The following is a 288,358-nucleotide window of genomic DNA, read 5'->3' on the forward strand; positions in this document are numbered from 1 at the left end:
TCCAACTAAAACATCCACTTTTCTTTACGTAATACACGAATATGTAATAAAAATGGGGGTTGCTCTTTTAAAAAAAAAAAGCGCAGTTGATATCCGTTTGACCTATGGCAGCGCCATCTAGCGGACCAACTATAGCGCCATCTGGTTTCCCCCTTCTCGCTGGACGATTTTCGTTCTTTGTAGTTTTTTCGTTTGATGCCTTATTTCGTGAGATATTTGGGCCGGCCACTATCAATGGACCACCCTGTATAAGACAAGTGTGTCGCGCAGTTGTTAGATCGGTTACTGCTGCTACAATGGCAGGTTGTCAGGATTTAGTGATTTTGGACGTGGTGTTATAGTCGGCGCCCGAGCACTGGGACGCAGCATCTCCAAGGCAGTGCTACGATCATTTCACTATTTTACCGTATCAGGAATCCGATAAAGCATCAGATTACCGACAGCGCTGAGGCCGGAAAAGATCCTGCAAGAACGGGACCGACGACGACTGAAGATAATCGTACAACTTGACAGAAGTACAATCCTTCCGCAAATTGCTGCAGACTTCAATGCTGGGTCATCAACAAGTGTCAGCGTGCGAACCATTCAACGAAACACCATCGATACGGGCTTTCGGAGCCGAAGGCCGACTCGCATACTCTTGATGACTGCACGACACAAAGCTTTATGCCTTGCGTGGGCCCGTCAGCACCGACATTCGACTCTTGATGACTGGAAACACGTTACCTGATTGGACGAGTCTTGTTTCAAATTGTATCGATCGGATGGACGTGTACGGGTATGGAGACAACCTCCCCATAGATCCAGTCAGCAGGGGACACTTCAAGCTGGTTAAGGCTCTGTAATAGCGTGGGGCGTGTGCAGTTGGACTGAAATGTGCCCCCTGATACCTCTGGATACGACCTTGACACGTGACATGTGCGGAAGCATCCTGTCTGATCAGCTGCATCCACTCATGTCCATTTTGCATTCCGAAGGATTTGGGCAGTTTCAGCAGGGCAATGTGAAACCATACACGTCCAGAATTGCTACAGATTGACTCCAGGAATACCTTTCCGCTGGCCACGAGATTCCGCACACAGGAACATTACTGAGCATATCTAGGATGCCTTGCAACGTGCTGTTGAGAAGAGATCTCCCCACCCCTTATACTCTTACGGATGTATGGACAGCCCTTCGGGATTCATGGTTTCAATTCACTCCAGCACTACTTCAGACATTATTCGAGTCCATGCCATGTTGCGTTGCGGCACTTCTGCGTGCTTGCTGGGGTCCTACACGATATTGCGCAGTCGTACTAGTTTCTCTGCCTCTTCAGTGTAGAAGTCTTTTTAATCCGAGGGATGGATTTTACTCACCAGTACCAACAGGGTAGCAAAAACAGTGATAAGAAAAATAAACCTGTCTCTGGAATGATGATAAACACGACATTTAACTATTAAACATGAGAAGATACCGTCACTGCATCAGGAAAGGGTACACACAATCAGAATTTTAAATTAAAAGACTACATTCTATAAAGGCACATTACTTAAGACAATGAAGGAACTTTACAGGAAGTGCAACACAAACAGCTGATGGAAATCATCACACACACACACACACACACACACACACACACACACACACACACAGAGAGAGAGAGAGAGAGAGAGAGAGAGAGAGAGAAATTCAAATTAGGCGCGAAATTCTCTCGGGAACACACGAACGCCGGCGGGGTTAGCAAATCAACAACATAGTGCTCACCGCGTTTTGCGAAGTGAAAAGGCGTTTATAAAAACGAAGTTACACAAAGTACATTAATATGTGTGTGCAGTGCCCCCAGAAGGCAAAAGAAGAAGGCTCAGTCACAACAAAACGTAGTAATAACAATTATATACGCAAAACATTTTGTCATACCAAAATCATGTTTTCTTTTTTTTTAAACCAAGTGGTGTGTTAACACGCCGATGAAATTCACATTTACATCGTTTGGTTTGCAGATGAGAAGTGCAGGACACAATACAGATAATCCTGCAAAACCATATAATTTAAAATCACTATAAGAAGGAAAACGAACAAAAACTTCCTTTAGACTTCACTATGTTAGATCAGTTACAACTTAAAATATGTTCAATTTTTACAGTTTTTAATCAACAAAACACGCTGATGATCACACAGAGGTGCCGAAAAATGTTTGGGTAGCAAGAAAAAACAGTGTTTTTGAATAAAAGGAGGAACCTGTATTCAATAATCTGACTCCAAACACGAAAAGAAGGACAAGAGTTGCAGATCCAAAAGATGAACAGAATCAGAGAGCCTATACCAGCAGAGAGTAATCAGTCTCATCGTGGCAGCCATGTATTTTTTCCGGACTGCGTACGGGCTGTACTCAAAGTGAAATGCAGTCGTCCACCGACGCAGATATGACAAGTGACACCAAAGCGTCAATTATAGATTTCTATATGGTTTGCATAATTTCGTTGGAGACAAAATGTTTGCTGATGCTTTCCCATGACGTTAGGTGCCTTTGAAGACTGGTTATGCCCTTGACAGGCAGCAGGGCGTAGGCACTTTGCAGCGTTCATAGACATTGTGTGCTGCCTATCACCCAGTCATCTGCTCCGCATGAAATGCAATTTGAAGTTCCAGATACGTTTCCAAAATACCTGCCTTCGCTTAGAGACACTCACTCTTATAAATTTCTCCTTGAAAATCATTCTATCAATTTAGTGGGGTTGGTAGTATGGTGTACACCTGGTTAGTAGGCCGTGCTAGCTCGTTGAAGTCCCATCGTCTCAGGACGACAGAAAACTATATGACGTCTAGAACTGCTGAGAAGCGTAAGCGATAATTTTGTCTGTAACAAAAACTCTCCCCCATGACGTGATCAGTCGCCTCTAGAAGCTTGTCACAAACACGTGTGTATGTAGGCATTCTGGGCAAAATGAAGCTTTTACTCTACAGCATGGTGAGCGCTATTTCGAAAATTCTTTGCAGAATACAACTCTGTACCAGACGGGGCTCGAACTCAGAACTTAACTCTTTACAGACAAGTGGTGTAGCAACTACGCTATCGAGGCATGACTAGCGACTTGTCCTCTCAATACCTCGTCAACACCTCTCTTCTGTTTTCCAAACTCCACAAAAGTTCTCAATAACTTCCTGACCTAGCACTCCTGGCAGCAAGGCTGTAGAGAAAGTACGGCTAAGCCATAATCCAGGAAGTATCGCTACAGTAGGCACTCTGCTAAAAGGATTAATTCTTGGAACAATCCTATAGGTTGTAGCTATTTCTCGCAATATCGTTTCTTGAAAGCGTGAAGTAAGTAAGGGAATCAGCAGTCGCGAACGGCGTGACACAAGATTGTATCACATCCTCCATGTTATTCAACCTGTACATTCAGCAAATGGGAACGAAACCAAAGAAAAATTTGGAGAAAGAATCAAAGTTCAGGGGGAAGAAATAAGAAAGTTTGAGGTTTGTTGATGACGCTGCAATTCTGTCAGAGATATAAAACACAGACTGCATCTGTGAAAAAGACGATTTTGGTAACATCTAATGTTAATTGAAGTATCAGAAAGCGTTTTTAGGAGGTATTTATCTACAGTGTAGCCTTGCACGAAAGTGAAAGGTTTACGATAAGCAGTTCAGGGAACAAGAGAATACAAGCTGAAGATTAGATGAAGAGATAAAGTCTAATGAGGTGGTGACGAATCGAACTGGTAATGAAAGTAAGATATGAAACAAGCTGACTTAAAGAAGGTATCGGTTGATTGATAGAACACATCCTGAGTTACCGAAATATTGTCGGTTTAGTAATGGAGGCTTTTCATGAAAACTCTAGTGGAATACTGTAAGAAGGTTCAAATGCATTTAGTTGACAGTAGTTAAGCGTGGATGCAGGGGCGTGCCGATAAGAGAGTAACGTGGAGACTGGATCAAAAAAGTCTTCAGAATGAAGCCCACAACATCAAAGACAGCATGATTTCTTGGAGGAGCGCTACTGTTCCAATGTATTCAGGGGAAATTCTGTGAACAGTCCCTGCTGCATGCAGGATATGAGAAGAAAATCTGACAGCAGAATGCAGCAAAGGAATCTAATTATAAATGAGTGAAATGAAATGATCTAACTAGAAATGAAATGATTTGAATGTTGTTGTTATGTAGTTGGTGTCATCCGATGGAAATCTTTGAGCTCTCCATGGTGGTCTGTCTTCTCCAAGTTTTTTCGTATGTATGTAACTATTGCACCAGACACACATGTATACCTACATATTGTACGCTAGTCTTGGCTTTTCTCAACATTTTTACCTCCTCCCCCCCCCCCCCCGGCCAAAACAAATACTTCCGTTACAAAATTAGCTATTCCTTGAAGCCACATGAAGTCTGATATGAATCTGTCCCTGAATGAAGTTGTGCCATGGGGCTCTCTTCTCCATATTCAAATCAGATCTGGTCATTTACAACTTTATCTACCTATGTAGGTTCGAGCATTCATCTGTAGCACCACATTTCTGAAGCTTCTATTTTCTTCCTATCTGTACTTTTATGGTCCAAGTTTCGCTTCGGTATATGGCTACATGTCATAAAAACACCCTCAAAAAGATTTCCATCGCTAAAAATTATAACAAATATTAACAAATATTAACAAATTTCGTCTTTTAGAAAAGCTTTTCTTTATGTTGACGTTCTGTATTTTATAGGCTCTCTAATTTGGACACAGCCGTTATTTTACCGCCAAGATAGAAAAACTGGTCTGCCTGATTTAGTGTCTCATTTTACTTTTTTTCAACACACACACACACACACACACACACACACATTATATATATAACCAACGCATGAGCAAACTTGCCTGAAGCAACAAGTGTCTTTACGTCTCTAGCGTACGCTGTTGCACCTGAATGACGATCTTGCGCACGGCAAAGACTTGTGTATAAAATTTTGTACATGACCTGTCATTCAGGTAAAAGCTAGTTCACTTTTTGTCCTCTGTCTGCTTTAATCATGTTTTTGATTGACAACACTCTTGTCAGTGCCAGTTTTAATAGCAATGGTGACTGTTCTGATTGCCGTTGACCGAGAGAAAATTAGAATGTCAATCAGTTTGACGACGACATTATTGACTCTAGAGAATGTGAACCGCTTTCACATATATCGTTTGCGAACACAAAAAGCAAGCAAGTGAAGAAACTTTAAAAAGTGCGTGTTAATTCCACGGTGGTGTAAATTCTCTCTCTCTCTCTCTCTCTCTCTCTCTCTCTCTCTCTCTCTCTCTCTGTGTGTGTGTGTGTGTGTGTGCGTGTGTGTGTGTGTGTGTGTGTGTGTGTGTGTGTGTGTGTGTGTGTGTGTGCCATCCCCTCTCTCTCTCCCTCCCACTCACTCACTCTAATCTCAACACTCCTGTGTTATTCAAAGACCCTCTAAAAGGAAGATATAAGATGAACAGCAACCAAAAGAAAACAAGGGTAATGGACTGTAGTGCAATCAAATCAGATGATGCTGCGGGAATTAGATTAGGAAATAAGACACTTAATGAGTAGATGAGTTTTGGTATTTGGGCAGCAGAATAACTGATGATGGCCGAAGCAAGGACGGATGTAAAATGCAGACTGGAAATGGCCATGAAAGCGATTCCGAAGAAGAGTCGCTCATTATCATCGAATATACATACAAGTGTCAGGAAGACTTTTCTGAAAGTATTCTTATGGTGTGTAGCCAGGTATGGAATTGAAACATGGACGGTAAATAGTTTAGATAAGAAGAGAATAGAAGCTTTTGAAACGTGGTGCTTCAGAAGAATACTGAAGATAAAATGGTTCAAATGGCTCTGAACACAATGGGACTTGACTTCTAAGGTCATCAGTCCCCTAGAACTTACAACTACTTAAACCTAACTAACCTAAGGACATCACACATATCCACGCCCGTGGCAGGATTCGATCGTAGCGGTCGCGCGGTTCCAGGCTGCAGCGCCTAGAACCGCTCGGCCACCACTGGCCGGCGAAGATTAGATGGGTAGATCACATAACTAATAAAGAGGTGCTGAACGGAACTGGGGAAAAAAAAAGAAATATGTGGTAGAGGGAGACTAAGAGATGAATGCAATAAGCAGAATCAGAAGGATGTAGGTTGCAGCAGTTATTTGGAGCTGAAGAGTTGTGCATAGGGTAGAGTAGCATGCAGAGATGCATCAAACCAGTCTTCGGACTGAAGACCACAACAATGTAATTCAAAGAAGTGTTCTCATTTTCATAACACACAAGAAGAGAGTCTGTAATTTTTTTAAGTCGGAATACTGAACCCCACTGCGTTTCTCTCGTGTGAAAATTAAAATGTGTTTCTTTCAATGGTTTATTAGTTTTTATTCGTTGTCCTTACAAATGTTTCCACAGATCTTCATCGTCCTACGATCACCCATTTGTCAAGGAGACCTTTTGAAGTGGCGAAAGTTTGTGACCACCTGTACAGCACTTACAGGTGTAGAGTGAGAAATACTTACAAACACTTTATAAAACACAACCTCTAGTGTAAAGAGAACAGAAAACTGTAGAAAATGGCGAGAACTGCTTATGACGGCGTCTAGTGCGCATTCCATCATATCACTAGATTGAAGTACCGACCAAACGTCATGTGTTCCTAGGTGCAATATCCTCTAGCTACAACATTTTTCCGTACTTATGAATAACACTGTATATTTGCTCAAAGACTGAGAAAACGATGAGGAGTACTTGTACCAGTTGTGACATATGATCATTTCAAAAAATGGCTCTGAGCACTATGGTACTTAACATCTGAGGTCATCAGTCCCCTAGAACTTAGAACTACTTAAACATAACTAACCTAAGGACATCACACACATCCATGCCCGAGGCAGGATTCGAACCTGCGACCGTAGCAGTCCCGCGGCTCCGGACTGAAGCGCCTAGAACCGCACGGCCACCGCCGGCCAGCTATGATCATTTCAATCGCTAATGATGCAGGACTAATAGTGCCCCACAGTTGTGCTACATACCGCGCAGTGTTCACTCCGCAGTATCTTGAGGAGGATTTACGCTGTTGTAGAACTAGATATCCTGTTTCACCAAATTGACGGTTTTGGAAACCGTACCACGCTAGGACCGACATTAATCAAGTGAAAAAGTAGTAATCGTCGGTCTGCAGGCAATGCGTCACGTTCGCAGAAGCGGAGTGCGTTAAGACCGAGGCAGTACAGTCGCCTGTATTAACAATCGCCGGTTAGCTAGCGCGCTCGTAACTGCGGCCCCAAACGCCCGTTAGGCCAACAGATAAGGCCATTTCGGCGACAGTAAGGCCACGAGTTATGGTCCGGTATCTGTTAGCCGTGACGTGCTATCTGCTCAGCCTGATACACTGCCACGACACCACGGGCTGCAGCGCTCTCTGACCCCTCTCACCTGTGCCACGTGCTGACGGTAACCATTCGATTTCTTATCTGCTCCACCTCTTGTGTTACTTACCAAGTCCGTTTGGAATAATGTGGACAGGTAAAAGGTGAAAGGGTACAGTACCGCCCGAGATTGAAAATAGGTACAACATTCTTCGTTATTCTTGTCAGAACAACATTGTAATAGTAACTCAATTTCACTTAATACACCGAAGCCGGATACCAGTGTAGGAAAGAATGACAATTTACTTATTTAATTGATCACATGTGCACTCCCACAAAATAAATCCCTACATCCAATTTGGTGAGATCTGCGAAATGAATGAATATATGGTCGTCTGCTAACCACACATAGTGAATGTGCAATATTTGATCGTCTTTGAGACGGTCCTTTGGTCACCTTTGGTGGAACCAAAGAGATGAAATTTACCTGAGCTTTGAGCGCCTGAATACGGTGACCAATACGGTAGCAAGGTGCTCCCCCACCTTGATGGAGGTGCAAGCTGACCTGACGAACGGCCATGTTTCAGCAGTCTGCCGCTGGATCTTGTGTTGATAAGACCTGTCTTAGGTGTGCTCCGTAAAGACAAAAGAGTGGAGAGAAGGTATGCATGTGGAATACTTAAGAGTATGAAACTTCCTGGCAGATCAAAACTGTGTGCCCGAACGAGATTCGAACTCGGGTCGGGACCTTTGCCTTTCGCGGGCAAGTGCTCTCTACCACTTGCCCGCGAAAGGCAAAGGTCCCGAGTTCGAGTCTCGGTCGGGCACACAGTTTTAATCTGCCAGGAAGTTTCATATCAGCGCACACTCCGCTGCAGAGTGAGAATCTCATTCTGGATACTTAAGAGTAGTTTAGAATAATAATTTCTCTATTTCAGGAAGTTTTGTGGGGAGAGTTAAATGTCAGGCAGGTAATATTAAGGGGATCGTAGTAATCTTCGGAAGTGACCAACGGTCACAATGAAACCACGTGTAACAATAAGTTGAAATACTTCCGAGTGCTAAAGTTAAGCTGAATTACTGGCGTGTGTACTATAAGTTGGAAATATTACTGCGTGAGTCTCAATCTGTGTATGAGACAAAGGATAAAGAGAAGTACTCGTCAATGGTATCAGTTGAGGACTCGTGTATGTGAAGAATATGTTCTTAATATTACTTTGCGTATTATGTTTCTGTGTGACGTTTGATTCAAACTGCAATACTCTGAGAGTGGAGCAAGGTGAGTCAGCCGTCTATCCAGCAACGCCACTTGTCTTGCATCGCACAGGAAGACGTGAATATATCCTCCAGAGTTCATAGTAGGAAAGAAAAGTTACGAAGTTGGGCAGTGTCGTGTGAAACAGGGATGAATACTAATTGAAGTGGGAAAGCTGAAAGTGATGTGATTATAACGTTGTGACTATTCCTTGTGTTGTATTCCATGTTGCCAGTGTGGTGTATTTCATGTAATTTAAGTATGTGTGGTTTCCATGGGAGAGTAGCAAGATAGGTTCAGAGGCAGTGGGTTATGCATGTTCCTTTTTGTACCGCTCGGTCTGGAGGAAGTTTTCGTGATGATGGGTGTGAGAGTCGAAGTGTGAGATATAGTAAAAGATCCACCATCCTATCCAGAAAGTGCACTGCAGTGTTAGATAATTACGAGACCATAAGATCGAGAAGCACCAATGTAAAGCCACGCCCACTGGGCTGAGTTTCTCATGTGTAATTGTTGTAGAAAATGTAATGGTGTGTTTAGGTAATAGAATTTATCGGAATAAAAAAAGATAGTGAAAAGAAAAAGATTGGTGGCCTTGTTCTTCGAATAGTGTGTAGTAATGAAATCCAGAATTTATAATGTGTGCGCCATTCATATTCAGTGCGATGGCCACGTGTTGATCAAAGCCGTTGGATAAGAAAGAAAATGTGGTATTGCCAGTGCGTAGTGAACAATCAGAGTTGTGTAAATTGCTAATAGTCAGAAGTGCGTTATCAGTTTCTGTTGCATAATATTCAAACATGAGAATAATTTCTAGCTTAATTGTGAGTACTAGAGCTCATAATCATTGATGATTTGCGATAAATAAGAATAAATCCACTCGCTTGGCAGACCACTCATCTTGCAGACCTGACTGCTTGATGCCACATCAATGCATGTGGGTGCCTCTCAAAGGTACACTGGAAAAAACGATATTCCGTTTGTAGAGACGGTGATTCACTTATTATAAGATATTATTATTTTATTTTTGACACATCCACTTTCTTCTGACACATTGATAATCGGTTTCGGCCTGCAATGGTCATCTTCAGATGCTATGGGCGGCATTTGAACAAGAGTTAATGTGTTATCTTGCAGCAAGCGCATTTTCTGACTCAACGGAAGTGACGAGCCTCTAAACTCTTACATGACTGAGCGAACAATATATACATCCTCTCGAGCGCTAGTCGCACGGGGGCCAATGGGAACATGCATGGCCTTAAGAATGGCCCTCCTGAACCCACGGATTCAATATTCATTCACGTGCCAGCCGTGGGATTGCGACCAACGTAAATGTAAACTTCGTCCACAGGTCATGGTGGGGTCATTGGTACCAGCCGACCGCCGTATCATCCTCTGCCGTAGGCGTCACAGGTTTCGGTACGAAGGGTTAAGAGGTCAGCACACTGTAATAGTCACTACTCGGTCGAGTAGCTTCTCAAATGTCATCGCGAGGATGGGTTCACCCTGTTCCTGTCATCCCTACAAGGAAAAACCGCTAGCAATACCGAGAGTCGAACTCAGGTCTTCCGCATAATAGTCAGCTGCGCTGATCACTCAGCTACGGAGGACCTGGACCAACGCCAGCAGCAGCATTATTGAACGATAAACTCCATTGGTGATGATTCCACCGCTACCAAATTTCGACAAATGCTTGTAGAGGTTTTTCATCGTTACAGCAGACGTAACAGATCTCAGAAAACTATCGACATACAAATGCGATTTGTAAATACGAAGACCGCTGCGTAATCCTTTTTATATATGGGTTGTAGATGGTGTTTTTCTACCGGCTAGGTGCGGTAAGGCTGAAGTGGTGAGCATTTGCATGCAGAGCACTTCTTGTCAGGCCACGCGGGATTAGCCGAGTGGTCTAAGCGCTGCAGTCATGGACTGCGCGGCTGACCCCGGCGGAGGTTCGAGTCCTTCCTCGGGCATGGGTGTGTGTGTTCCCGTCAGATCACCCACGTTAAGTGCTGTTGGGCTTGGCTAGCACTTTGATGGGTGACCATTCGGGTCTGCCGAGCGCTGTTGGTAAGCAGGTTGCTCTCAGCTCTAGTGAGGTCAGTTGAGGAGATACTTGACTGAGAAGTAGCGGTTCCAGTCATGAAAACTGACAACGCCAGGGAGAGCGGTGTGCTCACCACATTCACCTCCATTTCCGCATACAGCGTCTCCTATCGTTGAGGATGACACGGCTATCGGTCGGTACCACTGGGCCTTCCGACTCCTCTTCGGACGGGGGTAGAGGGGGGGGGGGGCAAGAGAGAGACGGAGCACACTGCAGATATAAGGCTAGTTTTCACAGAGACACTAAGTTGCGAATCTCGTTGCTTGAAACCACCATTGCGAAACTGGTTTCGTAAGTATTGGTCTACACGACCACATCAGCTTACACTGCTGTTTCTGCATTTTCTGAGTACCAGAACACCACTATTGCCTCTGAAATAAAAGTTGTTGCAGTTACATTGCTGAAATCTGTACAAAATAAACAGAACAAATGTGTCTGACTACGTGACTCGATAAAGAGATTTCTCAGTAAAGAAATTTTGATAGATTAATACACCAGACCAAATCACTCATCTTAACGGATTTGAAGACGCTATAATGAAACAGCACACCCAGTAATGTGGGAAGCATAAATGGCGGTGACCACTTAGCGTGGCTATTTTAAATTATTTTTGCGAGTGGCAATTGTCATTCCTTGTCCTTTTAGCATCAAAATTCATAATTTCCAAATTTGTTATACATGTTTGTGATGCCACCTGTTTGGGGAAGTTTCTTATTTGCGATTACCTGACAAAAAGCGTTCCGCTTTCCACATATTAATTTTTCCGTGTTCGCCGTTAACTCCACATTGAATCCTTTGGGTGGCTTCCTAATTTGCGCATCTACCTTTACAGTGAAGTCAGTACTCTTCAGGGGGGCTTCATATTGTCCCAAGAATAACAGAAGTTTCCCATTTCAGAAGGAGAACATCAGTTGAAGTACTGCGTTGCACTTTGTTGTCGTAATGAGTATCATTAACATCCCACAGGCGCCTAAGTATAGCGTAACAGTCTAAAAACCAAACATTCTCTGTTCTTCAGTCCAAGTCGCATTCATTGGTATACTAGTTAACTAAAAACATGTGTCGTGACAGTTGGAATGTCCTGAAATAGAACAGTTTTGCCAGTGACTTTCGCCACTGCTGACCGCACATGAGCAGTGGCTAGTAGTACAGTTGTGAAACTTAAGTTACGCTCTGTGGAGTTGCCAAGTCAGCTACACTTTAGAAACAAAAATACGTGCGGCGAAATTACGAGTAACACCGAGTCCAGCCAACACACTTGAGAACCCTTTCACTTTCTTTCCCCTTCACATCCCCGACACTCTCTGGTGTTTCACTTGTCGCCGACGGTGTAAACACGTAGCAGATTCGTGCCTCTTCCTCTGAGTTCCACATACCGCTACAAAGGAAGCCCCCGTCGTCGTGGAAACAGCGAACGGACGCAACAGGCTTTGTCGCCGGCGTGCAAGAAGCCAGCCTGAGCCCGGAAGATAAATGTGGACCGCGGGCGGCGCAGTCGGAAAATAAGAGGCCCGAGACGAGAGGTGAGCTGGTGGGGTGATAGGCGAATGGCGACGGGCGAGGGGGGGGGGGGGGGGGGGGGACAGCCAGTGGCCCCGCGACAAAGAACTGCAATAAAGCAGGCTCGGCGCAGGCGCACGAGACCTCTCCCGTCTGACCCGGCCGTCGCTTTCCGTGCTTGCGGCCCAGACGTGCCGACTGGCATCTGTATTTACAGCACAAATGTCTAAAATTTTTCAGATTTTTATTTTCAGTATATACAGGGTGATTTTTTCCACCGTATGCGAACTCTAGAGACTGATCGGTGAGAGGACACGAAACAAAAAGAGTCCAGTGAACTTCGTCCGGAAATGTATGTTTCCTATACTAGAGACTATTTATTCATACATACACTCCTGGAAATGGAAAAAAGAACACATTGACACCGGTGTGTCAGACCCACCATACTTGCTCCGGACACTGCGAGAGGGCTGTACAAGCAATGATCACACGCACGGCACAGCGGACACACCAGGAACCGTGGTGTTGGCCGTCGAATGGCGCTAGCTGCGCAGCATTTGTGCACCGCCGCCGTCAGTGTCAGCCAGTTTGCCGTGGCATACGGAGCTCCATCGCAGTCTTTAACACTGGTAGCATGCCGCGACAGAGTGGACGTGAACCGTATGTGCAGTTGACGGACTTTGAGCGAGGGCATATAGTGGGCATGCGGGAGGCCGGGTGGACGCACCGCCGAATTGCTCAACACGTGGGGCGTGAGGTCTCCACAGTACATCGATGTTGTCGCCAGTGGTCGGCGGAAGGTGCACGTGCCCGTCGACCTGGGACCGGACCGCAGCGACGCACGAATGCACGCCAAGACCGTAGGATCCTACGCAGTGCCGTAGGGGACCGCACCGCCACTTCCCAGCAAATTAGGGACACTGTTGCTCCTGGGGTATCGGCGAGGACCATTCGCAACCGTCTCCATGAAGCTGGGCTACGGTCCCGCACACCGTTAGGCCGTCTTCCGCTCACGCCCCAACATCGTGCAGCCCGCCTCCAGTGGTGTCGCGACAGGCGTGAATGGAGGGACGAATGGAGACGTGTCGTCTTCAGCGATGAGAGTCGCTTCTGCCTTGGTGCCAGTGATGGTCGTATGCGTGTTTGGCGCCGTGCAGGTGAGCGCCGCAATCAGGACTGCATACGACCGAGGCACACAGGGCCAACACCCGGCATCATGGTGTGGGGAGCGATCTCCTACACTGGCCGTACACCACTGGTGATCGTCGAGGGGACACTGAATAGTGCACGGTACATCCAAACCGTCATCGAACCCATCGTTCTACCATTCCTAGACCGGCAAGGGAACTTGCTGTTCCAACAGGACAATGCACGTCCGCATGTATCCCGTGCCACCCAACGTGCTCTACAAGGTGTAAGTCAACTACCCTGGCCAGCAAGATCTCCGAATCTGTCCCCCATTGAGCATGTTTGGGACTGGATGAAGCGTCGTCTCACGCGGTCTGCACGTCCAGCACGAACGCTGGTCCAACTGAGGCGCCAGGTGGAAATGGCATGGCAAGCCGTTCCACAGGACTACATCCAGCACCTCTACGATCGTCTCCATGGGAGCATAGCAGCCTGCATTGCTGCGAAAGGTGGATATACACTGTACTAGTGCCGACATTGTGCATGCTTTGTTGCCTGTGTCTATGTGCCTGTGGTTCTGTCAGTGTGATCATGTGATGTATCTGACCCCAGGAATGTGTCAATAAAGTTTCCCCTTCCTGGGACAATGAATTCACGGTGTTCTTATTTCAATTTCCAGGAGTGTACTTCGTTATAGAGACTGCAGTTTAATACGTGCTGTACCATGTAGCCACAGCTACAGTACGTATGGTTTCGTCCTAGACCGTAGTACTGTCCCTCATACGTCATACCCTAGCGCACTCTCCTCGCATAGTCATTGGTAATGTTGTATCCGATTCACTTCTCTTGCCTTGTGGTGAATTTGTACAGCGTTGTACACTATGGTTCCGTATTCGAGTCGAGGGCTTGCCGACATGATGTTTACTTGCGGAGAGGCAAATGGCAACTGGCGGAGGGTAGGAAGGTTGAATCAGAAGACATATTGAAACGTCCCCTTACAAAAATTTATTAATTACTGTGCTGATAAACCTCTTACATTATTTGATTTTCAAACAGCTGAGCAGAACTGAAAGTACTCAGGCATTTCGCTCTTTACTTATTATGATCAACACTAAACTGAAACACAATATTTTTAGCGCAACGCAGTCTGACTTTCAATAATCCCTACAAAAGAATGACCCTGACTAACAATAACCTATACCTTTCATGAATCACTTGCCTCACAAAAATCTTCGTTACTCAAACTACTGCAATACAGCGAGCGCCGCTACTGCCAGTTAAATAAAAGATTCAAACTACTGAAGGCACTAACTACTGATAGGCATAGTTAGCAAATGAAAGATTTTGATAGAGGCCAAACAATGTATTTACCTTAATAGTGTTCAAAAGTCATAATATATATAGCAGTTCATGACATCCAGTCTTACAAATTTACTATCTCTGATGGACACACGTCCAGATCATCCGCTCTCAAAACTCCGCCATCTCTCTCCCCACATCCACCACTGCTGGCGGCTCACCTCCAACTGCGCAACGCTACGCGCTGTTCACATCCAACTGCCCAACACTACAATAGCAAATATTCCAACAATGCAAACCAGCTACCGACTGCACACAGCACAGTCAGTGATTTTCATACAGAGCGCTACGTGGCGTTACCAACATAAAAACATAAAGAGCCTACTTACAATATCCCTGCCGTCAACAACCAAGACATTCATTGTTTCGCCGTTTGTCTGAGACAGGGTCGTTTCAGGAACCAGGAAATCATGAAGGACGTACCCGAAATGTTCGGACACCAGACTTGATGGAAGATGTGATTAGGAATGGGGAAGGCGACCGCCGTGTCAGTAGCAGGCAATTGGTTGGCCCTCCAGTACAGGGTAATCTAGACGACCACGCGGAACATTCTCCATGACAATTTTTACTACCCTTATTACTTACAGCGTGTGCAGGACTAACTAGCGAGAGACTTTCCACATCGGGAGCAGTTTTATCACTGGTTTCTTCGCCAGGTAACCACGAATCCAGGATTTGCGTCATCCAACCTATTCACAGATGAGGCGACCTTTACGCAGAGTGGTATCTTCAACGTTCGTAACAGTGATCTGTGGGACAGTATGCAGAACCCCACGTGTGGGCCGGGATAATTGGTGACTTTATTTTGGGACCAGTTTCACTTCCACGTCGCCTAACAGAGCGGAACTACCGACTCTTCTTGCTGGTGACTCTGCCTCCCCTGCTGGAAGAAGTGCCACTGATGATTCGAAGGGGAATGTGACTGGTACATGACGGTGCTCCAGTCCACTTCGCCGTTAACGTCCAGACGCATCTCAATTGTGTTTTCAAGTGGCTCTGAGCACTATGGGACTTAACTGCTGTGGTCATCAGTCCCCTAGAACTTAGAACTACTTGAACCTAACGAACCCAAGGACATCACACACATCCATGCCCGAGGCAGGTTTCGAACCTGCGACCGTAGCAGTCGCGCGGTTCCAGACTGTAGCGCCTAGAACCGTTTGGCCACACTGGTCGGCTAATTGTGTTTTCCCTGGTCGATGGATCGGACGATGGGGTCCAGTTGCATGGCATGCTCGTTCACCGGATCTCAACCTATGTGATTTCTGGTTATGGGGCCATCTCAGAAGTATCGTGTATGCAGAGAACATTCCAGATGTGAACACATAGGTGCAGCGTATTCATACTGCCTTTGACACTGTTCGGATGCAGCCTGGCCCATGCGAACATGAGAGGCAGAACATGCTACAGTGCGTATACGCATGCGTTGAGGCACATGAAAGCCATTTTCAACACATACTGTAACTGTGGCTGCACGGTACAGCGCATGTTAGACCGCAGTCTCCGTAACAATGTATGATTGAATACATGGTCTCTAGCATGGAAACGATACATGTCCGGACGTAAGTTCATTGGACCTTTTTTGTTCCGTATCCTCTCATCGATCAATCCCTAGAGTTTGTACACGGGGTAAAAAATTACCCTGTAGACTTCAGACACGCACACGGAGAGGCCTCAGCTATCATTTCGTCCAGCCATTACAAAGCAAGGGCACCGATCATTCACCTGATAGGAAATCGGGAAAGGGGAGGAGGGGCGGAATCTACGAATCCAGTGACGGCAATAATGGGTCGATTACGTTCATGTTATATGAAAACTTAAATGCAAATTTTCCTTATAAAATAAATTTTGCTTCGAATTATGGACCCACTGAATTGTTACTGAGGTATAGGACCATCAGATGCTGTGGTCAGAACAATTTTGATAAACGCCAAGCATTTTATTACTTGAGACGTTCAAAAATGGTTGGAACAAAAATTTTTTTCAGTTCACAGGAGCCATTTACTTAACAAATGAATACAGATTATATTGCAGATATTCCACACCAATGTCTACCCATTTTTGGCATCTTTCTGGCAGCTTCCATGTTTGCTTAGGAAACGGTTCTTTCGGGGTACCGGGCGCCATTAGTTGACAACTGCATGAAATTTGTCGTTGGTGGTGAACTTCTTACACCTCATGAACTCTGTCACTGCGTCGAACAGGGAGTAGTCTCCAGGAGCCAGGCCATCGAATGTGGAGGATGCGGCAGCACAGTAGACCCTAATTCACTCACGGTAGGAATGGTCTGGTAACTGGAATGTGGCCGAGCGTTGTCGTGTTGGAGCAGAACGCCACAGCCCTATTTTCCGTGGCGGTGTTTCTGAATGCGTCGGTGCAGTGAACTTGCAGTATAGATCACAGTCAAAAGTCGTGCTGGGAGAGAGCTAATCCACCAGAGGTATCTCTTCCTGATTCCAAAGCACAGTTGCGATTTGTTTTTGCACGAATAGTCGCGGCCTTGACTTCCTGACACGAGAGCTTCCACTATGCTTCCACTCCATAGACTCGAGCTTTTTCTGGAGTCTCGTGGAAATACAACGTCTCGTTGACGGCGACCAGACCCTCAAATAAATCTATTGGATCCGCACAGCAGTCGTGGACCAACTGCTGGCATACCTCCGCATGCTTCTGTTTCAGCGCAGAGGTCAGGCAATCGAGCACCCATTGTGCACACGTGTTCTTCATCTTCAAATCCACATGGAGGGTGGTGTGGAGTGTTCCCCGTGATAGATCCGTTGTCTTTCTCTAGTTCATCAAACGTGATTCGCCTGGGGCTGATTTTCAAGTCACTGAGACATTGTCTGGTTTTCGTGTAGTTACTGGACGCCCATTGCTTTTGCATTTTCCAACACAGTCCATGCCATCTTTGAGCTATGGTGCTGTTTCCTTACAAATGGCTACTAACCTCTTGTGGATGTCTGAATCACTCCTTCCCTCCAGAGGAACCACACTATCCACCGGTGCCCATGCTAGTCTGCTTCAATATCTTCTTATTGATGACCACCAGAGTTCTCGCAAGCCACAAGAAGTGCCTCTGCAATTAACCACACTATCTAGTGGCGCTAGACAGTACTAGACTATCTTCACGCATACATCGACACAAATCTCGAGCTGCTGCTATGCAGGAGTTGTAGGAGTGGCAAGCAATAGTGAAAGAACTAAATAAAAAAAAGTTCGAAAATGTTGTAGACTATCTATGCAAAATGAATCATTTAGTTCAAAGTGGCTTCGTGAACGCGCTATCTTGGAGGAAAACATTTTATCTCATTGTGTTTCGTATAACAACAACACTGTATTTGATATCCCGAATTAATAACAGTTACGAACAATCATTCATTTAAAATTAAACCAACCATTATACCTCGATCCTCTCATAAGTCAGTTAACAACATAACGTTGATTGTACACTAATATAGTGAACTCGTTTGTTCCGAGTGTAAAATGGCATCAGAGACAAAGTTGGTTGTACTGTCCTTGGACAGTGTGTTAAATGCATCGTGTAGGATGGATAAACTGCTGAAAAACGATTTTGTTGAAGCATTTCCTGTCAGGCGATCAAAACTGACGGACAGGGAGTGCTAGTACCACGATGTATGCAGGCGAGGCCGGCCGGAGGGGCCGAGCGGTTCTAGGCGCTAGTCTGGAGCCGCGCGACCGCTACGGTTGCAGGTTCGAATCCTGTCTCGGGCATGGATGTGTGTGATGTCCTTACGTTAGTTAAGTTTAAGTAGTTCTAAGTTCTAGGGGACTGATGACCTCAGATGTTAAGTCCCATAGTGCTCAGAGCCATTGCAGGCGAATTTCTTGGAAGTCTGGAAGGTAGGAGAAGAGCTACTGGAGGAAATGAAGGTACGAGGGCACGTAGTGAGTCGTACTTGGGTAGCTCAGTCGGTAGAGCACTTGACCGCGAAGGACACAGGTCACTGGTTCGAGTCCTACTCCGACACATTTTTAATCTGCCATGAAGTTTAAATCCGGCGCACATTCCTCTGCAGAGTGAAAATTCATGCTGTATTGGGAAGCATTCCAGGGTGCTCAGCCATAGGGGGGGTCAATGACGCGAATCACTGGCTGCGAAATGTCAATAACGCTGGTTTTGGTGTGATTTCTGGTAACGAAACTGTCGCTGTTTCTTCTTCTGCAGACAATGACAATAGCGATTATGGGTTAGTAGACAAACTAGGAACTCAGTCTCAAGACAACATGGTGCATATAGTCAGTGACAGAAAGACGCCTTTACAGGCAAAAAGGAAGCAAAAAGCCGGCCGGTGTGGCCGTGCGGTTAAAGGCGCTTCAGTCTGGAACCGCGTGACCGCTACGGTCGCAGGTTCGAATACTGCCTCGGGCGTGGATGTGTGTGTTGTCCTTAGGTTAGTTAGGTTTAATTAGTTCTAAGTTCTAGGCGACTGATGACCTCAGCAGTTGAGTCGCATAGTGCTCAGAGCCATTTTTAGGAAGCAAAAAAAGAAACAAGATGCAGCTAGAATCGCATCGACGACTGGCTGCACACTGCTTGTCTAACGTGCACGCAATTTTGTCCGCAGCGGTTTATTCACCGAAGGCTGGTCGTGCGACAAAGTACTGGCCGGACGAGCAGTTGCAACAGCCGGCTGAGTTTACGTTGCACAGTCGTCTTCCATGTAAAGTTGGCCGCATTCGGCTAGCCGCCTGTGGCCACGCTGGTACGTCACCGCAATAAAGGCCTGGCCAGACAGAATGCGGCCTGGCCGTCCGGCCTGTGGCCTTGAACCGCAGCCGGCAGGCCGCACTGTTGAATCGCTCGTTACTGTATGGCGGCGGTCACACAGAGTGCGGCTCTGACGCACCGGCAGCCGGCCTGCCGCACCGGCCGCCGCCGGGTTGTCTCAGATTACAGATTCGCCGCAAGCCGGAGCGGCTGCTTGCCTCTGTTGGCGCACTCAACTGCTCTGCTGTCACACTAGAAGCAGCGGCTTGAGGCGGTTTTTGTCTTGCAGCTCTTGGTGCATGCACACAGAAAGACTTGTAGAGGAGATGAGAGAATACAACTTTTTGTATGATACACGCGATCCTGATATGCAGGTAGAATACATTTGTCCTCGATATACTCTTGATAGAAAGCTGAATGGTGTTGTCGCTGTGACGTCCATAACTTCCAATATCAACTACTGTAAACTCGGTAGTATTGATCAACGACTGCCAGGAGAACTAGCGAAAAGAACTGTTGTAACAGAACTGGGAGCCACTATCCTTCGGGCATTTTAAACTGATAGCCTTTCTGTCTATGATTACAAGGCAGTTCGGAAACCTCCAGTTCTATAAATCCTTCTTCAGGTTTCTTCCACATCTCTGTTGTAGTAGTAAGATACTTGGACTGTAGAACAGTCCATATTGCCTGGCACACTTGTTTCACAATATCTGAGACTGTTGAACGTCCCAACGGAAAAGAAAAAGCTATGGTCTGGTGACTGTCGCCTGTAGTCAAGTATCTGGAAAAGATTAAAATCAATGCCGATAGAACGAATAGATAAGTTAACGACCAAATATACGTTTGTTTAAATTCAATGACAATGTTATGAATACAATGACGTGAAACAATCTATTAAGTAGAAAGTTATCTCTAGCAGGACACACGGATGCTAGATGTTACTATCGTTTGCTGTATTCGTAAACACTGCAGATAAATTTATCATTCCACTCGTAACTACGTTATGGGATAGCACTTTCTTCCGCCATACCTTTCATATGATACAGCAAAACTAAAATGGAATAAATTATACGACTTCTGTTTGAAGCACAAAGAGGCCACAAATGGTAAAACTTACCTCAAACAAATGGCTAGTCTGTGCTTTGTATCAATCGGCTTTCTCCAGTTCGTTGTGCATTTCTCGGTGCTACCTTTTTATCAGGCGATGCAGTTCCTTGAAACATTCTCAAAAATGTTCAAATGTGTGTGAAATTTTATGGGACTTAACTGCTAAGGTCATCAGTGCCTAAGCTTACACACTACTTAAACTAAATTATCCTAAGGACAAACACACTCACCCATGCCAGTGGGAGGACTCGAACCTCCACCGGGACCAGCCGCACAGTCCATGACTTCAGAGCCTTAGACCGGAAACATTCTCGTGACATACGAAAATATTTGAAGAACCTATCTTCGTCAGACTCTAGATGGTATTCTCGTAAGCTTTCTCTCTTGCTATTAATGTCGTGCACCCAACATCTCCTCTTCTTGGTGCTATTTCGTATCGGTTGTGCGAGCTACTCATTTCTGTACTTTAAGCTTAATAATGGGGTTCGGCCCTTTCCACAGTGTAGCAACTGACGCATCAAGAGTCCCTGCGGCCGGCCGGCCGTTGGCTGTGTGGCGTCCCTGGCCGCTGACTGGCCCGGCCTGCCGCTGCGCCGTCCGTCGCAGCGGCAGGCCGGATTCTGTCTGGCCAGGCCTTAAGATGCTCCTTCCCGCAGGGACTTCCCATAAATTTCTTTCCTATGGCTGTTGTGAAACACCGGCATCATGCGAAATCAGAAGCCCTTAGGCCAGCCTATCCGGTGACAGCGTCAATCTACTTAACAACGATTAGGTGAAAACCAGCTCGTATTAAACCAGGCAAGACTGAAGCTTTTTTCCCCCAGATGCCAGAAACAGATCCTGATGCACACAATAGCCACACGACAGACACAAACGTGAAGCTTGCGCCCAATTTAGTCCCTAATTCTAGCTCTACAGTGAGATGACAAGAGTCATGTGTTAGCGATATGTACACAGACAGATGGTTGTAGTACCGTGTACGCAAAGTATAAAAGGGCAGTGCACTGACGGAGTTGTCATTTGTACTCAGGTCATTGATATGAAAAATTTCCCGACGTGATTATGGCCGCACGACAGATGTTAACAGACTGTGAACGCGGAATGGTTGTTTGAGGTAGACGCAAGGGGCATTCCATTTCGGAAATCGTTTGCGAGTTCAGTATTCCGAGATACACGACGTCAAGAGTGTGCCGAGAATACCAAAATTTCAGGCATTACCTGTCACCACGGTCAACGCAGTGGCCGGCGGCCTTCACTTAACGACCGAGATCGGCGTTTGCGTAGAGTTGTCGATGCTAACAGACAAGCAACACTGCGTGAAATAACCGCAGAAACCAATGTGGGACGTTAGGATTGTGCGGCGATTTTTGACATTAAAGGGCTGTGGCAGCAACCTACCGACGAGACTACCCTTGCTAACAACAGCACGACATCACGTGCAGCGCCTTTCCTGGGTTCGTGACCATATCGGTTGGACGCTAGACGACTTGAAAACTGTGGCCTGGTCAGATGAGTTCCGATTTCTATTGGTAAGAGTGATGGTAGGGTTTGAGTGTGGCGCAGATCCCACGACGCCATGGGTCCAAGTTGTCAACAAGGCACTATACAAACTGGTGGTGACTTCATGATGGTGAGGGCTGTGTTGCCATGGGCAGGAATGCTCCACCTGAACAGATCGTTGACTTTCAATGGCTATATTCGACTACTACGAGACAATTTTCAGCCATTATGAACTTCATATTCCCAAACAAGGGTGCAATTTTTGTGGGTAACAATGCGCAACGTCACTGGGCCACAACTGTTCGTGATTGGTTTGAAGAATATTCTGAACAATTCCAGCAAATGATTTGGTCACCCAGGTCGCCCGACATGAATCCCATCAAACATGTGTGGGACAAAATCGAGAGTTCGGTTTTTACACAAAATCCTGTACCAGCAGCACTTCCACAATTATGGACGGCTATAGACACAGCATGGTTCAGTATTTCTGAAGGGGACTTCCAACGACTTGTTGAGTCCTCGCAACGTCCGAGTTGCTGCACTACGTCAGGCAAAAGAAGGTACAACACGATGTTATGAGGTATCCCATTATTTTTGTCACCTGGGTCTATGGTTGGCTGTGCTGAGGTATACTAACCAAACAGCAGTGAGCAGGTATTCGCAGACAGTCAGCGTGTACTGCTTGTGGAACGGCAGCGGTCTGCGTCAGCAAAGCTGGACGCAGCAGACGTCTTCCACGGACAGCAGCACCCCGAGACCCTAAACAGCTTACCGTCCACCTCCCTGCATTATTCAGACGCCAGGTTGTGTGAGTCGGGCCGGGTAAAGAGCTCAGGCACGCCGGGGATAGCTTCCTCTCCCTCTTTTCAAACCCCTTCCCCTTTCTTCCTCTGCGCCCTCTGAGAGCGCCGTCCTGACCGGCGGATTGTCCGACTGTATAAACAACCAATCATGGAGAAGGGGGATCGATGGCCGGCGGGCGAGTGCCGCAGAGCGTCCCTGCGGGCCAGCTGCCGTCCCCCAGGTGACGTCACGGTATTCAGGCCGCGTTGGGCAAACACTGGTGTGACGCTTCTCCCGTCTCTTCTGTCGCTGCCAGAGTGCCTTCCGCTCGCCGAGATAGTCCTCGCCCAGCCGCTCACGCGTGCACGTATAGAAACCACCAGCAGCAGGTGACAATGATAAAATACAGACGGAAACTGAAAATGTAACATTATGAAGCACCATTCTGATATACACTGAAGATCCAAAAAAAAAAAAAAAACTGAAGCAGCTGCCTAATATCGTGTAGGGCCCCCGAGAGCACACAGAAATGCCGAAACACGACTCGACTGATGTCTGAAGTACTGCTGGAGGGAACTGACACCAAGAATCCTGCAAGGCTGTCCATAAATCCGTAAGAGTACGAGGGAATGGATATGTCTTCTGAACAGCACGTTGCAAGGCAACCCGGACATGCACAAAAATTTTCATGTCTGGGGAGTTTGGTGCCCAGCGGAAATCTTTAAACTCAGAAGAGTTTGCTGGAGTCCCATTGCAACAATGCTGGACGAGTGGAGTGTCGCATTGCCCTGTAGGAATTGCCCAAGTCCGTCGGAATGCACAATGGACATGAATCGATGCAGGTGGTAAGACGGGATGCTTACGTACGTGCCACCTGTCAGAGTCGTATATCGACGTATCAGGGGTCCCATGTCTCTCCAACTGCACACGCCCCACACTATTCCATAGCCTCCACCAGTTGAACAGTCCCCTCCTGACATGCAGGATCCATGGATTCAAGAGATCGTCTCCACACCCGTACACGTCCATCCGCTCGATACAGTTAGAAACGAGACACGTCTGACCAGGCAAAATGTGACCAGTCACCAACAGTATGTCGGTGTTGATGGGCCCAGGCGAGGCGCAAAGCTTCGTGTCGTGCAACCATCAAGGATATACGAGTCCATTTCGATGATTTTTCGTTGAATGGTTCGCATGTTGACACTTGTTGATGAGCCAGCACTGAAATCTCCAGCAATTTGGGGACGGGTTGCACTTCTGTCACATTGAACGAGTCTCTTCAGTCGTCGTTGGTTCAGTTCTCGCAGGATGTTGTTTTACCGTATTCCTGATATTCACGGTACACTCGTTAAATGTTCGTACGGGAAAGTTCCCACTTCGTCGCTGCCTCGGGGAAACTGTGTCCCATCGCTAGTGTGTCGACTATAACAGCACGTTCAAACTAACTCACATCTTGATAACCTGGCACTGTAGCAGCAATAACTCATGTAAAAACTGCGTCAGACACTTGTCTGATATAGGCGTTGCCGACCGTAGCTCTATATTCTGCCTCTTTACATATATCTATATTTGAATACTCATGCCTATACCAGTGTCTCTGGCGCTTGAGTGTATATCAACCTTTGTGGAGATATTCATTACGTTAAGGAGGCAAATGAACAGGCCTTACAGTTATAAAATAAAGGAACTATACTCTATATGTTCTACAGTATTAATTTATTTTACTAACCAGTTTACGGCAAAAAGGGCCATCATCAGACTTAAGTGACTATCGCCGTCAAAAAAGGTACAATATTCGCGAACAACAATGAAAAAGATGTTACACATCAAGATTGAGTTACGAACAAAGAGTAAATGTTGTCTTTGACAGTAAAAAAGCAATGCAATAGGAATGTTGGAGTCATACAGTAAATAAATGTAGAGGGCACAAATCAGAGAAAAGTTAGCACTAAACTCGAAAATAAAATGCTCATCTAGCAATTTGCTACCGCCAAAGACCTTCCAATTCATATAGTCTTAAACGCCCCTCCTCCAGACCAACTGATACCACGCACTCTACTGTGACGTAATGGAAGTAAAAACAAGAAGTTTGACATTAAAAATGAGTGGTGGAAGAGATGGAATTTTGCAAAAATAAATCGTCAGGGTATAAAAGAGCCATATGCCTGCCTACCAGGACCGAACAGGAGAAGACACAGCCGGCCGGTGTGGCCGTGCGGTTCTAGGCGCTTCAGTCTGGAACCGCGTGACCGCTAAGGTCGCAGGTTCGAATCCTGCCTCGGGCATGGATGTGTGTGATGTCCTTAGGTTAGTTAGGTTTAAGGAGTTCTAAGTTCTAGGGGACTGATGACCACTGATGTTAAGTCCCATAGTGCTCAGAGCCATTTGAGAAGACACAGTTACGCCAGGTGGTTCCCAGTGATGCACATGTGGGGATTCCGAAACTCTCCAGCCTGCGACTGTGGAGCCTAAGAGCAAACAGTTCAGCATATCGTCAGAGACTGCCATCACAGAAAGTACCAAACACGTTTCAGTGGTGTTATTAATGCTACTCCCTCTGTCAACTGGCCAAAAAAAAAAAATGGTTCAAATGGCTCTGAGCACTATGCGACTTAACTGCTGAGGCCATCAGTCGCCTAGAACTTAGAACGACTTAAACATAACTAACCTAAGGACATCACACACATCCATGCCCAAAGCAGGATTCGAACCTGCGACCGTAGCGGTCACGCGGTTCCAGACTGAAGCGCCTAGAACCGCACGGCCACACCGGCCGGCAAACTGGCCTCATTCACTGGATATTGAACTCTGAGTAAATGTATCTGTTTTAGCTGTGGTACTAAGTTATAGTTTAGATGTTCTTGTCTCAGTACAACTGAATTATCAATTTTCAGAATTTAAACATATTAGCACTGTACCTAAAGCCATAAATTATAACTGCGAACTACACGTATATTTTAATGTTTGCTGTTGTTGCCATATGACAAATAAATTGACTAATTAAATTAACAAAGCCAACAAAATACAGTTACTGTGTGACAAGAGTACTGAGAGATAACTTGAAATGATATTACGTATGGAAGATGATATAGAAACAGGATGGGTGATTGAATTAACTATAGTACAGAATGGGACAACATATGGAATAAAAAGACAATCAGAAGAAAATTAAAAAAATACATGAAAAATGGAGGAATAGAATGCAACAGTAGCGTAGGAAGCACTGGAAAACTGTGAGGACTGAGTAAAGTTTAGAAGTGGGGGAAAATTCATTTGTGTTTCGTCATTTAATATTAAATGAGGACTGTGTGGCAGATGTCTATTCATTGCCAAGGCTTCCAACATAAATTTTTTGGCTTGTTGCAATGAATTCCACGTGAGCACACAACAGCTAGAACAGTAGACTTGGATTCCGAACATCTGTGTACACTGAACTCTAGCACGTCAGCAGTTCCGTCCTTATCAAATTCACCTACACCAAAAATTGCATGACAATGATTTCCACAATAGTGTATAATTCTGTCAGTGAGTACAGCAGCAAAATCTTTATCAAGAAGAAGTTCTTCTTCGGTGTTTACAAAAGACAGGTAAATACAAAAAACGGGCATTACTGGTACAGCGCAAAACCACAATGCCTTAGACAGGTGGAACGAAAGCGTCTATGGAGAACTGACGTCTTGCGTCTACTGCTTGGTACTAAATTGTTGATGGTTACCAAGTTCGAAATGATTCTCCTTACTTCTGGGAGAGGACGACGGACAATTGTGCCACATATGGTTCAAGAAGACATTGTTGCCACGGTTAAGAATGTTAGACGTAATGTGAAATCTTAAAACAGTGTACGTGCTGCCACAACAGCTAAACATTCCATGGCCCACCGTTCGGAAAGTGCTGCGAACAATTGTGAAATGGTATTTTTATATCCTTCACATGAAATTTCCCGTGTGACACAGACATTCGTGTAGACTTTCATCTTACGTTACTCGCAAGGGCTGAAGTTGACGACATGTGTCCTTGGAATATTTTGTGGAGTGATGAAAAACATTGAAGCGCATTACAGTCTCACCGGGGCAGTGAATACTACCAGTTGTCGCATTTGAGGATCGTCAACGCCAACAGAAGTTCATGAAGTTCGCTTGCGTACGGGGCCAACGAGACATAGGGCTACCAACGAACTTGTGACGTCACACTAGTCGGCTTGTCCGCTACACTTGGTGAACATTCGGCTCCATGTAGAACCTACGGGAAATAAATATTTAATAGAAAAGATAACCATTAAAGGCTTTAATGTTGTCATGTGCTATCAAGAACTTGCATGTATTTAAACACCCAGTCAAGAATTACTAAATTCTTCCGAAATAGTTACTCCCTCCTGGCGGTAGAAAGCTGCCGGAACTCGACCTATAGTGTCACGTGCTGTGGCGTACGCGCGATGGCCTGTCTTCCTCATGGGCCTCGGCTTACGTAGTGAACAAGTCAATGTGTGGTGGGGCTTCACGGCACATTCCTAACTGGTTCATTTTTCTTCGAGGAACTCGCATTCCAAGAACTAAGGAGATGCAGCGTAAGCGGCACACATTTCTATGATCTGCTTCGTCAGGTGTGATCTCTCCTCTACGGGAGAGAAGTGCTTTGAACTCAACTGTTTTGATGCATAACGGATCACCACCTCACGTTGGTAGTAAGGTCGCTCGGCTACCCTTTATGCATTTGAAGAAACCCGAATCACTGGCCGATCGTTCCAAACAGAGTAACCACCAAGATCAAAAGATTTTACCTCTCTCACGCAGAAATTAAAATGTGTACCAAAAAATGGCTCTGAGCACTATGGGACTCAACTGCTGGGGTCATTAGTCCCCTAGAACTTAGAACTAGTCAAACCTAACTAACCTAAGGACATCACAAACATCCATGCCCGAGGCAGGATTCGAACCTGCGACCGTAGCGGTCTCGCGGTTCCAGACTGCAGCGCCTTTAACCGCACGGCCACTTCGGCCGGCAAAATGTGTACCTTTCAATATTTTATTTGTTACTAGCTGGCAAACACGACACTGCCCAGGTATTCATTTTGCCAGTTTTCTATTTGTTTTCGTGAAATACTGTTGAAATTATGAAACAGTCATACAAAGAAATACGCATAATGTACAAATGTATAAGTACAGCAGCTTCGCGTGTCTACAGTGCGATTTTGGAAACGTCTCTATGGCAACGCCTCTTCATAGCACAATAGATGGTTAATGTTTTCGCATAAAGCTGTTTCTGCTTCGCAGCTCTAAGCTACCAAAAGCAGTGACAGGTGTCAGAGATTTCCTTAGTTGATCCGACTGTAGGGATGTGTTAGTACTAAAGAATAAATTTATTAAGACTTTATGGACCGTGCGGCTTTTTATCAAGCATCTCAGTATTTATGACGTCATATCTCTTGAACTGAGTGTCGTGCAATGACGTGTTTGTGTGGGTACAAAAATGGTGCAAATGGCTCTGAGCACTATGGGACTTAACATCTTAGGTCATCAGTCCCCTAGAACTTAGAACTACTTAAACCTAACTAACCTAAGGACATCACACAACACCCAGCCATCACGAGGCAGAGAAAATCCCTGACCCCGCCGGGAATCGAACCCGGGAACCCGGGCGTGTGTGGGTACATTCAGCGGCGTATGTGGATACTGTCTGCGAAATAAGTTGCGAATGGAGTTAGTAGCAAAGGAGTAACAAGTTTAAATGTCATGCACAATACGGCAGTTTTTCACGCATCTCAACATTTATGACGTCATATCTTGTGAACTGTGTATTGTACCATGATTAAATTTTTAGGTGCATTTAGCGGCGTAAGTGGACAGTGTCTGCAAAATTTAATGCGAATAGAATTAGTAGGATAGAAGTAATAAATTTAAATGTCATGGATGCTGCGGCACTTTTCAAGATCTCCTTGTTTATAACGTCATATCTCCTGAACTATTTTAGGTAGGTGATTCTTACCCCGACAGCGAGTGTTGCCTGACAGTAAGCAATAAGCGTACCTGCTTTGCTTGAAATCAGTCCAGTGGTTTAAGAGGAGATGTGGAACATACACGCACACGCGCAAGTTCACACATACAATTTTATACACTATGTGATCAAAAGTCTCCGGACACCCCAAAAACTTACGTTTTTCAAATTAGGTGCATTGTGCTGCCACCTACTGCCAGGTATTCCGTATCAGCGACCACGGTAGCCATTAGACATCGTGAGAGAGCACTACGGGGAACTCCTCGGAACTAACGGACTTCCAATGTGATCTGGTGATTGGGCGTCACACGTCTGTAAGGGAGATTTACACTCTCCTAAATGTCCCGAGGTCCACTCTTCCCCATGTGACAGTGAAGTGGAGACGTGAAGGGACACGTACACCACAAAAGCGTACTGGCAGACCTCGTCTGTTGACAAACAGAGACCATCGACAGTTGAAGCGGTCGTAATGTGTAATAGGCAGATATCTATCCACACAATCACAACGGAATTCCAAACTGCATCAGGATCCCCTGCAAGTACTATAACAGTTAGGCGCGAGGTGAGAAAACTAAGATTTCATGGTCGAGCGTCTGCTCATAAGCCACACATCACGCTGGTAAAGGCCAAAGGACGCCTCGTTTCGTGTAAGGAGCGTAAGCATTGGGCGACTGAACAGTGGAAAAACGTTGTGTGGAGTGACGAATCACGGTACACAATATTGCGAACCGATAGCAGGGTGTTAGTATGGCGAATGCCCGATGAACGTCATTTAACAGCGTGTGTAGTGCCAAAAGTAAAATTCGGAAGCGGCGGTGTTATGGTGTGGTCCTGTTTTTCATGGAGGAGGCTTGCACCCTTGTTGTTTTGCGTGGCACTATCACAGAACAGGTCTACATTGATGTTTCAAGCACCTTCTTGCACCCTACTGTTGAATAGCAATTCGGGGATGGCGATTGCATCTTCCAACACCATCGAGCACCTGTTCATAATGCACGGCCTGTGGCGGAGTGGTTGCACGACAATAACATCCCCCTAATGGACTGTCCTACACAGAGTTCTGACCTGAATGCTGAAGAACACCTTTGGGATGTTCTGGAACGCAAACTTCGTGTCAGGCCTCACAGACCGACATCGATACTTCTCCTCAGTGGAGCAATCCGTGAAGAATGGGCTGCCTTTCCCCAAGAAACCTTCCAGCAGCTGATTCAACCTAATCCTGCGAGAGTGGCAGCCGTTATCAAGGCTAAGGATGGGCGAACACCATATTGAATTCCAGCATTAACGATGGAGGGGGCCATGTACTTGTAAGACATTTTCAGCCAGGTGTCCGGATACTTTTGATCTCAAAGTGTGCGTAGGGATTTCTCTTCCGCATGTCCTCTGAAGTATTTCAAACAAGTTACGTTGTTTTTTATGCGGCTTCTCTCAAGTAGCGAAAGTTCAATTAGAGCCACTCCGCATTTCTCGCCGTTTGGCAAAAATGTGTGCAACTTGCCAATCCACGCATATAACGCACTGCAGCGTCGTTTATTCACCGGAGCAGAAATGTGCGAGCTCCCGCGGGACAGCGTAACCGTACGTGTGACATCATAACGCGCCGGCGCTGCCTCCCTCGGGCAGAGCGTGCGCTGTCGGCAGGCCGAGATAACAGGGGGCTGTGGGGATTAGCGGGCCACCAGCCGTGGTGCTGTGGTGCTGCGGTGCTGGCGGTGGTGTGGTCTGGTGGTGGCGGCGGCGGGGAGGCGGTGCTACATAATGCATACGCGCCGCAGGGCTGCCGCAGCACGGGTTCTACGCCGGCGCCTGTCTCCCCTATGTGTCTAATATCTACCTATACGCAAACGACGCAGTTCAAACAGCATTCGCTCTGGCGTTACTTCAGAAAAATACCACCTCCGCGACACCTTAGTTCATGTTGCTAAACGGCTAAAAAATATAGTCACGCAGTCCGTGTTGTAGGTTGCCTCTCTACCAGCATCCAGGAGCACCAAAACTTCATTTTCAGTATTTCATATACCCACTAACCGAATTCAAAAATTTAAAAAGTTGTCGTTACCTACTCATTAAGAGGTAGTATCTTACTTTAAAGGATTAACGCAAAAAGTCAATTATTAACGACAGAAACCGCGTATGTGTCATCAGGCAGATTGAATCACAGCGCGCACGGAATATAGGCCTATTGAAGCAGTATTTGAACGCTACTGGCCATTAAAATTGCTACACCACGAAGGTGACGTGCTACAGACGCCAACTTTTAACCGACAGGAAGCAGATGCTGTGATATGCAAATGATTATCTTTTCAGAGCAATCACACAAGATTGGCGCTGGTGGCGACGCCTACGACGTGCTTACATGAGGAAAGTTTCCAACCGATTTCTCATACACAAAGAGCAGTTGACCGGCGTTGCCTGGTGAAACGTTGTTGTGATGCCTCGTTTAAGGAGCAGAAATGCGTACCATCACGTTTCCGACTTTGATAAAGGTCGGATTGTAGCCTATCGCGATTGCAGTTTATCGTATCGCGACATTGCTGCTCGCGTTGGTGGAGATCCAATGAGTGTTAGCAGAATATGGAATCGGTGGGTCCAGGATGGTAATACGGAACGGCCTCGTATCATTAGCAGTCCACATGACAGGAATCTTATCCACATAGCTGTAAGAGAATGTACAGCCACGTCTAGATCCCTGAGTAAACAGATGGGGACGTTTGCAAGACAACAACCATCTGCACGAACATTTCGACGACGTTTGCAGCAGCATGGACTATCAGCTCGGAGACCATGGCTGCGGTTACCTTTGACGCTGAATCACAGACAGGAGCGCCTGCGATGGTGTACTCAACGACGAACCTGGGTGCACGAATGGCGCCGGCCGGTGTGGCCGTGCGGTTCTAGGGGCTTCAGTCTGGAACCGCGTGACCGCTACGGTAGCAGGTTCGAATCCTGCCTCGGGCAAGGATGTGTGTGATGCCCTTACGTTAGTTAGGTTTAAGTAGTTCTAAGTTCTAGGGGACTGATGACCTTAGAAGTTAAGTCCCATAGTGCTCAGACAAAAAAAAAAAAAAAAAAAAAAAAAAAAAAAATAAGTAAAATAAATTAAAATAATCAGTTCACGTACTTTTTTCTCTCTATCTCCTTTCTATTTGACTGTATCGTATAATAACTTCAGCGTCAGACATGATCTTTCTAACTTGTTACTGCTTTGCTACTAACACTATTCACAAATGTTGCAGAGAATATCCACATAAGGCACTTAATGTACCTACATGATTATGTCAGTGTATGTCATTAGCACTCAAGAGCGTGGAAAACTAGCATTTCTTAAAAGGGACTTCAAATTACCTGAACTATATTGATACAGTGTTTGAGAATGAGACCATTAGTGATTTATAACAATGGATCTGAGCACTATGGGACTTAACTTCTGAGGTCATCAGTTCCCTAGAACTTAGAACTGCTTAAACCTAACCAACATAAGGACATCACACACATCCAAGCCCGAGGCAGGATTAGAACCTGCGACCGTAGCGGTCGCGCCGTCCGCTCGACCACACAGGCCGGCAGTGATTTATGAAAACATAATTTCGATTACAATAAAATGAATACCCCTAGCTGCATACAGTCGTTGATGTAAGTCAACGGGGACAGTTGAAAATGTGTGCCCCGACCGGGACTCGAACCCGGGATCTCCTGTTTACAGGCCAGAAGCTCTATCCATCTGAGCCACTGAGGACACAGAACATAGTATGACTGCATGGACTTACCCCTGGCACGCCTCCCGTGAGTCCCACATTCTTAACTTGTTATCCCGCAGTATATTCATAGTGCCCCTATTCATTACTCGCGGCTTATTGACGATTCCCCTAAGAGTTCGTGCACTGTTTGTGCATCATCACAGAAGAAGATGGTCAAATGGCTGGTGAGCCTTAACTATATATAAATACAAAGATAGTATCTGTTCTTTCGGACCGCATCGTCTGCGCTGAGTCTGAGGTTAGTTCATTAACGTACGAATAAAAAGAAATGGCCAACCACGCTTTCCTGGGGCACACCTGCAGTTACATGTACATCTGTCGATGATTATCCATCCAAGATGCATGTTTCATCCTTCCTACCAAGGAAATTTCAAACCAGTCACAAATTCCGCTCAATAAATCATACGGTCGAACTTTCGATAATACTGAGAAAATTTTCGGAATTCATGAGATACTACATCTTCTTGAGCGCCTTGATCCATGGCTTTCACGATGCCACGAGAAAAAAAGCGTAAGTTAGGTTGCTTTTCTATTCTGTTACACTTCTTGTTACTGCAAGTCTTCGAAAGTAATAAAAAAGTTGACATAATATTGTTTTCATTCGATAATTTCATATGGAATTGTATTCTGGAGTAACTGACGTGTAAGCAGAAACGTCTTAATTGCACAAAAGCGTGCAATTAGAATAGTTTTTGTTGCTCACCTCTACCATCTAGTCGACAACTGCTTAAAGAGTTAGGGAATTTTAATACTACACTACAGTACGTACTGTCTCTCATGATCTCATGAAATTTATTGGTAATACCTCATTAAAATGCAAGTGGAATAAGGACATGCATGATTACAACTCTAGAAGGGGAAAATGATCTTCAGTACTTTGCATTAAATTTGAGTAGTTCAGAAAGGTGTCTTATATTACTGCGAACTTACTCTATGATTATTTATCCAATGATATTAAAGGCTTGGCAGATAGCAAAGCTAAATATTTGAGCAGGTTGAACAAATTCCTTGTGCATAAGGCTTCCCATTGCACAAAGTAACTATTATTTCGAAACTTGTAAGTTATTTAATACAGAACTATTACGTATGCATCGGTGTTAGTAAATTAAAGTTTTCTGTTAAGTGAATTCACATGTAACGTCTAACAGATAGCCTTTTATATTTCGGTGGACTCTTTTTCTACCCTACGCTAGCCCGTCATTCCATTCTCGTCGAAGGAGGCATTAGAGAACATTATGGCAGTGCATGCGTGGAGAGCGTAAGCAGCTGAACAGTCTGTTTTTTTTTCAGAATAAGATGAGCTTCTTAGTAGTGAGCCGGCCGGTGTGGCCGAGCGGTTCTAGGCGCTTCAATCTGGAACCGCGCTACCGCTACAGACGCAGGTTCGAATCCTGCCTCGGGCATGGATGTGTGTGATGTCCTTAGGTTAGTTAGGTTTAAGTAGTTCTAAGTTCTAGGGGACTGATGACCTCAGAAGTCAAGTCCCATAGTGCTCGGAGCCATTTGAACCATTTTTTCTTAGTAGTCTGAAGGCGCAAAATGAAAGTTTGTGTGGTCAACTTTTAGGAAATCTGTAAAGGGCAAACTTAAAAATACCTCTGTTATTATTTTCAGATGTTGTTCCTCAGTTGCTATGTCAAAGACGTTCATCACGTAGATGGAAACATATGTTATACGTATTTTGAAAGTCTAAGTTTATTTAGACAAGAAGTATTAATAATAACGCTTTCAGCCAAAAGTGTTTCATGTTTTATTGACTCACATGATAAAATTCAATTATTGCAGATTGAAAAATGGCTGGAGTACAGAGAGTGCTGCTTTAATACTTGAGTTGGTTACAAAATGTTGGAATTATTGTTATATCTTGCCTTGGATCAAAATAGATGTTTTTATTGAAGTAAAAAGTTTATCCTAAATGAGTGCTATTGTCATAACTAGGAGGTTATTGTGAACAACTGCTTTTATCTCAAAAAGGACTTACCATCATGCAAAAGAAATCTTTTAGCCATCACGGAAGTGGAACAATGCGATCGTGATTTAGAAAAAAGATTTTCAGAAGTGACAGTACCCAGTTGAGACTAGTGGCACGTATGGGTAGCATAAATGTCATGTCGATGTCTATGTTTTGTTTGCAGATGAAGTATTTGTCCTTTTAATACTAACGTTTGTGTAAGATTTTATACTCAAATTCGTTCATGAAAAAATAATTTCCTTATTTCGTCTTGAACTCAAAGTAATCCCTTCCCTGTGGAAGAAAAATTTAAAAATACATGAGCAACCAATGCCCTCCGGTAGCGAAGATAGCGATACATTTTTATAGCCTTAGCTACAGACATCGTTAAATAGTATTCAGTTGAAAGGAACACCTCAACACTGACAGGAGATATATGATATCTCCTGACAAAATAAGTATAACCCAAAAATTTTGTTATGTTACACGACACTGAAGATGCCTACTATGAATAATTGGAACATATTTGGTTAAAAAGAAAGAAACATTCAACGTAGCTTAAGCAATATTTTGCAGTTGTGGACGTGACTGAATTCGGTTCTAAAGAAGTATGAATAATAATCCTTCAGCCATAATTTTTGGTGCGTTTTTTAATCACATACTGTAGGTATCGAGATAATTACCCATGCCAGTAACATCGGAACATCTCCAGTTATTGCAGCCAACTCGTGTAAATAGCAAATGTTCCAAAAATGACAAACCGATTCGTTTTTTATTGTCATAGAACTCAAGCGTTATCAAGAGCGACACACAAGAAACGAATATTTGTGCAAAGTTAAGTCTATGGTTCTGTATCAGCTCAAACCGAAAATTGTGCTTTGTATGACGACCAGTAAAAGAAAAACTGCATCTTCACAGCACGATATGATGAACGAAGAGTTCGACCTAGAGCCAAGGAACTTGCCGACGCATTCGCCTCACACATTTCGTTCTTCAAATTAAAAAAAAAGCTCATACTCCATGCAATAGTGTTAAAGACAGGAAAAATTAAGTTCTACATGCTGAACTACCAAGACAGAGTGCGTTGTAAAGAACTAAGTGAAGCTGCGGGAATCTGAGTGGCGGGTTCAGGCTCCAAATGCTTAGAAGAAAGGACACGCATTGAAGGAAGCAGATGGTAAACTGAAATTTTCATCACAGTCACTGAGACTGGAGTACCCTATTCGCCGGCGGCTCTGGTATTCGGCGCGAGCGGCAAGTGTTTTGGGGGATGGCCGTCCGCCCACGCACTCGCAGCACACTGTGCGTGTCGTAAAGTCCGGCTGCCGAGTGCCGGCGACGGCAGCGCCTCTGGCAGCCGTAAACAAAACGGCTGTTGGCGCCAGCGACACTTCCCCGGGGATCCACCGCCTTCAGGGACAGAGAGGATGATGGACCCTCCAGGGAGCTCTCAAACCGGCCTCTCTTAGCAGCACCAATGCTCATTCCTGGTATCTGTGTCCACCTCGAGGTAGTAACACACAGCCACCCTTTAATATTTCACATCAAGGAGCAAGGAGGAGCCATGCGATGGACCGCAAGCAACAGGGGTACTAAGAGCGGGGTAAAGCAATGACGTAGTGGAATATGAGCACAACTGGCGGGAGATTAGTTCAGTCTGCGGCGAGGTCTTTAGAGGCGGAACAGAAGGTCGCTTTAAGGAAGGGTGGGAATGGAAACAGGCTACCCCCACTCAAAGGAATCGTTGCGACTTCGCCTTGAGAGTAGTGAGGGCGGGAAAAGTTTTTTTTTTATGTTTTTGGTTTTTTTGACTTGTAATTTACTTACTAAAACCATGTATAAATCACTCAAAGTCACAAGGGAAGTTTTTTTTAAATTATCGTCTTCATCTACACTACTGGCCATTAAAATTGTTACACCAAGAAGAAATCAGATGACAAACGGGTATTCATTGGAAGAATATATTATACTAGAACTGACATGTGATTACATTTTCACGCAATTTGGGTGCATAGATCCTGAGAAATCAGTACCCAGAACAACCGCCACTGGCCGTAATAGCGGCCTTGATACGCCTGGGCATTGAGTCAAACAGAGCTTGTATGGCGTGTACAGGTACAGCTGCCCATGCAGCTTCAACACGATGCCACAGTTCATCAAGATTAGTGACTGGCGTATTGTGACGAGCCAGTTGCTTGGCCACCATTGACCTCACGTTTTCAATTGGTGAGAGATCTGGAGAATGTGCTGGCCAGGGCAGCAGTCGAACATTTTCTGTATCCAGAAAAGCCCGTACAGGACCTGCAACATGCGGTTATGCATCATGCTGCTGAAATGTAGGGTTTCGCAGGGATCGAATGAAGGGTAGAGCCACGGGTCGTAACCTGTCTGAAATGTAACGTCCACTGTTCAAAGTACCGCCAATGGGAACAAGAGGTGACCGAAACGTGTAACCAATGGCACCGCATACCATCACGCAGGGTGATACGCCAGTATGGCGATGACGAATACACGCTTCCAATGTGCGTTCACCGCGATGTCGCCAAACACGGTTGCGACCATCATGATGCTGTAAACAGAACCTGGATTCATCCGAAAAAATGATGTTTCGCCATTCGTGCACCCAGTTTCGTGGTTGAGTACTCCATCGCAGGCGCTCCTGTCTGTGATGCAGTGTCAAGGGTAACCGCAGCCATGGTCTCCGAGCTGACACTCCATGCTGCTGCAAACGTCGTCGCACTGTTCGTGCAGATGGTGGTTGTCTTACAAACGTCCCCATCTGTTGACTCAGGGATCGAGACGTGGCTGCACGATCCGTTACAGCCATGCGAATAAGATGCCTGTCATCTTGACTGCTAGTGATACGAGGCCGTTGGGATCCAGCACGGCGTACCGTATTAGCCTCCTGAACCCACCGATTCCATATTCTGCTAACACTCATTGGATCTCGACCAACTCTAGCAGCAATGTCGCGATACGATTAACCGTAATCGCGATAGGCTACAATCCGACCTTTATCAAAGTCGGAAACGTGATGGTACTCATTTCTCCTCCTTACACGAGGCATCACAACAACGTTTCACCAGGCAACGCCGGTCAACTGCTATATGTTTATGAGAAATCGGTTGGAAACTTTCCTCATGTCAGCACGTTGTAGGTGTCGTCACCGGCGGCAACCTTGTGTGAATGTTCTGAAAAGCTAATCATTTGCATATGACATCTTCTTCCTGTCGGTGCATTTTTAATACTTAATATTTTCGTTTTTTAACTCTCCACCTATGATTTTTAATTTAAAATGGGAAAGAGCCCCAAATTTTGCTTGTATTTCTCATATATCTTTTTTTTTTCGCTTGTCTGAAGAGCGGAAAACTGTACCGCTGTCAGCCCACTCTCGCCCATATGGGGGGGGGGGGGGGGGGGGGGCGAGGGGGGTTGAATAACTAAAGAAAAAAAATACATCGAGAATATATGCATTTTTACCGCTACTCCTATGTTTGTGAATACTTTGACATGATCGACCCGAATAATACACTCCTGGAAATGGAAAAAAGAACACATTGACACCGGTGTGTCAGACCCACCATACTTGCTCCGGACACTGCGAGAGGGCTGTACAAGCAATGATCACACGCACGGCACAGCGGACACACCAGGAACCGCGGTGTTGGCCGTCGAATGGCGCTAGCTGCGCAGCATTTGTGCACCGCCGCCGTCAGTGTCAGCCAGTTTGCCGTGGCATACGGAGCTCCATCGCAGTCTTTAACACTGGTAGCATGCCGCGACAGCGTGGACGTCAACCGTATGTGCAGTTGACGGACTTTGAACGAGGGCGTATAGTGGGCATGCGGGAGGCCGGGTGGACGTACCGCCGAATTGCTCAACACGTCGGGCGTGAGGTCTCCACAGTACATCGATGTTGTCGCCAGTGGCCGGCGGAAGGTGCACGTGCCCGTCGACCTGGGACCGGACCGCAGCGACGCACGGATGCACGCCAAGACCGTAGGATCCTACGCAGTGCCGTAGGGGACCGCACCGCCACTTCCCAGCAAATTAGGGACACTGTTGCTCCTGAGGTATCGGCGAGGACCATTCGCAACCGTCTCCATGAAGCTGGGCTACGGTCCCGCACACCGTTAGGCCGTCTTCCGCTCACGCCCCAACATCGTGCAGCCCGCCTCCAGTGGTGTCGCGACAGGAGTGAATGGAGGGACGAATGGAGACGTGTCGTCTTCAGCGATGAGAGTCGCTTCTGCCTTGGTGCCAATGATGGTCGTATGCGTGTTTGGCGCCGTGCAGGTGAGCGCCACAATCAGGACTGCATACGACCGAGGCACACAGGGCCAACACCCGGCATCATGGTGTGGGGAGCGATCTCCTACACTGGCCGTACACCACTGGTGATCGTCGAGGGGACACTGAATAGTGCACGGTACATCCAAACCGTCATCGAACCCATCGTTCTACCATTCCTAGACCGGCAAGTGAACTTGCTGTTCCAACAGGACATTGCACGTCCGCATGTATCCCGTGCCACCCAACGTGCTCTAGAAGGTGTAAGTCAACTACCCTGGCCAGCAAGATCTCCGGATCTGTCCCCCATTGAGCATGTTTGGGACTGGATGAAGCGTCGTCTCACGCGGTCTGCACGTCCAGCACGAACGCTGGTCGAACTGAGGCGCCAGGTGGAAATGGCACGGCAAGCCGTTCCACAGGACTACATCCAGCATCTCTACGATCGCCTCCATGGGAGAATAGCAGCCTGCATTGCTGCGAAAGGTGGATATACACTGTACTAGTGCCGACATTGTGCATGCTCTGTTGCCTGTGTCTATGTGCCTGTGGTTCTGTCAGTGTGATCATGTGATGTATCTGACCCCAGGAATGTGTCAATAAAGTTTCCCCTTGGTGGGACAATAAATTCACGGTGTTCTTATTTCAATTTCCAGGAGTGTAGATTGCGTGTTGTTACGCTCGACTCATTTTGCAGTTCTGAAATCACTCCATAATCACAAAACTTTTGACCAACCCTGCAAGTAGGATATAACCGATGCCCTGTTTGCATTTCGTTTAATATGCGTAGACGCTACTTCGAGCGACTCGTAGAGCGGCATTATTTTTGTGACCGAATATTATGCAATGATGTTTGGCTCCCGGAGATGCGCTGTCGGCGCAGTGAGTAGTTTATCGATCTCAGGCGGAGATATACAGAGGTGTACTACCGCAAGGGGCAACGGAAGGTATACGACTATTCTCCCCTTGCTTGTTTCCGGGAAGGAAAGTAGACGAGAGGTCCGTGCCCCAGTGTCGGCGCGGGTCACGCCACAGCCTGGGGGCAGGCGGCTGCAACAGCACGCCGCCTCTGGTAATCAGCCGTGGGCGTGTATTTGCGCTCGAGATCAAAGGATTAAGATAATTAGGCCGCCGGCGACGCGTTGGGGAAACAATCAAGCACCGGCACTGCGATGCAACGTCGCGGTCAGCATGTGCGCGCACAGAAACACCCATGCAAGGAAAGAGGAAGAGAGAAGAGAGGGAGGGGGATACGGGAGGGAGAAGAGAGAGAGAGAGAGAGAGAGAGAGAGAGAGAGAGAGAGAGAGAGAGAGTAGGAGGGTCATAAATAGAGGAGAGTAGGAGGGATAGAAAGAGAGGATGGAGAGGGATGAGGGAGTAGAGAGAGAGAGAGAGAGAGAGAGAGAGAGAGAGAGAGAGAGAGAGAGAGAAAAGAGAAAGTATAGGAGGGACAGAAAGAGAAGAGAGAGAGAGAATAGAGAGCCGGCCGTTGTGGCCGAGTGGATCTAGGGGCTTCAGTCTGGAACCGCGCGACCGCTACGGTCGCAGGTTCGACTCCTGCCTCGGGCATGGATGTGTGTGATGTCCTTAGGTTGGTTAGGTTTAAGTAGTTCTAAGTTCTAGGGGACTGATGACCATAGATGTTAAGTCCCATAGTGCTCAGAGCCAATTGAACCATTTTGTCTACTGATGGACTTTCGGCCTGAACGGCAACCTTTCAGTTATGTAAAACATTTTTTAATGACGAAAGTAGAGTTTGTGGCATCGGCGATTCAAAAGCAGACTTAAGTCCCAGAAAACTGAAAATGTAACCTGCAGTTTGTGTGTTTTCTTCAGTTTATTACCATATCACTTTGAGCGCAACATTCGCTCTGTACTCCAGTTTTATACCAAGGGACTTGGGCTACTTACTTACTGTTGCCTACTAAAGCCATAAGCGGTTACTGATGTCCCTTAAACTATTCATAAATGGCGCAAGCCCATGTTGCCAGAAGTTAATTTTAGATTAGACTTGACCATGGCCTTCAAGAGTATCAATTCAAACTACAAATCACCGTACAGTAACACTATTCTTTGCACTACAGATTTCAGAGGGTTTACGTCCATCAGCAGATGCATATACGAAAATTAGCTGGTCTGCCCATCATCAGAATGTGATGTTAGCACGCCTTCAGGCAAGACGCTATATATATTCCTGAATCTATGTTCGTTTACGCAGGAAATAGCAAGCCTTTCTCATTCATATGCTGCCTTGTGATTACAAGCCAGTGCACTGAATCGGCACCTGCGTTCCTGGATCTGCTATGATATTCGTATTCGTATTATAAAATAATAATCATTCAATGCAGTCTTACTTCCGGTTTTCTTTAGTGTTCATCTTTGAGGTTGGTTTGCAGCAGTACGCCATTCCACTCTTCTGTCTGCCTTCGTCTTCATTTCCGCGTAAGTATCACACAATATATCATTCATAACCTGCTTTATCATTCGGAAGGACGACGGTTCAAATTCGCGTCCAGGCTTTCAGAGTTAGGTTTTCCATGATTTCCCTAAATATCTCCAGGCAAATGCCAGGATGGTTTCTTTGAAATGGGCACGGCTGATTTCATTCCCCATACTCCCCTAATCCGAACTTGCTGTACGCCTGTAAAGACCTTGTTGTCGACAGGACATAAAACACTAATCTTTTCCCCCTCATAATCCGCTGTAAGTATGACATCGTCCCCGGCGATTCCTTTCCTCAGTAGCTCATTCTGTTATTGTTCCGATGTGGTTATTCTGTTTTAAAATGTGCCCTCCGAAATTGTTTCTTCTTGTTTGGATGTTCATCCAAAGAAATCTGGTTTCCTGTTTTCTCGTCAGCACCTCTTCATTGGTATCTCACTCTATCCAGTAGATCTCCAACATTCTTAAGTAGCATCATATCTTCAAGCTTCTCGTCGCATTCTCTCTTGTTTTACTTTTGTATCAGTTTCTCAACTGTTGGCCACGTGGTTTGAGGCGTCATCATGTCACGCACTGCGCAACCCCTACCGCCGGAGGTTCGAGTCCTCCCTCGGGTGTGTGTGTTATTCTTAGCATCAGTTAGTTTAAGTAGTGTGTAAGTCTAGGGGCCGATGGCCTAAGCAGTTTGGTCCCTTAGGAATTCGTACACTTTTGAACATTTCGCAACTGTATAGCGCCGGACTCCAAATACTTTCATGACCAGTTTCCGTATTTTCAGACTGATTTTCTTGCTGGTCAGTATATTCTTTCTCAAATTAAAAATGCAGCTTAGGTCTGCTGCGTTCAGCTCAAAATTTATTTCCGCCTTCTCTATCCTTATGATCCTGCATCTCAGGTAAGTAAATTTCTCTATCACTTTTAACTCCTCTGTTACAATTCTCATTCTTAGATGTTCATATTATTCTTCAGTACTCCCCATCATCGTTTTAGTTATTTGTTTATTCTCATACAAAACCGTTTGTATTGTACTGAGAACCTTCTCTAGGGCTTCTGTCGTCTCTGTGACCACAGTAATATGATTTGCATATTGCAGCGTGACTGTCTTCTCTCCGTTAATGTTGTGTACGCACCTCAATTGTTTCAGGAAGTTGGTCTACGTGTTTCTGAATATTAACTTTGAATATAAGAGGGGAGAGAGAACTCATCCTTCTCTAGTCCCGTTTATAATTTTTGCTTATTGTTGCTTATGAAAATTCGTTCTTGTAGAAGCCGCGTGTAACCCGCATATTTTTTGATTTTGGACCTGCCTTTTTCAGCACTTGGAGAATCTCTTGCCGCATACATACATATTATAAAGTTAATGTGTGTATGTGTGTATTTTCCACGTCTGCTATAACCCTATAGACCGATTTCAACCAAACTAGGTACGTGTATCCCTCACTGACAGGCAACAATAACTGTGGAGGTAAGAACTACCTACCTATCACAGTTCAGGAGATGTACTGGCATAAACAATGAGATATGTGATAAAATGCCTGATATGCATGGAATTTTAATACATTTATTCTTTACTAAGACACACGTGCGAGTTAGTCAGCTTAAGAAAATCCCCGTCACCTGTCAGCGCTTGTGACAGCTTTCAACTGCGAAGAGCTAACGGCTGCACGCAAAAACATCCACTATGGAGCTATGAAACGGCATTGCCACATAGACGTCTACAAAATCGAGTTACAGTCACGCGAAACTGATGAAGCCAGTGCACAGAAACTTTACTACGAAACCTCGACCCACCAAAACTATGCAATGGCAGAAGGCTGAACGATAGGTACATGTAGGGTAAAGTACTTGAGGCCATTATCTTAACAGGAGAAAGATATTAAGTACATCCCAAAGATATCTCTTGCTCCGACAGATCGCCCATCTCACTTAAAGAGAATGCAGTTTCCAGTGAGATTTCCATTTTCCATTACAATTCACAACACCTTTCAGTTAAAGAGACTGCTGTTTTAGTTGGGATTGTCATTTGCCATTACAATTAACAGCCCCTTTCCATTAAAGAGACTGCAATTTAAAGTGGGACTTCCATTTGCCATTAAAATAACAATTCCTTTCAGTTAAAGAGAAAGGTAACGACCTTGCCGCAACGGTTACACCGGTTCCCGTGAGATCACCGAAGTTAAGCGCTGTCTGGCGTGGTCGGCACTTGGATGGGTGCCCATCCAGGACGCCATGCGGTGTTGCCCTTTTTCGTGGTGCACTGAGCCTCGTGATGCCAATTGAGGAGGTACTCGACCGAATAGTAGTGGCTTCGGTCAAGAATACCAACATAACTACCGGGAGAGCAGTGTGCTGACCCCACGCCCCTCCTATCCACATCCTCTACTGAGGATGACACGGCGGTCGGATGGTCCCGGTAGGCCACTCGTGGCCTGAAGACGGAGTGCTTTTTTCAGTTAAAGAGACTGCAGTTTCAAGTGGGATTTTCATTTCAGATGACAATCAACAAGTCACACGGGCAGTCTATGAAATACTGCACAGTGGATTTGACATCTCCATGGTTTTTTCATGGACAGCTTTATGTCGATTGCTCAAGGTTGGGCTCACCTCAGAAATAATTCATCGTAGTTTCTGAACACTTAACTCTAAGTATTGTTTACCATAAATTTCTTAGGTAAATAAACATTACAGAGAATTTGTATTTTGCATACTACAGGGTGTTTCAAAAATGACCGGCAATAAAAACTAAACGAGCAGCGATAGAAATACACCGTTTGTTGCAATATGCTTGGGACAGCAGTACATTTTCAGGCAGACAAACTTTCGAAATTACAGTAGTTACAATTTTCAACAACAGATGGCGCTGCGGTCTGGGAAACTCTATAGTACGATATTTTCCACATATCCACCATGCGTAGCAATAATATGGCGTAGTCTCTGAATGAAATTACCCGAAACCTTTGACAACGTGTCTGGCGGAATGGCTTCACATGCAAATGAGATGTACTGCTTCAGCTGTTCAATTGTTTCTGGATTCTGGCGGTACACCTCGTCTTTCAAGTGTCCCCACAGAAAGAAGTCACAGGGGTTCATGTCTGGCAAATAGGGAGGCCAATCCACGCCGCCTCCTGTATGTTTCGGATAGCCCAAAGCAATCACACGATCATCGAAATATTCATTCAGGAAATTAAAGACGTCGGCCGTGCGATGTAGCCGGGCACCATCTTGCATAAACTACGAGGTGTTCGCAGTGTCGTCTAAGGCAGTTTGTACCGCCACAAATTCACGAAGAATGTCCAGATAGCGTGATGCAGTAATCGTTTCGGATCTGAAAAATGGGCCAATGATTCCTTTGGAAGAAATGGCGGCCCAGACCAATACTTTTTGAGGATGCAGGGACGATGGGACTGCAACATGGGGCTTTTCGGTTCCCCATATGCGCCAGTTCTGTTTATTGATGAAACCGTCCAGGTAAAAATAAGCTTCGTCAGTAAACCAAATGCTGCCCACATGCATATTGCCGTCATCAATCCTGTGCACTATATCGTTAGCGAATGTCTCTCGTGCAGCAATGGTAGCGGCGTTGAGGGGTTGCCGCGTTTGAATTTTGTATGGATAGAGGTGTAAACTCTGGCGCATGAGACGATACGTGGACGTTGGCGGCATTTGGACCACAGCTGCAACACGGCGAACGGAAACCCGAGGCCGCTGTTGGATCACCTGCTGCACTAGCTGCGCGTTGCCCTCTGTGGTTGCCGTACGCAGTCGCCCTACCTTTCCAGCACGTTCATCCGTCACGTTCCCAGTACGTTGAAATTTTTCAAACAGATCCTTTATTGTATCGCTTTTCGGTCCTTTGGTTACATTAAACCTCCGTTGAAAACTTCGTCTTGTTGCAACAACACTGTGTTCTAGGCGGTGGAATTCCAACACCAGAAAAATCCTCTGTTCTAAGGAATAAACCATGTTGTCTACAGCACACTTGCACGTTGTGAACAGCACACGCTTACAGCAGAAAGACGACGTACAGAATGGCGCACCCACAGACTGCGTTGTCTTCTGTATCTTTCACATCACTTGCAGCGCCATCTGTACTGTAATTTCGAAAGTTTGTCCGCCCGAAAATGTACTGTTGTCCCAAGCATATTGCAACAAACGGTGTATTTCTATCGCTGCTCGTTTAGTTTTTATTGCCGTTTCAAATGTACCGGTCATTTTTGAAACACCCTGTATATTCCGTTATTTGCCCACTGCACCTACACACTGAGGTGACAAAAGTCATGGAACACCTCTGAATATCGTGTCGCTCATCCCCCTGCCCGGCGTTGTGTATCAACTAGACATGGCATGGACTCAAAAAGTTGTTGGAAGTTCCCTGCAGAAATACTGAGCCATACTCTCTCTGTAGTTGTTCATAATCAAGAAAGTGTCGCCAGTGCAGGATTGTGTGCACCAAGTGATCTCACGATGATGGCCCGTAAGTGTTCGATCGGATTCATATCAAGTGATCTCAGTGGTCAGATCATTCGTCCGAATTGTCCAGAATGTTATTCAAACCAATCGCGAACAAGTGTCGCCCGGAGAAACGGCGCATTGTCATCCGTAAAAATGCCATCATTGTTCGGTCTCCGAGCAGCCGCGCATAACTGTTTCCGGTCACTGGTCAGCTGTGGCAGACGGTCCAGTCCATTCCATTACACAGCCCACACAATAATAGAGCTACCACCAGCTTGCACCCCACGCCCGGGTTCCCGGGTTCGATTCCCGGCGGGGTCAGGGATTTTCTCTGCCTCGTGATGGCTGGGTGTTGTGTGATGTCCTTAGGTTAGTTAGGTTTAAGTAGTTCTAAGTTCTAGGGGACTGATGACCATAGATGTTAAGTTCCATAGTGCTCAGAGACTTTTGAACCATTTTTGAACCAGCTTGCACAGTGTCATGTTGACAGCTCGGGTCCACGGTTTCGTGGGGTTTTGCGCCACACTCTAAGCCTATCATCAGCTCTTACCATCTGAAAGCGGGGTCGTCTGACCAGTCAACGTTTCTTCTGTTGTCTAGGACCCAACCGATGTGGTCACGAGGCCATGAGAGGCGCTGCAGACGATGTCGTGCTGTTAGCAAAGGCACTTTCGCCCAACATCTGCTGCAATAGCCCATTAACCACGTATTTCGCTGCAGTGTTCTTAACGGATACGTTGGTCGTCATTTGCGCAGTTATTTCACGCAGTGTTGCTTGTCTCTTAGCACTGACAACGGAAACGGCGCTGCTCGCAGTCGTTAAGCGAAGGCCACAGGCCACTGCGTTGCCCGTGGTAAGAATTAATGCCTGAAATTTGGTATTCTCAGCACACTCTTGACATTGTGGATCTCGAAATACTGAATTCCGATATGGAATGTCCAATGCGTTAAGCTACTACAATTCCCCGTTCTAACTCCGTTACTTACCGTCGTGCGGCCTCAGCCACGTAAGTTCAAATGGTTCTGAGCACTATGGGACTTAACATCTGAGGTCATCAGTCCCCTAGACTTAGAACTACTTAGACCTAACTAACCTAAGGACATCACACACATCCATGCCCGAGGCAGGATTCGAACCTGCGACCGTAGCAGTCGCGCGGTTCCGGACTGAAGCGCCTAGAACCGCTCGGCCACCGTGGCCGGCAGCCACGTAGGAAACCTTTTCACATGAACCACTTGAGTAAAAATGACAGCTTCGCAAATGCACTGCCCTTTTCTACCTCATGTACGCAATACTACCGGCATATGTAAATCTGCATATCGCTGGCCCTTGGCATTGGTCACCTCACTGAATATTAATAGCTCAAGGGTGTGCTCACCATAGAATTTGTTCATCGTAGTTCCGGGACGTGTGACTAGAAATTTTGTTTATCATCACGTTCTGAATTAAATAAACATTACAGATAATTTGTGTTTTGAATACTGTGTTTCTTAATTTGGGCATGGTACTTACATACTGCGTGATCAAAAACTCACCATAAATTTAAAAAATGTATAAATCACGGAATAATGTAGATAGATAGGTACAAATTGACACACATGCTTGGAAGAACATGGGGTTTAATTAGAACCAAAAAAATAGCAAATTTCACACAATGTCCGACAGATGGCGCTTCATCTGATCACAATAGCAGTAATTAGCATAACAAAGTAAGACAAAGCAAAGATGATGTTCTTTACAGGAAATGCTCAATATGTCCCGCACCATTCCTCAACAATAGCTGTAGTCAAGGAATAACGTTGTGAACAGCACTGTAAAGCATGTCCGGAGTTATGGTGAGGCATTGGCGTCGGATGTTGTCTTTCAGCATCCCTAGAGATTGAAAGTGTTGTTGCTATAACTTCTATATTTAAACTAGACTGAACTACATGTGACTGCTCTAGTCTTTAATAAAACTTGCATCTGACTGCGTATTTAACTGAACTGAACTTTATCTGACTGCATAAAAATATTGTTGGAAAATTAATACTCAAAATACAAATCTGACTGCTTCAAAGTTTAGTGGCAAAAATAAATGAAAGTCACCAACCTGCATCTGACTGCGTCTGTGGACTTAGCTCGTGCACTCCTTCCCGTTTAGCCGATAATAAAACATATATTCAACTCAGCCGTAGTGCCATGGCATAAAATTGTCATTCTAGATAACCTTACTCATTTTGGCCCTGTTTGTTACGTAATAAAAATTCTGTCCTGATCTGAATAATTTGCCAAATGTGCAATGGCATATAGATTATTTTACTCTGATAAATGAAGTTATTAGCTTTACTCGAGGGAACTTTACTTTAATGTACCTTTTGGTTCAATGCAAGCACAGGATGCGGAGAACGACATAAGGTGTGAGATAAAACTCTAATTTTATCCAAAAAATATTTATTGTTCAAACTTTTAAGGCACATGTGAAAAACTAAAAAAAACTTCTATACCATGGATTTACGAGAAAGTTTCACAAAACGCTTATTGCATCAACAATGGGATTTCTATCTAGCTTTTAGACATTATTTAACCAAAGAAAACCTATTTTATTAATTATTCTTTCTAGTTTCCCCAGGTACGTGCCGAGTTTCGCTCAATATATAGCTTATTATGTGCGTAGCGCCAATTGTTACTTTGATGCTGTCACGATCCGGCTGCCTCCTGCAGGCATCTAGCTCCGACTCGAAACACGTCTGCTGTCTCTGCGCATCTCCTCACTACCACTCAAACTTTTACCGCGTGCGCCTAGCTCTGTTAGCTGTCAAAGATCTTACTACTCGAAGATGTACTACTCGTCCAACCTTGCGGTTGGGAACTATCGACATTTTTCACTGGCTCTATCCTGATCGAATCTCAGCACATACCTTTCAAGATATCGGTCGATCACGATACACTTGCGACTTCAGGTAACCCCAAAGTCAATAATCGCACGGACTGAGGTCTAGGGACCTGGGAGGCCAAGCATGACGAAAGTGGCGGCTGAGCACACGATTATCACCAAACAACGCGCGCAAGAGGTCTTTCACACGTCGATCAATATGAGGTGTTTTTTTTCTAATAAAACCCATGTCATTCCAAGCATGTTTGTCAATTTTTACCTCTCTATCTACATTATTCAGTGGTTTAGTAAGTTTTTTTTAACTTATACTGACTTTTTGATCACCCGGTATTTGTACCTTATGCATATTTCTTTGTACCACTGTTTCATGATTACAAAGGTGTTTTCAGGAAAATACGGAATTGAAATTTTTTCAAAGTTACACTAAAAACACAATAGATTTTTGTTTTCGTTTCTAACAGGAATTTGGTAATATGAATATCCTGGGTAATGCCAGGTTTGTCAGATAGTAGTACTATAAAATGTGTTATTTTTCTCATCGAAAGATAAAAGATAAAGTCTTTTAATTTCTTTGTAGGAAACAGTCAACGCGCAGCATGTTCGCACCTGCCACAGCGCGAGTAGCTGGATCCACACGCCGAGGCCCGTCGGTGCGCTATTGGTGGGATGGCCACCTGCTAATGGAGGTCGTCAGACAGGACGTGCGCCCCACATTTTCGCAATATTGATCCCAATACGCGCCGCTGATATTAGGGAGGGATTTGCAATTCAACGACAGGACCACGTCGCCAATTTGTGCGCCAGTTCCCAGGGCGACGCATCCCGGAGCCCTTAGATGCACGAGCCGAAACACAGCAGCGCCACCGCACCGTAATATCCCGTCGTGGGAGCAGAAAGTAGGAGCAGTAATGATTTGTGCGTTCGTAGGGCGCTGGTGGTACAGGAAACAAAAAGAAAATTCCGGGCTTGGCGTCGCGTCGACGACAACGTCATTAGAGCCGGAGCACAAACTAGGACTGGGGGAGGGAGGGGAAGGAACCCGACCGTGCGAGTCGAACGTAACAAACCTTAGCATTGACGTTAAGCGAGTAAGAAAAGTCACGGAAAACCGAAATGTAAATGATCAAACGTGTATTTTAAAAAGGAGCCCATTTGAGGCGTACTTTGTCAAAACCTGGCACCTTTTTTAAATTAGACGCAGTTCTGGGTATACAGAGTGTTACAAAAAGGTACGGCCAAACTTTCAGGAAACATTCCTCACACACAAAGAAAGAAAATATGTTATGTGGACATGTGTCCGGAAACGCTTACTTTCCATGTTAGAGCTCATTTTATTACTTCTCTTCAAATCACATTAATCATGGAATGGAAACACACAGCAACAGAACGTACCAGCGTGTCTTCAAACACTTTGTTACAGGAAATGTTCAAAATGTCCTTCGTTAGCGAGGATACATGCATCCACCCTCCGTCGCATGGAATCCCTGATGCGCTGATGCAGCCCTGGAGAATGGCGTATTGTATCACAGCAGTCCACAATACGAGCACAAGGAGTCTCTACATTTGGTACCGGGGTTGCGTAGACAAGAGCTTTCAAATACCCCCATAAATGAAAGTCAAGAGGGTTGAGGTCAGGAGAGCGTGGAGGCCACGGAATTGGTCCGCCTCTACCAATCCATCGGCCACCGAATCTGTTGATGAGAAGCGTACGAACACTTCGACTGAAATGTGCAGGAGCTCCATCGTGCATGAACCACATGTTGTGTCGTACTTGTAAAGGCACATGTTCTAGCAGCACAGGTAGAGTATCCCGTATGAAATCATGATAACGTGCTCCATTGAGCGTAGGTGGAAGAACAAACTAAAATGAGCTCTAACATGGAAATTAAGCGTTTCCGGACACATGTCCACATAACATCTTTTGTTTATTTGTGTGTGAGGAATGTTTCCAGAAAGTTTGGCCGTACCTTTTTGTAACACCCTGTATAATACTACTCGAGTGCTGTCTATAAGACATAGAGCAATAGAGGGCCATCCATCGATTCTGGTTTTCTTATTATAGCGGTTGGGTGTTGCGAAACACGAAGATTTATTTATTCTTCGTAAATTGTAACGTTTGTAACTGTGCAGCTTTAGCGTCAGAATACACTGAAGCGCCAACGAAACTGGTATGGTCGTGAGTATTCAAATACAGAGATATGTAAACGGACAGAACACGGCCCTGGGGTTGGCAACGCCTGTGTAAGACCTCCCATCACGATTGCTACTCAGATAGAAACTGTAGTGCTCACGCGCAGCTCCGTTTCCCACAAATCCCTTGTAGCGGCGCAGTGGTTAGCACACTGGACTCGCATTCGGGAGGACGACGGTTCAATCCCGTCTCCAGCCATCCTGATTTAGGTTTTCCGTGATTTCCCTAAATCGTTTCAGGCAAATGCTGGGATGGTTCCTTTCAAAGGGCACGGCCGATTTCCTTCCCCATCCTTCCCTAACCCGAGCTAGCGCTCCGTCTCTAATGGCCTCGTTGTCGACGGGACGTTAAACAACACTAACCTAACCTAACCTTGTAGCGGTCGAAAGCAGCGTGACGGCCCGCAGAAGTCAGCCCGTGTTTAGATCTTGCCCCGCCTGCACCCGTAACAAGGGATCTATCTGCACAAGTTGGGCGCCTGGCCACTCTAACTTGGCGGGCGCTTTTGTTTGGAGGACGAGGGGTCGCGTAGGCGGGCAGTGGGAAATGGCTGCAAAGAAAAGTGGGCGCGAGGCGGAAAGCCGGAGCCGGAGGTCCGTTTCCAGGTGACTGCCCTGGAACTGGTGAGCGCCGCCATCACACTTCCACACACACGACTCGTATCTCTCTTCCTGTGCTTCGGCGGATCAGAAACAGAATTTGAAGGATTCCGTACCGTTTCCTTCTGCTTGGTGACTTAGCAACGACTAAAACTTTTGGGTTCTGTGGACACCCGAAGAATCGCTCGCAAGACTAGGGGAAAGTAACAGCTTAAACCTTCCCTGGGTGCCTTGTCACTCAGGAATTAGTGGTAATGAACAAGACGATAGGCTTTCCAAGGCAGGTGCGACGACTCATTTGTTGGACCGGAACCTCTCTTTGCCATCACTAATGCGATAGTAAAATCTGAGCTAAGTAGCTAGATCAGGAGGTAGCACGTAGAATACTGGACTAAATTTGAAACCGAAGGCGTGGCAAGCTATTCACGACCGAATCAAGTTTTAAGAGTAGTTCTGCAATCTTTGGTTTAAACAAGAGGCGGATTAAACGCACGGTCGATGTAATGAACTTGAGGAAACAATTGAACAATATGCGTATAGAGAAAGAAACCCCCTAAGAGTAGACTGTATGGTGTGGAGGATAAAACAGCACCATATTTAATCTCCCAATGCTTTGCGTCACTAATTCTTGTAGAGATTGTGTCTGACGAAGACCATCTACTATTCTTATAGGTTGCTAGCTGGCTGTAATGAGATGGCAGTGAGATGAACTGCACATTAGACTCAGTTTTGGTGCGGGCAACAAGAGAGTGAGACAAATGTTATTTTGTCTCCCTTGTTAGACCACATCATATCAAATCAACAGGCGCCCGAAACAAACACACACGTTTCCACGCTTTCCCCTTTATACAGTCTGTTACCTATTATACGTACAAATGAAAGGAACGAGTGGAGCAAAATGAAACAAGCAAGTGTATTTAATGAACGTACATCAGGAAACCAATGATTTCCCAGGTACGAAGTATTACGAGTAAGTACATGAACACATTGTAACAGATTATTTTGATGAAGTTCCTTTTGTGAATGGATGCATAAGAGAACTGTGTGTGGAACGGGAGACTTACTGTTCAGCAATTTTTGTAAAATAGGTAACGCAAGAGAGCACTTCTTTAAGGTATAAGAAAAATCTCATTGTAATACAGCCCACAGTAGATAACTTGAAAATCACTTAAAACTGACCGAGCGAGGTGGCGCAGTCGTCAGCACACTGGACTCGCATTCGGGAGGACGACGGTTCAATCCCGTCTCCGGCCATCCTGATTTAGGTTTACCGTGATTTCCCTAAATCGTTTCAGGCAAATGCCGGGATGGTTCCTTTGCAAGGGCACGGCCGATTTCCTTCCCAATCCTTCCCTAACCCGAGGTTGCGTTCCGTCTCTAATGACCTCGTTGTCGACGGGACGTTAAACACTAACCACCACCACCACTTAAAACTGTATCTCATTTTTTTACATTTTTTCAAGTAAATGATTACATATTTTCCGTTCTGCCCTGTCCACAGGGCAGAATGGGTTAAGGAAGATTTTTGTGAAATTTTTGCATAAACGTTGAAATTATTGGGAACTTTGCCCTGAAACAAAGACATAAAGTTGTTTAATGAAGAATTTGGACTAAGAAATGTGCAATACTAAAACATTATTAACAATAAGGAAATATTTTAATGTTATTTTGAAAAAATTACTATTTTTCGAATGCTTAATACAAAGTGACTGATACAGTTCCTGTCATTGTTACTTTATTGAATTCCATCGCTCGTGCACCACGCTTTTTCAGGCATGCGAATACACAACGTATGATGCCCAGTAATAAATCCCATACTTCAATCCTGCCCGGAAAGACAAGTTTCTTTGTCAAATCTGTGTGGTAAGCAACTTCTTTCTCCTTGTTGATAAGCTAATGACATAACACAGAGATGTTTCACCATGCGACTAAATTGTCTGATCTCCATTGACTTCAATTATGTTACCACTTCGTCTTCTTGTTATACAGCGAACACATTTCTTAAATTTACCATTTTATTTCTGAACTCTACTGATGAGACTTTTTCCTAGCTTTTCGAACATATTTTTCCACCATTTATTTGCGTACGTTAACATTTCAAAAAAACACAGCTGAAACATTCATTATATTGATTTAATATCCCATTGCTATCCATCAATGTTTCTAATATAAGTTCACACCACGTGGAGCAGCAACGAAAAAACGAAATATTTAGTTTAAAATCTACTTACGCGAAAAAATGAAGGGGGAGAATGGGATATTATCCCATTCTGACTCGTCCCGTTCCGCCCAGAAGCACGTTTCATGGAGCATAAGTGACCGATTTAAATCTATTATGTAACTAATGCATAGTGATCTTCATGCACTTTAATGTTACATGTCATTTAAGAGCGACAGTTAACGGCTTTCCTTGTGATGTAAATCACCAAAACTTGTGAAAATACAACTGGAAGGGCCAAACGTTCACTAAGAAGTCTCACTCAAAACCAAGTCAGAATAGCTGTCGCACCATCCCTTCGCATAGTTACGTATCATTACAATAGGTTGCAGCGTTCTCCAGTCTAGAAAACAGATCCATCTTGTTGCGCTCAGCTATCCCATTCTGCCCCGAGTTCCTCAATGTGGTACATGCTTGATAGGTCACCGATGTGCCTATTAGTAGATACGTAACGTAGCACGAAGCTCCCACGGGTGTATTGGTAGTGGTTCGTGAATGACACGGCCTCCCAGGTCTCCCCAACTTCAACCCGTCGGAGTTATTTGCATGGGGATATTTAAAAGATTTACTGTGTTACATTCATGTTTGGTAATGTCGATGAACTCCGGAAACGCACGCTGGATGACTGTCAATGCATTTAGAACACGTCTACGATTCTTAAAAGTCTATGGGAATTGATGAGGTGATGTGCTGAATCCTGTCTTCACATGAAAGGGGGACTTGGGCAACACTTGTTGCAATATTTTTGTCCTCAAGTCCGTGTCTGCAGTGTGGATCCTTTGAGCTTGATCAGGTACTCACTCGTAACGTGTAGCATCGGGGAAACCAACGGTTCCAGAGCTATGTTTATTACGATTATTTACGTTTTTACTAGTCTTCTTCTCAACGCTTTTGTTTCTACCTACAAAAGCCAAAGGTCAATATAAATGATGCGGGAAACCCTCTTACTGTATGAATGAGAGTTTATTTTACATAACGAAAACGGCTTTCCGCTAACAGTCACTTTATACATTTTGTCTTCCCTCCTGAAACGCACGACGCATTTCGAGATTTTACTATCTTTCTCATGTATTTACCCTTACATATTTTACGTATTATCGTCTTACTGCGTGATATTCCCTAACTAGTTGTTGCATTTACGGTCTGTTTCATCCTTTATTTACTTGTAAACAAAACAAACGTAAGACTACAATTAAATAGTGGTAGTATTTATTTACCGTATTGTACAGTCTACGCAGTGCCTCGCTATGGCACACCATCATCATACTAAGCATAATACGAGGTGCATTCAAGTTCTAAGGCCTCCCATTTTTTTTTCTAATTAACTACTCACCCGAAATCGATGAAACTGGCGTTACTTCTCGACGTAATCGCCCTGAAGACGTACCATTTTTCACAACGCTGACGCCATGATTCCATGGCAGCGGCGAAGACTTCTTTAGGAGTCTGTTTTGACCACTGGAAAATCGCTGAGGCAATAGCAGCACGGCTGGTGAATGTGCGGCCACGGAGAGTGTCTTTCATTGTTGGAAAAAGTCAAAAGTCACTAGGAGACAGGTCAGGTGAGTAGGGAGCATGAGGAATCACTTCAAAATTGTTATCACGAAGAAACTGTTGCGTAACGTTAGCTCGATTTGCGGGTGCGTTGTCTTGGTGAAACAGCACACGCGCAGCCCTTCCCGGACGTTTTTGTTGCAGTGCAGGAAGGAATTTGTTTTTCAAAACACTTTCGTAGGATGCACCTGTTACCGTAGTGCCCTTTGGCGCGCAATGGGTAAGGATTACGCCCTCGCTGTCCCAGAACATGGACATCATCATATTTTCAGCACTGGCGGTTACCCGAAATTTTTTTGGTGGCGGTAAATCTGTGTGCTTCCATTGAACTGACTGGCGCTTTGTTTCTGGATTGAAAAATGGCATCCACGTCTCATCCATTATCACAATCGACGAAAAGAAAGTCCCATTCATGCTGTCGTTGTGCGTCAACATTGCTTGGCAACATACCACACGGGAAGCCATTTGGTCGTCCGTCAGCATTCGTGGCACCCACCTGGATGACACTTTTCGCATTTTCAGGTCGTCATGCAGGATTGTGTGCACAGAATCCACAGAAATGTCAACTTTGGAGGCGATGTGTTCAACAGTCATTCGGCGATCCCCCAAAACAATTCTCTCCACTTTCTCGATTATGTCGTCAGACCGGCTTGTGCGAGCCCTAGGTTGTTTCAGTTTGTTGTCACACGATGTTCTGCCTTCATTAAAGTGTCGTACCCACGAACACACTTTCGACACATCCATAACTCCATCACCACATGTCTCCTTCAACTGTCGATGAATTTCAATTGGTTTCACACCACGCAAATTCAGAAAACGAATGATTGCACGCTGTTCAAGTAAGGAAAACGTCGCCATTTTAAGTATTTAAAACAGTTCTCATTCTCGCCGCTGGCTGTAAAATTTCATCTGCCGTACGGTGCTGCCATCTCTGGGACGTATTGACAATGAACGCGGCCTCATTTTAAAACAATGCGCATGTTTCGATCTCTTTCCAGTCCGGAGAAAAAAAAATCGGAGGCCTTAGAACTTGAATGCACCTCGTACACTCTAGGGGAAAAAAAGAGGGACGCATGATGAAGGAATTATCCGAATCGAATGTGATGTACATGTATAGGCAAACAAATCATTACGGTTCCAGAAAGATTGGATAATTTATTCAGCAGAAAGAGCTTTATAAAACGAACGACTCAATAATGCGTTGGTCCATTGCTGACATGGAGTTATTCGGCTAGGAACTGTCTGATAAGAGTTGTTGAATGCCTTCCAGAGGGATGTTGTTGTTGTTGTCGTCTTCAGTCCAGAGACTGGTTTTATGCAGCTCTCCATGCTACTCTATCCTGTGCAAGCTTCTTCATCTCCCAGTACCTACTGCAACCTACATCCTTCTGAATCTGCTTAGTGTATTCATCTCTTGGTCTCCTTCTACGATTTTTACCCTCCACGCTGCCCTCTAATACTAAATATCCTGAGGGATATCGTGCCAAATTCTGTGCAACTGACGAGTTAGATTACCAAACTCCCAAGCTGGTTGGAAGCTCGTGCCCATAATTCTCCAAATTTTCTCAAATGGGAAGAGATTCGGCTACCTTGCTGGCCAAGATAAAGTTTGAAAAGCAAGAAGACGAGCAGTACAAACTCTCTACATGCATGGGAGGGCATTATCCGGCTGAAATTTAGGCCCAAGATGGCTTGCCACGAAGGGCGACAAAGCGAGGAGTAGGAAACCGTTGACGTGCCGCTGTGGTGAAAGGGTGCCGCTGATGACAACCAGAGAGGCCTGCTATGAGAAGAAATGGCACCCTGGACCAGCACTTCAGTCTGTCGGCCAGTATGGCGTCGAAAGTCAGTTTGCTGTCCCACCGATATCCGGACGTCTCCAGGTACGTCTTCGCTGGTCATTGAGGCTTATTTAGAAGCAGTGCTCAGCACTGAAGATAATTCTACTCCAGTCGGTGAGATTCCAGACCGAAGACGCGTTATTTATGTTACACTTCTGTAATATTTATTTTCCTGCCTCTTTTACCATTTCCTACTTAGGCCTGAAGATGACCTGCAGTGATGATCTAAAAAAACGGCTCTGAGCACTATGGGACTTAGCATCTTAGGTAATCAGTCCCCTGGACTCAGAACTACTTAAACCTAACTAACCTAAGGACATCACACACATCCATGCCCTAGGCAGGATTCGAACCTGCGACCATATCGGTCACGCGGTTCCAGACTGAAGCGCCTAGAACCGCTCGGCCACTGCGGATCTAAACCTGCAGTCAGTAATGAAAGGAAGTGTGATCCAGACTGTGTTTTTTACTCATTACTAAAATGCTTGTTGTCTATCACAAATGTAGAGTAATTGCAATTTGCACGTGAAACCCGTGACATATCTAAACACAAAAAATAATTAGGATTAAGAGAGAGATGTTGCATTGGTTCGTATGGTATTTTTCTCGATAAAAGCGGCGGCAATTAGTAGGATACCAAGCAAAATTTTATTTTTAATTCTCAATTAGTACATCTGTGTTTTACTCCTATTGCAGCTATTTGTGTCATCGTCTCTTTATCACTGATTATGGTAAATTAAAAATGCATTTAATGCAGTAATTTAGGGCTGGAAATAGTAATATTGTTTCATGGTAGCTATTCGTGGCAAAACCGAACAGTGCAATTAATGTAGAACTTGATAACAAAAGTTGTCTCTCTCCTTTCAGTTGTGTTTCTGCTACGGAAATGCATATTTCGAAGTCACAGTGTCATAATTAGGGCTTCAGCTGTAGTGTAAGGACACTTATTGCAAAAGCTTTTCCTAGCTACGAGCTTCTGGTGTGCTGACATCGCACTGAAGCCCTAAATAGCAGTTTAAATCCTGATGATGAAGCTGTGAGCTGAAAACATACATCTGGTTTGTTAAAACGCCATTTAAAATTACAATAAGTGGGTTTCCAACAGTTTTTCAATAGTAATGTCCACATAAATGTTTATATATTGTACAAAACCACGATATTATTGCTGAAAAACTTATATAATTGTAATTACATGTCATCATTCATCAGTTGATTGTTTGCCACTGAATATGCAATTCACTGACGAAACATGTCTTTATAATCAAAGAAGGAAAGCACTTTAACAAATGCCAGATTTCCAAAATCGTAAGAATACACAATTTTTATGTCATTGTGTCACAATCTGTCATCCGTAAATGTCTTACGGTTTATTTAGTATTATATTTACCGAAGAAGCACTACATTACGATAACCATATTGTAGCAAGACCGTAAAAAGAAATAAGACGACAAATGAATGCTACGTTCTGAACTTTGGAACAAATTTCGAAAGGAACACCCAGAAGAAACATTTTGAGTACGAAAATAAAGGTGTGCATGTGATATCTGTGTTTCCTTTATATCAGAGGTGTTGTATCCCCATACACAGGGTAGTCAAAATAAAATTGGCCCTGATAATATTTAACGTACTTTAAGATAGGCAACCCAACTTACATCACGTGTACCTCGGGCAGGTGACGTAAGCTGGGTTGCCTATCTTAAAGTACGTTAAATATTTTTAGGGCGAGCTTTATTTTGCTGAGTTCTAATAATGGAGAAAAACATGGTTAACTGACATTTTGCCAAGTTGATGAAGCCAACATTCCTTTAATCAAGAAGATTAGTGACCATTAATGCGAAGGTGCAAGCTGAGAGAGTAATTTTACCACTGGAGCTCCACACACCCCCAGATATCTGGCTTTATTGCTGCAGTGCAACACTTTACGGAAAAGAGATCTTAATTCAGTATTACTAGTAGGTTACACATTCCCGCCCATCCAGTTTTGTGGGTGAACACAGGCGGATGTGCATATTTCCACGCTTCGACCATAGCTCGAGGCTTTCATCGTCAGTGCGTGCAGTTTGTCTCTCTGCACGGTCCTCACGCCTCTATTCACACAGAGAAGGGGATTCCCCACAAACGCTATGCGTTGCTCCTACGTCCACCAGGCGTATTTACGGGCCCCTAAACAAAACCGAATCGCAAGTCAATCTGTCTGCAGAGCAGTCAAAATATTTATGGCCCTGCTGCACACAAAAGAACGCCCGTGGCCGGCCATTGTGCAACTACGTCAGTGTAAAGGACTTTACTCTGTCGCTGACACGGAGTGGCATCACGGAGCTCAGCTGATGTGAAGCTATTGTTTCGAAACTGTATGCCAGTGATCTACGCATGGTTTCGCATGAGAGGTGGAGGGAACAGGTTTCTGAGAAAACAACACTCAGTACAAGCTTTGCATAGACAAAAGGCGGTATTTTCACATTACTGCGACCTCTGCTAAACGAATTTTGTGGCGGTTTCGTCTCTGACATTTCCACGGATGGGGAACAAACATTGTTATTACAATACTGTCCTTTATTGTTCTCCCTCTGCGTGTCTGTCATTTCCATCGAAGGTTTGAGGTTACTACGTCACGTATTTCGTCACTTAATCAATGATACAGCTGCTGGACATTGCTGATAATTAGCCTTCGTTTAGCGTGACTTCATTCGCTGTTCCATTCGACCCCTCTTTGGCTCCATACTATCCTTTGTATAATCTATTTCATTAAACTGCCGGTAGAATTAATTTCATTGACATGAAGCGTATGGGATTCATGTGGTTGATCTCAATGTAACGATATGAAGTTATTTCAGTGAAGTATGCTCAGAAAATGCTGACCTCTAACGTAATGCATATATCGTGACTAATAAAAAAAATTGTGCCAGACTGTGATAAAATCGGTATGTACTACTTTTCGTGATGAGTCCCAAGAACAATGTTTTCCTCTCGACTAAAGGTTCTTGAAAAATTAAATAATAATAATAATAATAATAGCAGTTATAGTAGTAATAGTAGTCTAGTGTGTGAAATTGAGAGGTGAAATTTCTAGAACGTTTGAGATCAAAACTGGAATGAGGTAAGGAGATGGAGTCTGCCTGCTGCTCTTTAATTGTGTTCTAGAAAAAGTCGTAAAGAAACAGAGAATGTTATTAGAAGAAAACCGAAGCAAAGAGTGGGTTAGTTTAGATTACAAAAGTGACAACCTACAAATAGACTGTTTAGCGTTTGCGGATGACCTAACAGTTTTTTCAGATTCTGTGGAAACAGTCACTACACAAATGGAATTATCTGGAGAACAAGCAGAGAAAGTAGGCTTACAAATCTCCTATGAAAAACCGAATTTATGACAAACATTAACGTAACCCAAAACATAATGAAAACTAAATATGGAAAAACTGAGAGAAGTAACAAGTTCAGATATCTAGGAGAAGTTACTGAACAAGACATTTCCGGAAGGAAGGCATTAAAGCAAGAATCAATAAAGTGGAAAACGCATGTTACCTCAATAACGACGTATATAAAAGAAATCAATACCCGTCAATGCTAAATGTACAGACTGTCCTATAGTTGTTTGCCCAGAAGTGCTTAATGTAGAAGAATGTTTAACTGTCAACAAAACGGCGACGGCGTAAGCACTGGATATCACTGAAATAAAAATACCAAGGGTAATATTCGGACCAGTTAAAGAGCAAATACAATACAGAATACTTCATAATAGTGAACTTTATATATACATTGAATAAATTTTACACATGATTAGAAAAAGAAGAACAGCTTTCAACGGCCACATCCAAAGAATGAATCCGACAGACTGACAATAGGCTGTTCAGTTACTTCGGTAAATTAAAAATGGATAATACATGGTACAAAGGATTTGGAAGGGATACGGATGAACTCCATATTACTCCACAAGTTATTGGGGAACGACTACCACTCAGGAAGAAATTACAGGACTACAGAGATTTCCATGGAGGAACCAAGATAAAGACTCGAGCCACTTGGAAAGAAGAAAGAAGACAAAAACATCGAGAAATGTGGAAGAACAGAAAGGAGGAACAGTGAAATAGTCGTAGTCCATAGCGGCTCGTACGTAGAAGAAGAAGAATTTCGTTTGGTTCAATGGTTTGGTGCGAGTCTTTTTGTTGGAGACTACTTCGGCAACTTGTGTGTCCATCTACTCTTCTTATCCAACCAGGCAAAGGGGTCTTATGGTTTAACAATGGGAACAATGTGTCGTTTATGCGATTTCTCGCATCGTTGAGAGGTGAAAATAAAGGATGAACATAAGTCTTTGCCATTTGACATGAGAGGCAAAGGAAAATTAATGAATTTATTCGGAACATGATATGCTTGAGAGCTAAGAAGAAATGTTAAGGGACTAAAAGAAATATGTCCTTATTTAACGTTGTGCCTATCGTGATTCAGCATCTCCGCTATATGGTGAGTGGCAACTTTGCCGCGCGGTATTAGCCGAGCGGTCTAGGGCGCTGTAGTCATGGACTTTGCGGCTGGTCCTGGCGGAGGTTCGAGTCCTCCCTCGGACATGGGTGTGTGTGTTTGTCCTTAGGATAATTTAGGTTAAGTAGTTCAAATGGCTCTGAGCGCTATGGGACTTAACATCTGTGGTCATCAGTCCCCTAGAACGTAGAACTACTTAAACCTAACTAACCTAAGGACATCACACACATCCATGTCCGAGGCAGGACTCGAACCTGCGACCGTAGCAGGCGCGCGGTTCCGGACTGGGCGCCTAGAACTACGAGACAACCGCGGCCGGCACAGGTTATGTAGTGTGTGAGCTTGGTGACTGATGACCTTAGCAGTTAAGTCCCATAAGATTTCACATACATTTGAACATTTGAGTAGCAACATTCCATCCTGGATTTTCCACTGTTTGATATTTAACGTAATTATTAAACAAAAACCTCAGTTATGAATAAAAGAGCGCATGATACTGGCGTAGTATGCTACAGTATATTGTAGAATATTACAATAGGGTCGCGTATTTCTCCATTCTCTACGAACAACCAATGTAACAATCAGTTTAAGCAAAAACTTTAGTCTTATGGAGTGAAGTCTGTTAATATTCAAAGCTCTTATGTAAAACTTGACACTTGCCTTTAACAACCGAATAATGCTTCAAGTAAAATGATGATTATTTAATAACGTTTTGTACACGCCTGAGGCATCATGATATTGTGTAGTATTCAATAAATAAACAATAATCAAAAACCTGTGGGACAGTGCGTGTTTGCACTGAGTTTTGAGGAAACTAATACAGTGTGTACAGATGATGCCACATTTGAACTGATTTGTAAGTGTGCTCCTACGTTTGTGGTTCTACGTCTGCGGATGCTGGTGTGTTTAAGATCCACGCCTTATCTCACGCGTTTTTTCAAAAATGGCTCTGAGCACTATGGGACTCAACATCTTAGGTCATAAGTCCCCTAGAACTTAGAACTACTTAAACCTAACTAACCTAAGGACATCACACACACCCATGCCCGAGGCAGGATTCGAACCTGCGACCGTAATAGTCCCGCGGTTCCGGACTGCAGCGCCAGAACCGCTAGACCACCGCGGCCGGCCCACGCGTTTTTTGGCGAATGCTTATTTGGAGAGTACTACATAGTTTGATGATGTCCCAAAAGGGTGAAACGCATTATTAAATATTCATTATTTTGCAATCAAGACTATTTTCTTTTTGAAAAGACCAGCTAGGCAGTGTAGTGGAAACGATTTGATGTTTCGAGTTTTATGGCTTCTGAAGTCCATCTCCACCTACATATATTACTTAGTTCAGAGACGTTGGATTGTTACGTATTCAGTTTCTCAAGTGATAGAGCTATGAGAATGAGACCTAGATTTTTTCTTTGAATTTTCTTATGAAAATATTTTTGGAACACCCTGTACATTTGGAAACTGTATCAGTCACAGTAATAATGGTTGAACATACTTCGTCTTGATTCACTTGCGTGAAGCAAAGACGAGGTAAAGCAAAAGTGAAGCCTATCCTAAGAAGCGACATAGGTTAGCTTTAATTCGCCACGTATTAACGGAATACTATTGTCTTTTCCCTACACCCGCCAGGTTAGCCGAGAACGCTTTAACACCGCTTCCTGGACTCGGGTAGGCGCGCCGACGTCGACCGGGGTGCCGGCCAGCCTGGATGTGGTTTTTAGGCGGTTTTCCACACCCCACTAGGTGAATACCGGGCTGCTCCCCACGTTCCGCCTCAGTTACACGAATCGCAGACATCTGAGCAAGTTCGCGCTATTCAATGGCTTACACTAAACGCAGACAGCCGGGGTACACTAATTCCATCCCAAGGGGAGGGGGGCGGGGTATGGTATGGCGACAGGAAGGGCATCCGGCCACCCATTAACATTAACGTTGCCAATTCCGATCCTAAACGTGCCGACCTGCGCAACCGTTGGACAAGGCGCCGCCAAAAGCAACGTAGGATTGTCTTTTCCCCATCTTAGTCTTTTCGTCCTCCCTTCACCTCTCTTTCTTCCTCATTTTCTCTCTTGGCTCTGACACAAGTCCTCTCTGTTTTCGCGAGTGTGTGTGTGTGTGTGTGTGTGTGTGTGTGTGTGTGTGTGTGTGTGTGTGTGTGTGTTTTGTCTGTTTGTTACATTATCTACTAATTTTAGATTTACGAATGCGCAGCTGAACAATGTGAACAATGGTAACCATTGTAAATGAATGATAACTGTGTTAGGCTATTTTTTGTAATGGAAGCAGAAGGGGATGTGGAGGAACATTGAGTAATAGGGGAGTGGAGGCGAAGAGGAAAACAAGACTAACTAACGTATTTAATGCAAAGTTACAGGCTTACTATGTTAGCCTGAAGGCAGACAGCTTGGATCAAGTTGGACGCAGGATATTCAATTTAATGTTCCCTTGCTCTTCTACTTTCAAAGGACCCCGGTGAAAGTGCGGTAACGAATGTGACGCAAACATAGACTTGGAGCTGTAACTTTGGGAACACCCGCAGAGGCATTACAGATTCAGTGCAGATACTTTCCCCCTCGCGCCAACTATCTGCGAAGACGGCCCGAGAATGAAGTCCCACAAAGTCCCACAACGTATTTTCTGCATCAAACTTTCATACGAGTGATGGGTTGCAAAGGCGAGTGTAGCGAACTTGTAAATAATTTCGAAACTTGAGGGAGTGCATCGGCGAAGGTAGCTGGCGACCGTGTGCTGTGAAGCTTCTGACGTTCTGCTAGGAATCCTATAATTAGACGTCCGTCGCGATAGACACAGCGCCGCATACGCGCTTGCGAAACTCTCTTGGGGCCCACAGTGACCCAGAAAGAGCGGGTGTACGTAGCATGCCGCTTAATTGTTCAGTTGTTACTCAAATACGAGTAAGACAATGTCATTTCCAGTTACACGACAGGTGTTGTAGACAAACTAACGGCCAATGTATCGGTTCCGTCTTAGTCCAATTGTGCCTGAAATGTTTATGGACAATTTTCGACACGTTTTCTTATAAAACGAGCAAGTGCTTTGTAAAATTACACTGAATGGTGTAGCTGGATGATCTGCTGTGTTCGTGGAGTCGTATCACTACACCATTAGATACAATGCTACATCATTTAAGTTCCCAGCACAAGAAAATTCAGTTAACAAGAGGTCTGCGAGGTTCTTCTGTAACTTTTCTTGGGCAGCGATACAAAAGTTAGCACAAGAAAGCACTCATTTGACATTTAGATAAAGTTATAGTTACAGATTCGGCAATCTTCGTAAGCTTCCACCACCCAAACAAGCAGCTTTCCAAACGGCTGTGTGTCGCTCCATATCAGGTAAATTACCTTTAACCTTTGAAACCGAACTACAGACTATCAAATTTATAGCTTACAGTAATGACTGTAACACTGCCCAGATTGATAATATCCTACGAGCAAAGAAAATACGTAATATTACACCTCCAATGTACGATGGCCAACAAGAACAAGCCAATAGTAGTTAGAAGCATTTGTGTATCGTCCTAGAATATGATAAAATTTCATATGATCTCGAGAATAGTTGAAGTCTCGTAACTGCAGATCTGCGTTTTACAATAAAAAGAGAAGATGAAAACTTTTATTCATTGCTGAAGACAAACTGCAATCTTTCGCACAGCATGGTGTGTATAAAATCACACGTGTGCACTGAGGAAAAGTTAACTGTCCAGTCACATCAATGAGACCTATCTGTCTAAAGCCCGAATAACCACCTTTCGATTAGCCGAGCGGTCTGAGGCGCTGAAGTCATGGACTGTGCGGCTCATCCCGGCGGAGGTTCGACTCCTCCCTCGGGCATGGGTGTGTGTGTTTGTCCTTAGCATAATTTAGGTTAAGTAGTGTGTAAGCTTATGGACTGATGACCTTATCAGTTTAGTCCCGTAAGATTTCACACACATTTGAACATTTTTGAACCACCTTTTGCAGTGCGGTTCGCTGTGAGACGTTCAGGAAGAGAGTCAATGACGTTGTGAAAGGCACCAACAGTTATGTGGAAGCATGCCCACCCTAGTGCCGTAACCAGCAGCGCTAGGTGTCTCGACCGGGAACCCATGGAGCAAACAGTCCGGTCGAGGTGGTCCCAATGGTTCTCGATTGGGTTTAAATCCTGGGAGTTTGGTGGCCAGGGGAGCACAGTAAACCCACCTTGGTGCTCTCCGAAACACGCACGTTCACTGAGAGCTGTGTGCCACGTTGCATTGTCCTGTTGGTAGATGCCATTCTGCCGGCGAAAAACAAAAGGCATGTAGGAATGGACGCCTTCCACAGGGATAGATGCACACTTCTGTTGACTCACTTGACCTTCCAGAATGACGGTTATCACCCAGCGAATGCCACGAAAACATTCCCCAGACAATAAAGCTCCAGCGATTGTTGCAGGGTATCTGCATTGAGGCGTTTCGCGCCAATGGCTACGTGTCCAGTGAAGCATAAAACGTGATTCATCTGAAAAGATTTCCTGGGCATGTCCACCTGCAGTACTGGCCTGCAAATTCCAGCTTTCGTAGCCGATGAACAGTACTCAGCATGGGTGAACGAACCAGGAGACTACTACGGAGGCCCATATGCAGCAACGTTCCCTGAACGGTTGTTGTGAAGACACTGTAGACATCCCCAACTCATCTGAGCGGTCAGTTGCTCAAGAATTGCACGTCCATTCGCCCGTAAACATCTCCAGCCCTGTCGCCTTTGGTCAGCGGAGCAATGTACACTAGTGGCCATTAAAATTGCTACACCATGAAGATGACGTGCTACAGACGCGAAATTTATCCGAGAGGAAGAAGATGCTGTGATATGCAAATGATTAGCTGACGATGGCGTAAGAAGCAGCAAGCTAGTTCATGACAGTATAAATATACACTACTGTCCCTTTAAAATTGCTAGACCAAGAAGAAATGCAGATGATCAACGGGTATTCATTGGACAAATATATTATACTAGAACTGACATGTGATTACATTTTCTCGCAGTTTGGGTGCATAGATCCTGAGAAATCAGTACCCAGAAAACCACCTTTGGTCGTAATAACGGCCTTGATACGCCTGGGCATTGAGTCAAACAGAGCTTGGATGGCGTGTACAGGTACAGCTGCCCATGCAGCTTCAACACGATAGCACAGTTCATCAAGAGTAGAGACTGGCATATTGTGACGAGCCAGCTGCTCGGCCACCATTGACCAGACGTTTTCAATTGGTGAGAGATCTGACGAATGTGCTGGCCAGGGCAGCAGTCGAACATTTTCTGTACCCAGAAAGGCCTGTACAGGACCTAAACATGCGGTCGTTCATTATCCTGTTGAAATGTAGGGTTTCGCAGGGAACGAATGAAGGGTAGAGCCACGGGTGATGACACATCTGAAATGTAACGTCCAATGTTTAAAGCGCCGTCAATGCGAACAAGAGGTGACCGAGACGTGTAACCAATGGCACCCCATACCATCACACCGGGTGATACATCAGTATGGCGATGGCGAACACAAACTTCCAACGTGCGTTCACCGCGATGTCGCCAAACACGGATGCGACCATCATGATGCTGTAAACAGAACCTGGATTCATCCGAAAAAATGACGTTTTGCCATTCGCGAACCCAGATTCGTCGTCGAGTACATCATCGCAGGCGCTCCTGTCTGTGATGCAGTGTCAAGGGTAACCGCAGCCATCGTCTCCGAGCTGATAGTCGTTGCTGCTGCAGACGTCGTCGCACTGTTCGTGCAGATGGTGGTTGTCTTGCAAACGTCCCCATCTGTTGACTCTGGGATCGAGACGTGGCTGCACGATCCGTTACAGCCATGCGGATAAGATGCCTGTCATCTCGACTGCTAGTGATACGAGGCCGTTGGGATCTAGCACGGCGTTCCGTAATGGCCTCCTGAACCCACCGATTCCATATTCTGCTAACACTCATTGGATCTCGACCAACGCGAGCAGCAATGTCGCGATTCGAAAAACCACAATCGCGATAGGCTACAATCCGACCTCTATCAAAGTCGGAAACGTGATGGTACGCATTTCTCCTCCTTACACGAGGCATCAGAACAACGTTTCACCAGGAAACGCCGGTCAACTACTGTTTGTATATGGGGAATCGGTTGGAAACTTCCCTCATGTTAGCACGTTGTAGGTGTCGCTACCGGCGCCAACCTTCTGTGAATGCTCTGAAAAGCTTATCACTTGCATATCACAGCATCTTCTTCCCATCGGTTAAATTTCGCGTCTGTAGCACGTCATCTTTGTGGTGTAGCAATTGTAATGGCCAGTAGTGTACATATCCGTAATGGAGGAGAACACATGCGGACAGATCAAATTAGGTGACCAGTAGCAGTGCCGTATTTGCAGTGTGGGAGGAATTTGAAAGGCAGGAAGTAGGAGTAGAGTTGGCGAGTCCCTTGCGGGGCTTTAGAGCGCGCTGCCGCCCGGGAGGCACCGCCCCTTCCACGAACCACTGCGGGGCGCGTCCTAGCCCGCTGGCGACGGCTTAATGACGTCATCCGACAACAGGCGCCCGGCGCCTGAATAATAGAGTAGTCTGAGCGGGCGTCGCAGCCAGCTGCAGCGCCCCCTGGGCATAAGCAGCCTCGCCTTGTACTTCGTGCTCGCGAGTACCGTGTGGACGCAATTCATTCTTTTTCTCTTCTCTACGGCAAAGCCTCTCTGCTGTAATCCTGCACCCTGGCAGAAATGCCTAAGCTGCGCGTTCCTCCCTAAAAAAATCTCGCTTTCTTCAACTTTATCTACATAATTTTTAAAAAACATTTTATTTAGAATTGAAAAAAATTAAGCGTTATTGAAAGTTATTACATAAATGAGATTTATGGACGAAAAACGTTGACCATAATTAATTAGATTGATCACTGAAGCAAATACATTGACTAAAAACTCGCAACGCAGAAAATTAATTAATGAAATTCTGGAATACATTTGTCTATGTAACACATTTCAGTGATGAATATTGCAAGATCGCAGGTTAATGGACACGCGAGATAATCCACTGCAAATGTGAAACGCTGGTACATTAATAACCGGTGTAGTCGCCAGAATTTTGAATGCAAACATGCATACGTGCATTCATTGGTTGTGCAGGTGCCGGATGTCAGTTGTGGGATGGTGTTCCATGCATGTTGCACTTGGTCGGTCAATAAAGGGTAGGTTAATAGTGTCTGTGCATAACGCTGGAGTTTTCATCCGTTGATGTTCTGTATGTGCTCAACTGGAGACAGATGTAGTGATCCAGAAGGACGAGGGAACATATGGACAGTCTGTAGAGCATGTTAGGTTAAAACAGCGGTAGCCGCGTGGGATTAGCCGAGAGTTCTAAGGCGCTGCAGTCGTGGACTGTGCGGCTGGTCCCGGCGGAGGTTCGAGTCCTCCCTCGGGCATGGGTGTGTGTGTGTTTGTCCTTAGGATAATTTAGTTTAAGTAGTGCGTAAGCTTAGAGACTGATGACCTTAGCAGTTAAGTCTCATAAGATTTCACACACATTTGAACTTTTTTTACAACAGCGGTATGTGGGCGAGCGTTATCCTGTTGGAAATCACCTGTTGGAATGGTGTTCATGAATAGCAGCACAACAGCTCGAAACACCAAATTGACGCACAAATTTGCAGTAGGGTTGCGTGGTATAACTACGAGAGTGCTCCTGCTGTTATACGAAATCGTACCCCCATACTCCAGGTGTAAGTACAGCGTGTCTAGCACGCGGACGGGTTGGTTGCAGGCCTTCAACTGGCCTCCTTGTAAACAGTACATGGCCATCACCGTCGCCGAGACAGAATCAGTTTTCGTCTAAAACACAACACGCCTTCACCCTTCCCTCCCCTGAGCTCTCTCTTGACCCAACTGAAGTCGCAAATGGCGGTGGTTTGGGGTTAGTGGAAAGAACGCTACAGGGCGTCTGGCTGCCCTTGAAGTAACCGATTTGTAACAGTTCGTTGTGTCACAGTGGTGCCAGCTCATGCTCAAATCGTTGCTCCAGAGCCATACGACGAACACGATGGTCTTCTCTGTCGGTAGTCTCATGTGGCCTTCCACAGCCTGGTCTTCTTGCGATCGTACATTCTCGTAATCACGACCTCGTTCTAGCTCAGTGAGATATTGATAGTGACGTCTTTGTTGTCTTAAACGCATTTCTGACTAACATCAGCTGATCATGTCAAATCTCGACGGTAACTAACGCCCACGACGGATTTCAAGCAAACCAAATTGGCAACATCTTAGTGGCGTTACTAGCACCACTCTTATGCGGCTGGCGCGAAATTTGAGCAGACATCATCTTTCAGGCGTTGAAAGATGTCTACTAACTTTCGTTTACGTCACGCAACTCCTTCTTGGTGTTATGATTTTCTTCGGTGAGTTCTTTGTAGTTTTTTCATTTGACGCTTATTTCGTGAGATATTAGGCCCGGTCAATATCAATGGACCACCCTGCATATTCAATACTAATGGAAATCACAGTGACACATTACCACAGAAAAATAAATTAAAACCATGGGTTTTGTCTTACTTGCCCATTTTGTTTTTGGCTTACTTGCCCATTTTGTTCCCAGTAGATAATAATGGGAGATTACACAGAGAACCCATTTTAGTAGCCATTTCCTATATTCGCTACTAGCACATTTCTGAAGACGAGAATGTTTCTGTTGCTGTAATTTATTATTATCGCCGTGAGAGGTTATGTTACAAGTTTTCTTCTGTCTTTCGTTAGTTAGTCGGATATGGTGGGCGGTAAAGTGTAACTGGTCACGAAAAACAAATCCTTACTAACACTTTTGCTCTTGGTATTACGACAGTTCTATATCTTAATAAGCTCATTTTGCTCCTAATTAATGTATGCTACTTCATCTATTGATTTATCATTAAATGCCGTAAATACAAGATCGAATATAAGGATTTGTTGGTTCAAATGGCTCTGATCACTATTGGACTTAACATCTGAGGTCATCAGTGCCCTAGACTTAGAACTGGTTGAACCTAACTAACCTAAGGACATCACACACATCCATGCCCGAGGCAGGATTCGAACCTGCGACCGTAGCAGCAGCGCGGTTCCGTACTGAAGCGCTTAGAACCGCTCATCCACAACGGCCGGCTATAAGGAATTGAGAAACTGTGTTTACACCTCACTGTAAACGCCGCGAAACCGTCCCAGTTGACGCAAATGTTAGCTGTAGTCACCGAGGGTGGATCGACAACAAAGCCAAGAAGCTGAATTCCGCGTGAGGGAACGAAGGTCGAGGTGAGAGTCAATCTACGGGGGAGCAGAGGGTCCGAACGCCGCGGAGAGAGGAGCACGGAGGAAACAAAAAACCGTACCAGCGCGAGCGACTGACTGGAACCATTAAGCGTGCGGAACAGCCCATCGTCCAAGGCGACGGTCAGGTTCGAGGTAACTGACGCTAGCGTAAGAATTGACGGCCCTGGCCTATCGCCGCCGACAGGTAAACCATTGGGTCAATGGTTCTGCCCATACAGTACTTCTTGCGCCGCCCGTGAGAGCTTCCCGCATTACTCGGCCGCAAGATCCACGCTACAACATCTACGTCTATACAGAGTGTGTTTCCGTAAGAGCGTGCAAAAATGTAACAGGGCACAGAGGATGCTCCACTGAACATTTGTGGTAGTGAACCTAGGGAGAAGCCAGCTCAGGGTGATATGGAAACAAATTTGTCTGTCGCTTCGTCCAGCATTACTGTTTCCCAGCTTATTTATAACTAATAACATGCGTACAAGTTTACACGTGCTGTGCGTTTATTTACATTTACATTTTTTATTTCCAGTAAGGAAACAAGGAGGACGAGCCTGATTACTAAGAAGTCACGATGCGGGTTTTGTTTGGTTTACTCGTCCATAAGGTGGCTCTGTTGCTTTGTATTTACATTGTCCCATAACCTAACGTGCTAAGAATCAACGACAGTACCGGTACAACTTCACAAAACTCACTGACACGCACCTTGTGTATGGGGAAGTACGTTGCAACGCTGTCGCAGCTGAAAGGCTGTACAGCGAATGATTCCCTAACAAGCATCATTCCTTATAAAGAGGAGTTGCTGGAACGCATTGCAGCGGACCTCACGACAAGAAATCTTCGTACTGCAGGTGAAATGGGCGCTGCACATTCCAGCGTGTGGCGAGTATTCCACAAACAATTACACTCATGTCACCCACAACGAGTCCAATCATTGCTTGTGACTGACCTTACCCTAATGGTTGCATTGTGTCAGTGGTTGCTCCAACCACGGATTGATCGACCAGATTTCCTCCAAATCGTGCTGTCTGCTGACGAAGCCTCATTTGACCGTGATGATATTTCGAACAGCAGGAATAGCCATGTGTCGGGCGAGGAAAACCCTCAAACTATAGTAAGGTCTACATCTACGTGATTACTCTGCCATTCACAATTAAGTGCCTCGCAGAGGGTTCAATGAATCACCTTCAAGCTGCCTCTCTACCGCTCCACACTCGAGCGGCGCGCGGGAAAAACGAGCACTTAAATTTTTCGCTGCGAGCCCTGATTTCTCTTATTTTATCGGGATGATCATTTCTCCCTATGTAGGTGGGTGCCAACAGTCGCACCATCATGTACGTTTTGCTGTGAATATCTGGGTCAACATTGACATTGGGCCATATCTTCTATCTGACTGTCTACCTGGCCACCTGTACATGCGGTTCGTGCAAAGAGCTCTACCTGAGTTGTTGGAGAACGTACCCTTGGTTGTTCGTGAGAGGATGTGGATACAAAATGACGGTGCGTCGCCTCACTTCAGTGTGGATGTCCGAAACCATCTTCGTGCTGCATTTCCTGTTCGCTGGGTTGGAAAGTGAGGTCCTATTCCACGGCCTGTGAGGTCACGTGGCCTGAAACCCTTTAAATATTTCGCGCGACCGCTACGGTCGCAGGTTCGAATCCTGCCTCGGGCATGGATGTGTGTGATGTACTTAGGTTAGTTAGGTTTCAGCAGTTCTAAATTCTAGGGGACTGATGACCTCAGAAATTAAGTCCCATAGTGCTCAGAGCCATTTGAACCTCGAATATTTCCTATGTGGGTATCTAATGTCACGAGACCCCCGTGGGACGGAGATCGAATTAGTTACCAGAATTGTAGCTGCCTGTGATGTGATTCGAAACGTATCAGAGATATTTGTCAGAGTGAGTCATAATCTTGTACGGCGATTTCATGCTTGCACTGAGGGTGACGGCCGTCACTTTCAGTACATTTTTTAAAATACAGTACAAATGGTACGTCCATTGTGTCAATAATGGTATTTACAGTTACCTGTTAAAAAACAGCACCCCGCATCTCGTGGTCGTGCGGTAGCGTTCTCGCTTCCCACGCCCGGGTTCCCGGGTTCGATTCCCGGCGGGGTCAGGGATTTTCTCTGCCTCGTGATGGCTGGGTGTTGTGTGCTGTCCTTAGGTTGGTTAGGTTTAAGTAGTTCTAGGTTCTAGGGGACTGATGACCTAAGATGTTAAGTCCCATAGTGCTCAGAGCCATTTGAACCAGCCAAAAAACAGCAATCCGTCGTTAGGCCACGAGTGGCCTACCGGGACCATCCGACCGCCGTGTCATCCTCAGTAGAGAATGCGGATAGGAGGGGCGTGGAGTCAGCACACCGCTCTCCCGGTCGTTATGTTGGTATTCTTGACCGAAGCCGCTACTATTCGGTCGAGTAGCTCCTCAATTGGCATCACGAGGCTGAGTGCACCACGAAAAAGGGCAACAGCGCATGGCGTCCTGGATGGGCACCCATCCAAGTGCCGACCACGCCCGACAGCGCTTAACTTCGGTGATCTCACGGGAACCGGTGTATCCACTGCGGAAAGGCCGTTGCACACAGTTAACTGTAAGTAATGTAAATAAAAAATCACACACTAACGTGATTTTATTCCCATATCTCCTTACGCTGGCTTCTCCAACTACAGGTTCCCTGCCTCAAATTGTTCAGTGGAACATTCTCTTTATCCTATTAAATTTTTGCACGCTTTTAGGGGAACACCCTGGAGATATCCACTGGCGAGGATACTAAATCTCTCATTAGGTTACATTTTCATTACCTTTTCCATTATTATAATTTCTTCGTTTATTAAGTAGCACAGTTAAATAGATTCAACATAATTTTGTCTCCATAAACATAGTTTCCACATTATCATCTTAACACAGTAGTCATTTCACTAATTCACCAATAAACGGTGACGAGTTTCCCCTGTGGCATCCTGATGATACACTGCTACTTGTGTTATAGTATTTCCTTTTCCTATTTCACATCCACGTACTGCTTTAAAATACATAAAGTTAACAACATGGGCAGAGTTTATCTCGTCGGAGAATGTTTGACAAGCTAAAATTAAGTTGAAAAAACAAAAATTAAAATCGCAGTACACCCACTGCGTGCGTTCCCGTTGAAAATGAAACCCAGTTGTCCGACGACGTGATTAACACCGCTAGCAGCGACTTTCGCGGAGGACAGCTAACTTCGATTTCTCTTCGCCCGGCGCTCTGATTCACTTCGTTAGGCTCCGGCACTTCACGGACGCTGCGAATTGTCTCGGGGAGAATTAAAGCATCTCATCAGTTACGTTAACAGGGCACAGCCATGTTTAATTTACGGCGCAAGTTTACTGCCGGTAATGAAGTACACACCTGCAGCTGCGCACAAGTTTTAATGAAGCATAATAATTAAAATTAATTACGACCAACATCGCGGAATGTGACGCGGACAAGAGCCTAGGTAAGGTAATAAGGCCACAGAGTGACCCACTGGCGAACAACGCACAGCAACATTCCAAATGCCACAATTATCTGATTAAAAAAACTATTCAATAGGTGCATTTGAGCACCAGATTACGGGCAAAATTCATGCAGCTAACGGATAATGAAAAAGGTATTTGCTCATTATGTGCACGTTAATGTGATATTAACAACGAACAGTACGAGATACGACTAAGTTCGCTGGATAAATGGTTAAAATGGCTCTGAGAACTATGGGACTTAACTTCTGAGGTCATCAGTTCCCTAGAACTTAGAACTACTTAAACCTAACTAACCTAAGGACATCACACACATCCATGCCCGAGGCAGGATTCGGACCTACGACCGTAGCGGTCGCGCGGTTCCAGACTGTAGCGCCTAGAACCGCTCGGCCACTCCGGCCGGCTTCGCTGGATATTTTTTCTTCTTTTCATACTAGGACTTATCATTCTTCTCCTCCCCCTTTTCTCAAATATTTCGGAACACCGTTTATAGACAAAAATACATCCGTAGTGTGAATTATCCTTTTGCTTTTTCAGAGAGAACTACGACCCCAAAGATATGTCGATATTGCCTGATAACAACTGAAAGTAATACTGCAAAGAGAGACGACAAGTGTATGGAATTCTGCGAATTCTGCGTTAACTGTTATAAATTATTAGATTAACAAATTATTAACTAATTCTTCTGTCACTTCTTGGTAGAACAACATTAATAATAAATGGAGAGCACAATGTTATGCATTTTTTAGAGAAATCATATACTTAGATAACCGGTTTTTGAATTGCCAACGGCCTTGTCGCAGTGGTAACACCTGTTCCCGTCAGATCAACGAAGTTAAGCGCTGTCGGGCTGGGCTAGCACTTGGGTGGGTGACTGTCTCGTCTGTCGAGCGCTGTTGGCAAGTGGTGTTAATTCAGCCATTGTGAGTCAAACTGAGGAGCTACTTGGTTGAGAAGTAGCGGCTCCGGTCTCGTAAACTGCCATACGACCGGGAGAGCGGTGTGCTGACCACATGCCCATCCATATAGGCATCCAGTGACGCCTGTAGGCAGAGGATGACACGGCGGTCGGTCGGTGCCGTTGGGCCTTCCAAGGACTATTTGGACGGAGAATATATTTAATGAACCTACTTAATAATTTGAAATGCTGTTATAATCTACTCATTAAGAGGTAAAATCTTGCATCAGAGTTTTAACACGAGAAGTTAAAATTTCTTACAAGTTTGTTGGATGGTTAATTTTAGGGAGGATACTAAACGAGGTCATCAGTCCCATCCGATTAGGGAACGATGGGCCGTGCCCTTTCAAAGGAACCATCCCCTCATTTGCCTGAATCAAGGAATACCTAAATCAGGATGGCGGGTTTGAACCGTCGACTTCCTGAATGGGAGTCCAGTGTGCTAATCGCAGCTCCACCTCGCTCTATTCGTGTATCTTGAGGCAGTATAGCCCACAGTCCGCAAATTACCGAATATCTGAGAAGCACTTACCTTTCTTCCAATAAATTTTTCAAAACATCTTGTCACAGCCCCCCCCCCCCCACCCCCGCCCACACACACAAATACACACAAGCAAAATAATGAAAGGAGAAAATTTATTGCCCACTGATCACGGAGCGTAACTTGAGCGCCTGGCACGACGTTTTATTATATTAAACTAACTTCATTCCCAACAAATTTTGCAGACATTTTCCGCTTATATCACTGCACAATAATAGCTCAAGAAGAGAAGTATCACATAATAAACACTGAGATGCATGAGAAAACAACTTTTCTTAAAACGGTGCACAAATTAACCGGAATCGTCTCAAATGAACATATAAAAGAGCAATTTTATTTTGGTTTACTTTTCATTGGTCTATGAGTGAGTAACCTGAATCTAATAAAACCAACTTAATTAAGATTTTTCGTCCTCAATCACAGAGGATTTACATTTTAACATCAAATATTTAAGACGTTTATTCACCTGTGAGGTACTCGTGCCTTTCTATCTGTTTTATACATGGAAGATAAAGCTATTAAAGGCAGATTATGACTGCATGGATGAGCATGCGAGCTGGAAATGCCCAGTAAGGTCTACTAACAGAAAAAAAACTCTGGACTTTTAAAGAAAAGAACGATGTATTGGAAATACATTTCAAGCTTCTTCACCCCGTCTGGTCTGCAACATCTATCTGACAAGGGAAGTTCGTGACCTCGACCGCTCAGAACCGCCCGGTAATGTGCTTAGGACATAAATATAAGAATAAAGTAGAAGAATATAAGAATAAATATAAGAAAGATTAAGGAAAGGCAAACCTACGTTCCTAGCATTTGTCGACTTAGAGAAAGCTTTTGACAATGTTGACTGGAATACTCTCTTTCAAATTCTAAAGTTGGCAGGGGTAAAATACAGGGAGCGAAAGGCTATTTGCTATTTGTACAGAAACCACATGGCAGTTACAAGAGTCGAGGGGCATGAAAGGGAAGCAGTGGTTGGGAAAGCAGTGAGACAGGGTTGTAGCCACTCCCCGATGTTATTCAATCTGTATATTGAGCAAGCAGTAAAGGAAACAAAAGAAAAGTTCGGAGTAGGTATTAAAATCCATGGAGAAGAAGCAAAAACTTTGAGGTTCGCCGATGACATTGTAATTCTGTCAGAGACAGAATAGGACTTGGAAGAGCAGTTGAACGGAATGGACAGTGTCTTGAAAGGAGGGTATAAGATGAACATCAAGAAAAGCAAAACGAGGATAATGCAATGCAGTCGAATTAAATCGGGTGATGCTGAGGGAATTAGGAAATGAGACATCTAAAGTAGTAAAGGATTTTTGCTATTTGGGGAGCAAAATAACTGATGATGGTCGAAGTAGAGAGGATATAAAATGTAGACTGGCAAGGGCAAGGAAAGACTTTCTGAAGAAGAGAAATTTGTTAACATCGAGTATAGATTTAAGTGTCAGGAAGTCGTTTCTGAAAGTGTTTGTATGGAGTGTAGCCATGTATGGAAGTGAAACATGGACGATAAATAGTTTGGACAAGAAGAGAATAGAAGCTTTTGATATGTGGTGATACAGAAGAATGCTGAAGATTAGATGGGTAGATCACATAACTAATGAGGAGGTATTGAATAGAATTGGGGACAAGAGGAGTTTGTGGCACAACTTGACAAGAAGAAGGGATCGGTTTGTAGGACATGTTCTGAGGCATCAAGTGATCACCAATTTAGTATTGGAGGGCAGCGTGGAGGGTAAAAATCTTAGAGGGAGACCAAGAGATGAATACCCTAAGCAGATTCAGAAGGATGTAGGTTGCAGTAGTTACTCAGAAATGCAGCTTGCACAGGATAGAGTAGCACGGAGAGCTGCATCAAACCAGTCTCAGGACTGAAGACCACAACACAACATATAAATCGTCCATCTATAAAACAGTGGTACCAATCATTCGCGTGCGAAATGCATCTGTTGTCTGCTAGCGCCGTTCATGATAAGACAATAAAAATCGTACTATGTTAGATGAAAGTTTTCCGAAAATACTTGATGTGTACTTCTTCGGCCAGTATAATCTCTACATGAGAAGTATCGCTGATTTTGTTAGACGACAGTGTGAAAAGCCACAACTAAAAGACACGATCGTCATTTCGTAATCAGACTATGCTATACAACCAACTTTCTGCAATGAAGTTCGAATCTATGTTACAACATGATTAGCAAAGGGCAGGTTATGACACAAGAATACGAAAATGAACGTTGGAAAATGTAATTAGTGTAGCGTTTGATACTGGACTGTTTGAAATCAGAAGTGACGTTGAATGTGAAAATGTGAGTTTAGTCAGATGTGCTTACTGACTAGTTCCACTTTGCTTTGATCGCTTTACTGAAATCCACCACCTGCACTTTGGAGAATGGATATCTGTTTGACACTATCAGGGGAGGGGTTAGCAGGAAATGTTTGCTACTCAGATAGTGTAATTATTTTCGCAGAGGGAAACATAACAGTAAATCACAACGTTGGTGACTGAAATTGCGTAAAAAGATCCCTCCGCAAAGACAAAATCCTTTTGTTTTAATGATTGCCACTTCAATTCGCATATCGAACACGTGGCATTCTCTCCCCTAATTCGTGACAATACAAAACATGATGCTTTCTTTCAACTTTTTCGATGTCCTCCGTCAATCCTTTCTGGTAAGGATCCCACACTGCGCAACAGTACTCTATGAGAGGACGGACAAGAGTAGTGTAGAAAATGGTTCAAATGGCTCTAATCACTATGGGGATTAACATCTGAGGTTATCAGTCCCCTAGACAACAGAAGTACTTCAACCTAACTAATCTAAGGACATCACACACATTCATGCCCGAGGCGGGATTCGAACCTGCGACCGTAGCAGCAACGCGGTTCCGGACTGAAGCGCCTAGAACCGCAGGGCCACAGTGGCCGGCAAGAATAGTGTAGGCAGTCTCTTTAGAAGACATGTTCCATCTTGTAAGTGCTCTGCCAATAACACGCATTCTTTGGTTCATTTTCCCCCACAATATTTTCTATGGGATCGTTCCAACTGAAGTGGTTCGCAGTTGGTAATTCATGGATATATACTTGCAATGGCAGCCCTTATATTTGTGTGATTTATCGTGTAACTGAAATTTAACGGATTCCCTTTCAGTATTCATTTGAATGACCTCAAAAACTTAATTATTTAGGTTTGATTACCAATTTTCAGACAAGACAGATATCTTGTCTAAATCACTTTGCAATTGATTTTGATCTTCTGGCGACTTTAATAGACCACATATGTTAGTATTATCTACAAACTAACTAACATGACTGACCAGATTGCCCCTAAATCATTTATATAGATTAGAGACAGCAGAGGGCCTAAAACACTTCTTTGGGGAACGCCAGATGTCACTTCCGTTTGACTCGATGACTTTCTGTCAGTTACTATGAGCTGTGAGCTTTCTGACAGGATATCACGAATCCAGTCGCACAACTGAGACGATACTCCACAGGCACGCACTTTGATCAGAAGTCTCTTGTGACGGAAAAAGAAACTTCATTTTTTACAATAGAACTGTGTAGTTTTTCCACGGCATCAGAAATCTGGGAAAATATGAATACAGTAGCAAAGTGTATGCTAGTCTTCATAGCGAAATGTTTCGGGGAAAAATCTGGATACTGTATAGATATGTGAGATTGAAGACCGCTAACGCTGCTATGCTTCAGCGATCCTCCCCCCCCCCCCCCCCCTCCCCCCTACGGTCACCCAAGTTTTTGTAAACCCTGCCCAGAACAGAGTAAAAAAAAGCGCATCTGTAGACAGACTTCTGTTTAACATTTAGCACAGATTCCAACTTCTTTACTGTGAAACGCTTCGCTTTGAGGGTTAAAATACGCTACTTCACTGTGCCCTTCTTTTCACTAGCTACGGAATACTTATAATATATTTTAAAAAAGTGATTATACTGCAGTGTTACAGGACGATCAGAATTATAAGCAAAAAAAAAAAAAAAACAACCTAGATACGGAGTTGAACTTTCGACCTCGAGAATTCTAAGACAAAACTCTACTCGCACCACTTCCTGTATAGCACAGCAATACGTTGCTGAATCAATATACGCTACTGGTCATTAAAATTGCTACACCACGAAGAAGACGTGCTACAGACGCGAAATTTAGCCGACAGGCAGAAGTTGCTGCGATATGCAAATGATTAGCTTTTGAGAGTGTTCACACAAGGTTGGCGCCGGTGGCGACTCCTACAACGTGCTGACATGAGGAAAGTTTCCAACCGATTTCTCACACACATTGAAACACATTATTGTGATGCCTCGTGCACGGAGGAGAAATGCGCGCCATCACGTTTCCGACTTTGATAAAGGGCGGATTGTAACCTATCGCGATTGCGGTTTATCGTATCGCGACATTGCTGCTCGCCTTGGTCGACATCCGATGACTATTAGCAGAATATGGAATCGGTGGGTTCAGGAGCATAATACGGAACGTCGTGCTGGATCCCAACGGCCTCGTATCACTATCAGTCGGGATGACAGGCATCTTATCCGCATGGCTATAACGGATCGTGCAGCCACGTCTCGATCCCTGAGTTAACAGATGGGGACGTTTCCAAGACAGCAACCGTCTGCACGAACAGTTCGATGACGTTTGCAGCAGCATGGACTATCAGTTCGGAGACCATGGCTGCGGTTGCCCTTGACGCTGCATCACAGACAGGAGCGCGTGCGATGGTGTACTCAACGACGAACCTGGGTGCACGAATGGCAAAACGTAATTTTTTCGGCTGAATCCAGGTTCTGTTTAAAGCATCGTGATGGTCGCATCCGTGTTTGGCGACATCGCGGTGAACGCACATTGGAAGCGTGTATTCGTCATCGCCATACTGGCGTATCACCCGGCGTGATGGTATGGGGTGCCATTGGTTACACGTCTCGGTCCCCTCGTCGCATTGACAGCACTTTGAACAGTGGACGTTACATTTCAGATGTATTACGACCCGCGGCTCTAGCCTTCATTCGATCCCTGCGAAACCCTACATTTCAGCAGGATAATGCACGAGCACATGTTGCAGGTTCTGTGCGGGCCTTTCTGGATACAGAAAATGTTCTACGGCTGCCCTGGCCAGCACGTTCTCAAGATCTCTCACCAACTGAAAACGTCTGGTCAATGGTGGCCGAGCAACTGGCTCGTCACAATACACCAGTCATTACTCTTGATGATCTGTGGTATCGTGTCGAAGCTGCATGGGCAGCTGTACCTGTACACGCCATCCAAGCTCTGTTAGCCTCAATGCCCAGGCGTATCAAGGCAGTTTTTACGGCCAGAGGTGATTGTCCTGGGTACTGATTTCTCAGGATCTATGCACCCAAACTGCGTGAAAATGTAATGACTTGTCAGCTCTAGTATAATATATTTGTCCACTGAATACCCTTTTATCATCTGCATTTCCTTTTTGGTGTAGCAATTTTAATGGCCAGTAGTGTACGTCTTCATAAGATTACAGAGTTGCCGAGGTGTCTTCTTTTGACGTCCATTGTCTACGGAATCCCGCACACAAGGTAATTTTGGTAGACACGTTTCTGTACTGTTAGCATGCATGGGACAGTACTCTGGTGTCCGTGTGAGGGAATTTTCGTTCGCCGTATGTACAGGGTGTTTGTCCGAAGACTCATCAGCAGCACTTTCTCTTGTGCTTCGGCAGATGTTTTCAGTTCAGTCTTCGCAATGTGTAAATGGGCTCTACCCAAGTAAATACTGCTCATCGCATGTCACACGTAATCCGCATTGTTTGTCAGCTGTAAGCGTCTGTTTGTCTCCTGTCAGGAATAAAATTATTTTTAAAGCGGATTTTTATATGCTCATTCGATTGTGCGATCCCAAAGTGCACTGAGGTGACAAAGGTCATGGGATACCCCCTAATATCGTGTCGGACCTCCTTTTTCATGGCGTAATGGAGTAACTCAATGTGGCATGGATTCAACAGATCGTTGGAAGTCCCCTGGAAAAACATTGATCCATGTTGCCCCTGTAGTCATCCATAATTGCGGAAGTCTTGCCAGAGCAAGAGATTGTGCAAGAACTGACATTTCTATTATGTCCCATAAATTTCTTTCTTCCTTACTTTCGCTGACGCCATAGTCCCGCAGCGATGGCAGGGTCGGCGTGGTTAGAACGGATTTGGCAGTGTTAGTGTTAGGGGTAGCCTGATGCCCTTCCTGCCGCCCCAAGTACCCCAGGGAGGGAATCAGTGTACCCCAGCTATCTGCATCTAGTGTAAATCGTGAAATAGTGCGAACGTGTTTCAAATGTCTGCGACGTGTCTAACTGAGGCGGAACGTGGGGACCAGCCCAGTATTCACATAGAGGGACGTGGAAAACCGCCTAAAAACCACAAAAATGGTTCAAATGGCTCTGAGCACTATGGGACTCAACTGCTGAGGTCATTAGTCCCCTAGAACTTAGAACTAGTTAAACCTAACTAACCTGAGGACATCACAAACATCCATGCCCAAGGCAGGATTCGAACCTGCGACCGTAGCGGTCTTGCGGTTCCAGACTACAGCGCCGTTAACCGCACGGCCACTTCGGCCGGCTAAAAACCACATCCATGCTGGCCAGCACACCGGCTCGCGTCGTTAATCCGCCAGGCGGATTCTATGTGGGGCCAGCGCGCCTACCCGAGTCCAGGAAGCAGCGCGTTATCGCTCTCGGCTACCCTGGTGGGTCTATTATGCCCCATAAATATTCAATGGAATTCTTGTCTGGTGATCTGGGTGGCCAAATCATTCGCTCTAAATGTCCAGAATGTTCTCCAAATCAATCGCGAACAGTTGTGACCAGGTGATATGGCGCAATGTGATCCATAAAAATTGCATCGTCGTTTGCGACCATGAAGTTCGCAAATGGCTGCAAATGGTCTCCGACATGACCATTTCCAGTGAATGGTCGTTCAGTTGTTGCAGAGCACCCAGTCTATTCCACGCAAACACGGTCCACACCATTTGGAGCCACCAACAGCTTGCACAGTGCATTGTTGACAATTGGATTCATGGTTTCGTGGTATCTGCGCCACACTCGAACCCAACCATTAGCTCTTACCAACTGAAATAGGGACTCATCTGATTAGGCAACCGTTTCCCAGTGGTGTAGGTTCTGGCCGACATGGTGACGAACCCATGGGAGCCACTGCTGGTGACGTGCTGTTTGCGAACGCACTCGCGCCAGTCGTCTGCTGCCGTAGCGCATTAACGCCAAATTCTACCACGCTGTCCTAACGAATATGTCCGTCGTACACCCCACACTTATTTCTGCGGTTATTTCATGTAGTGTAGCTAGTCTGTTAGTACCGACAGCTCTGCGCATACGCTGCTGGTCTCGAGGGTTACGTAAGGGCTGTCGGCCACTGTGGTGTCTGTGGTAAGAGTTAACACCTGAAATTTGGTATTTTCGGCGCACTCTTTACACCGTAGAATTCCCTGACGATTTCCGAAAGGCACATGAGGGACATGACGAGCAGTAACTGCTTTGTCTGACGATAGCTACACAATGAAAAACCAATTTACAGTCTCTAGCGAAACACCAAAGAAAATTCGCATAACGGCTCTTAGGAGAGACATACGCTAAGAGCCAAAGAAACAGGTACATCTGCCTGATATCGCGTAGGGCTCACGCGAGCACGCAGAAGTGCCACACCAGGACGTGTCATGGACTCAGCTAATGTCTGAAGTGGTGCTGGAAGGAACTGAATCCTGCAGGGCTGTCCGTAAATCCGTAAGATTACATGGGGTGGGGAGATCTCTTCTAAACAGCACGTTGTAAGGCATCCCAGATATGCTCGGTAATGTTCGTGTCTGCGGAGTCTCGAGACCAGCGGATGTGTTTACATTCGGAAGAGTGTGCCTGGACCCACTCTGTAGCAATTCTGGACGCGTGCCGTGTCGCATTGCCCTGCAGGAATTGCTCAAATCCTTCTGAATACACAATGGACATTAGAGCATGCAAGTGGTCAGACAGGACACGTACGTGTCTCGTGTCAGAGTCGTATCTAGACGTATCAGCGGTCCCGTATCACTCCAACTGTACACACCTCACACCATTACAGACCCTCCACTAGCTTGAAGAGTCCCCTGCTGACATGCAGGCTCCATGGATTCATGAGGTGGCCACAGCACCCGTACACGTCCATCCGCTCGATACAATTTAAACGAAATACGTCCGACCAGTCAACATGTTTCCAGTCATCAACAGTCCGATGTCGGTGTGGACGGGCCCAGGCGAGGTGTAAAGCTTTGTGTCGTGCAGTCATCAAGGGTACACGAGTGGGCCTTCGGTTCCGAAAGCACATTTCGATGATGTTTCGTTGAATGGTTCGCACGCGGACACTTGTTGATAGCTCATCATTGAAATCTGCAGCAATTTGAGGAAGGATTGCACTTCTGTCACGTTGAACGATTCTCTTCATTCGTCGTTCGTCCCGTTCTTGCAGGATGTTTTTCCGGCCCCAGCGATGTCGGAGATTCTATGTTTTATGGGATTCCTCATATTCACGGTACACGCGTGAAATGGTCGTACGGGAAAGTCCCCACTTCATCCTTACCTCGGAAATGTTGGGTCCCATCGCTCGTGCGCCGACTACATACCACGTTCAAACTCACTCAAATCTTGATAACCTGCTACTGTAATAGCAGTAACCGATCCATCAACTGCGCCAGACACTTGTTGTCTTATATAGGCGTTGCCAACCGCAGCCTGTTTACATATCTGCGTATCTGAATACGCAGGCCCATACAGTTTCTTTGGCGCTGCAGTGTATATGTAGAGTTGGATATGCCAGTCTGAAAAATATATTTCTGTATGAATCTAATAATGCTTTTGCTATCTTTCCTTCCTTTATTTGTAACGTTGCTGGTCCTTACTGTAAGTTTTTGTTACGTTACGCATCTGGAATAACCATAACTGTCGGCAGAATATGTATTCTTACGCCTTATATCCTAGAAATCCATGGTCTCAGTTAATTTCACTGCGACAAGATGACTTAGAGTACAGCCAGTGAGTCACTGAAATGTTAGAGCTAAAGACTTCAATAAACTTTCAAGGACATGTACTTACCTTTTATTTACCATCATAAACCTGTTCTTACTAAATATGCCGTGCTCCCACGATTAGTACTGGTCTGTTACAATGTGGTGATTTTACATCTGGCATTTCGTGGAGAGCTGATGTTTCTCTTAATATATAGCCAACATCGAGATTGACAACATGTTAAGTGTCCTGCAGTATGTGTTAAAAGCACAAAATCAAATATTTGAAATGGTATAAATGGCCGAACCCGCTGGGTTGTAATTAAATAAATTATAAAACAGTTAAATGGTGGTATGTTCCTTTAAAAACATTATTTAACTGTTGCTCAGCAACATAAAAAGCGGTTAACTTTCAAACTGTTAGGCTACTGGAAATTATCAACACTCTAGTTTGGCGATGCACTTTTTTCCATCTCTGTTTCTGTCCGCGCCTGCTGAGCACGTTGTAAACTCACCGATGAGAAATGTTCTCTGTGCACGACAAACGTGTCGTACTCAGTTTTCTGTAGTAGTGACGTTTACGTTAAATACGATATGCAGAGACACATGAGATAGTTGGTCTTGCCTTACTGCAGAATTAAGGGAGTCCCATTAAATTTCCGATTATGCTAATATGATAGCGGTTAGCAGCGAGTGCAGCTTATCATCTGGAGACTGGAAGTGAACGAGAAAAAATGGGGACACAGAAAACTGGCTGTTCAAATCTACCTCTCCTTTAAAAAGGATATTCCACGGAGAAACTGAAGGGACGAGTATTAAAACGAAGAAGAACTTATTCAGTTACGGTTCATTCAAATATAACATTGCTATGGCTCGTTTTGTTCCAACGTTTCTACTTTCGCTCACCTTTCTCTCTCATTTTTCCAGCGCTGGTGAAGAAAAGCTCCAAATGGTTCGTTGGCTGAACCGTATTAAAGACCAAGAGAAATATCATCTGTTGCTGTCCCTGTTCCGAGAGCAAGTCCTGCCTTACTATACAAGGAGATGACAAAAGTCAAGGGTTAGCGAGATGCACACACACAGATTGCGATAGTATCGCGTACACAAGGTATAAAAGGGCATTGATTCATGTGAAGAGGTTTCCGAAGTCATTATGACCACACGACAGGAGCTAACAGACAATGAACGCGGTATTTGGAGCTAGACGCATCAGACATTCCATTTCGGAAGTTGTTAGGGAATTTAGTATTCCGAGATCCACAGTGATAAGCATGTGCCGAGAATACAAAACTTTCATGCCATCACCTCTTACGACGGACAACTCAGTGGCCGACGGCCATAAGGACCAAGAGCAGCAGCTTTTGCATAGAGTAATAATGCTAACAGATAAGCAAAAATGGTTCAAATGGCTCTCAGCATTATGGGACTTAACTTCTGAGGTGATCAGTCCCCTAGAACATAGAACTACTTAAACCTAACTAACCTAAGGACATCACACATATCCATGCCCGAGGCAGGATTCGAACCTGCGACCGTAGCGGTCGCGCGGTTCCAGACTGTAGCGCCTAGAACCGCTCGGCCACTCAGGTCGGCTAACAGATAAGCAAAACTGCATGGAATAACCGCAGAAACCAATGTGGGACGTACGACGAACGTCTCTGTTACGACGGTGCAGCGACATCTGAGGTGAATAGGCTACGGCACCAGACGACCCACGCGAGTGCAAAGGTGATCCGCATCCTCATAGTGGTGCTAACAGAGCCTCTCTTGTGCGACTGGAGTGAAATCTGAACAGACATCCTCCTTCAGATGTAGAAACACGCCAAGCAACTTTCATTTATGTCGCGCAATTCCTCCTTGATGTTGCGATTTTTTTTCCGTCAGTGTGTATCCTATCTGCTTCGACCAACGTAAGTTGTTATAACGAGCACTTCGCGAGGTTGTGAAGGCCCAAGGGCTGTCTACCGGCCGCCGTGTCATCCTCCGCCTTGTGACGTCATGCTGATGCAGTGTGGAGGGCTTTGTGGTCAGCATACCGCTCTCCTTGTCGTTTTGGAGACTTTCCAGACCGCAGAGCAGCAACTACTCGGACAAGTATTGTAAGTAGGCTGTTTAGGTTGTTATGTTGGTAACGCCACGTAGCGCTCTGTATGAAAATCACTGGCTGTGCTGTGTGCAGTCTGTGGCTGGTTGGCATTGTTGTAATACTCGCCATTGTAGCGTTGGGCAGCTGGGTGTTAACAGCGCGTAGCGATGCGCAGTTGGAGGTGAGCCGCCAGCAGTGGTGGTTGTGGGGAGAGAAATGGCGGAGTTTTGAGAGCGGATGATCTTGACGTGTGTCCATCAGAGACAGTAAATTTTGTAAGACTGGATGTCATGAACTGATATATATATTATGACTGTTGAACGCTATTAAGGTAAGTACATTGTTTGTTCTGTATCAAAATCTTTCATTTGCTAACTATGCCTATCAGTAGTTAGTGCCTTCAGTAGTTTGAATCTTTTATTTAGCTGGCAGTAGTGGCGCTCGCTGTATTTCAGTAGTTGGAGTAACGAAGATTTTTGTGAGGTAAGTGATTTGTGAAAGATATAGGTTAATGTTAGTCAGGGCCATTCTTTTGTAGGGATTATTGAAAGTCAGATGTCGTTGCGCTAAAAATATTGTGTGTCAGCTTAAGCACAGTCATTTATAATTTTTCTAAGGGGACGTTTCATAGTATCTCCTCTGTTGGAATCAACGAGGCTGAGTGCACACCGGACCCGTCCTCCCGCCTAAGAAAAATTCTTGACAGTACCGGGAATAGAACCCGTGTCCTCCACGTGGCAGCCACTCAGCTATGGAGGCGGCCCATCAGTTATAATGCTGATCAAACCACATCTACTGCTTTCAGTGCCTCATCTCCTAATTTAATTCCCTCAGCATCGTCTGATGTAACTCAACTACACACTGTTATTCTTCTTTTCTTTTTCGTGATGTTAATCTTATAACCTCTTTTGAAGACAATATCCCTTTCATTCAACTTCTCTTCCAATCCTTTTCCGTCTCTGACAGACATGAAATGCATCAATCAGTTCAATTATTTTTATTTATTCTCTCTCAACTTAAGTTCCCTTTCCAAAAATCTCCTTCGTTTCCTTTACTGTTTGCTCAATTTTCAGACTGTATAACGTGCAGGATAGGCTACAAATCTGTCTCAGTGGCATCCGAACCCCTGCTTCCCTTTGATCCCATTCTTAATTTGCGAAGACAGTCTGGTTTCTGTACCTTCTGTAGATAGTCTTTCGCTCCCTGTGTTTATTACCTGAAAATTCCAGAATTTCAAATAATTCGTTCTAATCTACATTTTCACAAGCTGTTTCCGTAAGTCAGAACTGCTGCTGATTATTATGTGTAAATTGAAGGTGATGAGGGCAACGGGAGGGTTTACCGCTGTCAGCTGCATTGGGACATGACGGGAATCTGGAGCGATGAGTGAAAATGTGTACCGGACTTGTATTCGAACCCGGGATCTCCTGCTTCGTAGGCAGGTGCGGCGATAGCTGCGCCACATTTTTTCCTATTTTTTTGTTGACCTCATTTTGTTCGTTAATTTTCGCTGCACTTTTCTGGGCGGACGTCCCATGACACCTCTTCAAGTTCGTAGTTGATCTGTTCCCTCAGTTTCTTATTACAGAAGGCAGCTAACCCTCTAACCGAACACGCTGAGCTACCGTGCTGGCAAGCCATCCGGGACACAGTATTGTCGCAATCGCACAGACATTCTGGTCTCACCTCATGGCCGATCCACACTCCTATCGAGCGCCATCTATCGGCAGCCCCAGCCAATTTCCTCCATATTCGCTGTTCTGAGATTCCCACAGGAGGTCGGACGTATTTGTGCATCCTCACTGAAGAAAGTGGGTTTATTACCCAGCTAGGCCTATCAGATTATATGACTGTGTGATTATACGTAAACTGAAGGTGGAGAGGGGAAGCAAGGAAAGAGGAGGGGTCACTGCTATCAGCTGCACTGGGACATTACTCGGAATCATTCATATAATGCTATAAATACCGTTTTGACAGCTCTAACGTTGATCTCCATACCCTTGCCCGAGGTGGCTCCCGCCAACTCCCCCTCCCTGCTGATGGCCTCGTTCCTTCCATATACCTCTCCTATCAGATCTAATGCTCCCCTTCCTGTCCCCCTGACCCCCCCCCCCTTCTTTCTAACCATCCTTTCTTCCTCCCCCCTCCATTCTCCCGTTTTTCCCACTTCTTCCCCTCCCCCTCCCCAGGCTTTCACACCTCACCCTACTCTCTCCCCTCCCCTCTCCATCCTTTTCTCCCACTGGCTTCTTCCCCCCTCCTCCCCCCCTGCTTGTCCGCTATACCCAGTGGCAGCCTCCCCCCCCCCCCCCCCCCACCGCCACACATCTCATCAAATGTGTTTGTGTTTTCTGTGCCAAAGATCATCACCAGTGTTTAGTGCAACGGTGTTTTATTCGTTTCTGTGCGTCAGTGTCATCATCAGTGTGCTCCTTCGTTCGAGTATAAAACTGATTACCTGTTTGTGCGCACTGTGGACCTTGTTTCTGAAACCTGTGCCTTCTGATGAACGTCTTCATCACTATTTTTGTGTGTGTCTTCTGTTTTTAACATTCAAAAATTTCTGTTTCTATGTCTCCATGTTTGGTGTATGTTTTTTCCTGTTGGCCGAAGAGCGGCATATGTACGCCACTGCCAGCCCACCGGTGTATAAAGGGAAAATACAATAAAGAAAAAAATATTCTAACGTTTCAAGTGTGATCGGTGGGAATGCCAATCGTCAACAGAAACAAGAATTACCCAATATTCATGAGAAGAAGAGAGAGTATTTATGATATATCAAGCGGGATGAAAAATACCGATTCTTTCAGCACATGATCGGAAGAGGAATAGGAAGAAAAAGAAAGGTTTATATGCGGAACATGAGGCACTGGACGAGACTATTAGATATGCAGTCACTGATGTCTCAAGAGCCAGAAAAGCTATTGTACTATGTATATATGTATTGAACTGGGGACCTAGAAACGACGGAGACGCTTCGTTCCGCCGTAGCCCTTTGTGGTACACAACTCCACAACAGGTTACAGCAGTCCACTCACTCCACCACCGCCCCACACCGAACCCAGGGTTATTGTGCTGTTCGGCCCCCAGTGGAACACCCCCCCCCCCCCCCCCCGACATAGCGTAACTGAGGCAGAATAAGGGGAACCATCCCGCATTCGCCGAGGCAGATGGAAAACCGCTTTTAAAACCATCCACAGTCTGGCCGGCACACCGACCTCGACACTAATCCAACGGGCGGATCCGTGCAAGGGACCGACACGCCTTCCCTCTCGGGAAGCAGTGCGTTAGACCGCGCGGTTAGCCGGGCGGGCTCGAAGCTACGGTTAATGACATCGCAACATCTGTTGGTTGATTTAATTGAAAGAAGGAGGATCAAAAAGTTTGCGTCTGAGGGAGTTGCTGTAGCGTATAAGCAACGTAGCGCAACAACAATGCGGGTGTATACGCACAGTCGTTTAGGCAAGCGATTAGTGTGGCATTCGTGCCTTTCCGACGTGCGTGCGGCCAATGTGGAAACCTGGCGTTATTACCAAATGCGTCCAAAGAGGCCCAAATCATTGATATTCTTTTCTTGGCTGCCGATGAACAAAAACCGGTAGACTTTCACAGGAGAATGAAGAATCTGTACGGAGCAGCATGTGTGTTGCAAACCACTATATTGTAACGGTTCGGCAATTCTGGTTTCTGCTGCTGCTTCGTGGTAACGCATATCTCCATATAGCAAATGTCGTTATGCAGAAGTTACGCCAATTCAAGTGAGAGTCACTCGAACATACGCCCCATAGTCCCTATCACTCCCCACGCGATTATCACGCCTTCGGCCCCTATAAAAGCCCTTGAAGAGGCGACGATTGCTGTCGGATGAAAATGTGCAGCAGCCAATTGTGGTCTTCTTCACGCAGCAGGACACAGTTTTTTACCAAACGGGTATCTTCAGCGTAGTGCGTAGATGCGATGGTTGCCTCAATGCTCAAGGCGATTTTGAATGATTGTCAGGGAGATTCTGGACTGTACGGCCTTCGAATGGGAGCAATTTCATCTCTCCTTATACGTTCTTACACGCTATGTGGCTCGTTTAAGTACTAGATGCGAAAGACTATGACATTTCCTTTGAGTACTGTTATTGCACAAATGTTCATATTTTCCTTTCAACGGCAGTATTTTCCGGTGACTCACCTTTGTAATACCACCGTCGGAGCGGTTTAAAATGCGAGTTACAACGAGGAAACACTGCAAAGCTGCAGATTTATGCCTCACGACCAACACCGAACAGATCTCAAATTAAGTGGCGAGCGACACTTTCGGAATTTTGCATCATTGGCGAACGTGAGCGGGGAGCGCTTTACGAAATCCTCTTAGGATCGTAGGCGTTGGTGCGCTCGCTTTCGCTTTTATAAAGCCGACGCTCCCGCTGCCGAATCCTAAATACTCCGAAAGGAAGCGACCGCGGAAATAATTAACGGCGCTGTTTGCGGGCAAAATGCAGGAGGGAGTAGGAGGGGTGGGGGGGGGGGGGGGGCAGAGACAGAGCGGTGTGTGAAGCAAGTGGAGGCGGGAAGCGAGGACTGTACAGGCAGCACAAGCCGGGAGTTGTGGGGGGAGAGTGGTAGGGGTGGGGTGGAGGGGGTATTAGCGAGCACGTCGCCGGGTTGCGGTCCACGTCTGCTACAATTCCCAGCCCACCTGCGTCGCGAAACAAGGCCCGCTGGCCCGGATTACGTCTTGCCTGTGGTACCACCGCTCCTGTGGCTGCGTCTCTGCCTCTTCCATTTATTTATATTTCCATCTGCCGCCAGTTTCAGCCTGTTTTTGCCTCTCTCCCTCGCAACCGCCCGCCTCGGTCTCAACCGCAGGGAGTGCGAGGCGGAATTAAATAGCGGCAAGTTTTATTGCCCCCGGCGAACGGTCACCCCGCTTCTGGTGACGGCGAGGATTTCGCGGCTCCGCCCGCACAGTGGGGGGTGCGTAACGGGCTCACGAAAAAGAGAGTTTACGTAGCGCGTGTTTTTAAGTGCTCCGGTAATGGCCCCGTTCTCCGTCGTAAAACTCAGCATTTGCAGGAAATTTTATAGCCTGTATTTGAGTAGTCTTTTCTGCGTGGCGACTTCTTTCCGAAAGAAAAACTTTTATTCCACTGTGTGCGTATTCGATGTAAGGTAGCTAAGATAGGTAACCCACCTTGTATCCACTACGAATAAATACGTTAAAGTGATATTTTCTCCAAGGTATAGCGATTTTAACTTTTGTGGCTGCCGAGTTATGACACCTACTTTTTCTTTTATATTTATTCTTCTAATGTAAATTTTGAAGCGAAGATTACTGCAACCATATAACACTTCTTTACAGACGAATGGAAAAGCTCGTAGAAGCCAACCTCGGGAAAGATCAGTTTGGATTCCGTAGAAACGATGGAACACTTGAGGCAATACTGACCCTAAGACTCATCTTAGAAGAATGATTAAGGAAAGGCAAACCTACGTTTCTAGCATTTGTAGACTTAGAGAAAGCTTTTGACAATGTTGACTGGAATACTCTCTTTCAAATTCTAAAGGTGGCAGGGGTAAAATACAGGGAGCGAAAGGCTATTTACAATTTGTACAGAAACCAGATGGCAGTTGTAAGAGTCGAGGGGCATGAAAGGGAAGCAGTGGTTGGGAAGGGAGTGAGACAGGGTTGTAGCCTATCCCCGATGTTATTCAATCCGTATATTGAGCAAGCAGTGAAGGAAACAAAAGAAAAAGTCGGAGTAGGTATTAAAATCCATGGAGAAGAAATAAAAACTTTGAGGTTCGCTGATGACATTGTAATTCTGTCAGAGACAGCAAGGGACTTGGAAGAGCAGTTGAACGGAATGGACAGTGTCTTGAAAGGAGGATATAAGATGAACATCAAGAAAAGCAAACCGAGGATAATGGAATGTGGTCGAATTAAATCGGGTGATGCTGAGGGAATTAGATTAGGAAATGAGACACTTAAAGTAGGTAAGGAGTTTTACTATTTGGGGAGCAAAATAACTGATGACGGTCGAAGTAGAGAGGATATAAAATGTAGAGTGGCAATGGCAAGGAAAGCATTTCTGAAGAAGAGAAATTTGTTAACTTCGAGTATAGATTTAAGTGTCAGGAAGTCGTTTCTGAAAGTATTTGTATGGAGTGTAGCCATGTATGGAAGTGAAACATGGACGATAAATAGATTGTACCAGAAGAGAATAGAAGCTTTTGAAATGTGGTACTACAGAAGAATGCTGAAGATTCGATGGGTAGATCACATATCTAATGAGGAGGTATTGAATAGAACTGGGGAGAAGAGGAGTTTGTGGCACAAATTGACTAGAAGAAGGGATCGGTTGGTAGGACATGTTCTGAGGCATCAAGGGATCACCAATTTAGTACTGGAGGGCAGCGTGGAGGGTAAAAATCATAGAGGGAGACCAAGAGATGAGATCACTAAGCAGATTCAGAAGGATGTAGGCTGCAGTAGGTACTGTGAGATGAAGAAGATTGCACAGGATATAGTAGCATTGAGAGCTGCATCAAACCAGTCTCAGGACTGAAGACCACAACAACGACATAACACTTCTGGAGCTTGATCAAACAGTAACAAGACGTCAACGACGTAAACCTCTGTACGGACGTAATGAAAATAGGTCTCACAAATGTCTGCCCCATTGCACTAAATGCAAACTAAAAATTAAACCCCGTCCGAAAAGGTCTCGGAAGGCCTAACGGCACCGACCGACCGCCGTGTCATCCTCAGACTTGGGCGTCTCTGAATGCGCATATGTAGAAGGATGTCGTCGGCACTTTACTCTCCCGGCCGTTGTCAGTTTTCGTGGCCGGGACAGATACGTCTCAGTCAAGTAACTCCTCAATTGGCCTCACAAGTGCGGAGTTCATCAGCTTGCCAACAGCGCACGGCAGACTCAGTGCTAGCCAAGCCCGACAGCGCATAACGTCGGTGATTTTATGGGAACCAGTGTTACAGCTATGAAAAACCCGCGAGGGTAGCCGAGAGCGCTAATGGGCTGCTTCCTGGACTCGGGTAGGCGCGCCGGCCCTGGATCGAATCCGCCGGGCGGATTAATGACGAGAGCCGGTGAGCCAGCCAGCCTGGATGTGGTTTTCAGGCGGTTTTCCACATCCCGCCGTGTGAATACCGGGCTGGTCCGCACGTTCCGCCCCAGTTACACGCGTCGCAGATATTTGAAACACGTTCACACTATTTCACGATTTACACTTGATGCAGACAGCTGATTCCCTCCCTGGGGGTATGGGGTGGCGGCAGGAAGGGAATCCGGCCACCCCTATAACTAACCTAGCCAAATGCGTTATAACCACGCCGACCCTGCGATCACTGCGGGACTATGGAGTAAGAGAAAGAAAGGAAGGAAGAAAGAAAGAAATAAAGGTGTTACAGCCACTGGTGAACTAAAAGTAAGCAATGCCGTAACTCAGGTAAGCTCTGTGTGTTTGTTATGAAGACTGTTGTATGAAGTGCGCAAAATATTGAGCCTGAGCACATGTATGTGGTAGAACGCAATTCCGAGTAGACAGCATTTCCAGATGAATTTCGTCCAGAATATTCGCCTCACATACACGTGTTATAAACGGCATTTCATGCCTTCGAAAGTCGTCGTTATTTGTTTCTAGAGCTCTTCTTTTAATTATCACCACAAATAAAACGACAGGCGTATTAGATTTCGTGAGAGTCAAAGTTTCTCGAATGACGCCGGCCACGGTGGTCGTGCGGTTCTAGCGCTGCAGTTCGGAACCGCGGGACTGCTACGGTCGCAGGTTCGAATCCTGCCTCGGGCATGGATGTGTGTGATGTCCTTAGGTTAGTTAGGTTTAAGTAGTTCTAAGTTCTAGGGGACTGATGACCTCATATGTTAAGTCCCATAGTGCTCAGAGCCATTTGAACCATCTCGAATGACTTATACAACGACCTCTAAATGTTTATTTACGAAGGTCTGTTTTACACTACTCGCCATTAAAATTGCTACACCACGAAGATGACGTGGTACAGACGCGAAATTTAACCGACAGGGAGAAGATGCTGTGAAATGCAAATGATTAGCTTTTCAGAGCATTCACACAAGGTTGGCGCCGGTGGTGACACCTACAACTTGCTGACATGAGGAAAGTTTCCAATCGATTTCTCATACACAAACAGCAGTTGACCGCCGTTGCCTGGTGAAACGTGGTTGTGATGCCCCGTCTGAGGAGGAGAAATGCGTACTATCACGTTTCCGACTTTGATAAAGGTCGGATTGTAGCCTATTGCGACTGAAATTTATCGTATCGCGACATTGCTGCTCGCCTTGGTCGAGATCAAATGACTAATAGCAGAATATTGAATCGGTGGCTGCAGAAGGGTAATACGGAATGCCGTGCTGGATCCCAACGGCCTCGTATCTCTAGTAGTCGAGATGACAGACATCTTATCCGCATGGCTGTAACGGATCGTGCAGCCACGTCTCGATCCCTGAGTCAACAGATGGGGACGTTTGCAAGACAACAACCATCTACACGAACAGTTCGACGACGTTTGCACCAGCATAGACTATCAGCTTGGAGGCCATGGCTGCGGTTACCCTTGACGCTGCATCACAGACAGGAGCGCGTGCGATGGTGTACTCAATGACGAACCTGGGTGTACGAATCGCAAAACGTCATTTTTCGGATGAATCCAGGTTCTGTTTACAGCATCAGGATGGTTGCATCTGTTTTTGGCGACGGTAAACGCACATTGGAAGCGTGTATTCGTCATCGCCATACTGGCGAATTACCCGGCGTGATGGTATGGGGTGCCATTGGTTACACGTCTCGGTCACCTCTTGTTCGCATTGACGGCACTTTGAACAGTGGACGTTACATTTCAGATGTGTTACGACCCGTGGCTCCACCCTTCATTCGATCCCTGCGAAACCCTACATTTCAGCAGGATAATGCACGGCCGCATGTTGCAGGTCCTGTACGGGCATTTCTGGATACAGAAAATGTTTGACTGCTGCCCTGGCCAGCACATTCTCCAGAACTCTGACCTACTGAAAACGTCTGGTCAACGGTGGCCGAGCAACTGGCTCGTCACAATACGCCAGTCACTACTCTTGATGAACTGTGGCAACGTGTTGAAGCTGCATGGGCAGCTGTACCCGTATACGCCATCCAAGCTCTGTTTGATTCAATGCCCAGGCGAATCAAGGCCGTTATTACGGCTAGAGGTGGTTGTTCTGGGTACTGATTTCTCAGGATCTATGCACCCAAATTGCGTGAAAAAGTAATCACATATCAGTTCTAGTGTAGTATATTTGTCCAATGATTACCCGTTTGCCATCTGCATTTCTTCTTGGTGTAACAATTGTAATGGCCAGTAGTGTACATAGTTGAAGACCTCTTCAATACCCACAAAAAAAGCTTCTTCTTTGAAGCAGGGGAAGTAACAGCTATTCAAATTAAAGAAACTGAAAGTTAGGAGTTAGGACCTTACCTGAATTTTTATGCTAATGACGGCAAATGTTAGAATGTTAGTTCCGTTTATTCCGATAAGAAACTAAGCGAAAAAACGACGCAAAAAAAAAAAAATGTACAGACTGTGTTTCCCCCGAATGTTTCGCTGATAAGGACGTTTTGTTTTCCACTGCTGACAGCAACAACATAGCAGTTACGGCATTGTAGCTGCCTGATATGCGTGTGTTACTGGAAACAAACCATGTAAACATGAACGTCTCTGGAATGTGATTTCACGAAACGTTGTCACTTTCGTATGTCACTTCTGCCATTGGGTTTGATCGGTACGTAGGACAGAAGGTGGCAGATCTTCAGTTTTCGATGATCACTTATTGGAAATTTTAACGCACGATAGAGAAGGTAACATCAGAGCTATGAATATAGAAGTATCTACTTCCTTTTTTCGCTAGTAACGGCTACATACACACAAGATTGTTCTCCTTTGGGCACATCTGCGGCAAAGTACCTCTCGAGTTATGAAAGTTTCATTGTCCTCCTTCAATAATTATAATTAAAAATCGGTTCTTCAATTTTCGTGTTAGCGGATTAATGTTATGACAGCTGTGTCATCTGAAAAACGAGGTCTCATAAGAAGTTGGTACCTCACGAAGGCACCATAAGTAAAGGCATTCGCTTCCAAACACAGCAATGAACTGGGGACGTCGGCGGAGACAAGCCCGCAACGGTTTCCTTTCCCCGCCGCAGCTGGAAAGTTATTCTCATGTCCGAGCGCAGAACCGCTCTGTCCCAGTCTTTATGAAATTGGCGATCACTTGGAAACATCGCACACGACGACAGTGTCGTCTTAGTACAGATTCGGTTGCGTACTAATAGAAAATTTATTCCGAACTTTATATCCAGTTGAAGTCTATTCTACTCTGATGTTGATACTATAATTATGCAGTGGCAAAGTGCTAAATGTTTTAAGCTTCAGCGGCAGTGTCAAATACATGTCATCTGTACTGACACTAACTGCTTTCGTAATTAAGCTTTTACCATGTTCAAGTTTTAATAAATTACTAATAATTCGTGTGAGTGTTGTAGTATCTGCTCCATCTGATACAGTACACCACAGTTATGAAGATTACTTCAGAAATAATATGCAGTTTATTTACTTCTTTTCCATCTCTTTCGTTTTCATTTCACTGATCCTTATAGTAGATGTGTTTTGTTATTTAGTCAGTAAAATAACTAAAGAGGGGCGAAGTAGAGGCGACAAAAAACGTAAACTGGCAATAGCAAGAATAGCATTACCGAAGCAGAGATATTTGTTAACATCTAGCCAATACATATTAAAATGTTAACCGAATCTCCCGTCGGTTCTTGCTACAGCAACATCATAATAAATGAAAAGCACCAGTTTGCTTTTGTTCTACAATATTGTAGAACAAAAGCAAACTGGTGCTTTTAACATACTGAAACGTCTGGGAGTCTTTTGTCCGTGTATCTGGCCGAAGTGAAATGTGGACGTTGAGCAGTTAAAACAAGAGGAGAAAAGGAGCTTTTTTAGTGTGGTGCTACAGAAGAGTACTAAAAATTAGATAGGTTGATCGAGTGAGAAGGTACTGAACCGAACTGCGGGAAGAAGGTATTTATGGCACAGCCTGAAAAAATTATTCCACCATTCTGGTGCATTAAGAAATCGTAAATTTCATAATGGAGGGAAGTGTGGCGCGTAAAACGTATAGAGAGATATAGTAAGCTGTGTCAAATTAATGGAGGTTTCCGTACATACATTTTTATAGCGATCTAGTTTGATGCGACCCATCACGAATTTCTCTCCTGCGAAAATCACGTCAGAGAAGCACTTGCACTCTAAGATCTCAATTATTTGCTGGATATATCACTTCTCTGTCTTCCTCAGTAGATTTTATTTTCTACAGCATCATGTCGGTTAATCCATAATCCCATAACATATCCTATCATTCCGTCCCTTCTGGCCGTCTGCTTGTCAGCGTTTACCTTACGTACCTTTCTTAGCTGATTATGCGGAGAACCTCTTCATTATTCATCTTATCACTCCACCTGATCTTCAACATTCTTCTGTACCACATATCAAACGATTCTCTTCAGATCCTGTTTTCTCACTGTTCATGATTCACTACCGTACAATAGTGTGCTCAAAACGTACATTCTCAGAAATATCTTCCACAGATCAAGCCGCGCGTCTGATACCAGTAGAATTCTCTTGGCTAGGATTGCCTTTTTTGCCTGCGCTAGCCTCCTTGCATCGTTCATAACGGATTACTTTGCTTCCAAGATAAGAGAATTCCTTGATTTTCACTACTTCGACACCACCAACTCTGATGTTCAGTTACTAGCTGTTCTCATTTCTGCTGCTTCTCATTACTTTCGCCTTCTTCCAATTTAATCTCAATCCACATTATGTGTTTATTAGACTGTTTATTCCATTCGACTGATCCTGTAATTCTTCCTAACTTTAACTGAGTACAACAATGTCATCTGGGAATATTATCACTGATATGAAACTGCCTGGCAGATTAAAACTGTGTGCCGGACCGAGACTCGAACTCGGGACCTTTGTCAAAGGTCCCGAGTTCGAGTCTCGGTCCGGCACACAGTTTTAATCTGCCAGGAAGTTTTCCGCTGCAGAGTGAAAATTTCATTCTGGATTATCACTGATATCCTTTCACCCCGTACTGTCATGCCACTCTTGAATCTTTCTTTTATTTCCATCATTGCTTTCTAGATGTGCAGACTGAACAGCAGAGGCAAAAGACAGCATCCCCGGTTTACACTCTTTTTTAATTCGAACATTTCGCTCTTTATCTTGCAATCTTATTTTTCCTTTTAGGTTCTTACGCATACCTTGCTTTAGTTTTGAACAGATAGAGAGATTTGCACAGGACAGAAAAACGTGGAAAGCTGTATCAAAACTCTCTTCGGACCAAAGACCACAAAAGCAACAACTTGAAGCACCTGAAAACTCGTATATTTTATTCTTGTAATAGCGCATCTGATCAGTATTTCTCAAAATGGCTCAAATGGCTCTGAGCACTATGGGACTTAATTTCTGAGGTCATCAGTTCCCTAGAACTTAGAACTACTTAAACCTAACTATCCTAGGGACATCACACACATCCATGCCCGAGGCAGGATTCGAACCTGCGACCGTAGCGGTCACGCCGTTCCAGACTGTAGCGCCTAGAACCGCTCTGCCACCCCGGCCGGCGCTTCAGTATTTCTGTTGAGCAACACTGTCAAAAGTACATCTCAATATAGAATTGTGTAAATCGATAATCTGAATCAAATTGCATTAATAATATAGGTGGCTGGATCACTCTGTAACAGTATACTAATGAAAGACAGATGTACATCTACATCTACATCTACATTTATACTCCGCAAGCCACCCAACGGTGTGTGGCGGAGGGCACTTTACGTGCCACTGTCATTACCTCCCTTTACTGTTCCAGTCGCGTATGGTTCGCGGGAAGAACGACTGTCTGAAAGCCCCCGTGCGCGCTCTAATCTCTCTAATTTTACATTCGTGATCTCCTCGGGAGGTATAAGTGGGGGGAAGCAATATATTCGATACCTCATCCAAAAACGCACCCTCTTGAAACCTGGCGAGCAATCTACACCGCGATGCAGAGCGCCTCTCTTGCAGAGTCTGCCACTTGAGTTTGTTAAACATCTCCGTAACGCTATCACGGCTACCAAATAACCCTGTGACGAAACGCGCCGCTCTTCTTTGGATCTTCTCTATCTCCTCCGTCAAACCGATCTGGTACGGATCCGACACTGATGAGCAATACTCAAGTATAGGTCGAACGAGTGTTTTGTAAGCCACCTCCTTTGTTGATGGACTACATTTTCCAAGCACTCTCCCAATGAATCTCAACCTGGTAACCGCCTTACCAACAATTAATTTTATATGATCATTCCACTTCAAATCGTTCCGCACGCATACTCCCAGATATTTTACAGAAGTAACTGCTACCAGTGTTTGTTCCGCTATCATATAATCATACAATAAAGGATCCTTCTTTCTATGTATTCGCAATACATTACATTTGTCTATGTTAAGGGACAGTTGCCACTCCCTGCACCAAGTGCCTATCCGCTGCAGATCTTCCTGCATTTCGCTACAATTTTCTAATGCTGCAACTTCTCTGTATACTACAGCATCATCCGCGAAAAGCCGCATGGAACTTCCGACACTATCTACTAGGTCATTTATATATATTGTGAAAAGCAATGGTCCCATAACACTCCACTGTGGCACGCCAGACGTTACTTTAACGTCTGTAGACGTCTCTCCATTGATAACCCCCCTAAAGCTTCATCCATAAAGTTGAATCACATCAAAATCGGATCTAACTTCTCAAGTGCGCCTCGTAAATCAGTGTAAGACGGTGTAGTATTTGCAAGACGTAGGAAGCAAAATTAAGAGTAGCAGGAAGGTGGGCGAATGTCGCTCGCAGGACGTGGCGGGATGACGCAGTGCTGACGCAACTTCAGTCTGAGTTAGAGGCGGGAAAACTTTTTACACCGACCGCGTCTTTGAGGAGGTACGGTCTTCGGGCGCCACAAATAGATGGTGGCGCTGCAGAGCAGCGCGCTGGCTGTAATTTTGCGGAGTACGTGCCCCGATTCCGCAATCGCACTTCCTGCATGCTCCACAAATTTCCCTCCCAACCTTACAAGCCCGTACTGCTCTTCTTTCATTACAACCATTGTGCGGAAGGATCGGAACTGTGCCCCTGTCTAGGAATATGGAAAAAGTGTGTATTTTTTAGTATCGAGTTTTTCACCTAGCTACGGATACTTGATTACTCGATACTTTTCAGCCGATACTTTTACTCATGTTGCTAGTCATGTGGTCTTCAGTCCGAATCCTGCTTTGATGCAGATCTCAATGCTACTCTATGCTGTGCAAGCCTCCTCAACTGCGTATAACTACTGAAACCCACATCTTCCTGAATCTGCTTACTGTATTCATCTTGTAACGGGACGTTCTCCTCTAGCATTACTTTTCTTCAATAGTAGTTGTCGATACCAATGTTATTTTTCGAATTTTGGACAGGTCAGTATTATCACAGTCGCTTTTCTGTAAACTTTCATATAAGTTTATATACAGTATGTTATATTCCAAGCTAAAATTTATGAAAAGGAATTACTTTTTCAATATTTTTGTTTCGATGGTGTAATCGATAATTACTTGTTCTGAATGTACAGTTAATTTTTTTCTTTCCTTTTTTTCTTTTTTGAAACGTTTGAAAATACGAAATATTTGCACACTTAAAGTTTCTATGATTAATTACGCAGTCCTATACTGTTCACTAGGTTTTTATGGATTCATTTATGAAATAATAATCGAAATTAATGAGGTAGCGAAAACTAGTAGGAATTCATTTGTTAAGAATAATTGTATACTCTTTGGAATATTGTTATTTCCGTTGAGTGTGAGAGTCGTAAGCTTGCCTCTGATGTAATCGGACGTAGTTTTGTGTAACAGGTACGGACAATGTAATTTTGGCTTTGTTAATGGGAACAATCAAAATACTGTATGATACAGTAAAATGTGAGAAAATATATTTACGTAAATATTCTGCAACAAGATCTTTCAATTTATCATAGTTCAAACCAACAGTAAGGGCCTGATGCTTTCAGCTTCGCCGGCCGGGGTGGCCGAGCGGTTCTAGGCGCTACAGTCTGGAACCGCGCGACCGCTACGGTCGCAGGCTCGAATCCTGCCTCGGGGATGGCTGTGTGATGTCCTTAGGTTAGTTAGGTTTAAGTAGTTCTAAGTTCTAGGGGACTGATGACCTCAGATGTTAAGTCGCTTAAAAATATATCAGTCTCATCAACATACTGCGAATATGCTCCAATTATAATAACAGAGCTCTACATAGGTTTATCAAATATGCTTACAACACTTGCTAAATAAAGTATCCGTAGCACCAATAACGAGTACAGGAGGAGTAACTTGTAAATCAGTGAAGATAATGCGTCGTCGATAACTCACGAAAATTTCGCATGCTCAGAGCCATTTCAACCATTCTTTTTTTTCAGCTTCAAGAATCATACCCCTAGACAATAAGAACTAGAGCCATCTCAACACGACAAGCTAGATAAACTTGAAAGTTCATTGTTCTTTGTTCCTCTCAAATCTTCATAATAGACTTAGCTTATTAATTACTTGAATTGGGCATTGTTTAATGTAGTCAATAGATGGAAGAAGGAGAGAGGAGGGAGATTATAATCTCTTGGTCTGCCTCTACAATTTTTACACCTCACAGTTCCTTCCATTATACAATTAATGATTCCCTGATGCTTCAAAATCATTCTGTCACCTATTACTGCGTCAAAAATTGAAATATCTTTTCTCCATAATTCTATGCAACACCTCTCATTAGTTGATCTTTAGCATTCTTCGGTGGCACAATATTTCGAAAGGTCCTATTCTCTTCCCGTCTGAATTGCTAATCGTCCAAGTTTAATTTCCATACAAGGCTATTACGCTCCATAAAAATGCCTTCAGAAAAGACCTCCTAATATTTAAATTTGTATTAGATGTTAACGAACTTCTCTTTTTCAGAAACGCTCTTCTTGCCATTGCCAGTCTACATGTCATACATATCTTCTCAATTTCAGCCGTCATCAGTTATTTTGCTGCTCAAATAGCAGAACTGGTCTACTACTTTTAATGTCTCATACCTAGTCTAATTTCCTCGGCATCGCCTGATTTAATTCGAGTACATTCCATGACCAAGATTTTACTTTTACTGACGTTCTTCTTATATCCTCCTTTCCAGACACTGTGCACTCCGTTTAAGTGGTCTTCCAAGTCCTTTTCTGTCTGTGAAAGAATTACAGTGTCGTCGGAAAGCCTGGAAGTTTTATTTCCTCTTCATGAAGTTAAACTCCTACTCCAAATTTGTCGTTAGTTTTCTTTACTACTTGCTCAATGTAATGACTGAATAACATCGGGGATAGGCTACAACTATGCCTCACTCCCTTCTAAACCACTAGTTTCCTTTCAGGTCCTTCACTCTTACAACTGCTATCTGGTATGAAAGCTGTATATAACTTTTCGCGTCCTGTATTTTAGTCCTGCCACGTTCAGAATTTTAAAGAGTGTATTCCACTCAGCTTTTTCAAAAGCTTTCTCTAAATAAACAAATGCTATAAACGTATACTAGCCTTTTCTTTATCTATCTTCTAAGGGCAGTCGTAGGGTGAGTACTGGCCTCGGTGTTCACATTTCTCTGGAACCCAAACTGATATTCGCCAAGGTTGGCTTCTACCAGTTAATCCATTCTTCTGTAAACAATTCGTGTACATATTTTGCAACTATGGCTGACTAAACCCATATCAGTACTTCATAGTTAAGTATCATATGGAATGACAGCTGTGCAGAGGAGGCAGTGAAAGATGAACTAAACAGGTAAACAGAACGCAGCGTTGGACAGTCTGAAAGTAATCATCTGGCTGCAATATCCTGCTTACTTCACCCGAGATTCAACTATGTACGTTTTATAATTAAAAAAATTAAGAGGAAGACTGATAGCTTCCCAAATCCAAAAAGAACGTATATATAGCGCAAAATTAATCTGAGATACCTTTTAGGTTGAATTTTGTTTAAGAATAAATGCTGGAACGGAAGCGCCAGTTACTGTCTCCCCCCTCTTGGCGCTTCCGCTGACTGCAAGCTACGCAGAATGTGGTTTCATACATCGTGTGTATTTTTGGTGATTACAAATTTGATTAGGTGCGTATAGCTCTTATTTATTACTTTAAACATTTCGTTCGCCTAACTCGTCTTTCCAAATATCTTTTCCAGCAATTATTATTGGAGAGCGTGATTCAAGTCGGAGTTTTAATATCGTGATGCCACTGATCGACCGCCATTTTAACAACTTTAATTGCAAATCGAAAGATCGGTATTAGAACCTGGCTTCACTTAGCTTTTTTCTATGATGTCCGATATTATTTTCAAGAGTCATTTATATACAAAGTGAGTCCTGACATAGAAATTCTTAATTGTGTTTTCACGGTCACGGCTACTATGAGTTAGCCGATTTTTTCCGCCTCATCACTCAATTATAATCTGCCCTTTCTCAGTTTATTTTCTACACTTATTACCATCAACATTCAGAATCGTACAAGAGGAAGGGGAAATTCCAGTTTCAACTACCTTACCAGCGGTTCTCTTCAGGGTGACTCGACTGCTTGAATGCAGATATTTCGCCATAAACAGGTCCAATGCAACGACGATCGAAAAGTCGCTTCTACAGTTGTTTTACAATGGAGCACCCTATAACCCAATACGATTATTAAAAAAATTGCCAGTTACCTATAAATATCATATCTCTCTCTCTCTCTCTCTCTCTCTCTCTCTCTCTCTCTCTCTCTCTCTAGCTACATTTTATCCTGTCGTACAGGATCCACTGTTATTCCAGAGTTGCAAAATTTCTTTTAAATATGTGACACGACGCCATTCCTATCACTAAAACTGTCGTTTAAGCAAAGGTAAGGTCGTCGTGCACGTGACATGTCTGAATCGTGTTAACTTTTTTCTGTCTTTCATCGTATTTTAATTGTTTGTGCATCCTACTTTTTAAATCTGAGTTTGGGGAACTGCCCAGCATTTACCTAAGGAAGCGTGGGAACCGCCTAAAAACCACACTCAACTGGCCGGTGTACCGGCTACTTTTCAGCTGCGCGGATTCGATTCGGTCCTGGCTCACCCCTCTACTTCGCCAACTAGCGTGCTGCGCTTTGAGCTATATCAGAAGGTCGTACATAAATTCTTGCTCCACCGGAGGTTAATAAATTTCCTAGTGATCCCTGCAGGTGTATGCACTGGCTGCGGATGACGCTAGGACGCGAAGCCAAAATCTCTCAGCGCTCTCTCTACCTCCTGCAAAGCCTTAGGGCCTGATCCTAGCACCTGGCTTCTGTGTTTGGCCGCATAACCTCCCTCCCGGAGGCGCATCCAGGTACGTACACACACACACACACACACACACACACACACACACACACACACACACAGCGCCGCTCGCCACAGAGAAGCCAGAGGCAAGGCGGGGCGAAGCGAAGGTCTTCCCCGGCTTGCGAAAACACTTTATACGCCGTCGGGCGCACTGAATATAAACGTGCGGTAAGCGAGCATCCAGAAGGGCACGGTGCCTGGGAGAAACACCCAAGCAAAACTGATCGGCGAGAGCTTTAACCGCCGAACTGATGGCCGAGTTTTTGCTTCGCTTTTTCACCGAAGTTCTTCCCCTCCACGTCTATCGTGTGCGTGCGCAGGCAAAATTTCATTCGGAGGGGGAAAAAAAATTATTTCCTCTGAAATTAAATTTACACACCATTGGTGGCAGCAGACAGCTGGGGGAAAACTTTCGACAGGCGTATTAAGCGTTGCTGGCTCAACTGAGTGACGTTTCCCGGATACCAGTTGGTGGCCGTGATTTGATTCCAAATCTCATCGCTCAGGAGGATAGCTTTTAGTGCGCAAATGGATTTAAATACGGCATTTGTGACCCGTCGGGTATTTTCGTCTACTACTTCACCGGGTTCAGTACACTATCCTCGTTACAATATGAAAACATCGAAATATCTGACAGGTCATTTAAGGGTTATTGTTATCTATAGTCGTATGATGCAGTCAGTAGTATTCCTTACACATTGCTGTTTCTACGGAACATTCAAGCACGTCTTTCCTGGCGTTCTTAGTTAGCAGGATCCGCAGACTAACTGTACTACTGTTCCAACAATTGTTAGGACTACCGTGAACAATTATAGGGGGTTATTTTAGTTTGGAAAAGCAATACAGCAGTAAGGAAGTTCAGTGTGAAACTAGAACAGTAAATACGTGCATGGTTGGGTTCAACCATTAGGAAGCGTGTTAACTTACGAAATCGACGAACGAAGTCAATTTTACGAGCTGTAATCCTTCAAGCAACCTTTATCCACTTAATAATGGAGAACATTATTATTCATTTCAGGCAACACGGTCAGGTTTCGTACGAAGCGTTCTCTCTCTGTTAACTATCACTTAACCATGTCCGATCGCTGGAAAAGCAAACTTTTCAATTAATAATCAACAAAATATAGCGAGAAGGCGTTTACAGTCTCATTGTGAACACAGCTTTCGTCACGATATCTCTAGCAAAACAATAAAGTGATACATAGCCGAGCATAGAAGGAGCAAAGTGATTGGTTAGTCTTTGTCAGCGCGCATAACATGGCTGCAACGTAAGCAGCTGCGCGATTCTCCTTTGGATAGTTACACATACTCCCCGTTAACATACTATAATTGCTTTGCTTGGTGGGCTGGTGTTAACCATAGCATCTTTCAAAAAATGGTTCAAATGGCTCTGAGCACTAGGGGACTCAACTGCTGAGGTCATTAGTCCCCTAGAACTTAGAACTAGTTAAACCTAACTAACCTAAGGATATCACAAACATCCGTGCCCGAGGCAGGATTCGAACCTGCGACCGTAGCGGTCTTGCGGTTCCAGGCTGCAGAGCCTTTAACCGCACGGCCACTTCGGCCGGCCAGCATCTTTCCGCGCACTTCCGCAACTAATATCACAAATTCAACCGCATAAAATAAACACACAGCACCGGGAAACAAAGCAAACAACGAAAACAAATTATACATCTGTTACACAATAAGACTGAAAATGTCGTCTTCAAATGGATGCACACTTCAGGTAGGAGAGTGAAATGACAATGTTGCACACGACAGGAGAAGTGATGGAGCATTCTCTCATTGGACGTTGCTATGGTAGCTATCCTGTAAACGAACTGGCGTCAACGATTTGGTTATTATGATTCAGACTTACACTATCGGTCAAACGTTTCCGGTCACCAATCACAACTGTGGATTTGTGGATAAAACAGGAATTTCGTTTCAAATAATCTATCATACACCAGCTCTGATAATACTACAACCATAAACATGTAAGGATTACGCGGCTGTGCTGTGTATTTGACTGGCTGCTCACCTACAGAAGCTCTGATGAGTATCAACAACAACTGTGACGGTTCCATCCGAATAGGTCTCATTCCTTCTGCTGATTAAGTAGCATCAGTTTACAATACGTTGTGTGCATCCAGCAGTGTTTTTCTATATCTGATCAGTTTAGTACCATATTACCTCGTAATGGGTTGGAAGCAGCAGACTCGAAATGAAAAACATGCTGTTCGGCTGGGTTGTTTGGGGGAAGAGGCCAAACAGCGAGGTCATCGGTCTCATTGGATTAGGAAAGGAGGGGGAAGGAAGTCGGCCGTTCCCTTTCAAAGGAACTATCACGGCATTTGTCTAGAGCGATTTAGGGAAATCATGGAAAACCTAAACCAGGATGGCCGGACGCGGGATTGAACAGTCCTCCTCCAGAATGCGAGAAAAACATGCTGTAATTGCAGCTTTGCACCAGGAATGCTGTTCTGGTAGGACAACAGCAGCAAAAGTTGGCACAGTCCAATCTACAGTGGTCTATACACTGCAACGGTTCAAGAAAAAACTGGTGCCAATGTAAGTTTTTCGCGATCTGGGAGGTCCCGAGTAACATCATACAGCACTCATACACGGATGCAGGGTTCGTACCCGCAGTTTGGCTACCTGAACCTTCACTAAGGCTTGGTTACCAGCTGAAGCATAACAATGCAAAATTCCGTCATACCAAGTAAGAATTTTCTCCTCTTTTGGACTAGAATTATGTTTTTACGTCAGAACGTATGTAGAACGAAAACTAAAACTTCACTGTTCGTTTTAAGGAGTTACATACCCCTGCAAACAAAGAGGTCACTAAACACTGACCAGAAGTTTCTTTTAGAAGTCTATAAAGAAGACTGAAGTGTAAATCTTTTTTAGTGCGTAAAATTTATAAAATGAATTTATCCCTGATGATATTTCTAGACAATAAATTGTACTATTTATAAAATAAAATGTATTTAAAATCGTAGGTAAGTGGCAGAAGACTTTCCCAAATACACTGGGTTTGATTTCCTCTCGGTGGTAGGAATCTTTCTGTCACCTGTTACTTCTTTCACCTCTGGCAAATATTTTGGTGGAGTTAAAAATTCTGGGTTGCATAGTAGTTTGAATTCACTTTAAACTGTATACCTGGCTGGGTCAATCAGTTTGAGCATCGGAGGAGGGGAAAGCCGTACCGTATGCATTATGAGCACGCCTAGCAAAACGCTGTGTGGCTCTAACCAACCCTCGAATATGACGAGAGCTTTAAATCAAAATTTTAATGCTTCCGTGCGACATCGGTAAGAATTGCGATAAAGGGGAAATTACTGTAGTAGCAGACGACTTTGGCCAGTGACGTAGTGAGGGTACGACAAACGACATAAACGACACGTCGTATCAACGGCGATTTTTGAAGCATTAACAACAAAGGCGAACAAAGACGATTTTGCTAGAACTTTGTTCGAATTAAAATTATTGTGATCAAATGAGACACATTTCGTGGAAAGAAAACTAATCCACTATCGTAAAAAAACTGTTTTACTGTTTAATGGGAATCATGGCCCTCAGTATGAACTAAAAAATTATTTATGGTAAAGTGTGGGCTGGTTTCAGAAAACCTCTCATATTTTACCCAGGTCTATACGTGTAGCTCAAGTGCAGCTTCTATAGCATATCGGAAAAGTGCTTCATAATATGAACTTTAACTATTTGTCGAAAGGAAACGAATATCGTGAAAACAACTGTACAGCTGTAGTGGGCACTACCATACACAATACTAGCTAAAAGAAAAATATTCATCTAGATATAGAAAAGTCAATATCCTGAGTAACTGACTCATCATGGCCCAGCCCGGACTGCTAAGTATAGAAACTTGAAATTTGGAGAGGATGATGCTCTTATACTACAATCATTTAGAAAGGTGTTCTTAAAAAAAAAAAAAAAAAAAAAAAAAAAAAACGTATTTACGGTTTTTGGAAGGTCGACCACTGGGGGATTAAATCTATGGAAATCTGTATTTCAATTTCTCTTAGAATTAGGAAATAAATGTTTCACTGCTTGTGGAATTTCAACCACTAGGATGGTGAAATAGAGGATGAAAAAAATTAAGAAAATATTTCGTTATATTAAAAAAGTTTTAAAGCTAAATAAATGAAAGTTGGTATCTGACTTCTCCGTTAAATGTAAAGAAATACGTGCCAAGGAATGGAAGTCTCTACGGAAATATACCCGCATGAATGCAAGTCACATAACTAACAAAAGCCTTTGACTTCACCTACCAGATTCGCGTTTTAGTCAGAACTAAATTCGGCAAATACCATGCTTCTACGCTAGTCGTAAGTAAATCGAAGCTAATATCGGAAAATATACATTATCCATAAAGCTCTGGTGCAGACGGCGCTGTGCGGTTACGAATACACGCACGAATGAGCGCTAACTCGAAAGGGATCTCACACAGGAATTTTTGCTATTCATCAGAAAGAGCAGGAATTAAGTACCACAAGAAAAGCCGTACGGCTGCGGTGGAGGACACGATAGGAAGTACGAATAAAAAGAAAATTATTCTAAAGAGAAACAGAGTGATAAATCGACTAAATATTAAAATTGTCTCCAAACAAAAGATAGTATCATGTCCCTCTCACACACACAGAATAGATTAAAAATTAAATTTCTTTCGAAGCCAAGGAAAATATGACAACAATGCAATAAAGAAATGCAATTCAAGCTGTGCATCAACAAATGACGTCAAAGAGAGCAATTAATGTTATGCAAAAGCTCGAAGACGCAAATTCGTGTAGACACATGAACTCTTCAGAACTGCAAAAGATACGTATTCAAGGTGCTCCTAAATTAAACTCACCTCTACATTCCCAGCTGTTGACTTCCTTCACCAAGTCAGCCGTTTAGCGCAATGCGTAGGCGTAATTTCGGTTCACAGGGCGTCACGAAAAATTGCAGCCACGCACGGATATCGTATTCCACTGCCGTTTGTAAGGCGTTGCCCATAGCATGATCTAAACTAAATCTCAAACACTGCTGGAGTCCTGAATGGTGGCGCCTATTATATACTGTCCGTGGCGAGACAGTAGAAAGCGCCCGAGCGTTTCTTGGCAACGGTCTCATCAGCGGTCAACACTGCAAGCTGGATCGGCCGAGCGTTCTAGCACTTCAGGCTGGAACCGGGCGACCGCTACGGTCGCAGGTTCGAATCCTGCCTCGGACATGGATGTGTGTGATGTCCTTAGGTTAGTTAGGTTTAAGTAGTTCTAAGTTCTAGGGGACTTATGACCACAGCAGTTGAGTCCCATAGTGCTCAGAGCCATTTGAACCATTTTTGAAGTACGTAATATTTGTAATAGGAACTCATGTTCTGAAACGTGCCGTTTCCGTTCTACGACGGTTTCATTTCTAATGTTTAACTTATCCACTTCTGGTTGAGGAACTGAATTAACGTACAGAACAGTACTGATGCATTACAACAGCGGCTCGATGTGGCGACCACCAACGTTGTTACAGATATTGTGCCTACGAAGTATGTTCTGGTACACAATCCCCATCGCACATGGTGTCTCTTCAGTGTCTAGTGCAGTGGCCAGAACTCGTGCCAGCAGATCTTCCTCTGTCTCTACAGGAGTCTCGTAAACTGAACTGGGCGTACATCAGGTGACCGTCTGACGTACTACACGTCATCCTGTCTACTCTATTAGATCCTAGGAAAAGCAGTTCTAGGACTTTTCTTTTTTCCCCCTCGGCAGACGTGGACGCTTTAAAAATCTGTCTGAAACCGTCATGGCTTCCTCTTCAAAATATTGTGTACTCACTCACCTCTAAAACTCCTAGAAGTTTGTAACGGGAATTTCCGGACCCACTGTACGAGAGCGATGTAGGGGAGAACGGGCAAGTTGACGATCGGGGTAAGTGGTTAATTACTTCGTTTCAGTGCGTACCTATTGACAGCATCGTCATATGGACACTATTTACGCTTCACAAAGTAAGACACTAAAAATTCGAACAATGAATCCACTGTTACCAGTTTAGTGTGCGTTAGATAATTGCCGCGTTATAGTTTTTAATACATTCAACGTCATCTCCTGTGAAAGAACTGCTGCGATATTTGGTTACTCTTCTTTTTTTATATCGGGAAAAAAAGACAATATGCGTTTCACAGTCGCTATATATTCATGCTTTTTACGTGTTAATCCCACTCCCACACTGGACTCGCATTCAGGAGGACGACGGTTCAGTCCCGCGTCCGGCCATCCTGATTTAGGTTTTCTGTGATTTCCCTAAATCGCTCCAGGCAAATGCCTGGATGGTTCCTTTGAAAGGGCACGGCTGACGTCCTTCCCTAATCCGATGAGACCGATGACCTTGCTGTCTCGTCTCATCCCCCAACCAACCAAAACCAACCAACCAAATACTACTCCAATAATCAAACACTTTTAACAAACCCGACTAGGGCAATTTGACGATTCGTTATCTGCTGAGCAGCAGGAGAAGTCACTAATTCAATAATTACGAATGCGACATTTAACAGTATGATGTTCTTGCGTTTAATGAACAAGATTTTGTTGTGGCGAAAAGTATATATTGCGCCGGGATGGTTCCTTTGAAAGGGCACGGCCGACTTGCTTCCCCATCCTTCCGTAATCCGATGGGACCGATGACCACGCTTTATGGTCCCCTTCCCCAAAATCAACCAACCAACCAAAACCATATATTGTGTTCCTGTTACGGACCGAGCCGAAACTGAATGGCTCTGAGCACTACGCGACTTAACTTCTGAGGTCATCAGTCGCCTAGAACATAGAACTAATTAAACCTAACTAACCTAAGGACATCATACACATCCATGCCCGAGGCAGGATTCGAACATGCGACCGGTTCCAGACTGCAGCGCCTAGAACCGCATGGCCACTAAGGCCGGCGCCGAAACTGAAAATACGGGTTGCTGCACTTGAAGGTTAATCCACAGATATTTCTAACTAATCTCCTTATGAACATCACTTCGAGCGTAATTAAGAACCAAGACATTCAAAACCTGCTACTCCCATTAACCAAAACGCCCGGCGGATTTGTGTCGAGGTCCGGTGAACCGGTCAGTCTGTGGATGGTTTTTAGGCGGTTTTCCATCTGCCTAGGCAAATGCGGGCTGGTTCCCCTTATTCCACCTCAGTTACACTATGTAGGCGATTGCTGCGCCAACAAGTTCTCCACGTACGCGTACACCACCATTACTCTACCGCACAAACATAGGGGCTACACTCGTCTGGTGTGAGACGTTCCCTGGGGGGTCCACCGGGGGCCGAACCGCACAATAACCCTGGGATCGGTGTGGGGCGGCGGAGGGGTGAAGTGGACTGCGGTAGTCGTCGTGGGGTTGGACCACTGCGGCTGCGGCGGCGAAGGAGCCTCTCCGTCGTTTCTAGGTCCCCGGTTAACATACAATACAATATCAATATTGAACCATTGCATAAACAAAGGCCATGTGTAAAAAAATGCAAAGGGCAAGTGTTTCAACAAGCTCAACGACAAAACTGGAATCACACAAGGTGGAATAAGATAATTTAAAACAACAAATAAAAACTTTCAAGTAAAGTTTAATAGATGTAACGAATTCTACGCTGAACCCCAAGTAGAAGAGTTGATAGCGTATTGAAAATGCCACGCAGGACGGGATGAGGTCTGTTCAAACTTTGAGGAAAATAAAGGGGGTGGGGAGACGGCAGGCTGCAAAGACGGTGCCACATCAGAATTTCTCTATACCGCCTAAAGCAATTTACACAAAACGTAGTACACGTATGGCTTTCTGTGCACAAAAGAATTACTGTGACAGTCAGACACTTGCAACACATCTATGGCCGAGGGTGTTGGTGACCAGAAGAATAACTCAGGAACGCCTGGAACAACTGGTTGACCTTATCTATGTTGTCAGTGCGCCAACCAGGATATGAGGATGGGCACTGCAAAGAGCCAATAATTCTGTCAGCGTACTTCAGGACTAAATACCGTAGATGCATTTAACTTTCACTCAGGAGTCGCATAGCGTAAAACATCGGAGAATCTACACGAACAGTGTGACGACGTTTGCAGCAGTATGGACTATCAGCTCGGAGACCATGGCTGCGGTTACCCTTGACGCTGCATCACAGACAGGAGCGCCTGCGATGGTGTACTCAACGACGAACCTGGGTGCACGAATGGCAAAACGTCTTTTTTTTTATGAATCCAGGTTCCGTTTGCAGTATCATGATGGTCGCATCCGTGTTTGGCGACATCGCGGTGAACGCACATTAGAAGCGTGTATTCGTCATCGCCATACTGGCGTATCACCCGGCGTGATGGTATGGGGTGCCATTGGTTACACGTCTCGGTCACGTCTTGTTCGCACTTTGAACAGTGGACGTTACATTTCAGATGTGTGACGACCCGTGGCTCTACCCTTCATTCTATCCCTGCGAAACCCTACATTTCAGCAGGATAATGCACGGCCGCATATTGCAGATCCTGTACGGGCCTTTCTGGATACAGAAAATGTTCGACTGCTGCCCTGGCCAGCACATTCTCCAGATCTCTCACCAATTGAAAACGTCTGGTCAATAGTGGACGAGCAACTGGCTCGTCGCAATACGCCAGTCACTACTCTTGATGAACTGTGGTATCGTGTTGAAGCTGCATGGGCAGCTGTATCTGTACACACTATCCAAGCTCTAGAAAGAATTTTTCACTCTACAGCGGAGTGTGCGCAGATATGAAACTTCCTGGCAGATTAAAACTGTGTGCCGGACCGAGACTCGAACTCGGGACCTTTGCCTTTCGCGGACAAGTGCTCTATCGACTGAGCTACCCAAGCACGACTCATGCCCCGTCCTCGCAGCTTTAACTCCATCATTATCTCGTCTCCTACCTTCCAAACTTTACAAAAGCTCTCCTGCGAACCTTGCAGAACTAGCACTCCTGAAAGAAAGGATATTACGGAGACATGACTTAGCCACAGCCTGGAGGTTGTTTCTAGAAACTGTGTCTGCTGTTATTACTTTACTCTAAGAGTTAGCTTGTGATTTCACACAGACATGGTCACATGATGCCAAGTTTCGTGAATATACCTTCTATAAACTACCTTATATAATAGTTTCGTTGTCAGTCCCTCCTGCCGCAACTCAATTTCGGAAATGTGCAAAGGAATGTCATCCATCCCTCAGCTCAGCTTATCCACCGCTAACTGAGGCATGTTCGCACACACACGTCAGCAGTTTTCAGCTACCAGGAAACGCGATACGCGCCCGGATAGCGTGTGCCGAAAACTGCGACGGCGAAACTTGGGTGCCGGCGACTCGACTACAATGGGTTGCAGTCGGCCAAGTTGGAAGCCCTGTGCTGCTGTGCCGGCTCCATCACAAAAGAATGCGCCTGCCACAACGGCCCATAAAAGTAGTTTTACGAGGCAGCTTTCGGCGCTCCGAGAGACTTCTAGGATTTCCAACCGAGACCGGGGGTGTCGGTGAAGTGTAGAAGCTGGAAATTAGCATACAAAGTAAGCTGTCCGTTTCCGGCTCAGGTACTGCATTCAATTCCGTGAAGGACTTATTATCTCGCTATACTTCTTGATTTTCCGTACTGCGGAGAGAATTGCAAAACGGAGGCGCTCAACAGCTTTAAAAGCTCCAGAGTTTCCATCCCGGGGATTTAGAGGTTGTTCATGGAGCATATCGCTCCGCAACGCAAAACTCCGCGCAGTATTTCATTGGAATCCAGTATTTTTGTTCCAGCTGGAGAAAATCTCGGAATTAACTGCCACTGAGTACTATAGGAGGGACTGAACGGGAGTAACACGGTAGAGAAACGCTTCTCAAACGGTTCACGGTAATGGCGGCGGGTCAGAAATATTAGATATTTCGACAGGTAACTTCCTGGTTACTTTTGAAGAATGAACTTGGGTGCCACTTTACAATGGCAAAGATGTGACTTCTCGGCATGTCAGTGTCACACGAACTCCGCAACCTAAACCTGTTTATCATCCGATCTGTTGTCCAAAACTGGTATTACAGCTTCTATTCTACTCAGTAACTTCCGGCAGACCTGTTATTTTTGTCTGCGCTACTTCCTGTAACACTTCAGTAGGCCATCCAAATACTACATGTTTGTGCAACTTCATGTTTTCAAGTCGAATAACAGTTTCTTACTGCAAAGATGTCCCAATTCGGCCAAACTTTGCAGTCTGCCTCCTATTCGAAGTTCCATCATTAATATGATGGACACTAAAATACGGTTTTAGGCAAAGGATTAAGTTTCGCACCCACGCGAAACATTTTGCAAATATCTGCCATCATCGTCTTTGAAGAAGCTATTTGGCTACTATCCATGGATTCAGCAGAAGAAATAAGACGTAAAACTTTCCGAGCTGTTATGAAGGCTCGCCCACAAAGGAGTAATATATCTGCGGCAGAGAAGACTGCACTACGTAAGCTTCGCCAGGATACCAACCGAGCGAGGTGACACAGTGGTTATCACACTGGACTCGCATTCGGGAGGACGACGGTTCAACCCCGCGTTCGGCCATCCTGATTTAGGTTTTCCGTGATTTCCCTAAATCGTTCCAGGCAAATACCGGGATGGTTCCTTTGAAAGGGCACGGCCGACTTCCCTCCACGTCCTTCCCTAGTGCGATGAGACCGATGACCTCGCTATCTGATCTTCTCCCCCAAAACAACCCAATCCAGGATAACGATCGGTGGTTCTTCCCGTTGGTAAAGGTAACGCCACTGTTTTAATGTCTCGTGACGACTATCACTATAAAATGTAGTGTTTACTGAGAGATGGCATACACTGGTAGCACATATTGGAGGATCAGTAAAGACCCCACTGACCAGGTGGCAAGGGTGATTGCTTCGCATCTGAAGACCTCCTTTTTTTCACCATAATTTCTGGGAAGATAGGAACTAAGTGGTGCAGTCCGTCCGAGGACTTTATGGACTGCCAGACATCCGTAGATGTTCCCATGCGTCCAATAATGAGTAATTTGCTCTCCAACCCTTAGTGTCGTTTCTAAGGTCTGTTGTGGGAAAGTATCTCAGCACATACGCTTCTCTGTGGACTTTGTTGGCAAGTTGCAATCACTGAAACGGAATAGTTACGATTTGTTGGTCATCTTTGATCTGGTGTCTTTATTCACGAAGGTTCCACTTTCAGGTTCCTTACCACTTACTGACAGAAGTTTTGATAAAGAGTATTTAATAACGGATTTTCAAGAGACTGACGTTGTCGCCATGAGTATTCCCTTGGCCAATTTATTTATGGAGGACCTCGAAGAAAAGGCTCTGGAATCTGCTACTTTGAAGCCTACAGTATTTTGGAGGTATATTGACGACACGATTGTAGTGTGGCCCCATGCTGAAGATAAATTAGAATAATTTTTAGATCATCTGATTACCGTCCGTGGACAAATCCAGTTTACAATGGAAATTGAAAAGGAGGGATGATTTCAATTTTTGGTGCTTTCGGTCAGTGCAGAGATGGTGGCACATAGGGACATGTAGTGTGTCGGAAACAGAAGAGTACAGATTTACATGTACGTGCAAATGGCAGCCGCCATCCTTCCCTGGTGATGAGTGTTGTCACAACTTTGGTGCACAGAACACATATCATTACTGATGAGAGCAGTCCACAGGACGAGAATCTACAATTACGGACAGTTTTTGAAGCTAAGGTTACTCTGCTCACCAAATACACAAGGCGCTACGAATGAAAACAAAGGTGGCCATAAGTAATACAGAAGAAGATACAGAAGGATTTAAATCTATGGTTTTCCTGCCAAGTGTGGGAAGACAATCGTCAAAAACAGTGCGGAATCTCTTCAAGCAAAAAGTAAAACAGATTTTCCTTGCCCCACCGAAGACAGCAGCACTCTTGGTTTCCGCTAAGGATGATTTGATGCCTCAGAAGGCTAGGGTTTGCAACATCCCCAGAGAAGGAGGCCCTCCATACATCAAGAAGACGATTCGTACAGTCCATGAGAGACGTACGGAACACTGCAAATACACCCAGATTTCACAGCCAAATAAACTGGCTGTGGCAGAGCACTGTATTGATTCTGGTCTCTCTACGTTGTTCGAAGACGTCGAAATTTTTGCGTCTGTATCATCTTTCTGGGACTCAGACAAGAAGGAACTAAAATTCGCTTGGCGATTAATTTCATTAATAGAGATAGCGACTTTGGCTTGGAAAGTCACGGACTCCAACTTACAAAGGCGTCGGGCGGTGCAGCTCACAGTGGTACATCGACATCCCAGCCTGGATCGACCGCGTAGCTACAGACCTAGTTCATGCATGTGTGTACTTCTTTGGCGACGATCAGCGTCTCTGGAGCCTGTGTATCAGTGGCCGCATGTGCAGTGGGGCGTTCCACGAGTGTAAAAAGACGGAGTAAGTACTGAAGCGACAGTCTTACGGCTCACTCTGAAGATGCCAGAACTTATAGCAGAAGTATCATAAAAAGAACCTGAACTCATGCGGCTGAACGCCTGATGTTTAGTGGAGCTATTACATTTTTATTACAAAATTTAGAAAAAGGTAAATTATTAACTTTAATATGGTAACTAACAGACGAATCACGGAAATGTGTTTAAAGAAAATGTGTAATAACAAGCTTTAACTGCAAGTACTTACATTCAGAACGTATTTTTACGCTAAAGATACTACATAACATTTGTACAATGGACACTTCACACAGTACAATAATTCGTTTTACCACTTTGTCATGGAATATTATTTTATGGTTTTCCTATCGGTTTTTGGTACAGAACCGGCGCCGATTTTATTTAGTTGAATGCAAGAGACTATTTATGTTCTTCTCAACTTACTGATAAAATCTTAAATGTCGATGTTACACGATTAAAATAAACAGCTAAAAACAGAGTGAAAACGTTTGCATGCATTTTAGTTCCCCAAATAGAAGACTTATCTGCCCAATCATACTTACTCCTTCTTCTGTCTGATGGGCAGGTTATGGATTCCGGGTGAAAGGAGTAGCGAAACTTTCCTCCAACTTTCCTGATTTGAGACAGTTCGTGTCCGCTCGACATAACGGCCAGTTTCCGATGAATTTCAGTCGAAATCAAACAAGCGCTCAGCAAGTTAGCGTTCCAGTGCAGGCGGCTGGCCACTAGTTGAAACTTCAGAGATGTAATCATGTCTGTAGAAAGTAAGTGATGTGAACAAGGCGATCTGAGCCGCGAAGGACCGAGAATCAGATTGGCTTGAACTTTTTAGAATTTCCGTCCTAGCGGACAGACGTAAGAACTCATCTCCTCCATTGTGTCCCGATGTGAAGACAACTACAGCGTCCTATGATTCGGCACTCGTGTTTCTCACTACAGGGACGGCCGGGAGCGAGCTTGATTTCTGGGGGGAAAAAATGACAACGGAGGCGTATCGCATTTGTTAAGATGCTTCACGCCATTTCTTCTTATGGGTACGGTCAACGGTAGTTGTGGAGGCGTCCAAAAAGCACAAAGTTCCTAAAATCAGTTGTCAGACGTCTTAGGTAATTTCTTAAATAATTGACTGTAGGATGAGAACTTTTTATAAATCGTGAAGGCAGTTCTGCATTTATTCACGATCATAATGATGTGTGTCTTCTCCTAAAGCACTATGCCTATTCTCATCTAAATACTCTGATGTTTTTGCTTGCTTCGGTCCTCCGTTTAGTGGACAGACATCGATATACGTCACTATTAACATCAGGGACAAGGAAGACAGGGGATTCGTTTCTCCCAATCTGGTATCACACGCAAATTACAAGGAGCAAATAATCCTAACCACGACAGGGGTAATAGTCTGCAAGTAAAAGGAAGGATGGGTGCTCAGAATTCTGGGATCTGTTCAGCGTGTACGTATATTCAAAGATTATCTTTACCGAGTAGAAAATTACACCGATCTGGTGAGACATCCAGCCTTTACTGTCTATTTTAACCACTGAGAAAAGTGTGTTCAGTATAAGTTTATTCCAGCTACCATAAGAAGTAACACAGGATTCATTATATACAGCATAAAAACCCAAAGCACACAGCGTAGAAACATAGCATAGAAACATAGCTATAGCACCTACCAGCATACTTCAACATATTGATGCCCGTATGTGCACGTTGTTTCCTGTAATTGTCATGGAAGGTTACAGAATAGAATATAAATGTTCCATAATTTACCTAAGTCCATAGGCTAGAATATTAGAATCTTCTCCCAGATGTAACCCAGCTCAGACGTCTGAGATCACACTGCCTACAAGTAATAATCTCAGCGACTGCAATGAATACTTACACTGTGCTCCCTCTTTTAATTTCCAACAGAGTCTCTTGTACCCAAGAATAACGTTAGTGTGATATGAATATTCTAATTACTAACCAATACCTGGAAACTTCCGCCACGTTTGTTTTGTAAGCAATAATGTCCGACCTATGAGCAGTGACAACGTGAATATTCCCTTACAGCGTTGCCCGTTAGATGTCCATTACGTGTTCGTCCTGATTTAAGAGTCCATTTCTTATGTGTCGTCAAGGGTATGATGCTATAGTTCAATTCTTTTATCTTGGCTGCTCGCGCATTCCCGCCCAGACGCGGGAGATTGCTGCGTTGCCAGTTGCACACGACGCATGCGCCATGAGAAGCAGCGCCATAGTATAGCATAGTTCGCAAGCTTACGTTTAGGAGGGAGCGCGCCACCACGGCCGCATTAACCCTTTCGTTGCTACAGACACGTGCTCCCTGCATTCCGCGCTGTGCGCGATTTTGTCACTGCACTGCTCGCCTGTGCTGACACATGGTGTTCCGACTGCTTTGACGCTCTTATCATTCGATTCCACAAAAACTATTTGGCCCAAAAATTAGATTTTTACACATCTTCTTGACTGATACCTTCCCCCAATAAATGACTTAATTTTGTTTCGCTGTTCAACGCAGGTATTATGCAGCATTAAATATAGTAAACCATTGCACGAGATTTTGAAGAGTTTGCAGAGGTAAAAGTCCATAGAGTATACTTTCCGTATGGTCGATTTTAGTTGCCACAATGTTGAGAATGAAATGTGGACAAGATACCTAAATTTCATAGAAAATTTACTGTATAACAATATCTCATTTAATTTAAGTACCACATAGGTGTCGTATGTAATATTGACAAATATTCCATCTTTCGCGACTGTAACAAAAGTTTTATTTACACAGGGCACGTTTGGCTTTATTTTAAAGCACTTCAATCAATCAAAAGGAAGTAGACAAAATACATTAAACAAAACTGTGGACTTACAAAAACATTAGGACTTCAATATACCGTCTGTCAGTGAAGTGCTCTGAGCTATGTCAAATATAATTTTTGTGTGTGGCACACACAAACATCATTTATTTGCTAAAACACTGATCAGCCAACACAAACGTTGAATATTGTGTTACCGCAGCACAAAACTACGAAAGGTGACTTGGCAATGGAGGAGACAAAATACTGTCCACTGAAGATGCTTCAAAAGAGAGAAACGCGTCTGGTCTAAATAAGTCGCTTATTACAGTTACAGAAGAGTAATATATTTCAGTACCATTGGTAAAACTGCGACTGTGGAACAAAAACAAGAAAGAGAACATGAGTACCATTGTGTATGTGCCATACCTTTCATTGATTGAAGTGCTTTAAAATAAAGCCAAACGCTTCCGGTGTAAATAAAACTTTTATTACAGTCGCGAAAGACGGAATATTTCTCAATATTGCATACGACACCTATGTGGTACTTAAATTAAATGAGATATTGTTATACAGTAAATTTTATATGAAATTTAGGTATCTTGTCCACATTTCATTCTCAACATTGTGGCAACTAAAATCGACCATACGGAAAGTATACACTATGGACATTTACCTCTGCAAACTCTTCAAAATTTCGTGCAATGGTTTACTACATTTAATGCTGCATAATAACTGCGTTGAACATCGAAACAAAATTAAATCATTTATGGGGGGAAAGTATCAGTCAAGTAGACGTGTAAAAATCAAATTTTTGGGCGAAATAGTTTTTGTGAAATCGAATGATAAGTCTGTCAAAGCAGTGGGAACACCATGTGTCTGCACAGGCGAGCAGTGCAGTGATGACAAAATCGCGCCCAGCGCGGAATGCTGGGAGCACGTGTCTGCAGCAGCGAAAGGGTTAATGAAGAGACAAAGCACTAGAAATTTCAAAAAATTGCATTCAAACGAATATAATTCGTGAAATAAGGCACTTCGATATTATTTTTAAGTAATGAAAATATTAGGCACCACACAAGGTTTGAACTCATAACCTTTGGCATAGAAGGCAAACACATTAACCAATACGCTAACGCAACACATGTTGCTATAGAACGACATGAGGACTCTAACACGTCACGCAAAATACTGACAAACATTGTTGGTATGACTATGAATTAATTACGCTTCGTCAAAGTGCAATAGCAAATAAACAATTACCGCTGTTCTTTATTGCGAAAAAGCAGTTCGTGAGATTGATACAAACATCTTTCCTTGCTTTCGCCTGAATTAGGAGTCTTATTGCTTGTTTGGTTTAATTAATTAATAGAATATGAAGCAACTGGTATAAAGAACGCTTTTTCCAAACTTTCTATAAAAGAAAGTCTGCTATCAAGACATTACTTTTGTTCCATTACTTTATTTATGACTGAACAATTTCTAAAACTGAAGACACTCGTCCATGCTCTGCACTGCAGTCGAGATCTGGCAACGTCATTCTCTGTTCATTGGCTGACTGTGTCTTGTGACGTCCGATGCGCAGAACGAACCTAAACTCGGCCGCCAACATAAATGACGCGCACTTTAGAACTGCTTGACACTGTTTGAATTCTGAATAGCAAAAAATTCAAATGCGTTGATATTCTACGCGACAAACTTTAATATATGTTTATTTGCCTGTATACGTCACTGTACCTATAATTATATGACATGTAGCTGTTTGATTTCTGATTCTTTCAACTGACTGCGAAGTTAGCCGATCTATTTTTCTTTCTTTTCTTAGGTAATGAAGTAATTAAAATTTTAATTTGGGTCAACTGTTACGCATTCGTTAATCTCTCAAAGAAATTAAGTTTCACTACATCATCACTTTAAACAACCACAAGACCAAATGTTCCGTGAACATACAAACTGACGCTAAGCGTTAGGCGAATGTGTACCCAACACTCACGAGTGAAGTGTGTAACTACCTCACTTGGATATGCTACTAATACTTCATACATGCATTTCTAGTGAGCGTCACTAACGTTGGCATGTCTATTTAATGTTGCGAGAGGAAGTGTTACATGAATACTTTTCTTGGTTTTGGCACCAACGTCTAGGGGATGGCGTCCAATAAAAATCTTGATAATAAAACAATTCGACAGGGTTGTTGGTTATTCAAGATTGGGGCACGTGTTTTATATTTACCATTTATTACTTTGAGTTTTCTCATCACACGTTTTTTAACAAGCAACTTTTACTACATAACAAAACACACAAAATGTTAGAATAAAAGCAAACATTTAGACCTGCAATGTCTCATATTAACAAAACACATTCCATTTCCGTTGTATAAGTTCGTACAGATCGCAGAGTGACCAAATCACACAAATGACTTTCATAAAGCGTGTACTTTGGCGCGCATTTAGATGTACGTATAAAACAGTATTGCTTCCATAAGTTTCTAAAAGCTTCAGTCCATCAAATTAGTAACTGTAGAATATCCACTTTTTGAGTAGTAATAAATTTAAAAGAAATCGTATTTATTATGTTGTATGTCCGAAAGAACAGACATCACGCGGAATCCGCAGCTCGCTACATATTAAGTAGATTAACGGTGGAGAGGGCAGAAAGGACAGGAAATCATATTTTTTATCACTGAAAAATTCTAATACATTGAGGGTCATGAGAATGAAAGCGCAGTTACTCACAGAGGTCCATAGTAGGCTGTAATTATCGTATGGCAGCGAATCTTGGTAGATAATGCAGAACCAATTGGCGCTGGAAAAAATTAGTTCCAAATTTGGCCACCTGGTGCAAATCTGGCGCTGTGAATGGGAGAAAGATGTACAGAAATGTTTCCATACATAATGAATTAGTAACAGTATGTGGGCAAAAAAGATCAAACAAGTGATAAAGGTGAAGAAAAAAGATAGCTGGAGTTGAGAATAAAATTGATGTTTTTCATTAAGTCACCGGCTTCTGAATAATACCCATTTTCGAACCAACGAAGTTTGGAAAATTAAATGCCCTTTCAAAATCAGTAATGTTCGCTTGAGAATTGACATAAATGTATAGGCATCATTTTAAGCTACGCAGTTTGTACAGTATGAGCACCAGAAACGTCGAGGAGATGCTGTACAGCGCCAGATTGGCACCTGGTTGCCAGAGCTGGAACTAAATTTTTCGGTTCCATATCAACGCATCAGCATATCAGCCAAGATCTGCTGCTACACGATAACTACAGCCCGCATGGACCTCCGTGAGTAACTGCAAATTAATTAAAACCACCCAGTATAATAGAAACAAAAGGTGTTTATGAAGTAACTAAAATAAATTCGATAATATTAAAATACGTATCGTCACGAGGTGTGTTCATATTTACCTTTCACAAAATATTTATTTATAACAACGTTAAGTGTATTTCTGGAACATGTTAATACGCACATCAAGAAAAGTTTTGCATCACCCAAGTTCCCAGAACTCCTGAAGATAGACGTTGACTGTGGATATTGTATCACAGACACAGTCCCTTTGACTGTTCAGAGATGTCATTAACCCGCCCAAAGATGTAAACAACCATGCATGAGCAGCTGCCTATTAGACGGAGGGTATCCGAGAGCCGATCAGTTCCAGTCATTCCACCACGGCTCGTGTTGTCTGTAGTTCAACCATGCCAAGACGGTCAATACCCGCGATTCGATCGCGTCCGCATTGTTACTTTGTACGAGGAAGGCTTTCGACAACCGAAGTGCCCAAGTGTCTCGGAATGAATCGAAGAGATGTTGTTCAGAGATGGCGGACATACAAAGAGACAGGAACTGTGGACGACACGCCTCGCTCAGGCAGCCGATGAGCTACTACTGCAGTGGATGACAGCTACCTGCGGCTTATGGCTCGGAGAAACACTGACAGCAACGCCACCATGTTCAATAATGCTTTCCGTGCCGCCACAGGACGTCGTGTTACGATTCAAACTGTGCGCAATAAGCTGCATGATGAGCAAATTCACTCCCGATGTCCATAGCGAGGTCCATCTTTGCAACCACGACACCATGCAGCGCATTACACAGGGGTCCAACAACATGCCGAATGGATCGCTCAGGATTGGCATCACGTTCTCTTCACCGATGAGTGTCGGATATGCTTTCAACCAGACAATCGTCGGAGATGTGTTTGGAGACAACCCCTTAGATACACTGTCAAGCGAGTGCAGCAAGGTGGAGATTCCCTGCTGTTCTGGGGTGGCATTATGTGGGGAAACGTACGCCGCTGATGGTCATGGAAGGAGCCATAACGGTTGTACGATACGTGAATGCCATCCTTCGACCGATAGTGCAACCACATCAGCAGCATATTGGCGAGGCATTCGTCTTCATGGACTACAATTCGCGCCCCGTCGTGCACATCTTGTGAATGACTTCCTTCAGAATAACGACATCACTCGACTAGAGTGTCCAGAATGCTCTCCAGACATGAACTCTATCGAACATTCCTGGGATGGATTGCAAAAGGGCTGTTTATGGAGGACGTGACCCACCAACCACTCTGAGGGATTCACGCCGAATCGTCACTGAGGAGTGAGACAATCTGGACCAACAGTGCCTTGATGAACCAGTGGATAGTATGCCACGAAGGATACATTCATGCATCAATGCAAGAGGAAGTACTACTGTGCATTAGAGGTACTGGTGTGTACAGCAATCTGGACCACCACGTCTGGAGGTCTCGCTGTATGGTGGTACAACATGCAATGTGTGGTTCAAAATGGTTCAAATGGCTCTGAGCACTATGGGGCTCAACTGCTGAGGTCATTAGTCCCCTAGAACTTAGAACTAGTTAAACCTAACTAACCTAAGGACATCACAAACATCCATGCCCGAGGCAGGATTCGAACCTGCGACCTTAGCGGTCTTGCGGTTCCAGACTGCAGCGCCTTTAACCGCACGGCTACTTCGGCCGGCCGCAATGTGTGGTTTTCATGAGCAATAAAAAGGGCGGAAATGATGTTTATGTCGATCTTTATTCCAATGTTCTGTACAGGTTTTGGGACTCTCGGGACCGAGGTAATGTAGTTTTCAATGTAGTGAAAAATAAATTTCTATTAAATATTACATAAATTACACATGGAAAAATAGTCGATCCATGCGCCCATAGAAACTGATATCTGTAGGATAACTAATTTTCCTGACCAAAACCTTAAACACTGAAACATACAGATAATGGTTAGACAGTTTGCGAAATAATTTGGAAATGTATAGAATTCTCGCAGATACTTTAGTATAATTTGTTGGTCCAGCAGAAATTAATCCCGTACTTCATAACTGATATTAGAATGAACAACGCCAAAAACAGAGATAAGGTAGCAATTTCCGTTAAACCGTTGATGGTATCGGAAACTGTAGTTGAGATAAGAATCCCATTATCTTTGTTTATTATACGGGCCAGTGCTCTGATTTATAGTCTAGCGCCCTGCTTACGTTCCCCTTGGCAACCACTCTGGTGTGACGCATTCGCGCTACTCTCCACTCCCGTGTTCAACGGAGCACAACCGTCCCAAGCGACGGCGCTGCATCCTGAAGTGACATGGCGAGCCCTCTTAGGACCTCAGCTAGCAAACAGCCCGCACAAAGGTATATTCCTCGCCAAGAAAGCTCCCGCCCGTCTTGTTAGACAGCGCCCGACGTCTTCCCTACGTGCGAGCTTGAGGGCCGAGACCCACCACAGACCTGGAAGCTCCACGAGGTGCTTTGCGTTAAATTCAGTGCAACACTCGGCGCATCGAGACAGCCAGGTGTCACGCATGTGGAGCGTTCATACCGTGTGGCGAGCACGTTAGCATGTTTCCTTTGCCACAGCAAAGCCCTCTGGGCTATGTACGCGGGGTAGTGAAATATTTTAATTTACATCTCGGAAAAAAACTGCGTAATTAATTTTTCGTTTGTTTTCAGATGCGTGTCTACAGTCCTGAAACACATTACGGAGGTTTACCGGTCTCCAGGTTCACAAAAATTTATAATTTTTTTTTCCTCCTTGTGTTGTTAAGGGGGAAGGACGTCAAACGGGCCGACTTGGAGTAGGAGAGACACCGCAGGACATTTTAATTTCCACTGTCTATACTTTTACAAATAAATTCATAGACCTTTCTCAGTATGACCAGAGAGGATTCAGGATTCACGCTCGCAGCAGTGCAAGTTCCAAAACATAGCAAAACAATTTTTTTACATGTGAAATTTCATCAATTTTTCACTTACTTTTGGTTGAATTTGTTGCTATGAGTTCACTTTTCTTTACAAGTAAGAGAGATTCAGCGATGAATTTTGCACAGCATACAAACAATACTTACAGGTGTACAATTTATTTTATTCATGAAAAAATGAATGAGTTGTTACATTTTCAACTTCATGTTTAGAAAACTCAAATTTTGTAGTTAATTATGTCAGATTTTACCACAATTTTTAAGAGATTTCGAAAAATCTAGAGTTTTGCATTAAGGAGTTCGTGTTTAATAAGCAGTGCAAAATTCATCGAAGAATCTCTCTTACTTATTAAGGAAAGTGTACCTATAGCAACAAATGCAGCCAATAGTAAGTGAAAAAATTATGAAATTTGCATGTAAAAAAATTTCTTTTGTTATGTTCTGAACTTCCACTGCTGTGAGTGTGAATCCTGAATCCTTCCTGGTCATACAATGTTTCATGAATTTATTTGTAAAAGTACAGACAGTGGAAATCAAAATGTCCTGTGGTGCCTCTTCTGCTCAAAGTCGGTCCGTTTGACGTCCTACCCCCCTTAAGAATATGTGATCAAAAGAGTTTGGACGGAAAATTATTCTTTATACCTGAAAATCATGTTTCAATAAAAGCGCGCATACGTCCACTATAACAGCTCTCGACGAGTGGGCCCTTTTCGACTCCTATCGATACCTCTTTCCCTGTAAACCTATTGTAACAATTTTGGCCGAAGAAAATTTCGATACGGGTGTTCTAATTTCTCACCAGACTTCTTAAGTACATGTTTTAGATAAAAGTGAGATGAAAAAAGCTGTTATGGTGACTTCTGTCTCTAAGTTGGTCGTTGGTTGTGTTCCAGAAATGAACAGCATAGAGAAAGAAGTGATGACACTTCCTGCAGGACAATGCTCGAGAACTTAAAGTGCAAGCTCTTACTGATTCGTTTGACTGATGGGGGCTGCTAAGTGCTTTACCACCTACTGCACTCCCCTGACTTAAGCCCTCGTGAATTCAACTCGATTTCTAAACTGAAGGAAACACTTCACGGCATTCGCTTCAGAACTGCTACAAATTCGTTGGGCAATAGACCGCGCCGCTCGAACTGTCAACACAGCTGGCATTGCTAAGAGTATCCCACGACTTCCACATCGCTGGCAACGGGTTATACACAATGCTGGTGATTACTTTCAAGTTCAGTAAAACTCTGAAACACGTGCCTAATTTGTACGAGCTGTAAATAAATAGTTGCCACTATTAATGTTCCAACCCTCGTACATCATAGATGTTAGAGATTTGAAAATGTTTCTGAAATCATATACTTCCATTAGATGAAATGCGAGGAGATCGGCAGGTCGGACTCAGAAGCAGCATGAACGCCCTGAATAAATACATCCGTTCAAAAGGAGAGAGAAAAAGAAAATGAAAGTCCAGTTTCCTCCGATATTGGCTTTTAAAAGCGAACGCGTTTTTCACATTCCACTACCTAAAGGGATTACTCCTCTCTCCCGTGGGCATTGTAAAAAGGACTGTCAGTCAGAAATGGTAGATTGCCGAGTCAGCCCTACATGCGGGAAATCACACCGGGAGTGGTTGCAGAAGAGTGGGGAAAGCGGCGAGGGTAGGGGGAAGAGCTGCCTTGTGTTTCTTCCTTTAGAGGAATTTAATTTTAAGTGGCGAATGGCTTCAGACACGACGGTGTCAGAGCCAATTTCAACAGATATGGAATGCAGCCCCATCCCAGTGTGGCACTCCAAGCTGAATCTGTCGATCGTATGGAGGTGTGGCAGGGGAGAGGGGTGAGTGTGCTGCCGGAGGAGGATGGAGGGGGGAAAGTGAGGGGGTTAGAGTAGGGGTGGTGGACGAGGGGATATCGTCTCGTTGGGAGGTGGAACGGCCGGCAGTGGAAAGGGAACTAGGGCGGACGTCTAATCCAGTGAAAGGACACTGGGGCGCGTGCAGGCGACGGCGTTAGTGGCAAGAGGAGGCGCGACACAAAGCCAGCCCCTCCCCAACGTGGACAGCACAATGCGTCCGACACCGCCGTGCTAGCGAGCTTCGACTTTCGCTCTCCTGACCTCTTCGTTCGCCAGAAGCGCCTCGGGACGCGCTCCCTGTTGATAAGATAGGTTTTGTCCTTTAGCTGCCGTGTAGGAGAGGCCTAAAAGAGAAGAACTGAGTCAATTTCTGTGGGACTCCCTGTAAAGTTGACTCGTGGACACAATGAATAAACTGCTACAGACGCGAAATTTAACCGACAGGAAGAAGATGCTGTGATATCCAAATGGCATTCACACAAGATTGGCGCCGGTGGCTACACCTATAACGTGCTGACATGAGGAAAGTTTCCAACCGATTTCTCAGACACAAACAGCAGTTGAACGGCTTTGCTTGGTGAAACGTTGTTGTGATGCCTCGTGTAAGGAGGAGAAATGCGTACCATCACGTTTCTGACTTTGGTAAAGGTCGGATTGTAGCCTATCGCGATTGTGGTTTGTCGTATCGCGACATTGCTGCTCGCGTTGGTCGAGATCCAATGACTGTTAGCAGAATATGGAATCGGTGGGTTCAGGAGGGTAATACGGAACGCCGTGCTGGTTCCCAAAGGCCTCGTATCACTAGCAGTCCAGATGACAGGCATCTTATCCGCATGGCTGTAACGAATCGTGCAGCCACGTCTCGATCCCTGAGTCAGCGGATGGGGACGTTTGCAAGACGACAACCATCTGCACGAACAGTTCGACGACGTTTGCAGCAGCTCCTCAAACCACTGTAGCGCAGTGCTGGTTGCGAGACAAGCACAATTATACTGCTGAAAGGTAACATCGCCAAAGGAAGGGATGCAGGTGGTTGGCAGGAGAGTGTCTCCCACAGCATAATACTGCCCCCAGTAGCCTACGTCAGTGGCGCGCTGTGCGTTTCGAGTAGCCGGTCATCTCAATGACGGCGTTTGTGGAGACGGGCATCGACCTTGTGTACCAAAAATGTGATTCACGGGAAGAGTTGACGTGCCTCCATTGATGTTTTCGATGTCTTTGCATCAGCATTTGAACAGGTATGGGTGGTCCGATGCGAGGTTAAAAAATAAATGGTTCAAATGTCTCTGAGCACTATGGGACTTAACATCTGAGGTCATCAGACCCCTAGAACTTAGAACTACTTAAACCTAACTAACCTAAGGACATCACACACATCCATGCCCGAGGCAAGATCGAACCTGCGACCGTAGATTCACGCGGTTCCAGACTGAAGCGCCTAGAACCGGACGGTCACACCAGCCGGATATGCGGGACTTCATGCTGAACAATGTATAGTGCTGTTTCGTCAGAGATACCACAGATCACACTATCGCTTTACAGAGGAGACAATCTTCGAGTCCCACGTTCTGTTTCCCTGTCCTAACTTTTTCTTTGGATCCTCACGACAGTAGCGTGTGAACATTCGACCGACTTCGCTGTTTTAGAGATATTCGTTCAGGGGCTCTGTGTAATAATAACCTGCCCTTTGACAAAGATGCTTATCTGAAAGGATTTCCCCATTTGCGGCCCATATCTTTGATAAGGTAATCCCCCATCAGTGTCAGCTCCGCATCATAATTACTGCGTCACGTGCACTTAACGACATCAGGCCATATTCAGCGTCGCTATGGGTAGTGGCCATAATGTTCTGGCTTATCAGTGTACATAATCTGCAGCTGTGGCAGACGATGTAAGGCTGGTTGCCTTACTCGAAGTGCGTGGAATATTTTCCGGAGCAGTTTTACTTCGCGCATCCTATACATACACTGAGATGCCCTTGTTAACTCTACGCAGAATTTCTAAGGTTTCACCGGTTTATCAATTATGGACCTGCAAGTAACAGTCTGCTGGAAAGGAAAGGAAAGACGGTGGAAAGGATTAGCGAAGGTGCTGGCGAGAGAATAAATTACGAAGCCAACAGCGAAGAGCGGCTGGCTGGCTTTGGCGGCGCACAGACCGCTACGCCTGGCAGCCCTGGATTTGCGGATCCTGTTTACAGGCGACAGGTAATCGCCGGCAATTACTTAGCTTCGACTGAGCCGCTTGTCGAGCTGCAGGCAGCCGCATTGGCTTCACTTCGGTTCTGTGCACCGAGCACTACTCCGGCTTTGGCGCTCGTCGCAGTGCGAAACCAATATATCGACAAGGCAGGTAATGCTGTGTAACAATGTTTCAAACGCAACAAGGACGCTAGAGCGGCAGTTCTGACACTGCGCTTGATAAGGGACGCAAAGCTTAGGAAAAATCTAGAAGCGTTCATAGGATCTAAAAAATTGCGAAAAGCATTCCACTACGTAAAATGGTGCAGGATATTAGAAATTATCAGAAAAGTAAGAGGAAGCTATAAGGAAAGACAGGTAATATACAAGGGCTATCCAGCTAAATTACGCTAAAAAATTTAGGAAAAAGTGATGTCTTATTCATTTGAAAGCGACACTACTGCCCAGCATACACTCCTGGCCATTAACATTGCTATACCACGAAGATGACATGCTACAGACGCGAAATTCAACCAACACGAAGACGATGCTGTGATAAGCAAATGATTTGCATTTCAGAGCATTCACACAAGGTTGGCGCCAGTGGCGACACCTACAACGTGCTGACATGAGGAACCGATTTCTCATACACAAACAGCAGTTGACCGGCGTTGCCTGGTGAAACGTTGTTGTGGTGCCTAGTGTAAGGAGGAGAAATGCGTACCACCATGTTTCCGACTTTGATAAAGGTCGGATTGTAGCCTATCGCGACATTGCTGCTCGCGTTGGTCGAGATCCAATGACTGTTAACAGAATATCGAATAGGTGGGTCCAGGAGGGTAATACGGAACGCCGTGGTGGATCCCTACGGCCTCGTATCACTAGCAGTCGAGATGACAGGCATCTTATCTGCATGGCAGTAATGTATCGTGCAACAACGTCTCGATCCCTGAGTCAACAGATGGAGACTTTGCAAGACAACAATCATGTGCACGAACAGTTGCAAACGTCCCCATCCGCTGACTCTGGGATCGAGACGTGGCTGCACGATTCGTTACAGCATGCTCTATCAGCTCGGAGAACATGGCTGCGGTCACCCTTGACGCTGCATCAAAGACAGGAGCGCCTGCGATAGTGTGCTCAACGACGAGTGCACGAACAGCAAAACGTCATTTTTTCGGATGAATGCAGATTCTGTTTACAACATCATGATGGTCTCATACATTTTTGGCGACATCGTGGTGAACGCACGTTGGAAGCATGTGTTCGTCATCCCCATACTGGCGTATCACCCGGCGTGATGGTATGGGGTGTCATTGGTTACACGTCTCGGTCACCTCTTGTTCACAATTACGGCACTTTGAACAGTGGACGTTACATTTCAGATATGTTACGACCCGGGGCTCTATCCTTCATTCGATCCATGCGAAACCCTACATTTCAGCAGGATAATGCACGACCGCATGTTGAAGGTCCTGTACGGGCCTTTCTGGTTACAGAAAGTGTTCGACTGCTGCCCTGGCCAGCACATTCCCCAGATCTCTCATCAACTGGAAACGTCTGGTCAATGGTGACTGAGCAACTGGCTCGTCACAATACGCCAGTCACTACTCTTGATGAACTGTGGTATCGTGTAGAAGCTGCATGGGCAGCTGTACCTGTAGACTCCATCCAAGCTCTGTTTGACTCAATATATCAGGCATATCAAAGCCGTTATTACGGCCAGAGGTGGTTGTTCTGGGTACTGATTTCTCAGGATGAATGCACCCAAACTGCGTGAAAATGTAATCACATGTCAGTTCTTGTATAATATATTTGTCCAATGAATGCCCGTTTACCATCCGCATTTCTTCTTGGTTTAGCAATTTTAATGGCCAGTAGTGTACAATCAGGCCACAAAGGTCATGGGATAATGATACACACACACACACACACACACACACACACACACACACACACACACACACACAGATGGCGGTAGTACCGCGTACACAAGGTATAAAAGGGTAGTGCATTGGCGGAGCTGTCATTTGTACTCATGTGATTCATGTGAAAGGGTTCCCATCGTGATTATGGCCGCATGATGTGAATTAACAGACTTTGAACGCGGAATAGTACTTCGAGGTTGTCACATGGGGCACTCCATATAAGAAAACGTTAGGGAATTCAGTATTCCGAGTCACACAATATCAAAAATGCGGCAAAAATACCACATATCGGGCATCACCTCTCACCATGGACAACGCAGTGGCCGACGGTCTTCACTTAGTGACCGAGAGCAACGGCGTCTTCGTAGAGTTGTCACTGCTAACAGACCAGGAGCACAGAGCGAAACAACTGCAGAAATCAACGTAAGGAGAACGTATCGCATAGGTCAGTGCGGCGAACTTCGGCGGTAATGGTATGGTCGGTGGCATCAAACGGCTGTCGCGGGTGCCTTTGCTTACAGTGCGAAATCGCCTGCAGCGCCTCTCGTCGACTCGTGACTGTATCGACTGAGCCCTACGCAACTGGAAAACCGTGGCATCGTCAAAAAAATGTTTCAAATGGCTCTGAGCACTGTGCGACTTAACTTCTGAGGTCATCAGTCGCCTATAACTTAGAACTACTTAAACCTAACTAACCTAAGGACATCACACACATCCATGCCCGAGGCAGGATTCGAACCTGCGACCGTACCGGTCGCGCGGCTCCAGACTGGAGCGCCTAGAACCGCACGGCCACTCCGGCCGGCTGACCTCGTCAGATGAGTCCCGATTTCAGTTGCTAAGATCTGATGGCGCGGTTCGAATGTGGCACTGACTCCAAGAAGCCATGGAACCAAGTTGCCAACAAGGCACTGTGCAAGCTGTTGGTGGCTCCATAATGGTGTTGGGTCTATTCGCATGGAATGGACTGGATCCTCCGGTCCAACTGAATCGACTGTTCATAGGAAACGGTTACGTTCTGTTTCTTGGTGACCATTTGCCACCATTCATGTACGTCATCTTCCCAAACAACGACCTCGCTGGAGCACAATTGTTCGCGATTGGTTTGAAGACCATGCTAGACAGTTCGAGCGAGTGATTTGCCCATCCGTATCGCCCAACGCGAACTTCATCGAGTATTTATACGGCATAAGCGAGAGGTCAGTTCGTGCACCAAATCCTGCACCGGGCCAAACTTTCACAATTGTGGACGGCAATAGAACCAGTGTGGATGAATATTTTTGCACGAGACTTCCAATGATTTGTTGAGTCCATGCCCAATCGAGATGCTGCACTACGCTGGGCTAAGGAAGTCAGACACTGTATTGGGAGGAGTCCCATTACTTTTGTCGCCTCAGTGTAGTTTCCACTTAAATTCAGGCATTTATCGTAGGGAGGAACAAGTTCTGAAATTCCATTGCCATGAAAGTCTGCCGCGTGAGACTTCAACTAGTTAGTCACGTCCTCCGGTGGCTTTGCGTCGTCGTCAAAGCGCTGCCTTGCGAGCCAGGTCTTCATCGCTCGGAACAGATCACTGGCTCATGGTCGGTACTGTACGCCACATGAGGAAGCACCTCTCACTTGCAAGCATCAAGTATTTCTAAGGTGCTATTTTCGGTGTGTGGTCCGGGTTTGTTGTGCAGGAAAGAAATTTTTCAATTTATAATACCAGAAGCTAAGATCGCTTGACGTGAATAGGTTTATTTCATGACTGTGTTCAAATGTGTGTGAAATCTTATGGAACGTAACTGCAAATGTCATCAGTCCCTAAGCTTACACACTACTTCATCTAAATTATCCTTAGGACAAACACAAACACCCATGCCCGAGGGAGGACTCGAACCTCCGCCGGGATCAGCCGCACAGTCTATGACTGCAGCACCTTAGACCGCTCGGCTAATTCCGCACGGCATTTCATGACTAGTTTAGGCAATAACTAGCTGTCAACCTCAGACATTCAGATTTACAATACAGTAAACAAAAACGTTAATATAGTAATCTACATGATCATACAACAATTACACACTAGGAATCATATTATCTCAATAATGAAAGGAAATTACGTACCTCCCAGAAATATAATTACACATCAAACATACTGAGAATATGCTCCAATTATAATAATAGAGCTCTATATTGGTTTATAAAATATACTTAAATAACTTGCTAAATAAAGTATCCATAGCACCAATAAGGAGTACAGGGGGAGAAACATGCACATCAGTAAAGATAATGTGTCGTCGATAACTCACAAAGCCTGAGCAGATGCGCTTAGAGCACATACTAAGTCGTTTCAGGCCTGGTCACCTGGCGGCGCCACTGTACGTGCATGATTATTTTGACGATTGTAGAAACCAACTAATTACGCAAAATACGTTTTAAACTATAGACAGGAACGTATCTCCAACTGTATATTAACACTAACACGGCTCATGGAACAAAACAGTTACATAACCAGGCATAGGATCGAACAGATTACAGATACTTATGATGTATTACATGTATATGACGGTCGGCACTTCGCTTCCCACCTTTCCGAGGTCTTCTCAGTCCCTGATGGTCCCCCACTTTGATCTTTCTCTTTTCCCCACTAAGATGGAACGCGCCGATACCTTGGTCGCTCCACTTGCTCCTAGTCTCCAGTAATTGGGGCAGTTTCCCCCCACCGACATCAACACTCCAATCACATCACAAGACATTAAACTTATCCTCTGGTCCAAATGCAACACTGCTCCTGGTCACGACTGTGTCACATACTGCCACCTTAGAGAAAGCTCTTATCCTTCCTGACTGCCCTTGATAATCTGAATAACGTTAACCTCTCTACCAGCTTCTACCCCGACATGTGGAAGACATCCTGCATCCTCTTATTCCTCAAACACTACAAACCCCTTTCGTTACCTCTTCCTATCGTCTCATCTCCGTCTTCAGTAAGGTCTTCAAATCCATCCTCTCCCATCGTATCCATCAGCACCTTAATCAACACCACCTCCTCCACCTTACCCAATGTAGCTTCCAACCCTCCTCCTCCGCCGAAGACTAACTACTTAACCGCGTCCACCTTGTCTCCCTCTAGCTTAACTACCGTCACTCCGCCGTTTTGTATCCCTCGACCTTCAGAATGCTTGTGACCGCATATGGTATCCCGGTGAACTCTTTAAACTCCAAACCAACATCCTGCCTATCAATTTTGGCCCTCTGGTCGCTTCCTTCCTCTCACACCATCCTTCCTATGTCATACTACACAACACCAACTCCTGTATCTTTATCCCACTGGTGGTGTCCCCCAGTGCTCCATCCTCTCCCATCTCCTCTATCTCCTGTACACCACAGATATGTCCAAGCCATCCCATCTGTCAACCTTCTCCAATATGCTGATGACACAGCCTTCCTGGCTCTTTATCCTACCCTTCAACAGTCCCAGTGCACCCTCCAAATGCACCTTGACCAGTTCACCACTTGGTGTAACCAGTGGTTCCTTTGTCTCAACTCCTCCAAAAGCCAGGCAATAATCATAGGCTGCACCCCTTCCGTCTCTGTGATTTATACCTCATCATTTATGGTAGTCCCATCCAGCTCACCCCCACCCTGAGATACCTTTGCCTCACCCTCGACTGTCACCTCACTTGGACCCCTCACCTCCTGACCATCCAGCAGAAAGGACATTCCCGCCTCTGCCTCCTGAAACTCTTGTCTGGCTGGACATGGGGATTGCATCCTTCTACCATCCTCCACACCTACAAATCCCTCATCTGTCCTATCCTCTGTTATGCCAGCATTGCCTGGATCTCCACACACACACACACACACACACACACACACACACACACACACACACACACACACTTTTGCAAGGCCCTCCAAATACACAAATGCCATCCGCTCTGCCTTGTCTTCAGTATCTGCCTTCCATCCCCCACATGGTTCCTGTATGACCTCATTCCCTTCCCCCACCTCCTCCTTTTCCACCAACACCTCCACATCCTTTACACTGTCTGCAGGCTTGATCCCCCACACCCCCTGGATTCCTCCTTCCTCTCTACCCCCTGACTGTTGCCGTGCCTCTATCGCTGTATACCTCTCTCTCTCTCTCCACCTCCACATCCTCCATCTCCTTCATCAGGGCAATTTCCAGCTCCTCCCCCTCCGCTGAACTTCACTGTGACATCTACCCTTCCTCCCAACTGTAACCTGGCCTTGTTCTCCCCCTTCCCAGGGCACCCTTTTTCCTCTCCCCTCCTTTTCCCAGAGTGGGTTTTTCTTCTTCCCTCCCTGAGTCTCTACACCCCGTCCTCGACTGCTTCCCTCCCACGACCTTCCCTCACCGGCCCACTTCGGCGCATCCCCCGCCTGTCTCCCCCCTCTCCTCCCCTCCCTCCCTTCTTCCCTCCTCTCCCCTCTTCCCTCTTCCCTCGTCTATTTGCCCCTGGCAGATCCTCTCTGTTTGCTCATCGTCATCAGTGTACTGTATCTGTTCTGTGTTAACGCATTAGAATATCTACCAAGTTTCGGTGCCATACAAATAATTACACCCCACACTGGACCTCCACGGGCGGCTGCACTTTAGTTATAAAACCAGCTAAATTGTGAACAGTAATTGTCCCGTAACACTTACTTTCTTTAAGTATGAGTATAGCTACTACTACAGATGTTGCTTTCTGTTCGATAAGAAACCACAGTGTATTCCATTTGCTAGGAACTCTTCAATCCAGTCACAAAGCCGGTCGGATATCCTGTGCGCCTACATGTGTCTAAAGCGCTTTCGGGACTCAAGGAACACAACGCCAGTCCAGGCACAGACAGCGACAGCCTTCAAGGTCTCGTGAACGAAGCTGAGTTCCACACGAATGCTGTCTGCAGAGTCCATGTTGATTCCTGCAGAGGAAACTACTGTGTCCAGAATGGTCACAATATGCTACCATAAAACGTGTTCCACAGCCATACAAAGGTCTGACGCCAGCGATACAAGCCTACACTCATGAGCATCTGCTCGTCGACGCTTCGTGAAAACGAGAACGGCCTGCCTGTTTTTCCAATCGATCTTTCTTCGTCTGATGAGGACGTTAAGCTTAGTGCCCCCGTTGCAAAGTAGCAGTAAGCTCTATGCCGGCACTGGGCTGAATACTCTCCCAACCTGTCAACATGATATGTTAATACGGACGCGACACTACATTGCACACACTCATCACCGACGCGCACGCGATACAGTTGAAGTTAATACACTAGATATGCAAGCGGTCCAAGTAGCATCAATGCGAAGTAGACTTGCACCGGTCCATCAGCCAAATGAGTTCACTACCAATGTCCTCGAAATTACTGCTTTCAGTTCAACACATCGTTTTAGTCTACGGTACCGCTAAGACTGCTTTCAGTAATTACTCGGCTACTCAGTCGCACTGACCGTCAAAATTTGTAGGGTAAAGTTTTTCCTGTGTATAAGCACTGATGCGTGATATTGCATTGGAAGCGAACGAATGTTTCTCGACAGAAAGCTCCACTGGGATCAGGTTCATTAAATTACGCCAATATTTCTAATGAGTTCGCTATCGAGTAAAATACAAAACGGAAAAAAAGAAAATTAATCAGGTAGGGAGAGATGCAGTTACAGGCCTACTCGTCGTACGGGCTAACGTATCGCAAAGCGAGCTTTAAAGTCGGAAAATGTACAAGGTGTTTTCCGCTCCTGATTTTCCCCACATGTGGATAATTACAACGTCATATGTAATTTAAAAAATGAGTGAAGAATGTTTCCTTTGAGCGCGCAGCACTTCCGTAATTAAAACTTGTATCATGGGACTTGACAGAGTAAACCGCAAAACCGGACTTCTCTGCGAAGAAATTCTTTTCATTCATCAGGTACGGTGCTTTTCATATAATCTAATCGGTTAGTGGTATTCCTCACAAGCTACACTCGTTTGGTAATTCGGTAGAAGTCGGTTTATTTTGGAATGAGAGTGCAGCCGACAATTGTCACAAATTTTCTAAGTAATCAGAACAGTTAATAATGTCACTTGTCTGACCCGATGCTGCAAAGATTCTTCTTCTTTGGTATACCTGCCGGTCATCAACTAAGGCTCTCGCCCTTCCAGGGTCCTAGTCTTCTTTCTTAACACTTTCACTACCACGGGGACGTATGTGCCCCACGAGGGGTTATGAGAGAGCCGAGTGGGAATTTGCTCCATGTTACTGCTATGGATCACTGACCCACTGGTAAAGGGACGCCTGTAATGGTTTGCAGGATTCTTATAGTTACAGACTGCACCTTTAGGCTGCGTTGCCTTTTGAAAAGCGGACTGCAGTCGCGCCTTCCTAGACAGCTCATGACCATGCACGTATTGAAGTTTGATTTTGCAAAGTCGTCTTCTGACAGCCTGGAGGTACTTATGAATAACCCTGTACCTCCCACTTCTTCATGATTCTTGAACCAGATGTTAGCTATGATTTAATGCTGTGTGCAAAATTCTACCAGACGGTTTCCTCTTTCACACAGTCTTTATTTATCCCTAATTTTTCCTTCTCTTCCTTTTCCTACTATCAAATTATTGTAATACTGCATTATGGCATACAAAACTTCGTAATTCCACAGCATATCAGTAGGTATTAAAGTTCAAAATAACGTCAGACGGGTGATCTACATCGACATATACATTACGCAAGCCACCTAGGAGTGTGTGACGGAATGTACTTCTAGTACCAATAATGTATCCCCTTTTCCCTGTTCCACTCGTGAATGGCGCCTGTGAAGGATGACTATAGGTAAGTCTCTGTATTAGCTCTAATTTGCACCAGTTCGTCTCATGCACTGACTATTGACAGTTAGTGTTGTGGCGTCTTGGTAAGCAATGGTAAGTTAAGTTATGGCAACGATGTTTTGACGAATTGCGATGTGCATAGAAATTTTAAGTTTGACGTGCCGACTCATCGCTCACTTCATGTTTCATGTGTCTGGGAATTCAATGGAAAGATCTTGTGTGTAGCTAGCACAAGATGTTTCTAATAACAGTTACGAAGATCTTAAGACGGTAAGTTAGTTATAACGTCCGCCCCCGGTAGCTGAGTGGATAACACGGCACGGTAGCTCAGCGTGTTCGGTCAGACGGCTGCTCGCCCTCTGTAATAAAAAAACTGAGTAAAGGAATCAACGATCAACTTGAACGGATGTCTTGTGACGTCCGCCCAGACCAAACGCAACGAAGATTTTTCTCCGCTCAGGGACTGGTTGTTGTGTTGTCCTAACCATAATCATTTCATCCCCATCGACGCTCAAGTCGCCGAAGTGGCGTCAAATCGAAGACTTGCACCCGCCTAACAGTCTACCTATTATTATTCTTTCTTTCTTTTCTCAGACGTTATGTCTGGTCAAAAATGGAAAGTGACGCGGGCCTTGATCAAGCGTGACTTCCTTTTAACTGTACGGTATATGTTATACTGCATTTAGGAACTTTCGGGTAATTGAACACGTATCAATAATTACGGATTTCTGTGGTTGTATACATACGTTTAGATGTAGCTGTATTGCGTTGATGTACTGGTGGATATTGTGTGGTATGAATCCTGTAGTTGATAGTATAATTGGCATAATGTCAACTTTATCCTGATGCCACATGTCCTTGACATCCTCAGCCAGTTGGATGGATTTTTCAATTTTTTCTCCTGTTTTCTTTTGTAAATTTGTTGTATTGGGCATGGACATTTCGATTAGTTGTGTTAATTTCTTCTTTTTATTGGTGAGCATGATGTCAGGTTTGTTATGTGGTGTTGTTTTATCTGTTATAATGGTTCTGTTCCAGTATAATTTGTATTCTTCATTCTCCAGTACATTTTGTGGTGCATACTTGTATGTGGGAACGTGTTGTTTTATAAGTTTATGTTATAAGGCAAGCTGTTGATGTATTATTTTTGCTACATTGTCATGTCTTCTGGGGTATTCTGTATTTGCTAGTATTGTACACCCGCTTGTGATGTGATCTACTGTTTCTATTTGTTGTTTGCAAAGTCTGCATTTAGCTGTTGTGGTATTGGGATCTTTAATAATATGCTTGCTGTAATATCTGGTGTTTATTGTTTGATCCTGTATTGCAATCATGAATCCTTCCGTCTCACTGTATATATTGCCTTTTCTTAGCCATGTGTTGGATGCTTCTTGATCGATGTGTGGCTGTGTTAGATGATACGGGTGCTTGCCATGTAGTGGTTTCTTTCTCCAATTTACTTTCTTTGTATCTGTTGATGTTATGTGATCTAAAGGGTTGTAGAAGTGGTTATGAAATTGCAGTGGTGTATTACTATTATTATTAGTAGTTATAACGAAACCAGTTATCAACCATAATTTTTATAGTGTTCTCAGCTAAGACGATCTTCTCCTTAGTAATCATCATAAAATGCTTCAGAGTCGTACCAAATGAACCCAATGCCTATCGAGATAGACCGGCATGCCACGTCGGTCATTCGGACGAATACTCTAGCAGCACACGCACATGCATCCCTACGGAGTCTCTGTTGTTCGTGCGCTAAAACTAGCAGCTGCTACTCAGTGCCCCCAGTTTTATGACTGGCTGTTCACTGAGATAACAGTTAATGGTTTGGACATGGATCTGTTCTTTACGTCTGATGAAGCCTGGTTTCACCTGAGTGATTGTATCAACTCACAGAATCATAGGTTCTGGGCAGCAAAGAATCCTCGTAACTTCCACGAAACACCATTGCACGATCAGAAGGTTGGGGTTTGGTGGCCAGTGTCTGCACGCCGCGTTATTGGTCCCATCTTCTTTCGTCAGACGCTGACTTCGCTGCGTTACGTTGCAACCATTTTGGAACCATTTGTCGCAGCATTAACGGAGGAGGAAAAGACGTACAGTTTCTTCCAAAAGGATGGAGCAACTGCCCATACAGCAGGCAGAACCTTGGAGCGCACTTACACATCTTCACGCCTGACAGAGCTGTTAGCAGCGGTCAGTCTGGTCGCGGTCCTAGCTGGCCGCCCAGGTCACCAGCTCTGTCAGTGTGAAATTAGTTTGTGTCGGGAGCCCTCAAATCTAAGATGTTTCGCAACAACCCTCGCAGTCATCAAGAACTGCAGCAGAACATTTGGAATGAGACTGCGGCGATTCCAGCAGTCCAGCTTCGATCCATCTTCAGCAGCTAGCTTACCAGGGCCCAAAAATGACGCTTTCAACATCTGCTGTATTCAGGTTAGTACTGGATTTCCGGAAGGCTTTTGACACTGTACCACACAAGAGGCTCATAGTGAAATTGCGTGCTTGTGGAATATCGTCTCAGTTATGTGACTGGATCTGTGATTCCCTGTCAGAGAGGTCACAGTTCGTAGTAATTGACGGAAAGCATGAAGTAAAACAAAAGTGATTTCTGGCGTTCCCCAAGGTAGCGTTATAGGCCCTTTGCTGTTCCTGATCTATATAAACAATTTAGGAGACAATCTCAGCAGCCGTCTTCGGTCGTTTGCAGATGACGCTGTCGTTTATCGACTAATAAAGTCATCAGAAGATTAAAACAAACTGCAAAACGATTTTGAAAAGATATCTCAATGGTGCGAAAAGTGACAGTTGACCCTAAATAACGAGAAGTGTGAGGTCATCCACATAAATGCTAAAAGGAATCCGTTAAATTTCAGTTACACGATAAATCAGTGTAATCTAAAAGCCGTAAATTCAACTAAATACCTAGGCATTACAATTACGAACAACTTAAATTGGAAGGAACGCATAGAAAATGTTGTGAGGAAGGCTAACCAAAGACTGCGTTTTACTGGTACGACATTTAGGAAGTGTAACAGACGTACTAAAGAGACTGCCTACACTATGCTTGTCCGTTCCCTTTTAGTATACTGCTGCGCGGTGTGAGATCCTTACCAGAAAGGACTGACGAAGTACATCGAAAAAGTTCAAAGAAAGGCAGAACGTTTTGTATTATCGCGAAATATGGGAGAGAGTATAATTAAAATGATACAGGATTTGGGCTGGACATCATTAAAAGAAAGGCGTTTTTCGTTGCGACGGAATCTTCTCATGAAATTCCAAACACCAACTTTCTCCTCCGAATGCGAAAACATTTTGTTGACACTGACCTACATAGGGAGGAGCGATCACCACGACAAAATAAGGGAAAACAGAGCTTGTACGGAAAGATACAGATGTTCATTCTTTTCGCGTGCTATACGAGATTGGAACAATAGAGAATTATGAAGGTGGTTAGACAGCCGCGGTGGTCTAGCGGTTCTAGGCGCTCAGTCTCGAGCCGCACGACTGCTACGGTCGCAGGTTCGAATCCTGCCTCGGGCATGGATGTGTGTGATGTCCTTAGGTTAGTTAGGTTTAAGTAGTTCTAAGTTCTAGGGGACTGATGTTAAGTCCCATAGTGCTCAGAGCCATTTGAATCATTTTTTATGAAGGAGTTAGATGAACCCTCTGCCAGGCTGTTAAATGTGATTTGCAGAGTAACCATGTAGGTGTAGATGTATTTCCTTCTCCTCTGCTTTGTTTATTTGTACGCTGGAACTCTGTTCTCCGGGCCCCCTTTATTTTTCCCACTCTTATTAATGTCTCTGTAAGCATTTTTGTTAATTCCGAGCAGGAAAAGTACACTCTTAAGAACGTCTTATTGATAGTGGGCGTTTCTGAATATGGCTGCTACATGTTAGATGCATATTGTTATAAAATACGACATAGTACCGCCAGCTGCACAAACACACTAGTGGCCATTGAAATTGCACACCAAGAAGAAATCCAGATGATAAACGGGTATTAATTGGACAAATATATTATATTAGAACTGACATGTGATTACATCTTCACGCAATTTGGGTGCATAGATCCTGAGAAATCAGTACCCAGAACAACCACCTCTGGCCGTAATAACGATCTTGATACGCCTGGGCATTGAGTCAAACAGAGCTTGGATGGCGCGTACAGATACAGCTGCCCATGCAGCTTCAACACGATAACACAGTTCATCAAGAGTAGTGACTGGCCTATTGTGACGAGGCAGTTGCTCGGCCATCATTGACCAGACGTCTTCAGTTGGTGACAGATCTGGGGAATGTGCTGGCCAGGGCAGCAGCCGATCAAATTCCGTATCCATAAAGACGCGTACAGGACCTGCAAATTGCGGTAGTGCATTATCCTGCTGAAATGTAGGGTTTCGCAAGCATCGAATGAAGGGTAGAGGCACGGGTGGTGACATATCTGAAATGTTAAGTCCACTGTTCAAAGTGCTGTCAATGCGAACAAGAGGTTACCGAGACGTGTAACCAATGGCACCCCATACCATCACGCCGGGTGACACGTCAGTATGGCGATGACGAATACACGATTCCAATGTGCGTCCACCGCGATGTCGCCAAACGCGGATGCGACCATCATGATGCTGTAAACAGAACCTGCATTCATCCGAAGAAATGACGTTTTCCCATTTGTGCACCGAGGTTCGTCGTTGAGTGCACCATCGCAGGCGCTCCTGTCTGTCACGCAGCGTCAAGGGTAACCGCAGCTATGGTCTCCGAGCTGATGGTCCATGCTGCTGCAAACGTCGTCGAATTGTTCGCGCAGATGTTTGTTGTCTTGCAAACGTCCCCATCTGTTGACTCAGTGATCGAGACGTGGCTGCACGATCCGTTACAGCCATGCGGATAAGATGCCTGTCATCTCGACTGCTAGTGATACGAGGCCGGTGGGATGCAGCACGGCGTTCCGTATTACCCTCCAGAAGGCACCGATTCCATATTCTACTAAGAGTCATTGGATCTCGACCAACGCGAGCAGCAATGTCGCGATAGGCCTCAATCCGACCTTTATCAAAGTCGGAAACGTGATGGTACGCATTTCTCCTCCTTACGCGAGGCATCACAACAACTTTTCTCTGCCTCGTGATGACTGGCTGTTGTGTGATGTCCTTAGGTTAGTTAGGTTTAAGTAGTTCTAAGTTCTAGGGGACTGATGACCATAGATATTAAGTCCCTTAGTGCTCAGAGCCATCACAACAACGTTTCACCAGGCAACGCTGGTCAACTGCTGTTTGTGTATGAGAAATCAGTTGGAAACTTTCCTCATGTCAGCACGTTGTAGCTGTCGCCACCAGCGCCAACCTTGTGTGAGTGCTCTGAAAAGCTAATCATTTGCATATCACAGCATCCTCTCCCTGCCGGCTATATTTCGCGTCTGTAGCACGTCATCTTCCTGGTGTAGCAATTTTAATGGCCAGTAGTGTACGTGTTTCGTGTGACAAGCAGCCAGCGGGTCGCATTTTGACGACCTTTGCTCTGGAGTACAGACGTACATTGGCTCAAGTTCCACATTATACGCCAAAGGAGCTCGTATGTTATAGTCAGAAGAAATCTAACAAGTTGTTATGAGTCTCACGATCTTTTAAGGCGGAACTCCTGTAGTTCGCGGAGCACAGCAAGACGAGCTGCCCGGTACGCAGACGGAATAAAATTAATATTGCAGGCGCTGTCGGCATCGTCGTGGGGAGACGGAGCACAAACAAGTCGCCCCGGCTTCAGACAGCGGCACGTCCCGCCCACCCCACGCCGGAGCAGCACCCAGCATCCACCGGCCGCGTCTGCCAACTTTTCTCGTTTCTGGGGAGGTTCCGCGCCAGCCAGACGGCAATTACCGACTCCTTTCAACACAAATACGGCCGCACGTCTGAGATAGAACCCTCGTAACGACGACCGCCAGACCGGAACGGTTGTGCTGTCCCTCGCATTGAAGACGCCGCGAACTTCATTCGGACGAGCCGGTGCGCTCGTTTCGCATCGTTGGAAACCTGCAGCGCTTTATTTACGCACGGTGTTCGCTAGTACTCGCTTTCGATGGGCGGTAGCATAGCTCACTGCTTAGTCAGTGCGAAAGACTCCCGGAAATGTTCAACAGTATCTGCCTCGAAACACCATGTTGTTGTTGTTTTTGTTGTGGTCTTCAGTCCTGAGACTGGTTTGTTGCAGCTCTCCATGCCACTCTATCCTGTGCAAGCTTCTCCATCTCCCAGTACCTACTGCAGCCTACATCCTTCTGAATCTGCTTAGTGAATTCATCTCTTGGCCTCCTTCTACGATTTTTACCCGCCACGCTGCCCTCCAATGCTAAATTTGTGATCCCTTGATGCCTCAGAACATGTCCTACCAACCGATCCCTTCTTCTAGTCAAGTTGTGCCACAAACTTCTCTTCTCCCCAATCCTCTTCAATACCTCCTCATTAGTTATATGATCTACGCATCTAATCTTCAGCATTCTTCTGTAGCACCACATTTCGAAAGCTGCTATTCTCTTCTTGTCCAAAATATTTATCGTCCATGTTTCACTTCCATACATGGGGCTACACTCCATACAAATACTTTCAGAAACGGCTTCCTGATACTTAAATCTATACTCGATGTTAACAAATTTGTCTTCTTCAGAAACGCTTTCCTTGCCATTGCCAGTCTACATTTTATATCCTCTCTGCTTCGACCATCATCAGTTATTACGCTCCCCAAATAACAAAACTCTTTTACTACTTTAAGTGTCTCATTTCCTAATATAATTCCCTCAGCATCACCCGACTTAATTCTACTACATTCCGTTATCCTCGTTCTGCTTTTGTTGATGTTCATCTTATATCCTCCTTTAAAGGCACTGTCCATTCCGTTCGACTGTTCTTCCAAGTCCTTTGCTGTCTCTGACAGAATTACAATATCATCGGTGTACCTCAATGTTTCTATGTTTCTCCATGGATGGATGGAAACGCCATAGGAAAGGCATTTTGAGTAGCACCACAGCTTACTCTTAAAATTCCAAGAGGATACGTTCAAAGCTTGTAACATGTCACAGTATATAGAGGAACGAATGTTCGAAATATCGTCCGCCACAATATGTACACTGTTGCGCGCAATGACTCTACATGTGATTATATATGAAAGTCCAGTGAGGCCACCACCCACTTCTCGAAACTGAATTGCAACGTACTTGCTTATCTCCCGTCCTTTAGACCTTGCCCCAGTTGGTTTCTTCTCCGTAGGTCGTGAACTCTAAAGTTTGTGCAGTAAACAGGGAACAGTGAACTGAAATGAAATGATCGTATGGCTTTTGTTGTGCGGGAGGCCCCATCCAGGGAAGTTTGGTCGCCGGCTGTAAGGCCTATTTCAGTCGATGACACATTGGGCGACCTACGTGTTTTTTTTTGTCACGTAATAACCTTTTATTTACAACTTAACAATTACATTGCTTCGATCAAAGTTACATTTAAGTTTCACACATACAATTTTCGTATCTTTTTTTTTTCTTTTGCTTTGGTTCTTTCTGATAAACAAGTTTTGTTTCTAATTATGTACTTGGTTATATTTATTTGGTGTGTAGCCTGATTTATGCCGGTGCTGTGGCCTTTTTGTTTTCAGTTCTAGTTCGGTATGCGATTGTTAGTGCTGTCTTAAAAAAAAACTGATGACATTTAGTGAGATTAATTTTGATTGGAGCCAAATGAAGGCGTCCTTTAAATTTGGTTTGAACTTAGTAACTATGACATACATCTATTGGTACACTCAACAAATATATACGCATTTGGATATTGCTTTTAGCGAGAGGTAGTTGTTAGATTGTTAATGGGGGGGAGAGAAAAAGAGACACGGTGATGACGATGAAAGGATGATGAGGCCAACACAACACCCAGTCCAAGAGCGGAGAAATTCTCCAATCCGGCCGGGAATCGAACCCGGGGTCGCTGTACGGGAGGCAAACACATTACCACTCAGCTAAGCAGGTTGACCGTGAATAATAATGTGGCAAGTGGGTGAGATTAAACGCTTAAAGACAATGAGAAATGTTCAAATGTGTGTGAAATCTTATGGGACTTAACTGCTACGGTCATCACTCCCTAAGCTTACACACTACTTAACCTAAATTATCCTAAGGACAAACACACACACCCATGCCCGAGGGAGTACTCGAACCTCCGCCGGGACGAGCCGCATAGTCCATGATTACATCGCTCTAGACCGCTCGGCTAATCCCGCGCGGCCAATGGGAAATGTAAAATGCTAGGATGCCAACTGAATTTGTTTTATCTGTCCAATAGGAAAATTAATAAAACGATTTCTAGAGCCATTCTCTCGTCAATATCCGCAACAAGATTTTCGGTCATTAAAACGCGTTTCCGAGCACCGCAAAAGTCACAAAATGCTTCACACGACTTTATAAACTGTTCTGGCGTAACCACAAGCGCCGGAACGAAGATGAAGAACGGAAGACCAGAGAAGGCGGTGGAACGACGTCGGCCAATGGTGCACTGATCACGACCGCATCGCGACAGGAACGCCCCCTGCAAGAAGCGAATATAAGCGCCGCCCCTGTCAGCTTCGGCCGCTCAGATCAGCTCGGTGTACGGACAATAGTGGACAGTATTAGCGAGGCGATATCAGATTGTAGTGTTCCATATCCATTTCTGTCTGAACATTACATACAGCCAAAGACTTTGTTTTATGTTGTATGTCGTTCATCGTTTGCGACATCTTCATAAAGACAAGTTAAATATTGTCAATTTGCTTTATAGAAATAAAACTACTAATGTTATTTGCGTGAATTGTTGTATAACATTCCGAGAACGCAGCTTCCTTTAGGCACCCTATACGAGACGGGCTGGCAATATCCAAAAGAAACTTCGTGAGATCGCACAAATATGTTTTCCTAGGCAACTTTAACGATTAATTCCATCTTTCCGCGGAGTTGCACTAAACACACTAATTCGCTTGTTGTCACCTCGAAAACCGATAGCAGACTGCCTCGTGAGTTACCTCAACAGTTTGGCGCCCGCCCTTTCAGAGCGCATTTATGACTGGCCCAGCCTTTCCATCAGTAAGCACTGACAGTAAGTAAAATTCGCAATTAACATTTCTTGATGAATTGAGTGATGTTGAAATTATTAGTTTCACAAGCTGCGGTATGTTCGCGAATTGAACATGACCCGAATATACAGGGTGTTTCAGAAGTGATTGTCAATATTCAAGGATATGACAGGAATAATCATTCGAAACAAGAAAGTTAAGTAAACATGGGGTCTAAAACGCATATCTTAAGAGCTATGAGCAATTCTTGATCTTCGATACTGTGAAACGAATCTCTTCCACTGCAACCTCTTTGCTTTCCATATTTTGGGAAGTGGTAGTATGGACTAAAACAAGAAAAACAAGTCCAGTAAACATGTGCCTTGAAACGCGTAACTTAAGAGCTATGAACACTTGTTCATCTTCGCTATTTTGAAACACAGCTCTTCTAATGAACAAGTGCTCATAACTTTTAAAGTATGCATTTTCGAGCACATATTTACTGGACTTTTTTCTTGTTTTGGTCCATGCTACCACATCCCAAAGTATGGAAAGCAAAGAGCTTGCATTAGAAGAGATTTGATTACAGTATCGAAGATCAAGACTTGCTCAAAGCGCTTAAAGTATGAATTTTAGACCCCATGTTTACTTGACTTCTTTGTTTCGAATGATCATTGCTGTTATATCCCTGAATATTGACCACCAATTCTGAAACACCCTGTAGAATAAATGTCCTGTACTTCACTCTGTGGTCACAATTTTTTTTTCATCAGAGAACCGATTTAAGCCTGTAATGACCATCTTCATAAAAACATGTCCTAATATACTGGAGCCATACTGGCATCGTCAAATGATAAACACGAAATCAGCACCAGCGTCCTCAAAAATATGTAAATAATAGTAAATACAAGAGTCATGTTGTCAGCAACACTACTATTTGTATTGAACAAACATTTTCATCAGATTGCCACAGGGTATAGCGCGATTCATCACTCCACATCACTTACACTGTTCAATGGCATCGGTATTAACGCCATCTGAAGTGCCGCTTATCATTGATTACAGCAATATCTGACTTTGACTTGAGGTGCTGAAACTCATTCTTTTTAATTCCCTACTCACAGTCATTGTCCTAGCTGGACTACTGGTACCGCTTTGGCACTTAAAAGTGATTCCTTCCGCTGATTTCAAGCGATTTTTTTATAGCCACCTTCCGTAATGCTCTACAGTCTCTGTTGTCAATACATGAATTCTGTCTCGTCTTGGTTTAGATGTGGCTGTTCCTTCGCATTTACACTTCACTATCGTGTCACCAACAACCGACCTGTGCAGCATTTGAACGGCCGAAATGTTTCTGATGGATCTGTCACACAGGTGACATCCAATGACGAGTCAATTTTCGAAGTCACTGCATCTTCCTGACCAACTCGTTCTGTTGTTAGAACTCCTCAACCGACAACACGATTCTTCCGCAACCTTTCATACTGTCGAAAACTAGTGGTCAGTTACGTATCACACAGCATATCCGGATCTTTTATTTAAACAGTGTAGGGCATTTAAGTTTAGTATGTATTATTTGCGAAAGATGATAGAAACTGGAAGAAAGTTACGGATACTCGACTAACGTGATACATGAGAATATTAAACAACAGACGTTGACGATTCCGGAAGATAACAGCACATTCCTATGGGCAGGTCAACTCGAGACGACTTTTGTATTTGGCGTCCAGATATAACAAAAATTGAGGAAGCTTAATTGTTACCTCCACAATATTGGTCAAGACATCAGCTAATGTTGAGAGTGATATACTCATTGTAATAACGGGAAGAATCAGGTACAGTAACAAGTCAAAAAAATTCGTATTAATCCTTTATAAGAAACCGCAAAGGGTCGGTTACAACAGAGCGAAAATCAGAATAAACACGAACTCTAGAAGATAAAATTTCAAGAACGTACGAGTTAAAGTAAGTATAAATAAATAATGTATGTTAGTAGCATTAGCATTCTCTTTAAATATCAACATTTAAGCCCATGCATGATCGTTACCTTATGAAAATTAAACGAAAATGCGAAATTCCTGTAAACTATCACATTTCTTATTATTCCAGCTGTCGTTTCGGGGGTTATAACGACATCGTCAAGTCGATTTACTTCCTCTAATAAGGCACAGATTGTTTGTACAACAATATATATATATATATGTTGAAGAACCAAAGAAACTGGTACACCTGCCTAATATCGTGTAGGGCCCCCGCCAGCACGCGAAAGTGCCGCAACACGTCATGGCATGGACTCGGCTAATGTTTGAGGTAGTGCTGGGGGAAGATGACACCATGAATACTGCAGGGCTGTCCATAAATCCGTAAGAGTACGAGATGGTGAAGATCTATTCCGAACAGCACATTGCAAGGCATCCCAGATATGCTCAATAATATTCGTGTCTGGGGTGTTTGGTGCACAGCGGAAGTGTTTAACCTCAGAAGAGTGTTAATGGAGCCACTCTGTAGCAGTTCTTGACGTGTTCGATGCAGCATTGTCCCGCTGGGATTGCACAAGTCCGTCAAAATGCACAATGGACAAGAATCGATGCAGGTGATCAGACAGGATTCTTACGTACATGTCACCTGTCACAGTCGTATCCAGACGTATCAGGAGTCTCATATCACTCCAAATGCACCCGCCCCACACCATTGCAGAGGCTTCACCAGCTTGAACAGTCCCCTGCTGACATGAAGGGTCCAAGGATTCGTGAGGTTGTCCCCATACCCGTACACGTCCATCCGCTCGATATAATTTGAAATGAGACTTGTCCGACCAGGCAACAAGTTTTCAGTCGTCAACAGTGCAACATTTGTGTTGACGGGCCCAGGCGAGGCGTAAAGCTTTGTGCCGTGCAATCATCAAGGGCACATGAGTGGGTCTACGGCTCCGAAAGCCCATGTCGATGACGTATCGTTGACTGGTTCGCACGATGACACTTGTTGATGTCTCAGAACTTAAATATGCAGCAATCTGCGAAAGGGTTGCACTTCTGTCAGGCTGAACGATTCTCTTCAGTCGTCGTTAGTCCCGTTCTTGCAGGATCTTTTCAGGCCGCAGCGATGTCGAAGATTTGATGTTTTACCGGATTCCTCATATATATATATATATATATATATATATATATATATATATATATATATATATATATATATACCTTCAAAATCTCGTACATAGAAATCGCCTGCTTTTTGTTAATGAAAATATAACCTCCTCATTATTGGAATATAATATTCCGAAACACATAGGGGGAAGAGCAGGAAACGGGATTGGCTACAATAATTTTTATGTTGTCATTACACTATGAACTAAATGAGAGACCTGATTAGCATTAATAATGAAGCTATGGCTAGTATTCTTGAATACGGGAGGTTTAAAACGCTGAGAAAAGGAAGGCTACGGACTTCTTTAATGTTATACAGTACTGCTGACGTCATTTATGACGAGTTCAGTGACTAGACGGAACGTAATTAGTTCCTGTTGATACCTGTTTGTTTGCCATTACCTATTCAACAGTATTTTATCCCATCCGAAAGGACATCAACAAAAAAAGATTAACAGACGGCATGTTGAACGAAACATAATTCACTATGGACTGGTGCCAGACTTTCAGACACTCTTTGACGTCAGAGAGAGTGACGTATTTTATGGAGGAAATGATAACGCCGTGTTCTTGTGGAGAAAGTTCTATGCAAGCAGGAGCATCTGTTGGCGATAGCGGAGGAGACGAGATCGCCTTCTACCGTATATCAACAGTTTGCCGCCAGACCAGGAAACGTCTTCCTATTCGCGTAAATCTTCCCAATACGCTCCTCAGGATTTAAAGTTTTCCATCTCCCCCCGGGAGATGGCGACAAGTTTTCCGATCAGAGGAGGAGAAACTTTATAACGAAACAAGGGCACTGACTGAGAATGGGCCGAAGTGCTTCGGCTTTTATCGTGAGCCTCTTGAACCATCTTAAGCGGAAAGAGGAAACAACTTCGTGACAAAGTAAAGTACGCCTCAGTTTATAAACTTCTCGGAGTGGATCACTGGTTCTGGTGACGTAGCACCGTTCCTTTATAGAATGAGGAATCATTTTTCTACGTTTTCGCTTTTCGATAGCCATATCAAGCGTAATTTCACTTCTATTTCATATTCGTATTGTGCGTCCATCTTACCCTTCACCCCTATATGATTCACTATAGTGTTTATTGTTTAACAAGTGCATTTTTACCAGTAGTTTCCATCGTATTAATAGTTTCTTGTTGTGATCTTCACTCTAAAGACTGGTCTAATGTACCTTGCGACGTGATTTCTTAATCGGTTATCGATTATTGTAGCAAAGTCGATTGCGACACCTACAACAAACCCTATGACTATCCTAAATTTGTATCTTATACCAACAGCAGAAAATAACTGATTGTTTGCTGATCCTATAAATAGTATACACTCCTTCTGAAATAGTATCTTATAATTCCTATAATAAATACTTATCTTGAACGTTGAAACCAGTTTAATTCATAACACCATACTTGGCTACCAGGAACTGAGGATCTATAGCACTGAAGACCATAACAGGATGATAGGTTTTATTGGGGACTTACTCATTTGGATAATTCCAAAATTCAATGGCGTATTAACACGACTATTATAAATTATTAAAATCAAATTAAACGACTGTTTTGAAAAGTATTATTTATTCAGCAGGTGCCAGAGGACAAAATGCCACGTTTTACACACACGAATGTAATTCAACACATCAGCTGAATTTATACAATTAAAATATACGTTATTCTATTAAATTATCCGTAACTTCGAAAATTTTGTTTTTCTCCAAACTCTTGAAATCCTTGAGACCGATATATTGGCAGTAGCAATTTCGAATACAGGCAAAACACATTGGGATTCTCGATTCCCTGGATGAATGAACTGTTTACGAACATAATGAAGTTTGTACGGAACTCTGTGTGCTCGAAGGCCTACTCCCACTGATCCGCAATTTGTGACCTCACATCTCTTAAACTGGCGTGGAGAGAAAGTTCTCTAAATCGATTTTAGAGACGCGACAAAAAGTGATTTCAGAGTGAACTGATGATGCGGTAGATCGTGTAAATCTCCAGTACTCCGAAATCTGTGAATGCCATCCAAATGTATATTAGCAATATTGCGGAAACATGTCCTACGTCTGTTGTCGCCATCAAATTCTATTGTAAGTTGTGTTTACTTAACAAATACAGTGCAGTAGAATTTTTTTTTTTGACTTATCAGTTTTTTCATGGTAGATACTAAGTGAAACATGGTAGCACGAGTGAACTCTGCGAGCGGAAACTTGGAATTTGACAGCAGGCACTGAAATTCATCGCATGAATCTGAGGAAATCCAGAACTTGGATTTGTGATTGTGTCAATGGGGGCTCAGAGTTTAATTTTTCTGTCCACTCAAAGCATAGAAACCGTCATAAATTCCAATGGATTTGCTCCCGATTATGAGGCTAAACGAAATTTTATAACCCACGGAAAATTCACTTCCCTGGCCTGGACTGAATAGTACACTATTCATACCTACATCTCCTCACAGGCAATATTGATTGCGGGCAGACAGATCGATAGTCCTGAACCATGCAAATGGTGTAAAATACGTATAAAACGAAGCTAAGATGATGAGGGATCAAGAAAACATATATATACAGGGTGAGTCACCTAACATTACCGCTGGATATATTTCTTAAACCACATCAAATACTGACGAATCGATTTCACAGACCGAACGTGAGGAGAGGGGCTAGTGTAAATGGTTGATACAAACCATTAAAAAAATGCACGGAAGTATGTTTTTTAACACAAACCTACGTTTTTTTAAATGGAACCCCGTTAGTTTTGTTAGCATATCTGAACATATAAGCAAATACGCAATCAGTGCCGTTTGTTGCATTGTAAAATGTTAATTACATCCGGAGATATTGTAACCTAAATTTGACGCTTGAGTACCACTCCTCCGCTGTTCGATCGTGTGTATCGGAGAGCACCGAATTACGTAGGGATCCAAAGGGAACGGTGATGGACCTTAGGTACAGAAGAGACTGGAACAGCACATTACGTCAACATGCTAACACCTTTTTATTGGTCTTTTTCACTGACGCAAATGTACATTAGCATGAGGGGTGAGGTACACGTTCGACGGGCGTTTCATAGGACATGGAGGACGCATAAATTGGCCAGCCCGTTCTACTGATCTTACATCTCTGGACTTCTTTCTGTGGGATATGTTAAAGGAGCCCACATCTCGTGGTCGTGCGGTAGCGTTCTCGCTTCCCACGCCCGGGTTCCCGGGTTCGATTCCCGGCGGGGTCAGGGATTTTCTCTGCCTCGTGATGGCTGGGTGTTGTGTGCTGTCCTTAGGTTAGTTAGGTTTAAGTAGTTCTAAGTTCTAGGGGACTTATGACCACAGCAGTTGAGTCCCATAGTGCTCAGAGCCATTTGAACCATATGTTAAAGGAGAATGTGTACCGTGATGTGCCTACAACCCCAGAGGATATGAAACAACGTATTGTGGCAGCCTGCGGCGACATTACACCAGATGTACTGCGGCGTGTACGACATTCATTACGCCAGAGATTGCAATTGTGTGCAGCAAATGATGGCCATCACATTGAGCATCTATTGGCCCGACATGTCGGGACACACTCTATTCCGCTCCGTAATTGAAAACGGAAACCACGTGTGTATGTGTACCTCACCCCTCATGGTAATGTACATGAGCGTCAGTGAAAAAGACCATAAAAAGGCGTTAGCATGTGGACGTAATGTGCTGTTCCAGTCTCTTCTGTACCTAAGGTCCATCACCGTTCCCTTTGGATCCCTACGTAATTCGGTGCTCTCCGATACACACGATCGAACAGCTGAGGAGTCGTACTCAAGCGTCAACTTTAGGTTACAATATCTCCGGATGTAATTAACATTTTAAATGCAACAAACGGCACTGATTACGTATTTGTTTATATGTTCAGATGGCCTAACAAAACTAACGGGGTTCCATTTAAAAAACTTACGCTTGTGTTAAAAAACATACTTCCGCGCATTTTTTTATGGTTTGTATTAACCAATTACACTAGCTCCTCTCCTCACGTTCGGTCTGTGGAATCGATTCGTCAGTATTTGATGTGGTTTACGAAATATATCCAGCGGTAACGTTAGGTGACTCACCCTGTGTATATATATTGTGTCTGTTCTTTCTGATATATCAGGGGAACAGATACCAATTTGGTCCTGCAGCTACTACGAATCAAGGCATAAATGAATTAAAGACGTTAGCTACACATGAACTTTGATTTATATCAATGGAGCAAGTCGAAAATGATGTGAACATTGATTCAGTACTAATATCGCTGCAGAACTTTCAACAGCACTTAAATTTGATTTGCAGAGTATACATGTAGATGTAGATACAGATATTGAAGGCCGATATTGCTAAACGTTGGAAGTAGGAAAACACTATTCAGGATCCAAGTACTCTCAAAAACGCTTATTTTGAGAAAAAATTTTGATGACGTGGCATGTCTAGAAAAGTGTGCCAATTATATGGGTGCGTTAACCCGCAAAAAGTAACGTCACGGACGATATAGCTTTGACTTCATGCGCTAGAAGCGCTGCTGTCGCGTCACGTGATGAGATGGTCCGCGAGCTTAGGTAAGTATGTGAATCTGGACGACGCGTCTCCAAAGACTGCCCGTGTCTGGTGCGTGTGCTTTCGTATGATAAATTATTTCTCTTATCTTTTCTTTGCGGTAGTTATGCGAGATGTATGCTGCTGGCAATAGGGTCCTTCTGCAGTCTGACGCAAATGCTGGCTCTCACGGAATTGTTCGAGGTCTGCGACTGTATTTTATATTAACGAAATAATTTTGATTGTTTCAGTCACATTTTACTAATTTTTATTAGCACGAACAGTTTCACTAGCACACTCCCATTATCAGGTACATCACAGCTGCATACATTAGTGCAATATTATATTGTTTACTGCGTGTACCAATGAGGTTATGCATCAAAATTTAACTCTCTGCGAATACGCACATTATTTTAGTGTGTACCATAGCGAGTGGTAACCATTTCATTAGTTTACTTACTTATATTTCTGCTGGATATTTATTGGTCTTGTAAGTAGGCTGTTTAGGTTTTTATGTTGGTAACGCCACGTAGCGCTCTGTATGAAAATCACTGGCTGTGCTGTGTGCAGTCTGTGGATGGCTTGCATTGTTGTTTACTATTGTAGTGTTGGGCAGTTGGCTGTTACAGCGCGCAGCGGTGCGCAGTTGGAGGTGAGCCGCCAGCAGTGGTGGATGTGGGGAGAGAGATGGCGGAGTTTTGAGAGCGGATGATCTGGACGGAGACAGTGAATTTGTAACACTGGATGTCATGAACTGATATATATATATATTATGACTTTTGAACACTATTACGGTAAATACATTGTTTGTTCTCTATCAAAATCTTTCATTTGCTAACTATGCTTATCAGTAGTTAGAATCTTGTATTTAGCTGGCAGTATCGGCGCTCGCTGCATTGCAGTAGTTCGAGTAACGAAGATTTTTGTGAGGTAAGAATTCATGAAAGGTATAGGTTATTGTTAGTCAGGGCCATTCTTTTGTAGGGATTACTGAAAGTCAAATTGCGTTGCGCTAAAAATATTGTGTGTCACTTTAGTGAATGTCTGAGTACGTTCAGTTTTGCTCAGCTGTTTGAAAATCAAATAACATAAGATGTTTATCAGCAAAATCATTCATAAATTTTTCTAAGGGGACGTTTCAGTCTAACAAAGAGTATGCAATAATAAACAAATCGTCTTCCCTTCACAATTTCACATTCAGACGTCAACTTCACTCCAGACTCTTAATTGCTAGGATAAATTTATTTCTGTTGCTACGATATTGCAACAAGGAGGACCGAATCTTTCTTATGTAAGTATATTTATATCAAGATACAAACTAAACAGCATGATTATTTGGTATTTCATAAAAATGTTATTTCATAAATCTTTAAATTTTGTCAATAGGGTTTCACGAAAAGAACGTCTTCTTATCTCCAAGACAACGTAGCGTGCCTCCCGTCAGACCCAGTAGTTGTGGTCAGCGCATCTGCCTAGTGAGCAGGAGACCCGGGTTCGAATCCCAGTCCAGCACAAATTTTCACCTTGCCCCACTGGTATTAATCAATGCCCACTTGTGCTAATGTCTTTAATTACTTTGTGTCTTGAGTTCAAAAATAATATTCAAAATAGAAGAGAGCAGTGCCTTTTAAATTCAATGACATATGTGTGAAATACACGTCGACACAAAGTAGTAGAGGAACCAGTTCTGTGGGGTGACAGGCGGCCAGGAGTCTAGCTGAACTTCACGCGTCGCCACCCTAGTTCGATGTCGACCGAACGCAGCTTCAGCTGCCCGTTAACCGCTCCCGTTTCGGTTGTGCCTGTTCTCGTTCCCTCCTACCAAGGAATTCGCAGCTGGGATGGCCGAGTACGCGGCTATTCCTATCGGCTCTCCGAAGCCGACCATCTATGTGTGGCGCTGGTGGGGGCCGTAACTCTATCACCGGCCTTTAAGTACTCGACCCCTCCCCTTTCCCCTCCCTCAGCTCGTTCTTCACCCCTCTCCCCATCTGCTGATACCATCGCACCCGGCCCCTCGAGGTTGACCATGCCGTGTCATAAAGAAGATATTGCCACCAGCACCGCGTTTGGCAGCATTATCTGCAACCTATCTCTAACGCAATCGGGTCGGCGAAAATATGGTCCTAGACGCGACCGTTCTGTAGACTGCTCCCTGTGTCTCCACTTCGGAGAATAACTTGTGCCGTAAAATAACTTGTTAGTGTTATGTGGTGACGAAACGAACGATGTGGAATGGGGAAGGGACTGTGTTACATGAAACGAAAATGCCATTTTAATTCATTTTAAACGTTTTTGTGGCTATAAAATAGCTCACATTCATGATACGCCTCTTTTTTTGGGATCATCAGTCTGCTGACTTCTGTGATGTGCCCCGCCATGACGTCCAAACCCTTCATCTCAGAGCAGGCATTACACCTAACGCCGTCAGTTATTTACCGGATATATTCCAATCTCTGTCCTCTTCTACAATTTTTACACTCTACAGCTGCCTCTAGTACCACAGAAGAAACCCCTGATATCTTAACACGTGTCATAACATCCAGTTACTTCTTCTTGTTAACGTTTTCCGCATATTCCTTTCCTCACTCATTTCTTTTAAGTTCATCAAAACGTCAACATCATTCCATAAAACGATATCTCACACTCTTCATATCTCCTTTTTGCTTTCGATTTCCCCGGTATACACAGTGATTGAGCTGCCCTACCGAAGTCGTTTTATGCAAACCGAAATGTCATACCTGGCCTCCAAAAACCACGCGCGAAATTTTCATAATCTCTCGCTAGTTACTCTCAAACTATTAGTCCTACATAAAAATGAACGGGACCTTTCTGTTGAAAATTTAATGTAGTTAAATTATGTAACAGGATACGTTTCGCTGGAGGTCACAGTATACGAGTTATTAAAAAAACGCAGCCCACCCCTACACTCATTCCTCATCACTCAGGATTTCTAGTATACTGTTCGTGGCTCTGTCTCCTACCACTGTACAAAAATTTCCGAGTATTCGACCATTCTTGGTCTCCAATGATTAGCCTATTCCGCCAACAACATAGTCGGCTGTTTCGTTAACGCTATTAATTTAAATGTGCTCTTCAAGGTAATGAAAGAAGAGAACCACTTTTGTAAGCGTTACGCTAAAACTAATTACTTTGAAAATTCGATCCAGACTGAACACTTGAAAGCACAGCAGTTTCGTTGTCTGAAGGACTGGCGAATACAAAGATGTAATTGTTTATTTCATACTGTTGGAATTCACAAAACTGTTAGGTCAAACTTACACATGCGTCAATTTCACAATCTGTAAGTGGTCGCCGAAGCCGTCAGCATAATAAGGCCAATCAAGGAAGGCAAAAAAAAAAAAGGTCGAATGTGGGAAACAATTTGTGCAGTCCTAATTTTCTATACAGTGGTAGAAGGGAGTGCTATGAACAACATACTAGAAATCCTGACCGTTGGGGGCAGAGTGTGGGAGTGGCAGTCTGTTTCAAGGTCGCTTTTGTACGTTTTTGTGGCATAACAACGGTCTGTAGTGAAAACGTATCCCGATTCAATATTTAAGTACAGTACATTTCCCACAATATAGCCTGTTCATTTTTGCTGTAGGACTAATAACTTGCACGTAACGAGCGAGAGATACGAAACCTTTGCGTGTGATTTTAGAAGGCGTTATACAATATTGCAGGTAGCGTAAAAAGACACCGGTAGGGGCGGCTAAATTACCGTGTATAGTTCATTTCCATACAAAGTTGTGCTCCAAATGTACATTCGCAGAAATACTTCCCTCAAATTAAGGGGCCAATGTTTGATACTAGTAGACTTCTTTTGACCAGTAACGACCTATTCGTCTGTGTTAGCCACAAACAGTGCCTCAACTCTTACAGGAATCGGCAAAAAGCCGTGAGTAATGAGTATAATGGGCAGGGGCACTATGAATATAGTGTGGGACAATGAGTTGGGAATTTGGGTCTCGCGGGAGGCGTGCCAGAGATAAGTCCCTGCAGTCGCACGCCGGCACGGTAACTCAGAGTGTTGGGTCAGGTGGTTAGCTGCCCTCTGTAAAAAAAAAAAAAAAAAACAAAAAAAAAAAACTGAGTTAATGGAACAACGACGAACTGAAATGGGTGTCTTGCGACGTCCGCCACGAACAAATGCAACGAACGAAAACGAACAAAATGAGATTTTAAAAAAAAGATGGATAGTGTGTCTGCCATGTAAGCAGGAGATTCCGGGTTCCAGTCTCGGTCGGTGCACACATTTTCAACTGTCCCCGTTGACTTATACTAACGCCTGAATGTAGCTAAGGGTATTCCTTTCATTGTAATTTCATTCTAACGAGCTGCATGGTCACCGATGGTATCTGTTCTTTCGGACATGTCCGAAAGAACAGATATACACTCCTGGAAATGGAAAAAAGAACACATTGACACCGGTGTGTCAGACCCACCATACTTGCTCCGGACACTTCGAGAGGGCTGTACAAGCAATGATCACACGCACGGCACAGCGGACACACCAGGAACCGCGGTGTTGGCCGTCGAATGGCGCTAGCTGCGCAGCATTTGTGCACCGCCGCCGTCAGTGTCAGCCAGTTTGCCGTGGCATACGGAGCTCCATCGCAGTCTTTAACACTGGTAGCATGCCGCGACAGCGTGGACGTGAACCGTATGTGCAGTTGACGGACTTTGAGCGAGGGCGTATAGTGGGCATGCGGGAGGCCGGGTGGACGTACCGCCGAATTGCTCAACACGTGGGGCGTGAGGTCTCCACAGTACATCGATGTTGTCGCCAGTGGTCGGCGGAAGGTGCACGTGTCCGTCGACCTGGGACCGGACCGCAGCGACGCACGGATGCACGCCAAGACCGTAGGATCCTACGCAGTGCCGTAGAGGACCGCACCGCCACTTCCCAGCAAATTAGGGACACTGTTGCTCCTGGGGTATCGGCGAGGACGATTCGCAACGTCTCCATGAAGCTGGGCTACGGTCCCGCACACCGTTAGGCCGTCTTCCGCTCACGCCCCAACATCGTGCAGCCCGCCTCCAGTGGTGTCGCGACAGGCGTGAATGGAGGGACGAATGGAGACGTGTCGTCTTCAGCGATGAGAGTCGCTTCTGCCTTGGTGCCAATGATGGTCGTATGCGTGTATGGCGCCGTGCAGATGAGCGCCACAATCAGGACTGCATACGACCGAGGCACACAGGGCCAACACCCGGCATCATGGTGTGGGGAGCGATCTCCTACACTGGCCGTACACCACTGGTGATCGTCGAGGGGACACTGAATAGTGCACGGTACATCCAAACCGTCATCGAACCCATCGTTCTACCATTCCTAGACCGGCAAGGGAACTTGCTGTTCCAACAGGACAATGCACGTCCGCATGTATCCCGTGCCACCCAACGTGCTCTAGAAGGTGTAAGTCAACTACCCTGACCAGCAAGATCTCCGGATCTGTCCCCCATTGAGCATGTTTGGGACTGGATGAAGCGTCGTCTCACGCGGTCTGCACGTCCAGCACGAACGCTGGTCCAACTGAGGCGCAAGGTGGAAATGGCATGGCAAGCCGTTCCACAGGACTACATCCAGCATCTCTACGATCGTCTCCATGGGAGAATAGCAGCCTGCATTGCTGCGAAAGGTGGATATACACTGTACTAGTGCCGACATTGTGCATGCTCTGTTGCCTGTGTCTATGTGCCTGTGGTTCTGTCAGTGTGATCATGTGATGTATCTGACCCCAGGAATGTGTGAATAAAGTTTCCCCTTCCTGGGACAATGAATTCACGGTGTTCTTATTTCAATTTCCAGGAGTGTATATATTACTTAGATTGTTCATTCCACTGAAGAAAACCTGTGATTCTTCCTTGTTTTTGCTGAGAATAGCAATGTCATCAGCGAATCTTATCGCTGACAGTCATTCATTCTGAATTTTAATCCTATTCCTGTACCTTCGTTTAACATCCGTCATTACTCCTACCCAGAGTATGTACCTTGAATATTGGGAGAGGTAGAATACATCTATCTCCTAGATCATTTTTAAACCGTCCAGTTCGTTCTAGGTTTTCCATTCCTGTTTTTCATTCTTGGTTCCTACAGCTATTGTATGTGGCCGTTCCTTCCATAGAGGTTACCCCTATGTTTTGAGAACTTTGAACATCTCGCACGATTTACCACTATCGAACCTTTTTTCTATGTTGTCTAAATAAATTTTGCAAAAAGACTAAATGTGCTGAAGCACAGCTGGAAGCCTCATTTGCTTGTGGAGCACAACAGTAAACTCAGTTGGGAATCTAATCTGGATACGTGTTACGTTGTCAAAATGGTATTCCGTGAAAGTCAAAGACTCGGAATGGCGCTATGTCCTGACATGAAGAATGATGTAACAGATCCAGATGTGCGAAATTTTAACGAATTTCCTTGGTTTGACAGTTTTCCGTCCTTTAATCTGGTGTGCTTTTCGGCTTAGGCATTACGCATGATTATGGTCGCATCTCGCGTTAAATGGCACAGGAGGAGTGGTAGGAGTGATAGAGGGGGAGGATAGGACAAGGCTTGCTGCATCAAGTTCAAGGTCACTGTTCACGGTCACTTGCTCTAGTACTACTGTTTCCACATTACACCGATATCCTCGCAATTCCATGTTCTCTGGAGTACAGAGTCATAGTTTCCACGCAAATGAAGTAAAATATGTGTAGTGCTGCAAAATTCTTGAAATCTCTCTCTTTTCTTCCACATTGTCGCGAACTGTTTCCATTGTCTCTGCTGCCAATATGCGTAACTATGATCTTTAAGTCCTTAAATGCGTTCAATTTCTCACAGGCGCCGCTGTTGATGCCTCCAACCAAACCTTACAGTCAGCTGTACAGAAACGCGTCACACTCCTGTTGGAATACCTTGCATTCTTTTCCCCCGGCGTTATCGTCTTTTGTCAGCGGTCCTAGTTTTGAAGTTCAGGAATATTGCACCTGCGAGCTTATTTTGGAAACACTTCTAACTGAAACCGCGCGTCGGAAGTAACCACTTCGGTTCTATTTCGTGGAATGCTTGACACACTTACGATGTGAAGACTGTCACTGATTTAATATCGCCTCTATTTCTATGCTCAGAAACCAGGGAATCATAACACCAGAGGAAGACTGATTCATCACCAGTACCTATGAACGAAAATAGTAACTGCATTATTTTCTCTTGAAATGGCGCATCCGTTCGCTTCATTTCAACAACACTAGTTAAAAGCTCAGTACAGGTTGCAGTTCACAACGCAACACAGAGGTCTAGCTGGAACAGTTACGCAAAGAATCAACATGACGAAATAGCACAAACTTGTTAGTAATGTCCAAGAATTCCCACCGTTGTCAAACACCGAACACAGTCAAGGCAGCGTAGGTCACTAACAAGAGGGCAGCCGGTACGTACGAGGGTTGAATGAAAAGTAATGCCTCCACCTTCGTTAATTGCGTTTGGATGGGAGTATTTTAATAAATTAGACGCAGATTAATCCTTAGAATGTGATCTTTAATTACCAGTATTTACTTTTCCACAGAATCACCAGCCATTTGGATACATTTCCGCCAACGATGAACCAGTTTTCTGAAGCCGTCACGGAAGAAGTCGACACTCTGTTTCTACAAACCCCGGTCTTACAGTTCTTTCAACGTCATCATCAGAAGCATAATGATGTCTCCGCAGATCGTCTTTCATTACCGGAAACAGATGGAAGACAGACTGAGCTACATCTGGACTGTATAGAGAATGCCGAACGGCGGTGATATTCAGTCTCTGAAGCTCTGCTGTGCTGGCACGTGAAGTGTATGGTTTGGCATTGCCATGCTGCAGGAAAACATTTCCCTTTTCATTTCGGACCCTTGTTAGCTGTCGTTTCAGAGTTGGCAGTATTGTGATGTAAAGCTCAGAATAAATCTGTCAACATTATGATTGCAGTCATAGGACGTCGAACTCTTTGTTTGTCACGCAGGTCAGATGTTCCCGCCTCAGCATCTTTAAACTTACTCGCCCAACGACGCGCAGTACTCTCATCAACACAATCGCCATAAACTGCTTTCATTCTCTGATGAATCTCCTTTAGAGTGACACCTTCTGCTGTCAAGAATTCAATGAGTGCACGTTGCTTAAATCGCATTGACCGACCGTCTGCGCAGGGTTCCATCGGCTGCTGTGGCCGAGTGGTTCTAGGCGCTTCAGTCCGGAACCGCGCTGCTGTCACGGTCGCAGGTTCGAATCCTGCCTCGAAAATGGATGTGTGTGATGTCCTTAAGTTACTTAGGTTTAAATACTTCTAAGTCTAGGGGACTGATTACCTCAGATATGAAGTCCCATAATGCTTAGAGCCATTTGAGCTATTTTACACTGTAAAAACACAACCGTTCAATGCTAAGGCTTCCCGCAAACTGGAGCTGAAGAGAAGAGGCTACATAGACAAGCCAGTACCTGCCGCATGGTTTAAATGGTTCTAAGCAGTGTAAGTAGGCTGTTTAGGTTTTCTTATTGGTAACGCCACGTAGCGCTCTGTATGAAAATCACTGGCTGTGCTGTGTGCAGTCTGTGGCTAGTTTGCGTTGTTGTCTGCCATTGTAGTGTTGGTCAGTTGGCTGGTAACAGCGCGTAGCGTTGCGCAGTTGGAGGTGAGCCGCCAGCAGTGGTGGATGTGGGGAAGTGAGATGGCGGATTTTTGAGAGCGGATGATCTGGACGTGTGTCCATCAGAAGCAGTATATTTGTAAGACTGGATGTCATGAACTGATATATATAGTATGACTTTTGAACAATATTAAGGTAAATACATTGTTTGTTCTCTATCAAAATCTTTCTTTTGCTAACTGTGCCTATCAGGAGTTAGTGCCTTCAGTAGTTTGAATCTTTTATTTACCTGGCAGTATTGGCGCTCGCTGTATTGCAGTAGTTCGAGTAACGAAGATTTTTGTAAGGTAAGTGATTTGTGGAACGTATATATATAATGTTAGTCAGGGCCATTCTTTTGTAGGGATTTTTGAAAATCAGATTGCGTTGCGCTAAAAATAGTGTGTGTCAGTTTAGTGTTGATCAGAATAGGTAAAGAGCGAAATGTCAGAGTACGTTCAGTTTTGCTCAGCTATTTGAAAATCAAATAATGTAAGAGGTTTATCAGCACAGTAATTCAATAATTTTTCTATGGCGACGTTACAGCAGTATGGGACTTAACATATGAGGTCATCAGTCCCCTAGACTTACAACTACTTAAACCTAAGTAACCTAAGGACATCACACACATTCATGCCCGAGGCAGGATTCGAACGTGCGTCCGTAGCAGCCGCCCGACGCCGGACTGAAGCTCCTACTCGACCACGGCACCTGCTGCACACCAAAGCTGCCAACTGTTGAAGAGTAACGAAGGTGGAGGCATTACTTTTCAGTCAATCTTCATACGTTGTTAAGTACATAGACGGAAGACCACATTGGCTTTATGCTGCTGTGCGGGCGGCTTTAGTCTAGTTATCACAGACGCTGCATATACCAGTGAATTTCTCGTCGTAAAACAGATGGAAGAGGATGAATTCGTTCGTCAAGGCACTACAAAGTTGCGAAATGACTGAATGAGGCACTTCGGGGGTTAATATACGATACCGTAACGTCCAGCTGATTGCCTCTTCTATAACGTTCATACTCTTAGCACTGAATGGCAGGTAGGTTTTTCTCCATGTCCAAATCACGCAGTTTCGCACCCTTATCACCGGTATGGCCTTCTGTAACGTTTCCAATTGGATAGAATGAAAAGGAACCCACGTCTCAGGAACTAGACTGAAAAATTACCCGACTAGAGAGGCGGACCCACAAATAAGAGTTTCTCACCAGCTGGTATCTATACAATCGCCGACAGCTGCCAACGGCGAAGAAAGTGCAGCCAAACCATTCGCCTAGTGAGTATGCATACAGGATACGACTACATTAGACCCGTACACTATCAAACCAAATTTACGCACAAATCCACACCAGTTTGTGCCATGCTACTTAGCCTGTGTGATGATAAGCGCAGAGTCGGCCGATCGAACCCAGTAACTTGGCCTCGACGGCGAGTGCCCATCAGAAACAACGATATCTTCAGGAGTACCCCAGTGGAGTGCGCTCTTACTCTCTATCAGCATAAAAGATGTAACGGACACGGTGAGCATCAGTTTATGCCCATTAGTGTTGTGATGTAAGGGAAGAAGTTTTCATCGACTGACTGTAGGAGTACACAGCATAACTTTCTAGTCCGGGTGACGAATGGCAGCTTGATTTAATGTACAGAAATACAAGTTAATGCTGATGAGCAGGGAAAACAATCTTGCAACATTCAATTACAGCATTTTAAGTGGGCTGCTCGACACAGACCCATCGATAGAATACCTAGGCATAACGTTGCAAAGCGACATGAAAGGGTACAAGCACCTCAGGTTGCTAGTAGGGAGAGCGAATGGTCGACATCGTTTTACTGGAAGAATTTCTGGGAAGTGTAGTTCATCTATGAAGTAGATGGCGTATAGAACACTTGCGCGCCGTATTCTCGAATACTGCTCGAGTGTTTGGGATCCCCACATGATCGAAGCAATTCAGAGGCGAACTACTAGATTTGTTACCGGTAGGTTCGATCAAGACGCCAGTATTACGGACGTGCTCCGTGAAGCCAGATGGGAATCCGTAGAGGGAAGACAATGTTCTTTTCGCGGGACACTGTTGAGAAAATTTAGAGAACGGGCATTTGAGGCTGACTGCAGAACGGCTCTACCGCCGCCAGTGTACGTTTCGCGTAAGGACCACGAAGATAAGGGAGGCATATAACAGGCGTTTTTCTCCCGCTGTATTTGCGAGTGGGACCAGAAAGGAAATTACCAGTAGTGATACATAGTACCCTCCACCATGCACCGTACGGTAGCTTGTGGAGTATTTGTGTAGAGCATCACCAGACTAATTCCTACTGACTACGGGTGCCAAAGAAAACGCACCCCAACAATACATGCGCCTCGCTCTATAAAACGTAGCATGTATAAAACAATTTTTCTTCTCGTAACTGCGAACTGTGATTGAACCGTGTGTCTACACATGTTCAACATTTCTTTTTATTTCCTGAAATATTTTAGGTTCTTAATATTACAGCCATAAAATTTTAGATCCTGAAGATTGTCAAGCATTAATTTTGTGTAAAATTAATTGTTTCATCAGTTATAATGATTTGAAGGTTTTGTTAGTTCATCACTAAGCAAAAATCTGCAAGTGAACGTTTAATCTTCAAAATCAACCATACGGCCAGTTTTGTAGTCTGATTTTTGGTGATACCGAAAATGTAGTTAGTTTCCGCCAAAATTTTATAAGTAATTGGTAAAATAAGATCCAATAAGGGGACACCACCCATTCTCATACCATCCTACATATCTGAAATCTGTTTCGGTAATACTGTAACCCGAAATAATCGAGCCGAGTGGTGTATTTACGTTTACAGTATCATGCATTTTAAGGGTGGTACTCTAAATTTTATCTTTTGTTTAATAATTAATAATAACCGGTCGCTGTACTGAAATTCTAGGAAACATTACTGCAGTCGTCAAAAAGATTGTATTATCTTTACAGGAAAATACCAGAATACGTATTAATTTGCATATGGAATTAACTTTTCAATATCTACTTCTGTTATTACTGAAATTACCAATTACCTACAATTAACGCAAAACATGAAGTTGCTAATTTCCGACAAAAGGTCCGCTATAAATACCGGGAGACTAGAGTCGAAAGGTCAGTAGTCAGTGTTCTTGCCTGAGTAAGACTATTTCATAAATATCGGTAGAATGGATGGTAATGTGTGGCGCGTATTAGTTCTGTGACAGAATACGAGCATCGTAGTATTGCAAAGAAAATGGCAGGTGAGCATCTATTAGTGTATGGGTGTATTTTTAAGGATTATGTTGCAGCGTCGTAATTTTTATTGTAAGTGATTAAATTGACCAGAAATAGCAGTTAATTTATGCCAGTGGTCTGTTTAGTTAACACCAAGACCGCAAACAATTCCTACCCGATACATCACAATTGATGTAAGTTTGGAAGTTCACAGTGCTCTCTGACTGTGAGTGAAAGGTCTAACATTTCTCTCACTTAGCCACGATTACATTCATCTCATCCAAAGGATTCTGCATGTTTTAACGAGCAGCTGACATCACGCAAAAGAAGTGATTAGTGTTTGCTGCCAAGAAAAGATACCACGTGTGGGTTTGCACACGGCCCTACAGTTCGCTGAACTCCTGCCTGTAACTGACGTGGAACCAGTGTGGAATGCTAAGCGTGATTCGCTGCAGAGCTACGACTTTACACCAAAACCTATTCCTTCAGTACTACTTATTTAATAAACAAGACGCCAAATAACAATTTACATTGGGGTAAAAAGTCTCTCTTCCTGGAACTCGTAAGGACGCACCTAGAGCACCTTAGTGCTAGCGTTACATCGCTACTAAACCATAATAAATTTCACTACTCCAAATTTTATTCAAAGGAAGTTATAATTTATAGCCTATGCACTAGTTAATTATAAAAGTTAGCTCTCCAACGGCACGTTACATACAAAATAAGTACAAAAGTCCTCTTTTAGCCCTACAGTGACTATTTTATTGCTCAAAATATTATTGGAGAAGACGTCATAATTTATGTTGTGCATAAACAACTCCAGGTGTATTTTACACAATAAATGAGTAGAGAGCCTTCTGATTTAGACGCTATTATTACAGTCTATTCACTACCTAGCTCGATCTTTCACACTCTTTTTGATCCCTTGTTTACCTCAGTTGGCGCTTCAGAGTCGGGGTCTGCATTACTGTTACCTGTTTGCAGAACATTATCTTCGTCTTTATTAAATTAAGCATTCTCTGTGTCTTTTTTTTATCTTCATCGGTCAAATCACCCACCCCGTATGTTAGTGTCAAAATCAAACTCATGCACACTGCGCTAATTTCACTAGCAGCGGACGAGATTAGCACTGAAGGTGTGCAATGTGATACGAAGTGACACTGTGTCTATTTGATATTTCGCCAAAAATACTATACCAAGATAAATTCTAAGCGATAAAACAAATATATCGACTATTTACAAAATGGTGCACCATTAATAAACATTCGAAAAGAGTACCAGTGTGGGTAAAATACTGGAGTCGGAGAATAAATAATTTAGCAATTGTTAACAACAATGTTTTTGCCATGAAGTTTCTCAAGAGTACGTGTAGCTCAGGTTTCCAGACTGGCTGGAGCCGGAAGAGATGGTAAATTTTACAGAGTTTTAGTAATCTAGGGTAAAAATAATCTGACAACAGTATTTTTGAAGTAAGAAAACACATGACCGAGAGCAGTTTGTGTTGTGTCGGGTCGCAATGAACAATGCTCCAGTGATCCGCACTGTCATATAGGTCATGAAAATAAAAGTACATGAATTCAAAAACTGATTAATTTGCTGAAAGGAAGGAAAAGAAAATTACATTCTGAGATTGTAAGGGAATAAATTTACCATTTAACTGATGTAATGTACTTACGAAAAGGACCACATCAGTTCTGCACAATGTCTTTCATAATTAACTTGTCAGTAATAAATTAAAAACAAGTTTAGTAATTATTAGTGACTTCCTTGGATCTGGCTTGCACGTCACAGTTTTTCGAAGGCATCGGCTGTGTTATTTCCCCTCTACACCCGGAACATCCTTCAAGTAATACATCAACTCTGTGAGTGGTACCTGTGACACAAACAGCAACAGAAGGCCATCCAATCAGGATTTTTCAATGTAGGGGATCGTTGCTGTGAAACAGCGTTAAATTTTTCTTCGTAAATTTTAAGGTATGAAACTTTGTAAACTTAGTGTCGAAATATACATATACGGGCGTAATTGGTACAAGTGCAGATATTTCCATTGGTGACTGGGGACAGTGTACTGAAAAAAGTTAAATCAGTATTTACTTCATTTGCGGAGTAATAATTGTAGCTATTAGGAATATTGTGTTTTTTGATTGGTTAGTACCACCAAGTACATGTGACAAGAGCACGCTATTAATATTTATTTCCCTTTGGGCAGCAGGTCAAGTGTTGAGGTGTCGTGCATAGAGGCAAAAGGTTTAGTCAATACTGACAGGCGTAGTTCACTCAGTGGTACAGTTATGACCGTGCAGAAAACACCAGGAAGAAAATTATGTAAGATGTTGATGGGAAGACTGTTCAACACGGAGAAAAAAGAACCAACACGCTGGCGTGTGTACGGGTTACATTACCACATATAAAAAAATCTGCGCTTATACCAAATGTAAAGGCAATTTCTTTTAATTTTGTGCACTTTATACATTCAATTTTCGTGTGTTGGTACACATGTTCCTGATGTATGTTTGCATTTTCAGCTGTTTTGAATATTTAGTTCACTGTTGACAGTCGAAAATGTTATACGTGTTTCCGAGTGCTTGGCGACTTTTTACGTTCGAAAAAGATGGACAAAAGAATTTGCATTTAATTTTGCTTGAAAAATGGAATAAAGTGAAGCACCGCATGTATACATTTACTTCAGGTCGTATTCCCAAGCAACCTTTGGGGTTCCTAAGTGAGAACGCATACACAGTTTAGTGCCGGAGAATGCGGCTTCTCTGATAGACTGTTTCGCAACAATACGGGGGTCGTTTGTGCCTCGACTCACGACGCTAGATGCACTGAAACCTTTTACGCATGCGCAGAGCGAGGTTTGTCGACCAGTCACAGCGCTCGCTGGCACGTATGCGGTCCCAGGCATCTTTAAATGTTAAACTTGCTTTGTCAGTTCACTACCTATGTCATAAGTCGATTTTTGACCAGTTTATTACTTCTAACATGAATCCGTGGCTGAAGTCTTTTTTTTCTTTTTTTTTCATTTTGTTCGTTATTGATCGTTGTGTTTGGTCGTTGCGGACGTCGCAAGACAGCCTGTTCAAGTTCGGTGGTTGATCGTTCCACTCAGTTTTTTATTACAGAGGCCAACCGGCTCTCTGACCGAACACGCTGAGCTACCGTGCCGGATGAGTCGGGATCATTGAAGAAGGGTCAGTTTCTCCATCGCCTTCACAACAAGGGAAGTTTCCAGTTGAAATGAATGAGGACGGAGGACGACCAAAGGAAGAAAATCACAAGAAGCGTCAAAGACTATTGATACTTTGGGAGGTGGCGTGGAGGGGGGGGGGGGGGGGGGTCATTGGAAACATGGTACTTGCATTAAGAAGCTTTCAGTTCAATTCCCATGGGTTTCGCTCTGAAATTTAAAGTTACTATGATCTTGACTGACTAGGGGTCCGCCATGTATTTTCAACTGTAGAAGAGGTCCGGCAGCTGAAAAGGTTGGGAAGCGCTGGGTTAAGGAATCGTGGGTGGGAGGGGGGATTACTGCTGGTGTGGCAACCTTTCCGTAATCAGAGTGACTGGACTGAGTTTTTAACCTGTATTCTTCCAAATGCAAGTCAGTGGTTTAAAGCACGGTGCTGCAGGGAGCAGACGCTGTTTCAAAACAGTGGGCGCGAACCGTTTAGCCTCTTGCTTGCTTACATAAAGAGCCGGACGAACTCCTATGGAGAAGAGCGGGCAGGAAGCGGCGCGCGCTGTGAGTGGTGCTGGCGGACCGCGGGTTTTTATGCCCGCCGCGCGCCTGACGTCAGCAGCGGCGTCGGAGGTGCCGAGTGGGAGCATCTGCCGTAAAGGGCTGCCACCCCACCCCAACCCGCCCCATCACTGCTTTTACTGCGAGAACGGGCCGGTCGGAGCGCGGGACGGTCAGCGCATCTGCGGAAATGAGACGACGCCAGGAGAGGCGCATATTTCTGAGAACGACCGTTTCTGATACGTCGCACTCAACACTGGCTGCGCGTCGAGTTCGCCAGAAGGAAGCGAGACAGGCCTGAGCCTACACGCCTGCGCCGTCTGCAGCTCATACAAAACGAAGTACTCAAATATACAGGGTGTTACAAAAAGGTACGGCCAAACTTTCAGGAAACATTCCTCACACACAAATAAATAAAAGATGTTATGCGGACATGTGTCCGGAAACGCTTAATTTCCATGTTAGAGCTCATTTTAGTTTGTTCTTCCACCTACGCTCAATGGAGCACGTTATCATGATTTCATACGGGATACTCTACCTGTGCTGCTAGAACATGTGCCTTTACAAGTACGACACAACATGTGGTTCATGCACGATGGAGCTCCTGCACATTTCAGTCGAAGTGTTCGTACGCTTCTCAACAACAGATTCGGTGACCGATGGATTGGTAGAGGCGGACCAATTCCATGGCCTCCACGCTCTCCTGACCTCAACCCTCTTGATTTTCATTTATGGGGGCATTTAAAAGCTCTTGTCTACGCAACCCCGGTACCAAATGTAGAGACTCTTCGTGCTCGTATTGTGAACGGCTGTGATACAACACGCCATTCTCCAGGGCTGCATCAGGGATTCCATGCGACGGAGGGTGGATGCATGTATCCTCGCTAACGGACGACATTTTGAACATTTCCTGTAACAAAGTGTTTGAAGTCACGCTGGTACGTTCTGTTGCTGTGTGTTTCCATTCCATGATTAATGTGATTTGAAGAGAAGTAATAATATGAGCTCTAACATGGAAAGTAAGCGTTTCCGGACACATGACCACATAACATATTTTCTTTCTTTGTGTGTGAGGAATGTTTCCTGAAAGTTTGGCCGTACCTTTTTGTAACACCCTGTATAGGAAGACAGTAACTCGTTCTCGGAAGAACAGTTACTGTTGATGACCGTGCAGCTTTTCCCTGGAATAAATGATGACTAACTGAAAACCTCAGCTGCCGACAGGTGTTGTTGATATTACTAGATGTGCACAGCTGAAAATGTGTGCACCGACCGGGACTCGAACCCGGGATCTCCTGCTTACATGGAGATCCCGGGTTCGAGTCCCGGTCGGGGCACACTTTTTCAGCTTTCCACATCGTGGAATATCAACAACACCTGTCGGCAGCTGAGGTTTTCAGTTAGTCATCATTTAAAGCACTCAAAATCATAAGCAATGCTCCGCGATACACACGCATCGCGGATCTTCACCGGGAATACCGACTTGAGACTCTCACGGAGCTAATCCACAAACTCACCACAAGACTATACACAAACTCCAGACATTCGCAGAACCCGTTCATTCTGAATCTGGGGCACTACTACCACAACCATAGATGGAAACATAAAAGACCAAAAGACATACTTGTAAGGACCTAACATCTATGGCCAAGCGCACGCAAACACAACGGTACAGGTGAGCCCCTGTTAAACAGACGCCATTACTGGATATCCAACTGGAATACACTGCCGAATAACTGGCCCCACGCAGGGAAGCTGTACCGTACACTGCATGCAGACAAGCTCCACACATCTCCACACATCCCCCACACAGTGAGATGATCTATGGCCGATCCCCCACTACTGTATAACGATCTTGATTGTTCCAGGAATGTAGCGGCTGCAGCAACTGGGATACATCGCCATCGCTTGCTACGGTAATGATGCATGATACCCATACTAACAAATCCAACCTTGCATGAACTATCGCAGCTAGTAAGCCACTACTGCTCTTACTACCCATCCCACTGTCGCAGAGGGCTTTCTTTTCCCATGGCACGAGCCTTGGCACTTTTTTCCCTCTGCTCTTCAAATCGCTACTCTCACTCGCGTTTCATCCACTATCACCTGATGGACCGTGTTAATGCGAAGTCTTACCCAGACTCACGGATAATATCACAGCCCAGCATCCTGTGATCCACTTACCAGATAACTAACGTCTTGACGGAGGTGACAGTAGAACTTTTGGTTTGGTCACCACGTTCCTGCGGGCGTGGAGGGGCCCCATCTCTATTTAAATACGGCATAAATGTTTGGCCGCCTCCGAGGGGCAGGATTTTCTTTCGGAGTAAATTCGTGTTTTTTACGAATCTGATGCTTCTAAGGCGAAGTCGAGAATTTTTAGCATGTGGAAGACCATTGCTTTTGCACCGACCTGCCTGAGTGTCGTTTATAGGCGGTTTTCTACGCTTGTTTAGGTAAATGTTGGTCTGCACCCCAGTTTCCGCCTCAGAAAACGCTATACACAGACTGCTAAAACACGTTTACAAACAGAACAAAGTTTACACAGTACAAAGACAAACGGTGCACACATTACGACTATGGTGACAGGAAGGGCATCCAGTCAGACAAAATACGAAGATGAGTCAAATGAAAACCTTACATTTCTAATAACAAACCGAAATTTCGCGCCGTTATCCTGTAAGTTGGTAAGCGTGCTAAAAACAGCGAGCAGAATGGCCTGTAGGTGGCAGCATAGTGTAGATGCACACATACTGTCGCAGTATCAGTATAAAGATGGCCGCCCCTCTTGCGACTTGCACCAGGGAAGAACAGCCTTCTGTTATTCGGTTTTTGCGTACTGAAGGTGTGAAACCTATTGTAATTCATCGACGAATGAGTGCTCAGTATGGTGATGCATGTTTGTCACAGCAGCAAGTCTACGAATGGAGTAGGAAGTTCGCAAATGGTGTGACTTCAGTGGAAGATGCTCCTCGTCCAGGTCAAGTACAACGAGTTTTGACTCCACAGAGCATTGCAGCAGTTGAAGCCATAGTGAAGGAAAACCGCCGAGTGACACTGAATGACATTGTGGCATGTTTACAGAGTAGTCATGGATCAGCGCACCACACTGTGCATGAAGCGCTCCAGTTTCACAAAGTGTCTGCTAGATGGGTGCCACGGCAGCTGACTCCTGAAATGAGAGAACGACGTGTTGATGCTTGTGAAGAACTTCTTCGGCGCTTAGGACGAGAAGGCGATGGCAACCTTGCAAGAATCGTTACTGGGGACGAAACCTGGGTTCACTTCCACCAACCGGAAACAAGGAGAGCGATCAAGGAATGGCGCCATTTCTCATCAGCAAAACCAAAGAAGTTTCGAACAGAACCAATCAGCAGGGAAGTATATGCTGACTCTCTTTAGGGACGAAAAAGGCGTCATTTTGGAGCATTACATGCCTAGAGGGACCACTGTCACCAGTGCACCATACACAGATCTCCTAAAAAATCATCTTCGGCCTGCAACCGAATCAAAGCGACGTGGATTGCTGTCAGCAAATGTCCTTTTGCAACATGTCAATGCAAAGCCCCACACTGCCCGTACAACAGTTGCAACAAACACAGACCTGCATTTTGAGTGTCTTCTTCATCCACCATACTCACCAAACCTTGCCCCAAGTGATTTCCATATGTTTGGACCACTCAAAGACGCAATGGGAGGAAAGAAGTTCCGTTCTGATGAAGAGGTACGCCACGTGGTGCTCGAGTGGTTGCGCGGACTACCAAACGATTTTGCACTTTGTAAGCGCTGGTGGACTTGCATGCAGCGTGGGGGAGATTATGTTGAAAAGTGATACAGCTTTGTACCACTTCTGCATAATAAATAATATTTAAAAAAGTATTTAAGGTTTCCATTTGACTCACCCTCGTAAATTTGACAAATCTTGAACACAGTGGTCACTGTACTGGACAGGATGAACACGAAGAAGGAGAAGGTTTATACGGAGTGTGCGAGGACAGTAATCGTACTGACAACACTGCGAGCGAACTGGCAACGCTCTGCTGTTCTGCTTGTGTAGACCGATGCGTACATCCGTTCCACACGCTCAGTCCCAGTTGTAGCTGTGTGCAGCCATCACGTTGTTTCTGAGAGCGCCATCGGTGAAGTTGAGCTTTTGTTGTGTGTTACGAAAATGGAAAAGGGAATCAGAGCAACTTCACGCCATCACGTTTCGTATTAAACTTGGGAAATCTGCTGGTGTGACGTTTGAAGAGCTGAAACAGACCTATGGAGAATGATTCCTCAACAAGAGCTCAAGTTTTTCACTGGCACATATCAATTTTGGCATGTCGAGAACTCGTTGAAGATGAACGTCGCTCAGGGAGACCAACTTCAAAAACAGACAGAAACGGCGAACGTGTGCGAGATTTTTTGAGATCAGACTGACGTTTGACAGTAAGGACCATGGGTGACCTGTTAAAATTTTTCACCGGACATCAAATTTTGAGCGAAGATTTGCACATACAAAAGGTATGATGCTGCAAAACCCCACAACTGAGCAGGAGGTGCTTCGAAGAACTGTGTGCGTTGATCCTCTTGAGAGGGCTGCCTGTGAACATGAATGGTTGAGTTGTGTGATCGCAGGTGATGAATCCTGGATTTTTTAATACGATCCTGAAACAAAGACGCAAAGTGAGAAGTGACACTGAGGAAACTCTTCGACTGAAAAAAGCTCGAATGAGCAACTCAAAGCAATTCTAATTCCTGTTTTGACAGTAGGCGCATCAGGGATTTGTTTCTCCAGGGCAGACTGAAAACCAAGACTTTTACGAAGATGTCACTGAAAGGCTCAGGAGAAGGAGGAATCGAGTGAGACCGGACATTTTAGACAAGTGGATGCTGCGTCATGACATGATACAAGACGACTTAGACAAAATTTCCAGTTTGTACTATGAATGGCAGCTAAGAAATGGTTCAAATGGCTCTGAGCACTATGGGCCTTAACTTATGAGGTCATCAGTCCCCTAGAACAGAACTACTTAAACCTAACTAACCTAAGGACATCATACACTACCATGCCCGAGGCAGGATTCGAACCTGCGACCGTAGGGGTCACGCGGTTCCAGACTGTAGCACCTAGAACCGCTCGGCCACTCCGGCCGGCGAATGGCAGCTAGACATAAGTGTGGAAAAGTGTAAGTTAACGCGGGATGAGTAGGAAGTTCAAACTTGTAATGTTCTGATACAGTATTTCTAGTGTCCTGCTTGACATAGTCAAGTCCTTTAAATATCTGTGCTAACGTTACAGGGCGATATGAGGTGGAAAGAGCGCGTGGGAACTGTGGTAAGCAAGGTGAACGGTTGTCTTTTGGTTTATTGGGAGAATTTTACGAAAGGAGGGCGCATATAGGAAGCCTGGCCCGACCTGTTCTCGAGTACTGCTCGATTGTTTGGGATCCGTGGCAGGACGGATTGAAGAAAGACATTGAAGCAATTCAGAGGCGGGTTGCTTCATTTGTAACTGGTAGGATCGAACGACACGTATAAGTGTTACGGAATTGCTTCGGGAACTGAAATGGGAATCCGTGGAGGGAAAGCGACTTCTTTTCGAGAAACACTACTGAGAAAATTTAGAGAACCGGCATTGAAGCTGACTGCCGAACGATTCTACTACCGCCATCATACATTGCACGAAAGGACCACGTAGATAAGATACGACAAATTAGGGCTCATACGGAGGCATACACAGTCGTTTTTCCCTCGCTCTTTTTGGGAGTGGAACAGGAAAGCGTATCCTCTGCCACGCACCGTACGGCGCCTTGCGGAGTATTTATGTAGATGTAGGTATAGTTCATGAATCAATTTCCTATGTTTCTTTATTTCCAAACCGTTTTCCGAAAGACAAATTGAACTAGAAATTTGTATACGATCTCGAGACTCTTCATAATTGAGAAGGATAAATCGACACACGAGGTTTTTTTTTTTTTTTTTTTTTTTTTTTTTGGCTCTGTAGTAAGTCTTTTCACCCAATTCCCGTTCCTTTAGTGTTGTGTTTTGTACGCCAGTTTCTACTTCTTATACTAGCTTACTGTTCCTTTAGCATTTACACGGAAATTTAAAACCGTGCAAAAAGATATGCCAAACAAATATTTGTCCAGTACGTGCATTTATGCTGTTAGCAACGAATTACAACATCTGCAATGCAGGCTCTGGAATCACTAAGCGTTGTCAAAATTTATGACTCTGGCTTAGTCCGTAATTTATTTAACGTTGCGTATCCCAGCAGTAGCGCCTGTCGCATTAGGTTTTAAAAGCCGAATGCAGCAGCAATAAAAAGTAATTTTTTTTATTAGAAAAAATGAATGTTTCAATGGAGCAGCGCTGTATGGATAGACGTAAAGCTATTAAATCGTCTGCACGCTCAGTAATATTTGGTAACTTTTTTTTTTTTTTAAACCGAATTCGTGAAGAGTGATTCTCGCGAAAATTCGCGCCAATGCAAGGGTGAAGGAAGGAGTGTCGTAAAGCAATGACACTACAGCAAAGACTACACCCAGTATTTTCAACGAGGACTCTCGACTCGCATCTGCCGAGAATTTAGGCGAAGGCAAACGGCAGGCGGGTCGTGTTTGATGTAAAAGTGGCGCCCCGGCCAGCCAGGGGATGTTTTCATTAGCAAGGGCTGCAACCCTTCCGCCACGCCGCCTTCTAGCAATTACATGTTGCTCAGAGTCTCTCTCTCTCTCTCTCTCTCTCTCTCTCTCTCTCTCTCTCTCTCCTCCCCCCCCCCCCCCTCTCTCTCTCTCTCTCTCTCTCTCTCTCTCTCTCTCTCTCTCTGTGTCTGTCTCTCTGTCTGTCTCTCTTTATCTCTTAGTCGCTCCTCCTACAGGCAACGCCACTGACAAGCAGGGACTCGGGTCTAATTTCTTTATTCCCTGCCTTCCTGATACGGCACCGTGCTAGCGAGGAAGGACAAATTGTAAAAGGCGGATTAAAGAGAAGAGAAACATCACGACACGCAAGATCAGTAGTTTATGAAGGCGATAAAAGCATTATTCTCGAGCCGATCCCAGAAAAATTAGTAGCTGATGTTTTTATTAAAATCATACAGACGGAGGTATAATAAAGGGAGATGTCATGGCATTAGCTTGAAGCTGACGTCTGCCATGTTATTTGTCCCAAAAATTAGCTTCTGGTGGAAATGTTTTGGCAGCTTTCATTTGAAAGTGGATTCTTCAAAGCGATTCTTTGTTTCACGTACATTAACTTTGATTACACTGTTACTTTTACTGTGGTGGTTTTATTTCTGTCATTAGACTTTAGAATTCCCATCAGCCCAACACGATAAGCTCTCTTTGTGATCGCTGTGGGAAGGAAAGTTTGGAAACCTACCAAACATATCAAAATATGCTCTCAGCTTTTTCGGGAAGAGGACATAGGTCGAACATCACATTCGTCAACACGTATTGAGGGAAATTATGGATTACGAAAGCAGCCTTCCCACATCACATACTTCTTTCTTGGTTATTTCAAACGAATAATGAAAATGGTTCTGTGCACTATGCAACTTAACTTCTGAGGTCATCAGTCGCCTAGAACGTAGAACTAATTTAACCTAACTAACCTAAGGACATCACACACATCCATGCCCGAGGCAGGATTCGAACCTACGACCGTAGCTGTCGTTCGGCTCCAGACTGTAGCGCCTAGAACCGCGCGGCCACTCCGGCCGGCGAATTATGAAAAAGAAAGTTATACTGATGATGGCAGCTGCGTCGTACTACTGATTCAGATACGAATTTAAGACCAAAGGAGTCTCAAAATGCCTTCCTGAGTGTATTATTCAGGGAATCACTGCACCATTTACTTTGTAAAACAACTGTTGTGGGCACGTGACAGAAATTAAGAACAAGAATCAATCGTAAACAGTAGTCTGCTAATGTATTGGGACATCTAACATGGTGTTAGTTTTATGCTCAAAAGAGAAAACTACACGTACTATGATATGTAGTCTGAAGAAAAGTGGGAAGTTCATATATATGCATACATATGATAAGTTACACGACCAATCCTGGTAAAACGTTTGGTTAATCATTATTGTCATAAGAGTGATTATCAATTTTGAGGGTATCGGTATCACTAACCTAACATATTTTGCATATTTTGCTTCAGTAAAGTTCTATGAGATAAATTTCTCCAGTTAAATTTGTAGTTCACGCTTGTGCACCTTCTTGGCGCTTGTTTAACAGTTAGGAATGTTAACAACAAACATTTCACCACATTTATTCTTATGAAATTTACTGTCAACAATCTATTGCAGTTTGAGAGTAGCAGAGATATTAACCAACGCAATATCAGAAGGAAAAAAGTGATCTCCACTTTCCTCTCCTTTTTCACAGAAAGTAATGCAATACTCAGTTGCAAAATTAATTTTTAAAATTCTTATCACCGCGAGACCTTTCACTTACTTTACGTTCACAGCAGTAAGTATTTTGTTTAATGAGGCTTTTGATGAGCCTTTTCTGTAGCGATAATTGTCATTAGTATTTTTTACCATGAGATCATGTTTAAACAACATTTCAAGTAACGTTCGGGTCCACTTAAAATGATCTTTTGATCGAAACTACTCTCGGCAATAATGTTGGTTGACTTGCGGAAGGGGACCAAACAGCGAAGTCATTGGTCCCATCGGATTAGGGAAGGATGGGGAATGAAGTCGGCCGTGCCCTTTGAAAGGAACCATCCCGGCATTTGCCTGAAGGGATTTGTGGAAATCACGAAAAACATAAATCGGAATGGCCAGACGTGGGCTCGAACTGTTGTCCTTCAGAATGCGAGTCCACTGTGCTGACCACTGTGCCACCTCGCTCGATCGGCAATAAGAAATTTATCCTTGCACATCCTGTTTGGTGACTAAAGTGCGCGTCATTTACGACGGCGGCCGAGTTTAGGTTCGCTCTGCGCATCTGACGTCACAAAACACAGTCAGCCAATGAACAGAGAACGACGTTGCCAGAGCTCGACTGCAGTGCAGAGCACAGACGAGTGTCTTCAGTTTTAGAAACGTTCAGGCATAAATAAAGTAATTGAACAAAAGCAATATCTTGAAAGCAGACTTTCTTTTATAGAAAGTTTGAAAAAAGCATTCTTTATACCAATTGCTTCATAATCTATTAATTAATTGAACCAAACAAGCAATAAGCCCTCTAATTCAGGTGATAGCAAGGAAAGGTGTTTGTATCATTCTCACTAGCCGCTTTTTCGCAATAAAGAACAGCGGTAATTGTTTATTTCCTATTGTACTTCGACGAAACGTGAGTACTTCATAGTCATACCAACAGTGTTTGTCGATATTTTGCGTGACATTTTAAAGTCCTCCAGGAGATCTATTCAATGACAAGCTGCGTTAGCGTAATGGTTAAGCTGTGTTATCGTAATGGTTAAAGTTTATGGCTGCTAAGCAAAATGTTCCGAGATCAAACCTTGTTAGGTGCTTAATATTTTCTTTATTTAATAACAATATCGAAGTGTCTTACTTTACGAATTTTATTCGTTTGAATGTAATTTTTTGAAATTTCTAGTGGCAACTAAAGTCGACCATACGGAAAGTATACGCTATGGACTTTTACCTCTGCAAACTCTTCAAAATTTCGTACAATGGTTTACTACATCTCATGCTGCACAATAGCTGCGTTGAACATCGAAACAAAATTAAGTCATTTATGGGGGGAAGGTATTAGTCAAGAAGATGTGTAAAAATCAAATTTTTGGGCCAAATAGTTTTTGTGAAATCGAATGATAAAGTGTGTCAAAGCAGTCGAAGCACAGTGTCTCTGCACAGGCGAGCAGTGCAGTGATGACAAAATCGCGCACGGCGCGGAATGCAGGGAGCACGTCCTTGTAGCAGCGAAAGGGTTAATGCGGCCGTGGTGGCTTTACTTCATAAACTGTGCGCTCCACCCTTAACGTAAGTTTGCGAACTATACTATGGCGCCGCTTCTCTTGGCGCGTACAACTGGCAACGCAGCAACGTCGCGCGTCTGGGCGGGCATGCGCGAACCGCCAAGATAAAAGAATTGAACTATAGTAGTTCTGCAAAAGTCACAAACCAGATGTAAATTTTTGGAGTTTTCAGTACACAAGTTGAATAAATGAAAAATTCATCTCTAGGGTACTCTAGACTTGGCAGTAACCAGGTAACGCGCAAATAGCTTTATGACCCTGCTGCTTGCTAAACCTTTGAGAAGGGTTCTCTGGGACAATCTTCTCCGACTGCTTGGTTCTCCCTTTTTCCGCCTCTGGCTCAGGTCTTTCAGAGGCGGACCCAGTAACGTCTCGCTTCTACAAGTCACCTCGCTGCTCTGTCGAAGTTTTCAGGACTCTCGGGAACTCTAGTTTTTCTATTCCCATCCAGCAACGAGCCGACCGTCAGTAAAAAGGTCTGCAGCAAAGTTCCTCTCTGACCTTTACTACAGCGAGCCGGTGTCTCTCTTGTGAAACTTTATTCCATTACAACACAAAGGCAGCTCTTATGATCATGCTTTTATATTTACATTTTTAATAGAGGGCTTCTACACATAATGCACTGATTACCCTGCCATTACCGGTAACATTGCACTCTCATTATCTAAAATCGAAGACATCGCACGTTTCTGTTCTACACTTTTTTAGCTCCTAAGTTACTAGCTATTTAATGAAATATTACTTCAAAGCTACAAAAATGAATATTCGTAAATCTATATTTATTTTTTAATCACAAACTGCCTACAACTAAGTCTTCCCTCATATGTGATCACAAATGTTCAAATGTATGTGATTTCCGAAGGGACCAAACTGCTCAGGTCATCGGTCCCTGGACTATACACTGCTTGAACTAACTTATGCTAAGAACAACACACACACCAATGCCCGAGGGAGGACTCGAACCTCCGGCGGGAGGGGCCGCGCAATCCGTGACATGGTACCTCTAACCGCGCGGACACTACGCGCGGCAGTGATCACACTAACAACTGGAGGATAAAGAATGTCACGTGCCGTCCAGTAGCTTACAATTATTCTCGTGTGGTCTGCCGAATATGTGCCATCTGGTGATAAGGTAACGTACTACAAAGATAGGTACTGTCAATTAAGCGTTGCCAATGGACCAATGGAAGACTGAGATCAACGTAGCCAGTTAAAATGCAATACGGATCGTAGTGCACGTACACTTGTTACTGGGAAGTCCTGTCTACTGTTAAGAGTGAGGTTTTTTTTTTGTGGTAAGAGTTAACGCGTTTCATTCATAATCTGCAACTATTTTTCCGTAAGAGATGAGGGTATACAGTGTTTATCAAAAAGAATCATCCTATTTTTTAAAAAAATATAACTATTATATCATTTGAGATATGTGTCAACATGAAACGTCCCCTTGGAAAAATTATGAATGACTGTGCTGGTAAACCTCTTACGTTATTTGATTTTCAAACAGCTGAGCAAAACTGAATGTACTCAGACATTTGTCTCTTTACTTATTATGATCATCACTAAATTAACACACAATATTTTTTTTTATCGCAACGCAATCTGACATTCAATAATCCCTACACAAGAATGGCCCTGACTAACAATAACCTATACCTTTCATGAATCACTTACCTCATAAAAATCTTCGTTACTCAAATTACTGCAATACAGCGAGCGCCAATACTGCCAGCTGATTCTAACTACTGAAGGCAATGATAGGCATAGTTAGCGAATGAAAGAGTTTGATAGAGAACCAATACTGTATTTACCTTAATAGTGTTCAAAAGTCATAATACAGATATCAGCTCATGACATGCAGTCTCACAAATTTACTCTCTCTGATAGACACACGTCCAGATCATCCCCTCTCAAAACTCCGCCATCTCTCTCCCCACATCCACCACTGCTGGCGGCTCACCTGAAACTGCGCAACGCTACGCGCTGTTAACATCCAGCTGCCCAACACTACAACAGCAAACAACAATGCAAACTAGCCACAGACTGCACACAGCACAGCCAGTGATTTTCATACAGAGCACTACGTGGCGTTACCAACATAAAAACCTAAACAGCCTACTTACAAATATACTGTTGAAAAGAGCAAACTATCGAGTTTTACACGGTTCCCGCTAGGGAGCAGCAGTATGCGCCCACTTCAGTTCCAGTAAAAATGGTGTCGGCACAACAGAAACCGTCTGATTTTCAGCGTTTAGCGCAGTGCGGGTCAGTAAGAACTGTTCAGCGAGACTTTCGTACTAGGTATGATGTGAATCCTCCTACATCACAGAGCATTAGATGATGGCACGAAAAATTCCGAGAAACAGGCTGTTTGTGTAAAGGCAAATCGCCGGGCCGTCCCCGAGTGTCTGACACAGATGTCGAACGCATCTACCATTGTTTCACAAGGAGAACTCAGAAGTCCAATCGCCGTGCTGCTCGACATATCAATATGCCCCCGATGTCCGTCTGGTGTGTTTTGCGTCGACGCTTACACATGAAACCATACAGAATTCAGCTACTGCAAGCTTTTCGTGAAAGTGACAAACAACAAGTTCTGTAATTTTGTTCTTGGCAAGATGGAGGATGTCAGTTTTCTTCCACGCTTGGTGTGTAATGCCGAGGAAACTTTCCATTTAATGGAAAGGTGAACCGTCATAATTTAAGAATACGGGGTACGGGATAATCACATGAAGTTGTACAACATGAGAGGTACTCTCCAAAATTTAACGTGTTGTGTGTAGTTTCACGCGAAAAGGTGTATGATCCATTTTCTTTGCCGAGAACACTGTTAATGGAAGCACATATCTCGATGTGCTTGAGAACTTTCTTTTCCTACACTTGGAAACTGATTCGAACAACTTAATTTACCAACATGATAGGTCATCGCCAAACTGGCATCTGGAAGTGCGGGAATTTTTAAATCAAAGGATTACTGAACGATGGATCGGTCGCACTGGACCAAATGATTCAGCCATACATTACTGGTCTGCAAGGTCACCGGACCTGACTGTGTGATTATTTGGCTCAAATGGCTCTGAGCACCATGGGACTTAACATCTGAGGTCATCAGTCCCCTAGAACTTAGAACTACTTAAACCTAACTAACCTAAGGACATGACACACATCCATGCCCGAGGCAGGATTCGAACCTGCGACCGTAGCGGTCCCGGGGTTCGAGACTGAAGCGCCTAGAACCGCTCGGCCACACCGGACGGATGTGATTATTTCTTGTGGGGGTTTATAAAAGACTCTGTTTATGAGCCTCGGTCACCAAGAACAAAGAATGAACTGAAACTTGGCATAACAGCATTTATGGAAGCTGTAACTCAAGATATGCTCGCTGCAGTGTGGGAACAATCTGTATACCGCAGTGACATACGCCGTGCATCTCAAGGAGGGGGAGGTGGCATCTTGAATACTTATGAAAAGGTATGGAAAAAACCTTTCTGAGTTTCCCGTTCATCATAAAGCAAAATTCTTTGTATATGTTTATTAGTTTCAGAACTATAGACGTGCCGATACACTCTGTATTATCAACATACGACAGAAATTATAACTTAAATTTTTTATTTTATAAGCTTGGTAAGAATTTAAGGAGTGACACTTATCGTCTTTTGTTGTCACTAAAACGGTAATGATTACGCTACTGAGATACAGACGATCCGAGAAAACTACACGAGTGCCATGTGGACGCAAAGGAGGGACACTTGAAAGGGACAGAAGGGAATCAGCGACGTCTGAATTATGTGGCGACATTTTAATTATGCGACATCGGCGGTGTGACGGTTATGTGCTTGTAAAAAAGAAAGATGTGTACGGTAAAAAGTTGTTTTCGAGATTGCTATGATGTGTCTTGTAATTTGTGCTAAACTGCAATATTTCATAGGTCACTGAAAGGAGCTATTATTAATTTTTTAGATTAGTATGGGATTTTGAGTTTTCTGTGACAATGAATATAAGTAATTTCCAGTCTATGCCCCGCAATGCACTTACGAGGGGCAATCTATGACTTTCTTCCCCGACAGCACCGTAGCTTGTCATTTTTAACGCACCAGTAAGTGAAGAGAAACCAACTTCAAAAAATTTGACTGGAATTTAATGTTTTGGCAGTGATGGTACAGTATTCTTATGGCATTATAATAAAAAGTATGCTAGCACGACGCTTTCTACAAAAACAGATATTCGTATGCTTTTCTACATATTTCTTGAAGTGGTTGCAATCACATTTAAACTTTAACATATTTTGTGACATTTATGGGAAGCAAACTGTTTCTGTTCTGCACCATCTCTTACATATTACGGGAAAGGCAGACTATTCTCGTGAAACAATAATCAGAAAAGATCTTAGCTTAACTGATCATTTCAGGTTGACATTTATGATCTCTACCAGGAAACTCACTTTATCTCGGGTGTAGGCAACCGAATTATTGATTCCAGTACAGTTCATTTAAACTAGTACTTAACTGAAATAAGAAATCTGACTCACTGTAAAGTTACTACTGACCTAGTAGCACTACAGTGATTTTGGAGAGCACAGTTGTAAATTAAAAGATTAACTGAAGCTAGAGGGCCACCATCGATACTACACACATCAAAAAAGTTTTGCATCACCTCGGCTCAGAGAGTTCCGGAACGTGTACAGAAAATTGGAATATAGATCAACATAAACATCATTTTATTGCTCATGAAAGCCAGACATTGCATGTTGTATCACCATACAGCGAGACCTCCAGACGTGGTGGTCCAGATTGATGTACACACCGGTACCTTTAATACCCATTAGCACGTCCTCTTGCATTGAAATATGCCAGTATTCGTCATGGCATACTATCCACAAGTTCATCAAGCACTTTTGGTCAAGATTGTCCCACTTCTCAAAGGCGATTCGACGTAGATCCCTCAGAGTGGTTGGTGGGCCACGTCGTCCATAAACAGCCTTTTTCAATCCATGCCAGGCATGTTCGATACGGTTCATGTCGGAAGAACATGCTGGCCACTAGCTGAGCGATGTCATTATCCTGAAGGAAGTCATTCACAAGATGTGCACGTTGGGGGCGCAAATTGTCGTCCATGTAGACGAATGCCTCGCCAATATGCTGTCGATATGGTTGCACTATCGGTCAGAGGATGGCATTCACGTAAGGTACAGCCGTTACGGTGGGTTCCATGACCACCAGCGGCTTACGTAGGCCCCACATAATGCCACCCCAAAACAACAGGGAACCTCCACCTTGCTGCACTCGCTGGACAGTGTGTCTAAGGCTTTTATCCTGACCGAGGTGCCTCAAAACACGTCTCCAACGAGTGTCTGGTTGAGGGCATATGCGACACTCATTGGTGAAGAGAACGTGATGCCAATCCTGAGCAGTCTATTCGGCATGTTGTTGAGCCCATCTCTACCGCGCCTCATGGTGTCGTGGTTGCAGAGATGGATCTCGCCATGGACGTCGGTAGAGAAGTTCCACATCATGCTGCCTATTGCGCACAATTTGTTTCGTAACACGACGTCCTGTGGCTGCACGAAAGAGTTATTCAACATGATGGCGTTGCTGTCAGGGTTCCTCCGAGCCATAATCCGCAGGTAGCGGTCATCAACTGCAGTAGTAGCCCTTGGGCGGCCTGAGCGAGGCGTGTCATTGACAGTTCGTGTCTCTCTGTATCTCCTCCATATCCGAACAATATCGGTTTGATTCACGCCGAGACGCCTGGACACTTGCTTTGTTGAGAGCCTTTCCTGGCACAAAGTAACAATGCGGACGCGATCGAACGCGGTATTGATCGTCTACGCATGGTTGAACCACAGACAACATGCGCCGTGTACCTCCTCCCTGGTAGAAGGGACTGGAACTGAACAGCTGTCGGATCCCTTCGTCTAATAGGCGCTGCCCCTGCATGGTTGTTTACGTGTTTGGGCGGGTTTAGTGACATCTCTGAACAGTCAAAGGGACTGTGCCTGTGATGCAACACGCACAGTCAACGTCTATGTTCAGGAGTTGTGGGAATAGGAGTGATGGAAAACTTTTTTTGATGTGTGTAAAAATAATTTAGCGTTCCCACTTGTTCAATTTCAGTGTTGTAGATTTAGAGAGTAAGATGTCTTGATCGACATCAAGTTAACTGAAAACGTCAACATTATAGGCAGCAGTGTTTCGAAGAATTTAAAGGGTTGGAGGAAGGAAGTGCTAACCCTCAGTTGAGTTCGGACAACACTGATCACTTCACTTGTTTCATTTTCAAAATCATTACATGCTAGCTACATGAAGTTCCATATGCATCACTAGAATGCGATTTCTGCTTTATGAATTGTGACTGACTTGCTGTATTTATGTCAATATTTTTTAATTTAAGCGCACGTATAACCCGAAAAAACTCGAAAAACGCTCTTGTAGGTTAGCACTTTCCTTTCATTGAGTCCTTTAATTAGAAGAAATAGTTCGCTCTTTTGAAAGACCTCCCTAGAACGATAGGTCATTTAAACGCCACTGCCCTTTCGATCCCTACCGAAATTAACTTCTCTACAATCATCCAGGTTACTCAACAACTTTCTTGATTTCCCATCGATTAAATGGTCTCTAGGCTCCGTGGAATCCAGTCCATCGCCTCAGAGCTCTTAAGAAAAGTCCTGTGAGTCACTCTGGAACTGCTGAGGTGGACTGTATAAGGAATGTCACTCTCCTAACCTAGGGCGGAGCAGTTATTGAACTGTCTGTTCTGCAATATAAATTTAAATGTTTCTTAAATTCCGGACAATCTGCGAACATCGATTATCTTTTTAAGTTATTTCATTCCTTGTCGCATTAAATAGTTTGATGATGACTGCTACGCTTCAACTCAAAATGAGACAGATATATCACTATATTTTATCGACATAGTCGCCATGTCCCTGTAAACAAGAGTCTGACGCCATAACCATCGTTCAATTATTCGACGATATAAATCCGCTCCTTCCTCACGTAATCATTCCATAACCGCTGGGTCAACGTCTTCAATGTACGAAAATTTATGTCCTACCAGATGTTCTTTCTGACTGGCGATAAGATGGATATCGCTTAGTGGAAGATCTGGACTTTCAAATGAGCATCTCCCACGTCCGTGCAGCTTACGTCAAATTTTTGGCGCCATTCACTACGACTGCAAGCGACATTGCATTTGGTCCATGTTCCGGCAGAATTTCAAGGTGAATCTCTGCACACTTCTTAAGTGTTGCCCCAAGTATAGTGATCTGCCACGTACTTCAACGTGGGAGCACTTTTTCGAACAACGTAGATAATCATAGGCACTTCCGGAATGTCTAAGAAAACCTGGCTGTGACCAAAACCACAGTGAATGGTTGGGACAGGTGTGCTACATCGTGCGGACACTCTCATTCGAGGTGATCGACTAATTACAATCAACTCGCTGCTCAACTGGGTGTCTTTGTTGGTAGTGCTGACACACCCAAGAACAGCTCACAAAACTTCAACCAACCCATTTGCCATTTAAGTAGCGCATAGTGATGCACTTATCCGCACTGCAGCGGAACTGTCTACGGAGGAAACCTGGAACTTATACTATCTTCTGATATAGCGCCAGTGTTGTTGGGCAATGGTCTCATCGTGTCCTTACCTAGTTATCACAGAAGCTTGTAGCTGTGTAGATCTTCATGTACGAGGTCGTTCAATATGGAATGCAACACTTTTTTCTGAAAGAAGGTTGGTTTTAATGAGAATTCCAATACACCACATTCCTCCCCACTCTTTGGGCTATAAACACTATTTGAAACGTAATTTCTGCTCAATGTGACGGCATTACGCCACCGTTCTGTGAGAGCTTGTATGCCCGCATGGAACAACTCTAGTGATCGACGTCGGAACCAAAGTCTTGCTGCATTAATAACCTCCCCATTATCCAAGTACTGTTTCACGCAAAGTACATCCATCATTGGGCCAGACAGACGGAAGTCGGAAGGTACGAGATGTGGTCAGTAGTGTGGATGAGGAAGGACAGCCCAATGACGTTTTGCGAGCTCTTCTCTGGTGTTTCAGCAGTACCAACAGAAACGCCCAGTTGAGTAGCGAGGCGTTTGATTGTGATCTGTCGATCACCTCGAACGAGAATGTCTGCAGCCGCGCGGGATTAGCCGAGCGGTCTATGGCGCTGCAGTCATGGACTGTGCGGCTGGTCCCGGTGGAGGTTCGAGTCCTCCCTCGGGCATGGGTGTGTGTGTTTGTCCTTAGGATAATCTAGGGTAAGTAGTGTGTACGCTTAGGGACTGATGACCTTAGCAGTTAAGTCCCATAAGGTTTCACACATATTTGAACATTTTTCTTGAGAATGTCTGCACGTTCCAACACTTCAGAAATCACAGCTGTGTTTGGTCGGCCAGCACACAGGAGATCGGAGAGGTTTGCGCGGCGTTGTTGCGATGGTGACAGACACCTCGCCCAACTAATCACCGTGCTTTTGTTCACTGCCAGGTTTTCGTTGACATTCTGGAAGTGCCTATGAATATCGGCATTGCTCTGGTTTTCCACCAAAGAAACTCAATGACAGTTCGCTGTTTGGAACCAAATGGTTCAAATGGCTCTGAGCACTATGGGACTTAACAGCTGTGGTCATCAGTCCCCTAGCACTCAGAACTACTTAAACCTAACTAACCTAAGGACATCACACACATCCATGCCCGAGGCAGGATTCGAACTGCGACCGTAGCAGCCGCGTGGTTCCGTACTGCGCGCCTAGAACCGCGAGACCACCGCGGTCGGCTGTTTGGAACCCACCGCCGTTACTGATGTCATTTTGAAGGATATATACAGTGTCTCCACCTATCGAAATTGAACGAAACTATACAGATTGAAGCAGGAATATTCCACCATGTCTCACAACAAATTCCGCATTTTTTCAAACGTGCTTGGCGGAAAGAAGAAGCTTGTAGCATTACTTATTGAACGCTCCTCGTGCACCAAACTACTATGATGTGTATGGTGGAAGATGCTCCCCAGTTTGCCCTATGTTAGGGTTTCTTACCATTCCACCTGCGTATGAAGCGTGGTAAATGACTGTTTGAAGGCCTCTGCGTGTGAGCACCATCTTTAGAAGAAATAAGGTAAGCAAGCCTCTCTTCCAACGATCAGCGAACTACCGAGCGCATACTGTAGGGTTTTACCTTCCCAGTTTAGTAAACATAGCCAACCTGTAATGCGTATGTGCCTTTCCTTCACGTGTTGAAGCCAAGAATTATGCAAATTTATGCGATCGCCGGCCGCGGTGGTCTAGCAGTTCTATGCGCTCAGTCCGGAGCCGCGCGACTGCTACGGTCGCATGTTCGAATCCTGCCTCGGGCATGGATGTGTGTGATGTCCTTAGGTTAGTTAGGTTTAAGTAGTTCTATCTTCTAGGGGACTGATGACCAAAGATGTTAAGTCCCATAGTGCTCAGAGCCATTTGAACCATTTTTTTTATGCGATCGGGAATGCTCAGTAGCAGCAACGCTACATGTACATTTAACAATTAAGCGTCAAGAAGGAGCATTAGAGACGAAATCATAGGAGGCAACGTTGTACAACCTTAGTAGGGACAAGATCCGACTATTTGGGAGTAGGATCTTACGATCTGAGACAGTGTTCCGAGACAAACTTCCAAGAAAGGTGGGGGGGGATCTCTCTTGTCCTTCGGGAAGACAGGACGAGTCAGTCGCGAGGAGCCACTCAAAACGCACGGTCAAGTAACCGGAGCGGCTCTAAAAGTACGGTCGCGAGTACACATGTCAGCTGTTAAACAAGCTAGAAAGGGAAATTAGTTGTAAGAACGCCACGTGTCGTGGGCAGTGTCTATCATTATGTAAGGTCAGAAAACGGCGTTAATGTGAGTAAAGGGTTGAATATAACGGCGTAATCCAGAGCCGCCATATAGCAAATGCTGATTCTGTGACGAGTGCGACAAAGCAATTTCTGTATTAAAACAAGTATAGTAACAACGTTGTTGACAATTAACAACTGGCATCCCTAAACACTCAAATTCAGCAGGATCACCACCTACATGGAACCTGGCGACTGAGCGCTACTACTGTGCGACGAGGGACTTACCGAAGCAGCAAGACACCAGGTTTGTGATACCGCCCAGAGAACTACTTCCTTCTCGCTACAATGCCACTGAGGGTGTTATAAACCCACTCGTAAATCACGTACAAATGTATCGCGGCAGAAAAGTTCCACTCTGTTTACAAATCCAAGCTTTCCTACACTGTCACCTAGTGAAAATCCAGCACGCTATTACGATCAGGCTTGCCAACCTAGAAGGCTGCTGTCGCTTTTTACCAATGATGTATCATATTTGTCTTTTGGCTCATTTTGTCATAAATATTTTTTTGGGGAGGTGGGACACTACCATGCATAAAGTGCGATCCAGTGTAATGTACGTGCCACAATCTGGTTAATGGTTCAGCGAGTCTAGAAATTTATAACCACGAGAACTTCGTCGCAGCTTGCAGCACACAAGGTTTAAATGCTACGAAAGAAACGAGGAAAGCGCGTGTATTTTTTTCCGTCTGACTCCGAGATTCGTCGGAAAGGACCGGACAAGAAAAAGCGCGCACACGCATCGTTTTCGCGGCCGGCTGCGGTGTTAAAATGCAAATTCTGGGGGCAGTGCGGAGTTTCGCAGCTTTCTGCGGCCGAGAGCTGGCTGGGGCCCCTCGCTCACAAGCTCGTATCCCCCAGAGCTCGCGCCCCGCCTCACCGCAGGCGCAATAAAACAGCGCCGAGCGAACCGCACCTGCGCCTGTGATGGTTGCGTAGCCGTGTTCCGGCGGTGGCTTTTAGGGCGCCGTGCGCAAAGCGGGCTGGGATGCTCACTCTGAACGCGCTTCAGCGTGGGGTATCCTTCCCTCCTGTCTTCGCGCTGGCGGTCAAAGTCTGCGTACCGGAGACTTGTTTCCTGGAACGAGAGCCAAGGTGAGACGGAGAGATACGACATCTCTTAGGAGGTAGGAGTTCTTTTTCCTTTTGGTTTCCTCTCCACGAACTCGTCTCCTGCACTAACCTCTTAATTTCTGAGTAACACACGTTATTACTTCAATTATTTGTAATTAAAGTTCCAGTATCACTGCTTCAAACATTTACGACAGCTGTTTCGGAATATTTCCATTTTCAATCACCTATGTTCACAAAGTTTATGAATTACAATGTGCCATAGTTCTATAGGAATTGTAGACATAGACATAACGGACACTTTAGACATAATTTTAGACATAACAGGGACTTACAAGTTGGGGGTTGGGTTGTTTTGGGAATGAGACCACACGGTGAGGTCATCGGTCTCATAGGATTAAGGAAGGATGGGGAAGGTAGTCGGTCGTGCCCTTTCAAAAGAACCATCCCGGCATTTGCCTGGAGCGATTTAGGGAAATAACGGAAAACCTAAATCAGGATGGCCATACGCGGGATTGAACCGTCGTCCTCCCGAATGCGAGTCCAGTGTGCTAGCCACTGCGCCACCTCGCTCGGTGGACTTGCAAGTACTGAGAATAGAAAATAGTGCATTGAGAATGGCTAGCTACTAGCCGAAATCTGGATTTGCGTAATAGAATCTAAAAAAGGACGACTCATTGCTGCGCTCTATAATTTATGTCAGATAACAGTCGCTGAGTGCACCCACTTTCCGAATGGACGGTAACCTGATCATTTTTTTTTTTAAGCGAAGAACTTCTTTAATTATTGAGGTGTAACTGAAGCTGCAGTCCTAATTTTCATTATCACGAATTACACACGAGTACAACTATGTTGTAATTAATTTTTATATTTGTAAATTATCTAAGTAAGAGGGAGACTTACATCTATGTAATCCCAACGTATATGTAACATCTGATGTGACCATATCTCGTGACTGTCCTCGTTATATTTAACGTGAAATTGTAAAATATCGTTTTCGTGTCGATTTTGTACTGTTTTATACAGTATACAATATTGCAAATATTTCCTGTAATTTTCTGACAATCCAAACCGTAGATATTTTATATTTACATAGTAACAGAATATGGTCTGAGTTGATTAGTAGTTGAGAACCAAAGATGAGATACATGTACTTGAAATACCGAAGGATCTATTCACCTCTGACTATAGTGTGTTGGTTCGTAAATAAAAAACATCTATGGTGTGAACTGTTAAAATATTTAATTTTCTGAGGGGTAAAAGAAAGGGAGGCGGGGTTCAATGGTGTTCTGGTACGAAATTAAATTATTTTTTAAAGGTATTTAATATTATCACTGTTTCCTTTGACTGTAATACTAATTACCAGACTTTTTTTACCGTTGCGTACTTCAGTTGGCAAAAACGGAACCGTTATAGGATCACAACATTGTCTGTCTGTCTGTCCGACTGTTAAAAGTACTTTTTTCTCAGAAACGGGTACACGCATCACTTTCCCAAGTCATTTCACTTGCCAAGGTCTGCGGTCCCTTGAAAGTGTAAAAATTTGAAGCTTCTAAGTCAATGCTACAAAAAATACGACCATTTATTTTACATATTTTGATACTCGCAGACTCACTCATCAAAACATATATGGTACTAACTGTTGACCCAGAATCATGAAATTCGTCAAGAAGGGAGGTTTCGGAGTAAAAACAAACTAAAAATTCTCAATATTGTTAATTTGTAATCGTACCACACGAGAAATGATTTTTTTTGTCACTTGTTACCAGACTGTCCGTCCGTCTGTCCGTTCGTATTTAAGGTGCCTTTTTCTCAGGAACGGGGACACGTATTAAGTCGAATTTTATGTCACTTAGTAATGGCTATGGTCACCTGGCGGTGTAAAAAATTGAATCTTCTAAGACAATGGTGTCAAAAGATACGGCCATTTATGTCACATATTTTGATACAAACTCACTCGTCGAAATACATGGGGTCTTCCCGTTTCACTGAACAAGTGAATAAAAAGTTAGAAAATTGTAAGTTTGTAATTGTAATACACTAAAAAAAATTATTTTGTTATTTGTTATTCGACTTCAAACTTGAAATTAAAACACACTCGAAATCCTTGGGATCCCTGCTAGTATCAATGTGGACAACAAGCAAAAATCGCGGAGAGTCTCGATTTCCGAAATGGATAAACAGTCTGTGTACATAATTAAGATTGTACAGAACACTCATTGCGCAAGTCCTGCTCCCAGCTGGCCAGTTTTTCCAAATACTAGATTAATGGGAGACACAGTGTTGTGGAGTCTACAACTTATGACATGCATTTATCAGCATCATCTACCTCACATTATCCCCTCACTATAAACATGCTTTTTACTTTGTACCACGCATGTACGACAGTGAAACTGAGACTTATACATCGGTAATGCCTAAATACCTCATGAAAATGCTCCCCCCGAGTCTAAGGTAGCTCTCAAAATAGATCAGATACTGTTTCATTATCCAATTCCCTGCAATAAACGAACTAACTGACAGCACAAAACAAAAGTTACTATGTGATGGCTATTAAACTACCCCACGGTGTCTACTATATTATTATTATTATTATTATTATTATTATTATTACTATTATTATTACTCTTAGTGTTCATAATCCGACACAAACCATTGGCAGCCTGACCGCTTCGACTTTCTGCCTGTTCAGAAGTAAGAAATTTAGTAACCAAGTGATTTACAAAGAGTAGGCCTAAGTATAGTGCACACATTTCAGTTTGGCTAATTTTAAATCGATTTGCGAGCTGTGAGTGAACCAAGCGTCGGCAGGAAAAGGAGTTATGCAGAGCGAGCACATTTCGTAGGAAGTGTCAAAAGTCAATAAGGATAGTTAGCTTCGACTTTTGAGGAAGTGTTGTAGGTATCAATAACGATGCACTCCGAATTGATTCAACATTTTATGAAATAAGGTTTTTAAGAAATAAGGAAAATCAATTGTCTCATGGACTCGTTAATTCGTGATTTAATAAAACACCTGCAAAAACAAAATAACATTTACCTTTCGTCATTTTCAGACATATATGTCTACAGGGACGATAACGATTTCTCACTGGTCAGGTCAGAACATGTGCGCCCTGTAAAACAAAACTTTAAAAATGCGCCACAAAACTAACGTAAATTTGCTTGAAAACTGCTTTTCATAGTTTCATCCATAATCATAAACGTTTCATGTTCCTTATCCGCCGGCCGGAGTGGCCGTGCGGTTCTAGGCGCTACAGTCTGGAGCCGCGTGACCGCTACGGTCGCAGGTTCGAATCCTGCCTCGGGCATGGATATGTGTGATATCCTCAGGTTAGTTAGGTTTAGGTAGTTCTAGGTTCTAGGGGACTGATGACCACAGCAGTTAAGTCCCATAGTGCTCAGAGCCATTTTTTTTGGTTCCTTATCCAACCCGTTCACAATATTTTCTATCTGTACATTGAGCAAGAAGAAGCAGTAGTAGTAGTAGTAGTAGTAGTAGTTGTTGTTGTTGTTGTTGTTGTGGTCTTCAGTACAGACACTGGCTTGATGCAGCTCTCCATGCTACTCTACCCTGTGCAAGGTTCTTCATCCCCCAGTACCTACAGCAACCTACATCCTTCTGAATCTGCTTAGTGTATTTATCTCTTGGTCTCCCTCTACGATTTTTACCCTCCGTGCTGCCCTCCAGTACTTAATTGGTGATCCCTTGATGCCTCAGAACATGTCCTACCGACCGATCCCTTCTTCTAGTCAAGTATGACACTGTAATTCCGTCCGAGGCAGCAAAAGTCTTGCTTGAGAGAGCACATCAATAGAATGGGCAATGCCTCGTAAGGAGGATGGAAATGAACACATACGATAAACAGTTTACGCAAGAAAAGAATAGAGCTTTTGAAATGTGGTGTTACAGAAGAATGCTGAAAATTAGATGGCTAGATCATCTAACAAAAGAAATTTGTGGCGCAAGCTGAATCGAAGAAGGAATCGGTTTTTAGAACACATTCTGAGACTTCAAGGGTTCACCAATTTAATACTGGGCTAAAAATCGTAGAGGAGACGAAGAGAAGAATACAATAAGCAGATTTTGGAGGATGTAGGTTGCAGTAGTCATTCGGACATGAAGAGGCTTGCACAGAATAAAGTAGCATGGACAGAAGAATAAAACCAGTCTTCGGACTGAACGTCACAACAACAACAACAATATTAATATTAGCACTGTTTCGTAAGACTGTAATGTTGATTACGTAAGTTACTACTAATTACGTCTATTTCAAATACTGGCATTAATGCCTGACACAGAATGCTGTAGGTTACAGATTATGACACGAACATGGTCTTCCTCACAAAGTCCACCCTCTGCAAACAATCTTTTTACTTTACATCATGTACCTATGACAGTAAAATTGGGGACATACACATCACAAACGCTTAAATATTTCATGAAATTGCCTTCACCAGCTTGTAAATAATTCAGACTGTAGACCAGACAGTTTCATTATTCAGTTCACAACAATAAACGAACTAATTGACATAACCAACCATTTATTATTATTATTATATTATTAGTCGCAAAGCTCCCAGAGTGGACGACACTAAGTAAAGATGGTTCATTTTCCGTTGTTCTTGTTCTCCTGGTTCTTTTTATTAGCCCACTAGTTTTTCATTGTTTGTGAGAATTTCGCTCTTCTTTCTTCGCTCAATTTTTTTCCGGTCCTTCGGGCTTTCGCTCTGGTTTAACCTCCCATTTTTCCACTTTTGTCCTAAAATTGTTGCTTACATCTATTTCTTCTCTGGTGACTTTGGATAATTCCAAATCTTTTTTAACATTTTGGATCCATTACCTTCCATTAGCGAGGAAATCTACGTATTTTTCTATTCTTTTTGTTAGTCTGTGTTCGGGAAGCCTCATGATGTGACCACAGAATCTGAGGCGTCTTTCCCTTATGTCTGTGTCTATGTTAGAATATTTTCACTTTTGGATGTTTTATGTAATTTATATCCATTCTAGGTCCAACTTGGTCCAAAAACTTTTCCTAATTATTTTTCTTTCTTCTTTCTTTAGATTTTCCATATCAGTTTTCCTGTTTAGTGCCAAGGTTTCGCTGGCGTATAACATCGATGGTTTAATTACTGTTTTGTAAATCCTTACGAGCTTTTTGTATTCTTTCTTGTTATGCATATTTTTTAGAGATAATTTTCCCGAGCGTAGAAAATGTCCGACCTAGCCGGGCATGGATCGTAGGCCCACCGCAAGGCAGTCAGACGGGCTGGCCATTTTTCTTCTTTTTTTGTCGACATCACTTTGTTCGTTACTGTGCGTTGCATTTGTACGCAGCACACGTCCCGTGACACCCGTTCAAGTTCATCGTTGATCCATTCACTCCGTTTTTTTTTTTTTGTTTTTTTTTTTTAAATAAGGCAACTAACCCTCTGACCGAACAAGGTGAGATACCGTGCCGGCACCACTCAGCTTAGAAGGTGGACTTTATTGTTTAAAAAGTATATGGTCTATATCCGTTTGGATGTTTATCATGCAAGAATTTGGAGTCTGTTAGTCGAGAATCTTCCCACTGTGCGTCGGAATGTTTATTACATCATCGTGTGAAAATCTGAAGTAAATCTATTAGGAACTTTTCGAAATTTTTGGAAATAACTTTTCTGTTTTATGTATTATAACATGCATTTACTTGTATATTTGGAAAAAACATAGCCTATATAGCCTATACCCGTCCAATTGTTTATTAGAGCATGATATAAAATGGTTCAGAAGTTTTCCAGATTTTTGTTAAAAACTTAAAACACCATCTTACCTTGATATAGTAGCACAGATTACTCTTCTGCGTCTACAGTTAACATATAATTTCCAATATTTTTTTTCAAAATATTGCAATGTTGAATTTCTTTTCAAGGTCGAAATGTCGTAAGATAGCGTCTCAATTTGTCTTAAGTCTTGCTTCCATTATCGAACCCAATGTCGTAACTGCCTATCTTGTGCCTTTACCTCTTCCTATTGCCAGACAGATCGTCTTCGAACAGATCATCAGTTTTCTTTCCAGTTATTCAGTAGATTATTCTTGTCAGCAGTTTTAGCACATGAGCTGTTGAGCTGATTCAACTGAGAATGTGAACAACGAAAGGGTTAATTGTTCCAGGATCGAGACCGCAGCGCTCCCAGTCGTTCCCTCGCAGATGCTGCGTACTTGTTGCTCGCGAGATGAGGCGCAACTGAGACGCGACGCGGCGCTTTGACTTGCAGATGGCGGCGGCATCGCAGCCCTGTCGCCGCAGCATCTGCCACGGCGCTGCAAACATCTACGCCGTCGGACAGTGCGACGCGGCCTCGCAGTAATGGCGCACCCCACCTGCTCATGCATATGCAGGCCCGCATCCCCGATACCAGTGGCCGCAGCTTCAAAGCACTCTGCCCACTAACTCACCAATTTTAGCGCTGAGCAACGTTTAGGAGGACCATCTTGCAGCCACTGGGAGCACGAATGTGTAATACATGTCCAGTCTATACCTTCTACGGATTCAAACCGTCGCTCGGAATATGATGTCGTCCGTAATTTGACAAATTTATTTGTCACGTCCATTATAATTATCCGGGCTGCTATGCCGTGGTCGGTTGATGAATTCTGTGTTAATTCCCAACGTTTCGTCTCCGTCTGCGGGAGACATCTTCAAGGGGGTCTGTGGCTCTATGGAAGCTGCAACACACCCACTGGCTCGCTACTTCAGTCAGTTGACTGCCTCTGCTACAGTACTTGTTGCTTTCTTTTCCTTAACAATTTACGCCACACATGCATTTGATTTCTTTGCTTGTAGGGCAAGCTAAGCTCGTGTTGTTGCACTGTCGGCTGCTGCTGGAAGACTGACTCTAATGCGCGAGCAGCGCGGCGTACCAGTTCTTATCAGCTCTTATCTTGCGCAACCAGAAGTGAATTATAGTGCAACACGAGCTAAGTAAATACACTCCTGGAAATTGAAATAAGAACACCGTGAATTCATTGTCCCAGGAAGGGGAAACTTTATTGACACATTCCTGGGGTCAGATACATCACATGATCACACTGACAGAACCACAGGCACATAGACACAGGCAACAGAGCATGCATAATGTCGGCACTAGTACAGTGTATATCTACCTCTCGCAGCAATGCAGGCTGCTATTCTCCCATGGAGACGATCGTAGAGATGCTGGATGTAGTCCTGTGGAACGGCTTGCCATGCCATTTCCACCTGGCGCCTCAGTTGGACCAGCGTTCGTACTGGACGTGCAGACCGCGTGAGACGACGCTTCATCCAGTCCCAAACATGATCAATGGGGGACAGATCCGGAGATCTTGCTGATCAGGGTAGTTGACTTACACCATCTAGAGCACGTTGGGTGGCACGGGATACATGCGGACGTGCATTGTCCTGTTGGAACAGCAAGTTCCCTTGCCGGTCTAGGAATGGTAGAACGATGGGTTCGATGACGGTTTGGATGTACCGTGCACTATTCAGTGTCCCCTCGACGATCACCAGTGGTGTACGGCCAGTGTAGGAGATCGCTCCCCACACCATGATGCCGGGTGTTGGCCCTGTGTGCCCCGGTCGTATGCAGTCCTGATTGTGGCGCTCACCTGCACGGCGCCAAACACGCATACGACCATCATTGGCACCAAGGCAGAAGCGACTATCATCGCTAAAGACGACACGTCTCCATTCGTCCCTCCATTCACGCCTGTCGCGACACCACTGGAGGCGGGCTGCACGATGTTGGGGCGTGAGCGGAAGACGGCCTAACGGTGTGCGGGACCGTAGCCCAGCTTCATGGAGACGGTTGCGAATGGTCCTCGCCGATACCCCAGGAGCAACAGTGTCCCTAATTTGCTGGGAAGTGGCGGTGCGGTCCCCTACGGCACTGCGTAGGATCCTACGGTCTTGGCGTGCATCCGTGCGTCGCTGCGGTCCGGTCCCAGGTCGACGGGCACGTGCACCTTCCGCCGACCACTGGCGACAACATCGATGTACTGTGGAGACCTCACGCCCCACGTGTTGAGCAATTCGGCGGTACGTCCACCCGGCCTCCCGCATGCCCACTATACGCCCTCGCTCAAAGTCCGTCAACTGCACATACGGTTCACGTCCACGCTGTCGCGGCATGCTACCAGTGTTAAAGACTGCGATGGAGCTCCGTATGCCACGGCAAACTGGCTGACACTGACGGCGGCGGTGCACAAATGCTGCGCAGCTAGCGCCATTCGACGGCCAACACCGCGGTTCCAGGTGTGTCCGCTGTGCCGTGCGTGTGATCATTGCTTGTACAGCCCTCTCGCAGTGTCCGGAGCAAGTATGGTGGGTCTGACACACCGGTGTAAATGTGTTCTTTTTTCCATTTCCAGGAGTGTATATAGGACGCTGTAGCAGAGGCAGCGAAAAATTTTAAGTCCCAATCAAGGTCACGCGCTGCTCGACGCGTAACACATATCTAACATGTAGTTAACGTATAGTTAACGTTAGCTTTATAGTATAACGCTTTTTCGCAAGTTGGTAGGTAAAAGGCTATACAATAGAGAGCAACCAGTCAAACTGTTTGTGGCTTATCAGTTCTACATCTTTAATTTGTTTGAGAAGCTGCTTGTGCCTATTTCGGGCATTAAAAACGCAAAACAATTAAATATCCGTTACTTTACCGTCAATGCTATTAACTAAATTGCCACTAGTTGTTATGTCCAGTTCCGACGGTCTGTATTTGTTTCAGGTCGTATGCCTCCCCAAAAAGAACTGGATAACATTCATATAGTAGGGAAGAACGTTGTGGCTGAAGGATTGTGCACTTAGGAACACATGTGATTTCTCTATCTCTCTATTTAAATCTGTAAGTAGGCTGTTTATGTTTTCTTATTGGCAACGTTACGTAGCGCTCTGTATGAAAATCACTGGCTGTGCTAGTAGGCTGCTTATGTTTTCTTATTGGCAACGTTACTGGCTGTGCTGTGTGCAGTCTGTGGCTAGTTTGCATTGTTGTCTGCCATTGTAGTGTTGGGCAGCTGGATGTGAACAGCGCGTAGCGTTGCGCAGTTGGAGGTGAGCCGCCAGCAGTGGTGGATGTGGGGAGAGAGATGGCGGAGTTTTGAAATTTGTAAGACTGGATGTCATGAACTACTATGTATATTATGATTTTTCAACACTATTCAGGTAAATACATTGTTTGTTCTCTATTAAAATCTTTCATTTGCTATCTATGCCTATCAGTAGTTAGTGCCTTCAGTAGTTTGAATCTTTTATTCAGCTGGCAGTAGTGGCGCTCGCTATATTGCAGTAGTTCGAGTAACGAAGATTTTTGTGAGGTAAGTGATTTGTGAAAGGTATAGGTTAATGTTAGTCAGGGCCATTCTTTTGTAGGGATTATTGAAAGTCAGATTGCGTTGCGCTAAAAACATTGTGTGTCAGTTTAAGCACAGTCATGTGTAAGTTTTCAAAAGGGGACGTTTCAAATCCGATTTCGAATCACATGAAGGGACGCGCACTACAGACCGCCATAAAACAGTTCTCCGCAGTTTCTACTGCTTTTGTTGTTGTGGGGCACGAGGTTGTGTTTTGAGTAGCATTCCTAAATATTAAGAATTCTACATAGTAAAGTTCCGTACAATATATTAAAGCTGTTTGGAGGATATTGGCGATTCTTCAGTTACGGAGTTTTATAACGTATATACGCAGAATAAACTTAAGAATGAAAATTTGTACCAAGGCCTAGATTTGATATCGGGCCCGGTCTTGGTCCAAATTTTCATTCTTCGCTTCAGTCAGCACACATACAGCATAGATGCTTGAGACTTAAAAAGATCTCTGGAACCATATAGTTTCATTCGCCGGAGCTTAAAGGTAAGTAAAATTCTGTATATTTTTTAAACTGGTGACATATGTATAGACAGTTAACCCGTATTTCGTCCGTCGTACACCTTGAACGGAAGCTCTTCAGTGATGGAACACGTGATATTTGAAGATGAGCTGTGTTTCTTTAATTCCTTAACAATTTTCCATCTTCAAAATGTAAATTTTTGTTTGTTGCTAACAGATTCCATTTCAAAACGTTTTATACTTTTAACGGGTTTTTGATAATACTTCTTCATAAATTTGATTTCAATTACTGATTATTTGGGTGCATGGAGTAATAATGTAACACGTAGACTTTTAAATACAGCACTGACAAGATTTGCCCGATTGAAACGCTTTTAAAACTGAACAGAATATTTGTACCAAGGAACATGACAATGTTGTACTTTCGAACAGTTTTTCACATGTGTAAATACTTAATTTTCCGATATAGCTTTTGTAATTTTAGATACTGACTGTAGCACCAATAAGGGAATTTATCATTTAAAATTTGAATTAGAAAATATATTAAATATTACAGGGCTGGCTGCTGAAGAAAGTCTTGTTAAAAATGCGTGCTGATGCGTAAATATTTTCGAACTTTGTTGCTACTTCAGGTGGCTGACGATTTAGATGTTGCACCGTTTCTGTTCTTGTCATGTGTTATTTTCTTAACGTCAGCTATAAGCCAATCATGCTGAAGCCCCCATACAGCAGTGAAATTTAATAATGTGGGTGAAAACTTATGGGACTTAACTTCGAAGGTCATCAGTCCCTAAGCTTACACACTATTTAACCTAAAGTATCCTAAGGACAAATACTCACACACACCCATGCCCGAGGGAGGACTCGAACCTCCGCCGGGACGAGCCGCACAGTCCATGACTGCAGCGCCTGAGACCGCTCGGCTAATACTGCGCGGTGCAGTGAAATTTTTTGGGTACAAAGCGTAGTAGCGATTTATATACAAACTCATTCTTTAGAAAGACGATGTTGCATAATCAGCCACTTCAGTCTCGGTGTCAAAATTATTCATCGTGGTTTGCCCAAGAAGATGCGATGAGAAATCTCACTATTGTTTTCCGGAGTGTTACATCTCGCCCACCGATCCGCGTGGCAACAGTGAGATACGGGAGAACTACTTCGAGGCCGGGAGTGACTTACTTTCGATAGCTGGGGTCAAGAACATGCGACGAAAAATATGCTAAGGATCAAACTGACTCACTCCAACCGTTGCAAAGTTCTAAGTAGTTCGGAGAAAAGCCGCTCCAGTATGGAAAAAGTAAACGAGGCGCAGATTGGAGAGACGATGATTTAATTACCGTTAAGTAGGCACAACATAACGATCCAGCTAGGAGAGCTCTGGTCGATGGCGGGCGCTGGCAACGAAGTGGTCCTCGCCGTTTTAATGGCGTGCCATTAGTTAATGAGACGTACATATTTGGTGATTAATAGCGCTGCGCAGAAACGATAGACTATCGGCGTGGTCGTTATATCTGTCCTTTGTGGGGGACTGCGCGCTGGCGTTGGAATTGAGAGGCCGTCGGCTTATGACAGAGAAGCTCACGCGGCAAAATACACTGCTGGCCACCGTAAATGCAACACCCTGAAGAAAGCATCCGAATCAAGTGAAATTTACACCATGGGTTTGCAGCGATGAGATATGCAACTGATTAGAATTTCAGCGCAGACGCACATCACGCGCGTCTGTGGCGCCACCTCATAGCGCCATTTAAGGATTGGCGATTTCGACGAATGTACGTCCGGCACGTGTGTTTACCTTGTGGTTGTTTCACAAGACGATCAGTTATGCCTCGTAGACAACAGCGAACATCTTTTGATCAAGTATCCGAGTTCGACAGAGGAAGGATAGTGGCTTACCGAGATCGTGGATTATCACGCAGAGAAATCGCTAGTCGTGTTGGACGAAACCAAACAACTGTAATGCGGATATGTGACCGTTGGATGCAGGAGGGTACGACGGACCGACGTAGTCGATCGCATTCACCTCGGTGCACCACTGCACGTGCTGATAGGCAAATTGTGCGCATGGCAGTGACGGATCGCTCATTGACATCCCGAACCATAGCACAGCACATTGCGTCCGTAACGCATCATCCAGTGTCTGCGCGTACCATTCGACGCCGTTTACAGCAGAGTGGTCTGTCCGCAGTCTTGCTTCGTCTACCATTGACGCAAACCACAGACGTCTCCGTCGCCAATGGTGTGATGACAGACGGATGTGGACGGCAGAATGGAATGACGTTGTCTTTACTGACGAGGCACGCTTCTGTCTGCAGCACCACGATGGTCGGATTCGAGTGTGGAGACACCGTGGAGACACCGTGGAGAGAGGATGCTGGACAGCTGCATTATGCACCGCCACACTGGTCTTGCACCGGGTATTATGGTATGGGGCGGTATTGGATATTACTCTCGCATGCCTCTAGTACGCATTGCCGGTACTTTAAATAGCCGGCGCTACATATCCGAGGTGCTGGAGCCAGTTGTCCTTCCTTACCTTCAGGGCTCGGCCACAGCCATATTTCAACAGGATAATGCGCGACCACACGAGGCACGCATTGTCCAAAGGTTCTTCGTCAATAACCAGATTGAAGTGCTTCCCTGGCCGGCTCGCTCTCCGGATCTTTCGCCGATAGAAAACACGTGGTCCATGGTTGCTCAACGAGTGACCCAGATTACATCCCCAGCTGCCACACCAGATGATCTTTGGCAACGTGTGGAAGCTGCTTGGGCTCCTGTACCCCAGGAACACATCCAACGTCTCTTTGACTCAATGCCGAGACGTGTGGCAGCGGTGATCTCCAACAATGGCGGCTACTCTGGCTACTGATTCTGGCAGGAACCACATGTCACAGACGTCTGTAAACGTAATCATTTGATACTTGGTCAACATGTTATCTACAAAATAAATTTTGTTGTGCTACCTCTTGTCTTTCTTGGGCGCTTTTCAGCGGTGCAGGTAGTTTACACTTGGCACCAGACGATCACGTGATATTCTACGGCTGACGTAAAACATGGCAGTGAAGTGCTGTGTTAGTGCCGTATGGACTCACCACAGGAAGCAGCGTCGACGTGGAGACACGACATAATGATAGAAAGGATCTATCGTGATTGGCTGTACCCATGACCATACCGAGAATGAAGCTGCTCAGCTTGTTGAAACAGAAACGCAGGCTGTCCAATCGCAGCCTTGCAAGAAGAACATGTAAAGTAGCAAGTAAGCAAGTTGCCACCTTGAATTGAAAGCGTAGCTTGCGATGGAGCCTGGAGGAGAGCAGATTTTGGTTCTCGCCTTGTCACAGCTGACGCTGTCTACTACCACAAGCTTGACTACCGCAGCGTGAGTCCAAAAAGTATTCGACTAGCTGCATGTCTTTCAGAAAACAAAGTCTGTGTAACATTAAAAGAAATGTATAGAAAATCTGAAGAGCCAATCTTGTAAGAAGTACCTCACTAAGTCATTTCTGTTGAAAAGCAGGGAAAGAAATACATCCAAATTGACAGCAAGCTTAACAAAATAGAAAATGTAATGGACGAGCTAGTTCATAAAGTATTCGATCACCATCTGAACATGTCGAAATTCTGCGCGCAGTGATTAAACTATAACGCTGACCCCCGGCACACACTAGAGTCAACTCTGCGCGGCCCCACTCTATCGCCTGTTGTGGTTCTGAACGGCGCTCATACAGTGTAATTAGCGCCGTGGGCCGTAAGGGTGGCGAGACGACGCTGATCGAAAGGTAACTTATTCTGCGCTTACATAATGAGTTCAAATTTTCTTACTAGATTGCTAAAGTAGTCGGTAGACCTAGATCGACGGCTCAGTCGATAATAGATCGATTTTGCGCAACAGAATCATTACGAAACCAACCACGTACCGGACAACATCACACTTTGACTGATGAGGGAAATGAAGAAGACACCTAAAATCAACGCTCCTAAGTTGGCTGGGGAGTTAGAGTCTAGGGGAAAGAAGATATTTGGCAACATAATCAGGAATACCTTCAAAACGTACCGGTATCATGGCCGGGTAGCGCGCAAGAAATTTTGGGTCAGTGAACAGAATCTAAAGAAACGTCTTCATTTTATGATGGAACATACATTCGAAAAGGAAGACTTCTGGAATAGAGTAATATTTTCTGATGAGAGCAAATATAACGTATTCGGGTCGGATGGCGTAAGAAGTTTGCGGAAATCCCAACGGTTAAACACAGTGGTGGCTCCCTGATGGTGTGGGGCTGTATGAGTGCTGGAGGTGTTGGAAAATTACATTACACAGAAGGTACAATGGATCACCATATGTATATCATTATTTTAAAGCACAATTTGAATCCTAGCACCGAAAAATTAGGTCTGCAAGGAAATTACATTTTTCAACAAGATAACAACCCAAAGGCTGTGGCTCCTGTACAATACCCCAAAACAACTTATCACCCTCCTTAGAGCCCAGACATTAATCTTATTGAACACCTTTGGAAAGTACTGGAAGATAGCACCAGGAGAAGACACATTTCTAACAAGAGAGACCAAAAGATGCACTTCAAGACAAATGGGACAAAATTGTTTAAGTCGGTGACCGTCTGGGCAGTAATAGCTGCAAAGGGAAACCCTCCTAAATATTAATTTTTGTAATTGAAATCATATTTTCATATTGTAAATCCAAAAAAATATGAGCGACGAATACATTTTGAAGTAGCCCGTGAATAAATTGTCCATTTCGCTAAATTTGTTATCGCTATGGATGTATTTATTTCCTTGTCCATTAATAAAAGTGACATACCAAGGTTCGTTATATATGACTGGATGTTCACATTTTATGTTCCCTTCCATTCACGTGACATTTACTTAGTTTTTTTTTTTTAATTACAACTATACGAATACTTTTTGGACGCACTGTACGTTACACATACAGTCTATGAATCTGAAGAAGTACTATTAAATATTAATCGGTCATTTTCATACTTAGTACATCAAAATCTATGGATAATACAACCATACTCTTAAAATTTCGAATCAACTTTACTACTTTCGGAGATATAAATTTTAAACTAGAACACACAATATCCAGTGTGGCATTGTTAAACGGAGTTAGGGACTATAATGTGTTCACCTATAGTATCAACTGAAACTACAATCAAGAGGATAGGTTCATATAATCTAATTTTCTGTAATTTTCTTTAGCTTCATTACCACAGATTTGTACGTAATTAAAAGTACTTTGGAAAATTATTTTTTCATAGTGTTTCGATTGTGCGAATGATTTGGAGAGAGTGAGAGAGTGAGTGGAGTGCGTAAGTAAAGTGAGAATGAGATATTTTATTAAAAATATGTAAATGTATGCGTGAGAAAGTTGTCGTGGGATAAGGGGAATTTGTGAATTATTTCCGAGTGATGCTACGGTCGCAGGTTCGAATCCTGCCTCGGGCGGGGATGTGTGTGATGTCCTTAGGTTAGTCAGGTTTAAGTAGTTCTAAGTCTAGGGGACAGATGACCTCAGATGTTAAGTCCCATAGTGCTTAGAGCCATTTGAACCATTTGCACGATTGAGCATGATTTTGTAAAAGGCAGTCTGAAGGGACGTTGAGTATTAAATTTATTATTAATTTATTTTATGTAAAGGAATCGTATTTTGTTTTCTTTAAATTCAACTTAGTTCTGGAATTACGAGATTTCTAGCCTAAATTACCTGTGGTAATCTGACTGGCTGACATTAGAAACGCTGCGACTATCGAAGTCCTCGAGATGATGTTATTGGCTGCTGAACATGATAGCCAATAGGAATTCAGCATTTCCCGCTGGTTTGAGTAGGGCTTTGTGCCTGATATCTGTGAGTAGATATAGTAGTTTGGGAGCTGTCTTCTGGTAAGCACTAACGTTAAACTGCGCTGATAAAATTTGGACCAAAATGAACAAATTCGCGCGTTTGATCGGTCCTCGTGTCGTTGACGAAACGCTACTACACTGTTGAGTATTTTGTGAAAGTTTGAGCGTTGTGAGTGGTATATTTTAGGAGATATCGCGTGTGAACATTTCATATCGTACATAAACTCCGCGTGGCGTGTTTCATGCAGATTACGGGACATTATGGCGAGCATTTCTTTACAAGAAGTCTGCTGATCGAGTGAATGTATTTACTCGCAAGTAGTCGTGACTCAGTGACTTTTTAGAACGTTCAAAATATCGGTTCGGACAAAATATCTTCTGGCTGCTTTCGGGTGTGAACTAGTAACGGTGACAGTATGTAACATTGCATAATTGATGTCGGTATATTAAATACGGATGTGATAGTCATTTTCTGCGCTATAAAGACAATTAAGCAACTTAAATGAAATTTTAGACATTTTTTTTTTCAAAGGAGTCATGCAAGAATTCCGAATGCTCGATAGTTTAACTAACTTGCACCTACTGCCCGTGGACTGGAGTTATGTGGCCTCTGCGTGGTAAGTATTTAGTCAAATTTTCGTCAACGCTGCTTTTTTCGGTTTAAACCAGTATTTACCACCGCAGAGTGAAGGGGGCAGACAATCTGAAACCTATCCAAATAGGTGGACTGATTGTTTAAAGGATATTGAGAGATCAACCCACGTCGCCACGAACATTAGTTGTAATAAAAATCCTAACCGACAGGGAACGAAGATGAGTTGAGGCGCTGAGAACCATACAGACCTGAAGCACACTGTACTTGATTTCGAGACTGTAGCATGTATCCATCCTCCTGACATCTGTTGATCCTGTGGTGAACTAATTTTGTAAGTGCTATATCCTTACACTGTGTATAAGAAAGTTATCGAAAAGCTGTCTTGCAGATTTCTGTGATGTTCACTTGCATAAGAGCCCAAAGTACAAATTTTCATCGCTGTAGGAACGCTCACTGGCTACAATGATGCCCATTCCTTCATAAAAGCTGGAAGCTCTGGAAGGAATGTTCACTCATAACGTCACGTGCCATGAATTCTATTTTCATATTAATTACAAACTACACAACAGTAAAAAAAAAAAAAAAAAAAAAAAAAACAGGTTTGCCACTAGCCGCTAAATGAAAATTTTGTGGATTGACATTTCTAATGATAATCCTACATATGAACTGGAATTTCAGAATATAAAATGCGTAAATGATTTTTTTATGCGAACTATAGGATACTGAGGCTTAGTTAAAAAGCATCAAATCTATGAGACTGGTAGGTTGCGTACCAATTTGATTTTCACAAACATCTGTTTTCCTCAAAACTATGTTTCTGTGCTTTGGGTCATTACGTTGACACTGCATCAATTGCATTGCCTTGTTAATGACAATCGTCTTCAATCCCGACAGTTATCAGGGCTGTCTGTGAATGTAAGTTTATCTCAACCAGGAGGGAATCACAATGTCCATTCAGTAAATAACCGGAAAAGTTGTATAAACGATAAAAAACTTCGACGAAGTTCGTCCTTCTTTGTAATTTTGTCGTGGTATCCCAAAAGTATTATCAGATGGAGTTGGCACACCTGCTTCGCGAACGGAACGCCGGGAATCAGTTAGCTGAAGGGTTGAAAACTATCGCAGTTGAACCGAACACAAGTGTACGAGTGGGCAGATAGGTTCAAATGAGGTGTAACAAGGTGCTGAAGATAGGCGACGCACAGGACGCCCTATCACTACAGTCATGAGAACAACATTTGAGAGTTGATGTGTTTATACCGTAAAATAGGTGTATTACGGAGACTGACAATCGTGCAAAGGTGAACACTAGTGTCGGACGAGCCCATCATATTGGTCATGACGTACTGGTGTTCAAGACAGATTGTGCGACGTGGTTTGACTTCAGAAATGAAAGAAAGACGCATGGATGTGAGCAGGGTGACCTGATTTGATACCTTCAGATTATCACATTTTTAACCCACTGAAAGAACCTATTAGTGGCTCAAGGGTCTCTGAAGAAGAAAAGTTCAGGCATCAGTGTATAACAGGTTACTCTCACGGCTCCAAGAATTCTTTGCACTTGCAGTTGAAAATCATGTCCAGCGCTGGCGGAAATACGTAGAACTCAAGGCAGATTACGTTGAAAAATAAATGTGTTGTATTCCATTCCCTTAATAAATTCTTTAGCATAATTTCCCGTTTTTTTATTGAATGACTCTTGTAATGCAACTGGCGTTAAGAGTTGGATACCTCGTAAATGCCCACGGTTTTCAACGCTGGTAGGAGACGTGTAGAATACTCCGAATAGTCACGATTTTTCCTTTTTTCTAATAATATAAGGTGTCGAGTGCACCAACGCTGCATACAGTCATTTAATCTGTAATGTACGAGGGTGTAGTTTACGTTGGAGGTAGTTCAGTGACTTTTTTCGTTCCATGACTTGGGCTCATTCATTAAGTGTGAAGATGTACCAGCGTAACTATTTCAACACTGTAGGTGACCAATTTGTAAGCGGTCGCAGGTTCGAATCCTGCCTCGGGTATGGATGTGTGTGATGTCCTTAGGTTAGTTAGGTATAAGTAGTTCTAAATCTATGGGACTGATGACCTCAGATGTTAAGTCCCATAGTGCTTAGAGCCATTTGAACCATTTTTGAGTACAAATAACAGTTCCGCCAAAGCACTACCCCTTTATACATTGTGTATGACGTGTTACCGCCATCTGGACACGTGTATATCGCTATACAGCTTTCACAAAGAGAGTATTTACTAATAGCTTAACAATCTGGATCATAATGTGTTTATATCTATTTAAACTGGTGCTTGTTTCAATGTGTTACTATGAGGGACAATCAATAAGTAATGCCCCACATTTCTTAAAAAAAAGCCGTTAATATACATAGACAAACGTCCTTGTTGGTGCTTCACATTTGATGTTTGTTCCGTGCGCCGGTGAAGTTTCCAACAGTTCTGGCAGATGGCAGAGATGTAGTACAGCGTCAAATTGGCGTCTATATACGACTCATGTTACAAGAATCGTGCTGTTATTGAGTTCTTGTGTGCAGAAAAAGAAACCACGGTGAACATCCATAAACACTTGTGTGTAGTGTATGGGGATGCTGAAGTTGATGGGAGTACAGTTGGGCGGTGGGTAAAGAAAGTTACAGCCTCAGGAAATGCAGGAACAGAGCTCCATGATCAGCCACGCTCGAGACGTCCTGTCATAGCCACTGCTCCAAACATGCTGAATCGTGCGGGTGCCATTATTCGTGCCGACCGGCGGATCACGACTCAACAATTAGCTCTACAGTTGACGGTCAGCATTGGAAATGTCTCTCCAATGATCGAGACTCTCGGATATTCGAAGAGGTGCAGACGATGGGTTCCGCGAATGCTCACAGCGGACCAAAAGACTGAAAGAGAGCCCATTGCATCTGAATTGATGGAGCGTTTTGAGACCGACGGAGAGGCCTTCCTGTCACGGATCGTTACAGGAGACGAAAGCTGGGTGCACAACTTCGCACCGGAAACGAAAAGGCAGTCCATGGAATGGCATCACCCTCATTCACTACAAAAGAAGAAATTCAAGACAGCTCCCTTTGCCGGTAAAGTCATAGTGACAGTCTTCTAGGATTGTGATAGCGTCATTCTCGTGGAAGTGATGCGAAGAGGGCCAACCGTCAATTCAGAGGCACACGTGAAGATTCTAATCAAACTCAAGAACTGTTTCCAACGTGTTCGATCGGACAGGAATTCAGCAGAAATCTTGCTCCAACACGATAATGCACGCCCAGACACAAGTCTGAGAACCCAGGAAGAACATCGCTAAATTCGGATGGACATCATTGCCTTATTGTAAGAGGTCCGAGCAGATGTAATTTTATGCGAGAGGTCCGAGCAGATGTAAATTTTTGTAAGATGTCCGAACAGATGTAATTTCGATGTATTGCTCACGCGCTGCCTGCGATATGCAAGGTATAAGAGAATCGCTGACCAGAGAGCCGTGTTGACTGCGGTAGGTACTGTGCAGCTGTAGCAGTAAGTTGCTAGTCTGCGCTAGTCTGGAGTCTGCTCTGGTCTGCTCTGGTGTATCGTGTTGGCTGGGCCGGTCGCGGTGCAGCGATGCCGGAGCCTGAGTATTAATTATTATATAAGGTAAAAAGCAGCCTCGCGCATATCTAGTAATGTATCTGAATTCCCTTGTAAATGTTTTAAAAATGTCCTAATAATAATCTTCGTGATATAAAGTAATTTCTAACAAACATTCATTTCAATTTAAAGAATTTACTAATTTCTTCAATCCATGATCATTCCTATCGTTGCAAAAGAAAAATCAGTTGCTTCCTTTCATAAATGACAAATCTATCGGCCAGCATTGCACAGAGCTGTGCCGGAAAAATTTTAGGTAAGAGCAGATATATTCGCCGTTTTTATTGAGGTAAGCATTTTTGCTTTTTTATTCAGAATGATCTTACAGGGCCATGACGCAGCACTGCTGTCGTCCAAAATTTACCAGGTTACTGAATTTATTTTTTATTACGTGGTTTAGGAATTTTTCTGTTTCGAACTTACATTAAATGAAAAAAGAATTTTGTGGGTACATTAAATGTGAATGCATTTCTGTACGGAGATTATAAATGGGAACCAATTTTGTTCTGAGGTTACACTAAAATTAGAATCATATTATTATTTAATGAATTTTGTTCTGAGGTTACACAAAAATTAGAATCACTATCCATAATATTCATTTTATTATTTTTTGTGGGGAGGTTACATTATCCACCCTACAGTGCAGACCTGGCATCATCGAATTTCCATTTCTTTGGGCCACTTAAGTATTCTATACGGGGAACACACTTTGAAGATGAGAGTATCAGACATGCAGTGAAAGCATGGCTACGCCTACAGGACAAGAGCTTTTACCAGCAGGAAATACATGCTCTTCCAAAACGTTGGCGTACGGCCATAGAACCTGATGGAGACTGCGTAGAAAAATAGAACACGGACAAAACATGCTGATGTATAGTGTCACCAAATTCTGGCTCTTAACAATAAATGTCCCGAGAAAAAAAAAGTGGAGTATTACTTATTGAACGACCCTCGTATTTTTATTTAAATATGCTGTCGAAGCATCTGAAGAAATTCACTGATTCACTTTTAGGTTTTTCGTTTAATATTTTGTCGTCATATTTTCTGAAATGCGAACATACTTCCAATTTTTGTAACAGATCCATTTTAATTCCTTTATTTTTTATTTAGTCGGTGGATCACTTTGACATTTTGCTCTACTTTTCCAAGTGGGCGTACAAATGGTTCAAATGGCTCTGAGCACTATGGGACTCAACTTCTGAGGTAATCAGTCCCCTAGAACTTAGAACTACTTAAACCTGATTAACCTAAGAACATCACACACATCCATGCCCGAGGCAGGATTCTAACTGCGACCGTAGCGGTCACGCGGTTCCAGACTGAAGCGTCTAGAACCGCTCGTCCACACCGGCCGGCTCCTATATCGTCTATGTGTGCGGCTGTTGCTGCCGATTTGTGTATGTTGGGTGTGTAGGCTTTATTGTACTATGTATATCTGATGTTGAAATATCGGCCGGTTTATCCCAGGTGGAGGATGTAGCATTCCTGGCATGTTATTTTGTATATTGCTGAGTATGAATATGGTTCGTAGTTATATTTCGTGTTATGTATTAATACGTAACATTACATGTAATCAAAGCCCGAAACACGGCGCGTAAAGTATAAATAAAACAAAATTGTGATTGGTAGCAGAAAAGTTATTTACGAACAAACCCCTGTGAGCACTTGTTCAGAAGAAGGAATGGGTTTCACAATAGCCAAGATGAAGAAGTTCTCACAGTTACTAACGTAAGATCTTTCATTCCTCCTGGGACATCCAGTATGTTAATGAAAACTGTATCAAAATCTTTACAGCAGTCACTGAGATTAGTCTTCTTACAAAAACAGAAACATGGGCCGCGCACTTTAATGTAAATTTTGTCAGAAATCTCTCAGCTGTATCAATGAGATGCTTTATTCGATAACTTCATTTTTTGGAGTAAATAATCAAAATATTACGACAGCTCCTCATGCTCAATGGCGTGAAGTTATGTGTATTCTCGTTCAGTTCTCTAAGCCCTTGGTTAATGACGCCTATACACTTAATAGCTAATAGCCGCGCGCGGCAACCACCGACGAGATCGACCGTAAGTGTGGTTGAAACGAGCGAGGCATGTCGAGCTTATATTGGAGCTGAGAGGTGCTTAGCTTGTGACAGCTATAAGGGCGCTGCCAGAGGACAAGATATGGGCGTTTCACGGTGACTGGCTAATTACTGACTCCTTACGCCCTTGTCTGTGGTAACTACGGCTTCGTGCGCAGAAGGAAGCTATTGGAGTCTCACCAGTTCTGCCCCACCCTCTCGTGTGCCTGTTAGGTTGAAATGACCGTGCACGGGAGGTTAGCGGTTTTGCGACGTCTCTCGCTCGCTTTCTCTCTCTCTCTCTCTCTCTCTCTCTCTCTCTCCCCCATTCTCCCCCTCCTGAGGACTGCAGTATGGTTCCGCTAACTCTGAGCCAGCGTCGGTAGCGCTGTTGGAAGTTAGGGATCGTTTATCTCCGGCCGCGTTTGCCTGCGACCGCTGTGGTCATTACGGTCATTTCCGCGCCATATTCCTGGCGTTAAATCGCATCCCAACACCACTTATACCCCGGAAGGGGGCTCGTTTGTGGAGGTAACAACTGAAATTAGATGGAAGGAACCGGCGCACGCCCGTTCGTCCATGCTAGCCAGGATTTTCCGCGCCCTGAAATGTACACGGTGCACTTTCTGTGATTGGTTCACTCCTCCCTATTTCACCATTTATATTACCACACACTTCTGATGATAATGTACTGCATGTTCTTTTGAAAAGTGGCGCTGCATGTCAAAACACACTTAAACACGTTTAAAAGTCTGCCGACCATATTCGTCTACTTTTATTTTTTTCTTAAAAAAAAAAAAAAAAGATACATTAGCAAGATATAATCACAAATGACGCCAGAGAATAATGGTATATCGTAGTTCAGGGAGTTTTAAAGAGTTAGGAAAAATCAAAAAAATGGCTCCGAGCACTATGGGACTTAACTTCTGAGGTCATCAGTCGCCTAGAACTTAGAACTACTTAAACCTAACTAACCTAAAGACATCACACACAACCATGCCCGAGGCAGGATTCGAACCTGCGACCGTAGCGGTCGCGCGGTTCCAGACTGTAGCGCCTAGAACCGCTCGGCCACCCCGGCCGGCTATAAGTGCAGGTACTTTTATATATGGTACCTAACATGTACACACAAATCGGTGTTTTGGTTTTTTTCTCCCTGCGGCGAACAGCCTTCCCACACACACGTCACCAAGATAACGAACTGATGTTTACTTCATGGTTCTAACTGCACCACTAAGTGGACTACGATTGACAGTACAGACAAACCATTTTGTGTCCATGTGTCCATACTTCGACACATGATTTGCCGCCGAGGGGAACTAAAGCGTTAATAGCTTGCTCTTACTACGAGTACTTGGAGGTACAACGCAATTAAGAAGCATACATCTTGTAACACCTGTGATTATTAGTCTTCAAATGACGTAAGTACTTATGTAATGTTGCTGAGCACGCAGTCCAATAAAAATATCTGCATTTACACCGGTAACACCCTTATATGAGCATGTCAGATAACTGAAGAGTGAAAATGGAAAAAATTCTAAGCGTTATTTTTCCACAAACGCGTTTGAGTGCTGTTGTACTCTTGGTACTCCACTGCATGTCCCTAGACTTGATCCAACTGCCAGACCCAGGAAAAAGTCTTTCAGACATGGATTAGTAAATGGCACATGGTCTTTGTGTCAATCTGGAGTTCCGAAATGCAAAATGTATGAAAAATTGGTTTCGCTGACTACTACTCTACTAGTCAGAAACATAATGCTGCATTTAAGTACTTGTATTATTACATATAAAAACAGTGCCTTAGTGTTAATGTTATTTGGAACAAAAACTTTGTTTCTGATGTTTTGTCAGAAGCTGACATTCTTGAGACCGTTGCTGTGTGCAAAAGAAACTGGATTATTACAAAAAAGAAAGCAGCAGCCAGCCACTGTTAGTATTGCTTACACTATCGCCGTTATTGGGTTTGAACCGATGTTTCAACGAAGTGTTTAAATTGATAGCTACAGCGTGCAATCTGCCACCTGTAAAGGACAACAGCAGTAAACGACTCTTCTAATATCGTGCATGTTTGGGCTGAATTAATAGTAGCATTTAGTTGTAACATCCCAACAACAAGAGACCTGTTAACACATCCCTAAAATAAATAAATGAAAGAAATTAACTTGTTTGTCTGTGTCGATTTAGCTAGCACCGTATTTCGATTAGACCTGCAAGAGTGTTTTACGATGGTGTCAGCTTGCGAATACCTAGCCTGTGTTTTAAAAAGCTTGTGATGTCGAGAATTGCTGAATTTTCTGCTCCTTGGAATAGGTCGATGTCCTCTTAGACAACTACTTTAAAGAAATTACGAAACAAGTTGCTGCATCAAATTTCGAATGTGCAACCGCACAAAATCAGATTCTTCTCCTAGTATTTCCGCTGTATATCGTTCAGTCATCTTCAGAAAGACTGATGCTCCAGCACCCGCTCCGTTCTTTCAAATACTCGGACCGTGCTACTGCGCATGCAACCTCGGATACACAGACGCTAGAGATGTCGGTCGGCGGCAAACACGTACAACGCGCATGAATTGGCTCTGAGCACTATGGGACTTAACAGCTACGGTCATCAGTCAGGCATGAACTATTTATGTGGCCGCGCACTCAATGCACCCCGGGACGTCGATGCACCACGGTGACCTGTCACTGTCGAGACGTCTTTGTTAAGTTTATTACAGAAAGCGCCGGATCCCGTGACTTATTCAAGCCGAAGCCGCTATCTCTATCAATTAAATTCATCGCCAGAGCGCTGTGAGTGCCGGAGTGTCAGTCTTTCTGCTCACTCTGAATAATATACTTACACGGATATGGTGTCTGTTCTTTCGGACACGTCCGGAAATACTAGGAGAAGAATCTAAATTTTTGCGGTTGCACATCCGAAATTTAACGCAGCAACTTGTTTCGTAATTTCTTAAAAGTAATTGTCGAGGAGGACATCGACGTAGAATAAGGACCAGAAAATTCAGCAATTCTCTACGTAACAAGCTTTTTAAAACACAAACTAGGTGTTCGTAAGCTGACACCATCGTAAAACACTCTTGCAGGTCTAATCGAAATGGTCATGTCCGAAAGAACAGACACCATATACACTCCTGGAAATTGAAATAAGAACACCGTGAATTCATTGTCCCAGGAAGGGGAAACTTTATTGACACATTCCTGGGGTCAGATACATCACATGATCACACTGACAGAACCACAGGCACATAGACACAGGCAACAGAGCGTGCACAATGTCTGCATTAGTACAGTGTATATCCACCTTTCGCAGCAATGCAGGCTGCTATTCTCCCATGGAGACGATCGTAGAAATGCTGGATGTAGTCCTGTGGAACGGCTTGCCATGCCATTTCCACCTGGCGCCTCAGTTGGACCAGCGTTCGTGCCGGACGTGCAGACCGCGTGAGACGACGCTTCATCCAGTCCCAAACATGCTCAATGGGGGACAGATCCGGAGATCCTGCTGGCCAGGGTAGTTGACTTACACCTTCTAGAGCACGTTGGGTGGCACGGGATACATGCGGACGTGCATTGTCCTGTTGGAACAGCAAGTTCCCTTGCCGGTCTAGGAATGGTAGAACGATGGGTTCGATGACGGTTTGGATGTACCGTGCACTATTCAGTGTCCCCTCGACGATCACCAGTGGTGTACGGCCAGTGTAGGAGATCGCTCCCCACGCCATGATGCCGGGTGTTGGCCCTGTGTGCCTCGGTCGTATGCAGTCCTGATTGTGGCGCTCACCTGCACGGCGCCAAACACGCATACGACCATCATTGGCACCAAGGCAGAAGCGACTCTCATCGCTGAAGACGACACGTCTCCATTCGTCCCTCCATTCACGCCTGTCGCGACACCACTGGAGGCGGGCTGCACGATGTTGGGGCGTGAGCGGAAGACGGCCTAACGGTGTGCGGGACCGTAGCCCAGCTTCATGGAGACGGTTGCGAATGGTCCTCGCCGATACCCCAGGAGCAACAGTGTCCCTAATTTGCTGGGAAGTGGCAGTGCGGTTCCCTACGGCACTGCGTAGGATCCTACGGTCTTGGCGTGCATCCGTGCGTCGCTGCGGTCCGGTCCCAGGTCGACGGGCACGTGCACCTTCCGCCGACCACTGGCGATAACATCGATGTACTGTGGGGGACCTCACGCCCCACGTGTTGAGCAATTCGGCGGTACGTCCACCCGGCCTCCCGCATGCCCACTATACGCCCTCGCTCAAAGTCCGTCAACTGCACATACGGTTCACGTCCACGCTGTCGCGGCATGCTACCAGTGTTAAAGACTGCGATGGAGCTCCGTATGCCACGGCAAACTGGCTAACACTGACGGCGGCGGTGCACAAATGCTGCGCAGCTAGCGCCATTCGACGGCCAACACCGCGGTTCCTGGTGTGTCCGCTGTGCCGTGCGTGTGATAATAGCTTGTACAGCCCTCTCGCAGTGTCCGGAGCAAGTATGGTGGGTCTGACACACCGGTGTCAATGTGTTCTTTTTTCCATTTCCGGGAGAGTACATGTAAGTATATAGTTCTGGCAACACCGGCCATGACATTCTTCTTCTGTGCGGATGCACACACATCCCCCGAACTCTTGTGGGACTTGGTAAGAATGTCTTCGAGTAATAAGTATGTTGGGGTGGGATACTACGAATGTAGTGTGTCGACATACAAGGTGAGAATGTGGGATCGCGGGAGGCGTGCGCGAGATAGTCCTTGCAGTTGCGCCATCCTCTGTGCTCTCGGTGGCTCAGATGGACGCCAGCACGGTAACTCAGCGTGTTCGGTCAGTGGGTTAGCTGCCCTCTGTAATAAAAAAACTGAGTTAATGGAACAACGACGACTGATATGGGTCTCTTGCGACGCCGCCCCCCGCAGATACAACGAACGAAAACGAACAAAATGAGATTAAAAAAAAAAAAAAATGATGGTTAGAGCGTGTGCCACGTAAGCAGGAGGTCCCGAGTTCGAGTCCCGGTCGGGGCACACATTTTCACCTTAGATTAGATTAGTTTTTCGTTCCATAGATCCGTGCTGAGGAGATCCTCGTGGATGTTTTTTAAGCTGAAATAACAATACTAATAGTATGAATATATACATCATTTGTTTCTATTAAAAAATTCGTCAATGGAGTAGAAGGAGTTGGAAACTAGTAAGTCTTTCAGACTCCTTTTAAACTGATCTTTATTTGTAATTAAATTTTTCATGTTCGCTGGAAAATTATTGAAGACGAGTGTTCCTGAGTAGTGGACCCCTTTTTGAACTAAAGTAAGTGCTTTTAAGTCCTTGTGCAGATTATTTTTGTTCCTGGTATTGCATGTATGAACTGAGCTGCTTGTTGGAAAAAGATATATATTATTTAGGACAAATTTCATTAAGGAGTAAATATACAGAGAGGCAGTAGTTAGTATACCAGTTCTTTGAAGAGGTTTCTACATGACGTCCGTGAATTTACTCCACAAATAATACGTATTACACGCTTTTGGACTCTGAAAACTTTTGTTTGACTTGAAGAGTTACCCTCAAAATATTATACCATATGACATTATGGAATGAAGGTAGGCTAAGTATGCAAGCTTTTTCATTTTTATGTCGCCTATGTCAGCTAACACTCGAATTGCAAATCCAGATTTGTTAAGGCGTTTCTGCAGTTCTGCGGTGTGTTACTCCCAACTGAATTGATTATCTAGTTGTAATCCTAGGAATTTAAGACTGTCAACCTCTTCTATCTGCTCTTCTTCTTAATTTATGCATATGCTGGGTGGAAACCTCTTACAGGTTCTGAATTGCATATAGTGAGTCTTTTCGAAGTTTAATGTCAGTGAGTTGGCTCTAAACCATGTATTAATATCCATGAAAATAATATTAGCAGCTCTTTCTAGAATTACACTCGACATACTATTTATTGCAATACTTGTGTCATCTGCAAACAAAACGAACTCTGCTTCTGGCAGTGTAACTGATGAGAGATCATTAATGTACACAAGAAAAAGCACTGGCCCTACGATGGATCCTTGTGGGATACCATATGTAATTTCTTCCCATTCTGATGATAACTGATGACTTGATTCACTATTCCCTTGCACTGACACCCTTCGAACCATTGAACCATTGAACCATTTTGCAGCACTGCCCGTGACACCATACAATTCTAATTTATTTAAAAGGATGTTGTGGTTCACCTGTCCCTGTTGATATACAGGGTGAGTCACCTAATATTACCGCTGGATATATTTCGTAAACCACATCAAATACTGACGAATCGATTCGACAGACCAACGTGAGGAGAGGGGCTAGTGTAATTGGTTACTACAAACCATAAAAAATGCACGGAAGTATGTTTTTTAACACAAACCTACGTTTTTTTAATTGGAACCCCGTTAGTTTTGTTAGCACATCTGAACATATAAACAAATACGTAATCAGTGCCGTTTGTTGCATTGTAAAATGTTAATTACATCCGGAGATATTGTAACCTAAATTTGACGCTTGAGTACCACTCCTCCGCTGTTCGATCGTGTGCATCGGAGAGCACCGAATTACGTAGGGATCCAAAGGGAACGGTGATGGACCTAAGGTACAGAAGAGACTGGAACAGCACATTACGTCCACATGCTAACACCTTTTTATTGGTCTTTTTCACTGACGCACATGTACAGTACCATGAGGGGTGAGGTACACGTACACACGTGGTTTCCGTTTTCAATTACGGAGTGGAATAGAGTGTGTCCCGACATGTCAGGCCAATAGATGTTCAATGTGGTGGCCATCATTTGCTGCACACAATTGCAATCTCTGGCGTAATGAATGTCGTACACGCCGCAGTACATCTTGTGTAATGTCGCCGCAGGCTGCCACAATACGTTGTTTCGTATCCTCTGGGGTTGTAGCCACGTCACGGTACACATTCTCCTTTACCGTACCCCACAGAAAGAAGTCCAGAGGTGTAAGATCAGGAGAACGGGCTGGCCAATTTATGCGTCCTCCACGTCCTATGAAACGCCCGTCGAACATCCTGTCAAGGGTCAGCCTAGTGTTCATTGCGGAATGTGCAGGTGCACCATCATGCTGATACCACATACGTCGACGCGTTTCCAGTGGGATATTTTCGAGCAACGTTGGCAGATCATTCTGTAGAAACGCGATGTATGTTGCAGCTGTTTGGGCCCCTGCAATGAAGTGAGGACAATGTTTCAAGCGTCAGCTTTAGGTTACAATATCTCCGGACGTAATTAACATTTTACAATGCAACAAACGGCACTGATTACGTATTTGTTTATATGTTCAGATGTGCTAACAAAACTAACGTGGTTCCATTTAAAAAACGTAGGTTTGTGTTAAAAAACATACTTCCGTGCATCTTTGTATGGTTTGTATTAAACAATTACACTAGCCCCTCTCCTCACGTTCGGTCTGTGGGATCGGTTCGTCAGTATTTGATGTGGTTTACGAAATATATCCAGCGGTAACGTTAGGTGACTCACCCTGTATATCAACGCCCGTTAGCAGCTGAAGATATTAATATAATTCCAATTTCACTCTGAATAAGGCTGAAGGTATGCAGCCGAAATATTAGAAGAAGAAGCTGAATTTATGCGGCTGCAAACCTGAAATTTAATAGAGCAATCAATGCGCCGCGAAAACATGAAGATGCATATGGAAATGTTCGTAGCTGCCTCCGGTCTGCTTCCTGCGGTTCACGGGGTGACTGTGAAGTATAAATGCTGAAGTAACAGGAAGTAGAAATCACGACTCGAGAAGAGCATAGGTCGAATCCTTGCAGCAAGCAGAAGCCGGTCAAGGTAGTAACTGGGCGGTCGGAGGCACACACGCCTCCATGGATTCCAATCCACTCCCGGTACTGGCGGCCAGCGTGCCGGCGGAATCGATGCGATGCGAAGCGATGCCCTGCGCTCGCCCCTGAGCAATATACGACCCATCCGCACTTCCGCCACAACTCTGTGTGTACGTCCCAACGGATACCCAATGCCCGTTGCAGCGACGTGGAGGTCTAGACCGCTGTCATCCCATTTAGTACCTCCTCCTGTGAACTAAAAATTCAGTTGTCAGTCTCTCCAATGTCATCAAAGTGACACTGCTACGAGGAGTGTTCCAAATATCACCTAATTTTTAGCATTCCGTATCTCAGTCGGTAAAAAGGAAACCTTTATAGGACCACGTTACTGTTCGCATCTCTGGCCGCCTGTTAAGACCCCTTTTTTCAGGAAAGGGCAGATGTATCATGTCGAAATTTACGTCAAATACTAAGGTCTATAGTCCGTTGTCGGTGCAAAAATTTTAAGTCAACACGGTCAAGAGATACGGCCAATTATGTCACGTACTTTCAAAGTCACAAACTCACTCACCGAAACCTGTTGACCTGGAATCATAAAATTTGTAATAATACCAATTAAAAAATATCTTTTTGCCACTTGAACATACATTACATTCATCAGCCGTGCCGGCCGTTGCGGCCGAGAGGTTCTAGGCGCTACAGTTCGGAACCGCGCTGCTGCTAGGGTCGCAGGTTCGAATCCTGCCTCGGGCATGGACGAGTGTGATGTCCTTAGGTTAGTTAGGTTTAAGCAGTTCGAAGTCTAGGGGACTGATGACCTCAGATATTAAATCCCATAGTGCTCAGAGCCATTTGAACCATCATCAGCCGTCAAAAGCATAACAGACGAACATTACTACATGGAAACAATAAATGTAAGTTGCTGTCATGTTTTAGTAACTAAATACATACATAAACTGAAGTCCCTAGCTCGCTTTCTTTTGTATGTCCGGGCTAGTGAGACGAACTATTGCAGAGATTTTGATACGGTCTCTCCATTCCAGAGACCAATATCTTGCCAGCATCGATATCGGTAACAGGTGAAAGTAATTGAAACTCTCTATTCCCAGGAATAGAGAGTTTCAACCTATACAGGTTGAACATTAATAAAACCGACTTAATGCAAGGACGCATTCCTGAGCGGAAATGAGGGTAGAAACGTCCTATACGTCCTGAAACGCCTCGTTGCCTTGGTAAGCGGCGCCGACGAATGAAATTTCTTCTGGCCACTTGCCGTGTGTCCCTTGTGTGTTGCAGGTGTCAGGGATGGTAGGGGCTGACATGCAGGATACACATAATCGTGCTGTGTCTTACACCATGTTGGCTGCTCATTTGACTGGAGCTTGTAGTAGGGTTTGTCTGGATATCCTACCTACTGCATGTTGAGAACGGGGGCTCCATCCTGCTACATCCAAAAGGGGTCAGAATACCTGAACGAAGGATGCATAGGAGGAGGACGAGGAGGAGGAGGTGACAAAACAATGAGCAGGAAAGCACGAAATTCACAGATAGTGCATTGAGTCAGGCCAGACGAATCAACAGTGGTACTGACAGAATTAATTGGAAGATAGTTATTACGAGGCGCAGGCAATGTAATTGTGATTTCTGAATACAAATCCTTTCTGTTCCACCCCATCGTTAGGTCACTTTCTCGAAGTCCTTCTCAGTTGCAGGAACCCGACTCTGGAATGACCTCCCGCCTTCTATTAGACAACTCCAGCTTCATAAGGTAGTAAATGACATATCTACTAAAGCAACAACAAGAATTACCAATTTCCCTGTACGCACTCGCCACCCCTCTACATCCTTCTTTCCAACCAAATCTACCTCATTTCCCAGTATTCTTAGCTAATGGAGTCTCCTTAAATTACCTTTCCCCAGAACTCGCTATATCAGGAAACATCTGTCTTCAACACCTACAAACTCTTTTCATATCTGCCACTGTCATTATTGTTGATTCGAGCCGTGCTGCCACGGGGCGTCCGTAGTGGCCGTGCGGTTCTAGGCGCTGCAGTCTGGAACCGCGAGACCGCTACGGTCGCAGGTTCGAATCCTGCCTCGGGCATGGATGTGTGTGATGTCCTTAGGTTAGTTAGGTTTAAGTAGTTGTAAGTTCTAGGGGACTAATGACCTCAGAAGTTGAGTCCCATAGTGCTCAGAGCCATTTGAACCATGCTGCCACGGGATAGTATGACCGCAACTGTTCGACACTGAGGAAATTTGATAATTTCTTTATTTTGTCCTTCTCGGTTACATAAATATACAATTTCTGGTGCAGCGGTTACCGGTTTCGGGCTAATACGCTCAAAAACGGTACCCGCTGCAGCAAAAGTTGTATACTGAGGAAACTGAGACGGACTAAATAAAGACATTATCAAATTTACACCCCATCATTACGGTTGTTATTGTCATTCTTATTGGCGTTCTTCTTTCTTTCTTCGTTTGGGTCACCTAAGGACCACGCACAAATTTCAATGCTTCCTTCTTTGTTATTTCTTTTTCCTCCATTATCCTTTTATCTTTTCACTATGTATCCTTTTCCTCTCCTGGGACCATTTTCACTCTGTCTTCTTCTCCATATAGCCTTGGAATCCCTACATTTTTAAAGGTTTCCTCTTGAAAATCTCACTTTCTGTTGCATCTTTTTCACTTACGTTATTTATTTCCAAATCTTTCCTAACTTCTTGACTCCAGGCTATTGTTGATTTCTTCTTCCAAACACATTTAAAAATCAGTTTGGTTAACCTGTTGCTGTTCATTTTATATAGGTGTCCAAAAAACAGCAGTCGCCTCTTTTGTAGTGTTTCATTTATGTTTTCTATGTTGCGATTAAGTTCTTCACTGCTTCTTAAGTTCCAAACCTCTGTAATTTTTGGTGGTCCATTATTATTACTATTTCTTTGTTTTCTCAGACTTTATGTCTGGTCAAAAATGGAAAGTGACGCGGACCTTGATCAAGCGTGACTTCCTTTTAACTGTACGATATATGCTATATTGCATTTGGGAACTTTCGCGTAATTGAACATGTATCAATAATTACGGATTTCTGTAGTTGTATATATAAGTTTGCATGTAGCTGTATTGCATTGATGTACTGGTGGATATTATGTGGTATGACTCCTGTAGTTGATAGTATAATTGGTATGTCAACTTTATCCTGATTATTATTATTATTATTATTATTATTATTGTCACTTATCATGACAGCAGTTGCAATTGTAGAAGTACTGCTAGTATTAACTTTATTAGTTCACAATCAGCATTATTTACTCACATTGCCTCTTCAGGCAGTCATATTGTTTTAATACTATTTGTCATATTAAAATTGCTATTTCTTAGAAAGCTATGGTGTACAAATAGTACTGTATGTGTGAAACCATGGTCGGATGTAAGAGAAGGCCTGTTGGCATTAGTCAGATCAGGTTAAATAAATAAACAAATAAATGTATGTGGCTATTTCTGTGTTCAGCGATTCATGGGCTTTTTTTATATAATGGGAATTATGAGTGACAGTTTGATGGTTATTTTATTTATATACTATTCAGTGCAGCTTATTTTTTTCATTTAATGACTGTTACGTGAAGCAGGGAGAATTGGTTACTCCTTGAGTTAACGCTGATTACTCTTTACATTATTAAACCCCACGAAACGCATAAATTTCAGCATTTTTCTAAGTTAGACACAATACGCCGCCACATCGCAATCTGTGGATTCTTTAGTTTACTTTAGTGAATTCTTTAGTTTAGTGATGTAGATCATGGTCTGTTCACCAGAAGCAGCGTAGCAAAACTGTTAATATGTTAGGAAACTGAAGGTTAGAATTGCATGAGCTAAAACCAGTCCAAACGTTGGAACAACACTTACAACTGCTTGCACTATCACCTTTTTTTTGCATTTTGTTCGTTTTTGATCGTTGTGTTTGGTCTTTGCGGACGTCACATGACATCCGGTCAAATTCGTATGTTGACCCTTCCACTCAGTTTTTTATTACACAGGCCAACCATCTCTCTGACCGAAAACGCTGAGCTACCGTGCCGGCTACACTGGACGTTCCCAAAACCCCATCAACGAATTTAAGTCTACTATTATCCATCCCTAACACTAATTTTAAGTATTTGTTAGCATTAAATATTTTAACGATGTGACCTCGTGCAAATGTTAGCTGCAGAGACGTCCGAGGGGAAGAACAAAATTTCAGATGTTCTGTGACTAAATTGACGGAGGAGATGGATCGGCCACGCTGTAACTACCTGAAAATAATGGTGGTTATGAACCCAGTTGCTTGCACCGAATGTAGGTATGGCAGTAAGCGTAGCTGATATACTCCAATTAGCTTGAAGGAGCTGGCGGAATGCTATCCCAGAGCATCGCATAGGAATCGGGAGATTCTTTATACCACGTAACAAATGGACGAACAGAAAGCAATAAACCCAGATAAAGAAGGGCGCTCCCCAAGGCGGACGGGCTGAAGGGAAAGAATGGGTATAGCTGATACAAAGGAGCGAGGTCTATAAAAGAGCCGTTATTTAAGGAACCAATATCCCCGGACTTTAGCCTGTCCTACTATAATGTCAATTTAAGGGGGGACTATGTGACAGAGACGAATTCAATTCTTCTGAGAGAAATTTCTGACAACGACCCGGGCAACTTAAGTATCAACGTATCGTCTTCTTAAGTGAAGACTTCGAACGTGGTCCTTCAACTGTGTATGACAGTTACTGGCCTTTGCACGAACCGCCAGTTAAAATGGCATTGTTGCTTCACCGTTTCCTCTGAAGACTAATCGCAATCAAATGTAATTAACTCAAATTGAAATGGGTTCCGTATAGAGACTCCATTCCAGTATTAAAGTAAGAAGGTATGTTTCCTAGACGAAGGAATTTGTATATCAGTGGTTAACAGCTGTACTAGAAAAACGAGTCTCTCCATATGCTTCTGAACGTAACAACTGGTACAAATAGCAAACATAGGTGAGCATAATTTTAGTGTGGTTTCACCCCCCGTACAGCTGAACTGCAGTCTTCATATAATTTACTACGCTGCAATTCACACGTAAGAGTGGAACAGAGGGTTCATGAAACCACTTTCAAACTATTTATTGACCTGCAATCTCAAACAAAACATGGAAAAAATAAACACCAAAGTCTTCCTGTTCGAGTTCTTATTTCTCATTTTATCCCGATGATCGTTTCCCTCCATGCAGATGGCAAGCAACAAAATATTTTGAAATATTGTGAAACGATATCGGCGCAACGAAAAATGCTTTTTGTTAATGATTACCACCCCAATTCCCTTATCATATCAATGACATTCTCTGCCCTATTTCATAGAAATACAAAACAAGCTGTCCTCCTTTGAATTTTTTCCATGACCTCCGTTTTATAGTATCTGGTATGAATCACATGCCGCGCAGCTATACCTCATACGAGGACGACGAGCCAAGTGTAGGCAGTATCTTCTTTAGTAGAATTGTTGCAACTCGTAAGTGTTCTGTCAATAAAACGCAGTCTTTGGTTCATCTTTACCACAGCAATTTCTGTTTGAGGGTTCCAATATAAATTTTTCATGACTGTAATCCATACCTATTTATTTGAATCGACAACCTTTAATTATGTGTGATTTACCGTGTAATAGAAATTTAACTGGACTTTTTATAGTACTCACGAGGAGGACTTCACACTTTTTTTTGGCTGGAGGCAACTGCTAAGTTTACTACCAGCCATTTATCTTCTCCAGCTCATTTTGCAATTCGTTTTCATCTTCTGATGATTTTACTAGAGGGTAAACGACACCATAAAATGCTGAAGTAGTCTCCTACAACGTTTATCTAGATTAAGAGCAGCAGAGAACCTATAACACACAATACTCCTCATGCACCCAATCTGAACCCTCTTCTGAGGGAAAGGGTTAAACGCCTTCTAGATATGTAGGAAATCCGGTCAATAGCATCTATTACTTCGTGCTTCACTAGAACGTCATTGTCTGAATCCTTGCTCCTTTTGGGACAACATATTGTTTTCTTCGAGGTACTTCATAGTGTTGGAACACACAATATATTCATAAATCCTACTACAAATCAATGTCGATAATATGGTCTATGGCTCAGCGGATTAATCCCATGCCCTTTCTTGAGTACTGCTTTGACCAGTGTTACTTCATATTACAGCTAAAAAGGATGCTACGTGTAAAAATCATTAGTAATCACTGATTTTAATCTCTCCTTTTTACACATATGGGAAAACTATTTTTGAAAACCCCATTTAGTTCACCAAAAGTAGTCTAAGTCATTTGTACTCTATATATTTCATTTGATGTACATTCAGTCGTTGTTTACAGTCACCGAAGGAAAAGCTGTAACTTGTTCTCGCTAAACAGAAACTCTATTCCTTACAATTCTTTCGTGTACCTTCTCATCTGGCTTAACTCACAGTGGAGGAGGTGGTAATCCAGTCGCGACTAGAAATCGTCTCCCTGTTTTAGTACACAGACTAGCCAGACTGTGGTTTTACACTGTTTTACACGCTCATTTTACGAACTACTAGGCTGGTCTTCATTTTCTGTTTCAGAGAATAAGATAGGCAAACAGTTGAATATACTAAAATTATGAACATAGCTGCTGATCATTAACGGTGTATGTAAATGAATGATTTGAGAAAATCAGCCAAACATTTGGACTTGTGAAGGTTTATTGGCAACCCTTAACAAAGCTATCAACTATTATAAAATTGTCTTCTTGAGAAGTAGGTGGACCAATTCAGGAAATTTTTTATATCATAAATAAGAAGAATTATCAAGTTGTATAGGATGCACAAAATCACAGGATAAAGATCTAATGAACAAAAACTACTTACACGTAAAATTACATACTGGAGACGACAAGTTTTAGAGCAAAGAAGCTCCTGTCGAGTAGCATGCTGTGTGTGACTTTCAGTAAAACTAAACAAAATCCATTAAGAAACATTTCCATTGGTGGTGGGCTAAGCGTTGTAGTGTCCACATTAAAAGTATCTGGAATTAATTGCAGAGAAACGGACCGTATGTGGCTGGGGCCATGCGGCTATTGACAAAGTTGTCTCAGTCCACGAAACAGGAAACATTGGTAGGTTGCGTACCTGCGCGAAAATTTATGCGCGTAGCAAACAGGTGACGTGTAAACAGTCAGTCGCCACTTTATATCGAAAAGCGACTGAGAACATTTTTAGGTAGAAAATTGGTGGAAGATGAGAGGTAGAGAGGAGGACGGGAAATTTTAAAATGAATAATAATAGTGAAAAAGAGGAGAAGTAGAAAGAGATTTATCTGTTTATTATGCACATATGATTTCGGGGGCTACGCCACCTACCGATGTTTCCTATTTCGTGCACTGCGAAGACTTTGTCGGTCGCCACATGGGACCAGCCACATACGGTCCGTGTCACTGCATTTTAATTCCGTATACATTTTAATGTGAAGGCTTTTACACGTAGCCCAGTTCCACTGGGGATGTTTTTAATGGATTTTATTTGGTTTTACTGACTGTCACACATAACATGTTACTTGGCATGAGCTCCTTTGCTCTGAAATTTGTAGTCAGTATGTGATTTTACATGTAAGTAATTTTTGGTTATTAGATTTTATCCAGTGGTTTTGTGCATCGTGTATTCCTACCGTCAATAGGTCCATATACTTGCGTATAAGACATTTGTACAAATGTTGAAACCAGGGTCAAGGGTTGTTACAGTTCAATTCTTTTATCTTGGCGGCTTGCGCATGCCGGCCCAGACACGGGAGATTGCTGCGTTGCCAAGTTGCAAGAGCCAAGAGAAGCAGCGCCATAGTATAGTATAGTTCGCAATCTTACGTTTAGGGGGGAGCGCGCAGTTTATGAAGTGATGGCTTACCACGGCCGCATTAACCCTTTCGCTGCTACAGAGAGAGCTCCCCGCATTCCGCACTGTGCGCGATTTTGTCATCACTGCACTGCTCGCCTGTGCAGACACGTGGTGTTCCGACTGCTTTGACACACATATCATTCGATTTCACAAAAACTATTTGGCCCAAAAATTTGATTTTTCACATCTTCTTGACTGATACCTTCCCCCCATAAATGACATAATTTTGTTTCGATGTTCAACGCAGTTATTGTGCAGCATTAAATGAAGTGAATCATTGCGCGAAATTTTGAAGACTTTGCAGAGGTAAAAGTCCACAGCGTATACCTTCAGTATGGTCGATTTTAGTTGCCACTAGAAATTTCAAAAAATTACATTCAAGCGAATAAAATTCATGAAGTAAGACACTTCGATATTATTTTTATAGAAAGAAAATATTAAGCATCGAACAAGGTTTAAAGTCAGAACCTTTTGCCTATCAGCCAAACACCTTAACCATTACGCTAATGCAGCTTATCATTCCACTGAATTACTGGAGGACTTTAAAATATCACGCAAAATACCTACAAACACTGTTGGTATGACTATGAATAACTCACGTTTCGTCGAAGTACAACAGGAAATAAACGATTACCGCTGTTCTTTATTGCGAAAAAGCAGTTAGTGAGAACGAATTATTGCTTGTTTGGTTTAATTAATTAATAGAATATGAAGCAATTGGTGTAAAGAATGCTTTTTCCAAACTTTATTTTATAGAAAGTCTGCTATCAAGACATTGCTTTTGTTCAATTACTTTATTTATGACTGAACGTTTCTAAAACTGAGGACACTCGTCCGTGCTCTGCACTGCAGTCGAGCTCTGGCAACGTCGTTCTCTGTTCATTGGCAGATGCGCAGAACGAACCTAAACTCGGCCGCCATCGTAAATGACGCGCACTTTAGTAAATCTTTATACCAGCAACTTGTTGGCTGAATTACTCACATCATTCAGTACAAAATGCGATAACATACAAAATAAGGTTTAAATAGTTCAGTGTTGTTGCACACCTTACCGTCTCTTAGATGGCGACAGAAAGTTCGTCCGATAGTAAAGATAAAAAAAAGAACATCCAGCAAACAGCGGACTCTGTAGGATGGGACAAAAGATAGGGAAGAAAGAGACATGCTTATATTGGCGCCCTGGGATATTTATTAACCCCAGTTAAACATTTTGCCTCTGTACCTATCCAGGCAGCGTGCTGCTTGCTCAAGATTACCGCCTCAGTAAGCAGAACTATTCGAGTGTAAATTAAATTTCAGAGACGACAGCTCTAAGCCATTTCTCGAGTCGCAGCCGTCTACGAATTTGCGGAGGCGATGCCAGTTGCAGAGTACAGACCTAGTTAAAATTGAGAAATGTGTCAGGGGGGAAGGCGAGAAATTCATAGATGAGATCGAGACGAATAAGAAAAAAGAAATTATAATTTCAACAGAGAATCTGGTGGCAGAGGAAAAGAAGCGAACCTGTCTGCAGCAGACACGGCCGCAAGTAACGACTCAGTATTGACAGGCGTGAGTGTCATTTGCATCGCAGCCGCCCGTCTGCCATCTGGGAGGGTACAGTTTTCCTTCCGCCCTTGAGGCAAAGGCGAGTGGGCTGCTCTGCGGTCACCCACCGCCCCGATTCCATTTCTTCCACCATCGCCGCCAATCATCTCAGCCGGCAGACTGACACCTAGTTTCGTAACTCCGCCACTTCACCCCTCTTTCTCCTCTGCCACAGTCGCCAATTCCCCCCCACCTCCCCCCCCCCCCCCCCAACACCCTTGCACTCTTCCCTCGCCGGCGGCGCCAGCTGCTACAGCCACGAGACGCACCACAAGACTCTCTCACTTCCTCTTGCTTCCTTTTTGCTGCCTCGCCTTTCGTTTTCTTTTTACTTTCTTTCTTCCCCGCTCCCACTCCAGTAGTTCGTCGCCGAGTAATCAAGTATTGCCAACTGGCTAGCTGCTTCAAATGAAGTAACGTCGCTTAGGGAGGCAGAGGTTGTGTGGAGAGATATCACCGATTACAAAATAACACCACCCGAATTAGGGTTGCCAGGTGTTCGGTTCTACCACGAGATGCCCGGCTTTTTACGGTTGCCTCAGGAGAAACATATAACACTTTAATTTAGCTTCGATGTAAATAAATCTCTTCCACAAGCGCTTTTGTTGCTATTGTCAGTCTGCATTTTATATCGTCGCTACTGTGTTGATTGCCCATTGTCAGTTATTTTGTTGCGTAAACAGTGAAACTCGTCGTCTCTCTTAGTACCCTACACTAAAGGGAATAACTTGCATCGTACACTGAAGGGAAAAAAATCCCAACATCAAGAAGGAGCTGAGCGAGATAAACGAAAGTTGGTAGGCGTGCTCCTGCAACTGAGAGATGACGTCAATTCCAATTTCGCGCCAGGCGCAAAGAGTGACGCCAGTAGCGCCACTACGAGGATCGAGAGACGTCTACAGACGTTAAAGTAACCTCTGGCGTGCCACAGTGGAGTATTATGGGACCATTGCCTTTCACAATATATATAAACGACTTAGTAGATAGTGTCGGAAGTTTCATGCGGCCTTTCGCGGATGATGCTGTAGTATACCGAGAAGTTGTAGCATTAGGTAATTGCAGCGAAATGCAGGAATATCTGCAGCGGATAGGCACTTGGTGCAGGGAGTGGCAACTGACCCGTAACATAGCCAAATGTAATGTATGGCGAATACATAGAAAGAAGGATCATTTATTGTATGATTATATGATAGCGGAACAAACACTGGTAGGAGTTACTTCTGTAAAATATATGGGAGTATGCGTGAGGAACGACTTGAAGTGGAATGATTATATAAAATTAATTGTTGGTAAGGCGGGTGCCAGGTTGAGATTCATTGGGAGAGTCCTTAGAAAATGTAGTCCATCAACAAAGGAGGTGGCTTACAAAACACTCGTTCGACCTATACTTGAGTATTGCTCATCAGTATGGGATCCGTACCAGGTGGGGTGGACAGAGGAGATAGAGAAGATCCAAAGAAGAGCGGCGCGTTTCGTCACAGCGTTATTTGGTAAGCGCGATAGCGTTACGGAGATGTTTACCAAACTCAAGTGGCAGACTCTACAAGAGACGCGCTCTGCATCGCGGTGTAGCTTGCTGCCCAGGTTTCGAGAGGGTGCGTTTCTGGATGAGGTATCGAATATATTGCTTCCACCAACTTATACCTCCTGAGGACATCACGAACGTAAAATTAGAGAGATTTGAGCGCGAACGAAGGCCTTCCGGCAATCGTTCCTCCCACGAACCATACGCGACTGGAACAGCAAAGGGAGGTAATGACAGTGGCACGTAAAGTGCCCTTCACCACACGCCGATGGGGGGCTTGCGGAGTATAAATGTAGAGGTAGATGCAAATCAGATTTGCTTTAAACACACATTGCAACTCTCGCGACCGTTTGCTCCCTTTGAGACGGATGTTCGTCAAGAATGCAGTCAAGACGACGAAGACCTCTTTATCAATAGCTCCATGAGTTTGAACGAGGCCGCGTACTAGGGCTGCGGGAAGCTGGATGGTCCTCTGCGATATTGCAGATAGACTTGGCAGGAATGTAGCCATTGTACATGATTTATAGCAGCGGTGGTCACGAGAAGATACGGCCTCAAGAAGATGGGGCTCCGGACAGCCACGTAGCACTATCGAGAGGGAAGACTGTCGTCTGTGGCTTTTGGGTGTGGCCCATCGTACTGCACCTGCAGCACCAATTCGAGCAGTGACACAACTAAATGTTACGAATGGGTTACTTCAGGACAGCTCCGAGCCATACGCCCCTTAGCATGCATTCCACTGACCCAAACAACCGCCGTCTGAAACTTCTGTGGTGTCGAGCGAGAGCTCATTGGAGGACAGGATAGAGGTCTGTTGTGTTTTCTGATAAAAGACGGTTCTGCTTCCCTGCCAGTGATGGTAATATGTTGGCTATGAGGAGACCATTTGAGGGCCTGCTGATAACCTGTCTGCGTGCTAGAGGTATAAGATCTACATCTGTATATACGTCTGGGGTACGATTTCGTATGACATTAGGCGCACTCTGTTAAGTGAATCGGAAGAGTAACAGGTGGTGTAGGGCGATTTCTGGAGGAGAAGAAAACTATTTCTGAAAACAGAATTTCTCCTTTTAAAATATTTGTTCTGTTTGTTTGTGGCAACTCTGATGAGATATTCTATACGGCCGGGGGGAATCTTATTTGCTTTGTAACATACTGAGAAAAGAAATGTTCCCTACTCCCTTTAATCATTCGACTGATCAGATGACAGATAAGCTACTCATAATATCTGCAAACTACGTGTAACACAAGATTTTTTTATGTGGAAGCTGAAAAACGTCACCTCCTTGCTTCCATAACACCGAATAACGGAGCCTACAGCTGTTTTGCTTTGTTTTGGAGCACACAAGCTATTTTTCCACTCAGCTGTTTCTGTTGGTTACTTTATTTGCAATCTGTTTGGAAGCCTTTAATGGCTTGATCTTCACGTACTTTGGTTCAAATATCGGAAATAAATTCCAGTCGCAAGTGTGTTCTCCAACGCAGTACTACATTTCTTTTCGACGACTGTGCCTAGTTATCTACCTCAAGAAAGGTGTGTTCAAATGGTACAAAAGGCTCTGAGCACTATGGGACTTAACATCTGAGGCCATCGGTCCCCTCGAACTTAGAACTACTTAAACCTAACTAACCTAAAGACATCACACACACCCATGCCAGAGGCAGGATTCGAACCTGCGACCGTAGCGGTCGCGCGGTTCCAGACTGAAGCGCCTAGAACCACTAGGCCACAACGGCCGGCAAGAGATGTGTAATATTGTCCGAAGGAACAATGCATCAAAGACATTGTCCGATACGGACACTGCATTAATGTACAAATACATTATTTTCTGAGAAATTGAAACTTGTTTAACTTCGTAAATAAGCGAACTACAACGATAATAATATAACACAATTGCCACATAGAGTTTCAGTCACCATGGCAACCCCTTCCCTCCACATTCTTTAAATATGATCGTATTATTGTCCTAGGATTGCGTAACAACTTCAGACCCTGCAATTCCCTTGTGTTCCTATGCTGTACAGTATTCCCCTGAATGCATTTCCCGTTTTTGTGTACATATTGTCCTTGTTTTGTTTTTTCCGCCACTCCCATAGCAGCCTTCTAAGTTAAGGAGCCTCATTCTAAAAGAGTTACTACCTATCGTTACCGATTGTACGGCGTTATTTCTTTCCAGATCTTTTATTATTACAGAATTCCAGGCTGTCTACCAGGCTGTCTAAACTTAGGAATATTTTACATCCTTAGTCGGGGCTGTACAGACGGTAGAGATCACAAAAAGCTGCATTTTTCCATTACATCCGACGTTTTATAGATACAGTATTGGACATTAAAATTGCTACACCACGAAGATGACGTGCTACAGACGCGAAATTTAAGAGACAGGAAGAAGATGCCGTGCTATGCAAATGGTTAGCTTATCAGAGCTTTCACACAAGGTTGGCGCCGGTGGCAACACCACTAATGTGCTGACATGAGGAAAGTTTCCAACCGATTTCACATACACAAACATCAGTTGACCGGCGTTGCCTGGTGAAATGTTGTTGTGATGCCTCATGTAAGGAGGAAAAATGCGTACCATCACTTTTCCGACTTTGATAAAGGTCGGATTGTAGCCTATCGCGATTGCGGTTTATCGTATCGCGACATTGCTGCTCGCGTTGGTCGAGATACCATGACTGTTAGCAGAATATGGAATCGGTGGCTTCAGGAGGGTACTACGGAACGCCGTGCTGGATCCCAACGGCCTCGTACCACTAGCCGTCGAGATGACAGCCATCTTATCCGCATGGCTGTAACGTGCAGCCACGTCTCTATCCCTGAGTCAATAGATAGGGACGTTTGGTATCAGCTCGGAGGCCGTGGCTGCGGTTACCCTTGACGCTGCATCACAGACAGGAGCGTCTGCGATAGTGTACTCAATGACGAACCTGGCTGCACGAATGGCAAAACGTCATTTTTTGGGATGAATCCAGGTTCTGTTTACAGAATCATGATGGTCGCATCCGTGTTTGGCGACATCGCGGTGAACGCACATTGGAAGCGTGTATTCGTCATCGCCATACTGGCGTATCACCCGGCGTGATGGTATGGGTTGCCATTGGTTACACGTCTCGGTCACCTCTTGTTCGCATTGACGGCACTTTGAACAGTGGACGTTACATTTCAGATGTGTTACGTCCCAGGGCTCTACCCTTCATTCGATCCCTGCGAAAACCTATATAATGCACGACCTTATGTTGCAGGTCCTGTACAGGCCTTTCTGGATACAGAAAATGTTCGACTGCTGCCCTGGCCAACACATTATCCAGATCTCTCACCAATTGAAATCGTCTGGTCAATGGCGGTCGAGCAACTGGCTCGTCACAATACGCCAGTCACTACTCTTGATGGACTGTGGTATCGTGTTGAAGCTGCATGGACATCTGTACCTGTACACGCCATCCAAGCTCTGTTTGACTCAATGCCCAGGCGTATCAAGGCCATTATTACGGCGAGAGGTGGTTGTTCTGTGTACTGATTTCTCAGGAGCTATGCACCCAAATTGTGTGAAAATGTAATCACATGTCAGTTCTACTATAATATATTTGTCCAATGAATACCCGTTTATCATCTGCATTTCTTTTTGGTGTAGCAATTTTAATGGCCAGTAGTGTATTTGCGCTGGAAATGTGAGGATTATCCTGGGTTATACGTAGGCTGTGCAACTCCCTTGCTTTATGTGTTTCTGCTGTTTGCTGATCACCAATAGTATGAAACGGGAGTTCTGTAAGAACCACTCCCTATCGTCCGCTACAACGGAAATTTTTCGCGTTGTTACCTTGCACAATGTTTGTGAAAAAAGCCGAACCGCAAATCTGACGCACGACCTTAACTGGATTCCAAATCAGGCAAGCAACGCGGAAGTGGTGAGGTGTTGTACCGCGAGCATGGAAACGCTCTCACCTCGAGATGCGTGGGCGTGGAAAGGCTCACAGTTTTCCAGTTGGAAGAGGAGTGGCGCGGACGCCTGCTCCCCCACAACAAACAACCACGCAACCGCAAGGGGGCGCTGCTCAATACGCAGCGTCCTGTGTACATGTGACAGAAGGCGGGGGAAGGTGCGCATTCAGCTGCGGTGAGCCCTGACGCTCTTGTCTCCATGGCAACATTGATGAATGACCTGCCCCTTCGAGTGCACTGGACCAAGAAACGAGAAAAGCAATGTTCTTTGTCGCCACCCGCAAATTTTGTTTTGACGGTCGCATGTCTCCGTGGTCACACTATCGTCTTGAGGGGGAAACCGTATGGTACTAACACCAGTGTCCGTAAAACATAGCTATTGTAAAATCTCTTCGTGACCACAACTTCTGGTTTGATTTCTTCCATCCTTATTCTTATCGGCACTAAGCTATTTTCAAAGGAACAAAATCCTGTTGATAGAAAATACTGCATACAACTTAATGGTATTAAGCATCAAGTAAAAGTGTACTTACGTTTAAACTGGAGGCAACAAATTTTACTAGCAGGATTTTGTTCCTCTGAGAACGGCACTGCCGAAAGCCGTAAAGATAAAAGAATAAAGTAATTACGTGTGGTAAAGATGAGAGTTTTGTTATAAGAGCAGGATATGACCGCCATGTGTCAAATGGTTCAAATGGCTCTGAGCACTATGCGACTCAACTTCGGAGGTCATCAGTCCCCTAGAACTTAGAACTACTTAAACCTAACTAACCTAAGGATATCACACACATCCATGCCCGAGCCAGGATTCGAAACTACGACCGTAGCGGTCACGTGGATCCAGACTGAAGCGCCTAGAACCGCTCGGTCACATCGGCCGGCCGCCATGTGTCATTAAGATTTTTTGCGGTATGTATCGAACGTGGCAATCGGACGCAGACTGATATAATTTCACAACGATTATCTATCATCGAGGTATATTCGATGTCGAAACCAAACAATACACGCACTGACCCGATATATCATTTGAATTCCATATTTTCCTTGTACATAACACACAGTTATGTCAATAGCACAAAATTGCTGACTGCACAAATACCATACAATCCTTTCGAAATTCTTTTGCGGGATTCCTCTAAGGGATCCAAATTTCTAGTGTTGAAACAACTTTAGTACGTTACCCCACATTTTGGGGGTTTATAACGACTAAAGACAAAAAGAAGACAATACGTTTTACTAGGGACTAGATTACTTGCATAATTCCAAAATTATATCCCTCCCATACAAATAAAAGGTGTTGCCTAATATTCAAATTCAATTAAAAGACTATTTTAGAAACGAAACGCGTCACCCCAATTAGTGTTACTAAAATATAAATCATAATACTAAATTCTCAGCAATACTCGAAACGTTACTGACTCGTAAACTCTAAGAGCAGTTTTGAAATCAGAACGAAAGTTCCCTTGTTGAGTTGAGACCCCACAAATTATCATTAGTTGTAAACTTCGAAAAAAATTTGAATTACTTTGTTTCTCTCAGATGTCTGACAGCTTTCTGGAAGTAATAGCTTTCTAGAAAGTATGATTGTTACCATACGAATATAGAATAGATAGATAGATATTCAGCGATCACAGGCCCTGCAGACCACACGCTGCTTCCACAAACTGCCTCCATTCCTTCCTGTGTTGTGCCCGGTTCCTCCAGGTGTCTTCAATTGCCAGGGCTGCTAGCTCCTTCGCGGGGTCGTGCATCCAGCGCTGCCTTGGTCGTCCAATGGGGCGTATGCTGTTTGGTTTCCCCGCTGGTGCCATCTTCGCCTGTCTTCCATCTGGCATACGAATAAATATTCAAATAAATTTATTATGTATAAGAAACTACCAGCCTCGATTGCGGTAACGAAACCAACCTTTACCTAGATTTCAGCCCAAATAACTGAACCTTCTTCAGAAGATATACCTGAATCTATAATTTGTCTAAGAGAGCATGGTCTAGAAATAAAACTAAAACAGCCTGAATAGGCAACAGGAAAACACTTTTAAGCTAGAATATTGTAGATTTTATTAAAACCTGTACTTGGGAAAGATCGCAATGAAGAAAACACTGGTTTCAACCGTTTAATGGGTCATCTTATAAAAGATTACAGTGATATTGCGAAGTACAACAGTATACAAAAGAACGCTGATGCAAAAGTTGTTAGGAGTTGCAGATCAAGAGAATAAGTAAGACACCTAGTTATTACGGTGTTAACATCCTTAAACAAATGTGAAAAATTGAAAAAAAAAGAATAAAATTACACTGATGTGATGCAAAGTCAATAGCTCGAAGCAACGTGCAACTGTTCTTTGCAATACATTGTTGTATCAGAAAACGATATGCACAGTCCGATTGCTTTAATCCTTTAGACTCGCGTTAACGGTCAGTACATCCTGTGAAAGTATATAATTTCTTAGCCTGCATTAGCTTTGAGTGTTCCGTGCTTTTATAGTAACGTAAGTCACAGTGCTATTAGCATAGGCCTACTTAATTAGTGCTCAATAGGTCATGTGTTAAGGCATCATGGGGTAACTTCCACGCTGTTAGAGGGAGCTCTAAGAGGTAGAAACTGTAGGAGAAGACAGAGATTGGAATACATCCAATAAATAATTGAGGGCGTATGGTTCAAGTGGCACAACAGAAGAATTTGTGGCGGGCCGCGTCCAACCAGACCAGAAAAAAAAACCAAATGGTTGGTTGTTAATGGTCTGATACGGTATTGAACGCCTTTCGGAGATCTATAAAAACACGATTGACAATTTTTATGCACCTTTTGTTTGCAAGATGTCACTTATGAATAAGACAAGCTGTCTTCAGTTAAAACTTTCGGGCTGAGAGGCTGTGGTCGATATATAAAACTCCTTCTGACGTTTCGCCTCCAACTGCGGGAGACATCTTCCGAGGTACAACGGCTACTGCCACTAAGACTTGAGAAGCTCTCACATTTACAGAGATCATAGAGGGAACCACCATACGTCACGAGATGCCGACTATGTGACTGTCTCTGGACAGCGTCATAATTCTGGATTAAAAGTAATCGATTGTCATTCTGTTGGCACCAAGTCGACGTCCATATTTTAACTAACTTCAAACGTCCTTCTTTCTTATTACAATTATTAGAGTGTTTATGAATCTTTATTGATTCTGGATACATGTGAGCATATTAATGCGATGTCCTTTTATTTCGTTGTTCCCATCTCGAAAAACACGTTCTGCTTCGGCCGATTTTTCAGTATGTCCTAGACGACAGTTCTCTTGGTATTCGGGTACGCGGCTGTTGACACTTCTTTTCATGGTTCCAATATACACTTGACCGCAACTGCGCTGAGTTTTATACATCGCAGGTGTTCAACGACATAGCATAATCATGCACATATGTATAGAGAATCAATAGAGATTCATAAACGGCATACAATTTTAAAAGAAAAGAAGTATGACCATCGATCATTTTTACTCGGGAATGATAACACCATCCAGAGATAATAACACAGTTGGCCTTGCCGCTCTGTGCTATTTATGAATGCGAGAGGCCCTCAAAGCCTTGGTGATCCGGCCACTCACTATGTGAAATCCTTAGTACGACCTCCACCATCACTACTTGTGTAGCTGTGTTACTTCTTACCGGCAAGCTTTAACTTCCATAGTCGGAGGGTCGTACGCAACCTCAAGTCCCACTGCCACACCTCCAACGTGCAATAAAATGATGTCATCGTAATATATGAAGATTTTATTCCTACACCAAAACAGTTAGACCACCCTAAACCGGTGACGCTGTACCTAAACCTAAAAAAAGGTCAGGATGCAGTTTTATACATCGACCATGGCCTTAACTACGGAAGACGTCGGCCGTGAAAGACTACACCGTATGGAGGCAAGCCGTGTTTCATACCAGTGTATTTTCCGGATTGAATCCTAAAGCGAAACTTGCTTACCTCCAGGGAAGTCACAGTGCTTGAGCATAGGATATGTTCCTCGCAGTAAAGAAGTTAGACCCGAGAAACTGAAATGGACAGATTACCACTACGCTTTGCCACTGAGTAACTGAAAACCGCCCCATAGACGTGACAAGAGCGAAAACGATAAAATTTGCTATATGCAGCGCAATAGTCAGTCCACTGCTGTCAATTATCGGCGTGTAATTTTACGGATATGTGGATTCATATCTCGATTCCGCGTCTAACTGATTCCGGGTCGCGCTCAACGACCATTAACTGTCACCACTAACAGGATATTTACGTCTTCGCAGCGTATCGAGCAACACGTGGTACGTACGTGACTAATGGTCCAATTTGATTTTGTTATTAAGTGATAATATGACAAATATACAACAGTAATAGCCATCTCTGTGATTGACAGCTGCAGCAACATTTCTTGCTGCGTAAAAGCCTTGCAGATACTTCCAATAATGACTCGAAAGGAAATTCCTGAGGTCTTCGCTGGTCGACAATAACCGTTAAGAAGCTCAGAAGCGAGGGCGTCTCGAGGCTCGCCGTACGGGGGTGGCCGGCAGTCTTGTATCACAATATTGCTCAAGTTTCTTGCTTAACGCAACAGCCCGTTGCCTCTCCTTTCCAAGCGCTGGCTCTTTTGTCTACAGAAAATAAACGAGGAACCTGTTGTTCTCCTGGAGCTGAAGGGACGGGGGCAGAACCCTTTGATCCCTACCTGCGTCGGCCCTCCATCTTCATTCCTGCAGGTCGTCTGGGCTCCGTCCTTTCCTACTGGTGCTGCGGCGTCCATCTCGAGATAAATCTTAAAGCAGATCCCGCCACTACGATAGAAATGAGAAAGGGGCTACGAACACGGCATACACTTCAGCATTCATTTGCTCGTAAATACGTCTGAGGCTTATTCACGTCTAGTCGGAGAAATGCGAAGATAGGAATAAAAGGTCGATTAACAGTAACACACAGTTGTAAGAGTTGAAGGGCATGAAAGAGAAGCGGTTGCTGAGAAGGACTTAGGACCAGATTGTAGGCTACTCTCGATATTACTCGATCTGTACATTGAGCAAGTAGTGAAAGAAACCCACAAAAATGTTGGAATGTTAATTAAGGTTCAGATAAAGGAAATCAAAACCTTGTGGTTTGCACACAAACACTGTAAATCTGTCTGAGACAGCGATGGACTTGCCAGAGAAGTTGAACGGAATGGATAGCTGATGATGATGATGTTTGGATTGTGGGGCGCTTAACTGCGCGGCTATCAGCGCCCGTACAAATTCCCAAACATTGCTCTGTGCAATCTCGCCACTTGAATGAAAGATGATGAAATGATGAGGACTACACTAACACCCAGTCATCTCGAGACAGGTGAAAATCCCTGACCCCAGCGGGAATCGAACCCGGGACCCCGTGCTCGCGAAGCGAGAACGCGACCGCGAGACCACGAGCTGCGGACTGGAATGGATAGCGTCTTGAAAAGGTGAATATCAACATCATAAAACGAACGTAACTGAATGTAGACCAATTTAATCAGACGATGCTGAGGGAGCTTGATTACGAAAATGTAGAGACTTGTTCTGCAAGGAAGAAAGGGAGAGGATGTTGTATCCTCTACCTAAAACACAAATGCACATGTGGTTTAGTATTTACTTACTGTTTATTTACTGGTACTGGATACTTAACTGGACTAGAGTCCATCTGTTGTCGTACAAGCTCATCGGCAATAGACCTCTTCCAGACGATATCGCTAATCTGGCTATTACCAGCCTTAAACTAGCTACAGTCATTAATCTGGTCTCTATGAACTGTCACAGCCTGCGATGAACTATACCCATTCTGCGAGTGGACTGACAAACGCCAACTTGAAGAGTGAGTCAGTGAGGCCCTCCGGTTAGCGGTGGTGACATAAATACATGCTATATAATTTCTAAGACTTTCCCGGCGATTTGTCATCTTCTCGTAGAATCGGGTGTACTGCCGGTGGTCCACGTCTTCCCAACACTATATTTCGACGTCGTAACTCGGCGTCTTCATCAGGTGTTCCCTGAGACTGGTTGACGAGCTGACCTTGTCCCATATATTTATGCCTGGACGGTGTGAGGCGCTCCCCATGACGTCCGCGCCCACCGTGGCCATTTCTGGCGGTGGTATCAGGCTCCAGGCGCTCCATCTTCGGTCCGCGGCCGTTGCAGCTCTCTTCTGAGGTAGCGGACTTCCCAAGGCATTCCCTATTGAATCCGCGCCCAATAGGCGCGATCCTAACACTATCACGGCTCTGTTGAAGTTCCTTATGCTATTCGTGACCGCGGCGAGTTTCTCTCGTGGCCGAGCCATTCTCCTGGCCTTCTGCACCTGGTATGCGCCTGTGAGGTGCGCTTCCTGCGGCATCCGGCTGCTGTTGGAGCTGCATATTATGATGCTGTCGAGAGGGCGTTGGCTGGTTGTCACAGGTCAGTGTGTCTTTGGCCTCTCTCGTTATAGGCGCACTTCATCCAGCGCCTACTATCGATCTTCGCGCTACATTTTTGCCGACTGGTATGCTTTCGACAGCTTACTCAAGCATAGAAATGAGGCAGTAAAAGTAGTTGAGTTTTTCTGCCTGGGCAGCACAATAAATGACGATGGGCCAAGTGGTGAAGACATAAAACTCAGACTGTCAATAGCAAGACAAACATTTCTGAAAGCGAGACATTTGTTAACACATAATACAAGTTTAAACGTTACTAAGTCTTTCTGCAAGGTATTTGACAGGAGTTTAGCACTGTACAGAAGCGAAATACAGACGATAAATAGTTCAGACAAAAAGAGAGTTGATTCTCTTTTCTGGCAACCAAAGCAGAATACCAAGTGGCCATCATGCAGTGAGAGCAAGTATCTCAATTAAAGTGTTCAGCGTTCTATGTTAGACTTGTCCTTTTTGGGAAAGAAATGCTTTTTGTAGGTAAGGTGAAGCTGTCAACAATCTGAAGGTTTTGACCTTAACAGGCATGAACCTATTGAAGATAGCATGCCACTGACTTCTTCTGACCTTTGAACTGATCGACCAAGCAAGTTATTGGATGGGGAAGGAGAGAGGGGCAGCGTCCTACAATTGCATGCAGGCAATGGTGTAGCACTTTTAATGCTAACAAATTAATACTGGAAGTGAATTAAGCTGTAAGTGAAAAAGGCCTTGGACCATGTGAGAACTAAGTCCATGGTATTCAGGTTTATAGGTGTCATTTAACTTTTTTTTTACTAAATTTTCTTTCACAAATTATAGAGTTTCACAGCACACAGATACTAAGTTTATAAATAATAGTGTAGGTTGTAACACATTCTTAATTTGTCTGTGTGGAAGTTGTGAAAGTACGACTTCACTTGTTTTGCAGCTTATTTTCTCCTCTGCAGCATTTTTTAACCTTCTTCTCTAGGCTGTTGCTGTCCTTATTTCATTTCCTTGAGTACTGCATTTGATTACAATTTGGCAGCCTAGTGCGCTGTAGGTGTAGTTTAAAGACCACATGCCGTAAGATGAACTTGGTATTCCGTGATGTCTCCTAAAATGTTTACGAGAATATCGGTTTCAGGCAAGGATGGCTCTCTCCACCGGTTGTCTTCGTTCTTGGTGAATTTCGCTGCTTGTTTGATCGTTGTCCATGATACTTTTCAACGCAACGAAACGTCAGGAACAGGAGAGCTTCATGGACCACGAACATGCAGCCAGGAAGACTCAGCAAAAACGAAGACAATCGGTATGGTTTCTCTCGACAAGGACACGACTGAACTCTTTCCTCATTCGGCCTCAATCGGATCTTGAAATCATTCCTTAATGACTTCTTCGTTGGCGAAATATTAAACCATAACCTTTGCTGAAAGAAGGGTCAAGCAACATGTTACTTCTTCCAATACGGATTTGATAAAAATGATTGTCACACTGAAATAAGAGCAAATCGAACTAGAACAGTGATCTGCGAACGTCAGCGATTGAAATGCTTGGTGTGGGAAGATTTTGTGTGTGTTTACGCCACCGTCACACCATATACAATGAGTAGTTACATATGAACATAAACGAAAGGCTGAGGTTACAATAATTTTGTCTTTGACTGCAAGAAATCATATTCAGCTTCTATTCACTGTATCTTGATCGAGCTGGTAGCCCATTTTACATGCATCTGTTCACTTAAAATTTTTTTTAAAGAAATGCGTGGGAAATACAACAGCATTACTCGCTGATTATATGTTACCAATTTTTGGAGCTCTTCCGATCGTGAGATCAGCGAATGTTCTTCTGGTCGACCCAAAATGTCCAAAAGATACAATTCCACATAGTTATAGGCAAAAATATTAGTACAAGAACACATACAAAAGAGTACCATAAAACAGGGTGATATTTCATTATAATAATATAATCTTTTATGCTACATGGGCTGAAATTAGTTATGTCGTTTACCTGTCGGGACAAACATAAGTTGCTAGAATCAACGGGATACACTATATATGATCTTATTTTGACATGTGTTTAATCTACATCGTTGCAACTATTCATGCAATCATATTATACATGTGAAAGTCAGAAAGGTACAGTCAGGTAAACTGACAAAGTGCCAGTACGTAGTCCCCAAGGTTTAACAAAAACGGATGGATCGGGTTTGGTAACCACCGCTACACAAGTGTCTGCTAACTTTATACCCCATCCTCCATCCTGGGACTGCCTGGCGAAACCCTCCTGTCCGCATATGTAATAAATAACATGATAGTGAAATAAGGCATTGAAGATGCACTCGCTTATGGTCATATGAACTGTACAGCTGAAAGCGGTAACAGATACGCTGTCAACAGAGAAAGCCTACATTAATGACTTGGGGTTATCCATAGCAAGAATGTGCCATATTTACCGCCCGTCTGTCAGATTGTACGGTCACACAGTGATTATAAGCTGATTAGCACGAATGAACAGATATTGAAAAACATTTTTGCAGTCGAACACGAATTTCCAAGAGATAATTTCGTCCTTCTGACCGTCGTCCTGCGTGTTCAGAGAAAACTCAACTATGGAATACCAATAAAAAGCCTACTCTTATTCATAGTAGTAATTTCCACCATTATTACGTGATAAATAAGGCTCCTAAAACTCAGTTTCATTTTCCCTCTCTGAAATACAGAGGGAATGACATTTTAATTAGTCTGTGAAATAAAAGAGCACAAGTTGTGCACTGAATTGGGTTAACTGCATCGAATAATTCAAGCAAATTGTTTGGCGTATTCTATTCTCGCCACAGAATATATGCTCAATTGAGGAGCCACGTAGTGGTGGCGTCGCAGACAAATAGTCGGAGCTTTGCAAGAACGGGACCAGCCAGAACCGCAATTGTTCGTGAGGACGAAAAAAATTGTATTAATAATGACTAAGACAATGCGGTGAATTAGGCGGGCGGGCACGTCTTTGGAAGCGAGGAACAAAACCCCGGTTTAAGCAACGTAATATACGGCGGTGATAAATCAGCGGCTCTGCAGACTGTTCCTGCGGCGAGAGTACACTCTGTTTCAAGATGCAAGTGCCTTGAAAGGGACTGTTCATCTCCGTAACGGATGTATCCAGTAGGAGACATCACCTATCGATCGTACCGTAAACAACAACTGTAACAACGAAAACATGCGAGCAAAATATATGGCAGATTGTGCTAGACAACTAACAAACAGGCAAGACAGTTTTTCAGATCCTTCCTCATGTCATGTTAACACGGTAGCGACTTAATTCTAGCTATTGTTTATTGGTTATTTTAATTTACAAAAAAGGAGAGCCACGTCTGCTCGTTTCCAGATGCATAACATATCTGGGTATGCAGTTATCCTGGTGCTGTTGGTTACCAACACATATCATGAAATTTACCATACTATAAGGTGTTTAAAAAAACTTTAATATTAAAATTGTATGAAAATTGGTCTTTATACAGCTTATGAATTACGATTTTAATGTATACATGTTTAATATTCGTATAATTAAATTAAATGAAACATAATATATTAATTTTGTAAACTCATTTGCATAAATATCTATGTAGACTTTTGTAACATTTAAATGGCGGTTTATGCGAGAAAAAATTTAAACAGTTCTATTGAATACGTATGATAAGCACTAAATTCTTAGAGTTACATGTATAAGAAAACATTTGTCCTTCATCTTGCTTGCATTTGGCTGGAAGACATGTATGATCGTATGTTGGAAAGTGAGTTGTGAAGCATAGTCATGTTTAGTTGTAGAAAGAAGAGTTTTGTAAAACCATTCGTGAGGCGTGTTTTGTTATTTAATAATCTATACAATTTTGAGTACAGAAGATTCGATGAGGAAACTTTTATTTGGCAGTTAGCAAAGTACCGCAAACCCGGAAACAGTCTATTTTCTTTCAAATCCAGAGACCGAAGTCATACCCTGAAAAGAAGTCGAGGCCTACTTCAAGGCAATCAGCTAAGTAATAAATTTATATTTTACGAAAGAGAACATGTCATTCAGTTTCAGTTTTTTGAAAATACTGACGAAAGTCCGTTGAGGGGACACGTCGTTGTTGACGTGGCGTGTTATAGTGTCAACAGTTCCGTTATACGGCGCGTTCAACAATTCCTATTGTAGGCTTCTAGTGATCGCACAGACGACTTACAAGGGAACCTCCCCATCGCACCCCCCTCATATTTAGTTATATGTTGGCACAGTGGATAGACCTTGAAAAACTGAACACAGATCAATCGAGAAAACAGGAAGAAGTTGCGTGGAACTATGAAAAAATAAGCAAAATGTACAAACTGAGTAGTCCATGTGCAGGCAACATCAACGATAGTCTGAGATTAGCAGCGCCATGGTCCCGCGGTTAGCGTGAGCAGCTGCGGAACGAGAGGTCCTTGGTTCAAGTATTCCCTCGGGTGAAAACTTTAATTTTTTATTTCCAGTTTATGTGACAAACTCTTATGTTTTCATCCACTTTTTTTGGGAGTGATTATCAAATGGTTCTGAGCACTATGCGACTTAACTTCTGAGGTCATCAGTCGCCTAGAACTGAGAACTAATTAAACCTAACTAACCTAAGGACATCACACACATCCATGCCCGAGGCAGGATTCGAACCTGCGACCGTAGCGGTCACTCGGTTCCAGATTGTAGCACCTAGAACCGCACGGCCACTCCGGCCGGCGGGAGTGATTATCACATCCACAAGAAAACCTCAATCGGGCAAGGTAGAAGAATCTTTTTACCCATTCGCCAAGTGTACAAGTTAGGTGGGTCGACAACATATTCCTGTCATGTGACGCACATGCCGTCACGAATGTCGTATAGAATATATCAGACGTGGAAGAATCGGTTGACCTATGACCTTGCGATCAAATGTTTTCGGTTCCCATTGGAGAGGCACATCCTTTCGTCTACTAATCACACGGTTTTGCAGTGCGGTCGCAAAACACAGACACAAAACTTATTACAGTGAACAGAGACGTCAATGAACGACAGACAGATCATAACTTTGCGAAAATAAAGAAAGAAAATTTTTACTCGAGGGAGGACTTGAACCGAGGACCTCTCGTTCCGCAGCTGCACACGCTAACCACGGGACCACGGCGCTCCTGAGGTCACATTGTCTTTGATGTTGCCTATCTTGCACATGGACTACTCAGTTTGTATATTTTGCTTATTTTTTTCGTAGTTCCACGCAACTTCTTCCTGTTTTCTCGACTGATCTGTGTTCAGTTTTTCAAGGCCTATCCATTGTGCCAACTTATAACTAAATCTGAGGGGGGTGCGATGGGGAGGTTCCCTTGTTAGTAGCAAAATGTTTAGTAAGGAACTCATCTGTAGAAATGTACCGTTTGGATCTGAAGATCGGATCACTTTCAGATCTCACTACACGCACACATCGGAAACAATGAGGCCTGATCGGTGTGTTCTGTAGGAGTTGCTCCACGTGGCCACACTGTTATTCGTTGCACATGGTGTATCCGTGGCGAATGCTTTCAAACGCACAGCCCACAAATCGTAGTGAACGATGAATAATTTCTGCTGCCGCCGTAAGTCGTGCGGGGATATCTTCTTGCAACTGCACGGTAGTCTCGACCACAAGACTCTTCATCTGGTCCCGCAAAAAAATAGTCGAGAAGAGTTAAATTTGGAGTTGATCCACCTCGATGTGTCCACTTTTCGAAGTTCGAGGGGCGTTCAATAAGTAATGGAACCTGTCTTTCCTCCAGTTTAAGTTGAAAAATGCGTAATTTGTTGTGTGACATCGTGGACCATTCCCACTTCAGTCCCTATAACTTCATGAAGTTCCGAGAGGTGGGGCTCCATATGTAGCCTTCAAATTGGCGGCTTTAAAGGAGGTGCATTGCAAGCAAAGAATTGTCCTTGAGTTTTTTTTTGTTTTTTTTTTGTTTTTTTTTGCGGAAAACCAACGCATCGCCGACATTCATGGGCGCTTACAGAATGTTTACGGAGACCTTGCAGTGAACAAAAGCACGGTGAGCTGTTGGGCAAGGCGTCTGTCATAATCGCCACAATGTCGCGTAGACATCTCCCGCTTGCCAGCAGGCCGCACACAGATTTGACCCCTGCAATCGTGGAACGCACAGACACTCTCATTCGTCGCTACAAAAATGCGAAAGAATTTCTCCTTCTCCATGACGACACAAGACCTCACACAAGTGCTGCACCTGAGAGGAGCTCACAAAAGGTCACTGGATTGTTCGTCCTCGTCCACGCTACAGCGCGCATCCCGCACTTTCCCACTCCCATCTGTCTCGCCCAATGATGGATGCACTCCGCGGAAAACAGTACGTGGATGATGAAGTTACTAATGCAGCAAGACGTAGGCTCCAACGACGACTAGTAGAGTGGTACCATCACGGTATACAGGCTCTCCCTGCAACGTGGTATAAGGCCGTCGAATTGAACGGAGATTATGTTCAAAAACAGAGTTCCGTATGCGAAAGAGTGGGATATTGGAATCTCGGAGAAAACCAACCTGCTTTCAGAAAAACAGTGTTGCATTACTTATTGAACGCCCCTCGTATGTCTGGTCGAGGTGTCCTCGGATGACACGTGCAAAATGAGCGGGTAGGCCATCATGTTGGAACTACATTTTCTGACAGAGTGCTAGTGGCAAATCATCCAACAGCTCTACCAGGACCTCGTAGGTGCATACCATCAAGCGGGAGACTTGAAAGTGAGAAGACCTTCAAATTTAAAGCGCACGTCATTCCCCTTTCCGAGAAGGGTCGTGTGACAGATGAATATAATTATAGACCTATATCGTTGACGTTAGCCGGCCGAAGTGGCCGAGCGGTTCTAGCCGCTGCAGTCTGGAACCGCGCGAACGCTACGGCCGCAGGATCGAATCCGGCCTCGGGCATGATGTGTGTGATGTCCTTAGGTTAGCTAATTTTAAGTAGTTCTAAGTTCTAGGAGACTGCTGACATCAGAAATTAAGTCCCATAGTGCTCATAGCCATTTGAACCATCGTTGACGTTAATCTCTTGTAAACACATCAAAAAAAGGTTTGCGTCACATCGGGTCCGAAAGTTCCGGAACCTGTACAGAAAATTGGAGTAGAGATCAACATCGTTTCCGCCCTCTTTATTGCTCATGAAAACAAGACATTGCATGTTGTACCACTATTCAGCGGGACCTTCCAGATTGCTGTACACACAGGTACCTGTAATAGCCAGTAGCACGTCCTCTTGAATTGATGCATGCCTGTATTCGTCGTGGTATACTATCCACAAGTTCATCAAGGCACTGTTGGTCCCACTCAACTGCGATTCGGCGAATATCGCTCAGAGTCGTTGGAGGGACACGTCGTCCATAAACATTCTTTTTCAATCTATCCCAGGCATGTTCGATAGGGTTCATGTCTGGAGAACCTGCTGGCCACTGTAGTCGAGTGATGCCGTTATCCTGAAGGAAGTCATTCACAAGATGTGCACGATACGGCGCGAATTGTCGTCCATGAAGACGAATGCATCGCCAATATGCTGCCGATATGGTTGCACTATCGGTCAGAGGACGGAATTCACGTGTCGTACAGCCGTTACGGCGCCTCCTATGACCATCAGCGGCGTACGTCGGCCCCACATAATGCCAGCCCAAAACAGCAGGGAACCTCCACCTTGTTGCAGTCGCTGGACAGTGTGTCTAAGGCGTTCAGCCCGACCAGGTTGCATCCAAACACATCTCCGACGACTGTCTGGTTGAGCCCATGCGACACTCATCGGTGAAGAGAACGTGATGCCAGTCCTGAGCGATCCATTCGGCATGTTATTGGGCCCATCTGTACCGTGCTGAATGGTGTAGTGGTTGCAAAGATGGACCTCGCCACTGACTTCGGGAGTGATGTTGCGCATCATGCAGCATATTGCAAATAGATTGAGTAGTAATATGACGTCCAGTGGCTGCACGAAAAGCATTATTCAGCATGGTGGCGTTGCTGTCAGGTTTCCTCCGAGCCATATACGTAGGTAGCGGTCATCCATTGCTGCAGTAACCCTTGGGCGCGCTGAGCGAGACATGTCATCGACAGTTCCTGTCCCTCTATATCTCCTCCATGTCCGAACAACATCACTTTGGTTAACACAAAGACGCCTGGACACATCGCTTGTTGAGTGCCGTTCCTGGAACAAGGTAATAATGCGGACGCGATCGAACCGCGGTAATGACCGTCTAGACACGGTTGAACAACAGACAACGCGAGCCGTGTACATCCTTCCTCGTGGTATGACAAGAACCGATCGGCTGTCGGACCCACTCCGTCTAATAGGCAATGGTTATGCATGGTTGTTTACGTCTTTGGGCGGGTTTAGTGACATCTCTGAACAGTCCAAGTGGCTGTGTCTGTGATACAATATTCACAGTCAACGTCTATCTACAGGAGTTCTGGGAACTGGGTTGATGCGAATCTTTTTTGATGTGTGTAGAATTATGGAATATGTTTCGTGCTCATGTGTGATGACGTTTTTAGAGAACGGAAATCTCGTCTTTAAAAATCAACATTGATTCGGCACACATAGATAGGTATTCCTAGATATTTTACAGTAGATATTGTTTCCAGCAATTTGTCATTTCGCATTCATGAAAAGAGCGGCGAGTTAGATAGAAATACATGGCACGATCAAACAAGAGACAGAGCACTCTCACGATGTATGTGCGATTATCGATTTAGGAAAACCACAAGAAACAATTCTGGATTTCCGGACTGGGGTTTGAAGAGGCGTCCGCCCAGAATGAGATTTCAATGTCAGAGCCGATGTACCGCATCGTTCGGAAGCATCTACATCTACACTCCCCAAACCGTCTTAATGGCGTGTGGTGGAAGGGTACACTGTGTACCAGTGTCACTGATCCACCCTCCTTTTCCTGATCCTGCTGCGAACGCTCCGTGGTGGAGACCGATTGTTTGCAAGCATTTGTGTCAGCTCTAATCTCTCTTATCTTACCTCCGTGGTATTTTCGCGAGATGTACGTTCGAGGAAGAAATACATTCGTTGACTCTTCTAGTAATGTACGCTCTCGGAATTTTAACAGTAAACCACAATGAAACGACAAAGGCCTCTCTTGTAGCGTCTGTCACTCGAGCTGGACGAACTAAACGAACCTGTGACGAAATGTGTTGCTCTTCTCTGGATATTCTGTAATAATTATATCAGTCATATCTGATACGCATCTCAGCTTGACGAGTAATACTGGTCGAATGAGGTTCTTGTACGCTACCTCCCTTGTGCGATATGGATACGTGAAATATTCTTCAGTGGTGTGCTGAAAAACTAGCTTCTCTTCTAGCAATGGATTACCGTAGATCGTTGGACGAGTGAAAAGTTCCCAGTGACTGGAAGAATGTACTGGTCGTGATCAGTTTTCAACAAGCATCGTCGAACAGACGAATCGAATGTCGGCCGAGGTGACCGAGCGGTTCTAGGCGCTACAGTCTGGAACCGCGCGACCGCTACAGTCGCAGGTTCGAATCCTGCCTCGGGCATGGATGTGTGTGATGTCCTTAGGTTAGTTAGGTTTAAGTAGTTCTAAGTTCTAGGGGACTGATGACCTCAGAAGTTAAGTCCCATAGTGCTCAGAGCCATTTGAACCATTCTGAACGAATCGGTATCCCTGAAATCATATTCAATGAAGGATTGTCTAATCTAGAACTTTTAACAAGTTACATGTAAGTGTAATATGACATTTCTGGAGACAGAAAATGTACTCTGTAGGAATCTACATGGATTCAGTAAACAACGACCGTGTTTGATATCTAGTTCATGAGACCAAGACGACACAAAATACCATCACTCGGACTGATACCATTGTACCTTAACAACTATACGGCGTTAGATACAGTTCCGGCTTAGTAAGGGGACTGAAGGTTCCCAGTAAACAGAAAACAGCATGCCATTATCAACGAATGAAAATCTTCACATGTATAATTTAAGCGTTCGTCAAGAGAGTGTTATAGTACCATACGAGATTTAAACTCACCACAATGGAGTTTCATTGCCTTCAACTTTACAGTAAAACGACAAAATAATTAAAGTAAATAACAACTGACCATACGACATTTGCACACGACACTTTGCTACATGACACGATAGCTCAGTGAATTAACATCCAATAACTGCGTCTCAGGTGTGTGGCAGGCGGTCGCGTGTTATTTCTCTTGTTTTTCACTCCACCAGTCGCAGAAAAAGCGAACAAGCAGAAGTTAATGGCGTGGGTCCGGCGAGCCGTAGCTACGGATATCGCTTCCCTCTGCCACGCTGGAAGTGAAAAATTTATGAGTGAGCAAAAAGTTTTGCAGCGAGTTTGGCTGAATTGCCGTTCCCAGTTTTCCGGGCAGCTCAGCAAAAAAATCTGCGCTTCCTGGTCCGGGAATTTTCACACGCTGAGGTATAACAAACGATAACGCTGTTGGAACGACTTTTGAAGCTGACATAATGAGGTCCACATTCGTGTGGGTACTATCCTCGTCCTTTACACTGATATCAGGGGACAACCATCTAAGCTGGTAGATACTGTCGCCGCTAGTGCTATTGGTGTAAGTGTGTGTCGAATTACGCTCCAAATTTTAATCGGGCCATTAGAACCGTTATATTTGTAAACGACGCCGTTGTGTAGGGGGAGAGAAGTCTAAAGTGTTTGCAGAGATTGTATCATCACATGGGACAAAAAATTGTTCAAACGGCTCTGAGCACTATGGGACTTAACATCTGAGGTCATCGGTCCCCTAGAACTTCGAACTACTTAAAACTAACTAACCTAGGGACATCACACACATCCATGCCCGAGGCAGGATTCGAACCTGCGACCGTAGCAGTCGCGCGGTTCCAAACTGAATCGCCTAGAACCGCACGGCAACACCGGACGGCACATGGGACCTGATTTATACTTCCACAAGGTATAGAAACACCACGAACAACAGACTGCTACGCTTAATACGGTGAAAGAAAGTCGTTGGAATTTAAAACAGATTCCGGTCGTCCCCGAACGGGTAAACACATGTCTTGTACTGTTTTGAAGGGACTCGTATTCCATTCTTCCTACAAAATCATAGGGCGTTACGTCAACAATGATGAAGGTGCACAGCGATGGCACACCCTGCTCTCCAAAATAGATTACAAAAGCTCATGGAGAGACGTCTACAGACGTTAAAGTAACACCTGGCGTGCCACAGGGGAGTGTTATGGGACCATTGCTTTTCACACTGTATATAAATGACCTATTCGATAGTGTCGGAAGTTCCACGCGGCTTTTCTGAGATGATGCTGTAGTATACAGAGAAGTTGCAGCATTAGAAAATTGCAGCGAAATGCAGGAAGATCTGCAGCGGATAGGCACTTGGTGCAGAGAGTGGCACCTGACCCCTAACATAGACAAATGTAATGTATTGCGAATACATAGAAAGAAGGATCCTTTATTGTATGATTATATGATAGCGGAACAAACACTGGTAGCAGTTACTTCTGTAAAATATCTGGGAGTATGCGTACGGAACGATTTGAAGTGGAATGATCATACACTCCTGGAAATTGAAATAAGAACACCGTGAATTCATTGTCCCAGGAAGGGGAAACTTTATGGACACATTCCTGGGGTCAGATACATCACATGATCACACTGACAGAACCACAGGCACATAGACACAGGCAACAGAGCATGCACAATGTCGGCACTAGTGCAGTGTATATCCACCTTTCGCAGCAATGCAGGCTCCTATTCTCCCATGGAAACGATCGTAGAGATGCTGGATGTAGTCCTGTGGAACGGCTTGCCATGCCATTTCCACCTGGCGCCTCAGTTGGACCAGCGTTCGTGCTGGACGTGCAGACCGCGTGAGACGACGCTTCATCCAGTCCCAAACATGCTCAATGGGGGACAGATCCGGAGATCTTGCTGGCCAGGGTAGTTGACTTACACCTTCTAGAGCACGTTGGGTGGCACGGGATACATGCGGACGTGCATTGTCCTGTTGGAACAGCAAGTTCCCTTGCCGGTCTAGGAATGGTAGAACGATGGGTTCGATGACGGTTTGGATGTACCGTGCACTATTCAGTGTCCCCTCGACGATCACCAGTGGTGTACGGCCAGTGTAGGAGATCGCTCCCCACACCATGATGCCGGGTGTTGGCCCTGTGTGCCTCGGTCGTATGCAGTCCTGATTGTGGCGCTCACCTGCACGGCGCCAAACACGCATACGACCATCATTGGCACCAAGGCAGAAGCGACTCTCATCGCTGAAGACGACACGTCTCCATTCGTCCCTCCATTTACGCCTTTCGCGACACCACTGGAGGCGGGCTGCACGATGTTGGGGCGTGAGCGGAAGACGGCCTAACGGTGTGCGGGACCGTAGCCCAGCTTCATGGAGACGGTTGCGAATGGTCCTCGCCGATACCCCAGGAGCAACAGTGTCCCTAATTTGCTGGGAAGTGGCGGTGCGGTCCCCTACGGCACTGCGTAGGATCCTGCGGTCTTGGCGTGCATCCGTGCGTCGCTGCGGTCCGGTCCCAGGTCGACGGGCACGTGCACCTTCCGCCGACCACTGGCGACAACATCGATGTACTGTGGAGACCTCACGCCCCACGTGTTGAGCAATTCGGCGGTACGTCCACCCGGCCTCCCGCATGCCCACTATACGCCCTCGCTCAAAGTCCGTCAACTGCACGTACGGTTCACGTCCACGTTGTCGCAGCATGCTACCAGTGTTAAAGACTGCGATGGAGCTCCGTATGCCACGGCAAACTGGCTGACACTGACGGCGGCGGTGCACAAATGCTGCGCAGCTAGCGCCATTCGACGGCCAACACCGCGGTTCCTGGTGTGTCCGCTGTGCCGTGCGTGTGATCATTGCTTGTACAGCCCTCTCGCAGTGTCCGGAGCAAGTATGGTGGGTCTGACACACCGGTGTCAATGTGTTCTTTTTTCCATTTCCAGGAGTGTATAAAATTAATTGTTGGTAAGGCGGGTGCCAGGCTGAGATCCATTGGGAGAGTGCTTAGAAAATGTAGTCCATCAAGAAAGGAGGTGGCTTACAAGACACTCTTTCGACCTGTACTTGAGTATTGCTCATCAGTGTGGGATCCGTACCAGGTCGGGTGGACAGAGGAGATAGAGAAGATCCAAAGAAGAGCGGCGGGTTTCGTCACAGGGTTATTTGGTAAGCGTGATAGCGTTACGGAGATGTTAAGCAAACTCAAGTGGCAGACTCTGCAAGAGAGGCGCTCTGCATAAAAAAAGGCCTCTGAGCACTATGGGACTTAACAGCTATGGTGATTAGTCACCTAGAACTTAGAACTACCTAAACCTAACTAACCTAAGGACATCACACAACACCCAGTCATCACGAGGCAGAGAAAATCCCTGACCCCGCCGGAAATCGAACCCGGGAACCCGGGCGTGCGCTCTGCATCGCGGTGTAGCTTGCTGTCCAGGTTGTGAGAGGGTGCGTGTCTGGATGAGGTATCGAATATACTGCTTCCCCCTACTTATACCTCCCGAGGATATCACGAATGTAAAACTAGAGAGATTCGAGCGCGCACGGAGGCTTTCCGGCAGTCGTTCTTCCCGCGGAAACATACGCGACTGGAACAGGAAATGGAGGTAATGACAGTGGCATGTAAAGTGCCCTCCGACACACTCCGTTGGGTGGCTTGCGGAGTGTAGATGTAGATGTAATATAGAGATTGTTGACTACGGTGGCCAAGGGAGATGTGAAAATTAATACTCGTACTCACAAAACCAGTACTAGACGATGCGAGCTTTATGAACAGTGACCCTATCGTCTTGGGTCGCAGCATAATCATTGGGGGACAAATTTGGAGTCATGGAATGGAACTGATCAGCGAAAATGGTCACATAACCCTTGGAAGTAATGCAACCATACAGAGTAACCACAAGGTCCATGGAATATCAAGATATGACTGCCCATGTCGTCCGGATATCTTACGATATACGGTGAGGAAATATTATAACAGACCATACTGGATAGTGGTACATAAATGAGACACCTTATAAATGATGGGCTAAAACTTAGACATGCTTATTATGTCGACAGTTGTGTCACTGTATTATGAGTTCTGGCTGTAAAAGCAATGAACTTCAGATGAAAGCTTCAGATCGTGTAAGTAAACTAACAAATTACTGAACTCTCAAATAAATTCTACATCAGCTGAATTCAAAATTTCAACGGGACGCGAGGAAAAGTGTAACGCTAGCGAATCATCTATAGTCACGTCGCTGAAGACTCAAATTAATAAAATCAAAATTCCTCCAAGCAAAAAACAGAAAGAATAACTAAGAATAACTATTAAAAGTCTGTTGTACTTTAACAACGCTAGTACCATACTGTTCAGTGTTTGTTGACTGTGCACATGAATACTGTGTGTGTGTGTGTGTGTGTGTGTGTGTGTGTGAGAGAGAGAGAGAGAGAGAGAGAGAGAGAGAGAGAGAGAGTCAGCTAGCAAAAGGTACATTATCGTAATGAATTCATCGTGGAATCACTGAGCAGCACAATCGCCAGGATACAGCTGCACATAGCACATAAAATAATGTTCCTGTAATAGTTCTATATGGTCATGAAACAGCAGTACTCGGAAACTAGTTATTGCTACAATAAATCGTATAAGGTTCAAAAACAGTCTGCTTGCCTATTACACGACCACATATCCGCTGATTTAAATCACAGTTGCAGTTCGTCGTCCACAATGGAATAAATCAATGTAACGCTAGTTTCTGCTCACGTTTCGATTAATTAATAATGAAAACTGCATTAGAGCTGGCTCAAAATGAGGTTTTTCGGACGTATACATCCATCTGTTCCAGCTGCTGCTCCAAGAACTCCCTTCTCGTTACCTCACTCCATCCACGCTCTTTCTCCTTGGCACATATCCTAAATACTACAGTAATGTAACTTCTCCCGACAGCTGGTGCCAACATATTCACTAACGATCGGCTTGACTGCAGAAACTGGTTCCCTACCCCGCATTGGCGCTGCAGCACGGTAATGTCAGACCTGGCATAATTTCGTGAACATTCTGCATTTTAGCTATAGTTTGAATTTTTCCAGCCCTTGACTCAGGTTCGTTACATCCAGCTGAAAGTCTTGTTTTTCATTAATTTCTTTTCCTTGCATATTTAAGCTGCCAAATAAAGTGTATTTACAAAATGTAAAAGAAAAGTATTAATATACTGCACCTCGATGCCCTCAAATGAATTCACTCTTTATATATATGTGTCTTTCGAACCAGTTGTTTCAGACGACATACACAGGAATTTAAGTTTTGGAGTGTGTGTTTGTTGTTGGGAGAGTGGGTAGTCTATGTGTATAGGAACCCTGACTAAATGTTAAATTATATTTGTACAAACTGGATAAACCCCCAAAAAAATTTAAATGAAGAAAACGTGATGCAAACCTGGAAATATAAGGACATAAAAATATGGACAACGTATCTTAAGTACGACATCTTATGTAGGTGAACTTTACATTCAGCTATGTGAACAGGATTAAAACATGCATCTTAAACAATATTTCCTTAAGGTAACGTAAATTCAGAGCCATAGCAGAAAGCTTTATATGCACTATCTGATTTATGATACCACGACACCACCGTGTAATACGGAATGGACCGCCAAATGTCAGGTGAGGTGAACACCCCAGTATAAAGGAAGATGAGGAGGAGGAGATTAGTGTTTAACGTCCCGTCGACAACGAGGTCATTAGAGACGGAGCGCAAGCTCGGATGAGGGAAGGATGGGGAAGGAAGTCGGCCGTGCCCTTTCAAAGGAACCATCCCGGCATTTGCCTGAAGCGATTTAGGGAAATCACGGAAAACCTAAATCAGGATGGCCGGAGACGGGATTGAACCGTCGTCCTCCCGAATGCGAGTCCAGTGTAAAGGAAGATGAGAACTATTGTGTTGTTTGTAGGGAAGCAGTACATCGGAATGAGTTGGTCAGGAGCACTCTTCGGCTTTGAACGTAGACTAGTAAGCGGATGTTATCTCAGGCACGAATCCATAATGAACATTTCAATGCTTATAGAGCTACCAAATCAGCAACGACTGTTGGTGACGTGATCGTGAAGCGGAAGTCATCAGAGATGAATTGAAGTTTGCGTTACGGAGGGCATTAACTAAGATAGTCCATGCAACTCTGTTGGCAATGTCGCTGTGGTGGTGTAGTGGCTATCACACCTACCTAGTATGCAAGGACACTTGCGTCCAACAGCTGGCTGTGGCGCAAACTTTAATTCTTTTTTTTAAGCTTCTGTCATTATCGTAGGTAATGTTGAAACTCAAATGTCTCAAGGAAAAGTTAATTATATCAGAACTACAGATCAAACACTCCTGAGCTACAGGCAGGATATTCCCCATTACGTTCAACGCTGGGGTGGTATTTCAATACTGGAGAGCCTTCTCAATAGTGACGATGTAAGGAGAGGAAAATAAGCTTAAGACATGAATTGAAGTTGCTGTTAGGGAGGACACTGGGCTACAGTAGTTCGTAAATCTGTGTCAGCTGTACTCCTGCAGTAGTGTAATGACTAACGCACCTGGGTAGTAAGCAAGGAGACTCAAAAATGGTTCAAATGGCTCTGAGCACTATGGGACTTAACATCTATGGTCGTCAGTCCCCTAGAACTTAGAACTACTTAAACCTAACTAACCTAAGGACATCACACACATCCATGCCTGAGGCAGGATTCGAACCTGCGACCGTTGCGGTCACGCGGTTCCAGAGTGAAGCGCCTAGAACCGCACGGCCACACCGGCCGGCAAGGAGACTCTGGTTCAAGTCCTGGCCAAATTTTAATTAATTTCTTAAGCTTCTATTATTGTCGTAGATATAATCTTACATTACAGCGTTCAGTACTGCACAGAATAGAGGAACCGGTCGGAGACGATAACCATAGGTATCATCTGTGAGATAATGGCCGGCCGATGTGGCCGAGCGGTTCTATGTGCTACGGTCTGGAACCGCGCGACCGCTACGGTCGCAGGTTCGAATCCTGCCTCGGGCATGGATGTGTGTGATGTCCTTAGGTTAGTTAGGTTTAAGTAGTTCTAAGTTCTAGGGGACTGATGACCTCAGATGTTAAGTTCCATAGTGCTCAGAGCCATTTAAACCTTTTTTTTTTTTTTTTTGAGATAATGGTTTGTCTACAGTAACATTCGTGAATTGGACTGGTCTGCCCAGATCCCCAAACTCAACCCAATGGAACACCGTTTCGGTGAGTTGGAAAGTCGACTTCGCTCGAGACTCCGGCGCCCTATATTACTACCTTTTCTGGTTTCGGCTTCTGAAAAAAATAAATAAATAAATAAGAAAAAAGGCCTGCCATTCCAGCAATTGCCTTCTCCGGCATTGACCCTACCGAAGATTGTTGGAGGGACCTAACTCCAACGTTCACTTGTCCGAAGGAGCATAAAACGTGATTAATCTGAAGAGACTCATTGGACGTCCAGTTGCGGTACTGGCGTGCAAATTCCATCCCTCGTCGCCGATAAACAGCAGTCAGCATGGGTACATGAGCCAGGCAGCAACTGCTGAGGGCCATAAAACAGCAACGTTGACGAGACACTGTTGGTTGCCCCTTCGTTCTTCTGGGCTGTCAGTCGCTCAACAGTTGGACGTCTATTCGCACGTACACATCTCCGCAGTCGTCGTTACCCGTGTCATCTATGGCCCATATTGCACCACAGTTGCCTCTGCGTCAGTTTTGGATAGCGTCATTTTGCTATGCGCGGTATACTTTAACCTCGGTCGCACGTGAACAGTTTACAGACTTAGCCGTTTCGAAAGTACACTACTGGCCATTAAAATTGCTACACTACGAAGATGACGTGCAACAGACGCGAAATTTAACCTACAGGAAGATGCTGTGATATGCAAATGATTAGCTCTTCAGAGCAGTCACACAAGGTTGGCGCCGGTTTTCAACCGATTTCTCATACACAAACAGCAGTTGACCGGCGTTGCCTGGTGAAACGTTGCTGTGATGCCTCGTGTAAGGAGGAGAAATGCGTACCGTCACGTTTCCGACTTTGATAAAGGTCGAATTGTAGCCTATCGTGAATGCGGTTTATCGTATCGCGACATTGCTGCTCGCGTTGTTCGAGTTCCAATGACTGTCAGCAGAATATGGAATCGGTGGGTGTAGGAGGGTAATATGGAACGCCGTGCTGGATACGAACGGCCTCGTATCACTAGCAGTCGAGATGACAGGCATCTTATCCGCATGGCTGTAACGGATCGTGCAGCGACGTCTCGATCCCTGAGTCAACAGATGGGGACGTTTGCAAGACAACAACGATCTGCAGAAACAGTTCGACGACGTTTGCAGCAGCATGGACTATCAGCTCGGAGACCATGGCTGCGGTTACCCTTGACGCCGCATCACAGAGAGGAGCGCCTGCGATGGTGTACTCAACGACGAACCTGGGTGCACGAATGGCAAAACGTAATTTTTTTCGGATGAATCTAGGTTCTGTTTACAGCATCCTGATGGTTGCATCCGTGTTTGGCGACATCGCGGTGAACGCACATTGGAAGCATGTATTCGCCATCGCCCTACTGGTGTATCACCCGGCGTGATCGTATGGGGTGCCATTGGTTACACGTCTCGGTCACCACTTGTTCGCACTGACGGCACTTTGAACAGTAGACGTTACATTTCAGATGTATTACGACCCGTCGATCTACCTTTCATTCGATCCCTGCGAAACCCTACATTTCAGCAGAATAATGCGCGACCGCATGTTGCAGATCTTGTACGGGCCTTTCTGGATACAGAAAATGTTCGACTGCTGCCCTGGCCAGTACATTCTCCGGATCTCTCACCAATTGAAAACGTCTGGTCAATGGTGGCCGAGCAACTGGTTCGTCACAATACGCCAGTCACTACTCTTGATGAACTGTGGTATCGTGTTGAAGCTGCATATGTACACACCATCCAAGCTCAATACTCAGGCGTATCAAGGCCGTTATTATGGCCAGAGGTGGTTGTTTTGGGTACTGATTTTTCAGGATCTATGGACCCAAACTGCGTGAAAATGTGATCACATGTCAGTTCTAGTATAATATATTTGTCCAATGAATACGCTTTTATCATCGGCATTTATTCTTGGTGTAGCAACTTTAATGGCCCGTAGTGTACTTGCACCCTCGGCCCGAAAGCCAATGATCCAGCCCTTTTGAACGTCAGATAAATCACTGCGTTTCCCATTACGACAGTGAGTGCATTGTTTCCCCGGTCCTCCTGACATGCTTTATATACGTTACCTGCTGCCTCATGACGTCTGTGAATGGTTGTTGGACTTTGACGTCGAATGTGGGCACCGGTCTCATTAACGTGACTGGATCGTGTATTATAATGGACGACATCTAATTAAGAATTGTGTTGAGGAACGAGGCATCAAGATAAATAAAATTTATTATAAAACTAGTGAAATCAACTACCTTAGCTCCCATATTCGAGTTCTTACATGATACGGTGATGAGCCAAAACGTTATGACTACAACCTACCTCGAGACTGAAAGCCGCTCGTGACGCTGCAGGCACGTGACGTCGTAAGAAAAGTAGTTATGCCCTCTTTTTAATAATAACTGTTTAGGGAGGGATGTTTGTTGCCAGTAAAAGATAACAAAGAAAAGAAAATCACGTGGTGAAGCCATGTGCTTGTATCCGTAGCGCCACACTACTTACTCACGCCTGTGTCCCCGTTACCTGTTGTGCAGTCCTTGTAGTACAAACCAATGTTAGCCATAATGTAAGGAGACCTGTTCACACCTAAATTCCATTAGGGACAAAAAAACATGGAAGTTTATTGAAAAATAGGTAATGACAATGCCCAACCATAGTGGCCTTCAACCAACAAGGCAGATAGCCACCACGAAAAAGTAGCAATTTACTTACATCATATCGGAAGAAACAACGTAGACAGAAGTGGGGGGGAAGGGGAGGGGGGGGGGGCGGCAAAGTTGAACGCTCATTCTTCGAAGCAGGATGGCTGCTTAGGGTTCAGCGGCCTATCGACTACGTGATCATTAGAGACGGAGCGCAAGGTCGAATTGTTTCAAGGATGGGGTAAGAAATCGGCTGTGGCCTCTTATAGTAGCCATCCCAATTGGAGTGATTCAGGAAAATCACGACAAAGCTAAATGTGGATCGTATGACGCGGTTTTAAACCGTCGTCTTCCTAAATGCGAGTCTGCATTCAAAATCTCTTCGTAATCGTATCTACAGCTCTATTTAACACTTGATCTTGGGATAGAGTCCAGTACACTAAGATGAGCCCGCCCGGTTGGCCGTGTGGTCTAACGCACGGCTTTCCGGAGCGGGAAGGAGCGCCTGGTCCCCGACACGAATCCGCCCGGCGGATTTGTGTCGAGGTCCGGTGAACCGGCCAGTCTGTGGATGGTTTCTGGGCAGTTTTCCATCTGCCTCGGCGAATGCGGGCTGGTTCCCCGTATTCCACCTCAGTTACACTATGTCGGCGATTGCTGCGCAGACAAGTTCTCCACGTACGCGTACGCCACCATTACTCTACCACGCAAACATAGGGGTTACACTCGTCTGGTGTGAGACGTTCCCTGGGGGGTCAAGCGGGGGCCACACCTCACAATAACCCTGGGTTCAGTGTGGGGCGGCGGAGGGGTGAAGTGGACGGCGTTAGTCGTCGTGGGGTTGTGGATCACTGCGGCTGCGGCGGGGACGGAGCCTCTCCGTCGTTTCTAGGTCCCCGGTTAACATACAACACAATACAATACACTAAGATGACGAAAGGCATGGTATGTCTCGTAATATCGTGGCGGACCTTCTTTTGTTCAGTATAGTATATCAACTCGAGGTGGCATGGACTCATCAAGTCTTAGGAAGACCCCTGCAGATATACTGAGCCATGCTGCCTCTACAGCCGTCCATAATTGCAAAAGTGTTGCCGGTGCAGGATTTCGTGCACGAAGTGACCTCTTGAAAATGTCCCATAAATATTCAATGGGATTCTCGTCGGCAATATAGATGGACAAATTATTCGCTCTAATTGTCCAGTATCAATTGCGAAAATTTGTGGCCCTGTGACATGGCTCATTGCCATCCACAAAAATTTCGTCTTTGTTTGGGAAAATGAAGTCCATTAACGGCCAGGAGGCGCATTGGTTAGCATACTGGACTCGCATTCGGGAGGACGACGGTTCAATCCCGCGTCCGGCTATCCTGATTTAGATTTTCCGCGATTTCCCTAAATCGCTTCAGGCAAGTGCCAGGATGATTCCTTTGAAAGGGCACGGCCGACTTCCTACCCCATCCTTCCCGAATCCGATGAGACCGATGACCTCGCAGTTTGGTCTCTTCCCCCAAATCAACCCAACCCTACCCTAAGCATTTCCAGCCAGTCAATGATCGTTTCATTTCGATCAGAGGACGCAGTCCAACCTTTGTGGTGCCACTACTAGCTTGCACAGTGCTTTACATCTACATCTACATACATACTCCTCAATCCACCAGACGGTGCGTGGCGGAGGGTACCTCGTACCACTACTAGCATCTTCTCTCCCTGTTCCACTCCCAAACAGAACGAGGGATAAATGACTGCCTATATGTCTCTGTACGAGCCGTAATCTCTCTTATCTTATCTTTGTGGTCTTTCCGCGAAATGTAAGTTGGCGGCAGAAAAACTGTACTGCAGTCAGCAGTAACAAATCTAGCAGCCCGCCTCTGAATTGCTTCTATGTCCTCCCTCAATCCGACCTGATAGGGATGCCAAACGCTCGAGCAGTACTCAAGAATAGTTCATATTAGTCTTTTATAAGCGGTCTCCTTTACAGATGAACCACATCTTCCAAAAATTCTGCCAATGAACCGAAGACGACTATCTGCCTTCCACACAACTGCCATTACATGCTTGTCCCACTTCATATCGCTCTGCAATGTTACGCCCAAATATTTAATCGACGTGACTGTGTCAAGCGCTGCACTACTAATGGAGTATTCAAACATTACAGGATTCTTTTTCCTATTCATCTGCATTAATTTACATTTATCTATATTTAGAGTTAGCTACCATTCTTTACACCACAAATCATGTCCAAGTTATCTTGAATTCTCCTACAGCCACTCAACGACGACACCTTCCCGTACACCACAGCATCATCAGCAAACAGCCGCACATTGCTATCCACCCTATCCAAAAGATCATTTATGTAGATAGAAAACAACAGCGGACCTACCACACTTCACTGGGGCACTTCAGATGATACCCTCACCTCCGATGAACACTCACCATCGAGGAAAACGTATTTGGCTCTATTAGTTAAGAAGTCTTCGAGCCACTCACATACTTGGGAACCAATCCCATATGCTCGTACCTTAGTTAGGAGTCAGCAGTGGGGCACCGAGTCAAACGCTTTCCGGAAGTCAAGGAATATGGCATCCGTCTGATACCCTTCTTCCATGGTTCGCAAGATATCATGTTGTTGATAACTTGGATCTGTAGCTTCATGGGGTCTGCGCCACACTCTAATCCTACCATCAGTTCTTATCCACTGAAATAGGGACTCATCTGACTAGGCCGCGGCTTTTCAGTCGTCTAGGGTCCAACCAATATGGTCACGATCCCAGGAAAGGCGCTGCAGGCGATGTTGTTGATGTCTGCAAAGGCACTCGCTCCAGTCGTCTGCTGCCATAGCCCACTAACGTCAAATTTCGCCGCACGTCCGTCTTTCGTCCCATATTAATTTCTGTGGTTATTTCACGCAGTGTTGCTAGTCTCTTCGCACTGATAACTCTACGCAAACGCCGCTGCTCGCGGTCGTTAAGTGAAGGCCTTGAGCCACTGCGTTGTCCGTGGTGAGAGGTAATGCCTGTAATTTGGTATTCTCGGCACAATCTCGATATTGTGAAGCTTGGAGTATTGAATTCCCTAACGATTTTTGAAATGCAGTGTCCCATGCATTTAGCTCCAACTACCATCCCGCGTTCAAAATCTATTCAAACGGCTCTGAGCACTATGGGACTTAAGATCTGTGGTCATCAGTCCCCTAGAACTTAGAACTACTTAAACCTGAATAACCTAAGGACATCACACATCCATGCCTGAGGCAGGATTCCAACCCGCGACCGTAGCGGTCACGCGGTTCCAGACTGAAGCGCCTAGAACCGCACGGTCACAGCGGCCGGCTTCAAAATCTGTTAATTTCCTTTGTGCGGCCATGATCACGTGGGAAATCTTTTCACTTTAATCGCCTGAGTACAAATGACATCTCCGCTAGTGCACTGCCCTTTCATACCTTACGTATACGCGATACTACCGCCGTCTGTATATGTATATGTCACTATCCCATGACCTTTGTCACATCAGTGTATGCAGTAGGGGTGACGCTGGTGGAGAGGAGTTCCCGCTCTGCGCCGTTCTCCCGGCCGCCCGCAGCATTTTGAGACGCTGGTTGCGTTCCACTGCGGCTGGACGTGCTGCAGCCTTCGTTCTTTATTAATGCCGTGAGTTATGTGCCGATAAATCTGGCCCGGGCGGACACCACTAGCGGCGAATCGCCCAGCGCCGCCATGTTTTATGCCTTCTCCCAAAAACCAACACAAAGAATAATTGGAAACCGCAGGCCTTCAAGTGCGAGTGCGGAACGGGCGGAAGTTCCACGGGCAAGCTGGTCCCTGCTTCCTGGTCGAGCGTGATTGCTTCCTAACGACGCAGTGCGTCAAAGAGGGATAGCGTGTGTGTGTGTGTGTGTGTGTGTGTGTGCAGGAAGATTTTGGTTGAGAACTAATGAAAAGGTACTGTCACGGTATGTGACAGAAAAGCTAGAGGAATCTAATATGGAAGGAACGCTTTTCGCGGATGGTGCTGTAGTATACAGAGAAGTTTCAGCAATAAAAAAGTTGCAGCGAAATGCAGGAAGATCTGCAGCGGATAGGCACTTGGTGCAGGGAGTGGCAACTTGCGGCGGCGCGGTTCTTTCCGGCCCTTTACGACGGACCTGCACCTACCTGTGAACGTTGTCTCAGCAGATCATAAGTAGGAAAGCCGAGTGAAACCTACTGTACTTCGACTGAACCAATTAAAGTCACTAATCTACGTTTCTGGAGAAACATGAAATGAAAAGTTGGAAATTTTGTCCTCAATTAATATATTCTGATGCTTAGGTGAACAAATATCACTGCCAAGCCTGTGCCAGTCTTAACAGTCCCTCACAATCCCTTTCAATCATGTTAGCAAGTTTATGGCGTTGCATTTCCCGAAAACGTAATAGCTACAAAAATACTGATTGTTTTTGATCGAGAATGCTCGCCAAATATTAAGTCTGTCGGTACCAAATGCAGTCACTGTTTTTAGCCACCGACCTGCTCAATACGCCACGCGGAATTTATGTCTTTTTTTGTCACAAAATTCACTTAAAAATTGCCAAATTTCTACACACACGTCGGAATAATTATGCCGTCACTTTCCAACACTTTTGATGTATGAAACACTGCTAGACCCGGCAACCTATCATTTCCATCGGAACTACTACTGCACACGTCCGATCTCTTTCATGGATAGGCTTCGACTCCTCTCTAAAATAAGTCTTCTCTAGCAGCAGAGAAAGGCGCACGAAGAATATTGCTTTACCATTGGTCAGTTTACTTAACAGCCAATAGCAAAACAACATTCTCCCGCGTCAGTCCGCGTTTTTCATCCATAACCAATCACAAAATAGTAAACCTAACGACTGCACTTTTTACCGACGTAATTATCTAATATACTGAAGTTTTGTTTATGCATAAAGTTATTTACTATTGTTATTTATACCGGAATTAACTTTTCCTTTAGCATAAACTTTCTTTACAAAACTATTCTACAAAAATCCCCCTTGTCCATTTCCATACTTCTTCGAATGTTTCCACACTAAATCCTACTACATAACTCGTTAAACAATTATCATCATATTAACCTTAAACCACACACACGCATCATTCATACTGCTCAAACATATCTATAACATTTTACATGCACAAAAAGACATAATAATACTTTATGAAAATAATAGAACAGTTTATGAAAAACATTCTATTACTTTAGTGCACTCTAGTGGGCACAATCGAAACTAAAATCACAGTCCCCCTATCCAATATTGTCCTCTATCGGCTGATACATAAACTACTTGCGCGTCCAGCTTCGCGTCACCATCTGTCACTATCCAGCTCTGAGACACATCTCCCACTCAACCGCCTCCAAGGTAGGATCGTTATACGGCGCTACGCCTCAAACTGACCCTTAACATAGACAAATGTAATGTATTGCGAATACATAGAAAGAAGGATCCTTTATTGTATGATTATATGATAGCGGAACAAACACTGGTAGCAATTACTTCTGTAAAATATCTGGGAGTATGCGTACGGAACGATTCGAAGTGGAATGATCATATAAAATTAATTGTTGGTAAGGCGGGTGCCAGGTTGAGATTCATTGGGAGAGTCCTTAGAAAATGTAGTCCATCAACAAAGGAGGTGGCTTACAAAGCACTCGTTCGGCCTATACTTGAGTATTGCTCATCAGTGTAGGATCCGTACCAGGTCGGGTGGACAGACGAGATAGAGACGGTTCGTCTCAGGCTTATTTGGTAACCGTGATAGCGTTACGGAGATGTTTAGCAAACTCAAGTGGCAGCCTCTGCAAGAGAGACGCTCTGCATCGCGGTGTAGCTTGCTGTCCAGGTTTCGAGAGGGTGCGTTTCTGGATGAGGTATCGAATATATTGCTTCCCCCTACTTATACCTCCCGAGGAGATCACGAATGTACAATTAGAGATTCGAACGCGCACGGAGGCTTTCCGGTAGTCGTTCTTCCCGCGAACCATACGCGACTCGAACAGGATAGGGAGGTAATGACAGTGACAATTAAAGTGCCCTCCGCCACACACCGTTGGGTGGCTTGCGCAGTATAAATGTAGATGTAGATTCTGTAATGCAGTCAGAGTTTGATACAGCACTAAATGATCTGAGCTTAAGAAGGAATCGGTGAAGTACCTATGGAATAGTTTCTACTGGAGGCGTACAATAGTGAAACCCAGTATAAAAGCATGGGTGTTTGTAGGAAAATTAACATTGTCGGCTGGAATAGTTGTGCACTTTGCATATGCGCTAGTATGAGCTCCAGTATTACTGACAAGTGTAGTACCGCATTTAATGTCAGCAGTAAAGTACATGATAAGATAATTAACGTGGTACAGTGTGGATCTAGTATAAAGGCAGTCGGCTTTGTGTGGTGTTAGTGCATAGAAATCAGACGCCATCAGAGACACTCCACGTTATTTACATAAACCGCGATTGTGACAATGCCACGTGGAAAACAGTTATCTGATGAAAAAGTAAAAATTGGTGCCTACAAGGAAATGGGACTCTCTAATCTTCAAATCGCCAAGAAGCTGAACAGTTCAGGTACAATGACCAATGATTTCAATAGATTGGGCGCACGAAATCAACAGAACGCGAAATTATTTAGGGCATCGAAACTGTTGGTTTTGCACGTAGCAACGGCCCCAAACAGTTATTCTTCTCAACTTGCCGCTGGTTTACAGCTGTCAGTAACTGCCAGACGCGTACTGTCCTGATATGTTGAATTCAAGAAACGACCGCAGAAATCTGCTCTAACACCCAAATATAAATAGGCTCGATTTGACTTTGATGAATAACGTATGACATGGACTCCATAATGGGATAAAGTTATCTTTAGTGAGGAGAAGTAGTTTAATTTAGATAGGCCAGATGGATTTCAATATTATTGGCACGATCTGAGAACAGAGTGACAGGTAAGAATAAGCAGAAATTTTGGTGGTGAGAATATTATGATTTGGGCTGCATTCGGCCCTACAGGTAATTCCTGTATTTATTTGGCTGAATATTACAACGAGCCCTAACATTTTTACTGTAATGCTAGAGACAGAATTTGTCAGAATGTATGAGAACCTACAGAAGGAAAGTCTTATGTTTCGACAATAAAATGTATTTGTGCATGTTTCTGCTACAACCAAAAGTGGTTTGTAGATAAATTTATCGATGTCTTGCCCTTGCCTGCACGTATCTCTGTTACGAACACGTGGAAAACCGTTAGCGAATATTCGTAATGTATGTTTATCGCAACGGAAGGCAATCTGAGGCAGTATGTGAGCTGACAAGTTCAATACGAGAAGAATGGGCAACAATTTTACTGCAAGAACTATAAATCCTGGAAAAAATCAGTGGCAAAGAGAACTTTTGAGGTAATTAGAATGAACGGAAGTTGGATAAAGTACTAACAATGCAATAACATAATAGGACCGTGAGTGCATTTATACCAGTTTCCACCAAGAAAATGCCAACATCTTATTTTGTTACTTTAGTTATGAATGAAATATGTAATTCTGTCATAATTGTTTATATCTCATATGTATCAACAACTTCGATAATAAATTCGATACAGTACGCTACAGACATTGTACTAATACATCCGTAGGAACCCTCCCCTTATAATGGTTTCCACTACCGTAACGATAACAGCTTATTTAAGATTATTTCTTTAAAAAAGTCTGTGAAGCGTTGGGATTCCTGTCATATGTTCAGATAAGTGTTATCGACATCTTCCAAAGAAGGAAAATGTGGATAAAAATGAAACCTACTTCACGACTAGTTCCAACAAGTCATACTTTTAAATTGCTGAGCTGAATATACTGTATAGAGTAGAATAAGAAGAAGATTGAAGATGTACTGGAAGGAGGTCAGTTTGGTATCTGTACAAACTGCAGATAATCTTTCACTCCTTGTGTTTTATCAGTGCCACTTTCATAATTTCGAGGAATGTATTCCAGTCCACACTGTCAGAAACTTTCAGTCACTCTAAACATACAACAAGCTTACGTTTGCCTCTTATCAGTCTGTCTTCTAACATGGGATCATTCAGCTATAGGATATTTATAATTATTTATACTTATTGTACGTGAAGTTCACACCCGAACATTAATCCCCAAAAATAGCTCGATGCTGCTACCAAAAATTTTCGAGAAAATAGATTTTGTGATTTTGCGACCAGCTGTAATATGCCAAGGTAAAGTCAATTTTTCTCGAAAGGCCTTGTGGTAGAATGCTCGCACGCGACATCCGGGTTTTAGGTTCGATTCCTGTCTCGAGCCAATTTTTAAACAGAGGTGCGTGTCATACTGGTAATCCCATGAAGTTTAAAGCACACAAGAATGGAAAAACCAGTAGCTTCTGAAACGGGTAATCGCTGTTCCTGTCTCGTTTTGGTCATTATTTTTTTCCTTTCTCTCGCTCCGGTTGAATACCTGTGACATTTAAATCTAAAATTTATCAAATAAATGCAACCTAACAGATCTCTAACCGCTATTTTTATGAAAATGCACGACTTATTGGCTGTAATAACATATCACATACACGATTCCAGTTTTCATTGCAAATACATATTTTTAATTACTGATCTTTTGTAAGAGATTGTTTGAATTAAAAATATTGTTAGAGTTTAAATTCTTTTTCACAGTAATATATTTTACGTTTCATGTAAATTTTCATGCACCTTTATTTAAAATTGTGGCAGGGCTGGGAATCGAACCTTTGACACACACGTGGTAGGCAAACATTCTATCTTGCAGCTATACGACTTGCCGAAAAAAACAAAAAAAAAACGACTTTGCTTTAACATTTTAACGGCGGTCGAAAACTTCGAAGTCGGTTTTCTCGAGAATTTTCAGAGCAGCATCGAACTACCATTGATGACTGATTTTAAATACGAACTTCATCTGTTATAAAGATAAAAAATACATAAATCCAATTGCCATGTGGTTCCCTTGTAAGATAAGTCGTCGAATCAGTAGACTGGCTGTCGTGTTATAGCATTTCTACTGAACCTGAACTGATGTTCCCCGAAGTAGACATCAACTAACTTTTTTATTCGTTTGTAAATCATTACTGTCAGTAATTTGTAGCCCTGTACTGCTAAAACTGATTGGTCGGTAATGTTCACACTTGTACGAAGCTGCCTTTTTGAAACTAGAATCATTAAACTCGTCTTGAAACCTAAGGATATGTCGCCTGTCTCGTATTTCTTGCACACCAGGTGGAACGTTTGGTCATGGTATGTTCTCCCAATAATCTTGACAATTCTGAGGGACTTTCATCTACTACAGGTGCCTTGTTTCGAATAAACACTTTCAGAGGTCTGCTAAATTTATCTCGTTGTACCACATGTACCGCTACAGCTTTCTCAGTTACTTTTCACTTTCCATAATATTGTCTTCAAGTTCCTTTCCTTTCGTAAATCAGTGTAGCTAGAGAAAGACTTCTTGAACTGAGCTATATATTTGTTTGATCGTGATCAAACAGTAGAACAGTATGCTTGATGGGAAAATGACACACACAGTGTGGCATCATCGCAGGGCCAATGGCCGTAATTCGGAGCGTAGGTACATGCTAAACTACTAACACAACAGAAATAGTGCTCAGGTGCGTTATCTGTCTTCAAAACAACCAATACCTTCAGAAATTGCTGACGAATGACACAGCATTGGATGCCAGCTGCAGATAGCCAATAACTGCGAGAGCTATAACTAACAGTTGCATTTGGTAGAATTAAGTCGGAATGTTAGCCATTTCGAAGCGAAAGTCCATATGACACCATCAGTCAACGCTCGCGTTCGATGCCGAAACGCAACGCGTAACTGATGCGATATTTGCGTGAAGTTTATGGCGCGTATTTTTCCAGTTTCCGTATTCTGGTGGCAGAGATAATTTTTCATCTCATCCTCTGCAACAGATAAATCTGCGGAGAGACGCGGGAAAACTCTGATTTATCACCGGAATGGGTACAGACGCAACTGGCGAAATGGTCCGCTATTTCTGGATTATGTTAAATGCTGGGAGGGACGCAGCGCGAGCGAACATTTACAAAATTTATTAGGGCGGTACATAAAGAGTAACGAACGGTATTATAATAGGGCAATCTAGAGGAGTTATAGTCCTGTTCCTGGCACCATAGACACAATAAGGCAAACATTTCGCGACATCGTTTCCGGAACTCCAAATAAAAGCTAACAGCTATTGAATTCACTGAGACTACGACATTCATACCAATGTATTATGCTGCAAACTACTGAGCTAACCACAGGAAATGAAAGTTACTCAACAGTACCTAGCGACACAATTTATGGGATTAAAATGACTCATTTCCGTTAAACGTATACACTAGACAACAACAATACCACTATAATTCTCTGATTTTTAGCGACTAATATTAGCATGTATCGCTGAAGACTGAACCTATAACTATAGGTGCAGATATTCCTGAACTTTAATTAGGTTATCAGGTAAATTGATGGGAGTTGGGATGGAGAGGGAGAGGGGTAAAACAAATCTTTCGGCGGGCGTCTGATTCCCGTAAAGTTTTCTGGTGTATACCGACCCCTGAGATTTTACTGAGGAAAATATGAACACAATAACGATCAAAAGGTCCCGTGTTACATGTTGTTGTTGTTGTTGTTGTTTTTGTTGTGGTCTTTAGTCCTGAGACTGGTTTGATGCAGCTCTCCATGCTACTCTATCCTGAGCAAGCTGCTTCATCTCCCAGTACGTACTGCAGCCTACATCCTTCTGAATCTGCTTAGTGTATTCATCTCTTGGTCTCCCTCTACGATTTTTACTCTCCATGCTGCCCTCCAATACTAAATTGGCGATCCCTTGATGCCTCAGTACATGTCCTACCAACCGATCCCTTCTTCTAATCAAGTTGTGCCACAAACTCCTCCTCTCCCCAATTCGATACAATACCTCCACATTAGTTATGTGATCTACCCACGTAATCTTCAGCATTCTTCTGTAGCACCACATATCAAAAGCTTATATTCTCTTCTTGTCCAAACTATATATCGTCCATGTTTCACTTCCATACATGGCTACACTCCATACAAATACTTTCAGAAACGACTCCCTGACACTTAAATCTATACTCGATGTTAACAAATTTCTCTTCTTCAGGAACGCTTTCCCTACCATTGCCAGTCTACATTTAATGTCCTCTCTACTTCGACCATCATCAGTTATTTTGCCCCCCAAATAGCAAAACTCCTTTACTACTTTGTCTCATTTCCTAATCTAATTCCCTCAGCATCACCCGACTTAATTCGACCACATTCCATTATCATCGTTTTGCTTTTGTTGATGTTCATCTTATACCCTCCTTTCAAGACACTGTCCGTTCCGTTCAACTGCTCTTCCAAGTCCTTTGCTGTCTCTGACAGAATTCCAATGTCATCGGATAACCTTAAAGTTTTTATTTCTTCTCCATGGATTTTAATACCTACTCCGAATTTTTCTTTTGTTTCCTTTACTGCTTGCTCAATATACAGGTTGAATAACATCGGGGAGAGGCTACAACCCTGTCTCACTCCCTTCCCAACCACTGCTTCCCTTTCATGTCCCTCGACTCCTATAACTGCCATCTGGTTTCTGTACAAATTGTAAATAGCCTTTCGCTCCCAGTATTTTACCCCTGCCACCTTCAGAATCTGAAAGAGAGTATTCCAGTCAACATTGTCAAAAGCTTTCTCTAAGTCTACAAATGCTAGAAACGTAGGTTTGCCTTTTCTTAATCTAGTTTCTAAGATAAGCCGTAGGATCAGTATTGCCTCACGTATTCCACCATTTCTACGGAATCCAACCTGATCTTCCCCGAGGTCGGCTTCTACCAGTTTTTCCATTCGTCTGTAAAGAATTCGCGTTAGTATTTTGCAGCTGTGACTTCCTGCAACATGTAAAAACGAACAAATATTGTGATTTAACATTGTATTGACATCGGTATCATGTGAGACACAGTAATAGTTGTCATTGGATGGCTTGTAACCATTTGTTATTGCTACTCTATATGCCTGGAAAATATAGGTAGATACGTAAAGGCCAGAAAAAAAATGCTGCAGTGAACAGAACTGCAAGTACAGAACTGAAACAACAAGTTAGACAAGTACTTAAATACAGTTCAAACTGTGTTTGTATAGGGTGGCAATTAATGAACTCTATGAAATAAAAACGTCATAACGTCTCAACGGGTTGCATTAGGACGTTCAAACTGCACGGTTGGCCGCGGGGCATTGTGGGAAGTAGTGTGCACGTGCATGGTTTGGTTTAGCGACGAAGCCCTTTTTCTATTGGATGGGTTCATCAACAAGCAGAATTCGCTTATTCTGGGGACTGAGAATCCGCATTTTGTGATCGAGAAGTCTCTTCATCCTCAACGGGTGACTGCGCTGTGTGCAATGTCCTGTCGCGGAATAATCGGTGTGATATTCGTTGATGGTACGGTGACTAACGAACGGTACGGGAAGATTTAGGAAGACGATCTCATCCCCACTATCCAAAGTGACGCTGATTTCAACAAAATGTGGTTCATGCAAGATGGAGCCCGACCTCATCGAAGAAGGAGAGTCCTGGAAGAGCACGTTGGGGACCCATTCTGGCTCTGGGGTATCCAGGGCTCAGTGGTATGGGCCTCGATTGGCCGCCATATTCTCCGGATGTGAACACGTGCCATTCCTTTTTCTGGGACTATATTAAAAACAAGATGTTCAGCAGTAATTCCAAAACCGTTGCTGAGCTGAATATAGGCATTCACGCACTGCATCGATGTTCCGACACTTCAGCGGGTTATGCAGAACTTCGTGTGCGCCACATCACTGCCACTGATGGCAGTCATATTGAGCATGTCATAACCTAGATCCGAATATCTCTGGTGACATTTACATGTTGAACAAAGTTTGTGCACTCCGTAGTTTGTAACTAATTTTTTTTCCATGTAGTTCGGTAAATGTCACTGTGTATTTGCATGAGCAACCGTGACAAAGGATATGATCATCAATATAAAATGTTTCAAAGTAACAGCCAATCAGTTGCAAAATACAGGTTTATTAAATCTTAACCATTGTTTCGACAGTTTTAAGACTGCCTTCTTCAGAAGCTATTGTACGCAGAATCAAATATGTATATCCATGGTAAGAGCCGTTTTCATCCACTTAATCACTATTTAAAATACATGATTTAAAGTAGTAACTCTTTACTGTAGAACTTTGTCTTAAAACTTTTAAAAATACCTCTGTAGTAGAGAGATAATGCTTTTGAATAATGAGCCGGCCGAAGTGGCCGTGCGGTTAAAGGCGCTGCAGTCTGGAACCGCAAGACCGCTACGGTCGCAGGTTCGAATCCTGCCTCGGGCATGGATGTTTGTGTTGGCCTTAGGTTAGTTAGGTTTAACTAGTTCTGATTTCTAGGGGACTGATGACCTAAGGTGTTAACTCCCATAGTGCTCAGAGCCATTTGAACCATGGTCAGGGTTTAATAAATCTGTATTCTGCAAATGGGCGGCTGTTATTTTCAATTCATTGAAACTCTTGTATGCACATTTTCTGAGCGCAGCCATGTTCAGAATCTTAAAATATGAATTGTTCGTATGATAATGATCTAAGAAAGCTCGGCAATAGCTGTTGAGATCGACTCCTGAGGCAAGAAGTGAAATACAAACCGTCGAAAACAGGTAGAATGAATTACGGTATTAAATTAAATTATTGTGCATAACAAGCTCAGAAACAAATATTAATGGACCAGGTAGAAACAACATTCTCTGCTTTAGGACTGACTATGTAGCGAAATTAATAAGTTGGTAATTCTCTTGCTAATATGTTAACGTGGTGTAATGTACAGAGAAAACTTCAGACATGTTCAAAGTTCAGTCTTTGTTCCCTTGGATGAAACAGTTTTGACGAATTACCACACCGCGGTGCTAAGATGGTTGAAATGGCTCTAAGCACTATGGGACTTAAATCTCAGGTCATCAGTCCCTGACACGGTTCTAACTCAAGCGTTTTATCCAAGAGTACTTCCTACACTCATGGAGTTTAAACTCAATTAAATATTCAAGGAGCTTGTAAGTAAAAAAATTGATTTTAATAATGCTCTGTAGGTGAGAAAATAATTCTGTTATACTAAATTCATTAATACGCAATGTCAAATTAAATTTACGGTTCTAGTTACCGAATATTACTGCCAATATTTTCAACATAAATATGTTTGCACTACAGGAGCAGACTGACGGAACTTAGAACTAATTAAACCTAACTAACCTAAGGACACACATCCATGCCCGAGGCAGGATTCGAACCTGCGACCGTAGCCGTCGCGCGGTTCCGGACTGAGCGCCTAGAACCGCTAGACCACCGCGGCCGGCGAAGCTACAATAGGCATTCAGTTTTTAAGCAAAAAATCACTGGACGATAAGCATAAAAATTTGGTTATAACATTTCTCCTTTTATTTTTACGATACGAGCAGTTATTTAAAAGTAAAAATATTAGTTCAAAGTACGTGGAATATAAAGGGAAAAAACATCCAATAAATGGAATACAGCGAATGAAAGCATGTTTCCCCCGTGTACCGGTAACATCAGCTGGACGATGATTCCTGATATAACACAACGTTTCCACATCGCTCTAAGTTTCCTTTTGTCGGTATGGCGCAATACTGCTGCTTGTGCCTCAAAGAGATGTAGATAGATGGCTTTGACATCTGTGAATTTGAATGAAGGAGGCCATTTGTTCCTTTCAGAGTATTAGCGTTTGTGTATATCCACTCTAAACAGTAGATTAAAATCTTCCAGCAGCAACTGTTTTGTTTGACAAGGTCTTTAGTCCTTCGTTTAAACATACGAGTTATTAATGACCAACTGATTCGAAAAAAGGAGATACGATTGAGGGACTCTAAAAACACCCTCTGCCTTACACCGAGGGTCAGCTTGTGCAGAAAAATGTTGGTGTGTGTTTTAGCAATGAGGTCACTTATTAAATTCAAATGCATGTCAGATTACAATTACAGTCACGCGACATTTAGAGGTCAACTAAGCATATAATGGGACACAGTGATATGGCACAGCGGTTAGCAAATTGCACTCGTAGCTGAGAGGGGGAGGTTCTAATCCCCGACTGCCCATTCAGAGTTACGTTTTCCTTTATTTCCCTAAATCATTTAAAGACAATGGCAGGATGTTTCCTTTGAATAGCAAACGGGATATTTCTCTCACCATCCTTCCACCAGTCTGAGTTTGTACTCAGTCTATAATACCCTCTACGTCGACGTAACGTTAAGCTCTAAGCCTTAGTCCTGTTCTTCCTGATAATGACCGGGAAAGTAAGAATGGAAGACCAAATACGAAGTGCTTTTATTATAATGGCTGAAAGACAGAAATGTAGCCTTTCGTCCACGCTATTGACTGCTGTCGTCGAAGAAGGGATGACGGAAGTTAAGGAAACGTTAAAAAGTGCGATTAAAATTCAGGGTGAAACAATGTCAATGACTAGAATTGCTGATGACATTGCTAGCGACGAAGAGTTACAGGATACGGTGAACGAAATGAACAGTCAAATGAGTATATTATATGGATAGAGACTAAACTGAATAAAGAACAAAGTAATGAGAAGTAGCAGAAATGAGGTTAGCAATAAACTTAACATAATAGTAGATGGCCACGAGTTAGACGAGGTTAAGTAATTCTTCTACTTGGAAGCGAAATAATATGTGAGAGACAAAGGAAGGACAACATAAAAAGCAGACAAGGTAGGACAAATATGGCATTCCTGGACAAAAGAAGTCTATTAGCATCGAACACTGGCCTTCATCTGCAGAAGAATTTTCTGAGAATGCACGTTTGGAGAAGAGTATTGTTCGGAAGTGAAAATAATTTACATGGTACTAGAGGTAGCTGTATAGGGTAAAAACTGTGGAGGAAGACAGAAACTGGCAAGTGCTGCTCTAAGATAAAGGGGGTGACTCATAAAAGAAGTTTGTGGCGAGTTGTCAGAGGAGGGATGACCAAAAGAGAACTCTATGAAATGTGGGAAGAGTCCGGAGGATAAGCAAATGAACTACCGTGATCGGTGCTACTTAGTAACTCGACCGCCGGCACCATTTTATAGATTTCTGTTGTCCTCTCATGTTTATAACTAGATCGATCTGTCATAACATGAAAAAGTGAAGTGAAATGTAAATACAGAGGAATTAAAAATGAATATAGTGATTACAAACTTCTGTAACTATTTTATGCATACCGGTACGTTGTTAAGAACTATTGAAAATGTAAAAGAAAAGTTTAAAATCCCTACTGTTTCGAAAGCACAGTGAATCGGTAAGTTGTGATAAGGTCTTATGGGACCAAACTACTGAGGTCATCGGTCCCTAGGCTTACGCACTACTTAATCAAATTTAAACTAACTTACGCTAAGGACAACACTCACATCCATGCCCGATGGAAGACTCGAACCTCAGACAGGGGGGAACCGCGCGGACCGTGACAAGGCGCCCTAGACCGCGCGGTTACCCCCCTCGAGTGAATCGGTAGTCGGGAAATGTACAAATGTCCGCACATTTTTAATCAAAAAAATGGTTCAAATGGCTCTAAGCACTATGGGACTTAACATCTGAGGTCATCAGTTCCCTATAACTTAGAACTACTTAAACCTAACTAACCTAAGGACATCACACACATCCATGCCCGAGGCAGGATTCGAACCTGCGACTGTAGCAGCAGCGCGGTTCCGGACTGGAGCACATTTTTAAATCGACATGTCTCAATCTGTTGGATAATTCGTAATGGACATGAAGACACTGTGTTCTGCTCCTGGCCATCACAAGGATATCCAACGATCTAAAACACCTTAGTTCACCTGAAGATTATGGCAGACCCAGCGACATGTGTAGTGGTATTAAAATAAAAATAATATTGACTGAGGCAGCGTACTATCAGTTGTTTGTATCTAATTACTCGCATCCCTGAAGAAGAGGACCGTTACGGACGATGTTTATGCCTTATAAAGAAAGTAAAAATAATTTTCTTCAGGTACTCTTTAAGTTTCATGTAATTCTTACTGATCTATCGCTGTGCTTTAATCAGTTCTAGCGATCTGTAACTGCTATATTCTTTTTCAATTGCTCCTTATTTGCGTTTCCTTTCACTATTTTTTGTCATGATAAATCGATGAAGTTGTAAACTTTGGAGGAGAACAAATATCTTCAAATATAGATGTTGAGTCGAGTTACTGAATAGCTCTACACAACTGAAACTGCACAGTAGCTTCAATAATTTCGAAAAGGCTATCAAGAATCCTGCCACAGTTCAGATGGTTCAAATGGCTCTGAGCACTATGGGACTTAACTTCTGAGGTCATCAGTTCCCTATAACTTAGAACTACTTAAACCTAACTAACCTAAGGACATCACACACATCCATGCCCGAGGCAGGATTCGAACCTGCGACCGTAGCCTGCGACAGTGATCTCTTTTTTTATACAGCAGGTTAAAATGCCACATAAGTCTTGCGTTGAGATCAGCCCGCAGGCGCTACGGAAACCGATTGCCGTGTGGAGAGGAGAGTAGCACAGACACGTGATATCAATTTTTTGGAATCTCACGCCAACACACGCATTCACACCGGCGGCAGCCGTCACAATTCTCCCAGAAAGTGGCTTCTCGGCCGCACAGAACGTGGGCGGCGGTGGATCAGCTAGGCTCCAGAAACCGCCATCAATCAATGAGGGTGCCAACAGGAAGGTCCAGTCAGATAGGGCGGCTGGAAGGTAGAGAGGGTGCAGAAACGGTGGGCCAGTGGGTGGAGTAGGGGTATAGGCAAGAGGGGCAGCAAAGAAAGCCTGCGATCCATCAATGCCGCCTAAAACCGAGCCATGCCCTACAGCTCAACCTCAGTCTTTTCCAAGCAACAATGTTTTCTTTTGAGATTGACGTCGCCAAAAATTCATGCAGCATGAGTGCACTGTGTACCTTCAGCAGAAAAGTTATCGCTGATTGACGTATTTAAAGCAATTTTATGAATGAAAGCCCTCACTAAAAAGCGGGTACGTCCAATGTAATTTCGTCGGTCGTGGAACAATATTACAGAGAAGGGTAGTTGAGTCTAGGAAATCATTAAATCTATGTAAAGAACAGGAGAGCATATGTTTGGTTTGGGAAGTAAGAGGAGAAAACTGCGGGCTCAAAGCTGTGGAGGCGTTCCGTGAATCGCGTCGGCATAATTCTGTCCTAACGGTAAGGTTCCAGGTTCGAATCCCGGCAAGGCACACAGTTTTAATCTGCCAACAATTTAGTAAAGCCGGCCGGAGTGGCCCAGCGGTTCTGGGTGCTACAGTCTGGAACCGCGCCACCGCTACGGTCGCAGGTTCGAATCCTGCCTGGGGCATGGATGTGTGTGATGTCCTTAGGTTAGTTAGGTTCAAGTAGTTCTATGTTCTAGGGGACTGATGACCTCAGATGTTAAATCCCATAGTGCTCAGAGCCATTTGAACCATGCTAGCTCGTTTTAAATTATACCAATACAAAGCTGTGTTCAATGACACGACGCAACTCAGATCGCTTGGTAACGCGGACATGAGTCGCTGGTAACTAGTCTGCAATGCTTTGCAAGCGATTTATCGGTAAATCACTCTGCAGCAGCGCCGTCTGCGGAGCTCTGTTCAGCTAAAATGGTAGTGATTTGCAAACAACCGGTTACCAACTTGTGTCGGCAACGGGTTTCGTTTGAGTCACTCCGTGTGGGGTCGATGTCTCACGCTACCTTGACAACAGCGGCGTCAGGAAGTACCTCCGATTACAAACTTACATAAAGCATGATCGGGATTACACGTCGTTCTGAAGCCAGCCGATTATGGTAAATCCTTGTTGACCGCTAGAGGGTGCTTCACTCGCTCCGGAATCTCGGCGGCTCGCCGCAGGACCGACGGGTGACGTAACGTGTTCATGCAAGATCGCTGCCAATGGCCGTGCTCTCAACGGAACTAACTTTATTCACCCGCATCCCTTTGTAAGTAAGCGCACGCAGTGTTCCGACGCCGAAGAACATTAGAGGACTGCCACCGACGCTTGCGCCACTATCACGTTACTAGAAGCGACTTCTCAGTGAACCACTAATCAGTTTGACGAAATGTAACAAAGGAAAGTTAATCGGCGTGTGTGCAATATTACGTGACCCCCAGCTGCACAGAAGTTGGGGTGGAGGAGGGGACAACGGTAGTCGGGGGGCGGGGGGGGGGGGGGAGGGGGGGCATCCATTGCAGACGAGACAATGTGGTAGGGGAAATGTAGCTTTACAACTGAACCGTTCACACGAACACCTATCACGCACAATTTTTCAGTTACAGCTACCGAGACTGCAAAATATCGTATTAGGGGGTTACGCTAGTATGACCAATGCACAAGTTAAATATATGTTGTTAAAACACAATGGCTATACGTTTACGCTTAAATGGCAACAGTGGGAGCAATTTATTTTCGCCTGCCTTGTACACATTCCTTTCTTTCTCTCTCTTGATACCATCTTAAAATTACCTTCTTTTCCCGAAATACAGTGGAGTTTACACAGTTTCACCTCACTAACATGCTGATGCAGCTGCTGTTTTGACAGAATCCTCAAAAAGTCTTCTATTAATTAAACAATTGAGAACAAGTAAGCTTATGTAAAGCTCACGCTAAGCATAAAAACGAAAGTGCGATTCCTTCACGTACTTTATTGCAAACCCCTACTAATTCTCATTTCACCAGCTATCGACGGCTCTTAAAATAAATATATTATTCTATTGAAAAAATCACTCGTTCATCGCAGAGATAAAGTTTTACGTGTGAGCTAAAAGCAAAATACGAGGTCTATTAGTTTATTAAGGTCCGAAAGGTCGCGAAACGGAAACTACAATGAACATAAAAATGCTTTATTTGCAACAGTTAGGTACACCTTCAACTTACTCCTCTACATAGTCACCACTACAACTTAGACTGGGGACTGATGACCTTTGCTGTTTAGTCCCCCTTAAACATCCCAACAACCACCACCATCACAACTTAGACATTCGTTGTAGCTTTGTACCTACTTTCTAATCCCCTCATCGGAGAAGGCAGCTACTTGTGTTTTGCGCCTGTTCCTGCGCTGATATGCAGCACATTGTCTGTGTCACATTGTTGTCTTCATAGCATGCGGTGTAATCGAGCAGAATTAAAACTCAGAGGGATCCAAGTCCGGGCTGTATGGTACGTGATCAAACACTTCCCATCAAAAATGCTGCCGCTGCAAGACTGTTTTCATTATACCTGCAGTGTGTGGCCAAGAACTGTCATGAAGAACAAAATGCATGTGGGCTGAATGAAATAGGGCGAAATCTCTTATCAGGCAATTATGCTTGGCTGGAGACACTATTTTCTAGGCATTTTAACTTGTTCAGTCTGCGCCAGAACTGGAAAGAGCGACGTCACGGCATCGACTGCCCAAAAAGCTATGGAAAGCTTCAACAGATTTTCCATTTCGCGGCTGATAGGACCATAATAAACGAATATCCGTCGTGCTCTCCACCTTGCGTGCAGCCATTTGCCCATAAAGTTTTTCGGTATCTCGAACCATTTTTGATGTATCACCGTTGGGGACATGTTCGGAACTGACTATACTACACACAGTTCATTTTTTAGTGATTGGCGATGGATGTTGATCTCGTCTCAAGTTTAAAGCAAAATTAAATAAGTTAGCTCCATTTTTACGCAGCAGTAAGTGTATGGTGTAACATTCACCAAACGCAAATACACAGCGACCTTTGTTTTTCATTGCGCAGTGTTCGAATTTCCCGCATTGCCTTGCTTAACACAGAAATGTTACAATAACTGTGTCCGTTACCGAAACGGTAGGCAGTTCATCATGAAGCTAACGATTGAGGCTATGAGACGAACTTTTTTAATTGAATAGTTTCTTTAAATCATATGAGAAAAGTTGTAGTGTGCACGCCTCATACCCTGCAGTGTAGCAGAGGCGGGCAGAGAATGTTTCGTTTGCAATGGACGAAGCTGGCGGATCAGCAGGTGAAAGGCAACTGCGGCGGCGGCCCCTAAGGAATATAGGGGTTGACGTCCACAGCACTGAAATGAGAATGCGTTTCTACGCACGGGCCAAGTTATCTTCCGTGAGCTGCACATGCACTCACAAGCCAGATCATTATGACCACCTGTGTAATAGCTTGTCTGTCCGTCTTTGGAACGAAATACATCACTAATTCTACTTATCAGGGATCCGACAGTTTTTTGGTAGGTTCGTGGAGGTATGTGGTATTAGACGTCTACGCACAGGTCATGTAATTCGCGTAAATATCGCGCCGATGATCTGCGTTCGCAGTGGTGGCGCCCGATAGCGACAAAGATGGAATCCGTAGGATCTACGTCAGGCGAATCTGGTCGCATCGACATCAGCGTGAGTTCACTAATATGCTCCCTAAACCACTGTTGCAGGTTTCTGGCTCCGAGACACGGACAATTATACTCCCGAAAGATGACATCGCCTTCGCCGGCCGAGCGGTTCTAGGCGCTACAGTCTGGAACCGCGCGACCGCTAAGGTCGCAGGTTCGAATCCTGCCTCGGGCATGGGTGTGTGTGTGATGTCCTTAGGTTAGTTAGGTTTACGTAGTTCTAAGTTCTAGGGGACTGATGACCTCAGAAGTTAAGTCCCATAGTGCTCAGAGCCATTTGAACCATTTGACATCGCCTTCAAAGAAATAAACAAGCACGAGGAGATGCATGTAATTCGCAGCTGTCAGTGTGTCTTCGATTACTACCACAGGTCCCATTCAAGCGCAGGAGAATTTCTCCCATAGCTACGTACTGCTCCCACAAGCCTGCATCCATGACGTGCTGCATGTTTTGAGCCAGCTTTCACCTGGATGACGGCGTTTGTGGAGATCACCATCAACCTAGTGTACCAAACGTGATTCACCCAAAGGACCGACACATTTCCACTGATCGATGGTCGAATCCCGATGGTCCCGTGTCCACTGAAATCGCAATAACGTCGCTGGGTCAACATGTGAACACATAGGAGTAATCAGCAGCGAAACTCGATGTTCAGTAATGTACTATGAACGGTGTCCTCCGAAACACTTGTGCATGCACCAGCATTGTGCTTTCTCGGCAGAGAAGCCACAAATCACCATCTGTCCAACTTTACAGGGCAACAAGCCTCCGAACACCACACACTGTGGAGAGTCGTAGACGTCCAACCATTTAGCGTATTCTTTTTTTTCTTTTTAAAATTCAGTCTTGATCACAACACGTATGTTACAAGAACATAGGTGACTGGTTTCGGTCATATCACATGACTATCATCAGACCTGCAATTTAATTCAGAAAGTAATAGATACCTTACTAGATTGACAATAAAATATGACAAAATGGTTATAAGGATAAAATACAATAAGACGTGTTATGCCCATGACATCCTTCGAAGATGGTTGGTGGAGCACTATTCTCAGCTGCTGTGATGTCAATTGGTGCCAGCAAATGACGAGCATACGCTTAAGTACGAAGATGCTCCACCTACCTCATCTCCCTCCACCTCACGTCAACCAAACAGTATAAAATGGGTTCACATAATCGTCAAAACGTAAAAAACACGAAGTGCAATAATAACATAAAAATAGGAAAGTATAAAATATCTCTTTACAAGCATGGAATTACTTAAATATTGTATAAAACATCAATTAAAAGCTTTAAAATAACTGTACAGACGATGTATACTCAGTGTGCCCTCTATGGGCTACGGTGGTACTACCACAATGGTTTCAAAGACAACGGTCTTGTGGAGGTCTTTGGCATTGCTGCATCATATCGATATGTGAGTTGTGACTCGACTGCAAGTATACATATATGCCAGATTCTGTCTGTCTGTCTTATATTAACTTTATTTGGCACTGGAGATATATGTAATGATGGAATGATCAGGTGCAGAGTGGTATGATATTACATAGATTTTTTAAAATGTCATAAAACTGATTTATTAAAAATGGAGTCATATTTCGTAATATTTCTAGTTGGAAGTTTAAAATATTTAAGTAATTCCCTGGTCGTAAAGAGATATTTTATACATAACTATTATTATGTTATTATTGTACTTTGTTCTTTTTTTACGTTTTGACGATTATGAGAATCTACTTTATACTGATAGGTTGACGTGAGATGGCGGGAGAAGAGTTAGGCGGAGCATCTTCGTACTTAAGCGTATGCTCGTCATTTGCTGGCACCAGTTGACATCACAGCAGCTGAGAAGAGTGCTCCACCTACCATCTGCGAAGGATGGCATGGGTATAATACGTCTTATTGTATTTTATCCTTATAACCATTTTATCATATTTTATTGTCAATCTAGTAAGGTTTCTATTACTTTCTAAATTAAATTACAGGTGTGATGATGGTCATGTGATATGACCGAAACCGGTCACCTATGTTCCTGTAACATACGTGGTGCATCCAAGACTGAAATATAAAAATTTTTGATGACTGCTCCAAAAATGTTTATTAAAATTGTGCATTAAGCGCCTATCGCTAGTTTCAGTGTCCTCCTACCTGTTTCAGCATATGCTCACGACAGTAGCACGTGTTCATTCAACCAGCTTCGTCGTTTTCGAGACACTCGTTTACAGGGTCCACGTAATAATAATAATCTGCCCTTTGTCGAAGTCGCTTATCTTAATGGATCTCCTCATTTGCAGCCCATATCTTGGCTACGATAATGCCCCGTCCGTGTCTGTTCCGTTTACATATTTTAGTTACGGCGTCATGTGTCCGGAGCAAAACCAGGCGGTATCTAATGTAGCGGTGGCCAGTGCTCATAATGTTTTGGCTTATCACCACATGTTATTTTCTTTTGCCACTTTGGCCACGTGCAAATATTCAAAATAAAATTGTGTGACTTTAATAGAAATAATTTCTGCCTTCTATCCAGACCCTACACTAGTATACATGAAAAATAATGAAAATTGCCAAATTCTGACAAAGCGGACCTGTACTAGACAGTACAGATGCTAGGAAAAAGAAAAGAAGGAAGTCATTTATTTTTAAAAAGTTCTAAGTATGAACTAAGTAAAAAATAAACTCAAAAGGATTCAAGCTGCTCGAGTACACAAGTGCAAAACAAAATTATATCGAGTACACAAGTGCAAAACAAAATTATACAAAGTACTTTCCACGCTGTCGTAACAAGAACAACAAAGAACAATTCTGTCCTCTGTCTGGTTTTCCGAGAGCAGATGCGTGCACTGAAACCTCTTAACGAAATTGCAAACAGTTATCTTATTCCATCTCCCTCTTCCTCCCTCGCTCGTCCGCGCTTTGTTCCTCGATCCGCGCGCTCGTGGCAAACAAAGGACCCACGCAGCTCCCTTCTGACGGGACCTGCAGTTGAGCATCCCCGGACAACGTTGTACTACTTCAGTAAAAATTGATCGCTTATCGTACGCAAACTG

The 288,358-nt window shown here is 44.1% G+C and overlaps 1 pseudogene; it reads right to left on the bottom strand.

Moving 5' to 3' along the window:
- Positions 1–73,208: 73,208 nt before the first annotated feature.
- On the bottom strand, positions 73,209–73,326 carry LOC124597517 (annotated as a pseudogene).
- Between the last annotated feature and the right edge of the window lie 215,032 nt (positions 73,327–288,358).

Source organism: Schistocerca americana, chromosome 2 (assembly GCF_021461395.2).
Source record: "Schistocerca americana isolate TAMUIC-IGC-003095 chromosome 2, iqSchAmer2.1, whole genome shotgun sequence".
Classification (NCBI taxonomy): Eukaryota; Metazoa; Arthropoda; class Insecta; order Orthoptera; family Acrididae; genus Schistocerca; species Schistocerca americana.